A 288,358-nucleotide genomic window follows, 5' to 3' on the forward strand; every position below is an offset into this window, starting at 1 on the left:
GCTGGACAACCAGCCAGATGGGCGACTAATACATTTAATAAATAAATAAATAAATAAATAGATAGATGGGAGCACTCAAAGAGTAAAGATGCATGCCCCTGAAAGCTGCAATTCTAAACACACTTACTAAGCCCCATAGAACTCAACAGGACTTACTTCTGAATGGTTTGGATTGTGCTGTTGGTAACGCTTGATTAGGGATCCTCTGCAAAAATATCCATATCCAAGCAGGGGTGGCAACCCCCTGCCTGGAATGCCCTGCTCCTCCCTTTTAACACGGCTGCTCCAAACGTCTTTACAGAATTGACCCTTCACTTCAGAAAGAAGTTTCAGTAAGAAGAAGAAGATTCTCTACCCTTTCTGTCTATGCTGTGGGCTGCTATAAACTCACTTTGACAGCCAACCCAATTCCAGTGAGTAATAATTGACAGAGAGAAAACACACACCGTTTGGTCTGCCTTCACAGGCAGCAGATTGGGAACAACAACAATTGCAGCCACACTTCCCAGTACATGAATTCTCTTTTACCACTATTGGACAAGAAACAAACTGTCATGCAACCAACAAGGTGCATCATCAGTGGGTTTAAAGGGGTTGAGCTGAGGGCATGGAACCACTGTTGTTGCTTCTATGGATGTAAGGGAGTGAGGTAAAAGATAAATGAAATGCAAATAGAATAAAATACTGTACTCTTTTCAGCACTTGCTAAAAACATGATTGTTTAGGCAAGTCTACCCAGGAATGAGAAGCTATTGTGTTTATCTAGTTTTAAGTCATTGTTGGTTATACAATTTTGAATGTTTTTAAATACCTGTCTTTAACTGTTTTTGCCAATAGTTTCATTCTTTTAATTCCTTCTGTAAACAGCTTTGAGGTTTTTTACAATAGAGGTATATAAATGTTGTAAATAAAATACATAAATAAATTTTGGAGTCACTGTGGCGCTTGGGTCTCTTTCCACTTTTAGGAAATCAACATAGGCCATTTGGGACCATCTAGTTCAGTACTGATGACATGGACTAGCATTGGCTCTCAGGTTTCCAGGCAATATTTTCCAGAAATTGAATTTTGGACCTTTGCATGCAAAGCATATGCCCTACCACTGGCTACAGCCCTTCCCTGTTTTAAAAAACTATCTTTTGAAATCATTCTTTTCAATTAACTAATGAATGCATATCATACCTAGGGCAGATACATACCATTCATTTAAAGCACATTCAACACACATTTGAAGCACATGAATCCCACTACAGAATCATGGGAACTGTAATTTGTTAAGGATTGTGGGAGCTATAACTGTGAGGGGGAAACTACACTTCCCAGGATCTTTGGGGGAAGTCATGTGCTTTAAATGAAGACATATTTATATAAGCATAACTGTCAAATATGTTTATTATTTACACAACCTGTAAAGATATTTGTAGTGCAATCCTATGTTTGTTTAATCAGAAGCAAGTCCCAATGTATTCAATGGAGCTTACTCAAACAGGGAAGCATGCACAGAAGGGCTATCTGAAGTGATAAGAAACTTCACTCACCCATACCAAAATTCAGAATCATGCCACTTTAAGCTGTTTTGCAACGGTTTATACTTGTTTTTATGGTTATTGGATTTTAAAGGGATTTATTTCTTGTTGTGAGCTTCCTTGGTTTGCAATTGGCAACCCTACCTCACAGAGTTGTTGAAAAGACTCCATATACACATACACTGGAGATGTAAAAATACATACACCCCATATAATAGTTTATTATCAAAACCAGTTGGTCATTGCAGAACATTTTTTTAAAAAATAAATTCAATATTAGTTTCCTACGTAATAAAAGCAGTGATACCTTTGTAAGCCCTGCCTAATTGCGTTAAAACTAGGATTGCAGGGGGAGAGAAGGATTTAGAACACAAGCCCAATCCTTTGTTATGTTCATTCAAATGTCCCATTAATTTACAGCACAATCCTAACCATGTCTACTCAAAAATAAATCCTATAGAATTCAATGGGGTTTACTCCGAGTATGTGAGATTAGCATTGCAGCTTTACTCCCAGAAAGCTGTGTATTGGATTAAAGCTTCATGTTGGGAAGTTTTTCAAAACAGTACCCTCTTCAACAGCCCAGGAAAATTTAAACTTGTTTGACTTCTGCACGCAGGAGAGAAAAAGGCTGAAAACTATATACTTAGTTCATGAAACAATAGTTTTCAGGCCTTGCAATGTGGTCTTGCTACTGCCTGAAGATCAACACTTATTGGCTACAAACCTGAAAGGGTGGGGTTAGAGCAGCCAGCTACAAGTTCGTTTAACAGACGTTGCAGGGTGCAGCTGACATTTTGGTGTATATCTCGAGAACCAGACCATCTAGAAACTTTAAAAAAAAAAAAAAAAGCTGAGAGTGCAGAGATTAAGGTGACTTACCCGACCAAGAGAAGACCCCAAAAATCTGGAGTCTCCAGGCAAAAACCAGACACCTCGCAACCCTAATAGACAAAGCTTCACCTGTTGATTCGTGCCTGTCAAGCAACTAAGTGCAAAGGCCTCTGCTCATAAATAGAGAATGCAGCTGCTGCAGGCCTAACTAGAAACTACCTTCCAATTGGAAGGCATAGAGAGATATTATATTACCCACACCACCGCCACCAGGACTAGCCTCAAGGATCTTTTCAGCAAGAATGCAACAACCCCTATAGTGGTTTGTGAAGATTTTCTGGTTGGCTAGGGATCTGGTAATGCGGTTGTGAGCAGAGTCAATGGCTGGGCCTAATGCCAGAAATTATGGCTGGGCCTAATGCCAGGAAGAAGGCCTAGGTATAGACCTATATCATGTACAGTAGCTAGAGAGCCTCTAATTAGAAGAGAGAAAATTGCCTGTGGCTACTCACATATCTTTTATTATGCATCTGGGAGCTCCAAAGTCACAGTATCCAGTGTACCTAGGAGGGAAGGGGAGAAAAATCCATATAAAATCAATGTTTCCTAATCTTTTTAGCATAAATATTATGTTGCAGCATAAACGCCAGCTTTGTACATCATCCTTCCTGAAGTAAATTACTCTCTAACTGATACTCACAAGCCATTTGGCCTTTGAAAACGCAAAGACTTGTCTGGAGAGGGATCACTAATCCAACTAAGGCATTTTTAGAACTGATCCTTCAAGCACTGACTTTATCTTTCTAAAGAAGGACTTAACTGCAAATCCTGTACCAAAATACAGAGCCAAGCAGGCCTTGCTAAGCTTGTAGGCCTCGATAGCAGAAGGTAGAAGCCCTGTGGCCGACTCACCAGGAGCCATACAGAAATCCAACACCACCTAATAACAAGTCACAGAATGACTGCTGTCTGTATCTGCGTTATGAAAGCCCTTTAGCAGAATCCCAAGGCCTCAGAAATGCTCACCAAGCCATACCTTGTTCATCACCACCACCAGTCTATAACTTCCTTTATTTACACTGGTTTTCTTTCCAGAGGAGTACCCATGTCAGTCTCTTCCAGCAAAAACAGCAAAGAATTTTAAGACTAACACATTTTTATAGTGTAAATTTTTGTGGGCTACAGTCCACTGCTTCAGATGCATGAAGTGTTATCCTGAGTTGAAGATACATATACACACAAGGGGGAGAAATTTGATTCATTTGGCATGTAAAGCCAAATCTATTAAATTCGCACTTTCCAAAACAATATGACAACCAATATGACAACAATGACAAACAATATGACAACTATCCAAAATGCAAACTTACCTAAATTTTGTGATGCAGTTCTCCAACCAGACAATGTTAACAAAAATGCTTGCATTGAAGATCTTTCTGATAAACAGTGGAGGATGAAGTATATATTAGCATCAATATATTTTCGCAGAAGTAGGGATAGGGGTGAAATGGCATTCAGTTCGCAGTTACAGCCAAATCTACTAAACTTGCACTTTCCAAAACAATATGAGAACTGAAACACAGCCATCCTTCCAAATTCACATTTATCAGATTTTTGCAGAGCACTTCTGCAAGATCTTTACAAAAATACATATATGAGGGGAAACTATGCATAAAAATGAATATAGTAGTGAAAATAGCACACATAAATGCATTATATTGAGAATTTGCTTGCAAAAAATGTGTACTTTTGCCTACAAAACTGTGTTTATTAGGAGAAATTCACCCTAAAATGCAGGAGAATTTTCATGATTAAAAAACAACAACCAAGAATTGTTGCAGTAACATGGAGAACAGAATTTAAGATTGGAAAAATCTGAAACTGTGAGAACTGAAATTGACAGATCCTTCCATCCCTAATTGGGGGAGGGGGGAACTGTGAATAGTCGGATCAGAAGGAAATGAAATGCAGAGAAGTATGGCAGTAATAATTACCTTATTAACAGTGATTACTATGTGAAGAAGTGACTACTGTTTCTTGTGAACGGTCACTGTTAATATGTTAATTACCACATTTGTCCTGGTAGGGGCTTTGTGTATCCGGCATCTATGTGATGGGCAGAAATTCAGCAGTTGAAGGTTTTGCTTTTGAAGGGATTTTAATTGCTGTGGTTATATTATTTTTTATTGCATAGGACCACTTTGCACACTTACCGAATGTGCAGCCAATGGGAGTCGTGGCTGGCAGGCACATTGACAGTGGGGGAGAAGGGCTGGCCTTCAGGGACCTATAAGCCCCTCTCAAATACTTAAAATGCATAAGATGCTTCATCTGAACCCCTCCCCCCATTATTAATCAGTGTGTAAAATATGCTTCGTTGCTTCATTTACTGTATCCTTGCATCAGCCCCATGATGTAACGGAGCAGGGTTGAGGGACCTTGGGCCAAATGTGGCCCTCCAGGCCTCTCTATCTTGCCCACAGCTCTCTTCCTTAGCCACACCCAGTCACCTCAGGCCACACCCCTCACCAGCCCTACTTTATATCTTCCTTGAGTGTTTTTGCCTGGCTGGACTGTGTCCTTGCTCTCTGATAATGCTGTTGGTTGCCTAGATGGAGGGGTGTGTGCGTGTATGTAGAAAGTAGGTTACTGTACAAAAGTAACGTTTTACAGAGCTTGGGAAAGTTACTTTTTTTGAACTACAACTCCCATCAGCCCAATCCAGTGGCCATGATGGCTGGGGCTGATGGGAGTTGTAGTTCAAAAAAGTAACTTTTCCAAGCTCTGCATTTGCATTCCTTTGCCCACTTTTACCTCTGGCCCTGTCCACCATTGGCATTTGGCCTCTAGAAGGTTGCCTAGGTAGGAATGCTGCTCTTGGGCTGAAAAATGTTTTCCCCCCCCACAGTAGAGGCTGATATATATGTTGACTTATCAAAGGCCATCCACCATATGTTGTGGCTGACCTGGGATTTGAATGTGGGTGCTGGGTCTCAAATGCAGAGCTTGGAAAAGTTACTTTTTTAAAACTACAACTCCCATCAGCCCCAGCCAGTATGGCCACTGGATTGGGCTGATGGGAGTTGTAGTTCAAAAAAGTAACTTTTCCAAGCTTTGCTCAAATGCCATTTGACTGTGCAAGGGGTCAGACTAGATTTCTATAACCGTTTCTGGTTCGGAAATCTCTGATACTGACAGTCCCATTCAGTAAGTAAGCAAGTAAAATGAGCTCAAGAACCTTCTCACAAATTGTAGGTGGACTCTAATTGCTCTGTCTGTAAAGGGCATAGGAAGCATACATAAACTTTTGCTGTCTCTCTCGCAGAGACAGTATGTTGGTTGGTGAGATAATTTATACACAGTAAAAGCAAGCACCAGTTTTGTGCACAGTAAAGAGATACATTATTTTCTTTCTCTCTGGACCTCTTGATGGCGTCTGCAGAATGCTTTAACCAATGTCTGTAAAGATAACTCATGTTTAGTGACATCCTTTTTTTTCATGATAGATATCCAAATGTTCTTTTAAAATCTTGCACTAATATAATGGTGGGTTGCCACCAAGCATTCCTGGATGATGTACCAGAACACATTGGGTGGGATCAGAGGTCACACAAAACAGGGTGGGAAATAATTATGTTTTACTAGAGCTATCCTATTCTCTTCTTTGGCTGTATGATGTATTTATTTACTCTGTAAGAGAGTGTCCTGCGCTGGCTTCTAAAGCACCATTTCACAATAGGTGCCTTTAAAAAAAGAAGTAAGAATACTTAACAGAATGTTTAAACTCACAATAGAATTTGTTGCACTTATGGAACAGGCCCTGTGAATCAAACACATCCAGCAACTTATGAGGTGTGAATCCCCTCCAGCATACTCTAAAATCTTTTCTAGCATTGCTGTCGAACACTCCAAAAATCTTGAGGGAGTTTTTTTGAGCATTCAGTAGGAAGACTCCAAAAGCCCAACTAGCGGAACCGTGGCTTCTCTCACTTCCCTGCCCGTCGCCCTCACACTTTTCCTTTACAAACAAGCTTTACTGTGAGGATGGGAGAGGGTTCAAAAAACAAAAAGCAGTGAGGAGGCTCACTTCCGCACACCCTCTCCTCAAAAAGTTGCCAAAGACATAACCGTTGTAGTTTCTGACTACACACTCATGATCCCTGGCAGGAAATGATCATCTGCATGCCATTTCCTGCTCAGGGGAAGTCTTTGGGGAAGGGCTGTCGCTCAGTGATGGTGTATCTAAGTCCCAGGTTCGATACTCACCTGTTAGGGCTAGGAAAGACTCCCTGTCTGAAACCCAGGAAAGCCGTTGCCGGTCAGGGCAGACAATACTGAATTAGATAAACCAGTATAAGGAAGTTTCCTATTGGTCTGCTTCCATTGGTTTGACTAGGTATTACTCAGCTTCCTTGCATCTCCTGAGTGGAAATGAGGCCTGCACCTCATTTTGGCTTCTCCTCCTTCCTCAAAGTAAGGAGGAAGGAGAGGGGAACTGGAAGAGAGGGTTGGATAGTGGTGGACAGAGGTGGCGAACCCCATTTGGAGTCAGGCCCAGCTCAAAATGTGCTACACCTAACCAGATTCAGAAGTGCAGGTTCCCTTCATGATAGTCACGCCACACCTCCTCACAGCTACGCCCCCTTTTCTGCTTTCCCTCATATCCCTTGCTCTCTGTGTTCTCCAAGTCCACATTCCTCTACAACAGATGTCCTTAGGAACCAATTAGCATTAAAGGAAAGGCTGTGTGTTAGCTACTGAGAAGAGTCTTCTCAGTGGCTGACTCACCTCCTTTCACTCTGATTGGCTGCAATCAGCATGACAGAACAAGCACTCTTCTCAGTGGCTAACACGCTCCTCCATGCTGATTGCCTCATACATAAGGACCTGGCTGGGACCCTGCTCCCAAAAAAGAAGGTCTACAACCCCCCACGACCCCGGATGACTAGACCCCTGCACCTAACTCAAAATGAGAGCAAATTTGTTGAGCAGAGAGCTCAGATTTCAAACTTGGCCTCCCTTTGAAGTCTTGCACCCTCCCTTCTAGCAACAATTGCTATTTAGATAGACACTTATGCGACAAGAGACAGAAGGAATGCTAGCGTATTCTTTTAGTGCACATGTGTTCATTAAAAGGCATTCCTAAATGCTCCACCAAATTAGGAACAGTGAATTAGTAGCCATATAGTAAGAAAATAATAGGCACTGTGCCTGAGAGACAGGGACAGTGGATTGTGTGCACCAGTTTGTCGAGGGTGACCTCTTGTACATTGCCCCCAAAAATGGAATTGCATGACCCAAAAAGGGGACATTGCTTTGCATGAAATTTGCATTTATAGATGCAAACATAGAAATTCATAGCTATAATTTAAATTGAAATATAATACAGCTAGCCATGGTGAGGTAAAGTATGACCAGCAGACCTCAGTCTGCTGTTCAGGTGCTCAATCTTGATGGGCAACTTCAAGGCACCTCCTGCTCTTCCATCTTATAGTTCTTTAATGTTAAATCAGACTTAGACCACACATCCTTTTAAAGAGAGGACTCCTTCAAAAAGAGGATTGTCCTCATAAAGTAGAACACAAGGCCAGTCTAACTTTGTCCCTTTCTCTATCTGTGAACAATTGGAGGGGGTGTATTTATATTCCTTTGCCAGTTATCTTCCTGCTCCAAAGGCTGTCAATATTCTCTCTTTGTGGAAAATATATTATCAACAATATGACTACACTTTTCACTTTAGTCCTAGAAGGCTAGTATAGCTGCATAATATGCACAGATTTAACAAGTGAAAGATTTCCCCATCACTTTATGCTCTTTTTTTGGGGGGGGGGCAGTTCTACCTGTTGACATTCTGTTCAATATGCAGTTATTTAAAGGCATGGGAATTTGCAGGGAAAATATCAGCCTTACAGATTATAACCGGTCATATATATCCCTTTTGTTTTTAACTGTAATCTCTGCTGCTCTTCTCACTGATAAACAAACAGGGGGAAAGACGCAATGAGGGGTAAGAATAGATTTGCGCAGGGCAGACAACTGAACATTTAATTTATTTACCTCTCCTAACAGATACCTGGGGTGACATTTATTAATAAACGGCATTATCAGGTGTCTGATATGTAGCTCACAGAAATTAATTACCCAGCTTCTGGTTTTCAAAAAAAACTAAACTATAACAAGCCTGCAGTGCTGTAACGTTTGTGCTAATTGAAAATGAGATAAGTGCTGTGGGTGCAATTTGCATTCAATGCAGTGTATTAATTATCTACAGTTCCCTTCGTGATAAATATACCTGACTGAATCACTCCGCTAATTTGCCAGGTAATAGAGTTATAAGTGGATTCCCTTAGGTGGCCAAGTGAAGGCACCAGCATTATTGGAACATCAGTCTTTACCAAATTGTTTTGAGGTGTTCACAAACTCTATCATTTCCATCCACGCCGAGTTCACAGAACATGCTAACTAACACTATCATTGCCCTGTTGTGTAGACTTTTGAATTAAAATGTTTAAATCGAACCAGCAACAGAACAATATTTAACAATAACATTTAATGAATTGGGCCCTGGGCTTGTACCTCAGAGGTCTGTGTTTGTAGGACATTCCTGGAAACAACATACCCCCCTGCCTCATTTTTGTGCTTAGATTACGACAACAGAATCTCACCACATGAGAGACCCATGGTATATATAACATTTTAATGCCCCCTCCTGTGGTGAGATTTGGTATTTAGCACATGAGGGTATAGTCTTTATTGCAATGAGTTTCCCTGAATGCATTTGGCAGGAATTTGTATCACAGGCTTCATGGGACCAGTGAACCACAGGGGCTGATGTGGCACTTATATATTCCCCTCTGCCTGGGGAAGTCACTGAGGGTCTGCCTTAGGAGGTCTCTGAGGGTTTCTGAGGCCAAGGTTTATATAGTCCTTATTTTATTATTTATTTCAGCTTAATATAACTCTTCCTTCAAGGCACTGATGACAGCATCTCCCCCGCTCCTCCATTTCATCATCACTTCAGCCCTCTGAGGTAAGTTAGGCAAGGTCATCCAGTGAAGTACAGGGCTTATCTGAATCTGGCTGGCTGTAGTCAAGTTCAACACACTAGCCCAGCAAGCATGGCCAATGGCCAGAGATGGTGGGAGATGTAGTTCAGCAACATCTGGAGGGCCAAAGGTTATTCACACCTGCACTAGCCACTGTTGCACCACACTGGCTGTCTTGATATATTAGGCTTGAACCTCAAACTAGAAAGCTTTAAGGACATGTCTCACCCCTTTTTTATTCTCACAGCAACCCTGTGCAGTAAGTTATACTGAGAAACAGTGACTGGCCAATGAGTTATCCAATGAGCTTCATGGCTGAGTAGGAATTTAAGTTTCCCCCATATTTGCCTGATAACTCTAACCACTCCACCACACTGGTTTCATATGGTCATGAATGTATGGTGCTTATATCTGGCACAATAAGTGTATAGAGGATCACTATCCTGAGTTTAAAAAGCAAACTAACGAATTTATCCTCAAGGAAATGTAATGGTTCCATGTCAACAAGCCTTCATGCTTCCACCTGTGAAATGGAGAAAATAATGGCAAGCCAGTCCTCTGAAGGTGTCCTGTGTTTGAAGAACTTTCTGTACAAGTCTGATTTAAAGATAAAGAATAAGGAAAAGGGAGAGCAAGGTCTTTAAGTTGCCGTGGCCAGTTAGCTCCTGGACAGCAAGCCTATAGGCCAACTGTTCGTAGGCTGCTTTCACACATGGGGCTTATTGTGTCAGTTTTGTGGATCAAAATGGTAGCTCTTCTGTCCCAATGTGTAAAATTCCTTTCACATTGAAGTACCTGTCGTGTTAAGGAACTGTGGCTTTTTCGGCCGATATACCAGCATTTCACAAAAAGGTATTTCACATTGCTGCAACAAACGTCTTGTTTTCATCCCTCAACCATTATACACATGCACACTGTAGTTCCCCCATAATTCACTGTGCAAGTTAGTGTCTGTACATGGGGACAGGAGGAGAAATACTAGTACAATTTTCTTCAGGCAAAAAGAAAAATGATGTGTGCCTCAAGGGCAGGAATGCGGTGCATGCTGGGATGGCTCTCACATGAGCAGCTGCAGCTAGTGCAAAACTCCTGCAATTTTCCAGATTCCTAAGCTTGCAAACAGATTATTTCTGGAATAATTTATTATGGAAATGAGTGCTAAACTTCCACTATATTCCACTAGATTTCCAGAACTATCTTCTACATCACGTGAAAGATCAATAAAATGGGCAAATTACCAAGTAAGAAATCGGAATAATGGAATAAAGTCCAGTGTGAAAGCAGCCCTAGTCTTCCGCACTACAGTGAGATGCCCCCAACACCTCCCAAACACCCTGCTTTGCAGGACATCTACACCACTGGAGCTTTCTGTGGACATGTCAGGGGGGCTCTGGCAACGTAGGTGGAATCCCACCTGCAACTCCCTGTCTGTCACTGGACTGGCACTTACCCCCACCTCCTAAGGTCCCCTTCGCCAGCCTCCAGCTGGCTGTAGGATTGTAGTATGTTTTGGTAAGTAAGTTAGTTTGTTAAACGGACTTCATTCCATTCCACATTTTCCATAATAACTTTTCTTGAGCTGACATTTGACATTTCTTCCATTTGGAAGCAATCTCTATCCACGCTACTGTTAATATATTCACGGTTACATTTAGATTTGCATCTTGAACATTCAGGAAACCCAGGAGAACAATTTTAAAGTCCACTGGAAGTGCATATCCTATGATTTCCAATACCAATTTAAGTCCTTTCCCCCCAATTTTTTGTAAAAATTGTTAAATGTTTTTAAGTGGCTATTTTTGATGTTGCTAGGTTGTGTCTGCAAGCCACTTTGAGTGTGCTTGTATATAGAAAATTGGGGGGGGCAGTGATGCTGATGATGCCGTGAACTGGCACCTGCAGGCAGAAATGGGCTGTATGAGGACTGACAAACTGAAGTCTAATCCAAACAAGACAGAGATGTGGTGGGGAAGGGAAGGTTCTCCTGAAGTTGGGTTTCAGCCTGTACTTGAGGAGGGCAGGACTCTCCACCTCTGAAATAGAAGGTTCCTGATGATGAGAGGAAGACCCACCTTGCTATTGGATGTTCAGATGATAGCTGTGGCCAGGGGCAGGGCAAGGGACAATTAAGCTGGTACATCAGCTGTGCCTGTTTCTGGGAATGTTGGACCTAGTCAATGTGGGACTGCCTTCAAAGAGTCTTCAGAAGTTTCCATTGCCCCAGAATGCAGCAGCTAGGGTTCTCCCAGGAGCATGGGTGAGTGAACATATTACACCTATTTAGAACATCTGCATCAGTTGCCAATAGCTTTTAAGGAACAACTCAAAGCAATGATTTCCCTCTTTTTTTTTTTTTTTTTTAGTGATGCTTACCTGGCCACCCTACTTCAGAGACTGTATACTAGATGCAAGGGAGCCTATCTGCTTTGATTGCAGACACAGCTGGTATAGCACAGTAGGAAGAAGAGCCTGGCTGCGAGTCCAGAGTCTGTGAGTTCAATCCCCGCTCGTGTCTCCTGGGTGTCAAGGGCCAGCTAAAGATCACCCCCACAGTGAGTGGCTCAGGGGTTATGTGCCCTGGCACCTGTGCAGCCGTGGGCAAGCTGCATAGTCCCAAGGAGCCCAGTTGCCCCCCAGCTGGCAGTTGTGGACAAGGAAGGGGCTGGCTGGTGCAGCTGTGGCAAGCTGAGCAGGCCCTAGCCAGCTGGGGAGGACTAGCCTCAGAGGGAGGCAATGGTAAACCTCCTCTGAACACTGCTTACCATGAAAACCCTATTCATAGGGTAGCCATAAATCAGGATCAACTTGAAGGAAGTCCATTTCCATTTTGATTGCAGACTTCCCAGAGACTTCTGGCCATTGTTGAAAACAGAATGCTAGTCTATATGGACTTTTGTTCCAATCCTTTAGTGGTCATCTTACTATTTTTTTTTTATGATTTTGCCAACTGTGATAGTAATTTGCATTCCAAAAGCCACACTTCCAACAGTTGGTATGAGATGCCTGGTTTCTTATAGTGTGATTCATGATCCTGTACTTACTGGTTAAACAATGCAATTGAACACAGTTGGGACTAGAATTGCCTTGGTGATTACCTAACTTGGTTCTTCAGTTTCATCAATACAAACACATATTCGATTGGTGTTTTCAGGGGATAGCAAACTTCCCTCAGCACCACCTATCTGTGCAGATTCATATAAATATAAAACTACCCTTGGGATTGTCAGGAGGGTTGTCCAACAGGTAACAAAAAAAATGAAAGGGAAAAAAATCACTGATCACATCTTGTAAACTTTATTTTGAAATGAAAAACCAGCTGTTGTGAAACAACATGGTGAGACCACAAGGGGAGGGGAGAGAGGGAGCTATTAACAAAAATCTTAACTTTGACTCTGAAACACATTTGTTAAATAGCCATCCTGATGGCATTATTGCAGCTAAAAACAGAGAGACTTGAAAATGCTGTATACATTATTACTCTCATTATCCACCAACTGCAAGAATGCTGCGCTAAAACTAACTCAAAACACCTCGGGAAAGGTAATTGCTTCTAATGGATCTGAAGTGTGTAAAATTGGGCATTATTACTCAGTCATCATATCCTTGAATCGCCAAAAACGTCGGATATCGCCATTGCTGGGCTCGCTCATCTCTCAATCATGGGAGAAATTTGAGGAAAGTGGCAAGCCCTCCTTCATTTTGCATTAGAAGGAAAATTCAACAACAACAGCTAAAGATTACAGCAGCCTGTTTGCGGCCCAGAGGTTTGCATGGGGTCAGCATTTTGCTATTCAGAATTACCAATTCCCAAGCTTTGGGAAACACCTGCAAATGTTGCTCCAGAGTTACATTTCTCCAGTGAAGTACCTTGTTTAGGATGATGGACTACACACAATATTTTGCTCATTGGTATACACACCCACTCTCTCTCTCTCTCTCTCTCTCTCTCTCTCTCTCTCTGTGTGTGTGTGTGTGTGTGTGTGTGTGTCTGTCTGTCTGTCTGTCTGTCTGAGAGAGAGAGAGAGACTAGGGGCACAATGCACTGGAAAATCCTATTGAAGTGAATGTGAGGTGCACAACAGCATTACTGTGCAGCCCCCATTCATCCAATGGTATTTGTGCAGGAGAACTTCCCAATGGGTTATGTCTAGGATGCACAAAATGTGGAGGTGTTGTATCATACTCCCAAATAAGGCAACAATGAACCCATGAGTCTGAGAATTGCTTTATTCTGTATAGGACAGATAAGGTGATAATGTTGTTTGGAGCTAGCTGCTCTCTAAACTACTGGATGGGCTATTTAACCACATATTCCTAGATGGTCAAGCTGATAGTTTGGACCAGGGGGTGGGAATTGGATCCAGATGGAGTGCTGAATTTAGAACTGGTCCACTCTCCTGAGACTCCCCCACCTATCAATCACCTGACATGATATGATGTCGAGTGATTCAAAGTTCTAGCTTGGGAGCAGGAAGCGGCTTATCACCAATGTTAGCGCTGTAGTCCCACAGTCTCTCCTTCTGCCTTTTACTGTCAAAGAGCAAGCAGAGGCTTATCTCTCATCTTATGTTTGTTTATGTTTAATTAAATTTTTATATTAAATCTTAGTGCTGTGCAACCACAAAGTTAAGATAGGAATAAGGTAAATGATGCCTATCTTTGACAAATCAGCAGGCAGAGACTCATCTGCATCTTAGTGCTAAGTACCACTCTAATCTTTTTAGCTTTTTAATCTTGTATACTAAGTCTTTATTTTTATTTTCTGTTTAACTGTATTTGTTTTTATGTCATATATGTTTTTGTGATTTTATTATTGCCATATATGTATTTTACCCTATGCTGTTTACCGCCCTGAGAGCTATTTGCTAAGGGCGGTATATAAATGCAACCAAATAAATAAATAAATAAATAAGAGCTCCATATGTGATATCATACAATATCAGGTGACTGGCGGGTGGCTGTGGTTTGCTCAAAATGGCCTTGCAGGCCAAACTCAGAAGCCTTGTAGTCCTTATTAGGCCCATGAGGTTCCTCAGCAATGGTTTAGCAGACAGTGATTTGACTATTTCTGAGCCTCTAAAGCATGGATGGTGCCCTCCAGATGTTGTTGAACTCCCATCAGTCCTACCCAGATGGCCAATAGTTCATCAGGGATGATGGGGTTCATAGTCTAACAAACTCTGGAGGCTCAGCTTTAAATATTTCACTCCTGCCAAAGCTAGTTCCTAAGAGTCCTGGCCTTTGAAGTCCCTCACTCTGATCCAGTTCCACCTACTTTATATTTATTAGTTGTCTATTTATAGAATAGAATCATAGAATCATAGAGTTGGAAGGGGCCTTGTAGGCCATCGAGTCCAACCCCCTGCTCACAGCAGGAAATCCACAGCTAGAGCATCTCCCGAAGATAGCTGTCCAGCCTCTGCTTGAAGACATCCAGCGAAGGGGATCCCACCACCTCCCTAGGCAGTCGGTTCCATTGCCGAACTGCCCTTACTGTCAAGAAGTTCCTTCTAATGTCCAATCTGAATCTACGCTCCTGCAACTTAAAACCATTAGACCTAGTCCTACCCTCTGGGGCAGCAGTGAACAAATCTGTACCCTCCTCTATGTTACAGCCCTTCAGGTACTTAAAGAGTGCAATCATATCACCCCTCAGCCTTCTCTTCACCAGACTGAACATGCCAAGTTCCTTCAACCTTTCCTCATAAGACTTGTTCTCCATACCGGCTATCATCCTCGTTGCCCTCTTCTGAACCCGCTCTAACTTGTCTATATCTTTCTTAAAATGAGGCGCCCAGAACTGAACGCAGTATTCCAGATGAGGCCTGACTAATGCAGAATATAGTGGGACTATTACTTCCCTCGACCTGGAAACTATAGCTCTGTTTATGCAGCCCCAAACCGTTAAACGTTTAGAGCCTACCTTTCAATCTAATGGATTATAAGGCTGAGAATCTGAATGGTCATCCCACTGAAAATAATGCAATATGGATGGATGGCACTTGCATTCAAATATATACCCAGATGTGCATTGTAATGTGGATATTGTCCATCTACACTGCATTTGAAGCGCATCTGAATGGTCACCCACATGCATGTTCTGTCCCAAGCAGTCACATGTAACTAGACCTGGACTGAGGCAAAAATCTTGCTGTCCAGTGCTTGTGGGCAATAAAACCACCTGTGCATTAAGACAAGACAGGGTTTGCTGACATGATGGCCTGAGCAATAGGGACACATTCCCTTTCCCCAGGGTATGGTCTGAAGGTGCAGGAGGCCACCACCTTGTTGAAGCTAAGCAGGTCTGGGTCTGGTCCACATCTGGATGGGAGACCACCTGGGAAACACATGCATGCTGCCTTGGATTTCTTGTTGAAAGGAAGGTGAGATATAAATGTAAGACAATAAATAAATAAATTTGCCTTCCTACATTCAAAGGGAGAAGTATGAAAGGGCTTTGGTTTGCCCACAAGCATTGGGCAGCAAGACTTTGGTTGGAGACATTATCACAGTGCCAGATCTGCTTGACTACATGCCACTGAGGTCATCATGTTCAGTTCAAGATCCCTGATTGGTTGGGCTTGTGCAGTGAAGAATTCCTTACACACACACACACACACACACACACTTTCCAAAACAGCACAGGATCAGGGAAACAATGTCCATGAGCAGGTGTGGAAAAAATGTGTGAAAGAGTGGAAAGTAGAGGGTTTTGTGGTCTCTTTTGCTCCCTCTAGATGGTTTTTTTTTTCAGATAGAAAACCTCCCAAAGGTTCAGCACAGCACTAAACATAGCCAAGTTGTATAACTTAAAATGTTTATTTACTTAATTTTGTAACTGCAATGGAAAACTCCAGGTTTTTTTTAAAAAACAGCTCCCACTGGCACCAGACTGTTGGGCAGGTCATATACATATTATTACTTCATCATCTGTTCTCACATTACATTTTTATCTGTACCCCTAAGATGTTTGAAGGAGTAAGTCCCAGTTAACTCGGTGAGACTTATTTCTTAGTCAGCATGAATAAGCTGGTCTGCTGTTGAGCATACTCCTTAAAATGACACATTCACGTCTTATATTTTAAGGCAAGGGGGGGGACCTGTCAGCCTCCAGAAGTTGCTAGACTATAAGTCCCACCATCCTATCTTGGCGTTAATCCGTATATAAAAAAATAACTAAATCCCTGACCATTGCCCATTCTTGCTGGGGCTGATGGGATCTGGAGTCCAACGACATCTGAAAAGCCACAGGTTCTCTATCCCTGCCTTAAAATATAAAGTGTGCGTGTGGCAAACACTTGCATGCAAACATATGTACTACATGTCCTAGGGAGCCATAAGTGTCAAGAAATATACATTTGCACATTATCTTAGTAGTACTAGAACATATATCCAGAGAGCAGGGTGGTGAACCTTTGGCCCTCTGAATGTTGTTGGACTTCAATTCCCATCAGCCCCAGCCAGCAAGCCAACGGTGAGAGATGATGGGAGTTGTAGCCCAGAACATCTGGAGCACCATAGGTTCTCTACCCCTGCCATAAAGAATAGAATGCCTTGAGGGTAAATTTGAGGCCCATTTGCATCACAGACTGACTATCTCTACTCTAAAGGCGGCTTCCAGACGATTCTCAGTGTTACTGTTTTGCAAAACACTAATAGCGTGTAGATCTAATTCAAGGTCCACGGTCGACTGGAGTCCTTTGGAATTCAAACTGCATTGCACACAGCAGGTTTTTACAAGCGGATTCAGTCCTTGTTCTAAATAGTGTCAGTCTAGGATGATGACAAGATGCAGACTGGTGGAAGACAAACAGGGTAGCATCAAGCAGGTCAAGGTGACAGTAGACTTAACGTATTCCGTTATTAATGCAGACTTCACTTATATGTAATAGATGCTGACATGTTTTGGTGAACAAGACCAGTTGTGAATCAAGGTATGGATATTGATTTATACATAGTTCCTTTTCTTAGCCCAAGCACTTTGCAGAATTGCAATGAATACGCAGATTTATGTCCATCACAATGGCAAAAGCAAACTCCTCCATCCAGGCCTGGAGTGAGATAGAGTAATGATTCTAACATTGGTGGTAACATAACACTGCCTTCTGGAAAGCAATTGTTATGGGATATGAAAAACAAAGGGGCAGTGACCACAGCAGTCAAAGGGTCAACTGGGAAGCTGAGGAGCATAGAAAATATTTAACATAGGGAAACTTTTCCTGCTCCCAGCATGGCACTTTAGGGAGAAATCACCAGAAAAAGAAAGTCTTGTAAGTCACAGAAGCACCCGCATTGACAATCAGACCTTGGAACAGCTAGGTAATTTAGACTCTGGACTTAATGGTCTTATGGGGAAGGTACTTTAGATCAGGGCTGGGGAACCTCCAGCCTGTAGGCCAAATTTGGCTCACCAGGCTGTTTTGACCAAGCCACATCCACCTGCCCTACACTTAATGTCATATATGACATTGGGATGGGGCAAGTAAGGGCAGGGCTTGGCCAAAAGGAGCTTTGCAGGCACTACCAATCAGCAGTGCCTGCAAAGCCCCTCGTGCAACACTTCTTAAGTACCCAACAACCAGGGGCTTCATGTGCTTTGCAAGCCTTGTGGTTAGCACTGAGGAAGCATTACACAAAGGGCTTTGCAAGTCCTATGCTTGGCACTTGGGAAGTGCTGAGCACAGGGATTGCAAAGCACTTTGTGCAAGGCTTCCCAGATACCTGATAATCAGCTAGTTCTTGGGTGCTTGGGTAGTATTGTATAAAGTGCTTGGCAAGCCCTGTGCTCAGTGCTTTACAAGTGCCAAGCAGAGGGTTTGCAAAGCTGTTTGTGTAGTGCTTCCCAGGCACCTGACAACAAGCTGATTGTCGGGCATTTGGGAAGCGCTGCACAAAGGACATCACCTGATGTCATTATGATGATATCAGATAATTGACCAGTGGGTGGTCCCACCTACCTGTTAAAGTTACCTATGGGAGTAGAGGAGATAAGGAACTGGCCTGATGGATCAAAAAGGTTCCCTTTCTTTAGATAGCAACATGTATTTCTATTTCTTCACTTTTCCCCCCTCAAAATAGGCTAGCCATATGCAAAACAGGATGTGGTTCCTGTACCTTTAATTGTACACAACAGTTAAAGGTCCAAGAACCCAGTCCTCTTTTTCATCTGGCTGCTAGCCTGGCAATATTTGGAGGTCCTCTTTCCTGACTGGGACCCAGGACTTCTGCCCTGATGGCACCACTGGCTCCTCCTCTGCTACATTGGCAAAGGCTCAATGCAGGCTCACATCAGAAGCAATAACTTCTGCAGGCCTTGTCCTCTCTCCCTCCTTCTCAGCCTATTGAGCCCAGAAGGAAAAACAAGTGAATGAGCCATAGAAGGGAGGAGAGCGACCCGCTGAAGAAGGGGAGGCACGGGCAGTATCTTGTCCAATGGCCTCCACAAACCTGAAACCAGCATTATTGCCTCTCTTATGTCAGACTTCTAAGCGGTTGCAAAGAGAGACACACTAGAGACACACAGTGGAAGGGGTAAAGCAGGGATTTGATAATCTGTGGCCCTCCAGGTGTTGTTGGACTTTGACTCCCATCAGCCCCAGGCAGCATGGCCAATGGTCAAGGATGATGGGAGTAATGGTCCAAGGAAAGGAAAGAACTGTGCATCCCTTGGCAGCTGTTCAGATGTTTCACAGGTTCCTACCCAGAGAGCCATGCACAGCAGTGACTTTTTTGTTAGCCATCTACAGTTTTCTGGCTTTGCCGCTCAAGCATACAGATTTTGTGTTTTAAATTGGGAGGTCCCTCATTCGCTACTTGATGTGGCAGGTGTCACATATACACAGGCCGTCTCTGATCTATTAATGTCTCACTTAGCATTGATGTGATGCTCCATGTTAATCTTCCAAATGCCATCTGATCCTATCCAAGTCAGAGATGCGTTTTCTGCTTCTATAGCCTTTTCTTGAAGTGATAGCAATATGTGGAGGGGGGAGCCGTTTTCAATGTTTGTCATTATTATAGGTTATATATACAGAAAGAAAAGTTAATTAAGCTTTAAAAAAATCCATCACACATCAATGGCTGCATTTTAATGAGTACAAAAAGTTGAGGTGTTTACTGCCAATTAAAGTGGTTTTTAAATAAGCATTAATTAACACAGAAATTCAGAAGAAAGTTATGCCTTGTCAAAGAAAGGCCAGTGGCAGCGGTGCCCACTTCTGTACCCATTCATATTCAGATAGTAATTACCACCAACCCTATATTTTCCATAATAATGAGGACAGGCTGTCATGTCTGTCAAACAACAACAAAAAAAATGTGGCGGGTTCAAAAATACCTCAACCTGAAGCAAACTTTAAAAAAAAATCCTTTAGGCGAGTTCCTTTCTTAACCACAGAAATGGGCATTTAGGGGAACAGATGCTGCTTTACACTCTGGGGGCCATGCAAAGCCGGCCCTACCATTAGGCCATAGCTCAGTGGCAAAGCATCTGCTTAGCATGCAGAAGGCCCCAGGTTCAATCCCCGGCATCTCCAAGTAGAGCTGGGAGGGATTTCCTGTCTGAAACCCTGGAGAGCCGCTGCCTGTCAGTATAGACAATACTGAGCTAGATGGACCGTTGGTCTACGTTTCCTAGGTTCCGAGGAAGGGTGAGGGGACCATCTCAGGGAACAGATGCTCAGGGGTGGGGAGCAGGGAGATGTGTGTGCACCATGCAACCCGCTCTGCACCCCCTAAGCTAGCCAGATGCCTTCATGTGCAGTACGGGACGTTGTCCCATTACCAGTGTCAAAGTAAAATATATCCACCATTCTGGTTGGCTTCTGTACATGGAATGGGCAGGGAGGGGAGAAGGAGACAGCAAAATGGCTTGGCTGGACCAGCCCGGAGTCATTGCATTGGTTCACCTATTTGGTGCTGGACATATTTTAACTCCCAGAGGGTCTTAACAGGGTACAAGGAGTGGCTGTTTCCAGCCCTGCTACCTATGATCCTTTTTAGTGGAGATACCAAGGACTGAAAAGATCATTCTCATTTATTCATGTATTCATGTTTAAGGCATATATACCACCCTTTGTCGAAAAGGCCACAAAGGGTGATTTACAATATGGTAACATGATACACAACATAATGTAAGTATGTAACATGATAGCCATAAAATCCAAACATTAAAATAATTATATAAATTCATAAAAATAAGCAGTACATAAGAGAATGCATACTAAGTGACACGTAATAAGTATCATAATCAAATTATTCACAATTTCAACCCAGCAATAAACTGTACAACTCAACTCCTGTGAAATACAAGAGTCTAATGATGCAAATTATTATCTACTCATAAATAGCTTAGCTTTTATTTGTTTATCAAGTTATTTATTTTATAACAAGCACCTATGTCCTGAGCAGAAGGCTAGAGGTAAAAATAAATAACTATTTGCCCATTTCCCTGCTGTATGGATAGGTCGCTGTGGCATGCATTGAATCTGTGCACTTAATACTGGGGAATGCCTGGCAACAGCAGCAGTCATCCCAATCCAGCAGCAAGAGAGTTCCATAGCCTTCCATGTACTCTGCCCGTGCAGATGATAACACAAACCCATTTGTGATGTGATGTTTATCTGAGCTGGGGGCGGGGGCATTTTTAGGACTGAATGTCCTAAGAAATGTCCAGTAATTTCCTCTTGGAGATTTCAAAGTGGGATGGATGTGTACCCATGCAGATTCATTACCCACAATTCTTACACACCCACATGACTAAATCCATTGGATTTACTGTGGATAGTTGTGGGCAGGACTGGCCTGAGACATTTGGCTGAGGTGGGACAAAAATGCGCACGCGCGCGCACGCGCGCGCACACACACACAGAGCAAGATGCACAGGAGCCAAGCCTGACCAAGTTTTTTTGGAGAAAATCCCATGAGCAACACTCCTTGACAGTAAAAACATAACATTAATAAATCATGTAACTTAACAGTTTCGTGGCACCCTAAATCAACTGTCCTGCTCTGTCCAGTAGTAGGGGCTAGCTCAAAGCTATGCATTTCCCCTGAAAGGAATTGCCACATGGCTCTACATAAAAGGTACCCATTTTTGTAATTTTCACTTCTGCAACTGCACATTTAAAAGATGGTTTTTAGAAAGGATTAGACAAATTCATGGGGGATAAGACTATCAATAGCTAGCAGTCATGATGGTTATATATTACCCTTAGCAGAAGAGGCAGTGCTTCTCTCACTTTGTTGTTGTTATGTGCCTTCAAGTCGATTACAACTTAGGGCGACCCTATGAATCAGTGACCTCCAATAGCATCTCTTGTGAACCAAAATTGCTAAAGAACATAGGTCGGGAGAGTGCTATTACACTCAGGCCTGGCTTGCAGGGTTCCTAAAGACACCCGGTTGACCACTGTGAGAATAGGATGCTGGACCAAATGGGCATTTGACCCAATCCATCAGGGCTCTTGTTTTGTTCTTCTCATCCTGAGTGGCCTTCAGTGCTAGAGTAAGCCCACTGAAGCTAATAAACATGACTGTCTTAGGCTCATTAATTTCATTGGGTCTGCTCTGAGTAGGACTTCGTTAACTACCACCTTCTCTCTCAAACCAACCTGAATGGGATTACTCTAGACACCCTCAGCTGCTTGGAGGAAAAGCAAGATCCAAAACAACAAGAATGATATTGATGTAGTTTGTTTCAAGATTTTAAATCCTAAACTTATATTCACAAAAGGCCTCCAGCTACAAAGCATCTTTCTGCTCCAAGCTGTATTTTTCCTAATTGCCCTGGGTAAAGCTGAGTCTTTCCTCATAACCATCCTCTCCTCTTTGGAGTAACAAAGGTCAGCTCAGATTTTCCAAAACGGATACAAATCTTTAATTTTAGATACTACATTTCCAAGGTCTGTGCCAGCAATGTGACTGAGAAAGAGTGTGGTGTGTGTGCTGGCACTGCCGCTGATGCTGCTCTGAAACGGCAGGGGAGGTCACAAAGCCATCCCCGGAATGATGGCCACGAGACAGTCCAGAGATTCCATGCATCATGCCAAAAAAGCTAAACCAAAACACACAAAAAGGCTCACGTGAGCCCCTGTACTGTAATGGGTGGAACTCCTAAAGGGGTCATTCACTACTCCTGTTAGCTTATCTCCAACGGGCAGCATGGAGACAGACAAATATCAAAGCTGATCTGCATTTCAAACTCAAAAAATATAAAGTTTGCTAATGACTTGATTGACACAGGCGCACAAGTAAAAGAGATCAGAGTATCATAAGAACTTCACACAGATGATAGTTTAAATAGTAACTAAATGGTCAGGCAAATGCCTTCTTGTAACTTCAACCATTTTTATTTTATTTTTATTTAACAAATGTATATACCACTTGATCGCAACAGAACCTCTAAGCAGTAACAATTTTTTTAAAAAAAAATCCATAAAAACAGTTAAAACCAAGTAATTGAAAATATTTAAAATTAAAATCAGTGGTACCTAGAAGAAATTAAAACTCATCAACATCTACATATCTGGATAGTCTTGCCTGAACAAAAATGTTTTAAGCAGGCACTGAAAAGAATACAGTGAAGGCACCTATGTCAATAGCCAGGGAGTTCCAAAGGGTAGGTGCTGCCACACTAATAGAATGGTTTCTTACAAGTGCAGAATATTTATTATGTGACACCTGTAACCGTGCCAGTTCCACACTTGTAACCATGGATATAAGCAGCTGCATTACACTGGGTGAAATGATTGATCCATCTAGTCCAGTATCTATTCTTCAAGAAATTAATTGACCAGCTGCAATTAAGAAGTCTGGAGGCAGTAAATCACTTCATACCTTATAGATAGTTTCTTTCAGCTGTATTATTCTCACTGTTCTGCCAGTACCTGTGCATCTCCCAGCCACAGGACACTAGTCAAATCCTGCCCCGTTTTACTGTAAAACCTGGTGTGTTTTTTAAAAATTCAGCTTCAAAGAGATTTCACAACTGATTGGCAGATCAACCCGTTCCCCATCCAGATGTGACTAATGGAATCGTTTTGCTCTGGTGTGTTCACAGCCTAGGTCTTAGAGAGGCAATATATTTGTGCACCTTGAAATCATTGCTCTTTTCCTCTCCACAGCTCAAGCCCAGCTTCTCATCCACTCATCCCCAGCTTTGCAAACCATTTGACAGATGTACGACTCAGCAAAGCGAATGTGGACTCAGTACTCTGTAAAGGGAGAAGGAAGTAATGGTCATGAAAGGCTTAGAGTGCACACACTAGACAAGAACTTTATTGTCTCTTTTAAACAAGCACAGGATAGTACCTGAACTCACCCAGGCCCCATCTGCACTATGCATTTAAAGCAGCATCATGCCACTTTAAACAGCCATGGCTTCCCCCAAGAATCCTGGGAACTGTAGTTTGTTAAGGGTGCTGAGAGTTGTTAGGAGACCCCTATTCCCCTCACAGAGCTACGAGTCCCAGAGTTCCGTGGGGAGAGGGACGGACTGTTCAGTCAGACTTAGAAATGTATAGTACAGATGGGGCCCCACATGCAACCCAGCCCAGTGCCAACTAGAGACTATACTGCTAATGACACTATCTACACAGTTACCTAGTGACATCAGAGGCAGGCCAATCAATCAGGGATCTCCATGACTGGCTTCGCTTCTGAAGAAAAAGACAGTTGATCTTGAAGTTGATCCTGAATGGAAGGCTATGGGTAGCTACAAAATGCAATGAATGTGCATTCCCAGGAGGTTCACTGCTCATGTTCTGTACATTTAGAGTAGAGACACACTTACTGTTATGCCAGTTCCAGTGCGTCTCCACCTGTTTTCTGAAAATGGAAGCACACGACTCTAGTCAAACTCCACCCCTTTTTACTCTAAAACCTGGTCAGATCAGCTTGTGCATTTTTATTTTTATTTTTTAAAAAATCAGCTTCCGACAGATCTTGCAGCTGATTGGTAGAGCAACCTGTTACCCATCCAGGTATGGCAAGCGGAAACCTTTTGCTGTAGGCTCAGGCACAGACAGTGATTGGCCTAGCACTTTGCTGTGGGTGGTCCTGAAAGAACTGAAGTCAGCAGTGGGGAAAGGAGGTGTGTCCAGCCGAGGGCAGAGTTGCTTCCAAACACAGCCAGAAAAAACATTTTCGCTGCTTTTAAAGCAACTAGCCTTATACACAGCTTGAAGGTTCTGCAGAAAGAAGGAAAAACTTTTCCTGAAAGTATACCTCCATTGCTTTCATTTGGCTGTCCAGACAAGAGAAGCTGGTTTATGGGTTATGGCCCACCCAGGTTCTTCTTACACAGAAACTCCCCTGGTTAAAAAGGGAGAGAGGGAGGAAGATCCATTAGAAATCAATGGATGGTCATGCTGATGTATCTATTTAAAATGTTTTACCCTGCCTTTCCTGAAAATGTCCAAGGCAGCTAATCATGATGAAACCTGATTTTTTAAAATAAGGGATTTCAACAATAACCTCAAGGAACAGAACATAGATAAAATCAAAATGACCAGCAGTTTACAGATTAAAAATATAACAGAGAGTCAAAGAAACATTTAACAAGTAAACAGTGACCTATAGAACAGCTACACATTTATAATAGCAGATATCTGTGTGTGTGTGTGAACAGAATTTTGTATGCCATTTTGACGAATGTACATGTTTTTGCAAGCAATTTCTCCTAATATAATGTATTTTTGTATTTTTACTAATATATTCACTTATATGCAAGCTTTCCCCTAACAGGGCCGGCGCTAAAGGGTGCCGAGGTTGGGCCCTGGCTGAGGGCCCTGGGATCCAAAGGGGTCCCTGAAGGGCCCCTCTTTAGGGTGGGGGAGTAGCGCTCCCCTTCCACTATCCGCGGCAGAATAGCTGCCGCAGATAGCACCGCCCACCCGTTCCCTCGCTCCAACTACCTTTCCTGTGTTTTGCGGCTGCACTCGCAGCACTGCCCTTAACCAAGATGGCGGCTGAGGTTTCCACAAGGGGCTGAAGGGTCCACCGCCATCTTGGTTGATGGCAGCCCTGCGCACTATGCGTGCCATCAACTAAGATGGCGGTGGAGGCTTCAGCCCCTTAGGGAAACTTCGGCCGCCATCTTGGTTAAGGGCAGTGCTGCGTGTGCAGCCGCAAAATACAGGAAAGGTAGGCAGAGCAGGTGGTGCTATCTGCGGCAGTGTGTGCCAGGGCCCGGGGCAGGCTGGTGCCCAAGGTCCCAGCATGCCTGGAGCAGGCCCTGTCCCCTAATATATGCATTTTTGTAAACTATGGTTAGAAAACTTCATCACAAAATTCCAATAAGTGCAAATTCCAAAGGATGGCCATGTTTGGTTCTCATATTGTTTCGGAAATGGTAAATTTGATAGGTTCAGATTTAAATGCAAACTGAATCAAATTTCTCCCCCAGACCTAGTCATGCTTAGAGGTGATCCACTGATACCAGTGGGACTTAACTCTTAAATCTCAAACTCATTGCCTTTCCATTTTAGGTAGCAGCAATGAGCAGGTATTCTTGGTGGCTTCATCTGCCCCCAGTAATATAACTCCTTCCTTCTAGAGACTCACTCTTTCAGCGTGATCACTCCTTGAAAACATTGTATATATACAGTATATATGCATATAATCATCCTGGAGTAATAACAATTTGTGGCTATCTGGCAATTGTGGGTCTATAAAGCAACAAGTAGCTTCTAGGTTCTCTCTGCAGTGCCTCACTGGAGGTATTTAAGCAGACTCTGGACAGCCATCTATCAAGGATGATGTGGCTGCAAGATTTCTGCACTAAGCAGAGGGTTGGACTAGATGATCTTCAAGGTTGCCTCCAACTGTATGATCCTATGTGCCCTACCAATATCTGATATGCTTTGATGAGGACCAGGGATAGAGTATTTCTCTATGTGGCTGCAGAAACATTTTGGTACTGGTTAGCTCACAGCCCAGCTTTCTGATTGGCTGGGAGCATCAATGAATATGAGTTCAAGGCAGTTTGTCAGCAACCTACAGCTGGAAAGCCAGGCATTGTCCAGTTCCCATTATTTTCCAAGCCCACGACTTTATCCTCCCTTCTCTCCTGCCTGTGGGCTTCCCGTGAGCATCTGGTTGGCCACTGTGGATGGTCCTTTGGCCTGATATAAGAAGACTCACACTAAGAAGACTCTTGCTAGCAGTAATTCCCACAATACTTACCTTCCCACAATTACTCCAGCCTGGTTGTTTTCCTTTATTATGCCACTGGAACATAGGAGGCTGCCTTAAACTGAGTCAGACCTTTGGTCCATTTAGCTTACTACTGTTTACAACAACTGACAGCAGTTCCCCAGGGTTTCAGACAGGGGATCTTTCCCAGTCCTATCTGGAAATGCTGGGGATTGAACTAGAGATCTTCTTCATGGGAAGTGGTTGCTCTACCACCGAGCTATGGCGCTTCTGCCAGCTAACCGGGTTCCTGCCGTAAATATGATAGGAGTCCACCGAATGTGGACAATTGAGATGGCAGTCCACCAATAGGCAATTAAGAAAACATCTTTCTCTAATAACTAATGATCTCTGATTTGAATTTTTTTCATATTTTTATTGTATATATGTACGTTGTAAACCACTTTAATATTTTTTATGAAATAGTAGGATACAAATATTTTAAATAAAAAAATAAGTGTTATGCTTCTGACACCATGTTGGGGGAGGGCCTTGTGAACCTCAGTCAAGAAACATCTTACAAATGAGCATAGTGATCAAAGGTGCTTCCAGCCATGCTCTTAACTGGAAATGGGTCATTGAGATCACAAAGAAGTTGTTGGTGTGAAAAAAACAACAACCTTGCATGCATGTGGAGCACCAATCCCACAATAAACCCCCAACTGGAAGCAACCCCAAATTGAATGAACTCCTGGTTTATGAGGCTGCATTTGGTTTACAGGTTAAAAAGAGCGCAGATGAAGACCAACTATATTCCATATTGATACCTCTTTGCCGAATGTGATCTGTGAACAAAACATATCTCGCGCACAATTCTTGTGCAACTTTTGTACACTGCCCAAAAAAACACAAAACCCTATAAAAATCCCCCAACTTATTGTTCAGAGAAACTCTTTCGGCAGGCAAGACTTGAACAAAGCAAAATAGAGCCACCCCCTCAATAAGCACCCAATACAACCCCTAAAGCAATGGCATTTCTGGTTTGCACCATGAAAACAGATGATATTTCTCTACCCTTCTTCATATGTACCTTATTTGTGTCCAGCTGGGTCACAGAAATTTAAATGCCTGTAGATCAAGTAAAAAGTTTATTTCAATCAACAAAGAGGTTGTCTTCATTACAAAAGTGTCATCACTGTCTGAAGACATTGGCAAGTTGCATTTATAGCTGCATTCTTTTTCTTTCTCTTATTCTTATTATTAAGCTTTTCAGTAGAAATGTCACCTTTCTAACGCAAGCTCTTATTGTGTGCTTTCCAAGTCAAACACATGGCCTCTAAGGAGGGGACTTTTTATTTAATCTCTACATTTTGAGCTATCTGTGTTCCTCTTTCAGGGAGCTCCACGCCTTTAGGCACCTGAAAAAACAGTAACTGCACGAAAAGGTACGGTTATGCAAGATGCATCAGGTCAGGATGTTCAGTGGAGCAAGAACAGGTAAAGCATCAGACACTACCAGTCACCTTACCTTGTAACTTGCATCTTTCATTTCCCCTCCACCACCACCACCACTTTTTCTTCCTTCGTTCCTTTGTTCCCTCAGCTGGGACCACTTTCTCAAAGAACCAATGCGCCTGACAGCAAAATAAGCCACATGACAGGCTCAAGAGCAGCCAGCACAACTGTCTGCAATGCCTGCCAATGAACCAGATGCCACCACATATTGGCATCTGGGGTCTGGAACAGCAACCATCCTCTCTGTGGTTTGGCTGGGGATTCTGATCCCGACTGCCGAAAGAGACAAAAAGGAGAGTAGGCAAAAAGAGGGAAAGCACCTAAAAAATCGCTGCATTGGGGAGGACTTTTGAGTTCATAAGACCTGCTGTTCCCTCCTCATGCATCTACAGCATCGATGAATGCACCTAGGAAAACGCCAGGGCTTTTGTCAGAGATCAGAAGCACTCATTTGCCACATCAAATCTTCACAAGTTGCACATACCCTACGATGAGGCCCTGATTGTCTCTTGCTGGTCTCCACATGGCACAGAGAGAGATGGAACGTCCTTCCATTTTTGAGGGAACTCCCTTCCCGTTGAGATCAGACAGGTCCCCCGTCCTCCCTATTGAACTTTGGCACCTACTGAGGCCCTTTTTTATTATTTCAGGAGACGTTTTAATATTTTAACATCTGATTTTATCATTTTAATTTATTTTTATCTTTTTTGTATTGTTGAGTTACTTGTACAGCGCTTAGAGATTACTGTAATTACGGGCTATTATTAATTGTCTTTCAAAATCAATCAATCAATAACTGGCATGGGGCTCCCATGCAAAACTTCGTGTTTGCGTTCCAAAAATACACTTACTATGGAGTGAGCACCACTGAACTCAACGGGACTTAGTTCTCAGTAAACATGAGCAAGATGTTTGTTCATCCCTGCTCAACTGTGAAGCTCATTGTCAGCCAGCCATAACCTCTAAAACTAACCTACCTCTTCATAGCATTGTTTTGAGGACAAATTGTTCTCACCTGTTAAAATTGCCCTCCACTGATTAATCACCTGAACTAATTAATCAACTCTATAAAGTAGTGATGGGGAAACGCTTCCAGCTACATTCACTCATAGGAAACATTTTGGGGGGCCTGCATGCTAATGATGGGTGGAGCCAGAGGCAAAAGTGGATGGAACAATGGATATAACTCTCACACACAGGCACACGCACACATCCCTTCAACCGCCAGTATTGCCATTCAAGGACATTCTAGCCAGGCAAAACCATTTGAGGAGAGGGAGAAGCAGGGTCAGGGAAATGTGTGGCCTGGTGGGAGGGAATGAGGCTTTCAAATGGGTTGTGCCCTCCCTAGACTCAGTCCAGAAGGCAAGATAGAGAGGCCTGAAGGACCCCATTTGGCTCCAAGCCTGAGGTTCCCCACCCTTGCCCTAACGTGACCATAGTCTCTTCTGCGCCTCATTTTTCCAACATCAGAGAATGTGTGTGTTGGATAACTACCTGCCACAACCACAACATTCACGTAAATCACATTTAAACATATGGCTTCCTCCAAAGGAAGGTAGTTTGTTAAAGGTGCCGGGAGATATAACTCTGTGAGGGCTAAACTACAGTTCCTGGAATTCTTTGGGGGGAATCCTGTGCTTTAAATGCACTTTAAATGTATGGTGTGGATGTGACCCCTGTATGTCAAATCCCATCTCCTTTTTTGGTGGGGGTCAGCTGAGTAGCTTCTTTATCCAAATGGTGGGGGTGCATACAAAGGTATTGCACAGCACACGAAGGGCATAATAATCTCAAGATTGTCAAGACAGCAAACCCAGGAAAGATGGCAAAGTTCTTTGCAAACTAACAATGGCCAAAAAGTGCCTATATAAATTATAAACAAAAAGAGTGGCTGCTACCTGTCCTTGCTGTATGAAGCCTTGCTGGACAAAAACAGTTTCCTGCGTATTAGCACCCATAATTCAATTAATTTGTCTTTCCATCATATTTGGGAAAGAGAATTGCTCAGAAGTTCACATGGTGCCAAGGCAAGACTACCCAGAGATACGCCGCTTATTAACCCCCAGTCAAATTAGAAAGAGGTTTTGCATTGCCGGTTTTTTGAAAGCGCCTCTGACCATCACGACATCTGTTGTTTTCTTGGCTGGCCCTCCCCTAATTCAGTTTTAGGCTTCCCTAGCCAGAACATTTGCCAGCTGGCCAGTGTGGTTTACTTCCCCCAGAAGGGCTTTTCCCAGATCAGCCAGACTTAGGATCTTGGGTTTACAGCTGCAGAAGAATCGGGGTGATTGCCCCTCCTTTTCATGCCCAACACAAGACCAGATCAACCCTCCAACAGGAGAGCTTTAATCCTCATTGAGCACTTTTTTGGCCAAGAAGCGGGAGGAAGTGCTGCCTTTGGAGAATTATTGCCTGTCGTCCACAACAACTGGAGCACTGCCTTAGGCAGTCACCCATCCACAGAAGCTTGGGAGCATTATCTCTTGGATTTCCACATTAGTCCTTGTTGGCACAACAGCAAGGACACAAGGAATGTAATTCATCCTGCACAGCAACAGACTCATCACTGCTGCCAACGCCACTGCCGTTCTTCAGGAGGTATGATGGCTATGTGCTACCTCCACTGCCTCTGAATACCAGTTGCTGGGAATCACAAGTGGGGAGTGCTGTGGCCCCCACGTCCTGCTTGGCATCTGTTTGGTCACTATGAAAACAGGATGCTGGACTAGATGGACCTTTGGTCTAATCCAGCAGAGCTCTTCTTATATTCTCTAAATTTCTTGTTCTCTTTGGTTCTTGGCAAACCACAGGGGTTCCTCTCTTCTTTTGAAAGCTTTCAACTTATTTGCACCTCCTACAATGTGGTATGGAAGGCTTAGTCAGTTAACACCCAAATCAAATTGCTGACCTAGAGATTGTGGGTGCATTGCTTTCTTCAGTGTTGTTGCAGAACTGGTTTTGGATCACAGAGGTTAAAGTGAGGCATCAAAGACAAGTTTTCCACAGGGCGCTTTTCAGAACTAGTGTGCTCACATTCAACTTTTTGTCTGCAAAGCTGACAACACATGGCCTGAACTGAAGGTTGGCTGATGCATCTCCCCTGTAGTCAAGGATTACATTTGCTCTAGGGCAAGCCCCACCATCCACATGACTCTGTGGCTAGGGTGCTTTTTAAAAACAACTCCCGCATTTGTAGTTGAGTTCCAAGCACCAGTCAAGAAGACCCCTTGGGCAAGGGTGGGCAGAAGGTAGATTGGGATCTACATGTAGAGTGCTAGATCATTTGCAGTATACAGGAGTGTCATCGTCCAGGATCCCAGGGGCTCTTAGACCCCTTACCTTTTTAGGATCAGGGCCCCAACAGGGTCCCTATGTCTCCAGTGCCCTTTTCTGCTGATTGGAGCCAAGCAGAGTGAAAAAGAGGTGAGTCAGCCACTGAGAAGACTCTTCTCAGCAGCTAACACACTTCCCTTTCATGTTGATTGGCTCCTAGGGATGTCTGTTGTTATGGGAGAAGGCACGCAGGGGAAGGACTGAGGAGTGTGGAGATGAGGACTGAGAGTAAGCAAGCAAGCGGAAGTGGAAGTAGGGGAGGGGAGCAGAAGGGGTCTCTCTATCACTCAACTCTCTGCTGCGCAGCCTCCAGTTTCTTTGTCTGTTTGTTAACAAGGATCTAAATCTCAACCCAGCAGTAAAAAAAGGGGGGATTTTGTTCCAGCCCCAAGCCAGGAGTAGTAGGGAAGGAGGGGAAAGAGAAAAATGCTTTCAGGGGCAGGGAAGAGAGAGAAAGTGTGTATGCAGGATGGTGTTTCAGCTTTTAATGATGTGTGTGCTTGTGTTGTGCATGGTAAGGTGAAATGCAAATGAATATGCCTAAAAATGTGTGTGTGCGTGTATGCGTGTGTGTGGTGCAGCCAACACCAGAGATTAGGCTCAGCAATTTCCATGCTTAGGTTTCCTCCTAAAACTCACAACTCTCTGCCCAAATGCAGTTACTCTTAGTATGACAACCAAGAAAAGAAACTCAGCAAAGGAAGTTCCTTACTTTACATCATCTTCATTCATTTGCCCATGCACATGCACAGAAAATAGGAGATCTAGCTGAAAGGTAACACATGAAGATCTGCATTGATTATTGCAGTACATCAGTAAGGGAAAGTACTCCAAACAAAGTCAGAGACTCATGTTATTGTATAATCTGAGGTTATATAATCTTAGAAGTGGCATGGTGTGGCTGTGCAGGGCCATGGCTGTGAAGGGCGTGGTGTGACTGTCAGGAATGGATCCTGCACTTCTGAATTTGCCACTACGCTACCAGTAGATGAGGAAGGGTTTCTGTCTCCCTATTATTGATAAGAATAAAACCACACTTTTATTTTCATATTTATTCCCCTCACCCCAAAAAAGAAGCCATTAGAATCCCTGATCTGTAATAACTCAGATGAACATCATCCCATGGTATCATTCATGGAGTGCAGGAGGAAATTGGCTTTGCCCTCCGAGTTGCCATTTTCCATCTGGATCCACTCTTCCAAGCTACTATTTTGCAGTTGGCTCTGGGTGAAGAAAGCTGGCTTTCCAGGGAAAAACAAAGTAAAACCTGCAAGCCTGAAGTCTGCTCACTGCTGCCCTATGACATTTGAGGAGGCTGGAGAAGATAACAACTGTGGGAAGTAGAGGGCCCTTCTCTTTTCAGACCCACTGTGTGTAAAACGATGCAAAGTCTCAAGCAATTCAAACACATAAAAACTGCAAGAAGTGTATGGTAAGTTCAGTTTTATCTTGGCACTTGCTTGCTTCCTTCAATGTATGTGCTTGGGGATTGTGAGAAAACAAGCATTAAATGCTTCTCATTTAGATTACAGGCATCTCCTGATTAAATACCCCCCACCATCTCCTTTGAAACAGCAAGATATTGCAACTTCTTCTTTTTTATATAAAGTATCAGTGGCTACGAAAACAAATAAGCTCTTGTTTTATTACTTAAATCACTATAATAAATCTTGCCAAAGAGGAAGTCGCTGTTTCTTCAGCTTTCCATTTGGCATCCTTGAGAAAACAATTGGCACGACAGTCGTAAGAAACTTGCAATCACTTGACTTCCCTCACTCTTACATCTTGCTTAGTCTAGATCTCTATTAAGGGAAGAACCTGTAGGCCCAAGCCTGGAATCCCTCTGTAGGAACATTTTAAAGGGCTTTATCATTTACAAACCAGCTGAAGAGTGCTTTGCAGTTGTGCAATGGAGGACCCCTCCAGACAGCCTTCTTAATGTGCATTCATGATGGTTTGTCCTGACTATGGTAGCAGGATTGCTATACACGATCCCACTTTCAGTACTGTTTGTGCCTGCAAAAGGTTTGGGGCGGACATTCTAGGTTGTCTCCATTTGGTTCATGCCCTGTAGCTTCCCACTGAAATCCTGTACATTTTCATTTTCATAGCACAAATGTTCGGTGGATCTTTTTGGCCGTTCTTTTGTTGAGCTACAGTGCAAGAACACCCCTCCAGATGGCAATAATGTGGTTGCACTGGGGAAGCATCGCTGAACAACCAATAAAGCAGAATTATATGTGAATGATCCGGTACAAATCCACCACTAATGCACGATTATTGTATCAGTGACATATTGCCACTACACTACCGGCAGTAGATGAGGAATACATCGGCAAAAAACTACCAGCTAGGGAGGGCATGCAGACTCTGATTCTATAGAATCCGCACATGCCACTAACTGGATGGGGAATTCACATGCTCAGATGAACGCTAGGAGGACAATTCCCCAGCTCAATTCAACAGTTGGGGGTGCACACACAGAATCCTTTAAGCAGAGCTGCAACCCCCTTGATCAGCTGTTCAGGATGGAGAAGGGACGAAATTAATTCATAAGGCTGGCTCTATCCACGACTGGACCTTTGAATTTTCTCCATCTAAAAGCAGTCACAAAGAGCCTTTTCTGATTTTGATTGGGGCCATGGTTTGGGGGTAGAGGTTCTAACCCTTTCCCCTGTACTGTGGACCGATCCAAATTGTGTCCCCACCCAAGCTCCTTTTAGCTGTGGAGGGCCAAACATACATACAGCTTTTGTGCATGTATGTTATCCTCTCTGTGCAGTCGTGTAGTGGCAAATTCAGAACTGCAGGGTCTCTTCATGATAGTTACATCACTGCCCTTCGCAGCCACACCCCCAGGATCTGCTGTCTCTTCTGTAATTACAGAATTATAGAACCAGAGTAAAACTGCTGGGTGCATAGCCCACCCTCCAAATCTCTCTCTCTCTCTCTCTCTCTCTCTCTCTCTCGGGGCTAAATATTGCCAGAAACCTTTTGATTTTAAGAATTCTGAATTGAAGTCAAGTGTGAGACTAGAATTTGGGAGACCAAGGTAAACTTTGCCATGAAGTTCACTTCTCACCCTAGGAGCCAATCAGCATGAAAGAGGAGGCATGTGTTAGCTACTTAGAAGAGTCTTCTCAGTGACTGGCTCATGTCCTTTCACTCTGATTGGCTCCAATAAGCATGAAAGGACTAAGAAACATGTTGTTAGCCAACTGAGAAGACTGTTCTCTGTGGCGAACATGCTCTCCGTTCATGCTGATTAGCTTGTACATAGACACCCTGCTGGGACCCTGCTCCCAAAAAAGTAAGGGGTCTACAACCCCCTGAGACCCCAGATAACTACACCCCTGCCTCTTTCGCTAACCACTTTGATGTGTTTTGTGAGGAGGGGGTGGAATTTTGATCCAGTCTATGGTGTTGGGTGTTGGGGAAGGATTAGTGTCACCTCCCATGTAACCTCTTGCTGAGCTTTATTTTAGGAAAACAAGTGTTACGCGTGGGTTCAGAAACAACCTTTTGTGGTTACATATATCATTCTTCATCTGGAAAAAGAAAAACATGCACAAGTCTCTGAATGTTCAACCCAGTAGCTAAGGTCCGTATTGCTAACTTGGAGATCTATTTTCAGTGGCATTTTTGTTTGAACCTCTTAAAGAAAGCTGAACCTTCCCTCTGATCAGCTATTACCATCCCCCACTGATTTGTTGGGATAAGACCTATGGGCACAATGCACCAGGATCATTTCTTGTAGAAGCCCCATTGAAGCTGAAGTATTACAGATATCATACCCCATGATTTAAGATTTGTCGTGAGGCCCTGCTAAATATTATCATTGTATGTGGTGCAAGGCCTTTTCTGCTTCAGCCCCAGGACACTAGAATGCCCTCCCCCAGGAAGCTAGTATAGATCTCTCTTCATAAGAACATAACGGCCCTACTAGAGTAAGCCAATGGCCCATCTAATCCAGCATCCTGTTCTCACGGTGCCCAGCTTTCATTTGGAAGCCCCAAAACAGGACCTGAGCGCAAGAGCACTCTTCACACTTGTGATTCCCCGCAACTGATGCTCAGGGGTGTACTACCTCTTACAGTGAAGGTAGAACATAGCCATTATTACTAGCAGCCATTGATAGCCTATCCTCCATGAATTTGTCTAATCTTTTATAGCCATTCAAATTGATGGCCATCATCCCATATTGTAGGAGCCAATTCCATAGTTTTAATTATGCGCTGTGTGAACAAGTACTTTCTTTTGTCTGTTGGAATCTTCCAACATTCACTTTAATTGGATGTCCTCAAATTCTAGTGTTATGAGGGAGAAAAACTTTTCTGTATTCACTTTCTCCACACCAGACATAATTTCATCCACTTCTGTCATGCCTCTTCTTACTTGCCTTTTCCTCTAAATTGAAAATCTCCATCGTCCTTCCAGAAGCAGGTTCAGATGTTCCTTTCCCAGTACTCTCTTCTCCGGTGTTTTATTCATTTGTCCAGTTTTGACTGTATTTTGAGTTTTTAATCATTTGTAGGGCTGGGATAGCTGACTAAGTCATACCCAGAGTAGGCCCACTGAAATCATTGAGTCTGCTCTAAGTATGACTTAGTTGGACATCACCATTTATATATTATTTGCTTGTCATTTTATATTGTACACCACTTTGGAAATTGTTATTGTAAAGTGGGTATTAAAATCTCAAATGGAATAGCAATTATAAAAGGAAAATGATGCAAGGGCAAAACCATGTTTTGAAGAAGCGGATGCTTCTTATATCACAATGAGACAAAAGACCACTCATCCCAAGCTGTTAACATTAATGTCTATAAAATAACTCCCAGGATTGTCGCCTTCAAAATGAGATCCTCTTCCAAAGCTATAGGGAGGCCACTGCTGGAAGGAAACTCTGTATTTCGCTCAACTTCAGAGATTTCCTCACCTCTCAGCACAGGAAGTTGTTGCTGCAGCTTACCTGAGAGACTTCCTGTTATGTAGCCATGGAATGGTTTTGTTCAAATGAAATTTTGGAGAATGATGTAATCCTGGAGAGCCCCCCATAGTAGTAATTCTGATGGTGACCTGGTTGCAGCCTACAGTGTTATTACAGTCCCATGATTTGTGTTTTTTTATTACAAGGGAGAGAGGGAGTGAGGGGAAAACAGGAGCAGAATAATTTCAAAAAGGAAAAGAAAAGAGCTTCCAGATTTCCTTTGGTTAAATGAACTCTTTTCCTTTTCCATTTTATGTTAATATGCAGTCCTGGTGTCTAGCAGATGTAGTCTATTCAGATGCACTTGTGGGACGGCTCATAAAAATCTAAGGTTAACCTGTGAACTAGGATGAGCAGCGAGAGTTGTTGAAAAGCCTGAAAAGTCCTTTACCAAAGGAATTTGCCCTTTGTTCTCCGGATAAAGCTGGGAGAAAGAAAGAACAGGCAGGGGATATTAATGCATAATTGTGTACAAGCATCCCAGTGTGCACTATGAATGTTCGAATGGATTGGCAATGTTTGGTTCTGGCCCTGTACGTTTGCATTTACAAAATGAAGAAGATACTGGGATCCCCCAACCTTGCATATCAGCTAATTATTGGTGCTCCACTTCCCATTTGTGAGTTAACTGACAACTTCGCCCATCTTGCTGAAGATGCTTCATTGGCAAAGGGAACTGAAAAGTAGGACTTGGAGAGGTTTGATTCAGTTCGCATTTAAAGGCAAACCTATCAAACACACACTATGTGAAACAATACGCAAACCAAAACACAGCCATTCTTTGACATTTGCACTTCCCTGAACCTGGCGACATAGTTCTCTAGCCAAGTAACATGTACAAAAATGCATATACTAGGATAGTGTACATTAAAAAATGCATATATTAGTAAAAATAGCATGCAAAAATGCATTATATTAGGGGAAACTGCTTTGCAAAACTGTGTGTATTAGGCAAAATACTATTTGCACTAAAATGCTGATGAATTTTCATGTGGACAAATTGCAAACTAATATGGAAAAGTCAAGAACTGAATTTAGGACTTGAAAAATTAGAAATGGAGAGAAACTGAAATTGACAGATTCACCCATCCCTACTGAAAAGTACTCTTCTCTGCTATGACCCATCTTAGAGTTGTGGGATTCATCTTTCATTTTAAAAAGTAGGTTTCTATAACCTGTAACCAGTTGGAGAGAGGCACTTGAGGCTTTAATGACAGCAAATACAGCAAACGTCCTGGAAAGAAACCTACCCTGCAGATTACTGCAGAGTAAATGTGCATGGGATCAGCCTGCATGGCTGTTCAGATGCTGCAACCAAAAGGGGAACTCTAAAAAGGAACTGGAAGCAGAAGCAAAAATCACCAGGGTAGACAAAAAGGGGGGAGATTATGCTCTAAGAAGCAGAAAAGGTAGCACATCTGAATTTTGAGTCACTGTCCTCTGGATTTCCCTGAAGGAGAACTAGTAGGATCCAAACTGCGTTGGACCAATAAGCCTCATTTGGCTGTGTACACACCATACATTTAAAGCACATGGCTTCCCGCAAAGAATCCTTGGAACTGTAGTTTACCCTTCACAGAGCCACAATTGCTAGCACATTTAAGAAACTACAGTCCCCAGGATTCTTTGGGAAGCCACGTGCCTTAAACGTGCTTTAAATATATGGTGTGTATACAGCAAGTCTACCCTTAGTGGTGGTTGTTGTTTTTGTTTGTTTTTGCTTCTGCTTCCTGTTCAGAGGCTGTAGCCACTAGGGAAGGGCCATCGCTCAGTGACAGAGCAGAAGGACCCAGGTTCAATCCTGGGCATCTCCAAGTAGGGCTGGGAAAGACTCCCTCTCTGAAACCCTGGAGAACCGCTGCCAGTCAGTGTAGACAATACTGAGCTAGCTGGATCAGGGGGTCTGATAAGGCAGCTTCCTATGTTCCAGAAGGTGATGGTCCAGCTCCCACAGGACAGGAGACATCATTCAAGTCTTCCATATGCTGTCCTGGGATCCAACAGCTTTCTGAGTACATCAAGGTACTCCCAAAAAGCCTTCAGTGGAATGGCTTGGACTTGCACAAAAGCGAGAGTGCTTCCCAGTTTCTTACAGCAAACTGAAGAAGGTGCATGTACCAAACACCAATCAGGGGTGTAGTTGTCCAGGGTCTCGGGGAGGTGGGGGTCAGACCCCTCCCTTTTTTGGGAGCAGGGTCCCAGCAAGGTCCCTACATCTCCAGCGACTTACAAGCCAATCAGCATGAAAGGGGAGTGTGTTAGCCACTGAGAAGAATCTTCTAACGTGTTTCCTTGTCCTTTCCTGCTGATTGGAGCCAGTCAGAGTGAAAGGAGGCGAGTCAGCCACCGAGAAGACTCTTCTCAGTGTCTACCACACTCCCCTTTCACAGTGATTGGCCTCTAGGGACATCTGCACACACGGGAAGGACTGAGAAGTGTGGAGGTGACAACAGAGAGCAAGCGAGTGACGGGGTGGCTGTGATGGGGTGCGGCATGACAACATGAAGGGACCCTGCACTTTTGAATTTGCCGCTACGCTACTGATACTAATAGGCAGGGCACAGACTAACATATGAGTGGTGATACTAACCAGTGCCGGAACTACTTTCCTTCAAAGCCAAAGCATCTCTCAGAGGTATCTTCTGGGGCATGAACAGCGCAGTCTGGGAATAATAATAATACCTCAAAAGTTTTAAAAAAACACTCTCTCGGTGGATTATAAATTTAATAAACCAAAAACATTTTTTAAAAAAGAAAATATTTTTATTTGGATGGAAATATCAACTTTGGGTGCTTTATTCCCCACCACACCCCCAAACATTTGTAGCCTGCAGTGTCAAGTCTCTCCGTTTCTCCATCTGGCAAAGTTACCAACATGCTTAAGGATTAATGGCAAACTGCCCTGATTTTCAGTGGACTAGAAGGAGAGCAGAGGGTGAGCATAACCCATCTGATACACCTTCTTAGTCAGTCTGTTCAAAAAGAACAATGGTTTTCAAGAAAGGGGCGGCCACCTTCTGACAGGCATCCCATCCATTTAGTTAGGAACATGCCCACAACTAGTGCAATGGAATTCAGAATTGTAGAGCAACATTGCTTATGGGAGGTTTCCAATGTGCTTCTTGGTGGAGCAATTAAATATGACGCACACCCCCAGTCTAAGCACGCTTATTTGGAGGCTCTCTCCTCCTTAGGAGGAAGAAACAGGGTGGCAGTGGAATCTAGGCATGGACAACATGATATTTTTACGAACTAAGAGCCTATATACACATGCAAATAAATCATGTAGTACAGAGTGCTTGGGCCTACACTGTTTCATTCTGCAGGTGGGATCCTGCATAGCTGAACATTTCCCGTATAAACAAACAAATTAAGTAAGCCAAAACAATAACCACAGCTGTCTTCTCAGAGCTTGGAAAAGTTACTTTTTTGAACTACAACTCCCATCAGCCCAATCCAGTGGCCATAATAGCTGGGGCTGATGGGAGTTGTAGTTCAAAAAAGTAACTTTTCCAAGCTCTGCTTCTTCTATAGAAAGCCCACCCTTCTTCTATAGGGAGAAAGGTGGGCTAGAACTGCTGTTTAATAGGCTAGCTTTCCATGGTCGAGGAGTTCCCCATCTGCAATCTGAAATGGGACAGGCCATTAATTCTATAGCACTTGATTTTATTTGCCTGCGTAGAGCAGCCTTAAAGTAGCCTAGACAGAAATGTGGCAGCTTAGTTAAAATATATATATATATATATATATACATGTATATCCACACATTTAATTCAGCATCTTTTTGCATTGGTCCATGTTCAGTTACTAATGCAATCGTTATTCAGTTGAGAGCACAGAAGTCCTGTCTTGTAGTGGCTTAAACTTATAATTCACTTGAGGTTAAAGAGTTAGTGCATTAAAACAAGCATTGTCAGCCAACATGCACAAGACAACAGTAGCTAGATTCCCCTCTTCCATCTTTTGAAAGACAATATGCAACCATTCTGAAGTTACGTTACATGATACTATGACAGCTTTCATCGCACCCACCCCCCAAATACACAGAGATATACATATTGCATGTCAAGTTTTGCAGAAACACCATAGTATTTTATTAAGCATACATTATTCATAAGTTATTCTTTTCCCCATTCCCCAACCTCAGCTCTGTCTATCTTAGGGAAGAAGGACATTGACACTATAAAAAGAGGGGGAGGGCTATTTTCAGCTGGCATTTACAATAGGAGTGTCACCCTTCCACCATCACTTATCAAATAAACACGAAGAGTGGATTCTACTGTACCTAATTCCCCAGTGCCAGAACTAGATGTGATCACAAGCACAGGTCACCACCAAAAACTCCTTCTGTATTTAGCTCCCCCTTCACATGCACTCTCCATCCCAATCCCAAGTGGTTGCTGATACTGTGGAAAGGGGGTGAGGAATTGTGTGACATGATGTTTCCAAAACACTACAGAGAGAGTGTGGGGAGTTTCCATGGCAGCCCTGTGATCAGTGTTGCATGTTGTCCTGACCTAAAAGGGCTACTAAATTTAGTGGCCGCTCAGCGGCCACTAGTGTAGACCACACCTTAGTTTTGCGTACTCATCACTTCTGGTTGAAACTGTTCTCTTTTTGACAAGATTATTATTTGTCCTTGCCCGAAAGATCTGAGAGCCTTTTCAATGGCAGCAAGCCAAGAAAGGTATCTGTCAAACAATGTAAACATGGGCAGTGGGGTCGCAAGACCTTTCACTTTGTTAACTCCGCCCAGTCGATAGGGGCAAAGAAGGGGTGAGATTTGATGTCTTCAACTCCGGCAATTCCAGCACCAAGACGCTCCACAGCATTGAACTGCAACAGCTAAAGACAAAATATTGTTAGTAAGAAGAATAGTAGGTAGGGAATAAAGGAACATAGCAAATGTGCCAGAATGAACTTGACGCAGCCTCTGCAATTGTGTTCATGATTTTATCACTACTGCAAGCTATCCAGAGAACTTGGTTATTGGGCAGCATACAAATACTGTTGACAAATAATATATTTATTATATATTATATAATACCACTCCCCTCCCCAACGTATGCCAGCCTAGGAGGAGGAGTGGGTTACACAAACAAATGTAACAAATGCCTAATAACACAATAACCTATTAAAAATGTATCTTGTGTCACAATTCAATTCAACCTAATAGGGCAATTGTTTCATTTTGGATCATTTTAATGATCTGCATTTATTTATTTTATTTTATTTATATCCCACCCTTCTTCCTGAAGGAATGCAGGGCTCCAAACATGTCAATAATATGATATAATTAACATGGTTTAAGCATGGTTTAAAAGCAAACTTCTAAAAAACAGTTTAAGACTTCTAAAAAAACAGTGCAACACTTCTAAAAAGCAATCACCTACTCTAACAGCTAATAATTTCAGAATTGCCAGGAACGCATTTGTCAACCACCAAAGGCCTGGGTAAATAGGAATGTTTTTCGATTCTTCCTTAAAGCTAATAATGAGAGAGACAGGCACGCCTCATTAGGGAACGCATTCCACAAACAGGGAACCATCACCAAAAAGGGCCTTTTATGGGTCAACACCAAGTGGGCAACCCCCAGTGGTGGCCCCATTAACAGGCCTCCCCTGCCAATCATAGAGCCAAAGAAGGTTGATACTGGGGAAGGCGCTCTTTTAAGTACTTGGGTCCCAAGGCATTCACTGGCAACTTCCCTGAATTAATTTAGCTTTGGCCCTAGCCAACCATTTCTTATCTAATTAGTTGTATATTTCATTCTTCCTTCCAGTCTGTGACCATTATATCCTTGCCCTTCTCAAGCTTCACTCTGTTGGTATCTGCCGAACTCTCCGTATCAAACACTATGTGGCAGCAGACCCCAAGTGCATGTGCAGTAGGCAGCCACAGCCAATTCTCACTCCCTAATGATGAGACCAATTACATTTCCTGTATTGACCAACATGTTCTTGTTATATTCACATTTCACATTTTTAGGTGTATATTTCAAACAAGCATACACCTCAAAAACCAAACAAGTAAGGTGTGAAGAGACTCCAAGAATCTTTACAAACTAGCGAATCTCTAAAACAAAGCCTAAAGAGAACAGAGCAGCTGATTGCTAGAATTATGAAAAACTAAGCAGCTTGTTTATTTTGCTTTGAAAAACCTACAATATATTAAAAACAGGGGAGACCGTATATATGTAGAAAGTGATGCAGACTCCTCATATCTGCAAATTCTGATGTCGAATGATTGCTTAAAAGGAAGTAACCAGCAAAGAGGCATGGAAATATTTACCATGGATAAAGGAGCTGAAGTTTACATTTTGCCATCTTATGAAGACTGTTGCATTCTAAATAAACAGTTCAAAAGAATAATTCATTTCTAGGTTTCTTCTAAAGGACTGACTACTGTGTAACTCCCTGCATCCAATTGTCATTTAGGAGTACTCTGAGTGATGAGTCTTCAAATGCATACACCCAATAATCAAAGTGAGAAATTTCCCCATAAAATGTATTCATTTGCACATCTTAAGTTGGCTCTGCCACTTAAAATCTCTCTAACCTCTCACTTGGGAAAGATTGCAAAACAAGTCTCCTTTGTGAATATACATGAGCAGGCAGAGAAGCAGTTACAGGCACTGCCACTTTGCTGTCCTCTGAAAAATGTAACAAGTGACAGCAGGTGGGAAAGTTAAGTGCAAAGAAAATTATGCTCTGAAGCTTTTCCTCTTTGCAAGGAAAGAACTTTAATCTCAGAAAACAAATGCAGAATAAATTGCACTAGATCTACATGGCTGGAAAACATGCTAGTTTATTGTGCTTCACTGGGACAACTTTTGAGAAAGATCTTGTCGAAAGAATGCCAGTTAAGACAGCCTTAAGAACTTCATCTAAAATCTTTTAGACATCCAAACACAAATAACGCCTCTGAATTATGGAGTACCTAGTTGTCTAGACGGGGAAACCTTTTTTTAAAAAAAATGAGGTCATTGGTTTTGGAAGCTGTGTCATGGGACACATTTGGCATTGCATCTGCACACTGTTCCTCTCCTAGGCATTCTGTGATGGGGCTGACCCAAGCAACCGGGGGGGGGGTGGAAGAGGAAAATCACAATGACAAATGACCAGCCATGCCAAGAGCCCCTTTTTCCTTTTCCTGACAAAGCTTCCTCAAATATGAATGGTAGTTTCCTTGGATAGACACACAACAGAAGGTTGATTTGCTAGCCAATGGAGCAGACCCTTCAACCTAAAAGTCAGCCACGTGCAGCCCGGGGCTGGAACACTTCCTTTCGGACACGGGTGACTTTGAACTTGGAAATGAGGGAAATAGCAAATGGCCTGGCTTAAGAGGTCCCAAAGGAGCAGAGTGTGGCTATGTGTTGCTTTAATAAAGGTCTCCAAGATGCCAGTGGTAAAATTCCATTTATTTTCAATCGCTTGCGGGGAGGGGGCAGTCTGCCTTCTATAAGATGAAGTACTCGACAAATGTGATTATAAACTGTTGGGCCCCATCTGCACTATACATTTAAAGCTGTTATCATACTCATTTAACAGTCATGGCTTCTCCCAAAGAATCCTAGGAACTGTAATTGGTAAGGGTGCTGAGAGTTGTTAGGAGGCCCCTGTTCCCCTCACAGAGCTACAATTCCCAGAGCTCTCTGAGAAAAGGGATTGATTGTTAAACCACTCTGAGAATAGTAGCTCTGTGTGGGAAATAGGGTGTCTCCTAGCAACTCTCAGCACTGTTCACAAAATACAGTTCCCAGGATTCTTTGGGGAAAGCCATGACTGTATACAGCGGTGTAATGCTGCTTTAAATGTATTGTGCAGATGGGGCTCTACACTTGCTCTGGTACATAACAATGAATAACAACACAATTCTAAAAAAAGTAAATAGCAGCTGTTGAAGGGGCAATCAAGGATCATGACTGTGGTGTAGGAGGGAGGAAGCTTTAATATGTGGGTGGGGCACCTCAAGCCCAGGGACCAAATGTAGCCTCCCAGGCCTTTATCTCTGGCCATCCATACTTTCTCTAGGCCACACACCCCTTCCCTGACCCACATTTCTGACTGGCTCTGCTTGATACCGTCCTTGAGTCTTTCTGTGGGTTGCATTATGCCTCTTCCTTGCCTAGATAGAGGATACAGAGGGGTGTGTGTGTGTGTGTGTGTGTGTGTGTTTATAAACTAGCCAACTGTAAAGGCAGAATTTACATGTGCTGCTCCAGCCACTTTTGCCTCTGCCCTCTACACTGACATGTAGCCCCCAGAAGGGAATGTAGCCCTTGGGCTATGAAATGTTCCACACTCCTGCTCTAATACTTTGCCTCTGCTATGATTCTGATCTGGATCAGGCTATCTTCAGTGGCTGCTATTTGCATTGGGAGGGAAGCTCCCATTGGTTTTAGCCTTGGCTCAGTTGAAATTATGGGTCCCATTAAAAAAAAAAGATAGCTGGCCAAATCTCTACACCAGTCTTCCCCAACCTGGTACCCTTCAGATGTTTTGGACTACAGTTTCCATCACTTCTAGCCAGCACGGCTATGGTGACTGGCGTGATTGGAGTTGTTATTCAAAACATCTGGAGGGCAAGGTTGGTGTAGACCAGACTTTCCCAACCTTTGGGTCCCCAGATGTTGCTGGACTACAGTTCCCATCATTCCTTAGTATTGGCCATGCTGGCTGGGGCTGATAGGAGTTGTAACAGTCCAACAACATCTAGGGGCACAAAGGTTGGGAAAGGCAGGTGTAAACCCTTAAACCAGGATCTCAGACTGGCACATATATAGAAATCACATATACAGGAACATACCTGTTGAAGGAGTGATCTTGCCTCTTCTGAGATGTGATCTGGCACATTCAAACAGGTGTGGGTATTTATTCCTGCTGGGTGGCACTCTACCAGCGTCTATAGCAAACCAATAAGAAATGAGATATATTGTTAATCTGTATAAAGATGTAGAAAAATGGCAATGTATATCACTATATTCACAAGGCTACACAGTTTTTTTAAAGCTAATGATTAACATTAAAGAACTTCTCCACATGCGCCTACAAGGCAGCTGGTTTTGGGAATCTGAGCTGCTAAATGCTCAGTGCATGCTCAAAATCTCATACAGAGACAGAGAAGAACATGGTTTGGCTTAGCATGTCATCATGAACCTGAGCTCATGGTTTAGCTCTCTCCAGACTAACCACTAGCTGTAACCAAGATTTGTCCTTTGGTTTATGGTACATGGTTTGTCCGGGAGACCAAATTCATGAACCTGGGTTCAGACAACACGCTAAGCCAAATCATTACTTAGCTCAGTGCAGCATAGCTGCAGAACAATTTGGGAGCATAGCAGCCAAAATACCTCTCAGAACCAACACACACATGCTAAACAATGGTTTGACTTAGGGTAACGTGCAAACCAGGTCACTATCTTGCCTTCATTTGTTCTCTGCCTTCCTGGGCTTCTGTACATTCCATCCAAATACAAGAGTTAACATTAAAAAAAATGCAGGAGTTAACATAATATAGCCTGCTATATCAGACCAGGGGTCCATCAAGATCAGAAGACTGTATACAATGGTCAGCTGGGAACCCCACAAGTCAGTTTGCCCCGAATTTACCTCCAACAAAATGCATTTATTTTTAATCTTCCTTTTGTAAGTTACATTTTCAAAGGGATCCTAACTTTTCATTGTCCCTGGAAAGATGAGTTGTGCAATGAATCTGACCAGCACGGCCCATATTGAATCTAATTAATGGTGTCTGTATTAACCCAAGTAGCGCTCCCGTTGCTGCCCTGGGATTCTTCAGGAGCAAGGGCAAGGCATAAATTTATTATTATTATTATTATTATGCCCTAAGAACAGAGTACACCTAGCAAGATGATTTACCAACATCAATTGGTCTGAATGCCTTTACCGGTTAAAGAATTCTGTACAATACAGAAGTTTGCATCCCCCACTTCAGTTACTCTCAGTAAAGGCACTGCTGAGTTTCTCTAGGTTTCTAACACTTGCCACACCTCTTGTGCTAAATAATGGTCAGCACTGCCTACCTTTCCAGTAAGGAGTTCAAAGAGCAGGGCACCTAGACTCCACCAGTCACAGGCCTCCGTTTCTTCAAAGACAACACCAACTTCTGGATGAAAGACATTAGCAATTACAATCCAAGTGTCAGGTAAACCTTCAAACTTGTCTTTGCAAGGAGACTCTAATGCTGATGGAGCACATCTGAAGGTATTGAGCCCTTTAGCCACCCTACTGCACAGCCACACATCATTACAGACAAAATAATTTGCTCTTCAGTTTGGAATGTCAACAGGGACTGCTGCTCCTTCTTAAACACCCCCCCTTCAACTTTTGGTACAAACCTATGCCATCTTACTGGATCAGTTCTCTCCACCACAAAGCTATTTGAACAGTGATGCATTCTCCTGGCATGTTGAAGGCAAGAACATGCTTGCTACAGCATATTTCAGTGTATTGGATATATGTGTATCTTTAAGTGAGCATGGAGCTGGTGAAAAAGGTTTATGGAGATCATAAAGTAGCCAGCATATATGGGTGAAATAGTTTTCATAATCATGATGGGTTTTTATAATTTTAATGTGTTATTGCTCATTCTTTTAGGATGGGGCAGGCTACAAATCAGAGGAACAAAATTAAAGTAAATCTTGGGGGGGGGTTGGTTGGATTGCTGACAGATTCTGTTCACTGTGGAATCTGGGAGCAATTAGGACTAGAACCAGGGTGCATTTCCTGCAGAGAGACTCCCCAGAATCTGTGACATAATGCAGTGAGGGTGCTCTCCATGCACTGGACCTGTAGGTGCCAATGTGGGATGATGCTTAATTGCAGAGGCTGATCTGCCCGCTATGGAGCAGGCATTCCAGCATGGATGAGGTGGTGGATGTTCCTTTACACCATTAGTGTATGTAGAGCCATGCAGTTTTATGGGAACTGCAGGACTCACCATGTACACTTTTAAATGTTATTCCTGAAGGGCAAATATCTTTCTATTCCATTCTCTAAGACCCAAAGGGTACTGAAAATACCTAATACCTTTATCCAGTATTTCTTTCTGTTTCATCTCTGGAAGAATTTTTATAAATTTAAATCCTATTAGCAAGGCCTATCATGTTGTAATCTAATTAACTTAACTTGCTAACATATTTCATGATCCAAAGCTCCATAAGAGCTCTGAAGTCCACCCAGAACTCCTTTGTTCACTTCAACATCCTAGTGTAGATATAATGCTATAGCGTGCACTAACTATGGTTTGTTGCCTTATGCCTGGTTACAATTCCTCCCCACACACACACACAAATACAGTGGAACCATCGTATATTATCAATCTTTACACCAGGGATGGGGAACTAATGGCTCTCCAGATATTGTTAGAATCCAACTTTCAACAGCCCCAGTCAGCATGGCCAATAGTCAGGGATGGGAGTTGTGGTCCAACAACATCTGGAGGATCACAAAGCGAGCACCTTGGGCAGCTCCTCGAAGGTTCAGGCTAAAACCCAGCACGGATTCACTGCCATTGGAGCCAATAGTCTCCACTGCTGAGGGGCACAATTCCAGGCCCCACTCGGCAGAATGAGGCTGATTGCCAGATTTTGAAGTCAGCAAAGTAATCCACATTACCATATACAAGGGGAGGTCCCCTGTAAGACCTTAAAATCCTGAGCCTTAACTTAAAAAACTGCATCTGCTCAGTGGGACTTACTTCTGAGCAGACATGCATAGGATTGCACTGTAAGAATATAATTCAATGCTTGTTTACTTGACAGCCCCACTGAGTTCAATAAGGCTGTGCAGCCTTAGAGATTTCAGATGCTTTGGCCAAATTACTTTTATTTTACCCTTCCATCTCTCAACATCTTCATTCTTCCTGCTTTGTCCCTCAGAGCCAGCCGTTTCCGCATTCAGAATTAAAGTAAGGTATTTTCCATAATCAAAGAGAAAGCAGCAGATAAACATTTGCCATGTACTCTCTTTTCCTTTGAATGGGTCACCTAATTTCCCCTGCAACCTACTGATAGTAATAGGCTCAGTATATCGCATCAGTAATGCATCACAGGGGGGGAAATCTAGAAAACTATAGATTGTGAAGTGCTTTCAAGTAATACACAGTCCAAGCAGCTAATGCAATTTTACATGGTGAAAAGGCTCTCCCCACCCACCTCAAAAAGCTTTAAGTCTGCATTAAATCTAAACCCAATACCAGTTCTTAATAATGAAGCCATTTCATTCACATCAGCCAAGTCATTTACACAATAAACGACAGGACCTATAAGCCTAAGAGACTAGTTGCTTTGCTTTCCTACTGCTGTAATTCTTTCTAACAGGTCTCTGCATTAGTGGATGCAAGCACACGCAAGGGTCATTCAGGAAGAGCTTAGGGTTATCTGGATTTGGACCAATTAGGAGCACAGAAAGCTGCACCAAATCAGGCCATTGGTCCATCTAGCTCAGCCTTGTCCAACTTAGTGCCAACCAGGTACTTTAGGCTACAACTCCTATCAGCCCCAGCCAGCATGGTCAATGGTCAGGGACAATGGGAGCTACAGTGCAAAATATCTAGAGGCACACTGGGCAAGCTGAGCTCTACAGGCCAGTGGCCTGACTTGCCTGTAAGACAGCTTCCTATGTTCCTATGAAGGCTGATATAGCAGGATTTGACTTTCTATTCCAGCCTGAATGAAGATGCTGTGGATTAAACCTTAGACCTTCTACATGCAAAGCATGTGCTCTACCATACCATAGAGCCATGGCCCTTCCCCAATCAATTCTTTAACATCATCCCTGGTAAAGTCTCCTGTTTATACTGCATGTTGTATCATATGCTCTGTTGATGCTAGATATCTCCCAGGCATAACTAGTTGCTCATTCATCTTGTACCAGGATGCATCATCAAGAAAACAGCTATCTGTGTATTTATACATGCACACAAGTATGCACACACAAAGTGTGTACTGTGATGTTTCATTGTTACATGAGTTATATAAACAATAAGGTAATACTTTGTATGGGTTAGTTATTAGAGTAAGTATGATAAGGAAAGAGAGAGAGAGGAGGGGAGTGAGTGAGTTAGACTGTTGAGGAATGTTGTGTGCTGATTGGTTGAGTGAATGGGGAAGGGTATTTATATGTTGGTGTGAGAGTTGACAGTTGGTTAAGGCTGAGTGTTTGAGAAAGAGAGTGTTGGATTATTGAGGGTGGTGGGTTAGAAAGGTAGGGTAGGTAGGATTATAGGGTTATACTCTGAGGAGAATTTATAAAGTGTAACATATAAGATACTAGTGAACATTGCACTGTAACAATATGCTTTCAGAACCAACATATTAAGTAATCTTGTTTATATTTGTTCCATCTGTTTCATAAATAAATTCTATTTATTTTAACACACACATGATTCTTGGCCTACCTATCCGAGAGAACAAGTAGGCTGTCAAAGGTTGAATATAAGCGGATATAGTTATTTATGGTAGGAGCAAAATACCTGGTGGAGTGAAACAGTTGCTGGTTTCTGAGAAGCAACCCATAGCATGGATCTTTAGTTGGAATAAAGTATCCAGAGGGGTTGGGGCTTTTAACCATTAATGTGTGTGGTAAAAGTATCTCTACCTGCTTCAGGTTGTGTGTTGGCAGGGAAGATACAACATGTACCAATTCAGACTAATGCTCCACTGAGTCTGTTATTGTCTCCCCTAATTGATAGTAGCTTTCCAAAGTCTTGCGTTTGTATTCAACGTAGTGCTAAGGTGAACATTCCATCAGCGCAAGGATTTCTCTTTGTGCAATGGAACGTTCTCCCGCTCTCCTCCCCCCACATGCCCCTGAAATCTGTTCTGGAGGTTTCTCCAACCCTCTGGAGCATATTTGGGAATGGTACAGGGGAAGACAGAGGGAAATTCTGTTGTTCTAGCACAAGCATTTCATTGAATACTGTCCTAAGCCCTTCCCAGCCCTGTTCTCTGAACTAGCCAAGGATTTAATTAGGATTTAATATAATCTTCAGCATACAAAAGAAATGTTCTATCAGTGAACTGATCATTCATCTCCAAAAGGATAGCAGCTAGCAGAAAATGGTCCCTGTCTATCAACCTCAGCATTCTGCTTTCATTGAGAGGCCAAGATTATCTTCCTTCCCGGGTTTTTGGTGATGGTGGTGGGTGAGTGTGTGTACGTTGAAGAGGCCCTATTCAAGTAGTCTCTCATCTCATTCAGTTCTAATTCCTCCTATATTCAGATTGAAAACAACATTGGGAGGTACATCACTGCCGATGCTGTTGACAATCCATTGGTACAACAAAGCCATTTTAGCATAGACTGGGACATCAGAGACATTTTCTAGCTCTAAGAAGATCCACTCTCTTGCCTCCCTGTTTTTGCTCACAAGAACCAGGTTGTACATATTCTGCGCAACTTGCCTTTATAGGTCCTATCACTTGGACTTTTAGACTCATTCCTCTCTGCCTTCAATCCAGTCCTAATCTTGTTTTTCTTGTTCCCAAATCCCATGCTTGCTATCCTTGATCCATGAACAGCCAACTTGGAACTGTTCCTCAGCCTTGATTTTGGACTAAATAGTACCTCCCCCCGTCCTAATATCACAATATGCTGAAACTGTCATTAAGCCCTTGTGCCAGGAATTCTCCTGATTGCAAATCTTCTCTGGACTTTGTCCCTAACGAGCTTCTTCAAGCTCCTCCCAAATCTTGCACTGGACAAACACTTTTGCACCTTCCTTCTAATTCACAACACTAACTATCAAAAGGTTTACCACAAATCTTGTACACTGAAGTCTTTCTAATATCTATACCTACACACACACACATCTCTCAACCAGGAATTTCTGACAATATCAATGAAAGCTGAACTAAAGGAAGCATTTCATTTAAAAGCATACAAGCATCTTTGTTCTGCTCTGTAAAATAAAATTTAAAAATCCTCATGTCCTTTAAGACAATGACTAACAGCAATCAAAACAATCATTCTTTTTCTTCCTGTTAGCTGCCCTCAAGATGGATTTAAAACTTCCTCTAAAGCCATCTGGCAATATAAAGAGGACAAAGTTGTTTAGTGCTGCGTTATCAAAGATGATAAACATTCACTCCTAGCTTGCCCTTTAGCTACTTTCAATTATGTTGAAGAGCAACTAAATCTCCCCTTACACACACACACACACACACACATGCACGCGCCATGGAAATGCTACATTCAGGTCCTGTGACCTAATGTAAGTGATTCCTTTGAGAATTATGGCTTCATTTGTAAATGTAGACTTTGTTCCTGGTGCCCTGAGAAATACGAAGCAAGCCATTTGTTGTATGCAATATTTAAAAATATAGCACTTACAATTCATTTGCTTTTCCAATAAGAACAGTATGGACTAGGGAGATCAAAGATCAACCATTTGAAACCATAATTTGGAAGCTCCAATGCTCACATTAAGCTTTCCTGACTGTGGGCTTCCCCATTCATTTCAACAGATGGTCACTTCTGTATACACACAACTGGCTCCCTTCACTGAAGCTCTGCATGCACATGGGTCTCTGGATAGATGCTCCCCCCCCCTCGAAAAAAATGTATACAAACAATTCCATTTTTTCTACAACTTTTCTTTCTCTGAAATACCAAGACAACATAAAATTCTCAAGATAACGTAATATAAGGGCACAGTGAAGGTTTGTTCAGCACCAACAAGCCCTAAAATAATGTTTAGCAATTGTGTTCTTCAAGAGTTTTCAAAGACATTACTTGATAAGGGCCAAGGAGATCTCAGCTGATCTGATAGGTCAATTTCTGAACACATGAGGGGCCAATACTCATCCTTGCCCTGTAATACAAGCCCTCTGTCCTGGAAGCCTTATTTTATTATTTATTTATTTATTATTTGATTTATATCCTGCCCTTCCTCCCAGCAGCAGCCCAGGGCAGCAAAACCCTGGAGGTATAGAGACAGGCTGAGGATATACAGCAGTGAGAGAAAAGTTTGTTGCTTTCATTCAGAGGCAGTTTTTTTCCAGCTAGCTAACACATGATGGAGAGGAGTCTCAGCTAAAGCTGATGGTGTTAATGATATAGGAGACAAGGGGACGAATCATAGGTGAGTGGTAGAGCACGTGCTTTGCATGAAGAAGGCCCCAGGTTCCCTCACTTTATCTCCAATAAAAGATCAGGTAACACACACTGGAAAAGGACTTTGCCTGGGATCTTGGAGACATGCTGACAGTCAGAGTAGACAGCACTAGGCTAGATGGACCAATGAATCTATGACTCTGCATAATGCAGTGTTGTATGTTCACATGTGGAGTGTCCTGATATTGACAGCAAATCCTATGTTGGAACAAATTAAGTGCTGCTGACCAGTGCATATTCAGGATAGTCTTTATCCAGCTATCGTTCCTTGCAGACATAAAACTAAGAACCAGCTGACCTTCCCTACCATCAGCCCCCAAACGGCAGTTTGATAAACTTCCTATTTGTTTGTGAGCAAGCAGCAGCTTATGCCTTTGGCCTTATTTCACTGCCAATGACTCTTTAAAATCCAAGATCATAATGTTGGCATGGGAAGAAAAAAAAAGTATGTCTATAACAGAAGGTGATCATTTGCATTTCAAAAATTATCTTTCTTGCTCAATTAGATCAAAACATGTTGATTTAAAAGGTTTGTGTGTATGCGTGTGTTTCTTTTTTCAAACTTATTTATAGAGCAGAATAATGGCCCCCCTGCTAGTTAGGCATTTACTCAAAATTTTCTGTCCCTGTAAATCAAATGTTACTGGAATTTTTCCTTCTGCTCTCCCCTCCCCCCTCCCCCTCCTCCCCCTTTCAAAATACCAAGGCACATTAACCAAGAGATAAAAAGATTGGTTGCTGATATTACAAAGCACAGGGCAGGTGGTTAATGTTTTTTTAGCACAAATATGTGATAAGGATTCCCAGGAGACACTGGGAGCAAAGGGATGTTTAAACAGAAGTGAAACATTCACATCATGAGTCCAGGACAACTTTGCCCTTTTATCCAAACACCATCCGCATAGATATGCTTAAATCATTTATTTATTTATTTAAAAACGATGTTTTTAAACGAATGAACGTCAAGCCGTTCAGAGCTCTGGTTGGTTAGTATCTGCTATTAGAAAGCTGCCATATATCAATACAGACCATGGGACAGCTAGCCTGGTGTTGCCTACACTGACTGGCAGTAGCTCTCCATACCTGGAGATGCAGGTGCCTGAAACGCGACTGTTTGCATGGAACACATGTGTTCTAAAATACTACAATGTTATTGTTATTATTATTCACCAGTAACATACAATTTTAGATTCCAGTACATGCCCTTTGTCTAGTCAACGAAGATAGCTCTCTCTCTCTCCCTTCTTTACTTTCCCTTAGTTCCTCCTTTCTCTCTCTCTCTCGTGTATTTTATTAGTTATGGCAAAACTTGGTTTTAAGAAATATTGGCCTGTTGCTGAAAATGGCAACCATGTCAAGTTCCATCCTCGGTGCCTTCCGCTCCATATCATTGGCTGATTGCAAGGGATGGAAAAACAGTCTGAGTGATGCCATCAGGGTACAGAGTAAGTTGCACTATACATTTTGGAGGCGGTGGTAGGGAACAGCACAGGACTCCATGAGGTAGTATCCAGTGTCAGTCATACTCAGAATAGACTTTTTAGTTTAGAGAAAAGGTGGGTCAGAGGAGACATGATAGAAGTGTATAAAATTATGCATGGCATTGAGAAAGTGGATAGAGAAAAGTTTTTCTTCCTCTCTCATAGTACTAGAACTCGTGGACATTCAAAGAAGCTGAATGTTGGAAGATTCAGGACAGACAAAAGGAAGTACGTCTTTACTCAGCGCATAGTTAAACTATGGAAGTTGCTCCCATAAGATGCAGTAATGGCCACCAGCTTGGATGGCTTTAAAAGAAGATTAGACAAATTCATGGAGGACAGGGCTATCAATGGCTACTACCCATGATGGCTGTGCTCTGCTACCCTAGTCAGAGGCAGCATGCTTCTGAAAACCAGTTGCCGGAAGCCTCAGGAGGGGAGAGTGTTCTTGCACTCGGGTCCTGCTTGCGGGCTTCCCCCAGGCACCTGGTTGGCCACTGTGAGAACAGGATGCTGGACTAGATGGGCCACTGGCCTGATCCAGCAGGCTCTTCTTATGTTCTTATGTGACTGGCATGTCTGTTTCTATGAGTCTACTCTGAGTAGTATTACTTGGACACAACCCCATTTTTGACAGGAGCATCTCTTATAATAGGTAGTTCTGCAGGGGTTCCCAAACTGTGGCCCATGCATCACCAGTGGTCATTGAGTTTCATTCAGGTGGTCCACGGCATGCGTTTGGGTTTGTGGTTGCAGATGGGAGATGGTACATCCATTGCATTAAATATTCATATTCATTTTAAAGTGCATTTTATCACTTCTTTCATGTCTTATATTGTATTTTATTGTATTGCAATTTAAATTCTATGGAATTACAATTGCTACAACAGGCACAAAAATAAATGGCCCACTAAGACCCTCAGCAATTTTCAAGTGGTCCACGGGGAAAAAAAGTTTTGGAACTGCTATAGTGTCTGCTATTAGATCTGTAAGCCTATGGGCAAAGTTATTTTTGTTTTTATTTTCATTACAGGCGCCTTCCTTATTAGGGAGATAATAAATATTAGTAAATACTATTATTATTATTATTACTACTACTACTGCTACTAACAACAACAACTGGGAAGGATATTGGAATTAATAACTTATATTATAATATGGAATTAAAGTGTTATGGAATTTTAAAATCTGACTTTTGTTTTGGCCACAAGCATTTTATTTACACTTGGAGAGCTTCTGCAGATAGCAATTATAATTATTCATTTCAGCTTAAACTTCTTTATGTAACCTGTCCTTGGAACAACAGGAATTAAAAGAATGGCCTGCTGTGTGATAAATACTAGAATGCTTATAACAACTTACATTGGCGACAGAGCAGACGAGTGCAAACAGTTACAACAAAGCTCTTCTGTATCTAGAGCACTCATGTAATATTGGGGGGGGGGATGCTAGCCAGTCACTGACCACAGAAATCAGTTAATGGTAGATTGCCACCTTCTGGCCAAGTTTGAGAAACAATTCCCTTGACAAAGCTGTTTCAGGGCCAAAATAGATGTTACAAGTAGGGTTGCCAGGTTCAATCCCTGAGACTGATCCTGTATCTTTAGGAAAAGAGAAAGTCAGCCAAGTCCAGGTGTTCTGGCAACTCTGTAATGCAAAAAACCACCAGGTGGAATTCTCCTTTCCCCTTGCACAACTTTAAAGATACAAAAGACCGCTTGATTGCCAGGCCCAGCCTCCAAGAGGTCTTTTGTATCTTTAAAAGTTCTGCAGGGGGGAGGGAGAATTCCACCTGGTAGTTTTTCCCATTATAGCGTTGCAAGAACACCTGCACTTGGCTGACTTTCTTTTCTCCTAAAGATACAGGATCAGTCTCAGGGATTGAACCTGGCAACCCTAGTTACAAGCCAATGCATTGTCCCCCCCCCCCAGCAAGACAGGCTGCTTTGCTGTGGAAAAAGCAACTGGGGATTAACCCTTTCCCTGCTAGCTGGTTTCCCACTTCAGATCAGCCCCTTGCAGCATTCCAAATGTGCATCTTGAAAAGCAGCTGGAGGTGGCGGCTTTGGAATGGAGAAATGGCAGGCATGGAAAAGTTTACAACAGTGTGCATTTGAAGTTTAATGCACCTCAGTAAGATGTTGAGCTTCCACACAGGTTTTTCTTTTTCTTTTTGTATGTGAAATGTTGGCCCTTTAAATGTGGAGGTTTTTGGGGGGGCATTTTTGAAAGCAAGCTGGACCATTAGCGTAGACAATAAATGACAATGGCCCTCTGAGATATCAGACCAGGTTCTCTTCCAGCCCTAGCTGGAGAAGTGGGGACTGAACCTGGAACCTTCTGCATGCAAAGCAGATGCTCTGCCGCTGAGTTACAGCATGAGCAGCTGCCATGAAGGCATCATGCCCATAAAATGGAGATGTTTGTGACTGGAATGGCATACTGTGTATCAGTGTCACTATGGGACAACGTCCTCCCCAACACACCAACCACTGCCTTCAGTCTCTTTTTTTTTTACAATAATTTTTATTCAAATTTTCATAAAACAAACAAAACAAAATCATAAAACATTCAAAGACAAAAAACAAAACAAAACAAAAATGATTAAACAAAAAAATAAAATGTTGACTTCCCATTTCTCGCATATCAAATCAGTTATAGGTCTACAATATATAACAATCCTGTCTCTTAAATTATATTATAAAATCACTTTCCTCCAGTAGTTATCTTAATTAATCATCAAATCTCATAAACATTACTTTATTCTTTCCACAAAAAGTCAAAGAGAGGTTTCAATTCTTTAAGAAATATATCTATCAATTTTTCTCCAAATAAACATGTCGATTAATCCATCTCGTTAATAATAATAATAATCTTATTGTCATAACCATAGTCCAAATAAACATATCGATTAATCCATCTCATCAAAATCTATTAGGTCCAATAATTTCAATAGCCATTATTCCATTATCCATATTAATTCCATCTTCCATCTTCAATAGTCCTGTTAAGTCCAGTAATTTCAGTGTCCAATCTTCCATTATCAGTATTCCATAATAATCTTGCTGTCATAGCCATAGTCATATAATAAGAGTCTGATGGGAATTTCCTCTATCCCAAATATTTTCTTGCCATCGATTCTGAATAAGTTGCTGAAATATTGTTGTAAAGTCATATCTCTGTTCTTCTTTTTTACAAAATGCACTGGCTCATCTCTTGAGAGTTTTTCCATTGTCACATGGCTGCAGTTAATTCCCTAGATTTTCTCTATATCAAGCTCCATCACGTCATTCCAGTCCAGAAGATTATCCAAGCCATTGATAACTTTATCTCTAATATCTTCATTAATTTCTTCAGAGATAACGTTAAATTCCAAACAGTAGATTTTATTTCTAATATCCATAAACTCCAGATCTTTTTCCAATTCCACATTTGTTCCAATCTCCAGGGCTTGTATCTTCCCTTTATTTTTTCTTTTCTCATCTCTGATCTCATTCTCCTCTCTCACAGGATCCCCTATTTCTTTAAGCTCCTGCGTCATTTTGCTCAGTTCAATTTTCAGCTCCTTACTGCCCTGTCGCAGGGTTTGTTTCGTTATCTCAATCTCATCCATTATTTTCTGAAACATAATTACTTCCAGATTCTCAGCCACTTTCTTGATTGCCATTTTTAAAACCACGAAAACAAAACAAAACAAAAATAAAGAAGAACCACTTCTTATTTCAGCAACAATTGGGTTAATATTCCAGGCTTGATGACATCACAGTATAAACAGAGCAGCCTGCCTTATCTCTCTATGTTCAAGAATACAAAACAAATTTAGTTCCCAGCATCAAAACAGTTAGTGGCATCGTGAAGAAGCAGATTCGTCAAAATAAAATAGACCAAAAAGAGAATAGTCCCAGACAATATAATGTTCCAAAGTTCATATTTTATTTTTTTCTCCTCGGAATAAAAATCCCTCTTCTGTTTATATCTTTAGAATGCACTTCCAGGACAGCTTTTTGCAATAGAAACAGAGATAAGCTGTTAATTTCGTGAATAACAGAGAAGAGTTATAGCTCACCCAGAAGTTCTTTAAAGCTGATTCATTTGACAAATCTCTTTTTGCTGCAACAATTTAAACCAAGTAAAAACAAGAATAGAAAGAAGGGTGCTTGCCTGTTAGTCCGTTTTCTCTTTGAAGAAAAGATAAACGTGTCGCATTAATCAGATAGAGCTTGTTCGGAAGTCCGTCCGGCATTGCTGGCTGGACCTTTTCTCATAAATTAATGAAATCCAGTCCTCCCAACAAAAACAGGCTTTTGAGGTTGATCTCTACGTTTCTCCCTGCCCGGGAGAAATTTCATCAGTCAAAAAAAAAATGTTCTGACTGATTTATATCTGAATAAGCTTCTTCTGAGGCGGGAGCCCGTCTCAAAAGCAGGCACAAGCGAAGTCACCCTTCCTGGAAGTCCTAACCACTGCCTTCAGTCTCATATGCTCTTTATAACTTTGATTATGGCAATTGTTGTGGCACCTACCATGTGGAATGCTTTCTTGGTTGTCATCAGGCAGGCACTAGGGATGTGCTAGAATTCCACCCAATTCAGATTTGGTATTGAATAGTCCATTAATTTGTTTATTCGCTATAGTTGCGGATTGGATTTTTATGCAGTGATTTTCCGCAGCTATTTTCGGAAATGATTTTTTTTAAAAAAATCTAAATCTAAAATATTGATAATATAGATATTTTATCGCTATTTTCTTCAGTTTATCACTATTTCCTTTAGTTTAACATTAAAAATATTGATATTAATATCAATTGAGACTAGCGTTTGAATCCCCACACAGCCATGAAGCTCACTGGGTGACCTTGGGCCAGTCACTGCCTCTCAGAAGGCAATGGTAAAAACCCCTCTGAATACCGCTTACCATGAAAACCCTATTTCATAGGGTCACCATAAATCAGGATCGACTTGAAGGCAATCCATTTCCATTTTTCTGAGGGGTAAAAACAGATCAGTAAAAGCAGTGACTTGCGGACAAAGAACAAACTCGGATCGATAATAGCCTGTGAGGTTGATGGAATGCTTTCAAACTGGCACAGGCCAACAGATCCCATTCCTAGCAGGCACCAACTGTGGGGTGTTTCCACCGCCACCTGAAGTTGCATTTGTTTCCCAAGGCTTTCCCTGACTGCTAGGACCAGTTCCTGATGTCTTGGTTACGGCGGAGCCATTTGTAATGGATTTTTAATGAGATTATGATATTTATTATTATTTAATTTATTACCCACCCTTCACCAACAGGTCCCAGGGTGGGTTACAGCAATTTAAAATTCAGTGTTAAAAACAGTAGAAACAAATTACAGTCACAGGAATAGGGTGGGTCCTAAAACACACACATCCCAGATGTCAAAGGCCAGGGTAAAGAGGTGTTTTTATGGTATTTTTTTCTATAAGTGAAAAAGCGGCATAGAAATCCATTTAATATATAAAAATAAAAAAATTAAGAGAAGAAGTTAGATCTGATCCCTTTTTCCTGCCTCTGCAAGCACATTGATTGAAAGTCCCCAGTTCTAGTGGAGCATATTCCTTACTTATTGTAAAAAGACTTGACCAAGTCCTTCAACATGGGGAACATGGGGAAGGAGGGAGCATGGAAGGCATGGGATGGGACCCAACGTCAACCCTCTTCGCTGGCCTCATGCCAAGCAGAACAGGCAGCTCTTCTTGCTAGTTTCTCCGTCAGCTGGTGAAGCTCAAAGCATCTTTTCTTGATTTGGAAAGCTGCCCTAGGATGAAATTGGACAGCCCAGCCTGGGAAAGAACAGGAGGCTGCTGGCAAAAATGGCAGCCCCGTGTTGACTCCTCCCTCTCCCTTGAAACGTGGAAAAAATTACATTACCTTCATCATTTTTGTGTGTTTCCTTGACCTTCATATTGCATTGTTTCATTGATGCACCTAATGTGGAGAGAAGAGGGACCAACACACGGCTGCCATTTTCAGCAGCTGTCCATTTTTTTTGCCTCATCTAGTCAGGGCAGTCTCCAGAGCTGGGAGAGCTCTTAGGAAAGTGCCCTCTGGTGAGGTCCCCACCTACACCAGTGGGCCCCCTCTTGTGGTATGCAGTGGCAGGAAGAAGCACTCAGTTGTACTCAAGGTAGCACTAAGTAAGTAGTTCCATCAGTAAAAGAATTTCTGCTTGTGCAACAAAACTCCCTTCGCCGTGAACCCCCTAAATCTATTCTAGGGTATTCTAGACCTCCGGAGCAGATCTGGTGCATGTAGGAGAGAGAAGAAAAGTCCTGTTGAACTAGTGGTTACCCTTGCACTGAGAGGACGGATTAGTTGAATAACTCCTAGTGCTTTCTTCTGCACTGAGTGGCTTGGAGTCGTATTATAATTTCCCATAATACCCAAGGAGCAATGCTTCATTGAGGGCATGGTGAGAAATCAAAATGGTGGCTCCCAGACCCAGTCATCCAGTACTGCCTGCACAGCTGTTTTTTGTTGTTATTGTTTGTTTTTAAAGGGGGAAGCAGGGCAGGCATTGTTGATGGACCCTCCTAGAGTATTGGGCCATACATCTTTGGGCAGGGGTAGCCAAAATGGTGCCCTCCAGATATTGTTGGACTACAACTCCCAACAGCCCCAACCAGCACGGGAAATGGGCAGGGCTGATGGAAGTTGTAGTCCTACAACATCTAGAAGGCCTCACATTGGCTCCCCCTGCCTTAGGGTGATCAATGTAACACTCAGCCTTTTGTCTTATTGGCTCAAAGTCCACCAGATGAAAAACTAAAGACGACCAAAGCTATGCCTGATAAAACAATCACTAGAGAAAAACACTTTACTTAATAAATCCTGATTCCACATTGTTGTTTAGTTCTGTCCAAAAATGTGGGTTTTCCCTAACCTGATGCCTTCCAGGACTACAATGCCCATCATCCCAGACCATTGGTCATACTGCCCAGGGCTGATGCGAGTTGGACTCCAAAACATCTGGAGGGCACCAGGATTGGGGAACACTGCTTTAAATTAATTTCTGGAGCATAAATTGAAGTGCTGCTAAATTCCAAACCCAAAAATAGAATTCAAGATTAAGAAATCCAGGGAAAATTCAATTCCGTTCCTTTCCTTACTTCCTCTGCCTTCTTTTTTTCATATATCTATTTATCTGAATTGTAAGCCTGCAAACAGGGTTTTGTCACAGTCATTATATTGTACAGTGCCTTGTTTTTTTAAAGTGCTTAATAAATCATAAAATATTATATTATTTATTCTAGCAAGTTTTCTCATTTCTACTTCACACACACACACACACCGTAACTCCATCTTGATGAGCCAGTAACTTTGGAAAGCTTTTACAGTGTTGCAGATGATGCTACCTGAAGTATTGGGGAGCCAATAGAGAAATGTGGACAGGGAAAACTGTGTGTGCAAGTGAGTGTGTGTATAAATGCCAAAACAGGGCAGAGGGAACAACTGAAGTAAAACAGCTAGAGTTGTATGTGACTGTGCAGTTTGGGATTTTGCACATATCACTCAAATTCATTCACTCATGGAAACGTTACTCAAAGCAAGGCTTCGATATCCAACTTTTAAGCACTTAATGTTTGCACATGTAACCTGGGCTTTAAGAGCTAGAAGGATTCCTAGTTGCAGTGCCTCCTTAACTGCATTACATCTTACTGCAGAAAAGATTATTCTGTCAGGTTTGATGTGCACAGGCCAACCCCTTTGCAGTTCACAACAAGAGATTCTGAAGCTTGGTTCTAGAACCTCACTGGCCGTGGGTCTGTAGGTTAGATCACCACAATGTGGTTTATGTTAACCGCCCAGAGAGCTATTGCTAGTCGGGCGGTATATAAGTTTAATAAATAAATAAATAAATAAATAAATAAAACTACAACAGAATACAGCAACTGGATTATTGACAGATGTTCATAATCTAGATCAGCCTTTCCCAACCAGTGTGCCTCCAGATGTTGTTGGACCACAACTCCCATCAGCCTCAGCCAGCATTGCCAATGGTTGAAGCTGATGGGAGTTGTGGTCCAACAACATCTGGAGGCACACTGGTCGGGAAAGGCTGATCTAGATTGTAAATCATTGGCGATGAAACAACTGCAGTAGCCTCCAGTTTGTTTCTGGGCATAAGTAATAACTTTGACCTCTAAAGCCCTAAGAGTATGTGAAAGACAGCTTTCGTCTATGTCAGGTGTGGGGAACCTTTGTCCCTCACGATGTTGCAAAACTATAACTCCCATCCGCCCTAGCAAACATGGCCAATGGCCAGGGATGATGGGAGCTGTAGTTCAGCAGCATCTCAAGGGCCAAAGGTTTCCCACACACGGTCTATGTGAATCTGTCTTTCTGTTAAGGTTATATTCTGAAACTCTTCTCCAAATGCCTCCACCTTCAGTTCCGCTGTGGAGACCTGTTTATGGAAGACCCTCCCCATGGATGTTCATCGGGAACTTTCTTTGTTAATGTCCAAGGCTGCCTTCCCCAACCTAGTGTCCTACAGATGTTTTGGACCCCAAAACCCATCAGCCTCAGCTAGTATGGCAAGTAACCAGAAATGATGGGACCCATAGAAATATCCTATGTGTCAGAGCATTTGGTGGAGTTGGGTGACAGTAGTTATAGATAGTGCTTTGCATTTTCTCAACTGTAAACAGTTGCTTTTTGGTCTTTGTGACTGTGATTACTTGATACTTTATCAATACAGTATGGATTTTCTATTAATTTGTATTGACCTTGTATTGGTGTGGCTGTAAAAGAAAAAAGTAAGCCACCTTGCATATTTACGTAACTCGAAAGGTGGGGTTTAAATAAATAAATAAATGTTAATCACCTTTAATTTTCATGCCACTTTTCAACCAATGGTCAAATACAAAAAAATTGAAATAAATAATTAAAACAGCACAATAAAATTACAAACAAAAGCTGTCCCATCATTGAGAACTTGCACATTTTCCAACTAAGGAGATCTGTTTTGAATGAAACTTGGGCTTGAGGTGGTAGACTCGTGTCAGGGCTGTACCACATCAGACTGCAGGTGGGAGCTCGCATGACCAAATGCTAGCAGTTCCTGCACATTGAAAACTAGCGTGCCAGCTAGTTGTATGAAAGAGCATTCAATCACATGAAATCCCACCTGCAATCTGAAGTGATACAGGCCAGACCACAGGTTGGCCACCTTAATGAGGACAGGAAGCACAAGGCACTCACACATACTTTTCCACAATGTCAATCACAATGGCTCTAAGAAACACTACAATTCTTTAACCCTTCCTGCTCTCAAGCCCAACCGATCTCACATGTACATTTGTCTACACACAGTATATTCTCATATTATCTTTAGAACTTTAAGTAAGGCTCATAAAAATACGTTACTGCTGCTTATCGTGCATCCTAGTTATTTGTGTTGAAATGCACTGTTGATCCACAGCACATTCAGAATCACAGCCAGACACAATCTACTGCAGTGGCTCTTCACCTGGGGTGCATGCACCAAAGGGGGGGGAGACACTTTTTCTAGGGGTGTGAGGCTTTGTTCAAGAGATTTTAAAAATTCATTTAATATTAGCTAAGTTAGGCTAAAACACACATTAAAAGTAAATTAAAATAAAATAAAAAATGAACTGTATTTTTTCAGGGGGTGCGAGAACATATTTTGGAAATCCAAGGGGTGCTGGCAGTGGAAAAAGTTAAGAACCACTGATCTACTGGGAACGTCTCCTGTGCAAACTTGCATAGCAAGGAATACAAGACATTTTGGGCACGTCCCAGAAAGCATGATAGATTTTCATACCTCTTTGTTTCTACGGACTATGCCAAGGATGGGGGATTTGTGGCCCTTCAGATCTTGCTGGACTGCAACTCCCATCATGAACCTTGATCAATGACCCTTGATCATTGGCCATGCTGACTGGGGCTGATGGGAACTGGAGTTCGACAACACCTTGAGTGCCATAGTTTCCCTATCCCTGGAGTATGCATGGGTGATGTTTCCAGTGCTTTGCGGTCTTAAAAGAACACAGCTTTCTCTAACCTTAATGCATACGTCATTAAATCAATGATTCTCAATGACATTCTCCAGCTAAACAATGATCAGTTATTAGCATTTCAGATTCTAAAATAATGTATTAAAAATAAAACAAAAAAAAGTGCTAGCAGATATTGAACAGCTTGTATTCCCAAGGAACAGAGGGTGGGAAGGGATGAAAGCTCCGTGAGAAAATGAAAGCTGCTAATCTGTTTTCCAAGTGAAACATTTGAGGTGATTGCTCTAACCTGGGGCACAGTACATTCTCTCTATGGCATCGTTGTCACAGGAATCTTCAACCTCACACCACCTGCTAAAATACGTTAGCTGAATGTGTCCTAAAAACAAAACGACAGGAGAAATCAAAACATTTTTCCCTTCCATTTTCTGCAGAAGTGAACTGTAATTACTCCTTTTGTAGCTAAAAACAGTATCATTAAGAATAATGGCATCATTAAGTACTAGAAGCTATTACTGGGGGTGAATTTGCTGCATTGATAATGAAGCTCTAGACAGGAAATGAAGATACTAATTACAAGATAAAACGCCTACTCAGTTAATTGGAAGCAACAGTGAATAAAAAGAAATGCATTTGCAGAAGTTCCTGACCTCGATCATTCAATAAGATGTTGTTTGGGTTCAAATCACGGCACACAATTCCTTCTCGATGCAAGGCATCAAGGGCTACAACCATTTCAGCTGCCCATCTCTGAACGCAGCCCTCAGGGAGGTAAAACCTGGAGGTTAGCGCTAATTTCTCATCAAGGTCCTGAAAAATTTGATGTATTTCATTCTCTCCTCTGCCCTTCGCACCCAACTCTTTGCTTTCTGCTTTGTGCAACAAAGCAAGGGCTGTTCCCTCTTTACTTGAGTCTTCAGCGTGATCAGAAAACAGCAGCACAGCTTCACCGTCCAGATCTAAGCTGCATTCTTTAGCACACGCTTGCGTGTTAGTAGTTATCAACATTTCTTCTATGCTAAACGTGTTTAATGATGAACCTGCTGCTGCTCCAAGACCTTGAAAGAGAGTCCGATCCCCAGAACCAGCTGGGTCACTAGGAGCCATATGCAATGTCCTGATAGTTTCCTGAGTGTCATTGGATCCCACCGAATGATCTACGTTCGGCTCCAGCCCTCTGCATTGCTCTGCACTATTATTCAATTGCAAGACATCAGGGGTTTCCAAAAGTTTGCTTTCCAAAATGTCGCCATTCTGCTCCGTCAGCGTTGTTGGCCCATCTACTGGGGTTTCTTTCGTTTGCTCCATAATGCCTGGCAAGTTGACCAAAAGGTCAGGTCTTCCTTCATCAACACTATTTACATCATCAAAAGCGACATCCTTAAAAGAGATCACTGGCACAGAGTCGTTGGAACCCCTGCTGACAGTATCCTGAGATACGGGGCCCAGTTTGGTTTCTATGGCATCAAGGCTTTTATCCTGATCTGGCATGGACAAAAACTGTTTTAAAGACTCAGATTTTAAGCTATAAAGTTTGTCTCCAAAATCAAGTCCCAGAAGTTCACTGGCACTGTCTTTACTGTCAATTCGAAAGAATTCCATGGGGCTGTTCTTGGATTTACTTAGTGATTCCGATATTCTAGTAGGACTAGCTATTTCTTGATCAGCATCATCAGCAAAAACCTTTACTTCCTGAGATGTGAATGGGGATCCCAAGTTCCCACTGGTAGGCCCATCATGTGCCTGGACACCTTCTTGCTCTTTGGTAATAAGAACACCATTGTCTGCTTTCAGGATAGGCTCCTCATTTAATGATCCAGGGTCAACTTTTTCTTGACCATATTCATTGCATAGTGTTTGATAACTTGTAGTGCATTCTTCCTCCGAACTGGACCCAGAATCAATCCATTTGGGAGAACTTTCCTGGCCATCTTCCTGATTACTACTGCCATCTTGAGAACTCTGAGTGAGACTGGTCTTCAGCGGTAAAACCTTCAGCATGTTGTCACCATTGCTTCCTCTGGAGTCAATGCTACTGCCAATCTCTTGAGGACTAGGGGTTGCCTGATGCAAATGTAATTTTGTAGAACTAGATCTTCTGGATTTGGGGGCTTCAAAGCTTTCTTTGGGGCTCCTGTTCAAGAACTTACTGATGTAAGACCACAGTTTTCCTCCTGCAACATATAAAGGAAAGTAATTGGAATTAGTTGTGTTTTATTTGGCAACTTCATGCAAACATACAAGTCAGGAAATCATATACTTGCCTTGGTTTCTAAAAGTGAGGTTAAGAGGTTAACAACCCTAGGTTGTTGTAACCATGGTTAAGGATGGTCGGATGGAATGCTTAACTATAGTAAGAGAGAAAAGGTTGAATTTCCTTATGAAAGATGTTATGAAGATGGAAGATACTATCCACCAGTCTGCTTCTGATCCTCTAACCCTGCTAATGACAAATTAGCTATCTGCACTGAGCCTTTTTTCCAAGCACTTCCCATCTCTAGTCTTGCACATAAGCCACTGTTGATAGGTGACCATCATCTCAGTTAGGCCTACCTTATTTGCTTTAAATGGGCATCAATTGGCTTTAAGTTGAACCCAAAATGGAAGACTACACTCCAGGAAACATATTATTGCCAGTTGACCACAATTTTAAATTTTATTTATTTATTTATTATACACATTTGTATACCACTTAGATATAAAGTCTCATAAAACCATCTAAACTCTCTCTCTCTCACTCTCTCCCCCTCTCTGCAATACAATCAGGCAGTGATGCATAAATGCTTTCTAACTGGGTCACACTTCAGAGAAAGTTTTGTGAATAGGAATGTTTTAAGTCATCATATAAATTTCAGTATTTTTTAATAAATATTTTTATTAATTTTCAATTATTCAGCCAATACCATGCATTTACTTCTCAAAATATTGTTGCTGATCACTTATGATTTTAAGGAAGACATATAATTAAATATAAATACATCCAATTTCTATAAATCAGTAAAAAGCCATTATATCTTTTTCGATATATTAACATATTCATTTTCTTTTCCTTTTACAGGTTCTAATTATTACAAACTGAAGAATTAGAAGGAACCGCCCTTCCCGTCTGGATCTCCAACACAATCAATAAACATTTTTTCATATTTTGTAAAATCGGTCTCATTTCAGTTGTCCTCTAGTAAGTTTTTTTGTTAATTTTTCCATCACTGCTATATTCCATATTCTCTGCTACCATTCATTCATGTCTGCTCCTTTAAAATTCTTCCAATACTGCGCTATCACCCCTTGTGCAGAGCTCAACAAATGAGTAATCAAAATCTTAGACATTAAATCCTTCTGTGGGCCACAGAACGTATTTAATAAAGATAAGCCTAATTCTGGTTATCTTCTGTTTAGTCATCTTAGAAACCTCTTGAAAAATATTCTCCCAAAATCCGTGAATCTCTTTGCAGTCCCACCACATGTGTTGGTATGTTCTCACCATTTTACACCCCTTCCAACACATGGGGGAACTGCCATGTGCTATTTTTAATGGCATTTCTCTCACACTGGTGGAGGCTGTTCTATATGGTAGCTTCTCCCAAATATACCTCCATCCACATTGGGGGCCATCACTGCCTCTTGTAGGAGCAAATTCCATAGTTTAATGATGTGCTGCATGAAGACGGATTTTCTTTTGTCTGTCCTGAATCTTGCAGCATTTATAACTCCATGAAGGTTTTCAAGTTCTTAAATTCTTATGAACATTTTATGATGCTACCTTCTACCAACTCAAAACCAGGTCAGACTATTAATCCACCTTGTCCAGTACCATCTATTCTGGCTGGTCTCAGGTAGAGGCCTTTCCCATCACTTGCTCCCTAATCCTTCTAAATGGAGTTGCTGGGACTTCTGCATACAAAGCATGTGCTCCATCAGTGATCTATGCTCCATCCTTTAAGTATTCACACCCAACAGGAGCAACGCTTAAGTCTGTATGACTGCATTTGCTTTAACTGTTTTCTATGGTCTCTCTCTTCCCCCTTTGTTTTGTTACGTTGTTTATCCCTCCCCCTACCACCACCACCTAAATTTAGATTTTAAACTGTTGGGGGAAAAGGACCTGTATTTTGCTCTATAAAGTGCCACATTTACTGATGCTGCTTTATAAATAATCGGCATCCTCATAAATACAATTCTAAGCTCTTAATTTCAAATGCTTTCTGAAACCTGTTATTACTCTGATCAATGCACTCCCAATAGTTTGAGAAAAACACTATGCAACTGCTTTTAGAAGTTGATAGTGAAAATGAAGGAAAACCCCGTTTTATATGTTGATGCACACCTTGGTACAACCCATGACAAACAGGTAAATATGTCCTCATGTATGCATTAATATTTTAATAACATCAAAGTGGAAATATGTAAAGAATTTTGTTTTCAATAGCTGTGTTGGGAAAAACAGAATCAATGATTTTATTCCTCCCCCCCCCTTCAAAATCCCCAATCTAGGTCATAGAGGAGCAATATTTCCTTCTGGGTATATAATTATGTCTTCATGAATGACACACTAATAATCTTGTACTGCAATGGATAAGATCAATTAAACGCATTAGCCAAAGTCAATACACTATTGGCCATCCATTACATGTAATATTTTTGGGGAGGAGAGATCAGTCAATGCAAAGGAGTTTCCGTAAGTCTTGCCTCTTATTGGCTGAATGCTAAAGCAGTTAGGAAAGGGCCAAAGGCAGAGCACATACGCATGCACAAGTCTCTGGCATCTCCAATCTAGTAGCTGTTTTGCACGTCAACACTTGAATGACTATGTAGCCCCTCTCCAGTCATTCTCCCTTCATGCAATTATAACTGTATGAGGGAAAGAGTGAGGTCATGTTCATTGGCCCTGCCTGCCCATTGTGTCCCCGCTCTCCATTATCCATGCAATGAAGAGGGATAGCCTGAAGCAGAGCCCCTACTCTATATGTGTAGGCTCCCCATGTGATTCAGAATCCTGATGCCACAGACCATCCCACCCAGTGCATGGTTGTCAGAGGTCGGCAGGGGATATGATGGCCGGGTGGAGACAGCAAACATGGCTGCACTCTTGCCCTCATGCAATTGTAAGCACATGAGACAAGACTATAGGGGGACTGTGGCATCAACATATGTTGTGCACTTGTCAAAAAGATCTCTCTTGCTTTCAAACAGGGTATATACAAATATGGGTTATGCAAATATGGGTTGAGAAAGAAGGCAGGGGTGGGTTTCTGGTGACCAAGAAGGGGTATGCAGCATCAGAGGAGAGAAAAGTTATTATTGTTATTATTATATTATTATCTTTATTTTTACCCCGCTCTTTTTCCAAGGACTGGAACTCAAGGCAGCGTCCAAATACAAAAATACATATAACTTACAAGCATACAAAAAAAGTTGAGAAGATAGAGAGCAAAGCATTACACAAGTGACATAAGGACTCTAATAGAAAATATCAGAGGCACACATCAGGGAAGGACTGTAGCTCAGTGGTAGAGCATCTGACTTGTATGCAGAAGGTCCCAGGTTCAATCCCCGGCATCTCCAAGTAGGGCTGGGAGAGACTCCTGCTTGAAAGCCTGGAGAGCTACTGCTAGTTAGTGTAGACAATACTGAGGCCAGTGACCCATCTAGTCAAGCATCCTGCTCTCACAGTGGCCAATCAGATGCCCATGGAAAGCCCCACAAACAGGCCCTGAGTGCAAGAGCACTCTCCCCTCCTGCGGTTTCCAGCAACAGGTATTAAAACAAATGCTTGTCTGTTTTCTGTCCGTGGAGCAAAAAGTATGGTTGGCAGTCCATCTGACTCTCAAGGCAGTAGACTGGAAAGACATAAAGCTACTGTAGCACTGTCCTGTGACAGTAGTTGCATCTGCTAACAGGAAACATCTTCATTTTGAAGTTTCTTGAGCCCTTTCCAAATTGATATGAACTCCAGCTTGTTTATGCTTAAAAAGATTTGACATTTTCCAACAGCCACTTAAACTCCGATATCCATCAAAGCCCTCCCCACTCCTGCCCCCCCTCAGACAGTTTTTGAAGCATCTGTTTCAACCATTTCTGGCACTGATACTGCTAAGTAGTAGTGAGGCCTCAGATTGGCTTTCCATCACATTACATCTTGCCAAGTGCTTTGTGACAAAGCTAACAGATACTTTATGGATGTTCTCGCCTCTAACAAGATGTTTAATACATCGTGACCAAGAGGTGGGGGGGGGGAGAGAGAGAGAAGGTTCTACTAGATTGATCTATGATATTTGGATACAACTAAGAGAAAAAACATTCTCATTGTTGCTCTGTATAGCCTGGAGTCCGATTTCCAGAATCCAACATAAGATTTCTAAAACATAACTGAATGGATGCATTCTGCAATTAAGGCCCCATCTGCACTATACTTTCAAAGCAGTATCATGCCACTTTCATGGCTTTCCCCAAAGAATCCTGGGAACTGTCATTTGTTAAGGCTGCTGAGAGTTGTTGGGAGGTCCCTATTTCCCTCACAGAGCTGCATGTCCCAGAGTTCCCTGGGAAGACAGATTGATTGTTAAACCACTTTGGGAATTGTAGCTCTGTGAACCTCATCTATAACCAGTCATCTTGCGAGACCCAAGAACACAAAGCCCACACCATTTCTGTCTTCTCTGGATTCAGCTTCAATTTGTTGGCCCACATCCAACCCATTACTGCCTCCAGGCACCACCTCACCTGATAGTGATGGCACAGAGCACTGTTCTTCAACCTTGGGTCCCCAGATGTCATCGGACTACAACTCCCCATCAACCCCAGCCAGCTTAGCCAATGGCCAAGGATGATGTGAGCTGTAGTCCAACAACATCTGAGGACCCAAGTTTGAAGAACAGTGGTATAAATAGCCTACTGATGACATCTTGCTCCAAATCTTTTGATGACATCTGCCAGTGGCTTCATACAAGGAGCATTGGAGACAAGACTGAACTCTGCAAGCCCCCACAAGACTGTCTTAGAAGTAACCCTGGAGGGAAGAGCAAAACCACCATAACATAGTGCTTCCTGAACTGAACTCACATAGCCACTCCAGGAGGATACCATGATTGATGGTATCAAAAGCCACTGAGAGGTGAAGGAGGATCCCACCAAAGGTCATAAACCAGGGTGACCAAGGCAGTTTCAGTATCAAACCCAGGCATGAAGCAGACTGAAGGAGGTCTTGATAATCCATTTTTCAAAGCAGGCCACCACCTCTGGAACATGTTGCCCAAAAAGTGGATATTAGAGACTGGGTGACATGGGCCCATTGTTTCAGGTACACGGAGTGCCTATAATGCATGTGGTGCATGGGGATAAGTTCCCCATCCCTGGAATAAGGGCGATTCCTTCCATTGGTATGGGTAAAAACAGAAGACTCCTCTGCCCCCATCCCCAGCATCTTCCTATAAAGTGAGAGGCAATCATGAAATTATTTTCCTATTTTCTCCTAGCGTATGTGGTATCATGAACCACATCCATGTATTTTTAGGAGATCTCGGCATGTGTGAAGGAGACTAATATTGTGTGGATGTACTACAGCACAGACCCTATGTCTGCATATACCTGTGTCTTCAGCCCTTATTTTGCCCTACACCTATCTGCACTCTAGAGGGGGCCAAATAGTAGCTGAATGGGTGCTAAATTGTACCATGACCCAATGAGAAATGGTAGCACAGGCCACCAACTGAGATGTGCAGCAATTTCTAATACAGGTGCCGGACCAGACAGAAGGTATGATCCAAGTTCTTAATATTCTCAACTCCACAAATGCAGATAAATGTTTTCCGATCATTTGTTGTGTTTCATAGATGAGAGAGAGAGAGAGAGAGAGAGAGAGAGAGAGAGAGAGAGAGAGAGAGAGAGAGAGAGAGAGAGAGAGAGCAACACATCTTAGCAGCACTATAATTTATAGGCTGAAACAAAAGGGGTAATTAAATGTTAGAAATATTTAAATCCATGTGTTATTTGGGTAGGGGAAATCAATAAATAATTATTCTATGCCACCTGTTCCCTAAACATACTAGCAATTTCCTAAAGACACTAAAGGCAGACCTCTGCTGTGCTGCTTTCAACTCCTATGCAATGCTACTGGCTTGTTTATCACCCCCCCCACACACACACACACTTTTTCTTACAGCTAGATCAGTTACTGTGTAACTGTAGAAACTCAACGAAAGCTTGCTTTACAAAAATAAAATTAAAAGCAGCAGTGATTATTTTTCTATGGATACTATATATATTAACTATCAGTAGTGTAGTGGCAAATTCAGAAGTGCAGGGTCCCTTCACGATAGTCATAGTCATGCCCCCCCTTTTTTGCTGTGGGTTGAGAATTAGATCCTTATTAATGCCTTCTCCCACAACAGATGCCCCTAGGAGCCAATAAGCATGAAAGGGGAGAGTATTAGCTACTGAAGAGAGCTTTCTCAGTGGTTGACTCACCTCTTTTCACTCTGATTGGCTCCAAATTCTTCCAAGCTACACAGGAAGTGAATTGGACTGTGAAAGACCAATCCAAATTGTACTTGCATTTTGACAAATGTGTAGGGCAGTCCAATATCTCAGAGAGGAGGTCAGGTCTCCTGCTCCCCTGGTGCATTCACTATAGCTGCCCAATTTCCCTGCTTTTTAAAGTTTGGTAGAAATATCTGTGGGCTATAGGCATGTTCTTAAACAACAAGGTTTTTTGCCACTTAGTGAATTTCTCTGCTTTTTAATCTGGGAGGTAAGAAATGAGATCCTGTTCAAGTTTGCTGAGAATGGATTGATCATTTGAATGCTTATTAAGTTCAGTGAGATTTACTCCCGTGCAATCAGGATAAGTGAAACTAACTACAGGGGATGGAGGAGAGGAGGAGGAAGGGAGGGAGGAGAGGAAGGGCAGAGGGAAGATCGGAGCAGGCAGGAAGGGCAGAGGGGAGAGGAAGGACAAGTTTGATCATTTGCATATTTATTGAGTTCAGTGCGATTTACTCCCATGCAATCATGCTTAGGATAGGTAAGACTGACTGGGGGGGGAGGAGGGAGGGCTGGAGTGGGCAGGGAAGGAGGAAGAGGGGAGGGAAGGAGGAAGAGGGGAGGGAAGGAGGAAGAGGGGAGGGGAGGAGGAAGGGAGAGAAGAGGGGAAGGAGGGGAAAGGCAAGTCTGATCATTTACATGTTTATTGAGTTCAAAGGGATTTACTCCTATGCAATCATGGTTAGGATAGGTAAAACTGACCATGGGGGAGGAGGAGGGGGAAGAGTGGACTGGAGGGGGGCAAAGGAAGGGGGAGGGCAGGTTTGATCATTTGCATGCTTATAAAGTTCAATGGTATTTACTCCTGTGCAATCATGCTTAAAATAGGTAAAACTGCCCATGGGGAGGAGGAAGCAGAAGGGGGGATTGGAAGGGTATGGGGATGGGGAGGGAGGGGCAAGGGAAGGGTGAGGGAAGGGGCAAGAGGGAGGAGATAGGAGGGAGGAGAAGGGAGGATGGGTTTGATCATTTGCATACTTTTTGAGTTCAATGGGATTTATTTCTGTGCAATCATGTGTGAAAATGGAAATGGACTGCCTTCAACTCGATCCCAACTTATGGCGACCTTATGAATAGGGTTGGCACAGCAAACAGTATTCAGAGGAGGTTTTACCATTGCCTTCCTCTGAGGCTGAGAGGCAGTAACTGGCCCAAGGTCACCCAGTGAGCTTCATGGCTGTGTGGGGATTCAGGCCCTGGTCTCCCAGGTCGTAGTCCAATATTGACCCGGGGAAGGGGCAGGGAGGGCAGAAGGAGGGGGAGGGGATGAGATTGGGTGGGTGGGCACTGGGCAGAGGGAAAGACCCTTTCCTTTCAAAAAGGAAAACATTGTGAACAGTATCATTGCTTTTCAGCATGGCACATGTAGCCTCCCACCCAAATTTAAACCAAAGCTGGCCCTGGCCACATCCATACCAGGCCTTTATTTCTCTTTAGACAGTCATGGCTTCTCTCAAAGAACCCTGGGAAGTGTATTTAGTGAAGGGTGCTGAGAGTTGCTAGGAGACGCCCTATTCCCCTCACAGACCTTCAATCAGAGTGGCTGACTGTTAAACCAGTCTGGCCACTGGAGCTCTGTCAATGGAACAGGAGTCTCCTTTCAGCACCCTTCACAAACTACACTTCCCAGGATTCTCTGGGTGTCGGAAGGCAGAGCTGGGGTCCCAATCCCGGGGAGCTGGATCCCGGAGAGTTGGGAGAAGAGTATTCGGATGGATGGCAGAGGGAAGGGGGAGGAACTTCCCCCCTTTGGAGCAAAGACGAAACAGAGGAACTGCCAGTGATAAGGTCGCTTAGCAACGGGGAGCCTGAGCCCTCCCTGGACATTCTCACGCCTCCCCCTCTTTCAGGCTCAGAGCAAGAGGGGAAAGAGGGAGGGCTGCTCACAGCCGAAAAGCGGGGAGGCAGTTTACCATCAGCCCCTCCCCTATCCCCCATCCTGGAATCGGAAACTTCAGAAGAGGAGGGGGTGATGCTTCCCCCCTCACCGCGCACACGCAGACAGCTGAAAAGACAGGAGAGAAGGGGGGGAAGGCGGGCAGTACCTGAGGGGCAGTTAAGGAGGAGCGAAAGATTGCGCGCCCGTTTGGCCCCTTCTTAAAGAACAGGCGGGAAGAAGTCCCTTGCTCTATCAACTTTCTCCCAATGCCGCAGGACCTGTATCCCTGTATTGATTCATGAGAAAACGCAGCCTTTGTTTGGACATTACCCTAATAAAACACGAATTAACTACAATCGTTGGTCTGGTTCCTGAGTCACATCCTGGGCCTGACAGCTTGACAGAGCCACCTAAATCACCCTCAACGCTCTCTTCACTTGACTGGGACAAGATGTCAAAGGGAGCAGCGGGGGGGACGAACCCCACTTCTGAGACGGAAGAAGTGGAACTCCTGAGGACTAAGGTAGCTGATTTGCAGACGGATGTTCAAGCCCTGCTAGCAGCAGTCAAGGCGCTGAAGACGGATAATCAAACCTTGAAGGCCACGATAGACCAGATGCAAACAGCCCCTCCAGCTGCCGTAGTAAAGGTTCCCATTGGATTGCCCCCAAAATACGTGGGACAAAGTGATCAGTTGGCAACCTTCGTGGCTCAATGTGAGTTATATCTGGATGTCAGGCACACGGAATTTCCAGACGATGGGGCTAAAGTAGCTTTCGTGATTAGCCTCCTGGAGGGAGAAGCTGCAAAATGGGTGACTCCGTATCTCGTGAGAAAGGATACTGTCTTAGGAAGGTACAGAGGATTTATACAGGAGATGACCGAGATGTTTCAAGACCCACAAAGGGCTGAAACAGTAGCGCGGCAACTAGGCGCTCTGAAGCAAGCTAAAGGGACTGTTTCCGAGTACACTAACGCTTTTAAAATTCTGTCCCAGGAAACTGGTTACAATGACGCCGCCCTGATGTTTATGTACCGGAGTGGATTAAATGCTGAAATCCTGGATGAGTTGGCCAGGACCTCCCCCCCCGCTGACCTACCAGGGCTCATCCGGCTATGCCTACAGATAGATCACCGGATGGAAGGAAGGGGCCTGGAAAGGAAGCAGGAGGTCCCGAGATACTCAGCCTCGGCATCCCGCAACAAGACCCTTCCCACTACAGGGATGGCAGGTAATGCAACTGACGGACAGGGAGGGGCTAGGCCAAGACTGTCGGAAGAAGAAAAGGAAAGACGACGCCGGGAACGTTTATGCTTTTATTGTTCAAAGCCGGGCCATGTGGCCAGAGACTGTGGACTGAAAGGGGGGAAAGCCGAGCCGTCGGGAAACTAGAACACCCAGTCCACGTGCAGGCCGGTGGACTGGGGGCAGCGTTGTATAAAGGCCCCCCAACGATCCAACCTCCCTCAAAGAGGGTGTTGGTCTTGCCTATTCGGATTACAACTTCCAGAGGAGTGGTGTTTAATTCCACTGCCTTAATTGACAGTGGAGCCTCCACAAATTTTATTGATGCAAAGTTAGTCAATTGTCATGGAATTTCCCGGTGGAAACTGGACGCTCCCCTAGCTGTGGAGACTATCGATGGGAGACCCCTGAAGTCAGGAGGGGTGACACAAGCCACGGAGGAAGTGAAACTTCAAATCCCTGGGCACGAAGAGTTCATTTCGCTATACGTGTCAGATCTCTCGAACTTTGAGGTGATTCTGGGAATGCCCTGGCTAGCAAAGCATGAACCCAAAATAAGTTGGAAGGAGGCGGTGGTGTGGTTCACCTCACAGTATTGCCAGGAGAACTGTCAACCTGAAGGAATCAAGAACACCTTAGCGGGGGCAGTGCAAGAGATCGAGCAAGTGACCCTGCCGCCAAAGTATGAAGAATTCAAAGATGTGTTTGATGAAAAAGAGACAGAGACTTTACCCCCCCACCGCCCTTACGACTGTGCGATTGATCTAGTGCCAGGAGCCAGCATCCCATCAGGGAGAATCTACTCTCTCACAGAGAATGAGAGGGAGGCCCTGAAGGAATTCCTGGATAAAAACCTGAGGCGAGGATTCATACGCCCCTCACAATCCCCTGCTGGAGCGCCACTATTGTTTGTGAAAAAGAAGGGGGGGGGACTCAGACCCTGTAACGACTATCGCGCATTGAACCAGATCACCATCCCCAACAGCTACCCGCTGCCCCTGATCTCAGAGTTGCTGGACCGACTGTGCTCTGCAAAAATCTTCACGAAGTTGGATTTGAGAGGAGCGTACAATCTGATCAGAATGAAGGAGGGAGATGAATGGAAAACAGGATTCTTGACCGCTTACGGACAGTATGAATACCTGGTCATGCCGTTCGGGCTTTGTGGAAGTCCAGGAATTTTTCAAAAATTCATGAACGACGTGTTTAGAGACTTGTTGGACACGTATGTAATCTGTTACTTAGATGATATCCTGGTGTTCTCAAAGAACCAGGAAGACCACGACCAGCATGTGAAGACGGTGTTGAAGAGACTGAGAGAAAATCACCTGTATGCTAAATTAGAGAAATGTGGATTGGACCTCAAGTCTCTAGACTTCCTTGGATATCGAATCTCAGCGGAAGGCGTGGAGTTGGACCCAGGGAAAGTAAGCTGCATATTGGACTGGGGCCAACCTGTCACCAAAAAGGATGTACAACGGTTTTTGGGGTTTGCCAATTATTACAGAAAGTTCATTCCAGGGTTTTCCAAATTAACAGCTCCTCTGACTGACTGTTTAAGGGGGAAGAAGAAGTTTCAATGGACAGAGAACGCCACCGAGGCCTTTGAGGAGCTGAAGAGAAGGTTTGCTACTGAGCCCATTTTGCGCTTTGCTGATCCGAACCGCCCTTTCGTAGTGGAAGCAGATGCTTCAGATTTTGCCATCGGGGGGGGGTCCTGCTACAATTAGACCAAGAAGGGAAGGAGCTGCACCCCTGTGCGTACTTGTCTCAGAAGTTAAAGCCTGCAGAGAAGAACTACACAGTTTGGGAGAAGGAGCTGCTGGCCATCAAGGACTCTTTTGAAAACTGGAGACAATACCTAGAGGGGACCTCTCATCGAATTGAAGTGCGCTCCGACCACAAGAATCTTGAAAGCCTCCAAACAGCCAGAAAGCTGAACCAGAGACAGATAAGATGGTCCCAGTTCTTCACTAGGTTTAACTTCCAGATTACTTACCATGCCCAAGCCAAAAACCAGAGAGCGGATGCCTTATCCAGACAGCCACAATACAAAGAAAGTGAATCCGAGGACCAGCCTCAGTACGTAATCCCGCCAGAGAAATTAACGTTGGGAGTATGCCAGCCTTCATGGGAAGAGGAACTCAAAATGGCACAACAAGAAGATGCAGACATGCTAAAATATCAGCAGGAGACGGGACAAGGTCAAGACTCAGAAGTAACCTTTCACTGGAGAAATGGACTGTTATGGTTCAAAACCGCCAGATATGTGCCAGAAGGGGAATTAAGGCTCAGAATCCTACGCCAGTGTCATGATTCCATCACAGCGGGACACTTTGGGATTTACAAGACCATTCAGAACGTGGCCAAGGACTTCTGGTGGCCTAAAATGCGTCGGGATATTGAGAGTTATGTAAAGTCCTGCTCTGTCTGTCTGCGGACAAAAACACAAACAGGGATACCAGCAGGACTGTTACAACCGTTGCCTGTCCCACACGAACCCTGGAAGGACCTCTCCATGGATTTTATAACTGATCTACCCAAGTCCCAAGGAATGACAGCCATCTTAGTAGTGGTGGATCTACTTACCAAAATGGCACACTTTCTTCCTTGTGCAGGGGCCTTAGAGGCTAAAGAAACGGCCAAGTTATTCATCAAAGAAGTCTACCGGCTGCATGGATTGCCAAACAGCATAGTCTCAGACCGAGGAACTCAGTTCACAGCCAAATTTTGGAGAGCAATGTGGAAACAGTTGCAGACGGAATTAAAACTCTCCTCCGCCCATCACCCCCAGACAGATGGGCAGACGGAACGCCGTTTTGGAAAGATATTTACGAAGTTATGTGTCCTATCAACAGACTGACTGGGTATCATATTTGCATTTTGCAGAGTTCGCCTACAACAATTCTCTGCACTCCAGCACTCAACAAACCCCGTTCTTCACTAATTATGGATTCCATCCTAAAGTCTTTCCAAGCAGCTCAGAAGGAATGCTGGTACCGGCAGCTGAGAACTTCCTTAAGGAATTGCAAGCGGCGCAACAGACACTGAAACAGCAGTTAAACGAAGCCAAAACGGAGTACAAGCGAGTTGCTGACCTGCACAGGAAGGAGCCCCCCCCCTTCAACCGGGAGACCAGGTATGGCTGTCCACCCGCTTCCTCCAGATGCCGGGCAAATGTAGAAAATTACAAGACAAGAGAGTGGGTCCTTTCGAAATAGAAACTCAAATCAATCCCGTGGCGTACCGACTGAAGCTGCCTGACACGTTTAAAATACATCCTGTGTTCCATCGATCCCTCTTAACGAAAGCTGCCCCTCCCAGTGAGTTACGGCCGGAGGAACCTCCCGGAGCTCCACTCCTGGTAAATGAGCAGCTTGAGTTTGAAGTTGAGGAGATCTTAGATTCCAGGATCAGACGCCACAAGCTGCAGTACTTGATTCACTGGAAAGGCTATGGGGTGGCTGACAGATCATGGGAAGATGCAGCTGATGTGCATGCTCCAGAATTGGTAAAACTTTTCCATCAACGTTTTCCCCACCGTCCCGAGCCAGACAAGGGGAGGGGGGCACAGCCTGGGAGGGGGGATGGTGTCGGAAGGCAGAGCTGGGGTCCCAATCCCGGGGAGCTGGATCCCGGAGAGTTGGGAGAAGAGTATTCGGATGGATGGCAGAGGGAAGGGGGAGGAACTTCCCCCCTTTGGAGCAAAGATGAAACAGAGGAACTGCCAGTGATAAGGTCGCTTAGCAACGGGGAGCCTGAGCCCTCCCTGGACATTCTCACGCCTCCCCCTCTTTCAGGCTCAGAGCAAGAGGGGGAAGAGGGAGGGCTGCTCACAGCCGAAAAGCGGGGAGGCAGTTTACCATCAGCCCCTCCCCTATCCACCATCCTGGAATCGGAAACTTCAGAAGAGGAGGGGGTGATGCTTCCCCCCTCACCGCGCACACGCAGACAACTGAAAAGACAGGAGAGAAGGGGGGGAAGGCGGGCAGTACCTGAGGGGCAGTTAAGGAGGAGCGAAAGATTGCGCGCCCGTTTGGCCCCTTCTTAAAGAACAGGCGGGAAGAAGTCCCTTGCTCTGTCAACTTTCTCCCAATGCCGCAGGACCTGTATCCCTGTATTGATTCATGAGAAAACGCAGTCTTTGTTTGGACATTACCCTAATAAAACACGAATTAACTACAATCGTTGGTCTGGTTCCTGAGTCACATCCTGGGCCTGACACTGGGGGAAGCCATGACTGTCTCACGTGGAATCAAAGTCTGGTGTGGGTGTGGCGCTCTGATTAGCCAAGTCAAGCAGCTGTGAGTCTGGCTTTTAGAACACTGACAGTTGGTTCTTACTGAGCATGCCCGACACTTTCTGAGTTTAAGCCAAAATTTCTTAAATTAATTAAAAAACAGCCAGGCATTTTTTTAACTTTTAAACTGCAGAGGATGGAGGTCAGAGTATGGGGAAAGGTCAGTAATAGGATTACAGGTACTCTGTGAACATGGATGATTTTTAATGAATTTCAACGGATTATGAGAACTCCGACAGAAAAAAGTCCAAAAGGGCTCTGGGTTTTTTCTCTCTCTTTTTAGACTTTGAACTCCCGATTCTCTCTTACTGTTTTGTGTATCGTCATGAAAATTGACAGGGTTGTTAAGCAAGCGTTTCTGAGTTCAGGACTATAAGTTTTGTAAGGTTTTGTTTTGAAATGAGCTTATGTGAAGCATCAGAATGGCATGGGGGGATTGGTCTGTGACAACTACCGACCGGTTGCAAATACCCCCTTTTTAGGGAAGATGATTGAGAGGGTTGTGGCGCAGCAACTGCAAGTACTTTTGGATGAAACAGATTATCTTGACCATCCCAGTCTGGGTTCAGGCCTGGTTATGGGACTAAATCGGCCTTGGTCACCCTGATGGATGACCTTTATCGGGAGAAGAACAGGGGGTGCGCGGCCCTGTTACTCTTACTTGATCCCTCAACGGCTTTTGATACCATTAGCCATGGTATCCTTTTGGGCAGACTTGGTGAGATGGCTATTGGAGGCACTGTTTTACAGTGGTTCTGATCCTATCTCCAAGGTCACTCTCAGAGAATAGCATTGGGTGACTGTCTTTCGGCCCCCTGGCAGTTGCGCTGTGGGGTGCTGCAGGGTACCATCTTGTCCCCCATGCTGTTTAACATCTATATGAAGCCCTTGGGAGCAGTCATCAGGAGATTTGGGGCAAGGAGTCAGCAGTATGCTGACGATGCCCAGCTCTATTTCTTCATAACATCTGAATCGGGAGAGGCCGTGCAAGCCCTGGACCGCTGCTTGGACTCGGTGGTGGGCTGGATGAGGGCCAATAAACTGAGCCTGATTCTTAGCAACACGGAGGCGCTGTGGGTTGGTGGTTCCTGAGTTTGGATAATTGGTCAGATGCCTGCTTTGGATGGGGTCATACTCCCTCTGAAAGAGCAGGTCCATAGTCTGGGGGTACTCCTGGATCCATCTTTGTCGCTAGAGGCCCAGGTGACCTCCATGGCTAGGAATGCCTTTTACCAGCTTGCGCTGATAAGACAGTGCAGCCGTTTCTGGACCATGATAGCATGACCACTGTTGTCCACACACTGGTAACTTCCAGGGTAGATTACTGTAATGCGCTCTATGTGGGGCTGCCCTTGAGATTGGTCCAGAAGCTGCAGCTGGTGCAAAATGCAGCAGCGAGACTGCTCACTGGGGCAGCGTATTGTCAACATGTCACTCCGCTGCTGAAAGAATTGCACTGGCTGCCCATTTCCTACCGGGCCAAGTTCAGGGTTCTAGTTTTGGTGTACAAAGCCCTACATAGCTCGGGACCAGGATATCTGAAAGACCGTCTTACCCCTTATATAACCAGTTGATCACTGCGCTCTGCAGGTGAGGGCCTCTTGCAGATTCCATCTTATCAAGAGGTTCGTTCTGCACAATATAGGAAACGGACCTTTAGTGTGGTGACACCTACCCTGTGGAATTCCCTCCCCTTAAATATTAGGCAGGCGCCATCTGTTATCTTTTTGTCGCCTTTTGAAGACTTTCCTCTTTCAACAAGCCTTTTAAGTTGAGACCTATCCCAATCTGTGTCTGTGTTAGAATTGCTTTTAATATGTTTTCTTTAATAATACGTTTTTAACCGTTTTTTTTTAAAAAAAGTTTTTAAAGCTTGTTTTTTTTAAATGTTTTTAACGTTGTTTTGTTTTAATGTATTTTAAGGTCTTTTTATGATGTTTTAAAGTGTTTTTAGCGTTTCTGTTTGCTGCCCTTGGCTCCTGCTGGGAGGAAGGGCAGGGTATAAATCAAATAATAAATAAATAAATGGGGGGTATTTTCAATTTAACATTGCGGAATGTGAAAAATCCACTCTCGTGGCTGTATAATTTAAAGAGGTCCACATAAGAAGGCACCATCTTCTTGTGTACTTAGAGCTGGGCTTGTGGTTTTGAGCACCACTGCTTTGAGAGGCAGCTGCTGACATTGCAACACATTGCTGTATTAGTCCCAGGCTATGGTCCCAGGCTATATGGGACATATTAGTCCCAGGCTATGGTTCCAGGCTGTATGGGACATATTGGTCCCAGGCAGAGCTTGGAAAAGTTACTTTTTTGAACTACAACTCCCATCAGCCCCAGCCAGCACCGCTGGCTGGGGCTGATGGGAGTTGTAGTTCAAAAAAGTAACTTTTCCAAGCTCTGGTCCCAGGCTATGGTCTGAAGGCACATGAGGCTAGCACCCTGCTGAAGCTAAGCAAGGTCAGGTCTGGTCAGTGCCTGGATGGGAGACCGCCTGCGAACCATATGTAAGCCGCCTTGGGTTTCTATGATGAAAAGAAAGGTGGGGTATACATGTAATAAATAAATTAATAATAATAAATATTGGAAAGCAATCAGAAGTTATACAGTCGTTACGTTATTAAAAATAATAACCGAATCTTGATACAATTTTCTGAATCAGCTTTCATTACAGCAGAACAGGGACTTGCTCCATCTCAGGACGCATCAAAGCATGACAAGGGTGCAGCATTGTTTCATATTACAATTTTTTTACAATAATTTTTATTCAAATTATCATAAAACATACAAAACAAAATCATAAAACATTCAAAGACAAAAAACAAAAGAAAACAAAAATGATTAAACAAAAAAATAAAATGTTGACTTCCCATTTGTCGCAGATCAAATCAGTTATAGGTCTACAATATATAACAATCCTGTCTCTTAAATTATATTATAAAATCACTTTCCTCCAGTAGTTATCTTAATTAATCATCAAATCTCATAAACATTACTTTATTCTTTCCACAAAAAGTCAAAGAGAGGTTTCAATTCTTTAATATATCTATCCATTTTTCTCCAAATAAACATGTCGATTAATCCATCTCGTTAATAATAATAATCTTATTGTCATAACCATAATCCAAATAAACATATCGATTAATCCATCTCATCAAAATCTGTTAAGTCCAATAATTTCAATAGCCATTATTCCATTATCCATATTAATTCCATCTTCCATCTTCAATAGTCCTGTTAAGTCCAGTAATTTCAGTGTCCAATCTTCCATTATCAGTATTCCATAATAATCTTGCTGTCATAGCCATAGTCATATAATAAGAGTCTGATGGGAATTTCCTCTATCCCAAATATTTTCTTGCCATCGATTCTGAATAAGTTGCTGAAATATTGTTGTAAAGTCATATCTCTGTTCTTCTTTTTTACAAAATGCACTGGCTCATCTCTTGAGAGTTTTTCCATTGTCACATGGCTGCAGTTAATTCCCTAGATTTTCTCTATATCAAGCTCCATCACGTCATTCCAGTCCAGAAGATTATCCAAGCCATTGATAACTTTATCTCTAATATCTTCATTAATTTCTTCAGAGATAACGTTAAATTCCAAACAGTAGATTTTATTTCTAATATCCATAAACTCCAGATCTTTTTCCAATTCCACATTTGTTCCAATCTCCAGGGCTTGTATCTTCCCTTTATTTTTTCTTTTCTCATCTCTGATCTCATTCTCCTCTCTCACAGGATCCCCTATTTCTTTAAGCTCCTGCGTCATTTTGCTCAGTTCAATTTTCAGCTCCTTACTGCCCTGTCGCAGGGTTTGTTTCGTTATCTCAATCTCATCCATTATTTTCTGAAACATAATTACTTCCAGATTCTCAGCCACTTTCTTGATTGCCATTTTTAAAACCACGAAAACAAAACAAAACAAAAATAAAGAAGAACCACTTCTTATTTCAGCAACAATTGGGTTAATATTCCAGGCTTGATGACATCACAGTATAAACAGAGCAGCCTGCCTTATCTCTCTATGTTCAAGAATACAAAACAAATTTAGTTCCCAGCATCAAAACAGTTAGTGGCGTCGTGAAGAAGCAGATTCGTCAAAATAAAATAGACCAAAAAGAGAATAGTCCCAGACAATATAATGTTCCTCGGAATAGAAATCCCTCTTCTGTTTATATCTTTAGAATGCACTTCCAGGACAGCTTTTTGCAATAGAAACAGAGATAAGCTGTTAATTTCGTGAATAACAGAGAAGAGTTATAGCTCACCCAGAAGTTCTTTAAAGCTGATTCATTTGACAAATCTCTTTTTGCTGCAACAATTTAAACCAAGTAAAAACAAGAATAGAAAGAAGGGTGCTTGCCTGTTAGTCCGTTTTCTCTTTGAAGAAAAGATAAACGTGTCGCATTAATCAGATAGAGCTTGTTCGGAAGTCCGTCCGGCATTGCTGGCTGGACCTTTTCTCATAAATTAATGAAATCCAGTCCTCCCAACAAAAACAGGCTTTTGAGGTTGATCTCTACGTTTCTCCCTGCCCGGGAGAAATTTCATCAGTCAAAAAAAAAATGTTCTGACTGATTTATATCTGAATAAGCTTCTTCTGAGGCGGGAGCCCGTCTCAAAAGCAGGCACAAGCGAAGTCACCCTTCCCGGAAGTCCTAACCACTGCCTTCAGTCTCATATGCTCTTTATAACTTTGATTATGGCAATTGTTGTGGCACCTACCATGTGGAATGCTTTCTTGGTTGACATCAGGCAGGCACTAGGGATGTGCTAGAATTCCACCCAATTCAGATTTGGTATTGAATAGTCCATTAATTTGTTTATTCGCTATAGTTGCGGATTGGATTTTTATGCAGTGATTTTCCGCAGCTATTTTCGGAAATGATTTTTTTTAAAAAAATCTAAATCTAAAATATTGATAATATAGATATTTTATCGCTATTTTCTTCAGTTTATCACTATTTCCTTTAGTTTAACATTAAAAATATTGATATTAATATCAATTGAGACTAGGGTTTGAATCCCCACACAGCCATGAAGCTCACTGGGTGACCTTGGGCCAGTCACTGCCTCTCAGAAGGCAATGGTAAAAACCCCTCTGAATACCGCTTACCATGAAAACCCTATTTCATAGGGTCGCCATAAATCAGGATCGACTTGAAGGCAATCCATTTCCATTTTTCTGAGGGGTAAAAACAGATCAGTAAAACCAGTGACTTGCGGACAAAGAACAAACTCGGATCGATAATAGCCTGTGAGGTTGATGGAATGCTTTCTAACTGGCACAGGCCAACAGATCCCATTCCTAGCAGGCACCAACTGTGGGGTGTTTCCACCGCCACCTGAAGTTGCATTTGTTTCCCAAGGCTTTCCCTGACTGCTAGGACCAGTTCCTGATGTCTTGGTTACGGCGGAGCCATTTGTAATGGATTTTCAAATGATCTCTACGTTTCTCCCTGCCCGGGAGAAATTTCATCAGTCAAAAAAAAAAATGTTCCGACTGATTTATATCTGAATAAGCTTCTTTTGAGGCGGGAGCCCGTCTCAAAAGCAGGCACAAGCAAAGTCACCCTTCCCGGAAGTGTTTCATATTACAATTTTTAAAAAAACAATCAAAATCCCAGGCACATTGTGCTCATTTACTAGATTCAGATATTCTTTATAACAGGTCATGAGTTAGCAAGCCAGCAAAAATGTTCAGGTAAGGATGAAGGTGGGGTGGGGTTCAGTGCCAGCAGTGGCACAAGATGGTTTACACACACACACACACACACACACACACTTCACCTGGCACTGTGATCCTAGCTCTGTATCTGTGAGCTGTTGCCCTACTGTGTCTTGACATGCAGGAAGTGTTAGAAAAACTTAAAAGAAAAGCACAAAATGTAAAAAGTAGCAACTGCACATAACAAAAAAGGCAGTCAAGAAAGCAATTCAGAAAGAGGTGTGTGGCATTTATGTGCTGCAGCTGTGTGATAAACATATCTGAAACCTCTGGCTTGAAAGACAGCCCTCTGACACTTGGATGTTACAGACTGAAAAGCCCACCCTCCTCTCCTCCTCCTCCCCTCCTAAATCCCTCCTGTGACAGATCTGAAGCAGCAGACCCACCTTCTGCATGGTGCAGCACAAGGAAGATGGATTCCTCCGAGATGATGTACTTGTGCAGGGCCACCATGTTGGGCACACAGCGGGGGATGATGGTCCTTCTCTTCCTGCTGTACTCGCTACTTTTCCTTAGACCCTGACAGAGAACAAAAAGGTCAGTTGTACCCTCAGCTGCCTTTGCAGCATGCTATGCATGGTGCTTATCAACCAAACTAATCTATCCGAGTTACTCCAGGCTTCAGAGAAACCACTCATCTGCTGCTCTCTGCCCCTCGGTCCCCCGAGGCCCTGCTGATGGCATCTGGCGCCGATCCAGAGAACAGAAGATGGCACAAAGCTCCCATTAAAATCAATTGCACGGGTCAATGTTTTCATTAGAATTTCTCGCAAACCAAGTCATCAGGATGACACTCCCATTATTTCCCTGTGACCTTTTTAAAAATATATATATTTGGGGTGTGAGGGTGCCATGCTTTAAGATTTAAAGTGTGTCGCACATTGTTAAATCTATCCACAGTCCGTAGGCAAAACTACACACAAAGACTTCATTCCTCTGACCTACATTTTACAGGCTGCGGTAATCATACATTGGTGTCAAATGGAAAGGAAGATAGAGCAGGGGGACACGGTTTGTTTCCCGAAGAGGTTATTACATTTAAAGGTAGCACAAACAGAGAAAAGAGAGATGCAAAGAAAGTGTGTTTCAGTTCACTAAGGCAACCTTTGCCAAACTGGTGCCTTCCAGATGTTTTGGACTCTAACTGTGCTGGCTGGGCTGATGGGAGATGCGGTCCAAAGCATCTGGAGAGCACCATGTTGGTGAAGGCTAAACTAAGGTCGTAACCAGATGTCATGAAAGACAGAAGGCTGCTGCCAAAAACAACAGCCTTGAGTCTCCTTCTCTGCCTCCTCTTTTGACAGTGATGGTGTTCACATGATTATAACTCAGGTAAATAAACCAAGGTAGGAAGAGCTCCAACTCTTATGCAACTGCCTTGCTCCTTCCTTTGCACACATGGAGAAACAAGCTAGAAAGCTGCCCTTGACCATGGCTTCCTCCTACATGCAATCTGGGAAAAAGATGGTTAAAGGCTTCCAAACAAGCCAGAATGTTAAGCCAACTTTGACAGCCAGTGTGGTGCAGTGGTTAGTGTCAGACTAGGACCTGGGAGGCCATGGTACAAATCCCCACTCACCTATGAAGCTCACTAGGTGACCTTGGGCTAGTCATTACCTCTCTGTATAATCTACCTCAGAAGGTTGGCATTGAGGACAAAATATGGGGGAAAGGGGAGAGAACTGTGTATGCCACTTGAAGCTCTTTGGGGGACAGGTGGGATATAAATGTAATAAATAAACACACTTTATACATAGCTCACTGGGAAGCTATTAACGATAGTTTCCCAGTTCAAACATAACGGGAAGCCATGGTTATTTGTGGCTTCTTGGCCAGCTTCCTCATTCAGGAAAGAGAGGAACAAAGCAGCTGTATGTGGATGCACAAAGCTTGTTCTGACTTGGCTTCTTAAGATCATCTGAACATGGCCAGTGACTAATACAAGGGTAGCCAATGTGGTACCCTCTAGATGTTGTTGGACTTAAGCTCCAATCATCCCTGACCATTGGCCATGCTGATGAGAATTGGAGCATCAACACATAGAGGGCCCTACACTGGCTTCCTGTCTACCCCAGTCTAATACATCAAAAATGCTTAATGGGACACTGTCACACTACAAGTCTTCCTACCCATGCTCCACTTCATTCAGTGACTTCACACTGCATATTTTGTTTTACAATATGTGAATAGGTGTGAGAAAAGGAGGAGACACGGCATTGCCACTCATGGCAGCAGCCACAGACAGAGCTTGGAAAAGTTACTTTTTTGAACACTCCCATCAGCCCAATCTGGTGGCCTTGCTGGCTGGGGCTGATGGGAGTTGTAGTTCAAAAAAGTAACTTTTCCAAGCTCTGGCCACAGATCTCACATAATGCCTTGTTCTATCATAATCTTAGGTACAATAATAAAAGTCATGTCATCATGTGGTTCAAAGCAGGCTGATATTCTGGACTTGCACTATTTCAGACCTACCGCAGACCTCAGCAGCTCCTGACAATCAGTTAATGTTATGAATAGTTCATCTGTGCCCCAAAGGAATGACAGACAGTTGCTTTTCATTAGGGGCAGGAATTAAATGATGTGGCAAGTAGGCATGGAACTGGCTCAGGCTATGCAATTTCCTTACATAAACATTAACAGAATAGCATGGGATGGAGACTCAAGGAAAACAACAACTATGCCTTCTCCAGAAATGTAAGAATGATCCCAAGTCTCAATCCATCCCATCCCCCCCCCAAACACTGTAGCATGAGCAGTAGTATGGCAATCCATTTCTTTAGTGGACTATTTCTTCTGGGTAACCGTCTCATTTATAGGCACTTTACTGACAGAGATCTTGACTATGAACCACCCTTTTCATTTGACATACAGATGTTGGCCAATTGTCTAGGCTAATACTGAAGGTTAACAATGCTATCACTGAAACTTCTACAGACTTTGCTTGTCTTGATTTTGTAGACTGAACTTGTGGTTGGGTGAGATGGTACCATATTAGCACACCAAGTGATGTAAGAAAAAATAATGACTTACCTTCAGTATAAATGTCTGCTGTGTTCTAGTATCCATTACAAGCAAAACCTAAATGAAACAAGTAATTACAATACAAAAATGTATCCAATTTGTATGAACTGTCACTGATCAGCTATTATGAATTTCTCTCCTACAGACTGGAGAGTACGAGTGCCAGGGAACCAACTCCACAAAAACTCTCTAATATAGGCAACAATTTTGTGTGTGTGTGTGTGTGTGTTGTAAATTGCTTTGATTTTTTTATGAATAGCTATACATAAATATTTTTGTAAATATAAACAAATGTATTGCCTTCTTAGAAAAATATTATGGTTGCAAGGCCTTAACATGCCTTAGTAAGACAATGGATCATCTGGCACTACAATGTGATAGTGGGGTGTTATGTATCAGCTTATACTCACCAGTATACAACTCCCAAACTCCCACTTGTTATCAACTGTTTTAACAATGTATGTGTTTCTGCCTTGGTACCATAAAGAACAGTCTGGGTTTACTGGTTTGTATTAGAGTGGCATTACAAAGAACCAGTTGGCCACAACAGGGGAACAATGTCTCATCTACACAGAGGGAAGCAACCTTCATGGAGAACAAGATTTCACTAGCTTAAGAAGTCTGTATTTTTCTGCAGACACAACCAAAACAGGCACACAAAGTGGCCCAATTTGACTCTTGCCGGCTCCAATGTCCAGATTTATTTCATAGTGAGGTAATGATAAGTACTGGGGTGCAAAAGAATGAGAAAACCTAATCTTGGCTTGAATTTACTGAATATCCACAGCATAAACTTGGATCAGATAAACTCAAGGTTAGCTTTGAACATAAGTAGTCCTTATTCAGTGGCAATAATCCAGTTACTGCAAATACAGAAACTTGTAAATACAGAAACTTGCAAGTGGTCAGAACCACTTTTTTTCCCAAAGTTATTATGCTTTGGCTGCAAAATTCATTTAAAGCATTAATCCATATTGAAGATTTCTTAATAGTTTGTTTATTAAAAAGGTATTAATATTTAAAAAATCTCTGAGCAGTTTACATAAAAACAATAAACACACAACAACATTCAATAGATTTTCCTAAAAACGAAATAATAGTTCTAGTTTCATGGAGATCTGCAACCAAGTCTGGAGTGTTTTTGTCCTCATCCAGGATACTCTATTCCATTCCTTCCAGCCATTTCCAGCTCTACCCCCGCAAAACCCAAACAGTTAACATTCCTTGCCCACTGAACATGCTCAGCCATTCTTAGGCTGTTTTAGGGTCCCCTGTCCTGAGCCCCCCCAATAGTTAATTTGTACTTCTGAAAACCCCAGGGTTCTTCCAAGCCTAGTGATACCTTTCCTTGTGTGGGGGTAGTGTCATTTTGGCTACATAAGGAACAGCACTCAGATAACTGAATTCACTGTTAGTATACACATGTACAGATGCAATAGCTGCAGGAACAGGGAAATAAACCTGCAGTTTCCCAAGTGCTGATTTTATGTTGCTAGGTTGGTGAGTTTCCCATAAGATGTTATAAGATTGCAAATCAAGGCTATTTAAAAACAGACTAGGAACTGATGGGATAAATCATAGCAGGAAAATTGAGTTGTGGTCTCCCTGTTTAGGCACAAGGCAGGGGTGGGGGAAACATGCCAAATTAAAATAGATAAAAATGGTTAAAAAGTGATGCATCAATTTTTCCAGGGACTATGTCTTTTCATCCAAGTTTGTTTGCAGCTAGCTAACATTCACATTGAGGCAGTAAATACAAGAACATATGTGATTTTTTTAAAATGTGCCCTTTGACTGTCAATTTCTCCCAAACAGGTGTTGGTTAAATGATTATAAATTGGCCCCTGGATACACCTCTTCAACTGAGCCATACAGGACTGCAGATAATATAATTAGAGTAAAAACATCAGGCTGGTGAATGCTTTCCATCTGCTTGGCAATAATGTTTAGTTAACAGTAGTCTTTAAAAAGAAGCACCTTCAACTTCCCTTCTTAAAGTTATTTATAGGGCCATTCCTAACACCCCAGCACTCTTGCTAACAAGAGCTTTAGCCACTTGGAAATGATAAGCCATACGGCTAATTTCAAAAGAGAAACATCGGCAGGAAACATCTGCAGCTCTCCAAATTTACATGAAGCAACCTCATTTTAGAGTCATTTCTTAATGAATGGCCTTACAACTCTGTATTAATATTATCACTGCATACACAAATATCATAAGGAGCCAAGCATTTATACATTTTTTTAAAAAAAATACCAACACTAGGCTAATCGGTAGTGAAGCCGTCAGCATAAAGTACAGAATAATAGCTACTTTAACCCTCAAGAGGGCTGGATCATTTGTAGGCTAGAACACACCAATTTAATAACACTGCTCATGCCTTTGCTCACCTTTCTAAAGACAAAAATCTAATTTGGACTAATTTGGTATGATCATCTTCCCAATCAAGAGCGCCCAACACAGACTTTCATTTCGGGATAAAACGACTGCTGTAACCAAGCCGTCATGAAATAATTACCTTTGATAGCATATCATTATTGGGATGAATACAATTAAAAGAATGTTCCCTTCAATTCCTCATATACCTCTAACTAGCATGTGCAGTGGCTCTTATTGTCTAAGCAGGAGTAGGTCATATGTTGACCAGAAGCCATATGCAACCATTGGGTGCATTATCCAAAGCTTCCCCAGAAACACCATGAATGACCTTGAGCGCGGCTCACACGCAGTCCTATTCTTGTCAACGGCAGAAGGACCATTTTTAAAGCTTTGCCAACTCGTAGCTGGAAATTTCTCTGCAGTGGTCAGATGCCCTTGCTTTGTGAAAAATGAATGGCCTTTGCCACAGAAAGCCAATGGAAGAATGCCTGTGAGGAAGAATCAGAAGCATACTGGTGGGCTGAAAACACAGTGTGTCCTTGCCTTATTCCTCTAACTACAGTGAAACTACAATAAACAAATTGAAAAGTCTACACAATTTCCCACAGAAGTATGGAAGCATTAGGCATTGCATCTGCAGGCATAACTGCCTACTACAAAACGTGCAAGGAGCATTGAACTCTAGGAAGCTGCCTTATGCCAACTCTTATTTGTCCATCAAGTCCAGTAGTCAGTGGCAGCTGGTGGCTCCATGTCAGTGGGGCAGTGGAATCTGCTCCGGGCTTTAGTCCGAACTTTCAAGGGGCAGTCCTATGTGCTGAACCTATTATGGGGATAGGTTTCAGTACCTTGGACAGTTCATTGGAAGTTCGGACTAAAACCCAGAGTGGATATTACTGCCCCATTGACATGGAGCCACCAGCTGCCACTGCCAATAGTGTCTATTCAAGCTGGCAGCAGCTCTCCAGGGAGAGAGGTTTTTCACATCACTTGCTATCTGGAGATGCCCAGGATAGAACCTGGGGCCTTTTGCATCCAAAGCATGTGGTCTACCACTGTGAGTTATGGTCCATTCCCCAACCAGTGCTCACCAACCAATCCTTCTCTCCCATTGTCCACTTCAGTCCCTGTTAGAAGCAGACACCAATTTATTTGCAACTGTGAAAATTCCATGCTCAAAATTCACCAGCGAAGCTAAAAGAAAGCCAACCCTAACATCACGTCTCTATTTTGTTTAGTAGTGAACTATGCCTTTGAGTAACATTGACCCCATCTGCACTATACATTTAAAGTAGTATTGTATCACTTCCCTCAAAGAATCCTGGGAACTAGGAGGCCCCCTTTACAGAGCTGCAATTCTCAGGGTGATTTAACAGTCAATCCCTCTTCCCAGGGAACTCTGGGAAGTGTAATTCTATGAGAGGAATAGGGGTCTCCTAATAACTCTCAGCACCCATTGATGTTTAGTGGTATGATACTGCTTTAAATATATAGTGCAGATGGGGCATCATTTAGTACTTAGGGTAAAAGTCAACGCATTGGTAAAAGCACATGACTTTGGTTATTTTTATGAAGGATCTGATATATCATTAATAATATTTTTTTGTAAACTGCTATGTGGTTCTATTTACAATCAAGTGGTAAATAAATTTTGTTAAATAAAAATTTTAAAAATGTGTGGCAATCACAGCAAACCACCTCCTGGCTCATGCCAGGTTTCATAGGTTTCCATGGATGGCAAACTACCATCTTGTGACCATTCCTCCTGACATCAAATGGCCATATGCCCAAGAAGCTCCCATCATCCCAACTATTAGTCTAATAGTACAGTCATATATATGTTTACTCAGAAGCCAGTCAATTGTGTTCAGTGGGATTTACTCCATTTTAAATGTGTTTAGGATTGCAAGCTAAATTGAGTCTCCTTTTACTAGCAAAGTTAGATGTGCATTGACTAGGGATACTTGAGGAATTTGATTTCTGTGAAATCTGAGGCAAACTGACCTGATCTGCACCTGCTGGATAAATTTGGAACTTAATTATCCTTTGGATTTCACTTCTACAAATTTGATTATACGATTCTCAACTCAAAAAACATATCTAAATGCATTAAAATGACATATATCAGGATAAAATATGTATCTTAGATACATAACTTGAGATTAAATATTTTCATTTATTTTATTTCTTACATTTATATCCCATCTTTCTTTCATCATTGGACTCAAGGCAGCTTATATGTGGTTTCCAGGAGGTCTCCATTCAAGCTCTGACCATTCCCAGACCTGCTTAGTTTCAGCAAGGTGGTTAGGGTTAAGGTTATGGACCTTCAGGCCATAGCCTGTACTCCAATATTAATTTTCATGCAGATTTTTAATTTAAAAATTGCAGGTGAATGCAGAACAGGCAAACATGCATAGGCTGTTTTGAACCAAAAATAGACCAGCATTCCTTGTTGAATTTGATTTCATTCTTATTGACTTATTATTGACTTGCATATTTTCTAAATATTTTGGGGACTAAGAACACAGTCCTAAACACTCTTCCTTGAACTCAAAGAGACTTACTTCTGAGTAAACCAGAGATGGGATGGATCACTCCATCATCATTAGTCCAGACAAGAAAACTGCAAAAAAAATTGCATTTCTTCAGCAAGCCACTAAAGCTTGAATTACATGTTTTCCAGTTAATGACCTATTGAAATATAGGCACCAACCACTTCCCTGCAAAGTGATGTCCGGAGGATGCAATTTACAGTGCAGAACAAGTGGGCAGAGGGGCAAAACCTAATCCTTCTTCTACCAGCTACTTTCCCCTTGCAACTCCCCTTCCAACACATCCCCCCTGTGGGATTCTAGACTCATGTTTGCAACCTGTGTCTGGAGAAGGGACAGCCTTGGGATTCAGTACATAAAGTGGCCAGCTAATATGCAACTCTGGGCTGCCATTCATGGCAAAACACACAATAAACCATGGATATGGACATACAGCGGCCCTATTCAGTCATCCTTGTCCTCACGTGATGAGGAGGAGAACAGGACGGGATCTCTGGATCTACTCCATCTGCTGTATCCATATCACCTGGTCCAGCTGCCTTCAACAAATTAGAGGACAAGGTCCGCAGTGAGGAGTCTGCTGTACTCAAACAGGTTCCCATGCAATTTAGAACCCAGACCATGCGGACATTTGCCCTCCAATGCATGGAGGGTGGTGGGGCCATGACGGAGAGGGTGCACCCCACAAAGATGCCCCCACTCCCCACCTCAAGTGATTCTAACCACATGAAGCTCCTATACACTGAGGTAGGGTTTTTTTTAATGTAACCACATGATTATGAAGATATTTTAAGAGCCACCCTTGTCCCCAGTGATTCTAGTTATAGCAAGGTTCCTCATGAAGAGCAAACCAATTAAGAATATTTGTTCAAGGAAACCTGCCAAAAGAAAACCTCAAAAAAGAAAATTACTGCACTTGGTCATATATGGCCACATTAGTTGGATAATTAAAGTTATAGAACATCATCTACTGTTACTAAACTTCCTACTGTAACCTAATTTTTACATTAACAACTCTCATGAAATGAAGGGAATTGGCATCAGCCTGTTTACTGTGACGAGGTATTCATGTGTTGTGAGCTACTTATGTGGGGAAATGGCATACCAATTGAAAACAGTAATAATAATAATAATAATAACAACAACAACAACAACAACAATAATGCACCACACTTTTGTTGATTACAGGGATTGAAACAGTATGAGAAAACCAAGTCAATGCCTTCAAAGGTGTCTTTGTGCTTCGACAGGAGCTTCAGTCTCCAAGCCAGTAGTATAAAGCTCCAAAAAAGCATTAGGACAAATTATTGTATATGGAACAGCAAGGGAACATTAATGATATCTAAGATAGCAACATGGTAATTTTGGAGGACGGCAAGGCTGCAAAAAAATGAAATATATTCTTTTTTTTTAATCTCAAAAGTTGGGAACTGGCATGGACATTGCGATTGGAAGTTTATCATGCAAAGGCGAATTTGATATAAAGCAGAGACCTGCAGTCCATATGGATGCTTTTAGAGACATTCCCAATGAATTCAATGGGGCTTACTCCCAGGAACGTCTGCACAGGATTGCAGCCTTGGTCACCCACAAAGGGTTTAGGTGAGAGTTGGGCTGCATTCATACAGCAGTTTATTCTGTTTTCCTGATGTTTCCTTACCTGATAATTTCCGTATTTTATCTGAGCTTTCACATGCTGTAAAAGCCACTTCTGGAAATCTAGCAGACTATTGTGGAAGTTTAGCACTCATTTCCATGGTAATTGCTTTCAGAAAAAAATCTGTTTGCAAGCCCATTAACCCAGAAAGTCACTGGAGTAAAGTGACAAAATTTGGGGCATGCAGTTCTTTCCCACTGTTTTCATGGAGGAATCGGTAGAACAAAACTGTGCATGTGTGGAAAGGATGGTGGAATAGCAGCATGTCCAGTGAGGTTCATTGTTGTGTTGCACCACACCTGCTGGTGTGAATGCAATTTAGCGCAGCATGGCGTTACATTGTCAGAAAGCCACAGTTCAATAAGGCAATGGGTACTGCAGTGTGAAAGGAACATTAGAAATTGGGAAAGAAGCGTTACCATTATAGTAAGTAAAACTAAAGCAATAAACCCCATGTCTGAATGCAGCCTTGGTAGCTTCAGTCAAATTAATCCTTCCCCATCCTGCACTCACCAAAAAAAGAAGGAAAGAGAAAACTGGGACCCAGTAGTTCAGTTCAGAAGAGGAAAAAAAGATGAGGTTTGTAAATATAAATAAATGCATTTAAAAAAAAATACTGGAGAAAGTTTGTTTTTTTAAGTTGGCAAATAAGCACTATTTACCCTAAAGAAAAGAGTTGATTGTTTCGAAACCTTTAAACACACAGAAATTAGCAACTGTTTCAGTATGCTAATTTTTTTAATTAAAAGATACTTCTGCAGCTAGAGCTCTTTCATATGCACTGCTGACTCTTCATCAAAAGCAAAGTTTCCAACTTAACACCAGCGTAGCTGGTGGCAGCCTGAAGGTTTACCATCTGCTGCCACCCCAAGTCACGGTGGCCACTTTCAGAACATATGCATCAAAGCACCAAGATAAGAGACGGAAGGGATGCTGCAGAAGTCAGCAGAAGGGGGGGGGCTGAAAGCCCAGAGGCGGACAACAGGCAAGCCATCAGAAAAAGGGAAATATGGCGAGCCATTAGTCACCTAATTCTACTCCTTGCCAAGGTCACACAGGACACAACTGGCTGAACTACGAGCCATGAATAAATGCACATGTCTCCAATGGGTTTTTTCTTCAACAGAAACACAAAAACTTACATAGGCAGATGTTTGGGACACTTTACTACCCCATGTCAAACTCCAATGTATCTTGGGGTAGTAAAACACCTCACGTCAATCTCTCTCTCTCTCTCTCTCTCTCTCTCTCTCTGTGTGTGTGTGTGTGTGTGTGTGTGTGTGAGAGAGAGAGAGAGAGAGAGAGAAGAATGGAACTTAATTCTTCCCTGGATTAGTTTTTGTTTGAGGACCCCCACAGGACAATCCATTGGCTGAGGTAAAAAAGAACCCCAAATGCGGGAATAAGTAGGGAATTCTTTGTCCCAGGGTGTTTTTTTGGTCTTCAGAAAGAAAACTCTGTAAGGACACTTAAATCTCCTTCCCTGGATCACCGGTTCTCTCCACCCCCCACCCGCACACACACCAGCATGTTTCCCTGGACTGGGGTAAAAAACATACTGAACATACAAGAATTCAATTGGAATTGGGGGGGAGGAATTTGCCCCAATTCCCAAACACTTTTTGAAAGAAAACCGTACAGGAGGTAAAACTGTAAGCGGTTGAAATTTGGGGATATTGCTTACTACCAAGCAGCTGACAATATCCTAGGAGGACTATGCTACAGGTCTACTTTCTATGTAAGTTCTGCAATGAAAAGTGCACCAAGGGTGGGTTTTAACCTCCGTTTTGGGGAAGAAGGTTTAAAGTATTATTATTACTATTATCATCATCATCAAAATACCTCAAAGCATTTCCAGTACAGATGCAGGCAAAGTAAAGAGACTTGTCCTACCAACTTTGTTAATTTATGTATTATTGTTGGATGATCACTTTCAGTGTACACTATGGTTTTTAAAAATCGTTGTTTGATTTTTACTTGCATGAATTTTTATTCTGTAAGTTGCTTTGAGACTGTTGTGGTACACAAGTGACTCATACATTTGATGATGATGATGATGTAACTGCTTCAGCCCCCACCCCACTGCGCATTTTCAGGACACAAGTTTTAAATTGAGAGCCAGTGTGGTACAGTGGTTAAATTTTGGATTAGGATCAGAGAGACCTGAGTTCAAATCTCCACTCATTCATGAAGCTTACTGCTTGACCTTGGACCAGTCCTTGCCTCTCAGCCTAACCTACCTCACAGTGTTGTTTTGAGGTTATAACGAGGAAGGGAAGAACCGCGTACAGCACCTCAAACTCCTTGAAGGTGGGGTATAAATGTAATAAGTATGTTCTTTGCTCTTCTATCAAAATGAGGAACGTCTCTTTCTTTTAAACGGGAAAAAAAAATCCTGATTTGGCCAAGCAGCTGCAGACATGTCCTGCTCCTGCTGAAGCAAACAAAGCGTTGTGACTTTCCAGAAGGAGGGCTGAGGCTGATGAGGAATGGGTTGCTCTGGGGCAACAACTCCTGCTCCTTTCTATATATGCATCATACATTTAAAGCACATGACTTCCCCTAAAGAATCCTGGGAACTGTAGTTTGTTAAGGGTGTTAGGAACTGTAGCTCCATAAGGAGTAAACTACACTTGCCAGGATTCTTTAGGGGAAGCCATGGGCTTTAAATGTATGACGTGCAGTGCAGGGTGAGCAACAATGGGGCAGTCTCCCTGAGACCTCTTCTGGTGTGCTGCTGATGTTCTGAGTCATGGTGGAAAAGGGCTCTCTCTCCCTCCCTCCCTCCCTGCCCTAGAGAATTCCATTCATGCATTAAAAGGGTGAGAAGTGTGATTCCAGCCCAGAGTAACCGATATACATGTGTGAACCCAGCCCGCAACGCCAAATGGTAAAGTTACACTTCACTGAGGCTTCTTCTCCTGATTTCGGAAGCCTCCTTCCTGTAGCAGGAATTCATGGTGACATCCCCAGTTCATTGGCGGGATTCAAAAACTAGAGCATCTGTATTTTAAAAAGGCACATCTAGAATGGGATGGTAGACCAGCGATGCCAGATTATCCATTTGGAATCCTTATCCCAACCTTCGGGACCCCAGGTATTGTTGGACTACAAGTCCCATCAGCCCCAGATAGAAGGGGTAATGGTCAGGAATGATGGGAACTGTAGTCCAGCAACATCTGGGGACCCAAAGGTTGGGATAAGGATTCCAAATGGATAATCTGGCATCGCTGGTCTACCATCCCATTCTAGATGTGCCTTTTTAAAATACAGATGCTCCAGTTTTTGAGCCCCATCTCTCCGCAAATGTTATTGACATCCCACTGCACACTGCAGAAGGCCCAAGAAGCAGGGTATTTAAGATGCGGTTTTGAAAGGTTATATTGTGTACTTTTAGAAAGGCAGAGTAATAGCTGCATTTAACTGAATACACATGGGTGTTACTGTGTCACTATAATTAATGAGAAAAGAGTTTCAGCTACTTCCTGTTAAAAGTTCATGGGGAAAACCTCACTGATTTACAATGGAATTAAATGACACATACATTTTTTTAAAAGTAGATAGTATACTAGAATATACCAAATTACACACGATATGTGGGAAATCTGTGATTGGATTTCCCCATGACTTTTGCTTTATGTCAGAGCAGCTACAGGAAGCTACTACTTTAATCTGATGAGGGAAGCAGTGCTGGTGAGGAAAGTTTAATCCTTTCTCCCCATGCCATTCCCCTGATCTAATTGTCCCCACATACATTGAAGCTGCTGTTAGGCCCATGGGGTGGGGTGGGGTGGGGTGGGGGAATAGGGATACCCAAAAAGCAGTTGGCTTCGTAAGAAAACACTTCTCTGCATTAAAAATGGCCAACTTATCTTTCTCTGGGGGCTTTTTCCTGATGCTGGATGGAGATAGGCCAGGTTGGGGGGGGGGAGAAATGGACAGACCTGAAATGTATTTTCACCACACAAACCAGCCTCCTTATGGTCATTTTTGCCAAGATATTGCTTTGCAAATTCAAACAGAGATTTAATATTAAATGGGGACTGACACTCTCACAAATCTGGAAACTCCCTTCATTTCCTTGCAACTTATTTTCTTCTCTCTTTTTTAAACCATGCTTAGATTTAAATACAGTAGAGTCATAAGGAGCTAGATAAAATTGGTTCAGCCTGTGGGCCACCGGTTGGCTATACCTGCCCTAGACCACCTGCAAAAAAATCCTCTTCAGATGACAAAAATCCCATTCACTGGCTGCCCTTTCTTCCTCTCAATTTCTACTTGCCAGCAAGAGAGAGTAAAAGAGAGAGTGAACACACATCTGGCAAGCTCTGTATTTGCTGATCTTGGTTCTTTTTCATTTGTAAGGCTGGCCTAGAAGGCAGTGGCTATTGCCTTAGCAAACTGACTGCCAGCATCCCAAAGGTCTCCCCAGCTGAAGTGCTCGAGCAATGTCCTGGTACTACATAAATATTTCTGGTCTGTGCACCAGCTATGGATGAATCCCATACATGGATGCACCCAAGACTTAGAGCTATCTGCTCCTTCCTTCATGGTGAAGGATTAGGAGGTTAAGTCGTTCCTGGGCCATCCCATCATCTTGCAGATTTACACAGTATACACAGCTGAAAGCTATCATCAGCTGGTCAAAGCCACCTAGGCTCTAATAAATATGCAAAGAAAGGAACACCAGACCAGATCAGATCCTTCTAAGTAGATGAAAAAGGAAAAGACGTTGACTTACAAACCTGACCTAGTGCCACTAAAGGAAATGATACTAAATTGACTCAAATCTAAACGTTTTTGCAGAAGTCCACAATCTAGGCATTAAGACATTACTGAAATGTGACTTCCAGGAAGGGTTGCTTTGCCTGTGCTGCCTCTGAGACGAGCTCTTGTCTCAGAAGAAGCTTTTTCAGCTTTAAAATCAGTCACAATGCTCTTTTTGACTGATAAAGATTTTCTCCTGGTCAGGGAGAAACGTGAGATTAACCACAAAGCCTGTTTTTGTGGGGAGGACTGGATTTCATTTATTTATGAGAGAAGGTTCAAACTGCAATGCCGGACGGACTTTCATCAAGCTCTTGCTGATTACAGCAACACGTTTATCTTTTCTTTAAAGAAAAACAGACTTCAACAGGCAGATAAGCATCCTTCTTTCTATTTTCTTTTTTTACTTGGTTTAAATTGGTGTAGCAAAAAAGAGATTTGTCAATGAATCAGCTGTGAAGAATTCCTAGGTGAGTTTTTGGCTTTTCTCTTTCACTAACGAAATTAAGGAGGAAAGAAATCGAAAAAGCTTATCTTTGTTTTTATCGCAAAAAGCTGTCCTGGAGGTGCATTCTAAAGATACCAACGGAAGAGGGATTTCTATTTCGAGGAGGGGGGAACAAAAACTTTTTTTTTGGTCTATTTTATTTTGACGAATCTGCTTATTCACGACGCCACTAATTGATTTGATGTTGGGAACTAAGTTTGTTTTTGTATTCCTGAATACATAGAGATAAGGCAGGCTGTATTGTCTACACTGATATAAGCAAGCCTGGAACATTAACCCAATTGTGGCTGAAATAATTTTTGTTTCTGTGGTTTTAAGAAAGACAACCAGGAAAGTTATTGAGACCATGGAAGAAATTATGTTTCAGAAAATAATGGATGAGATTGAGATAACGAAACAAACCCTGAGACAGGGTAGACAGGAGATGAAAATTGAATTTAACAAAATGACGCAGGAGCTTAAAGAAACAATGGATTTTGTGAGAGAGGAGTTTGATGGGATAGGGAAGCTACAAGCCCTGGAGATTGGAACAAATGTGAAATTGGAAAAAGATTTGGAGTTTATGGATGTTAGAAATAAAGTTTACTGTTTGGAATTCAACGTTGTCTCTGAAGAAATTAATGAAGATTTTGGTTGTAAAGTTATCAATGTCTTGGATAATTTTCTGGACTGGAATGATGTGATGGAGTTTGACATAGAAAAAATCTATGGAGTTGGCTACAGATATGTGACAGTGGAGAAACTCTTAAGAAATGAGCCAGTGCATTTTGTAAAAAAGAAGAACAGAGATATGACTTTGCAGCAATATTTCAGCAACATATTCAGAATTCTTGACTGGAATGATGTGATGGGGCTTGACATAGAAAAAATCTATGGAATTAACTACAAATATGTGACAGAGCAGAGATGCACCCAGAGCAGAGATGTGACTTTACAACAGTATTTCAACAACATATTCAGAATTGATGGCAAGGACATATTTGTGATGGGGGAAATTCCCATCAGACTCTTGTTATATGACTATGGCTATGACAGCAAGATCATCATGGGATACTGATAATGGATGAATGGATACTGAAACCACTGGATTTAACAGGACTATTGAAGATGGAAGATGGAATTAATATTGATAATGGAAGAATGGTTATGGAAATTATTGGACTTAACAGATTTGACGAGATGGATTAATTGATATGTTTACTTGGACTATGGCTATGACAACAAGATTATTATGGGATACTGATAACGGAAGAATGGCTACTGAAATTACTGGACTTAACAGGATTATTGAAGATGGAAGATGGAATTAATATAGATAATGGAAGAATGGCTATTGAAATTATTGGGCCTAACAGATTTGAATTAGATGGATTAAGCGATATGTTTATTTGGAGAAAAATTGAAAGATATATCTCTCAAGGAATTGAAACCTCTCTTGGACTTTTTGTGGAAAGAATAAAATAATGTTTATGAGATTTGATGATTAATTAAGATAACTACTGGAGGAAAGTGATTTTATAATATAATTTTAGAGATAGGATTGTTATATATTGTAGACCTATAACTGATCTGCGACAAATCGGAAGTCAACATTTTATTTTATTGTTTGGTTGTTTTTGTTTTGTTTTGTTTCTTGTCTTTGAAAATTTGAATAAAAATTAATGATAAAAAAAAAGACATTACTGAAATGTCTCCTAGTATTGCAAGTTTAATGCATCATATGGAGGAGCCAGTGTGGTGTAGTGGTTAAGGTATTGGTAAATCCCCACATAGCCATGAAGCTCACTGGGTGATCTTGGGCCAGTCACTGCCTCTCAGCCTCATGAAAACCCTATTCATAGGGTTGCCATAAGTCAGAATCGACTTGAAGGCAGTACATTTTAAAAAAATATTTATTTATTTATTTCATTTGTATACCGCCATAGCTGAAGCTCTCTGGGTGGTTTACAATAATTAAAAACATTAAAAACAAATATACAAATTTAAAAAACATTTTTAAAAAGCAATTTAAAAACACATGCTAAAATGCCTGGGAGGAAAGTCTTGACCTGGCACCGAAAAGATAACAGTGTTGGCACCAGGCGCACCTCGTCACAGAAAACATTTCATAATTTGTGGGCCACCACTGAGAAGGCCCTCGCCCTTGTTGCCAGACTCCCAGCTTCCCTCCGAGTAGGCACCCAGAGGAGGGCCTTTGATCTTGAACATAGTGTACCAGTGTGTTCGTGTCGGGAGAGGCGTTCCATCAGGTATTGTGGTCCCAAGCCGTGTAAGGCTTTATAGGTTAAAACCAGCACCTTGAATCGAGCTCGGAAACATACACGCAGCCAATGCAAGCGGGCCAGAATCAGTTTTATATGTTCGAACCGTCTGGTCCCTGTTACCAATCTGGCCGCTGCATTTTGCACAAGCTGCAGTTTCCGAACCATCTTCAAAGGCAGCCCCACGTAGAGTGCACTGCAGTAATCTAATTTGGAGGTTACCAGAGCATGGACAACTGAAGCCAGGTTATCCCTGTCCAGATAGGGACGTAGTTGGGCCACCAACCGAAGTTGGTAGAAGGCACTCCGTGCCACCGAGGCTACCTGAGCTTCAAATGACAGAGATGGTTCTAGGAGAACCCCCAAGCTACAAACCTGCTCCTTCAGGGGGAGTGCAACCCCATCCAGAACAGGTTGGACATCCACCATCCGGTCAGAAGAACCACCCACTAGCAGGATCTCAGTCTTGTCTGGATTGAGCCTCAGTTTATTAGCCCTCATCCAGTCCATTGTCGCAGCCAGGCACTGGTTCAGCACATTGACAGCCTCACCTGAAGAAGATGAAAAGGAGAAATAGAGCTGCATGTCATCAGCATACTGATGACAATGCACTCCAAAGCTCCGAATGACTGAACCCAACAGTTTCATGTAGATGTTGAACAGCATGGGGGACAGAACTGACCCCTGTGGAACCCCATACTGGAGAATCCATGGGGCCAAGCAATGTTCCCCAAGCACCACCTTCTGCAGCCAACCTGCCAAGTAGGAGCGGAACCACCATCATGCAGTCCCTCCCACTCCCAATTCAGCCAGTCTTCCCAGAATGATACCATGGTTGATGGTATTGAAAGCCGCTGAGAGATCAAGGAGAATCAACAGAGTCATACACTCCCTGTCTCTCTCCCAACAGAGGTCATCATACAGAGTGACCAAGGCTGTTTCTGTGCCAAAACCAGGCCTGAAACCTGACTGAAATGAATCCAGATAATCGGTCTCATCCAAGAGTGTCTGGAGCTGGCCTGCTACCACTCTTTCAAGGACCTTGCCCAGAAATGGAACATTTGCTACTGGCCTATAGTTATTAAGATTTTCTGGGTCCAGGGAGGGTCTCTTCAGGAGTGGTCTCACTACTGCCTCTTTCAGGCAGCCAGGGACCACCCCCTCTCTCAGAGAGGCATTAATCACTTCCCTGGCCCAGCCGGCTGTTCCATCCCTGCTAGCTTTTATTAGCCAAGAAGGGCAAGGATCCAGCACAGAAGTGATTGCACGAACCTGTCCAAGCACCTTGTCAACGTCCTCAAGCTGTACCAACTGAAACTCATCCAAGAAATCAGGACAAGGCTGTGCTCTGGATACCCTGCTCAGAAAGACATGCTACTAATTATTCTCAAGGCCACACATTTATTGCGTGTTTATATTTATTTCTTTTAAAAACCTACAGCCAGCTTTTTCTCAAAAGAACTCAAGGCATAACCCAAGGCATAATTCCGGATGTGTGCAAGTGAGAAACAGTGAGCTGGCCATCCCTTCCCTCCGTAGGACAATCTTAGCACTTGCAAATTTCTGATCTGACTGTGGTCCGCAAGCATCCCAAGCTCCAAACATATGGTGGAGACCTTGGTTGGGATTGTTGAACACTAGCAGTCTCATACAAGCTTAAAATACTTCATATTCATTATCCCAATAATTGTTACAATCCTGTAGGGTAGGTCAGTATGGTTACCCTGAGAAAATTAATTTTGTTTAACATGAAGATAGAGAACCTTCCCCCACCCTGCATCTCCATGAAGAGCTGCATTTCCTCAGGAACCACATAGTTGAGGGCCACATAGTGAAACTGGGCAGAACCAAAGCTCACTGTGGGAGGGGCCAAAACATATATACAAGTCCCATTCCCTCTTTCTTTCTTCCCCCCCCCAAACCCACACATATACACATACCCCAGTCATTCAGCTCACTGGTTAGAGGCTCTCTGTTCAAGGTCTGACACTACTCTGTGAGAGTATGCGACAGAACTGGTATTTGAACCAGGAATTTCCAGTTCACAGCTCAGGTATTAAGCGTGTTCCTTTAAAAGTTAAATAACCATTGCTTCATTAGCATATCACCAAAGTTTGACTTGGATCACTAATTGGCTGTATTAAACCAGGACAGTCACTTGAATAGCAGCATTTCTTTTGGTCTCTCAGTTAGGTTTACAAGAGCCACCTCTTATTCATTATTGGTTACTCAAGACAAAAGGAAATTACCCTGAGAATTGGAGGCATTTTATCCCACACGTACAACAAAAGAGAGGCGGGGAACCACACCTTTCTTCCCTTAAGTTTTTAACTTGGGGGGGAGGGGGGATGGAGAAGAATAGCGAGGAAACACCTCTTTTTTTCAAATTTACTTTTTTTTCTCCTGTATTGCCTTTCCACCCACCCAAACTCCCACACAAACATTTGCAAGATCTTTCCCCACTTGCCTGCTTTGATCTGTGCAACTGGCACTCCAGGTGCCACATAGCACTTGCTCCACCACTGTTAAGAAATCAATCTTTCAGCATGGCAGCACCTATGCTTTGGAATGCTCTGCAGGTATCCTTTGTTATACTCTTTCCTGTGCCTGCTTAAAACATTTTCGTTTAAGCAAGCCTATCCAGACGTGTTCTGTGTGCTTTAACTGTTTTTAGTTTATTATTGATTTTACTTAGTTTTCGAATGTTTTTAAATTCCTGTTTTCAACTGTCTTTTATCAATAACGTTATATTTTATCATTTTTGTAAACCACTTTGAGATTTTATTACAATTTTGTTAAATAAATTAAATTAAAGAAACACTACAAAATGTATGCATTTGTTTACATGCTAGCTTTCCTTTCTTGGCTAAGGCTGAAAGGCCAACTATAAGCTTTCTTCAAGTCTACCAAGCCGCTCCATTGCACCTGTGAGAGGTAACTCCCCGCCCCTGGAAATTTGCCAGCATTTTTATTTTTCACTTCAGTAGGTAAAGTTAGACCCTACCTTTCTGTTTCTCAAGAAAAACTCAAAACATGAAATTTGGAAGGGGATAAAAACCACAGCCAACCTTTTAAAAAAAATTAGTTTGCCAAGGGCGCTGGGGGAATAGTAGCTCTGTGAAGGGGAAACTACAGTTCCCAGGATTCTTTAGGGAAATCATGTGATTTAAATGTGCACTGAACATGCTTCATATATTTATATATATATATATATATATATATATATATATATATATATATATGGTGTGGGGTGAAGTGGGGTGGAGGTGTGGGAGAGAGAACACAACCCAAAGGAGTTCCTGGGTTTTAAGTTAGTTCTAAGTCGCAGCCAAACCCAAAGTCCAAATAAAATGAAACATACATGCCTTACGAGCCTGTTTGTTAATATTTACACTGATTTTTTAGTAAAAGGGGGTGATGTCATCCAGGGCCGGCCCCAGGAATGCCGGGGCCCTTGGGCATCAGCTTGCCCTGGGCCCCGGTGTGTGCATGCACCTACCTGTCTGCTGTCTTTTACCATTGCCCTTAACGAAGATGGCAGCCGTGGTTTCCCTAAGGGGATGACGCACGCGCATCTCTGTCATCAACTAAGATGGTGGCAGGGGCTTCAGGGGGGGCACAGATCGCAGAAGGGGAGTGGAGGTGCAGCTGAGGGGCCCCCTGTAGCTCCAGGGGCCATCGGGCCAGTGCCCCACCTGGCCGCCCTTTAGAACCGGCCCTGATGTCATCTTTTCTGTGGGACAAGCTGCACAATTTTAAGTGTGGTATAATGGTTAGAGTACTGGACTAGGACCTGGGAGACCAGGGTTCAAAACCCCATTCAGCTATGAAGCTTGCTAAGTAACCTTGGGCCAGTCACAGTCTCTCAGCCTAGCCTACCTCACAGGATTGTTGTGAGGATAAAATGGAGAGGGAGGAGAACCCTGTCTGTATGCCACCTTGGGCTCCTTAAAGGAAAGGTGGGATAGAAATGTAATCATAAATAAAATAAATAAATACATTTTTCATCTTGCTTTCTTTCAAAGTTGTTAATGTGTGCAGCTTGGCAACTTACTGGCACATTTTAGCTACAGCAAAGTAACTGGAGCATACAATTTTTATTTTTATTTTAAAAAAGGCCCTTCTTGCAGAATGTGCCTTATTCTTTAGCTCAAATATATTTTGCATGACCTTACATGAGTTGCTTAGATAAAAGCCTCTTTTTTCCCCTTCTACTTTTGTTATTTTAAAGTGCAGATGCATCTGAGTCATTTTCCCTCTTTGTTTCATATCCTTAAGATCCGCAGCTTCAAAGACAGAATGTCAGCATGCAGTCGATTTATGACTGAACTCTTGAAGAGACACTGAAGAATTACCTTGTCAATCACCCCAAGGACTCTAAAGGCCTTCAGTTCCTCGGCAGGGCTCCTTAGGTTCCAAGAGGGCCTTGAACTTAGTGATCCTGGAGGCTAATGGAAGATATCAAAGATTACAACATCAATCAGGGTGGTACTTGAAGGAAGACTGCCTGCTGAAGCAAATGCCAGGCTGAAGGAAACTAAATTTATCATAAATCAGAGAGAGGGAAGATGAAAGAAGTTTGCTGTTTGTCCTTAATGCAAAAGGGGGGGGAGTTGATAGTAAATAAATCGTGGGGACACTGAAAGTGGAAATATAGCAAAAAGGAATATTAATATTTTTAAAATATTAACAATTTAGAGTTTCCCAGTTCTTTGTGCATGCAAGAAAACTTAGGAACATTGCTACAAAAGTCCATCCGTACCCGTTATTCAGAGTTTGAAGGAAGAGAAACAAAAACTGAGTGACAAAGTATTGTGTAATTAAAGGCAAGGTTCTGTGCAGTTCTTCAGACTTTATTTAAAGCAAAGCAAAACAAAAAACAGCAAATTGACTTCAAAAATAGGCTGACTTAAACTTACTACATATTGTAACCCTAAAATATAAGGACATTCTGGCCCCCTGATCCTAACCCTATTTACAAGGAAGTTCACATTCCATTGCTTTCAGTGGAACTTCCCCCCAAGGAGATGCACTTGTGGTCACAGCTCCAGTGAGGTAGAATCTGCCACACACATAAGGTGTAAACATCCCAAATCAGTCATATTTTGGCCGAGAGTTAGCGATCACAAAGGTCCGAATTTCCAATTAGATCTTTTTATTTGGTGTTCCAGTTAAAGATTGCATTGGGAGGGTTGGGGGAGGAAATAAACTGTTGTGCAGCGGCATGTATCTGAAAGATGACAAAAAAGCCAACTCTTACTAAAGCATTGGAAGCCCTAATAATAAATGAGTTCACAAAGTCACCAAGGGATGGATTCCATCAGTATGGCTTCCCTATTTTCAAAATGAAGATTGAAAACACACACCTCCAAAGCATGAATTATACAAAAACTGTATATATTTATGTTATTTTATTTATTACATTTCTACCCCACCTTTCTTTTCATGATAGAAACCCAAGGAGGCTTACATATGGTTCCCAGGCAGTCTCCCATCCAGGCACTGACCAGACCTGACCCTGCTTAGCTTCAGCAGGGAGCTGGCCTTAGGTGCCTTCAGACAATAGCCTGGGACCATATATATGTTTTAATATGTCATTGGATGATAATATGAGATTCAAAATATGCCATTACTTCATAAGGAACACTGATGAAACTGGTGCCAATTTGTAGAGATCATTCGTCTTTCTATATAGTTAAATATTCACTCTGTCTATGTAACTAAAGTTTAACCCCCAAATCAGACTAAACCATCTGCTGATCAATACCACAGAAGTTTACTATGGACATATATGGCAATTTCTGTTCACTCTATGGAACTATGCAGTGCACTGTTGGAATTTGCACACATAAAGCAATTTTTTTAAATTTGCACCTCTTTGTTTGGCTTGCCAAACAGTTGAAGGGGATTAGTGTTCCCTAGGGATGGAGGAGAAATTCAATTCAGTTTGCATTTAAAGCCAAACCTATCAAATTTGCACTGTCCAAAACAAAACACAGCCATCCTTTGAAATTCGTACTTACCAAATTTTGCTATACAGTTCTCCAACCAAACAAATGTTTACAAACATGAATATACTGGGAAAGTATGCATAAAAATGAATATATTAATAAAAATTAGATACAAAACGTGTTATATTAGGAGAAATTGCTTGCAAAAATGTGTACGTTAGTCAAAACCTCATACAAAAGTCTGTTTGTTACAAAAAATTCACACAAAAATGCTGAAGAATTTTCATGAGGATTTTTATTTTAAAAAATCACAAATTGCTGCAGGAATGTGGAGAACTGAGTTTAAGATTGGAAAAATGAGAAATTGAAAGAACCAAAATTGACAGATCTTTCCATCCCTAATGGCCACCTTCCTTTTTACCAAGCTAACTAATGCCTAGTCGTATGCAACAGCTTAAATGAAGTGATGAGGTTTTTTTTGATGAGGTGGTTAGAATTGGTTTTACCTATTCATACTGCAGGTGGGTGTTCACATACTTGAATACCTAGCTGCATTTTAAAAAAAAAGAACAAGAAAAATTTCTGCAAATAGAAAACGAGCCCAGCTGGCAAAGAGTGGGACAGAATCTATTCCCTGCTCAGTTTATTATTATTTTATTTATTTATTTATTACATTGATACCCTGCCTTTCTTTTTTCATTAAACCCAAGGTGGTTTACATATGGTTCCCAGGCAGTCTCCCATTCAGGCACTGACCAGACCTGACCCTGCTTAGCTTCAGCAGGGAGCTGGCCTTAGGTGCCTTCAGACTATATGGTGGAGGGGCGTTCCTGTGGTTTTTTACATAGAGAAGCATTCAGTACTAGAATCCCCTACCTGCAGTTTAAAGTGATTGATCTTATCAACCATCTCATAGAAACAGAGAATAGTAGAGCTGGAAGAGGCCTATAAGGTCATCAAATTCAACCCGCTGCTCAATGCAGGGATCTCAGCAGTCTACTGCCACATTTGACTGCTTGGGTAGACCAGGCATCAGATTTAGGTAGGGAGAGTGTTATGCCTACTCCTATACTTCTGGCCTCGGGGGCCAAATGGGTCTCCTTAAGGGCCATGATTGGTCTGGAGGTCAGAGGTTCTCCACCTCTATTTTATATGCTAGGCTACATTCTTCTACCATTCCATTCAGCTAAGCTGGTGGTGTCTCATTCAAACCACATCTACTTGTGACAAAACACACAAATTATTTAATTACACACATTTCTACATAGAAGTCCCTACTATATAGAAAATTTTATCTTTGGTTGAGCAGACCTACATTCTAAGTTTGGAAAGAACCCAAAGGGAATTTAAAGTCATCCCTCTACCTTAAGGTCTCAACACACACACAAACCTACAAGTTAAGCAGTCAAAAAAAAGGAAAAAATGTATATCAAGATTTCTCCCAAACTCATCTGAGGACTTCTATGAGAACAAAGTCCAAAACAAACTATAACAACAAAAGGAAATCCCCATTCCGTTAGGCAGATTAATATATCCCCTATTCACAGCAAGTAGCTGCCTTCAACTATTCTTAGGGTTGTTCAGATAAAAGACTCATTTGCACTTTTTTGTCCTTCTGTGATCCAAATGTAGACAGACAGGAAGTTCAGAAATTTTAACGTTTGCTACATAAGAGCGGTCATCGACAACAATCACACACGGTTTTGTGTGACTGCAGCAAAAGATGTTTAAGCTAAAAACAGAAAAGTTATTGGGGGATTTTTTTGCTTTATTTTGTTTTCTGGCTGTTGCTAAAGAAAGACAATGTCAAGCTTTGTTAAATGATGTCTCGTCTCTCATTTCCAAGTCCAAGTGCAACCATTACAGTTCTGGCAACATTTTGAAAAAGCTGCATGTTAAGATCACATCAAAGATAGCATTAGAAGCGCCTTAACGCTCACAAATTATCACATCACGGTGTCAATTATACCTTTGGACAACAGCTTCTCCTACACATTCCTCCCTGCCCACTTCTCCTCCAGAATCAGGAGGAAAGACCTTCTTACGTCTTTCCTCTCAGAAATAAGATTTGGTTGGGATGTGGGATAGTGCTTTATTTGTTGTAGCATTTACCGTTCAGACATTCACATCTGGGGACATTCACTTACCAACATCCTTGTTCTCACTCAGCCACAATGTGAAGACCTTTTTAAAAACAGAAATGCTCTCCTCAGCTACTGCTGCTGCTCTGTTTGTTCCCCCACTTTAATACTGATATTAGATGGTGAAGTTTTGTTTTTAAAAAAACTTTATGACTGTTTGTAGTGATTTTTTTAGTACAGCATTCTTCTTCCTTAGGCTGAAAATCAGTGAATAAATTAAATAATTCCTGATGAGCCAGACAGGACAGGAAGACTATTTGCTGCCTGAAGACAAGATGGCACCCAACCCTCCCACACAACTCACAAAAGATGTCTGGGCTGGCAGTAGAATGTTACTTCAACACTGGTGACAGAACAGTGTCCTCCACTACACCAGAGGGCAGTAGACTGGCTTCGGAGGCACAACGCAGGTTATGTGGTGCACACAGCTATGTTTTCCAACAACTCACTGCCGTTCACTGTTCTCCTTGCCCCAGAATCTGCTGCCTAAAACAGTTGTTTCATTCTGCCTAATGGTTGGGCTGGCCCTTATTATGGGCTGTCCCCTCTGCAGTGCTTTGTTCTATAGCTCTATATATTTGCTTGTCTGGCAGAATCCAGTCTGCTTCCGTAAATTATAAGGAGGTGCAAGCTATGAATGGCAGGTATGCACATACACACACACACACCAAAAAAGTTTAAATTATTTTGGATTATTTGTTTAAAAAACTTACTCCAGAAATTGAACCATCTTCTGATGAGGGTTTACAATAGAGGCTTGAAATCTTTTCTGCTCTCATCAGATATTCTGAAGTCTTCCTCTTGACTGCTTCGCGACGTGTCGGACTTGACTCCCCTGTGTGACAAAAAAGAACATTGTTACAAGTCTGCCAACTTTGCAATTTTATCTTCTGGTAGCTTCAGCTGAAGTCAGTGGGTCTTACCCAGTGCTCCTTTCCACTAGCACAGTAGTCTTCTACTTCGGCAATGTCACTTTCCCCTGCTCTCTTCTGCAGACCCTGCACAGAGGTTGGGGGACCCTCTGGAGCAGATTTTGAAGGGCATGCGGGAGAGGAGAGGAAGTCCCATTGGCCAAGTGGAACTTCACACACACAGTGTTGGATACAATTCAGGGGTTTTCCAACTGTGTTCCAAGACACATTGAGATTTGCTGGAAGCTTATCTGTGGCTCTTCAATGAGAGGATGGCTAATGACAAGAGAAACTTTCCTGAGGTTGCGCATCAGTGTGCAGTTACTAGAGAGGAACTAGAGAGGAACTAGAGAGTATGTTTTAAGAGACAATGACTCATGCACAACTAACACTAAGCCAAACCATAGCTTAGCATAAATGTGGGTTCCCAGAGAAAAAATTGCAGCCATAGTGCTCTTCTCCTGGTTCTGCTGCTGCGCTACCCAGAGCTAAGCCATGGCTGGGCTTAGCATTGCATCTGAACCCGGATTCATAGTTTGTCTTACTCCAGCCAAACCACAAGCCCGGGTTCAGACGTAATGCTAATCTTAACCATGGCTAGGCCTTGGGTAGTGCAACAACAGCAGAACTGGGGAGGAACTTTAAGAACCCACAAGTTTGCTCATTTGTGCTATGCCATGGTTAAAAAATGTAAATGTACTGCCTTCAAGTCGATTCTGACTTATGGCAACCCTATGAATAGGGTTTTCATGAGGCTGAGAGGCAGTGACTGGCCCAAGGGCACCCAATGAGCTTTATGGCTATGTGGGGATTCGAACCCTGGTCTCCCAGGTCGTAGTCCAACACCTTAACCATTACACCACACTGGCTCTCCTATGCCATGGTTGGGCTTAGCATTATATGGGAACTGGGAAACTCTCATGTCACATGGGGCAATAATGCTAAGGTCTGGCCAGTGCCTCAAATTAACTGAATGTCATCCCTAGAAAGGAGATGAGGAATCTGTAACACTCCAGATACGATTGGCCTACAATTCCCTCCTGAAGCATGCAAAGGTCAGATGACAGGCAATTAGATGTACATCACCAGATAAGACAGTGTGGAAATTGCTCCATGCCGGTTTGAAAACCATCAACTTAGGACAAGGATACCCATCTACAATAAAACCATGGCAATTCACCCTTTTCTCAGTGCTCATGCCATTTTATTCCAATGTTAAGCATTTCCCAGTGAAAATTTCTGTCTCTTTGGGATCTTACCAGCACATGTGCCAAAAGGTCACAACTTAAAAATACACCTGCTTAGGATTATGTCCTGTTGAAATCAAGGTCAGCATACTAGTACATTTACCTAGTACCCAAGACAAAATATTATTTGGCTTTGTAAGATTTCAAAATTTCTTTTTTCAAAAACATATTCAAGATGAGATGACAATGCAATTACTTAATAAAAACATAAATAAACTATTATATTAGACATACTGGTTACAGTGAACATCTGAAATATGGCAAATGCTGATATTTGCATGCAATGGCCATTCCAGGTTAATTTTGTGAGCGTCTGTTCTCCACTTCTCAGGCACACGTATCAATTCCCAAAATTCGCAGTTGAGGAACATCTTTATACGAATCAACTAAAACACTGTATCAGAAAATAAAGAGCACGCTTTCATGTTCTCCAGAACTCTTTGTCAAGCTGGATGTTATGCAGAGCAGTGAGGAGTGGAAAACAGGGAAGCAAACAACAACAAAAGGTGGCTTGATTTAGTATTCACAACCTCTACATTTAGACTCAATCTCAAGCTGGGGACTCCAACACGAATTATAATAGGTGCTGCAGGTCTCAGGTTAAACCTAGGTTTCTGGGACAAAGAAGTAATGGTTGACCCCCATTTCTGAAAACATAAAGTCCGGCTGATACCCAGAGCTGCTTCCAGCCTTAGACAAAACTCTCAGATTCTTGGGGTGGTATCCAAATAACACATCCTGTCAGCACAAGGATTTACATTTGCACAATAGAACTTCCCTCCCTCTCGCCCTGTTTTAGGGGTTCCTCCAAGTTTCCAGAGCAGTTTTGGGGAGGGTGCAAAGCATATGTGGGAGGAGGGGGAAGTCCCACTGATGTAAGTGTAAATCCATGCACTTTGTTTAGCAGAGAGACATAGAAGTCTTTATATTAGCAAAGTTGGAGATTAATTACAAGTGGTGATTTGGTTACAAAAAAGAGTATATTAAAGCCAAATTGGGTAATATTACCAAGTAGTTTGGAGGCTAGGTAACCCTCAATAAACAAAGTCCCTTATCAGGTGGTAGAAAATCACCTTCCTTTGGTTGTAGATTGTGGTGGCAGGGGCATACTTGTGGCCATCCAGATGATGTTGGACAACAACTCCCATCATCCCTAACCATTGACTGTATTGGCTGGGACTGACAGGAGTTCAGAGTCCAACATCATCTGGAGAGCCACAGGTTCCCCAGCCCAGTTGCGATCCTGTTCCTCAACAGCTAAATTTATTATTCTCCACAGCACATAAAACAAGAAGGAAGCCATGATGTTTGCTCTGTAAGAAAAATTCTAGGACCTACCGTTGGGCAACATCTTTATTTGGGGCAACCAAAATGGTACAAAATGGCAAGCAAGCTTTGAGTTCTCCAGAACTGTTTGTCATGCTGGACTAGATGCAAAGGGGGAGGGGGTCAGGGCAGGGCAGGGCCAAGAAACAAACAAAGAAAGAACAGAAAAAATGGCTCAGTGCTTTAGCCATCTGCAACCAGAGGATGATGATTTAAATCTATCTACAGTATAACTATTTAGCCTCCAACTATTAAGTAATATTACCAAGTAACATTTACATAGCCTCTAACTAATAGATTGGCTTCAACTGTCCATCACAGATTTTCATAAAATTCACCTAGGATTGTCTGCCTTTGCATGATTTGCTGAAGTTTGGGCACTGACGTCTATTACACATGCATGCATACACAACATTTAATACCTCACTTAAAGTTGACATTTTCCAGCTTAATGTTTTGAGATGTTAATTATAAAGCCAAAGAATATTTTTCTTGCCCCTCTTTAAATGAAAAAGACTGCTGTTTATAAACAATATATAGTTTTGAGTCTGTAATGGTTAAAAATTAATATGTTACACATGCCAGAAAAATGTCTCTTCATACTATTCACTGTATAAACATCAAACACCAGACATTGTTAACGATTCTCAGATTGTAAAATGCATATTTCCAACACATATATTGAGATGTTCAATATACTGAAGCAGCCCTGGCATTTCCTTTTAATTCACCTAAAAAAAAATGTTACTACTTTGAGGTTTCTTTTCTATATATATGTATATAAAAACAGGAATACAAGCGCAAACTGCCTTAAAGCTTTTAATTATTTCTTACAGCAAGATCACGCAAGGTCATCCCACTTCAAAGAAAGTATTCATTTTCTATTTAGGTGTTTTCCTAGATGCTAGCAGATATTTGTGTTTCATTTTATAAAGATCAAACCTTCTCACCTAAATCAGTCAGATTTTAAAAAGGGGGGGGGGTGAAATCAGCAATGTTGTTTTAAATGTTTGAAAAACTACCCTCCTCTGAAGAAAGATATAAAAAGTGTGGTAATGCTGATGACAGAGACCTTCAAACAAAAAGAAAACCCTTCGAGATTCCTCTTCTCTCCCCCCCACCCCCCTCTCTCTCCCCATTCGCTACACAGCAGCTGTGCTGCACACAAATTCACATGAATGAAAATATTTGGGCGAGAAACCACCCCCTTAGCTTGTTTTCCATATGACTTTCCTGTAATTATTTTGTAAACTGTTCGCACAACAATATATAAAAACATCTGCAAAAACAGGTAATTAATGTGTCAAGCTAAACTAATGCATTTTTATGGCGGCCATGCTTCGTCAACTGTAATTATAACTCTTTTTAAGCAAATGATGATGTGTTTGTTGCAATGTGAAAGTGGTTATTTTAGATGCTCTGTTCACCGTTACTGCAAACAGAATGTTAAAAAAAAGGGGGGGAGAATCTACACAGCTTACTACGCAATGTACGCAGGCTTCCTACTTTGCAGACAACATTATATGTTAAAAGAATGGCTCTTTCTTTTATTTGGATCGGTGTCTGAGCTGCTCAGGTCAAACCGAATTCTCCTTGGCCACGCAAGAGTACACAGGAACATAGGAAACCACCTTATACAGAGTCAGAAGCTTGGTGCATTACGCTCAATATTGTCTGCACTGACTGGCAATGGCTCTCCAGGCTTTCAGTCAGGGTGCACTCATAGCCGTACCTGGCGATTGAGCCTGGGACCTCCATGCCAAAGAGATGCTCTATCACTGAGCTTCCCCCAACTCAACCTGGGATCTTCTGCCTACAAAGCAGAGAAGCAGAAAAGCAAAGGTCTCATTCCCACCCATCGTCTCCTGCCCCAGATCTCCAAGGGCATCTGATGCCAACAGAATCTTAAAACTGAAGATTCCAACCGAATCTTAAGTTCAGTCCTCCACATTTCTACTGCAATTTGCAATTTTTTAAAATTTAAAAATATCCTCTTGAAAATTCTTCAGCATTTGCGTGTGAATTTCTCCTAACAAACTTATTTTTATATGCAGTTTTGACTACTGTACACATCTTTGCAAACAATCTCTCCTAATATTGTATGTTATATTCACGAATACATTCATTTTTATGCACACTTTCCTCTAATATATGCATTTCAGAAATCACTGTTTGGTTGCAGAACTGCATCGCAAAATTTAGATAACTGCAAATTTCAAAGGATGGCTTTCAATTCCCACATTGTTTCAGCAAGTGCAGATTTACTAGATTCGGCTTGACGTGCAAACTGAATGGAATTTCTCTTCCATTCCTACTCACAACCTCAGGCAGCAACAGTGTTTGCTGCAACTACACTAGTCTGACACTGGTTCCTTGTACAGCCACTACATAAACTGTGAAGGGCACACGCTCCCAAAATTGCAACTGTGCAGGGTCCAAATTTGAAGGGGCCCAAATAAGGTGGCAACGGCAGCAGCAATGCTTCACGCAGCTGGGTCTACCCATCATTTTTATTTCCCACAATAAGTCAGAGCGATGCTATGTCTGGGGCATTGTTGAAAATCACAAGGGCAGCTGGAACCAGCCACCCAGTGCTACACAGAGTGCCAGCTGTAAAATAAAAATGTTTAAAGAGGGTCTAGAGCAGGTGGCCCCTCCCAGAGCACTGGCACCCTGTACCTTCCAGAGGAGCCAGATGCCAACATCTGTACTGTCCTGTCCTGTGATAGCAGTCATGCACAAAGGAGATGTGGCCGGTCGGGGTTACACAGCACATGTTCCCAATATTTAGAGACCTGCAAGAATTATTAATGCATTGTTTGTTATTTAATTCATTTACATCCTGCCTTTCTTTGTGGATGGATCAGGCAAGAGACCAATCTAATCTAGCATCCTATTCTCACAGTGGCCAACCAGATGTCTATGGGAAGTCCACAAGCAGGACCCGAGCACATCAGCACTCTACCCATGTGAGTTTCCCCCAAAAAAATAATTATTGTATTTATATCCCACTTTTCCTCCAAGGAGCTCAAGATGGCGTACCTGTCTCTCCCCCTTTCCATTTTACCCTCATAACAACTCTGTGAGGTGGGTTAGCCTAAGAGGCAGTGATTGGCCCAAGGTCACCCAGTGAGCTTCACGGCCGAATAGGGATTTGAACCCTGGTCTTCAGAGGCATACTGCCTCTGACAATGGAGGCAGAACATCATCGTTGTGGCTAGTAGCCATTGATGGCTTTATCCTCCGTGTATGGTACATACACGACAACACACAATGACCAGATTCCAGCCTGCTTTGCTTCAGCAAGTCTGCTGCATGATGTACCTTTAGGTCATGCCCTGGTACAGCTCAAGCAAACATGGCTGTTACATACATTGTGAAGTGGTTCTAACTGAGAAATGTGTAACACCCTCACATTTACTCTAATAATCTCAATGACCTGATAAAAGACTACAAAAAGGAACAATTGTGTTCTCTCCTGATGAGGGGAAGGAGCAATGCATATATCCCTTTCTGTCAATTTTCTGCTTGGAAACAGGAAGAGGAATATATGAGGCCACTACTGCTCTGAATGACTGAAACAGAGAAATGCAATCATACATGAAGGGTGCAATCTTGTACACACTTACCTATCATCATCACTACTATTACATTTATATCTCACTTTTCCTCCAAGATGCTCAATGTGGTGTATTTTATATATATATATATATATATATATACACACACACACACACACACACACACACACACACACGCACGCACGCACGCACGCACACACACACAGAGAGAGAGGCCCAAGGTCACCCAGTAAGCTTCACGGCTAAGCGAGGACTTGAACCCTGGTCACCCAGGTCCTAGCTGAACATTCTAACCACTACATTACACTGGTCCCAATGAACACAATGAGATTTACTTCTGAGTAGACATACACAGGATTATGCTCTTAGTTACTCAAATGTATCTGTTCATCACTAACAGGGGTTATAGGCAAGATATTTAATCTGCCCAACGTGTAACCTTAACATTTCATTCAAACCCTGGTCTGAAGTTGCAATCTGACCTAAGACGGGTCTCAACTACAGCACTACCACCACACAAAATTAGCTTTGCATCTCCATCCTATTTGTCGAAGTAAGGGATATTAATTTGTAAAAACTACTGTAAAATCTAACCAAACAAGCAATAAAGCACAATATCTGAAACCAAAATGAGAGCTGTATTTATTTATTTATGGTGTGAGTTGATTGCATTCCTAACATAGGCTTCAAAAGCAACTGAGATAATCGATTTGTTTTTTGTCAATACAGAACTCAATTAATTTCACAGTAGAGGCTTCGGGGCTCAACAATGGCAAATGTGGTGATGTGGTGTCCTCAGTGTGGAAGTCATTTATTCAGGAGAGGCCATTTGAGGGACCTAGTACTTGATCATCGATAAATGCCAATCACATTTTTTTTAAAGAAAAGATGAGAAGCCTCTAGAAGAGTGTTCACCAATCGGATGCCCTCCAGTTGTTGCTGGACTACAATTCCTGTTGTCCCTGATTATTGACAGTCCTATTGCAGGCTGGGGCTAATGGGAGTTGTAGCCCCAAACATCTGAAGAGCACCACAGTAATGTTGCTCTAGTACATACAGCCTGCCAGATTTTTACAAAATGTTCTGGTCATGTGAGATAAATGGTAGCTCAGAAAAGTCTTCCCACTGAAGCCCCATTCTTCACCTTTCTTTGTTTCTCACAGTAAGAGTATTTCAACTGCAGCACAGTAAAGAAAACTTTAATTTTACAATAGTAGGGTACATCATAGGACACACAATTTTTCCTCTCACCGAAAATGGTAGCAAAACAAGAAATAATTGCACCATATCACAGAGTAATGGGCAATGTTCAATGCTGTGCAAGCAGGATTCAGTTTACACTGCGGGACTTCCCCTTCTTTGCCCCCCATGCCCCCCAAAACCTGCTCAGATAATGCCCCAGCCCCCCAAGAAAATTTGGGGGGTGAATAGAAGGACTGTATGGAGGGGAGGAGGAAGACGTGAAGGGGATATCCTGATGCAAGAGTGGAAGTTGGTTCCACTGGTGGGCTGACACCATTATCTGCCACCCATTATCTGCAATTTTACGGATCGCAAAAAAAAATCACTTAGACAAATTCCAATTCCAGATTATAAATAAATAAATAAATAAATAAAATAAAAAGTTGAAGCCAGTGTTGCTTGACAGCTCCACCCAACAGTCCTATGATGCCTTCTAAGGAAAAACAACTCCTGGAGATAATGAAAATAAATGCCCCATGGAGATAACCCCATAATTGTAACTCATGACTTCAAGTTCCAATTAATAGTAGCATGTTATCAAGGGACTGTCCTTGCTATTCCATCCCCACAGCCAGACTCCAAAACAAAGTTCTCACTACTAGCAAACAACAGCAGTAGAACTAAGAAATGCTCAGCTCTCTTTGGGGGAAATTTTTACTATAATTTTACTATAGGAGAAGCAAAGTTGGTATCCAGGGAAAGGATATGTTGTGAGATTTAGAGGAGGGGAAATGAGTTATCCTTACAATAATAATACAGTCATAGAATAGTAGAGATGGAAAGGGGCATCAAGTCCAACTCTCTGCTCAATGCAGGAAGCCAACTTAAACCATACTCGGCAGGTGGCTGTCTAGTTGCCACTTGAATGCCTCCAGTGTTTGAGAGCCCACTACCTCTCTAGGTAATTGGTTCCACTGTTGTACTGCTCCATCAGGAAGTTTTTCCTGATGTTCAGTCAAAATCTGGCTTCCTGCAGCTTGAGCTCATTATTCTGTGTCCTTCACTCTGGGATGATTGAGAAGAGATCCTGGCCCTCCTCTATGTGACCTTTCATGTACTTCAACAGTGTTATCATACTTCCTTCTCTTCTCAAAGCTAAACATGCCCAGTTCTTTCAGTCTCTCCTCATAAGGCTTTTTTTCTAGTCCCCTGATCATCCTTGTTGCCCTCCTCTGAACCTGTTCCAATTTCTCTGCATTTTTCTTAAAAAGTGTGGTGTCCAGAACTGGACACAGTACTCAAGATGAGACCTAACTAGTGCCAAAGAGAGGGGAACTAGTACTTCATGTGATTTGGAAACTATCCTTCTTTTAATGCAGCCTAAAATAGCATTTGCCTTTTTTGCAGCCACATCACACTGTTGGCTCATATTCAGCTTGTGATCAATAACACTTCCAAGATCCTCCTCACGTGAAGTATTGCTGCGCCAAGTATCCTTTATCTTATAACTGTGCATTTGGTTTCTTTTTCCTCAGTGTAGAACTTTGCACTTATCCCTGTTGAATTTCATTCTGTTGTTTTCAGCTCAAGATCACTTTGAATTTTGTTTCTGTCTTCCAAGGTATTAGCTATTCCTCCCTATTTGATAGGCATTCCCTACACCTCCTCTTCCAAGTCATTAATAAAAATGTTGAAGAGCACTGGGCCCAGGACTAGGCCCTGCAGTACCCTGCTTGTTACCTCCCCCAAGTTTGAGAAGGAACGATTGATATAGTACTCTGAGTACAATTCTGTAGCCAACTGTGGATCCACCTGACAGTTGTTCCATTCAGCCCACATTTAGGTAGGTTACTAATCAGAGTATAATTGGGCACTTTGTCAAAAGCTTTGCTCAAGTCGAGATATATTATGTCCACAGCATCGCCACAGTCTACCAGGGAGGTTACCCGATAAAAAATGAGATTAGATTAGTCTGGCAGGATTTGTTGAAGACTAAACATTCCCAGTTCTTTCAGGGCCTTGCTTCCAACCCCCAATCCATGTTGTCTTCTAGTAATCACTGCATTGTTTTCAAGGTGCTTACAGACTGACTGCTTTGTAATCTGCTACACAATTTCCCCAGGAATTGATGTCAGACTGACTGGTCTGTAGTTCCCAGGTTCCTCCTTTTTGCCCCTTTTAAAGATAGAGACAACCTTAGTCTTCCCCCAATCATCTGGCATTTCACCCATCCTCCACAATTTTGCAAAGATAATAGACAGTGGTTCCAAGAGTTCTTATTTATTTATTTAAAATATTTCTATCCCACCCTTCCACCCTACAATAGGACACTCAGGGTGGCTACAATAAAATTGCACACATATATAATAAAATACACAATAAAAACACAAAACATTACAGTAAATTAAGCCAGTTCCTTCATTACTCTAGGATGCAGTTCATCGGGCCCTGCAGATTTACACTCATTCAAAATAATTAGGTATTCCTTGACCAATCTCAAGCTGCAATCCTTCCCCTGCAACTTGTACTTCATGTTTGCCGGGAGGGTCATAGACCTTCTTTTGGGAGAAGACTTTTCTTTGTTGTCTGTTATCAGTTTGCCATCTTCACTGAATGGCTGAACCACCATTTATTTTCTTTATCTTTTACTATGGATGTACTTGAGGAAACCTTTTTATTGCTCAGTTTATGGTTCCTGGGAAAGTGTATCACCCACAAAAGATGCATTGCAAAGGGCATGAAAGGAACCTGAAAAAAGACAGTCGGGGGCATGCGCTAGACATAAAGCATTCCTACATTTAAAAATTTGTGGCAATGGATTTTGAAAATAAGTCTGGAGGCAAGAGATGGAATGTCAGCTGTCTACATGACGGCACAGCACAACACAGCTCCACTTTGAAAACCAGGAAATGCTCCACTTTACTTTTAAAATCTTATTCCTAACAGCTCTTTATCTCTTTATTTGATGTATTTTTACCCCACTCTTTAGCAAAAAGAAAAAGGGAAGTAAAAAGGTTCCCAGACTGGCTTACAAGGACAGTAATAAGACAGTCCCTGCCCTCGGGTTTACAATCTAAAAAGACGGCACACAAGGAAAAATGGAGGAGGAGAAGGAAGTGGAAAACAAGCAAGCTCAGGCACCAGTTCTTAAAGTTACAGTTCTTATAACGATCAGCTGTGATGAAGAAAGATCAGGTCGCCCAACAGCTGCTCTTTCAGCAGAGGCAATGGATTAGTCCACCTTCACTTCTCTTGCTTGGCTGTGCAGCTTGATGTAATGGCTGCCGCTAAGTGACTGTTGGATGCTTGAGATATCCAGGCAGAAGCAGCATAGAGGTGATAGATGCCTGGATTGCTTCTCCCATTGCGGACAACACTCAGTCAGAGAGAACTGAGAAAAGTTTTGAGATGAGCTCCAGTTAGCAGTCATCAACTGGACAGCAACTTTCCCAGGACATCCCTAAACCACTGGGTGTTATTCAGTGGAGACTGGTGGCTCCGATGTCAGTGAGGCAGTGAATCCGCTCCAGGTTTTAGTCCAAACTTTCAAGATGCTGTCCAATCCCCTGAAAGCACCTGGGACAGCGCCTTCAAAGTTCGGACTAAAACCTGGAGTAAATTCACTGCCCCACTGACATTGCAGCCACCAGTCTCCGCTGGTGCTATTGTGTGCAGAACACAGGAGGCAGATGAGTTTTGCACACTTCATCCCCAATGGCAGAGATGAGGCTGGAGCACTGAGATGGGTTGAGAGCAGACCTGGGGACGGTTTAGAACTGAATATGGTTTTAAAGCTGGAGAGCTGTCTTTCCATTGTTGCTTTTAGTATGCATTTTACATACTAAAGTAGTAAAGTAGTTTCAAGTAGACTGGTGTCTCCTCCCGGAATCCATCTTATGACTGAGACTAGTTGCCGGTTTCATGATTTCAAAACCAAGCCAGTCGTCGTGTCCACCCTGCTCGCTTCGTTTAGCATCCAGACTGATGAACCATTCTACAGACCCAGAAAGCCTGCTTACTCTTTTGTGACATCTTGGTTTGTTCTAAAGGTAGTGCCTGACCACGGACATTGGATTTTTTCTCTCTCATGGACCAATAGAGCTTCCTTTGTTTTTTGTGTTTTCAATTGTTTCATCTTAACCTTGTACTAGGATCTCCTCTGAGAACTCTGCTGGGAAAAGACTCATCAGTGTGTGTGGTGGGGAAGAGCTAGCCTGTGGAAGGATTAGAGGCCTACAGACATTGAGTTTATGCCTTTGTTCCATCCGCTCATTCCCCCATCTCTGTGGTGTGTTAACCTCCAGAGATGAGGCAACAGCCTAACAGGGTCCTTCCAATTTGGACATCATGGCCAGCCACTGTTAGAGGGATCCCTGGTTTGTAAGCCTGCTTCAAACCAGGGCTGTGGAGTCGGAGTCGTGGAGTCAAAGTCGTGGAGTCGGAGTCGGGAGCAATTTTGGGTGGAGTCGGAGTTGGGAGCAATTTTGGGTGGAGTCGAAGTCGGTAGAAATGTACTGACTCTGACTTCCAAATAAATTTTGATTGACAAGAAGCAATTTTGGGTGGAGTCAGAGTCGGACAGCAGAAAAATAGAGGAGTTGGAGTTGGAGTCGGACAGTGGAAAAATAGAGGAGTCGGAGTCGGAGTCGAAGGTTTGGCGTACCGACTCCACAGCCCTGCTTCAAACTATCACTCCTAATTCTGGATTGAGGAGCAACCATGAACTACTACCTATCTCTGTTAGCGGACAGGGAGAAGTTTTTTTTCTCTCTCTCATAATCCTAGATAGAACTCAGGGGCATCCAGTGACACAGAATGTTAGAAGATCCAGGACAAAAGAAAGTACTTCTTCACACAGCACATGGTTGGAGCTTTGAACTGGCTCCCACAAGGTGCAGTGATGTGGACACCAACTTGGATGGCTTTCAAGGGGAATTAGACAAATTCATTGAGGATAAGGCTATAAATGGCTACCAGCCATGATGGCTGTGAACTACATCTGGTATTGAAGGCCGTATGTCTTTGCATGGCAGTTGCTGGGGAGCACAAGTGGGGAGAGTGCTGTTGCCCCTATGTCTTGCTTGCAGGCTTCCCATGGGCATCCGGTCGGCCACTGTGAGAACAGGATGCTGGAGTCGGATCCTGGATGCCTTTGGTGTGACCCAGCAGGGCTCTTCTCATGTTATTCTCATGTCAATTTGGATGTCAGGCCAAACTGTGCCCCAGCTTCACAAACCAGTTTGGCATGACATCTGAATCAGCATAGCCTCAGTTCCTTTGAACTGCTCTGAACTATTGAATCAAAGCCCATTTATGGATGGAGCCAATGAGGTAGGTCTTTCCCAAGTAAACACCCACATGGCTGAATTCACACCCACCACAGGTAAGAAGTTCCCTCACTATTGGGACAGGATGTAAATAGGGTTGTGGTCTTCCAGGGAGAAAGAACCTTTCCTTTGGATAGCTCTCAAAATCCAAGCTGGATCACTTTCCAGAATCGCTAAGGCCTCCTGCTTTGGACTGACATTTAAATGATCCAGTTAAGCTGCTATGAGGTAATTTTGTTTTCTTTTGTCAGCTAGCTCTGTGATAACGGGTGCTTTATTGTGCTTGTCGAATTTTAAAATCTGGGCTTTGGATCAACATGAAAAACAGAGGGAGAAGCAACAACGGCTTCCTAGTTCCGGCAAGAAAACAAAATGGTGCCAGAAGCGCTCCATGTTCCAGCATAAAGACTACAGAAACAGGAGGAGGCTGTTTTCATAGTCACACTCTGAGGTTGTTCAGACACAAACTCAGAACAGTGGGAAGGAAGGCGCGAGAAGGGATTTTCCAGTCCCCTTTGCATTCTGTTTTGGAAGAGCTTTCGATGCAGCAAAGAGAGAGATGGCCAAGAATCAGAGTAGCACGAAAGAAACTTGTTAGACAACAAAGAGGAACCTAGCAGACGCCTGATCCTGGGAAACCAGCTACAGCAGCTTGAATCGCAAACACAACTTTAATACAGGGGCTGAGGGGGAAATATTTGTATTGCACGCTTCCTGGAAGATACTGAAGTGTCTGAACTTTTCTCTCTCTTTTTTTAAAAAACATTTTTGCAAATTGCTTTTAATGACAAAAAATAAAATAAAAGCCCAACCCAGTAAGCTAAGAATTAAGAGCACTTAGCATAGGGGTAGAGAACCTGTGTCCCTCCAGACATTTTGGACTACAACTCCCATCTTCCCTCACCATCGGCCATGCTGGCTGGGGCTGATGGGAACTAAAGGCCAACAATGGCTGCAGGACCACAGGTTAGCCAGCCGTGGCATTGCGTGTGCTTTTCTGCCTCTGTACTAGGTTCACACCTCGCCAAACTTCTACAGAGAAGCCTCTTCCAAGTAGGAAATAACTGCCCAATAGGCCCAAACAGGGTTCAGTGAGAACTGGATCTGCTAAAAAATCTCAAAATGCTCTGCAACAAGCAGGGATTCCTTGGCAGAAATGTACTGGTTTAAAATATTTCTATTCCCACCTCTCCTCTAAAATGCTCAAGGCAGCTTACAAAATAATAAAACAACATCGTGTCAACACAGGAAGAATGCCCTGAAGGGAGAAAAGCATGAAAGCCGCTGCTGTACTTTAGAAAGGATTCAGATTTCTTGCTTGCTTTGTTTTTTTAGTATCAACATAAAATACTGGGAGGACAGCATATTTATGTGGCACGCAGGTCATTCCAGGACTACCGTAAGGGGTCAATTAAGAAGGAGACTGCTCACTAAATCAGAGGGCGATCAATAGGCTGACCTCAGAATGCTCTGCAAGCTGATCAAAGACGGGAGCGGCAACATCCGTTTTACAAAAGATCCAGATCATGTACCTTCTCTAGAGCTGGAGTTGTAAAATACGGACAGAGTCAGTGTGGTTCTAGGGAAAGGCTGGGGAGCCTGTGCCCTCTAGGTGTTGCTGGACTACAACTCCCATCATCCCTATCCACTGGCCGGGGCTGATGGGAGTTGGAGTCTGATAAGATCTGGAGGGCCACAGGTTCCCTATCCTTGTTTTGTGGTGTCTGGTGGACAGAGGCAGGCAGTAAGATAAAAGTCTTCTCTACAAATGTAGGGGAGGTACTCAGTTCACCTTTGCCTATGACTGGGAGCACTTTGCATGAAGTCCCCTTGAAGCACTACAGTCTCAACCAGCCATCCAGAGCCATTCAAATCAGAATGCAAGCTGCTAGTTTTTATCCTGCAGAGGGTAAAAAGAGGGCCAAAGTGGGGCAGTAGCTGGTGTTGTGTCTTTGCCTAAGCCACCATCTCTTAACCCAGTGGTAGCTGGTGGCTCCATTCCACTGCTCCACTGACATGGAGCCACCCGCTGCCACTGACTCAACCTAAACCAGTGGTAGCTACCATGGTGCCCAGGTGATATTGGACTCCAGCTTCCATCAACCCCAGCCAAAATAGCTAATGGTCAGGGGTGATGGGGGTTGCAGTCCAACTGTGGAATCATGCTGGCTAACTCATCTCCCAGGGTTGCATGTTCTAGGCCTCAGCCTTGCAACATCGTCATGCAGTTACGTACCTCCCTAGTCTACTCCCATCACCATGACATGAAGAGGTTTCCTTTCGGCTATCATGCTTCAGTTTTGTTTGGGGTTTTTTTTTCTTCCACCTTCAGTCTCACCAGTACAAATGATGAAGGTCATTACCCACCCGGTGCTTTAGGGCTAGATCAGATTTGAAATACAAAAACACACACATACTCTGACCATTTCTCCAAGCCAAAGCAGAAGGAAGAATTTCATCCGTCGGGTCCTGCTGATGTTTTCCTTGGGCCATCCCCAAGGAACAGAATTTGGGCCAAGATGTTTTGCTCCTTGTTCTGGTGCCCTGGGCAGTTGTCAGGCACCAGCTTTCCGGCCTCCGAACAGAGACTGGCACATGGTCACTTCTGCCCTGAAGTGACAGGCAGATCAGTTTTCTTGGAGAGACTTGTAAGGGGAAAACAAGCTACAGAAGAGTGGCAAGGGACAGTAAAAACAACCACACTAACTACCAAGGGTTCCCAAATTCACTGATAAGCAAGGGTCATCCCTTGGCCACCAGAGACGGTTCTGTGCCTCAGAAGATCTGACAGTCTTCAGCAACCTGGCTCCATGACCAATATTTCTTGGGAGAACTAAGCCCAGGATGAAAGGGTAAAGCCAAAGAGATAGGCATGTCTCCCTGAGTTTTCATTTCTCTCCATTGGATAGTAGAGAAAAAATTTAAAACCATGGAGAAGGGCCGTAACGTGTTGGGGTAAAGCATCTGCTTTGCATACAGAAGGTCCCAACTTCAATCCTCAGCAGTTCCAAGTAGAGCAAAGAACATCCCCTCTCTGAAACCTTGGAGAGCTGCTCCAAATTGGTGTAGACAATCCTGGGGTAGATGGACCAAAGATCTGCCTCAGTGTAAGCAGCTTCCGAAGTAAGCAGAAGTGTTAATTTCAGAAGGAGGATAGTAATAGTAATGCATTCTTTCACTGTTGAGCAGTGTTATGCACTGGCTTCATTCTGTATGGTGTTTGTGCAGGTATCTTTTAAGAAGCCCCCTACCCTACCCTCCTCTCGCTAATGTCTAGGAGGGTCTCCATTTTAGATTAATCACAGTTTAGTGTCATGCCTAACCCCTTAACATTGGTTAATCTTAACTATGATTTCTTGAAATAAGCCACCTTCATAAAGTACGGTTTGAAGTTGGATTGTTTCAAATAAACCATAGTTAAGATTAACCAAACTTAGTCAGGTTTGGACAACACGACAAGCAGTAGTTAATTAAAAATGGAAGCATGAGCTTTTGAACTCCTCGCAGCAATGCCGGGAGTGGGCGGGAGAAGAGACCATGCAAAGCTGAGGCTCCACTAGGCTCATTCTCATTAAACAATGGCTTCGTGTGACATGCAAATACAGCCATAATCTCTACCCACCATCACGTACCCTAGCAATAACCCAATAAAATAGCCAGGACAGTGCATCCATAAACTTATTAGTGTGGTGCAGCTGATGGTTGTGTGATCATCCCAGAGATCTCATGGGAGCAGTTTGCAACTCAGAGCAAAACAAACACTGGCCCCTGTTCAGCCACATCCTATTATTTCCCCACACATGGCATTTCTGTTTTGCCTTTTTTTTTTTTAAGGTAACGTATGGGGAGGTTGCAGCAACCCCTGCACCCCTGCCTAGGCTTGCCAAAGCAATCCCAACATTCAAGGTAAGCTTCTTCAGTCTAGTGTCAATTTCCCTTTAGAATGGTAAGAAGTGGTTCCCAGGTTCTGGAAGGAAAACTGACATGAGTTCATCCATTCTATACTACGCACCACCGTACACAGCAGCCTCCAGCTCTGGAATATCCATCTCTTGAAATAGGCAGAGGGGAATGGGGAACAATAAACACATGTACCTATCACACTTCTAAACATTAATCTATAATGAAGCCATGTTTAGGAGAGGGATCATAGCTCAGTGGTAGAGCACACACTGGGAAAGCAGAAAGCCCCAGGCTTAATCCCTGCTCTCTCCTGTTAAAAGTATCGTGTAGCAGGCAATGTCTTGGAGGTCACTGATTCATAGGGTCGCCATAAGTCGTAATCGACTTGAAGGCACATAACAACAGCAGGCAATGAGCAAAGCCTCCGCCTGATACCCTGGAAAGCTGCTTCCTGTCAGAACACACAATATTGGCCTAGATAGACAAACAGATTTTTTGTTTGTTCTATTTAACAGCATCTGTATACCGCTTAATTGTAAACAAAACCACAAAAGCCAGGGCTTCCCAAACTGTGGCTCGTGGATCACCAGTGGTCCACGAGCTCCACTAGGGTGGCCCACAACACGTCCGCATCCAATGTTCATATTGATTTTTAATTGCATTTTGACTGCTTCGTTCATTCCTTATATGGCATTTTATTGTATTACAGTTTGAATTCAAATTACAATACATCAAAATGCAGAACAAGAAATAAAAGTCAAAATGCAATTAAAACGCAGGCACCATCTAGCGCAGCGCTTTACATTTGCTACAACAACAGGCAGAAAAAAACATTCAGCCGTCCACCAAGACCCTCAGCAATTTTCAAGTGGTCCACCGGGGAAGAAAGTTTGGGAGCCACTGCTTCAAGCAGGTTAGAAGACCTGGCACAAGAGCAGCTTCCCATGTTCCCGGACATGTGAATGCCTTCAAACAGTTTTCAAATCCAGCAGCCTGCTGAAAAAAACACCAACATGATTTTTAAAAAGCAGAATAGAGCCCTGAAAAGTCTGTTTCTCTTTTTGTATTTCTGCCATTTGGAAAATAAAGCAGGTGACTGTGCATGCCCCATAATTGATGGAAGGGAAGCAGATTCCCAGTGTGCTTAAAAAAAAAGAGAGAGGAAAAACTCATCCTTTTAGCAACTACAGATACTGTTAGAATAAGTGCTGACTGAGCTACTGAGGAAGGACCAGAGACTGGTCTACGTAATTTTCAAACTAAAATTGCAGGCTGGCAGAATGGTAACAGTTTAATACCAAGCTACTAATGGATCACATACAAACCCCACAGAAGTAGAGACAGGCCTTCTTAGGAGTTCCAGTGGTAAGCCCTCATGAAAACATATCCCTTCTAACACATGTGGTGTATTCAGAAGATCGTACTTAATAAGCTGGGGTATAACAGATTTTTTTGCCAATGCATGCAGCCAACTAGGAGGTCTTCAATTAACCATAGTTTCCCATGAAGTCCAAACCATGGTACTTCCATTACCAGCTTCAGAACAGGAAGGATACTGAACCACGGTTTGAAGTTGGTTTCATATTCTTGCTTGTTCCAAAACTGGAAATAACAGTTTCCCAGTCTGGACAAACCTGGAAGCTACGGCTATTTGGAGGCGTCCTGGTTTAACAGCAGTTTGCTCAGAGGGCTTCCATGGATAAGCCAAAGGCTTGTTCAAATCTCAACATACTTAGACACAATGATCTGAATTGGCCCTTGAACTCATTGCACACACATAACATCATCAGGACATTCTACAACAGCAATATGGCACTGATAAGAGTAAAGGGAAAGGAGCGAGCAAGGCAAACTGGGAAGTACATCAACAGATATCGCAAAGCATTAAGACCAAAGATAAAAATCAAGAGACATTGCTTTTACTTTTTGTTCTCTACCTTGCGGCTGAAGTTCAGCAGCCCCAAATTCTACTTAAAGCCTCAAATCCTACTTACTTGGTGCCACCATGTGGCAATAACCTGCATTGCCACTTTTTCCATCAGTGGTGAATGGAAACTCAATTTACAAATAAAAACACAACACTGGTATAATGCCTTCTATTTCAGAGGTCAAACCAGTGAAGTAGCAGCATGGGGGAGGGGTGGAGTAGCCTCTCATACATTTTTGGAGATGGGGGCAGGGAAGAGAGAAGGAAGGAAGGAAGGAAGAATATAGAGGTGAAGAAGATAGTTTTCTCTTTGCCCACTAGAAAGTGTACATTTCTTTGGAATATTCATAAGAGGCTTCCTAATTATTAATGCGGAATTGTTAGTTGTAATTAAATTATTACAAGCTGTATGGTAACATTTCTCCAGCATCAACATTACATTCAATATACATACGCACATAAGAAGAGTCTTGCTAGATTTGACTAGTGGCCCATCTAGTCCAGCATCCTGTTCTCACAGGGGCCAACCAGATGCCCATGGAAAGCCTGCAAACCTGAATGCAGGAGCGCTCTCCCCTCCTGCGGTTTCCAGCAACTGGTATCGAGAAGAATATTGCCTCCATCCTTGGAGGCAGAGCATACCGATCGTGGCTAGTAGCCACTGATAGCCTTCTCCTTCATGAATTTGTCTGATCTTCTTTTAAAGCCATCCACATTGGTGGCCCATCATTACATCTCATACTTTTGGCCTCCTCTTGGGATATAAATTTAATAAATAATCATGATAATACCTCACTGTACAGTTGCAGAATGCTTACGCATAACGGCTGAAAACCCAGAGTCTATAGTACATGTAGGCCCCCCTTTAATCTATCTATAAGACAAGAAACAAAAGAGGAGAGCAGTTTAAGCAGAGCCCAGCCAATACCCATTGAGAGAGTTCAAGGCAGCATAGAAACATTTTGAATAAATAGACTGAACAAATAAAACAAAGGATGGGGCAGCCATGAATGTTAAGTCTCAGGTTTCAACTAAATGTTCAAAGGAAGGGATTCGCCTAGCTCTGGAGCAAATCAGGAGAATGCGCTCATGTGGACTTGAGACTATCAAGAAGGTACTCATCACAGACACCCCGGGAAAGATGCTCTCTCTTGGCCTACAGCCAAAGGCCCCTTCAGGGACACCCAGAGATACATAACTTTAGCCAGTGTGTGCCTACTACTGAAGCGCATTGACTGTGCTTGGGTCAGATGTACAGTCTTCTCCTCTAGATCAAGCTCAGAAGAAGACCGCACTACAAATCAATTTGCAGCAGAATCCAGATTTCCTTGGGGCCTACTAACTGTTAGGAGTTGCTGCCATCTGCGGACGGATGCCCCATGTTGAGCTGCTGAAATGCAGACAACAGCTTCTGATGCAATACCTTCAGACCTTGGAGCAACTCCACCCAGCCAGTGTGGCTGCTGAAGCCTCCTGGGCAGGAAGGTGTACAAAGAAGCTTCCTGTTCCAGTCAAGGCCTGCATGTGTAACCAGGTCTTCCTGAGCACTGGCATATTCCTAGATCCTCTGGTTGTCCTTCAGTCCTGACTTCAGGCTCGTTTCTTACTCCTGCCTCCTACTTTGGTTTGACTTTGGGCTTGCTCCTGTCCTTTCTTCTGCTTGGTCCTTCGGTCCCAACTACTGGCTGGTCCTATGGCTTCCCAACTCCTGCCTCATCTCCTACTGCCACCTGCAGTCCAGCCCTGACAGTAACACACCGCAAAACAAACTAAGGAACCAGCCTTTGATTTGCTGGTTGGAACATCTGTCAGCTGGGTTTTGCAGATGAAGGAAGGCAGGACTGAACTGAAGGAGGGCGGAGGAAAGCAGCTCGTCATTCATATGTACGTTTATAGGTAGCCTTAGGGATGAAGTTGTCACAGTAACTTTGCAGCAGTTGCAAAGAAGAGGTGTATTATCAACAGCCATGATAGCTAAATGGAACCTCTTATGCACAGAGGCAGTAATCTCTCTGAATACCAGGTGGCAGAGATAAACCATGGGGAATGGCTAACCTTCATGCCGTACCAGTGGGTATCCAGCAGCATGTGCCTGGCTACTGATAGAAACAGAATGCTGGATTAGATGGATCCTTAGTCTGATCTAGCAGGGCTCCTCTCATGTTCTTAAATGGTAGTTTCCTCCTTAATGCCAGGGATGGGGAACCTGCCCGAATGTTGTGGGACTCCCGAATCCCACCAGCCCCAGCCAGCATGGCCAACGGTCAGGGATGATTGGAGCTGTAGCCCAGCAACAAGTGGAGGAACACAGGTTTCCCACTCCAGCCTTACACCAAACGCAAAGCAAAGCTCTTCAACCCTTACTGATTTCCTATTTCAGCAAAGATTAATTGGAATAGTAAGAGAAAGCATATAAGCCTCATTGCAAACTGGCCTAGGACAGGATTATGCAAAAGGTAGATTCGGATCTACTGGTAGATCTCTGGCTGGTTTGCAGCAGATCTGCAAGGGTTTCTGACTCTCAGCTGTTTTAACTGTTCAATACACTTTTGTGTGAGCCTAGTCCAGTATTGGTACTGATTCCTAGGCTTCTAATGCAATCTGCAGCACCCCGTTTTTCTTTAATTCTAACAATGTAATTCTTTAGCACTTGGATCTGGTTGGCAGATCTTTGTGGTTCTAGGTAAAAAACAAAGTAGATTTGACAAGCCTGAACTCTGCCCACCTATGGCCTAGGACTTTCTTTAAAGGACTGCTGTAAGGCTTATTGCAGGGCTAGAGAACTTTTTTCAGGCCGAGGGCCACATTGACTCATGGGCAACCTTCCAAGGGCCACATGTCATTGGCGAGCAGGACCAGAGGCAAAGGTGGGCGGAGCAACAGATGCAGCTCTTATCTTTGAACAGTAGACGACACTCCACCCACACAAAAGGCAGAAGTTTCTACATGCACCTCTCTCCATCCAGGCAAACAAATGGCATCATCGCAGTTCAAGGTCACATTCTGGCCATGCAAGTGCATTCTTTTAGGGCACAAAGCAGGGGCGGTGAGAGGTGAGGCCTGGCAAGAGTCCTGAGGGCCAGCAAGAAAGACCTGGAGGGCCACCTTTGGCTCCTGGGCCTAAAGATCCCACCTCTGGCTTATTGAGTTAATTGACATGGTAAATTTATTAAAACAGCTATGTAATTCAGCGTTTAATATCAGTGTTCTATTGATGGGGATACTGAGTTTGCTCCCACCAGCAGGAACATCCTCTGAGCCAAGTTCTGCTCATGTGATGCTCCTACCAGCAAAAGGGGGAAGACAACTCTGGCCTGGGGCTGATGGGAGCTGGGGGTTGTAGTCCAAAACATCTGGAGGACCCCAGGTGGGCAAAGGTTGAACTAAGTTAACAAACAAGTAGTACTGGATGCCGCAAAAAATAGATCCGCAAAATCATACCTTGCACCCCTTCCAGGAGCAGATCAACTCCTTTCCTATAAAAGCCAAATGCAGCCTCATAGTCCTCCTCTTCTTCCTTCTTCAAGGCCAGCTTTATCAGCTCTCCTGCCTTGTCCAGGTAGTCTCGCCGGCCAAGCTTGGCCTTTAAGCTCCCAGTAAACAGGCCACGGCTCTCCCTCTCGCCATCAGGCTTGCTCCATTCATGGTCCGAAATGGCAGAGGCCTGCGCCAACGGTTCAGCAGGAAAGCTGAGGCCGAAGGATCTACTGGGAGAATTCTGGTTAGATGCCATTCCATCATCTAACTCGGCAAGAGAGTCCACATCAATGGTCAAAGAAATCAGGTCGCTGTCGCTGGAGAAACCTGAAGGGCAAGAGAAGTATGGAGTTGGAAGGAATCTAGTCGATCATCTAGTCCACGGGCAGCCCACGTGATGCTTTCCACATGTTGTTGGACTACAACTCCCATTATCCCTGGCCATTGGTCAAGATGGCTGGGGCTGATGGGAGCTGTAATCCAACAACATCTGTAGAGGACCAGGTTGGCAAAGACTGATCTATAACATGGAAACAATAATGGCCTTTCCCTAAAGGACTGTAACAAAGATTATTAGAGGACTTATGTGTCATGCTTTGAGCATTCAGTAAAAGAATTTATAGATAGAGTTATATATTATTATGAAATATGAAAGCATCCAAGGAAGATCCTACAAATTCCGTAAGCAGCTTCCCCCACTACTAATCTGTTCCAATAAGAAATTATTAAGAACATAAGAATAGTCTTGTTAGATCAGGCTAGTGGCCCATCTAGTCCAGCATCCTATTCTGACAGTGGCTAACCGGATGCCTCCATAGGAAACCCACTAGTAGGACCTGAGCACCAAAGCACTCTTCCCTTCTGAGGTTTCCAACAACTAGTATTCGGAAGCATACCACCTCCAAAACCCAATATTCTGAATTATTACTCAACAGGTTGGAAGGATACACATTAAAACCACTGTGATTCTTCTCCTATCCTTAATGGATGAGATATGCATTGACCATCTATGTCAGTATTTGAAAGAGGCAATGCAATCTGCATCCTTCATCTTTTCAGCAAACGCCTTTCCTGCCATAGTCTTTTCGCAAGGGATTTGCCTCCTGGGATTTTTAGCACATTTGGAGCTCTCTTTGTCATCCTTTGCGGCTTAAGAACATAAGAAAACCCTGCTGGATCAGGCCAATGGCCCATCTACTGTACCATCCTGTTCTCACAGTGGCCAACTAGTTGCCTGTGAAAAGCCCGCAAGCAGGACCTGAGTACAAATAGCACCCTCCCCTCCTGCAGTTTCCAGCAGAGAAACATTTGGAAGCATATTGCCTGCAACTAGTGTTTAACATCTGTCCTACATCTGTGGTGCCCAGAACTCAGCAGGTCCCCCAAAGGTAGCCACTCTATTGAGGAGCAGCTGACACGGAAATCAAATGATGCAACATCTTTTTCCCAAAGGCATGGTGTCTTTAAGCAGCCCACCTCCAAGAGTTAAAAATTTTCTAGTGAAGTTTAAAAGACAAGCTAGATAACCTTATTCAGGAGAAGTCCTCGTGACGTGGGGATTTCTCTCATGCACGCCTTGTCTGTTTAGAACCCACATGCAGACAAAACAACCAAGAACAAAGAAAGAGTAGATAGGGACATGCCTTATACTGATCCATCTAGCTCAGCATTGCCACTGGTCCATCTAGCTCAGCACTGTCTGCACCGACTGGCAGCAGCTCTTCAGGGTTTCAAACAGGGGATGTTTCCAGCCCTACTTGGAGATGCCAGGGATTGAACCTGGGACCTGCATGAAAAGCAGATGCTCTGCCACTGAGTTACTGCTCTTGCCCATGTTGACTGAGGAATGGAACTACAGGTTGACACCTGCCCATGCAACAGAACTTCCCCTTCCTCTCCTCGTTCCGTGCCTCTCCCCAAATATGCTCCAGAGGATTCTCCCAAACCTCCAGAGCTAACGTGGAGGTTGCATGAGAGGGCTGCAGAGGTGAGGAGAGGGAAGTTCCATTCTGCAATCGTAAGTCTCTCGCACTAGCGGAAGTCTCTTGTGCTAGCGGAACAGGACTTTGAATACGACCCATAATAGTTCAGGATGGCTTCATTGGACAACTGGCTGTGGCATCATTTCTGTCCCAACTGTGAGTCTCTTAAGAACTAGGCAACCTCTGATTAAGACAACTGGCATGTAACAACCTGGCTGTCAGACTGAGCAATCAAACCAGGAAGTTCCCTGTTCAAAACTTGCTTCTGCCATGAATAAACCAGGTGCTTCTAAGCCAGAAGGAAGGGGTCTTAGCTCAGTGGCAGAGAATTTGCTTTGCATGCACAAGATCCCTAGTTCAGTCTGCGGCATCTCCTGCTGAAAGGATCAGATAGCAGGCAATAGGAAGAACTTCTGCCTGAGACTTCAGCCAATCAGAGTAGACAATGCTGATCTCACCTGGTATCTGCAATATAAGGGTAATCACACTGACCTACTGACAGCATTGTTTTAAGGCAGGGTCCCCAATCATTTATGAGCACATAGGAACATTTGGAAATCTAAGAAACTGTCATGGGGACCACAAAATATCCATTTCACAAAACTGGTGACGGTCAAGAAAACCAAACACCCCCCCCCAAAAAAAGAAACCAGGCAAAACACCTACAAAACACATACCCGGAAAAAAAGGGGGGGCAACCAGGAAATTCCCTCCCAACCAAACAATAGCAAAAGCAGAAAGGCATCATTTAAAAATATGGGAGAGCAGGCCCCTGGGCAAGGGCCAAAGAAAGTTGTCTGAGGGTACCATGGTGTCCACAAGCACCACGCTGGGGACCCCCGCTATAAGGATTACTGAGGTGCCTCAAAGCCTCTAAAATGCTACACACATTAAGACATTCAGGTTCTAAAAATAGAAGAGAAAAACCCACTGTCCAAAGCTCTCAGAACTAGGGATATATCAACAAGCAACAGACCTAGGAACCCCACTTTTAAGTACCCACGACCAAAAAAGACATCTTACCTCCAAAGAAGGACCCCTTGCCTTATTTTCATTTTATTTAATTACCTGCCATGCTTTCCCTCATCATTACATTTGAGTAGACCTACCTCCTCACCAAGGTTCTGTAAAGTCCCTCTTCCACAACTGACCGCCCTCCCCCCCATTGGTGGACTACTATCCCATGAGTTAAGATTTCAGGGACTAAAGTACGCTGGAAACTAAGATTGTTTGCATTTGAGTTTCTGTCACTTGCAAAACTGGGTCTGGTTAAGGGCTTATAGTCATAAGAAACTCTGCGGTGTGCAGCGCCATTCAAGATTTTAACTCATCTCAAAAGCATCAATAAGCACAACACTGCTATGTTGGCAACTGAAACCCTAATCGGCAACTTCCCAATCCATCCCATTCATTCTTACCTCCATACTCTGATTGGCTAAGCGTCACATCATCAAAGACACTGACATCCTTCCGAGCTTCAGAACAAAAGTAAGGGGAGGAAAAAATATGTAGAAGGAAAGTGGGTGAGTTTTTATAGCCCAGAACAAGTAACACTTACTGAGATGATACCAATTACAGGTAGGCACACGAAACAGCTAGGACAGGGGACCCTTTCTGGCCCTAAAATTCTTATAGAAATTAAACGCTTGAGAGGCAATTTGCTGGATAAATACATACTACAAAAGAGATACAGGTTTTCCGTTTTGGAAATCCCTATCTTTCTGCTGAAATCCAAGTGATAACCCTGGCACCTCCATCCCAGTTTTATTTTATCATGTAAGAAATAATAAGGCAATACATTTGCAAGTGGCCATACTACCCTGAACACGCCCGATCTCGGAAGCTAAGCAGGGTCAGGCCTGGTTAGTACTTGGATGGGAGACCACCGGAGAATACCGGGTGCTGTAGGCTTAGAGGAAGGCAATGGTAAACCACCTCTGAATACCTCTTACCATGAAAACCCTATGAATATATAAAAAAGATTCATAGGATTGCTATAAGTTGCAATCGACTTGAAGGCATATAACAACAACAACATTAGCAAGCAACAAAGTTAAACTAATAAAAGTTTGCAGAGAGAACCACAAACGCAAAAAAAGAGTGAATATATTTTGCAGAAAGCTTTTTGTTGTGCCTTTCTATCGATTTGACCCTGTGGTAAGCTTCCAGGCCCTTGGGACCTCATACACGCTCTTGACAAGCACATGGAATTCCTGCACTAGGGGCCTTTCTCAATTCGCCAGAGCAGCCTTTGCCAACCTGGTATCCTCCAGATGTTTCGGAGGACAGCTCCCATCAGCCCCAGCCAGCAGCCTTCTCCATTAGAGTAACTAAGGAAGCTGTTGCTAGCAGGGAGCTCCACACGTGCAATGGAACACCAAGAATTACTGGATCACAGCTCCAATGGAACCTCCCATTCCACGACATCTAGTTGACCCACTTTGGCCTTCGTTATCTACATAGGCAGCTGCCTTATACCAAGTCAGACCATTGGAACACAGGGACATGCCTTATACTGAGTCAGACCACCGGTCTGTCTAGCTCAATACTGTCTATACTGACTGGCAGCAGCTTTCCAAGGTTTCAGACAGGAGCTATTCCCAGCCCTGGAGACACCAGGGATCGAACCCAGGATCTTCTGCATGCATGACAGATGCTCTGCCACTGGGCTACAGCCTTTCTTTGGGGGAAGCCCAAGCAGGTTTTCCTCCTTATTTATTTATTTATTTATTTATTTATATCCCGCCTTTCCTCCCAGCAGGAGCCCAGGGCGGCTCCTTGAGGCTTGCCGTTACAAATATTTGAGGAGTCTACCGAGGAGAATGAAGCGAAGCTGACCTTATAAGCAAAAATTTCTAGGAAGTTAACATCTTACTAAATAAAACAATATGGAGAAATCTCACTTTTATTAAAGATGTTTATAACAGTGCAGATATGCCAAACCACAGATTTACAGCTCAATCCTATGCACGTTTACTCAAAAGTAAGTCCCACTGTGTTTATTGGGGCTTACATCCTAGTAATTGTGCTTAGGATTGCATTGTAAAAAGCACTGTATAACAACTGTAGAAAAATAACCTGAGCAGGCACGGGTGTTAAAGGGTTTTATCCCATATTGGCAAAGAACAGCATGATTTGGGACTACTTGCAGGTTAACACCAACTCAATTTACATGCTTGCATGGCCAAAAAAAATTATAGCTGAAATGCTAATGCTGCCATCTAGGGGAGATGAGGATGAAAAGGGATATTTTTAAATTTCTTGAATAGCCCATACATCTCCCTACTCAATAATATGGGCTGGAGACAAAGTTACAAAAGGGTAACAAAGAGGGAGCCAACCTTCAGAACTGCAGACAGACAAGCTGTCAGTCAGGGAATCCAACAGAGGTTCTGCGGGGCCAATCAGTTCAGAGCCTTCATGCACTTCTCCATCCTTAAAAGAGAGAGAAAAATTAGCACATATTTAACAGTTATTTATTGGGAATGAGTGCAACTTCCACTCTGATTGGTAGACAAAAAGCCACACAAAAAGTGGCCAAGTCACAGAGGCTCACGCTACGTGATCGAAGGCTTTATACTTGACCACTTCAAAGCCAAGCTTGTCCAACAAAATGTGATGCTGCTTTTCTATTAGATGCAGTGGTGAAGTTGGGAAGACTGTCATCAGCAGCCAGAGTCACTGCACTCACTCAGTGGAATGGATATAAGAACTTAAGAGGAGCCCTCCTGGATCAGGCCAATGGTCCATGTAGCCCAGCATCCTGTTCTCACAGTGGCCAACCAGATGCCTCAGGGAAGCCTGCTATTAGTGCTCTGGCCAAGGCAAGATGTCCCAAATAGAGGAGCAGCACAGAGATAAAGCCCCAGAGCAGAGGTGGGGAATCACAGGCCTGGAGGCCTAATGTGGCCCTCCAGGGCCCTCTATTTGGCCCTCAGGACTCTCTCCAGGCTATGACCCTCCCCAGCCCACTTTGACTGATTTTGCTTGGCTGGAATGCGTTCTGGAACCGTCTGTTGAGCTTTATGCTCATTATGTTTTGATGTACTATATATAGATATATTTTCTTAATTTAGTGATTATACTCTTTATTATGTGTTGTGTTATTGCATTGGATTATTTGTGTGAACCGCTTTAAGCACATGTATATTTGTGGTAAATGAGGTATAATAATAATAATGCTCTGCTTGCTTGGATGGAGATGTATGTGAGTGTTTAGAAACTCCTGACCTTTGCATGGCTGGAAGGTAGCCTACTGTGCAAAGGTAAGAATCAAATCAGATGCTCTGCCCATTTTTGCCTCCTGTGCCAGCCACAACTCACATGTGGCCCCCAAAATATGGCCCATTAGCAAGCATAGCCTTTGGGCTGAAAAACGTTACCCACACCTGCCCTAGGTGTACGAAAGAAGCTCTGACCTTTCAAGAGCTAAAGTGCAGCTTCAGTGCAGCTTTGTACAAAGAAGCTTCGAGATGCTGGCTTACAAATTTGGCCCGTGGACCAGAGATTCCTCATCCCTTCACTGCACAACAGAGATGCATTTCCCTGGATGGATAGTCACATCCAGAAAGTAGAAACACCTCATAACAGATACAGCCTTAGTGTGTGATGTGATGCGCACAATAATGAGCAACCTTGGGAGGCTAACCATTAGCCACATTTTGCAGATGGAAAACTGAGGCTAAGGGATGGATTGCCTTGGGCAAGTCCTAATAATTGATAGTTAACGCAGAGGTGATAAGGATGGGATGTTCTGAAAAATTTGATGTCAAGCTTATCTGCACAGATTTTTTTCCAATTCTCATCTGCTCCTTCATCTTGACAAGAAGCAAGGGTCCCCTCCCCCTCCCCCTGATTCTGGTAAAAATACAAACAATTCTCGCATGCCATACATGCTGTATTATATGCATATATGCTCCAAGTTTCAGCACATAAACAGATACATGCATTTTATAGAGTTATCTGCGTTTTTGTATGTGTGTGTTAATAAACTCATAAAATTATGCTGCAGAAACACAGTATAGCATGGAGCTTGACTCTTTTATACATATCTAAACATATAAGGTTGTATTCAATGAAGCACTAAGGAGATTTTTCCATCAGTGCAAGCATTTCTGCTCACTTGATACAACTATCTCCCCTCTCCTCCCCTTGTGTGCTGTTCTGGGGTTTTTTCTGATCCTCTGGAAGAGATTTGGGGAGGGCGAGGGGGGTACATGAGGAAAGAAGAGTGAGGGAAGTCCCATTGTGCGAGCAGGAATCCTTGCACTGGCTCTCTCTAGCACAACGTATTAGCTGAATACAGCCCATAATAGATCTATTTTTGTAAAAAAAAACCTGACAATACATGAATGGCCTGGACACAAGTGGGTGCTCGATGCAAGAGGTGATCCAACATAAGCAGAGTTCCAGTGGATCAGAACCATCAAACAGATTCCTCCTCTAAGAGGTGATCCCATGTTCCCGAGGTTTATGTATATTTGTATTCATTCTGCCAAGTGGGATAGCTGCAGAGACGTGGAGTGGCTCAAAGTTATTAACCTTAAAGAAATCTTCAAGCTGTTTGCTGTTATAGAGTGCTGGAATGTTGGCAGAAAACTGAAGCAAGTCTTCTGCACACTGTCTTCTCTCTTCAATCACGCCTTCTTCAAATCGCCCTGAAACATAACGAGATCAACATTCTGAGAAATAATTACGCCTTTTTGTTTTTTAAAAAAATCCTACAAGAAGGAAGGCTTGTGTCTATGAAGACGCACGATTGCTTCAGGAGACAGTTGCAAACTTCACACTTCTCATTTTCAAATGTCCCCAGAATCTTGCCTTCAGCAGTCTACTCAAATGATACAATCTGGCAGCCACTAATGAAATCCAGGGTTCTGCCCTCTTAAAAGGATATGCAATGCAACTCTCTTGATTAGCAAAGAGACACTAATGTCTGTTCATCAGTTTCCAGAAGTCAATGATATAAGCCTTCTTGTCATATTATGGATGGCTATGCTCTAACTAACCACAGCCCTAATCCCATGCAGACCTGGGCACTCGCTACTTAGGGCCTAACTACACATGAAGATAATGTTGTGTTTGCTAAAATTAAATACCTGGTGCCAATAGGATCTTTTTTTCCTAATACTAATTGCTGTACTGGGGTGGGGGAGCATTTTACAGAGATTGCAGCTGGAGAGGGAAGGATTAAATTTCACCTCTGTGGATGCTGCGATTTTGATAACCATCTGGGGGAAATCCACACCTGGTATTTAATTTTAAAAGACACACAGTGCGATCACTAATCACATCATTAACATCACATGTAGTTAGGCCCTTAGATAACATAAAGGCAGAGGGTTGGATCCTGAGTTTCTGGGAATGGAACAGGATGTTCCCATTGGCAGAAGGAATGGGTAATTTTCACCAGTTTTCTCTCACACCTGCAGTCTCCTGTGGCCCCTGAAAATCTGCTCCAGAGGGCTGGGAGGACTGCCCAGAACAGTCGGAGGCACAAGGGTTTCAGGGGGAAATGGAAATCATCAAAAATTGGCACCTCCTCTTTCCATCAAAGGGAACCTCCACTAGATTGAAAGCTCTTTGGTTAACAGAAGGCGCCCTCTCCACAGCAACGCTCCAGGCATCATTTTTTGGTTTCCAAAAACTGTGGTTCATTTCAATAAATGTATTCTGGAACTCTTAAAACAGTATCTTACTTTGCACTGGGTATGGAAACTGATCATCTCGGCCGTTATTTGAAAAAGAACATGTTTCTAGGCCTTATGCTTGCAGAAACACGCTTGACAGAAACACACTTTGGGCAATGCCTGACGGAAATCTTACAAGAGTGGCCGAGTTCTAGTGATCACGGTAGTGGTTCCAGGACCTTGCATTGCTCCTTACACTTCCACCTGACTAGCAGAAGCAGCCTTCCTCAACCTGGCGTCCTCCAGATGTAGCTCGCCTACAGCTCCCGGCATTCCATTTCTGCAGAATTTATAAGGACACCTCTGAATAAATCTTTGAACAAGGACAGCATCATGTCACCGACAGGCCAAGCCCCAGTCCTCCAGTTCTAAGTAGGACTGCAAATCTGTCTTAATGGGCATAATACATACAAGTCACAAAATCCAGGTTTCCAAGCACAGATTTGGGGTTTGCAGGCTTGCACACCCTTTTGGAAGCCACAAGTTAGTAGCAAGAAATCGGAAAATGTTTGATCTGGTCGAGAGAGAGAAAGACAGAGAGACCATACTTGGAGCTGGTCTGCACTATCAAGCCCTTTTTTAATAACCCAAGGTACACCCAAGCTTCATGCACCCACACGCAGCCCCTTTGCTCCTACTTAACCATATTGCCCGAGGCTGGCTGCAGCTGGGACTTGTCAGAGGCTTGATGCAACTGAACCATGCCTCCAGGGAGCCTCACAGCTGTATGGGATGCGCTTCCTCTCGTCATCATACTATAAAGAGGGAGAGAAGTTGGGAGGAGAGGGCAGCCACAGGAGCAGCCTCAACTGGGAAGGAAGAGATACTTGGAAAGCAAAGCATTGCCACAGCATGGAAGGTGCAGCAGGAACCGACAGGGAACTCTTTCTGGGTTACAACCCAGTGGTGAGCGAGGAAAGTGAACTTCTGATAGGAACAAGTATTGAGGAAGAGGGGAAGTGAATAGAACATTTGCCCAGAAACCCCAGGAAGAGCTTAATGATGCGAAGAGTGTCAACCTCCTATTCGAGGAGGCAGGGGCTCACCAAGACCTCTCTGAAGCAAGACAAGGTTTAGGGGCTCTGAGAGCACTCATAAGTTGGCTGCTCTTATCTGGGGAAGATTTCAGAACAAGGGGAACGCCACACATATTGTCCCTGCTTGGCACATAATGGGAAGCTCTACTTAATAACCTCTCCCTGCCTTGTTTCCCCAGCTGTGCAAAATGAAGGGCAATGCAGGAACCAAAAGGGCTTATTCTGACTTATTGAGCCACTATTTGATTACCCACATGCAACCGTTCTCACAAATTAACACGTGGTAACAGCAAAAATCCTAGCAGTCATCCATAGGAAACTCAAACTACACCATCTTAGCCCAGCTTTGTACTAGTCTAATTGTTCATCCAAGACAAGCAATGACTCTGTCCTTTCTAAATGAACTGGCTCAAGACAAGAGGTATCAGAATGGGTCTCTCTCGAGGTTATGTTTGTGGAGTTCACAATGCAAAGCAATTTCTGCAAGCACGTAGAGACAGAAATGTCATAAGGAACTAATTAACTACATTATCAGATCTATTAAGTTTTCATGCACAATTCAATGTGCTCAGGTTAATTTTAAAGCCCTGAGTGATCTGGGCCCTGTTTGTCTAAGAGACACCTTTCTCCCATACTGTATATCCTTCTCTGTGCCCTTGGATCTTCATTAGAGACCCACTCAAGGATGCTGCCACCATCTTAGATTCAGCAGATCCCAACCATTAGTTCAAGGAAAGAGCACAGTCTTTACTTGCCAAAGGTCCAGGATTCATTCTCTTGCATCTTTGGTTAAAAATGGATCTGGTAACAGATGCCAGGAAAGACCTCTGCCCAAGACCCTGTGAAGGTCATAGTAGGAGGTAATGTCCTCCAGATGTTGCTAGACTACAATTTCCATCATCCCTGACCACTGGCTATGCTGGCTCAGGCTAATGGGCATCCCAAAAACATCTGGAAGGTCACAAGTTCCCCATCCTTGCAGGAGACAACATTGGAGTGGTTGTCGGCTTGTTTTTCAATTGTATTTCCCCCACAATGGTGTAAAACACTGTAACCTTTGGGGAAAACTGTATACAAAAATATTTCCAAATAAACAAACAAACAAATAAATAAAATATACTGGGCAGGACTGGTCAATGTTCTCACTCTATAAAAGGCAACTCCATGTTTGAATGAAATTTCAAGGACTTCCACTGTAGCAGCAGCACTCACCTGGTACTCTGTTAGACAAATAGGGTGCCTGATGAGACAAATTCATGGAGAATAAGGTTATCAGTGGCTACTAGCCATGATAGTGATCCTTTGCCTCCACAATTGGAGGCAGTATGCTTCTGAATACCAGGTGCTGGAATCTGCAGGCAAGGGGGAGAGAGTGCTCTTGTTTTCAAGTCCTGCTTGCGGGCTTTGTGATGTTCCTGTAAGTTAGCATCTGTAAATATGGTAAGTGCAGGTCTATTGGGTGATGTATGGTAATTGACTGAGAGATAAAGGGGGAGTACATGGGTGAGAAGCTGAAGTGTGCTGGGTGATGATTGGCTGAGTGGCTGGCTAGCTGAAGGTATAAATGGAGGTTTGTGAGTGATGAAGGGGGGTCGGTTGGAAGGTGGGAGAGAGAGTCAGTTAGAGAGAGATTGTTGAGTTGGTTGGCAGAGTTCTGAGGGAAGTTTGGATTTGGCTGATATTTAAAGAGGATATATATATGAAACCATACGCTTGTGAAACATTCTAAAAGCAATCTTGTTATTTCCTGTTATTAGTAAATAAATACTTCTTTGGTTTACCAAAGGCCTGATCCTTGGCTGGGGAATATACAGACCAGAAGGGAGGGCAAGGTAATTACCAAGGCTGAACAGAAGCAGTATCTAATGGTGGCAGCGGTGAAGGGAGGAATTGTAACAAGTCAAGTATCCAGAGCAACCCAGAGTTGTATGCTTTTTATATAAAGATACAAGGGGGTTGGGAACAGCATAAGCACTCAGTTGCAAAAGTAACCAGCTAGAGAGAGACTCAGGCAAAGTCTCTGGGAGTATTGGTTATAGGACGTGACTGGTGGTGTTGCCTAGCAGTGGGATCTAGTGAGATCTGTGCTAGAGCGGAGTGAGAAACCATATAAAGGACGGTACGGACTGGTGGTGTCCCTGGTGGTGCCTAGTGAAAGGCAGTAGCCACAAGCAGGTGGGAACCTGACAGGGAGAGCCAGGGAAGGGTGTCACATGTGGTGGCTGTAGCGGTGGGATACGAACAAAAAGAGAGGTGGGATACGAACAAAAGAGGATACGAACAACAGAGAGTCCCTAAACAGTGGTGTGACTGTAAAGGAATAACAAATAAAGATTACTTGTGAGTGAGTGGCAAAGAGTGAGCGAGTTCCGAGAAACATGGCTGAGTTCATGAAGATGCAGAGAGAGGAGCTGGTGGAAAAATGTATAATGTTCCAGTTACCTCATGAGGGTAAAGGGGTGGATGAATTGAGAGTGGCATTAATAACATATACGACAATCCAAACCAAAGAACCTGCAAGAGAGGAAACCCCAGAAGGGTGCTCAAGTAATCCTGCCTATATAGAGTATTTAAGAGAGAAGTTAAGATGGGAACGTGAGGAAAAAGATAAGGATAGAGAAACTACAATGGTAAAAATGAGAATGGAGGCTGACGAAAAGGAAAAGCAGCGAATGTTAGAAACTGAAAGGTTGAGAATGGATGCTGAGATACAAGTGGAAAGATTAAAATTGGATAGAGAGAAATTTCACTCTGAGGAGACAAGGAAAGAGAGAGATGGAGCAAAAATAAAAATTACTCCAAAGGACTTTGCTGTCTATGAGCCTGGTCAAGATCCTCAAATTTATCTCACAACGTTTGAAAAGGCAGCTCAGATGTGGGGGCTACCTGAAGATAAATACATGCAGTATTTATCAAATCTGATTAAAGGGGAATTGGCTGAAGTGTATCAGTACTTCCCCTCAGACAGGCCAGTAACATATGCTGAATTCAAAGAAGCAGTGTTTAAAAGATTCAGACTGGGGCCTGATTATTTTAGAAAGCTTTTCAGAAACTGCCAGATACAGAGAGGGAGGTCTTTCGTGGAGCTGGGGGCAAAACTGATGGACATATTTGGGAAATGGCTGACAAGTGCAAAAGCTCAGTCTGTGGAGGAGGTGAAAAACCTCATGATATTGGATCAGTTGTACCATCAATTGCCACCCGAAATTAGGTTGCTGGTGAAAGATCGTTCCCCTAAAACTATAACAGAAGCAGCGGAGCTGGCCGATCATTTTGCCTCAAACAGATCTGGGTGGATGGCAAAACCACAAAGAGATTTTAAAGCTAGACCAAATAACAATGGCACAAAAGATGTGGTGCCACAGAGAGTAAACCCTCAAATAAAATCAGAAGGGCACAAGACACCTCAGTTTGGGTCTGTGTTCCCTAAAACAGAGGAGAAAATCTGTTACCGATGTGGGAAGCCAGGCCATCTGCGTTTTCAATGTGAGAGTGTAAACCCCCTCAGTAATCCTGTTCAAGGAAGGACAGTAAAGAGTGAACTGAAAGAGGGAGAACCGAAAAAGATACAGTTTTGTCAAATAAACTGGTCAAAGGTCCAAGATTTGGACTCAAGCTTGAGAGAAGAAGTGTGTGTGCAAGGGGCAAATTATTGGGCTTTGCTAGATACTGGGGCTGCTCAGACCTTACTGAGGCCAGATTTAATAAAATCTGAAGACATTTTACCTCAGGAAAAGCTGGTAATCCAAGGGGTAACAGGCGAGCCAGAAAGCATTCCCATGGCCCTAATAAAACTAAAATGGAGGGGAAAGGAGGAGATGTACAAAGTGGGTATCAATGCTCAGCAAGAAGAACCTGTGATTCTGGGCAGAGATATTATGGGGGCAGGAGGAAAGATTTATGTGGTGACTAGACAACAACTTGGCAAAGCAGCAGGAGCCATTTTGACAGAGGCTAAAGAAAATAGGGTGGAACCTATGATTGGGCCTGAGGTTGCCATAACAACTGCTAGTATGCCTAGAGCAAAAGAAACTTTGTTACAAATGGGGTCTGACACAGAGACACAGCAGTTCAGAGAGGAGCTGAAAAATGATAGCAGTTTGAATGTAATGAAGGAAAAAGCCCTCCAAAACAGAATTCCCTTTACAGAAACTCAGAGGGATCAAACTGTGTGGGAGAACGGTGTGCTGTACAGGCTGAGGTTGCCTAATGAATGGGAGAACCACTGTGAAAATGTGTGGGAAAGTGGGGGGAAATCAAAAGCTCTACTAAGATTTCCTATTCCATTGGTGTGCTATGTTGTGAAAGAAACCTCACCCATTTGGTACTTTTATGGGGGGAAGGACTTTGGAAGTGCACAACCTACATCTTTGGTTAAAAACTACATTAGTCTTCAGAGTTTTCCTTCTCATATATCCACGAGGCAGGGGTGTAATACATCCTGTGGGGAAAGAGGAAGGAACCCAGATTTCTTGATGGAAATACAATTAAGCAGGGTGAGATTCAAGCCTGAAGTATATCCATCTGGCGAATCAGAATGTGAGGTCAACTTGTTAAAGCAACCAGTTTCTTGTCAAGTGGTTGTGGTTCAAGATCTTGAGAACAGAGATAGTTTGGATACATCTCAGATAAATAAATTTCTATACCTTTACTGTAGTAAAGAAATGTTTATAAAGGCACATTCCAATATGTTGACAGACAAAGCATTGCAGGTGTGTCCTGAGTCGGGCAGATCACAAGAGTGTTGTTTACGAGTGTCATTAGTGCCACTTCGTTTCAATATTGATCTGGATACCCTGGGGTTCTTGAAGGATTTCTTCACTAGTCTGTCTACAGAAGTAAAAATCCTAATGACTCTAGATCATGGGGTTAAAAAGCTTCATGGTGCAGACATAACATGTACCTTACCCAAGCATCCCAGTAGTTTAAAGGAGTCAAGCCAAATTATTTCTTTCTCATTACACAAACGAGTGAGTCAGAATGAAAGAGTGCTTGAGGAAATCAGGAAACAAGGGAGAGCATTTTTAGGTATGGGTGGTTTTTACAGAAAGTTTAAAAAGGGGTTTGGTGAGATAGCAACCCCACTGCATGAGTTAACGCAGAAAAAGTGTGCTGAGTGTGTGAGATGGGATGAACGGTGCCAAAAGGCTTTCGACCAACTGAAGCAAGCGCTGTGTCAGGGTCCGATATTGATAGCTCTGGACTTTGAACAACCGTTTATAGTGGCAACAGATGCATCTGATTTGGCTCTTGGAGTTGTGCTGATGCAAGAGCGAGAGGGCATCAAGCACCCCATTGCCTACTTAAGTCACAAACTGTCGTCAAGGGAAAGAAACTACTCTTCGGTCCAGGAGGAGTGCCTGGGAAAGCTGAGACCCTACGTCTGGGGAAGGAAGTGCACGGTCATCACGGATCATCGCGCATTGCTGTGGCTGGACACTATGAAAAATAGCAACACCATGCTGCAATGGTGGTCTTGGGCACTGCAGGAGTACCAGATAGACTTTGTTTACATCAAGGGAAAGGACAACGTGTTGGCAGATGGACTTTCGAGGCAGATGGCGGATACTACAATCAAGTGAGCAAGATGTAATTTGAAAAGGACACTTTACCCCAAAGTGATGGACACTTGTATATAAACGCGACGTATTAATCCTGGGTGCAGGAGAAATACTCTGCTGTTATTTAAGGGGGGGGAAATGTGATGTTCCTGTAAGTTAGCATCTGTAAATATGGTAAGTGCAGGTCTATTGGGTGATGTATGGTAATTGACTGAGAGATAAAGGGGGAGTACATGGGTGAGAAGCTGAAGTGTGCTGGGTGATGATTGGCTGGCTAGCTGAAGGTATAAATGGAGGTTTGTGACTGATGAAGAGGAGTCGGTTGGAAGGTGGGACAGACAGTCGGTTACACAGAGATTGTTGAGTTGGTTGGCAGAGTTCTGAGGGAAGTTTGGATTGGATTTGGCTGATATTTAAAGAGGATATATATATGAAACCATACGCTTGTGAAACATTCTAAAAGTAATCTTGTTATTTCCTGTTATTAGTAAATAAATACTTCTTTGGTTTACCAAAGGCCTGATCCTTGGCTGGGGAATATACAGACCAGAAGGGAGGGCAAGGTAATTACCAAGGCTGAACAGAAGCAGTATCTAATGGTGGCAGCGGTGAAGGGAGGAATTGTAACAAGTCAAGTATCCAGAGCAACCCAGAGTTGTATGCTTTTTATATAAAGATACAAGGGGGTTGGGAACAGCATAAGCACTCAGTCGCAAAAGTAACCAGCTAGAGAGAGACTCAGGCAAAGTCTCTGGGAGTATTGGTTACAGGACGTGACTGGTGGTGTTGCCTAGCAGTGGGATCTAGTGAGATCTGTGCTAGAGCGGAGTGAGAAACCATATAAAGGACGGTACGGACTGGTGGTGTCCCTGGTGGTGCCTAGTGAAAGGCAGTAGCCACAAGCAGGTGGGAACCTGACAGGGAGAGCCAGGGAAGGGCGTCACAGGCTCCTCGTGTGAAATTGGTTGGCCCCTGTGAGAACAGGATGCTGGACTAGATGGGCCACTGGCCTTATCCAACAGGGCTCTTCGTATGTTTTTATGTTCTATACGTATGGGAAAGTAATATGGTCAGCTCACTTCAGCCATTTAGAAAAGTGGCACAGTCTAAAGTTTACGAGGGCTTTTACTTCTGAGTTAAAAAGTTGGATTGTTCTAGGTCACATTGACTAGGCTCCTTGCTGTCTATTTTGTACTGAGTTTCTCATAAATAAATAAAGCAAACTGGTAGCCCACGTGTTGTCCTAAAGATGCCACAACCTACTGTCCCTGACCACTGGCCATGCTGGCTGGGGCTGATGAGAGCTGGAGGCCACCGCATCGGATACCTCTGGCCTAATCCAACATACAGTGCACTTTTATCTGGGAGTAAGGCAACAGGACTTACTTCTGAGTAGATGTGTGTGGGATTGCAAATAACGTTTCTGGAGCCAGATCTGTGAGCAGGACCCAGATCAAAGAAACCTGAACAGCTGACTCTGTTGTCATAACTTTCAGTTCCCATGCTCTGTGCCAATATTGTCTTTCCAGTTGAGAAGATGGAAAAGTCCAAGCTAACTTCAGGAAAGCAGCATGAACTTTTTTCCATCATCAAAGGGTTTCACTCTAATAGTGCACTGGTCTCTACTGTAGAAGCACTGAAAGAAAAATACAATGGCCTTTTCATCTTTGAAACACTGTGGGAACAAGAGAATGCATAGCTTTCCTTCCATTTTGCAAGGGGAGGGTGGAGGGAAAGAAGCATGTAACAGCTCTTCCAGACTACAGCAGTAGTTATAAAATGTATTTATTCAAGCTGTGTCTGCGGAGGTGAGGAGGGAAGGATGGGCATTCTGGACTCCATCATCACCCAGAGAACCAAGAGCTGCTGGAAGTTGAGACCCTTTGCCTCCTAGTGAGATTTTTCCCAACAAGGAAAGACCAGCTTGGCCTCAAGTGGATTTAAAGGCTTCTTAACAACTCACATCACACACTGGCTTTCCTGCTGGCCTTGTGTGTCTAGTCTTTTGATCAGCAGTAGGGAACCTCCAACCCCCAGGCCTCATTAGACTCACCAAGGCCCCACCTTCATTTGGCCCACAAGGCTATTCTGGCCATGTCATGATCACCTACCCAAAGGTAAAGGTGTGCTTGGGCTGAAAGGGGGTTTGCAAACACTGCCAATCAGCTGATCAGTGGCACCTGCAAATCCACATGCACAGTGCTTTGCAAGCATCAACAATCAGCTGATAGCCAGGGCTTTGGTGCAGAGTGCTATGAAAGAAAAGGTCACGTGACATCATTGTAACATCAGGTGGTTCCTGTCAAACTTGGCCTGCAGAGGAGGGGGGGGCAGTGGCCGAGATGCAGTCCCTAACCCCTGCTTTAGATTGCTTTTTCAGCTAAGAGCAGTGGATAAACAAATGGTGCAGATAAATAAATACAGTAAATGATTTTAATTTATTGCTGATGATCACTACGAGCTCAATCAAGAAAAGGTGGAATGTAAAATTTTAAATAAATCAATAGGCCAGAGGGTTTGGGGCTGTATTTATATATTCTGTACAGTGTCTGCTTATTGGTTCAATTCAGGCATCATGGCAAATCATGGTTTGTGTGAACCATAGTTAAGAACCTAGACTATGGTTTGAGCTTCCAGACTAAAAGCAGGCAAACCATGACTTAAGAATGCTTGTCAGCTTTCATTTTCCATCTGCTTAGCACTCAGCCTCTCTTGAGGTGGAGAAATGGCTCTAACTTCGTTCATACATAATAGCAAACCACAGCTAGCACATCCTGTAGCTGCAAAGCAGCATCAAACCATGGTTCAGTCACCTCTTTAAGCAGCTCCTCACAAACCAAGAATTTGCAATCAGAGAATGAGTTCAGGGTCACGAATGTAGTCAATAGAAGTCTGGTGGATGCTGGTCCAAGGGTAACAAGCAATGCTTTCCATAATACAGCCTTGCCTTTTGACACAGGGTATTTGGTTAACTAGTATGTAGATTCTGTAGATGCACTAAGACTGGGTTAGCCAACAAGGTATCCTTCAAATGCTGGCGGCTTTCAACTCCCATCATGCCTGACCATCGGCCATGCTAGCTGGGGTTGATGGGAGCTGTAGTCCACAGCATCCAGAGGGCATACACTGGTTACCTTTCATCTGAAGATCTTTTGTGCTTTTAATCATTTATGGGTATATTGAATTGTTTGTCACAATTTAAAATATTGAAGGCTACAATCCAATATATACACTTACCTGGGAGTAACCCAATACTTCTGAGTAGACAGGTATGGGACTGTAAGTAACCTCCAGACCTTCTTGGAAAGCAGCTCTCATCACCCCCTGACAATTGGTCATGCTGGCTGAGGCTGATGGGAGTTGGAGTCCAACAACATCCGGAGGGTACCACTTTGGCCACTCCTGCACTAAGGTGTTAAGATACCATTTGAAATAGGGTTGCCAGGTTCAATCCCTGAGACTGATCCTGTATCTTTAGGAGAAGAGAAAGTTAGCCAAGTGCAGGTGTTCTTGTAACCCTGTAATGGGAAAAACCACAAGGTGGAATTCTCCCTCAACCCTGCACAACTTTTAAAGATACGAAAGACCTCTTGGAGGCTGGGCCTGGCAACCAAGAGATCTTTTGTATCTTTAAAAGTTGTGCAGGGGGGAGGGAGAATTCCACCTTGTGGTTTTTCCTATTACAGGGTTGCAAGAACACCTGCACTTGGCTGACTTTCTCTTCTCCTAAAGATACAGGATCAGTCTCGGGGATTGAACCTGGCAACCCTAGTTTGAAATGATCTACGACTCATCAGAAACTAGCAGTTAAAAGCCAGAGCTTAGAGAGGTATTTTAAGTAACTAAGTATATAAAGAAGAGCAAGCTACCTCCTAACATCCAGCTATAGTAGATTATTTGAACTGGTCTTCCAAAGAGATACTAGGCTCTAATCCTAGACATACTTACTTGGGAGAAAACCTTATTTAACTCGCTGGGACTTGCTTTTGAGCAAGCATGCCTACGATTGCACTGTGAAACGCTAATGATTTACAGAAGCCTAATGACATACAGGCATTTGAATAACATGGGCTGAAAGTGGCATGCCTGTTATCAGGCTCCCAATCATAGGGAAACTTCTGGAATCTCCCTGCATACCTTCGCACTCACCACATGAAAAGTGGAACTAGAGCTGACGTGGACAGTGAGACTGAGGGAGGGGCTTGCCAGTGAAACCCCTCCCATTTAAACCCACCCCTTTAAGCCCATATGTGTTCCCCCGGACGCCCACACAAGGCTAGAAAGGTCTACAGAACACAGCAGCATTTACCAATAGATTTTTCTTTTCACTATTCTGTGTTAGAAAATAATATCTTGAAAGCAAGGAAATTAGCTTTTGGTTTGTTTTTATAAATGAGAGTACTAACGAGCAATAACCGTCAGCCATGTTGCCTTAGCTTTACTATTCCAAATGCACAAAAGATTCCAGTCGTACTATCTTTCCTTCCAAATATTCATCCACCCTTTTATTGTGCAATTGCTTTTGCCAACTATTGCTCCCAATGCAAGCTGTTGCTTAAAAAAAAAGTCACTATGCTGAATATTTTACAGCCTCTGCTCAAGCAGAAAAATTAACTAATGCCACTTTCAGAGCACATTTTACCCAGAATTCTAGTCTTGCACACACAGCTCAATAAAACGATATGGGGGGAATGATGGAGGTCTGAAGAAGGGGAGGAAAGCTGCTCTATTTATCATTGCTTCCCTTAGGGAACTACTCAGAATTGCACTATCGCAAGACTGCTAAAAATTCTATTAGACAAGTAAGACCTGCAACAAAACAAAAGAGTGCTCCTATTCAGAGTACCAGCCAGCTAGCCATGCTCTCTTCCAGGTTACACCATTCCATCCTTCCCATTTCCTTCACCACCAACAGTCACTCAACATTCCATGCTCACTAAGCATGCTCAGTTCTCATTGGGCTAATCTGTACTTCTTCTAACCTTGAAGTCCCCCCAAGCCTGCCAGTACCTCCTTCTTGAGTATGGATAGTACCATTTGGGTTATATAAGGATCAGCATTTGGAGAACGAGTTCACCGGTAAGATACATGATAGCCTTCAACCACTTCCCACAACACTGGCCTCCAAAGTTTATTTGGGGAACAGGGAGCTCTGAGACTTAAAATGGTTCCGATTTGGAAGGCAAATGTATCCTAGCATTCCAATGCGCTGCAGTACCCAAGTGATGTGATCCAATCCAATCCTGCCACATTGGTCAATGCAGCCCAAGTATGTATTAGCAAAAAAGTCAACAGAGCTTGCCTTGGAACTCATTAAGAACATGTATAATGCCCATTTTCTCACTGTAGGTATGAGCTGAAGAGGTGTGCTGAACTTAGTCTTAGTCCCATGGAGCTTTGGACAGAACTAAACATTGTAAAATGCCCTCGAGAAAAGCAACCACTACCCCATGTCCTGCCAATTGGCTCTTCCCCTCTCAGCCATCGTAGCTGGCTGCAGCAGAGGAAGAGATGAAATAGCAATGCCTCCATTGGTCTGGCTGGAGCCAATTAACATTTGGCTCCTCCTCTCCTAGAACTGCCTCCATTCACAGCTATTCCACAGACAGCCATGCGGTAGGGGAAGAGATGAGTCAGTGAGGCCTCCTCCATCAGCTGGCTAGGAATGACTGCCGTTTGTCTGGCTCCTCCTCTCTCAGAATGGCCGTGGCCATTCCTCTGGGACATTATACAACTTTATTCTGTGACAGTTTGAAAGAAGTGGCACATAGATTTGTTTCTTTTCCTCTTCCCTACCCATTTTGCCTTTTGTAGCACACCTAATAGATTGTAGGACATTATTTTACACTGCAAGCCTCTTTGGCTGAAAAGATGTATATCAGCGTAGGTAGCAAGTATATAAAATGTTTTGAGTTTTTCTGCCCCTGCTGGTAGCATCAATTGTATGGAGCAGAAGTGATGAAACACACAATACGATCATGTCAGAACACAAAGGATGCACTACCACAGAGTGGGGAGAACTCAACACAGCAATGTCACTTTCAGCAGCATCCCCATGTCTTTGTTAACATCCACTTCTGTCCTTACTAGTCATCTGCCCAACAGAATGGAATAATGCTTGCCAACTTCTGTATTTTAACACTGCTCTCCTCCATGTGCACCACATGGCTCTCACTGTGGCTGACATTATCATATAATAACCACAAAACAGTTTAACATAACAAATCAAAAGCCACAATCTCACCATCCAATACGGAAATCTGAACCCTTTCCTAAAAAGGAAGGTCATTGCCACCCTCTCAAAACTCAATTATAACAGAGTCAATTGGATTTGCTTCTCAGAACAGGGACTGCGTACCCATCATACATTTAAAGCACATCTGAAGCCCATTCCTTCCCCCAAGGAATCCTGGAACTGTAGCTTACCCCACACAGAGCTATAGTTCCCAACACCCTTAAAAAACTCCAGTTGCTACGATTCTTTGGGGGAAGTCACGTGATTTAAATGTATGGTATATACACAACCAGGGATTGCAAAGAGAGAGTGGTCATTGTGGAGAAGGCTCAAGATCTGGGCACTCTCATTTACACATCTATAGTCAAGAAGACTTTGATCTGGGTCTCCTTAGCTGATTGTAATACGCACAGGGGAACAGAAGGGAGGAGATGCTCTAGGTGTCATTGTGCAGCTGACCATCTGAAAATATTAGTATTTTCATAGACAGTATACAAATGTACCACATCTGTATTGTACTTTCTAAGTTAAGCCCTGCGTAGTTTCCAACACATGACTGAGGACCAGCTTAGATAGCCAAATATATATATATTGTCCTCCTTGCTACCTTTACACCTGCACTGGGTGTGGTGCCGAGATCATTCACATCACTGCTACCTGATCCTTTTAACAGAAGATGACAGAGAATGTACCAGGGACAAAGCAGGTTTTCTGCTACTGAGGTAGGGTCCCTTTCACAAAGATGACCTTTGTGAGCAGTAGGAAAAGATGCAACTGCAAGAAGAAACCAGGGAAGCCCATTGTGCATACATTTGAGATGTCTCAGATGCCTTTCATTTCAGTAGTGCAATAATTTGTATTACTTGCTTTCTGACTTCTTGGTTGGCAGCTCTGCATGCCAGCCAAGAAGACTTTTATGTTGCAAAAATTGGTTGGGGCTCTTTCTCCCCACCAGCCACCATCTCTCTCCTTGCCTAGCCTTGTGGACACATCGGCATGATGTCATTGAGCTCTTCCTTGCAACAGTGAGATTTTAAAATGTTTAGATTTTTAAAACATTAACATACTGTGGCAATTTAGTGGCCGTACGTGGGCCAATCTTGTTCTAATCGCTGCATGAACCCCTGTAGAAACACCATTCAAACTGGGCCGATAGGTTCTTCTGCAATGGGGGAGCCAGAAGAAACTGCACTGCTCATAGGAAAGAAAGCATTTCCACACCCTAATGAAAAAGGTCACTCTTGGCTGTAGCAGAGGTTGTGGAACTAAGACAGCACTCCCACTTATTGTTGTTTTCGTTATCAAACATAACAATTATTGTCATGTTAATTTAGAACAGGGATAGCCAACATGATCCCTTCCCGGTGATGCTGGACTCCAGCTCCCATCAGCCCCAGCCAGCATGATCAATGGTCAGCGATAATGAGTGCTGGAGTTCAACCACTTGTGAAGGGTGCGATGTTTGCTGCCCCTAATTCAGAAGCTGGTTGCCTGGTGGAGCACAGCAACAACCCTAGCTCCCCAACAGCAACGTCACTGTCACTTACAATGGGGGGGGAGGAGATGGTGACCTGTCACCTCTCTCCTTCCAGCAAGTGACAGCAACGCTGCTGCTGTGAAGCTCTGCCTCACCAGGTAAGCTGCTTCTGCCCTAATTTGGAAGGAATAATAAGATTTCTTATTTTTAAGAAAACAACACATGTGTGGTGTACAGATTCTTTCAATGCATTTCCAGAGGAGGGGGTTAAAATAGAAAACTATTTTTCTCTTTAGCCTACAATGCAGGCATTTTGTTGTTGTTGTGTGCCTTCAAGTCGATTACGACTTACGGCGACCCTGTTAGTACAGACATAATGGTGTCCTACCTCCTACCTATGATGAGAAGACCAGCATCAGCCCACAGACTTGTTCCTAACTGGCTCATAAGCACATCTCCCTCTCCAGTCATCTTCAGAGCTCACCAGAGTGAGCATAACTATCCATGGTTATCTCAACTCACAGATTTGCAAACCTATTGATAGCTAATCACATCATTACAAAAAAACGGCTGTGCAGAAATTAGCGCTAACGGCTAATCCATGGTGCACTCCAAAAATGTAAGGGGGGGGGCAGAATCGGCATAGATGAGGAAAAGAACAAGAAAGCCTATGGTGCTCTTGATGTCCTAACCATGACAGAAAAGGTTAGGTGGCATTTCTTCTACACAATCCATAGAAGTCTTTGTGCAGATTTACAAGCTTTGCAGAGTTGTCTAAGTTTCTACAGTAACCACTAAACCTTAGAACAATGGTTCCCAAACATTCTTTTCCATGGACCACTTGAAAATTGCTGAGGGTCTTGGCAGACCACATCATAGTTTTTCTGCCTGCTGTAGCCATTGTCACGCACTGTCCTAGGTGCAGTATAGTTTTTAATGGTATTCTTGTTGCTGCTCCTTGCATTATATTTTATTATATTACAATTTGCGTTTCATAGAATTCAAACTGAAATACAGTAAAAATAAATAAATAAATAAAAGAAGCAATAAAATACCATTAAAATCAGTAAGACTATTTAATGTGGACATGCTGGGGATGGCCTGAAAGAAGCTTGCGGACCGCTAGTGGTCCACAGACCACAGTTTGGGAACCCTGCCTTAGCACATGTTTTAGACCTAGGTAGGGGAGAGAAATACCTTAATTTTTATTTTTCAATTTTATTTATTTATTTATTTATTTTTGCAATACTGGTTATTCAGGGTTAAAACTGAATGCACACACAACACGCATCAGTTACTAAGAAGCTTTTGGCAAAAGCGAAGTTGCGTTAGCACAACACAGAACTCTGAAAATCCACAGATTTACTCATCAATCATCAGTTACTCCCAAATGATTTTAGCAAATTAAAAAAAATATATGCTTACCAAATACTATTGCTTTAGCAAAAGGAGGAAACAATTCTGTATGCCTGAATAAGTGTTTATGAATCTGCCAGAGTTCTTTGTGCAATTTCTTAAAGTCACTGTATCTCTTCCAAACGACTATCTGAAGCGAAAACAGAAAACAAACACACCCATGAGGCAATTATTCCTGCTAATTGAGCATTTACTAAGTATGGCAGAAAACAACACAGTAGCTTATTATATGAGTCCTGCGAGACGTTTTTAAAAGTCACTAAAATCTTTAGCTGTAGCTATTATTCCAATCTAGCCTTTGCGATTAACAGTCATCTTCTCTCCCCAATCATCCCCGCGAAGAATGTTAATCACTATATTAAGCAAGTTATTTTCCAGTGCAGTCCACAAGCTACTTAAACTACCATAAACTGATGGTGCGCTTGAACTTAAGCAGTCTCCAGCCCAACCAGCTAAAAGGCCATTTGTACGTCCCAACAGACAGAAAGTTGCTTATACCACGTCAAACCACAGGTCCACTGATCTTGGGCCCCATCTGCACTGCACATTTAAAGCAGTATCATGCCACTTTCAACAGTCATGGTTTCCCTCAAAAAATCCTGGGAGCTGTTGTTTGTGAGGGGTGCTGAGAGTTGCTAGGACACCCCTATTCCCATCACAGACCAACAATTCCCACAGTGGTTTAACCAGTAGTGTTAGAGGCAAATTCAGAAGTGCATTGTCCCTTCAAGATACTCACACTACACCCCCTCAAAGCCACTCTTCCTTCTATGATTATACAACCTTATAAGATTATACAATAACATGAGCTTTCAGTCTCTTTTTATTTGAAGTACTATCCCTTAGTGATGCATTGCAACAATCAATGCAGATCTCCATGGATTGTCTTTCAGCTAGATCTACTATTTTCTGTGTGCGTACATGGCCAAATGTACTAAGATGCTGTAAGGTAAGGAACTTCCTTAACTGAGTTTCCCTTTTTGCTTACCATACTAAGAGTAAAGGGGAGGGTGTTAGATATTGAGAAGAGTAATCTCAGTGGCTGACTTGCCTCCTTTCACTCTGATTGGTTCCAATCAGCAGGAAAGGACACTGAAAACATAGGGACCCTGATCCCCAAAATGTAAGGGGTCTAAGATCCTCTGGGACCCTGGACAACTACACCCCTTGGTTTAGCAATTAATCCCTCTTCCCAGGGAAGTCTCTGCATTGTAGCTCTGTGAAGGGAAAGGGGGTCTCCTAACAACTCTGCTCAACACCATGCTGAGCTTCCTGCTGCCTTGCCCCTCCCCCTCTCTGTAACCCACAGCGACGTGCAGTATTGGGAAGTCAGAAGAGCAATGCACTGCCGCTAGTATAAGTAGCCCACTTCATTATCTGAGGAATAATTTCTTCAAGGCAACTAGGCAGAGAAGCTTGTGGACTTGTGGACTTATTTGCAAGGCTACATAAATGAGGAATAGGCTTTTTGGTTGAAAAAAATGGTACTAATTCAGAAAATATGGTGTGGACTGTGCTTTTTTTCTTGAGCGATAATCAGGAGCAGACAGAGCAGGATACAGCAAGTACCTGGACACCCCTTCAAAAGTTAGGGAGAAAGGATGCATAGGTGAGGGCCTTGAGGGCCTGTACACTATGTTGCAGCTCTCCAAGTGATATTGGAGATTTGAAGCCCCCTTGCCCCCAGGAGAAGGAATATTGGAGTTAAAAATGTTTTCCCCCTCCAAACAGTTGGGGAAAAAGAAAGGGAAATACTAGGTTTTTTTACCACTAAGAGTAAAATTTGGATAATCTTGGAACTTGTTTCACTTTTTAAAAAATCTATTACCTACAGTTCTAGCCTTAAGCAAACCTAAGTGATAATCAACCAAAATAACTTAAACACAACTCTTTTCCAGCCAATTTCTCTCATCTCCAAGTTTTAAATATCGGACATTCCATATAGACAAATGGTAGATTCTTTTCTGGCAACCCACAACATATTTCATGCTGCACCCTGCATTTGGGCCAAAGTTTATGTACAAACTCTGGTTTATCAAAATCTGATCAATATGTTTGATGCCAAATATCCCACTTGAACAACTGTTTGGAAGCAAAAGACACCAATAACACAAAAGTCATAAATGATGGGATCTGTTGCTGTTTGTTTGTAAAGAGTATAGATAATCTCATTTTCTGTTTCCAGTAGATCAATAGGAAAGGGAAATTCCATCAGAATCACATCTCTGCTTGAAACAGATCAGGCCTGGAAATGCCTCACTAAGGCACATGATGCAGCATATGCTGTGATATTTTCTTTTTGGTCTGAAGCTGCTGTCCATAACAACTTTGTATTGTCAAAATTCTTGAAATTTGCACCTTTAAATTATATCCTTGTTGTATGGGGATTAACAGCAGGGCAACAAGAATAGACTTTACATCCCCTAATGGTCACTAAGAGAGTTATACTTCAAGCCTGGAAGGACAAATATCCAGCATTACACAATGGTTTGATGACCTAAGTGCCCTTGCTACATTCTAGCATAATTTCTATAAACACCAACTTCATTTATTTGGGCATTTTGATGGCTTATATGGATCTATATGTGTAAGCATATAAGCACAGAAGGGAGCAGAAAAAGAGGAAGGCCAAACAAGAGATGGATTGATTCCATAAAGGAAGCCACACACCTGAATTTACAAGATCTGAACAGGGTGGTTTATAACAAATGCTACTGGAGGTCGCTGATTCATAGGATCACCATAAGTCGTAATTGACTTGAAGGCATATAACACACACATATGTGTAAGCTAAAATGGAGGTAATGATGTTTAAACGTACTGATAATGTGAGCTGATTAAGGCCTGTCTTTTTGTTTATTTGTTATTTCGATTTCTTTCTTTTTTCTTTAACGAAATTGCATTTAAGAATCAGTAAAAATAAAAACAAATAAAACAGATCAGGCCTCGACAATGAGCTGGTTCACACAACACACTAAGCCAAACCTCGGCTTAATGACACTGTGCAAACGTGCGGGCTCCCGGTATTGCTCACAGTGTCTTTGTTTCTTCCCAGTTCTTTGTGCTGCTAAGCCAAGATTTGGTACAGCATGTCAAGATTCCTTTGGAATTCCGTCCCCTTAAATATTAGATAGGCATCATCTCTGTTATCTTTTTGGTGCCTACTGAAAACCTTCCTCTTTCAACAAGCCTTTTAAGTAGAGACCTTATCCCAGTTTGTGTCTGTACTGGAATTGCTTTCTAAAAGTTTTTAAAGCTTTTAAAAAAAAAAAATGTTTTCAAGATGTTTTAATATGTTTTTTAAATGTTTTATTTTAATATGTTTTTAAAGATGTTTTGTTTTTGTTAATATGTTTTAGAGTATTTTTAGTGTTTTTGTTTGCCACCCTTGGCTCATTCTGGGAGGAAGGGCGGGATATAGATAGATAGATAATAAATAAATAAATAAATAAATAAATAAAGATTTGTCATAAAGCTCTCTCCTCACTAAACACGAGTTGTAAACCAAGGACAAACCAAACAAAAAAAAAAATGTTTATTGATGCCGCGACCATTACACCAAAAACAGTGAGCTCCTGGGCCCAATTCAGGTTGTTAGTACTAGCATATAAAGCCCTAAAATGGCTTGGGACCCAAGTACCTAAAATAATGCCTTCCCAATATCAACCACCTCAGACCCTATGATCAGCAGGTGAGGACTTGGTGGTGGTATGGAGTGCCCTCCCCCCAGTGAGGTGCATCTTTCTCCATCTAACTTTCAGGAGAAATTTGAAAACATTCCTGTTTACCCTGGCATTTGATGGCTGAAGAGGACTGTTCCTGGCAACCTAAAGATTACAGATGAAATAAGGTTTTTAAGCTGTTTTTTAGAATGTTTTCACTGGGTTATACTACATTTTAACTGTGTTTTAAACTGTTTTTAATGGTGATTGTGTTTTTGGAATGTTTTTAGTATATTTTTTCTTAGAGGTTAAGGTGATGGACTATGACCTGGGAGACCAGGGTTCGAATCCCCACACAGCCATGAAGCTCACTGGGTGACCTTGGGCCAGTCACTGCCTCTGGTAAACCCCTTCTGAATGCCACTTACCATGAAAACCCTATTCATAGGGTCGCCCATAAGTCGGAATCGACTTGAAGGCAGTAAAAAAAAAATGTTTGCCACCCTGGGCTCCTTCGGGAGACAGGGCGGGATGTAAATTCAATAAATAATAACAACCATCACCACCAACCTTAGCTACAGCAGCAAAAAAGACCAGGGAGGAACAAAGTGTCTGTGAGCTCTGTGATGTTCCTGTTTATAGTGTAAATATGGTAAGTGCTGTTTATATAGAAGACATATGGTAAGTGGAGTGAAAGAGGAGGGGGGAGTACATGAGCAGTAGAATGCTGGATGATTGGCTGAGCGTTTGAATGACTGGGAGTATAAATGGAAGAATGACAGTTGAATCTGGGTGGATGTTGGGAGTGTGGAGAAAGAGGTGTTTGAGGGTGGAGGTCAGGAGTGTGGAGAAAGAGGGAGTTGGAGTTCTGATTAATAATAAGTCAAGTACAAAACAGGAATAGATGAAACCATACGCTTGTGAAACATTCTAAAACTAATCTTGTTATTTCTGATATTTAATAAATACTTATTTGGTTTACCAAAGGCCTGATCCTTGGCTGGGGGATATACAGACCAGAAGGGAGGGCAAGGTAATTACCAAGGCTGAACAGAAGCAGTATCTAATGGTGGCAGCAGTGAACGGAGGAATAATAACAATTCAAGTATCCAGAGCAACCCAGAGTTGTATGCGTTATCTATAAAGATACAAGGGGGTTGGGAACAGCATAAGCACGCAGTCACAAAAGTAACCAGCTAGAGAGAGACTCAGGCAAAGTCTCTGGGAGTATTGGTTATAGGACGTGACTGGTGGTGCTGCCTAGCAGGGGGGTCTAGTGAGATCTGTGCTAGAGCGGAGTGAGAAACCATATAAAGGACGGTCCGCACTCGTGGTATCCCTGGTGGTGCCTAGTGAAAGGCAGTACCCACAAGCAGGTGGGAACCTGACAGGGAGACCAGGGAAGGACGTCACATGTGGTGGCTGTAGCGGTGGGATTCGAACCCTAGACAGTCCCTAAAAGTGGTGTGGCTAAAAGAAATAACAAATAAAGATTACTTGTGAGAGTGACTGGCAAAGAGTGTGTGGCAAAGTGCGAGTGAACTCCTAAAAACATGGCTGAATATATAAAGATGAAAAGAGAGGAGCTGGTGGAGAAGTGCATAACATTCAATTTACCTCATGAGGGTAAAGGGGTAGATGAATTGCGAGTAGCATTGATAGCATTCGTATCTGTTCAACAAAAACAACCTGTCGGAGAAGAGAACCCAGAAGGGTACTCAAGCAATCCCGCTTATATATAGTATTTGAGAGAGAAGTTAAAGTTGGAAACTGAGAGATTGAGGATGGAAGGTGCAGAGAAGGAAAAACAGCGGGAGTTGGAAATTGAGAGAATGAGAATGGATGCTGAAAGGATGAGAATGGGGTTTGAGGAGAGGGAGAAGCAACGAGCATTGGATGCTCAGATACAGGTGGAAAAGTTAAAATTTGAAAGAGAGAAGTTTCATTCTGATGAAACAAGAAAGGACAGAAATGAAACCAAAATAAAGGTTACACCAAAAGATTTTGCGGTGTTTGAACCTGGACAAGACCCACAGATTTACCTCAACACCTTCGAAAAGGCAGCTCAGATGTGGGGGCTACCGGAAGATAAATATAAGCAATATTTATCAAATTTGATCAAAGGGGAATTGGCAGAGGTATACCAATATTTCCCCTCAGACAGGCCCATCACATATGCCGAGTTTAAAGAGGCAGTGTACAAAAGATTCAGACTGGGACCTGACTATTTCAGAAAGTTATTTCGAAATTGCCAGATCCAGGCAGGGAGGTCTTTTGTTGAATTGGGAGCAAAATTGGTGGACATATTTGGAAAGTGGATGGGAAGTGCCAAAGCTCAGTCAGTGGAAGAGGTGAAAAGCCTCATGATACTGGATCAATTATACCATCAGTTACCACCAGAAATAAGGCTCCTTGTCAAAGACCGTTCCCCTACATCTGTTCAAGAGGCAACAGAGTTGGCAGATCACTTTGCCTCCAATAGAACTGGCTGGGTGGGGAAAACATTAAGAGAGTTTAAACCCAGACCATATAATGGTGGCAGAAAGGATGTGGTACCACAGCGAGTGAGTCCTCCAATAAAGTCTGAAGGGCACAGGACACCCCAGAGTGGATCTGTGTACCCTAAAATGGAGGAGAAATTATGTTATAAATGTGGTAGACCAGGGGAACCTACGTTTTCAATGTGAGGTTGCCAACCCCATTGGTAATCCTGCTCAGGGAAGGGCAGTGAAAACAGAACCAAGGGAGTTAGAAACGAAGAAGGTTCAGTTCTGCCAGATAAACTGGACAAATATAAAAGACTTTGATTCGAGTCTGAGGAAAGAAGTGAGTGTGCAAGGGGCAAATTATTGGGCATTGCTTGATACTGGTGCCGCTCAGACGTTACTGAGGCCAGATTTGATAAAATCTGAGGAAATATTACCTCAGGAAACGGTGACAATCCAAGGAGTGAGGGGTGAACCAGAAAGCATACCCATGGCCCTGATAAAATTAAAGTGGAGAGGAAAGGAGGAAATATGTAAAGTAGGTATTAATGCCCAACAACAAGAACCAGTGATACTGGGAAGAGATGTTATGGGGGCACAAGGAAAAATATATGTGGTGACCAGACAACAACTTGGCAAAGCAACAGAAACCATGTTAACAGAGGCCGAAGAAAACAGGGTGGAACCTGTTATCGAGCCTAAGGTCGCCATAGCAACCCCTGGCAGGCCTGCTAAAAGACACAAACTGTATCGAATGGTCTCTAGTGAAGAGGCAGAGCAGATCAGGGAAGAGCTGGATAAGGATGCAAGTTTGAAGCAAATGAAGGACCAAGCCCTTACACAAAAGATTCCCTTTACTGACAATCTGAGGAATCAAATTGTGTGTGAGAATGGGATTTTATATAGACTGTGGATGCCTGCTGAGAGAATGAATGTGAACCAGTGAAACAATTGATGGTACCTAGCAAATACAGAGCCAGATTGCTAGAGGTAGCCCATGATGTCCCATGTGCAGGGCATCTTGGAATAAAGAAGACCAAGAAAAGATTGGCTGCACACTATTATTGGCCAAATATTTATAAAGACGTAAAACAATATTGTTTATCTTGTGACATATGCCAAAAGGTGGGGGAAAGTGGAGTAAAGACAAAAGCACAATTGAAGCCCCTTCCTATAATAGGACAACCCTTTTATAGAGTGGGAATAGATTTGGTGGGCCCTTTTTCCAAACCCACAAGGCATGGCAAGAAATATCTATTGGTGGTAGTGGATTTTGCCACCAGATACCCAGACGCTGAAGCACTAAGATCCGTGGAAGCCCCTGTAGTGGCGGAGGCTTTATTAAAAATCTTTATGAGACTGGGTTTCCCTCATGAAGTGTTGACGGATCAAGGCAGTGTATTCATGGGAGAAGTGATGCAATGTATGTGGAAGTGTTGTGGTCTAAAACATTTAAAGACAACTACTTACCATCCAGCAACCATTATCTCTACCATAGATCTGTGTAAAGGATTTTGGCAGATGGAATTAGACGAGCAATCCAGAGCCAAAACTGCCTTCAGTACACCAGATGGGTTATATGAGTTTGTGACTTTACGCATGGGACTAAGGAACTCACCAAGTTCTTTTCAGAGACTAATTAATACTGTGTTGCGAGGCATGTCAGATTTCGCAGTGGCCTATATAGATGATGTGGCCATTTTCAGCAAGTCAGTGCCTGAGCATGTCCAACACCTGACAGCAGTATTAGAGGCATTTAAGAAAGCAGGGCTAACAATAAAAGCCAAGAAATGCCAGTTTGGATTAAATGAAGTGATCTATTTAGGATAAGGTGGGGAGTGGGAAAATAACCCCCTTATGGAGCAAAGTTGAGGCAATACAATCGTGGCCCATCCCCTTAACTAAGAAACAAGTTAGGGCATTTTTAGGTGTGGCTGGTTTTTACCATAAATTTGTAAAAGATTTTGGGGAAATCGCAACCCCCTTGCATGAGCTAACAAGGAAAAAGTGTGCTGAGCGTGTGGTGTGGACGGATGAATGTCAAAAGGCTTTTGATCTGCTGAAGCAAGCCTTGTGCCAAGGGCCTGTATTAATAGCACCAGATTACGAGCAACCATTCATCGTGGCTACAGATGCGTCGGACCTAGCGCTGGGAGTCGTCTTGCTACAAGAGAGAGGAGGCACCAGACATCCAGTGGCGTATCTTAGTCGCAAGCTGACATCGAGGGAGAAGAATTATTCGTCGGTCCAAAAGGGGTGCCTAGCGGTCGTGTGGGGACTGAGCAAGTTACGCCCATACGTGCGGGGATGAAGATTTACAGTGACGACGGATCATCGAGCATTGTTATGGTTACAGACTATGAAAAATCATAACACTATGCTGCAGAGGTGGTCCTGGGCTCTACAAGATTACCAGGTGGACTTCAAGTTCATAAAAGGCAAGGACAATGTATTGGTCGATAGACTTTCAAGGCAGGTGGCCAGGACTGCAGTGACGTGACCCAGACGTGGGTGCAAAAAAAAAAGACATTTTCCCCAAAGAGAGTTGTTTTTTATTGTTAACGTGTCGTATGAATCCTAGAGCAGAAATAATACTTTGCTGTTATTTTAAGGGGGGGAGAATGTGATGTTCCTGCTTATAGTGTAAATATGGTAAAGACATATGGTAAGTGGAGTAAAAGAGGAGGGGGAGTACATGAGCAGTAGAATGCTGGATGATTGGCTGAGCGTTTGAATGACTGGGAGTATAAATGGAAGAATGACAGTTGAATCTGGGTGGATGTTGGGAGTGTGGAGAAAGAGGTGTTTGAGGGTGGAGGTCAGGAGTGTGGAGAAAGAGGGAGTTGGAGTTCTGATTAATAATAAGTCAAGTACAAAACAGGAATAGATGAAACCATACGCTTGTGAAACATTCTAAAACTAATCTTGTTATTTCTGATATTTAATAAATACTTATTTGGTTTACCAAAGGCCTGATCCTTGGCTGGGGATATACATACCAGAAGGGAGGGCAAGGTAATTACCAAGGCTGAACAGAAACAGTATCTAATGGTGGCAGCAGTGAACGGAGGAATAATAACAATTCAAGTATCCAGAGCAACCCAGAGTTGTATGCGTTATCTATAAAGATACAAGGGGGTTGGGAACAGCATAAGCATGCAGTCACAAAAGTAACCAGCTAGAGAGAGACTCAGGCAAAGTCTCTGGGAGTATTGGTTATAGGACCTGACTGGTGGTGCTGCCTAGCAGGGGGATCTAGTGAGATCTGTGCTAGAGCGGAGTGAGAAACCATATAAAGGACGGTCCGGACTGGTGGTATCCCTGGTGGTGCCTAGTGAAAGGCAGTAGCCACAAGCAGGTGGGAACCTGACAGGGAGAACCAGGGAAGGACGTCACAAGCTCGTCTCCAGGAGCTCATAGGTTCAGCTTAGAGTGCCGTGCAAACTAGGCCAATATATGATCCATCAAGCCCAATGGAGTCTAACTATGAGTGGCAGCCTCTTCTGCTTCAGGTGGCATACGGGCAGAGCAGCTACGAGTGAGCAGGGGTAGTCCCAGGATCACAGTCTAACAGCAGTCCAAAGAGAGGAGCAGCACAAGAAACAAGATTAAGAAGCAGTCGAAAGTCTAATCACAGGGGCAGGGTGAGAAGTAAGGTCCAGAAACAGCCCAAGGTCCAAACACCAGATGGTCCAGGGAACAGCTAGGTAGCAGAGAAGCACAAGCCAGGAAGCTGGTGCAAAGATGATGCTCCAGCACTCTGTGCTGGGAAGGAAAGGCTTTTAACCCTGAGCTCCAGTGGCTTGCCCACGAATATTCCTTTAATGCCTGACGAGGCCTTGTTCCTCCAAGCGCTTCAGCATCTGGCCGCTGACTGAGCTGTAGGTACCTGTGCTCTCTAAGGCTCGGTGGCATCTCAAGTGCTTGCTTCTAAATTCGAGAAGGGGCTGGCTGTATCATGAGAAGGAGATTGGACAGCCGTCTCCCGTGAGGGCTCCGGACCCGCCGGCCTGCCTCATGGCTGCTCCCCTTCTGGGATACGTCCTCTCTGGGAGCTCCAGGTCATCCTCTGCAGAGGATTCCTCTAGTGGGGTGATGATGCAGCCTATCGAGTGTGCAGCAAGCATCCTGGTGTCGCTGCTTCACCGGGGTTGCAAAAACAGAGGGGGAAAGAGTCAAGCATTTGCAGGGCACAACCCAGGACCGATGGGCTTGCAAGGCTGGGTTAAGTCACAAGTTGTGCAGAGCAAGGGTAGGGGAAAAAAGAGGGGAAAGAATAGGGAAGAGCCATAGCTCAGTGGTAGAGCATATGCTTTGGATGCAGAAGGCTCCAGGTTCAAGCTCTAGCATTTCCAGGCAAGGCTGAGAAGGCCCACTGCCTAAAACCCTGGAAGCTGCTGCCAGTCAGAGTAGGCAATACTGCACCTGACAGATCAATGGTTTGACTCAACGTAAGGCAGCTTCCTGTGTTCCTATGTGCTCTCTTCTAACATCTGTGGCAAGCACAGTTGCAACTAACTGTTCAGTGGAATGAAAACAGGATGCAAAAGGACAGTGATGAAAGGACACATGGGAAAGGCCTATCTAGACCTGTGGTTCCCAACCTTTTTTGGACTTTTCAGTCCATCTGCAACATCAAGATACACATCTACACAGAGAGGAGGTGATCTTAAGCATGCTTAACTTGGAAAAAAAAGACCCACTGCAATCAATAGGCCTGGCTGTCAAGTAGGAGCGTTCAGAAGATGCAGAAGCTAGGGCAATGGTCAGGAACCTGTGGCTCTCCAGATGTTGTTGGACTCCATCTCCCATCAGCCTCAGCCAGCATAATCCAATGCTCAGGGATGATGGGAGGTGCAGTTCAACAACATCTGGAGGGCCACAAGTTCCCCACTCCTGAACTAAAGACAAGGAACACATATAGTCTGTCAACTAAATAAGCTACTGAGCAATTTTCTAGGTTACTTATAGTCTAATCCACCCTTTCCCAATCTTTGAGTCCCCAGATGTTGGTGGACTACAGTTCCTGTAATTCCTGACCTTGCCCATGCTGGCTGGGTCTGATGGGAGCTGCAGTCCAGCAACATCTGAGGCTGGTCTAATCCATAGAGCGTTACAGCAACCATCCTCAGCCACGCAACTGTAAACTGCTTCCTGCTGCGATCACAAGAGACACCTCTGCCACCAAGGAGGAAATCCTGTCCTCCTCATTTTCTAGCAGCAACTGTGGAGCAACCTTCTGGCTACTACACCTACGCCAAAGGTCACGTAGCTGAAATCACTGCATGTTCTTTCCTTCTTTACGCCTGACTCCATTTCCAGTCCTCTTATTATTTATTTTGTTTGTTTGTTAACTTTATATCCCACCCTTCCTCCCAGAAGGAGCCCAGGGCAGCAAACAAAATACTAAAAACACTCTAAAACATCTTAAAAACAGACTTTAAAATATATTAAAACAAAATATCTTTAAAAACATCCTTTTAAAAAAAAAGCTTTAAAAACATCTTTAAAAGCATTTCCAACACAGATACAGACTGGGCTAAAGCCTCTACTTAAAAGGCTTGTTGAAAGAAGGTCTTCAGTAGCTACCAAAAAGACAACAGATGGTGCCTGTCTAATATTAAAGGGGAGGGAATTCCAAAGGGTAGGTGCCACTACACTAAAAGTCTGCTTCCTATGCTGTGTGGAATGGACTTTCTGATAATATAGCCGCCCTGGGCTCCTACTGGGAGGAAGGGCAGGATATAATTCTAATAAATAAATAAAAATAATAAATAAATGTTATCTGCAGGAGGCCCTCACTTGCAGAGCACAGTGATCGGGTAAGACGATCTTTCAGATATCCTGGTCCCAAGCTGTATAGAGCTTTGTACACAAAAACCAGAACCTTGAACTTGGCCTGGTAGTTAGCAGGCAGTCAGTGCAATTCTTTCAGCAACGGACTGACATGTTGGCGATACCCCACCCCAGTGAGCAGTCATGCCACCACATTTTGCACCAGCTGCAGATTCCGGACCAACCTCCGGACCAACCCCCAAAGAGTGGATTATAGTAATCCAGCCTGGAGGTTACCAGTGCATGGACAACAGTGGTCAGGCTATCCCAGTCCAGAAACGGCTGCAGCTGTCTTACCTGCCGAAGCTGGTAAAAGGCATTCCTAGCCACTGAGGTCACCTGGGCCTCTAGTGACAAACATGGATCCAGGAGCACCCCCAGACTATGGACCTGCTCTTTCAGAGGAAGTACAACCCCATCCAAAGCAAGCAACTGACCAATTATCCGAACTCAGGAACCACCAACCCACAGCACCTCTGTCTTGTTAGGATTCATATTCAGTTTATTGGCCCTCATCCAGCCCACCACCAAGTCCAGGCACTGGTCCAGGGCTTGCACGGCCTCTCTCAATTCAGATGTTACAGAGAAATAGAGCCAGGTATCACCAGCATACTGCTGACACCTTTGCCCCAAATCTCTTGATGACCACTCCCAAGGGCTTCATATAGATGTTAAATAGCATCGGGGACAAGATGGTACCCTGTGGCATCCCACAGCACAACTGCCAGGAGGCCAAAAGACAATCATCCAATGCTATTCTCTGAAAATGACCCTGGAGATAGGATCGGAACCACTGTAAAATAGCGCCTCTGAAACCCATCTCACCAACTTGGCTCAGAAAGATTCCACGGTCAATGGTATCAAAAGCTGTTGAGAGATCAAATAAGAATAACAGGGTCGCACTCCCCCTGCCCTTCTCCCCATAAAGGTCATCAATCAGAGCGACTAAGGCCAATTCAGTCCCATAACCAGACCTGAACCCAGATTGGAATGATCAAGACAATCTGTTTCATCCAAGAGTACTTGCAATTGCTGCGCCACAACCCTCTCAATCACCTTCCCTAAAAAGGGGGTATTTGTAACTGGGCAGTAGTTGTCATAAACCAATGGGTCCAGGGTGGGCTTTTTCAAGAGCAGTCGGATCACCACTTTCTTCAGGGCGGCTGAGACCACTCCATCCTACGTTGACCACACCCTGGATCCACTCAGCCATACCTCCTCGGCAAGCTTCAATAAGCCAAAAAGGACATTCCTCTTGTGGCTATTTCTGGATGATAAGTCTCTTGGGACATGACCCAATCCTCTCATTTGTTGTAAAGCTCCATGTATATGAATGGTGCTATAACAAGGGCAATAACGCTTAGCAGGAAGAGAACAGGAGAGTGCAAGCATGAGATCCACCTGGTTACATGCTTGTAAGCAAGTGAGCTCATTTTGCTCCTTTAATGGGAAAATCATTTCCTCCTTTCCAGTGTCTACCGTTCAATATAAGAGCAGGTTGCAAAAAGGTGCATGTAGCACTGCTCTGCCACTGGAAATCCCACATTATTTGAACTTTATTTGAAACTGTAAGATAGGACCCATTAGCAAATAAACATGGGATCCCTCTGATTTTCCAGCTGTCTTCTTGTTGCAGTGCAGGAAACTGTGGCTGACAAACACAGGAAGCTGCTTTATCCATGTCGGACCACTGGTCCATCTATGATCTACTCTGACAGACGTTGGCTCTCCAGTGTCCTAAACTCTGCAGTCTTTCCTTTCTCCTCCTACCTGATCCTTAAACTGAAGATGGCAGGATTGAACCTGGGACTTTCTGCATGCAAAGCAGGGTTCCCTAAGGCGGTCAAGACTTTGTGTCCTCACCAGTTAGAATTCCAAGGAGCATCTCAACAGGCTCAAAGCATTAGCAAAAGTACTTACATATTACACTTTCACACTCTAGCTCAGTGGTAGAGCATATGTTTGCAGAGCTGCTGCCAGTCACAGTAGATCAGCTTTCACCAAACTGTCACCCTCCAAGTGTTTTGGAATACACCCCACATCAACCCGAGCAAGTACGGCTGTGCTGACTTAGGCTGATGAGAGCTACAGTCCAAAACATCTGCAGGGCGCCACAGTGGTGAAAGTGCAGTAGCCAACACTGAACCAGATGGATCAATGGTCTGACTTGGTGTCAGGCAGCTTCCTATGCGCACACAAGAGGTTGCTAACAGCAACATCCACTAAAGAACGAAAGCACACTGAAGTTACTGCTGAAGGATCAACTTAAGGGGTGGTGGGGAGAGTCTCACCAACAGTCAAAACAGAGGGGCCATACCATCTCAGATTCAGGGATCCCTCTGCCTCAAACTGAGCCCTGTTTGAAAAGTTATTTTCTTTTATACAGAGAAAGGTTTAGACATCAGTCTGAATTAGTGAACCTCTTACAATCACTGCTGCAACCTTTCACGTCAGCTGTATTTGCTGCTGCATGCAAAAGCTTCTGACATGCCAACATTATGTATCTTATCAATTTTTTATGTTTCCACACCATCTTTATGAATTATAATATGTCCCAGGGTGCTAAAAATGTTTTTAAAAATCCTTCTCAAATTACTTTTGGTGTTCTTACCACTGAACCATGCAACCTAAACAGATACACTGGCTGAAAAACATACAAGGACCTGGTTCACACATTACGTTAAACCATTAATAAACCATTAAAATAAACTATGGTTTAATGTGAACAAGCAGCATGTTAGAGAATGCCACTAAAATTGTGGGAACTTTGCTCTTAACCTTCACTCATAAGAACATAAGAAAAGCCCTGCTTGATCAGGCCAAAGGACCATCTTGTCCAGCACTCTATTGTCACAGTGGCTAACCAGGTGCCTATGGGAAGCCCGCAAGCAGGACTTCACATGCTACTAGGAAATAAGCCATAGTCTGGTTTATTGCGTCGTCCAAACCCAGGCTTGCAGTTTGTCTTCCCCAAATAAACTACAAACAGTAAACCAAGAACAAACTTTGTATTCTGCTCATGGTTTGTTTAAAGAGACACAAACTAAGAGCCTAGGTTCAGATGACATGAAAAGCCAGGTCATGGTTTGTTTATTTCAACTATGGTTTAATGTGGAGTGTGAACCAGGTCAAGCTCTGCCTCATGAATGAAGCATTTATGGCTAGCCTTACAAATGAAGACAAGAATGACATCCTGTTTTCATAGATAGCTTCAGTTTAAGATCTTCCTTGGAAAAGGTGAACATAAAGTTATAAACTAAATGTAAATGTACTGCCTTCAAGTCGATTCCGACTTATGGCGACCCTATGAATAGGGTTTTCATGGTAAGCGGTATTCAGAGGTGGTTTACCATTGCCTTCCTCTGAGGCTGAGAGGCAGTGACTGGCCCAAGGTCACCCAGTGAGCTTCATGGCTGTGTGGGGATTTGAACCCTGGTGTCCTTGATCGTAGTCCAACACTCTAACCACTACGCCACACTGGCTCTCTAAAGTTATAAACTAGAACATAACAAATCTAGAACAGAGCCCCAAGTTAATTTGTTCATCTACCTTTATCACAGTCTGAAAGAGATGTTCAAAGATGAAACATAAGGGGAAGTTTGAGAAACATTGTAATACAGGGATGGGGAACCTGTATCCAACCTCCAGATGTTGTTGGACTCCAACTTCCATCGGCTCCAGCAAGCATGGCCAATTGGTCAAAGATGATGGGAGTTGGAGTCAAACAACATCCAGAGGGCCACAGGTTACCTATCCCTGCAGTAATGAATGAACAGGGGAAAGGTTTGATACCCTAGTTATGCCCCTGAATGCAGAAAGCAAAAAGTAATCCATTGGACAATATCAGGATAACGTTTTTGTCATTCATCAATTTTAATTTTTGTTCTTACTAAATGATATGTATCCAACGGCTATCAAAAATGATCAGGTTGCTTCAGGTTTAAATTTTCCTGTGGTGGTTTTTTTTTTAAGCTTATTAAATTTGCCATAGATGTATGAGCCAACTAAAAGGATGAATTATTTCTAGATTGCAGGTGAAGTAGGAGTACATAACGCATCTTTCATTACAGTAAAGATCATGTTTTGAAATATTTATGTAATAGGCTACAGGAGGAGACACAGAGTAAAGGGCTCTGTGATATACAGACCCTGACCATCTTCCCACACCACTTATGCGACCTTAAATGTTAAATATCATTTTATTTCCTGTTATAGCAATGTTTAACTTTTACAAGTAAAGCTCTACTTATTTTAAGACTAGTTATATATTTTATTGATTGATTGTATTAATTTTAATTGTATTTATTGACACTATATGAAAGTCATTTAATGTCTTGATGTTTTGTATATAGTTCTGTTCCGCAATGATCTTTGGACTAAGCAACAAACATACTGAATTGAAATATACATCCTCTTCCCACTCCTCAGCTTTTCCCTCTACCCTCTTCAGTCAGTCTGAAATGCCTCTGCTCAAATCCCATCACACTGTAATTCCATCCACCTTATTCTCTCTAAGCCTCCAATGACTGCAGACTGTCAAGCCCTTATGCTAAAGGTTGCCACCTCTCCTTCCCCTTACTCACCTTCTCACTCGCTGTTTCAGTCCCTCTTGTCTGATTCTCCCAACACCTGCCTACATGCCACTTTCTTGCACCACAACCAGAAGCCTGCTTGGTGTACAGAAACAGCTGTCGATCTAATCTGTTTTTCTCACGCAAAACATCTCGTGCAAGATCTTTGCATGAGAAATATGCCAAGATACATTCAGAAATCAGTTCCGCTGTTTCATGCAGCTGACCGAGCACATCTGTCATGTGATGAGCTGAGCATCCCCCACCCAGAACTGCACAAGCAGCATTATTTGTCCTGCTCACAGCTCTAGGAATCCTGACCTATACCTGACCTAGGCATCATGACCTACTAGCCCTGATAGCTATGTTCTACTTCCACTGTTGGAGGCCTTATGCCTCTGAATACCAGTTTCAAGGAATCACAAGTGGGGTGAGCACTGTTGCACCCAGGGCCTACTTGTGGGCTTCCCACTGTGAGAACAGGTTGCTGGACTAGATGGCTCTTTGGGCCTGATCTAGCAGGACTGGTATATGTTCTTATGAACAGCCCTCCTCTCTCTCCTTCTCCACCAGTACCTGACAAGCCAACCCCCTCATCAAAGCTTTCATGTGAAGCTTTCCTCAGCTGTCACAGCTTCAAGTGTTTTGGATCATTTGTTCCCAATTTTCCCTCCCCTTTGACAGAGCACATGAAATGCATGGAGAAGGTCCTAGATTCAATCCCTGGCATATTCAGCTGAAAAGATATGATAAGAAGCGATATGAAAGACCTCTGGCTGAAGCTACATACACACCATACATTTAAAGCACATTTCCCCCCCAAAGAATCCTGGGAACTATAGCTTGCCCCTCACACAGCTACAATTCCCAGCACCCTTTACAAACTACTGTTCCCAGGAATGTTGGCTGGAGGATGAAATGTGTTTTGTGCTTTAACTGTACAGTGTGTATGCAACCTAAGACTCTGGAACACCACAGCCACACAAAGTAAACAATTCTGGATTAGATAGACAACCTGATCTAGTATATGGCATCTTCCTAACTTCCTGCCCTTGGTTCTCCTTTTAACAACTCTATTTTGCATCCTTTTCCTCTACAATGTTCATCTTACAGAACCTTTGGTTGTTAAACTACAATTCCCATCATCCCTGGCAATTGGCCATGCCTGCAGTGGCTGATGGGACTTGCAGTTCAGCAACATCTGGAGAGCCAAAATTTATCTCTGCCTGTCTCTCAGAACAGTTCCAAAGTCTAACTATTTCCAGACACTCTTCTAAGGTCCAGATTTTCCATCCACCAGTCTTCCATCCAACATTCAGGTACTCGGTGTGGCCAGGCTATTGTATAATTTCCCTTAAGATCTTTTCAAAAAGTGCTGATGTATTTTTGCTTTGGGTTTGTTTGTTTTTGTTTTATCTGGCATGGTAGCTTTTTAGTTTCATTGTTTGCTTATATGTGTTATTTTGTAAAACAACTTGGAGTTTTACAAAAGTCATATACATGAAATAAAATAAACCACTGTTCCTAAGCAAACAGGCAGGTAGATGGTTGTCATTCTGACCACACTGTCTTTCCACTGCTACTCAGTCCCAGTTCTGGCTGCCACGTTTTACTATGATCCCACACATGCACATACATGGGAGTGCAGGGTGGGGAGATGGCCCCCTCATATTAAAAAAAAACATTGAGGTCATCAGGAGTAACAGTCGTGTTGGATAGGTAACACCCCCAAGGGTAGGACTGAGGAATTTACTAATTTAATTCAAACAGCACTAAGCAGTTTTTACACAACAGTACTACATTTTTTCTGCTTAAGCATACTAAGTTACTAATTTGTAAGAGAACAATCCAACCCTGTCCAATTTGCCCATTTCCTTAAGCATCTTCCACTAGGACTCTTTTTCACACATCAGATATGGGATGAGGAATAGATACGCAAGAGGGTCTCTGGACTTGGCTTGTGAACAAATGACCAGCTGAGCCAGCAGGGACAAGATTAGCCATCAATTGTCAACCTATTCCCTAAAACAAGAGCAGCAAATCTATCAAGAAGATACCATTTTAGCACCTTAGAACTGTTATTGAAGTCACGGTTCCTAATTATCTCCATTTATTATCACGGGCTTCTACTTACTCTATTTTCTTATATGAATAGACAAAACAGACATATACAGAGGTTTGTGCCATACCTATATTGAGAATTACTAAAACAGAATAAAGATGATTTTTTGGGGGGGGAGAATATCAACAACAGTGTCTTTATAAACACAAACACATTACCTCTTGGACATCCTCTGGATTTCTTCGAGAAACAATCTGAAAAATAAAACCAGATTCCCTGTCAGTGCTTGAATTTGTTAAAAGAGAGACAGACAGACAGACAGAGGGAGGGAGGGAGGGAGGGAGAGGGAGAGAGAGAGAATCCAATGATTTATTGTTGATAAAAGCGCATACAAGCTTTGTGGCTCTGCTTGATTAAAATTACACTCATCTGCCCAGACTTGATGTCTGCACTTTGGAGCATCATATTTGCAGAGGGGTCTATACATGTAGAACACAATTCACATAGGCCCCACAAATTGAACCCTACACAAATTGAATTCAATGCACTTCAGTCCTTATGCAAACAGGATGATCTAATGCAACACAGATCAAATGCACCTAATCATGTTTCTGTCACCTCTGAAACAGCATATCATTTACAATTCCTCATTCAGGATATTTTTGTACTGCTAGCAAAAATGTAGAAGTGCTACAATAATGAAAGGCAAGTTACTTAACAATGTAACTAAATTACTCTTTAAGAAAAACAAAACACCTTCTTTCTCTCTCCATTATTCTATCACTATCCCACTTCTTTCCCTCTTCATCACATGGTTTCAAACTCACATTTTCCCCACCTTGAATAGTCTGCCAAGAAGCCCCTGTATGTCTGTCATGGAAACTCACTGTACTGTAAAATGTTCTGGAGCACGTTCTAAGGTGCACCATTAGTTCACAAAGCATGCAGACCAAGGCCTCAGCATTGCCCCTAAGAATTGGAAGTACAACCTAGGAATAATGCTCAAAAATGAGTTAAGGTGCACATATAAAACACAAATTATAAAAACCTTTTAATGCACACTGTACATTAAATGTTTATTATACTTTATTTTGTGTTTTATAAGTGCACCCTAACTCCTTTTTGAGGATTGTGTTTTTTTATTAAGGTAGATTTTAACTTTCCAGTCCTTGTCACCCTAGGAATGACCCAAGAGTCTCCTGTGTTTGCCATCTTGCAAAGGAAGATGAAGGTTGGCCAGCTGCCATTCTGTAAAGTTTCTCCACCATTACTGATCTTCTAATTGAAGAACATAATACTTCTATCCAGACCATCTATGTTAAAAGTCAGGCGTGTTGATGCAAGCCACACAGCGTTCAGACTTAGGAATGATTCCTTTTAGCCAACAGACCACATAGTGAACTGCTTTAGGACACTTGGAGCATTCAGCCATGATATTCTGGCTTCTGTGGTGTTGATCAAGTAAACATCACTACATTGCTTAGCCTTAGCTGGAGGCAGATTGGCCCTTGGTAAAAGCTGGAGGTGAGAGAGGGAAGAATCTCTGGATTGATTTTGTGTCATGTTCTGATCCGATTGCTACATTTGGAGCCAAGAAGCAGCTTTCTCAGTCGCCTTTTAACTTGCTCACTTCATTCATTCTTTCCCCTTTTGCTCCTGGCCACACTGTCTCCAATTCTGCTGCATCAGGTTTCTGAAAATGTTTCAGCTACATGCTATGAATGTCCTGGGTGGCAGGAGAGTGGGAAAACTGTCTTTTAATCCAGCACAAGTAGAATTTCTTGTTGTGGGCCTCCAAATGTGAATGTAGGAGTGTCTGATTATCATAAACTGACTCACAAATGAGTCAGGAAACCTGGGTTCAAATTTCCACTCAGCCATGAAGCTCGCAGTCTCTTAGCCTAACCTACCTTGCACAGTTTCTGTGAGGATGAAATGGGTTGGGGAGAACCACATACTGAATTTGTTAAGAGGAAAAGTAGAAAAAACAACATAATAAATAAAAATAAAGTGGGCATTCCACATACTTTATAGTGTAAATTCTATAGTAGCTAATCATCCACAAATTGGATCAGTTTTTGGAAATATTAAAATAAAAACTTAAATTGTTTCCATGCAAAGTTCAAAATATTGAGACTTCAGCAAATTTTCCAAGAGTGATACAAAGGGCATACAGGTGATGCAGAAATAGCCATTTATCTGTCAAAATATCTCCAGGAGGAGATACCATGCATTATAAACATTCAGGTGGGATGTTGCATTGCCAGTTATCTCGAGAGACAAGTGAACTGTATTTCATTTAACTCTCAGAATGCAGTCTGAGGGCACATCATGCTGTTACACTACTGAAGCTGGAGAGGTCTCTGTGTGGACTTTTCCATGAGATGGGAAGTCAACAGACACAGAGCTTGCAAATAAAGAAGAGTGGGATGCAGATAAAGCAAACAAACAAGCCCGCATATCTGCAAACAAACAAGCCCACATGTATGCATTGGAAGCTACTGATTCTTTTGCACTCTGCCTGCAGGACTAGCATAAGCACCTGGAATCTTAGGCATCCACTAGGGCCCTTGTACTCCCAGCTGATACCATATCTGAGACCCCCATGAAGGCAGCTTGATCTTAGAGCCATCAGCTGTTTAGTTAGATGCCCCAATCCTTAGACTCAGGAGAGCAACAAGAGGCTGCAAACACACCACTATGCTCAGGGATACAGGGCCTTGCACAATATTTTGCATACTGCCTGCTATATGCCTACAGCGCAAGGCAGCCTGGTGCTCTCCAGATGTTTTGACATTGTAGTCCAAAACTTCCCCAGTTTGGGAAAGGCCACTGTAAAAAGTGCATTACCACATTGCTGGATGTGAGCGGTTGTCTCCCAACCAAGCAAGCCATTCATTTTTACATTTTGGCATTTATATCCCACCTTTTTATTATTATTATTTATTAAATTTCTATCCCGCCCTTTCTCCCAGAAGGAGCCCAGGGCAGCAAACAAAACACTAAAAACCCTCTAAAACATCTTAAAAACAGACTTTAAAATGTATTAAAACAAAACCGCTTTAAAAACATATCAAAACAAAACATCTTTTTAAAAAGAGCTTTGAAAACATCTTTAAAAGCAGTTCCACGCAGACTTGGATAACGTCAAATCAAGGTGGCATGCAGAATCGTGAAAAATATAATGGCAAAGAGATGGCTGCTAAAATACAACGTCATGCACCATAAAATACCGCAACACCACACACCAGGAACAGTGGATAAAAATGCATAAAATAATACCACAGACTCTAATTAAAAAATTCCTGCCAAAAGAAAGTAGCCTTAAGAGCTCATTTAAAAGCAGGCAAAAAAAGGAACCACAGGTAAACCTTCCTTGCAATGTTATGTATGTCCAGTACAAATCTATATAAGTCGTCTTCAGTTGTTACTAACAATAGTTATGGCATCACACAAGGGGGGCAAAAGTGCTATCTCTGTTCCTCTCCCCAGTCTCATCACCCTCCACTTGCAGAAAGCATCCCTGTGAAGCGGGGAGCCTTTTACACTCATGACATGATTCTCCAGAGTTTTAAAGCACAACAACCTCTACAAGCACAGTTGGCTCCTCACGTCCAACTCATGTTGCTAGAGCGCTCATCCCCACTGCCTCCCCAGCTGATAATTTAAGCTCCTTGAAGAGGGCTATAAAGAAACCCATTTCTGCATGTAGTTGGCATTTGATGGATTGGGGCAGGAACCTACAAATTACCTCTTAATGAAAGTGTCCAAAGGTATTTGTGGCAAGTGAGATGAAACACACCGAGCAGAAAGTGTCAGCCTTTGTTAAAAGCAGTAGCGTAGTGGCAAATTCAGAAGTGCAGGGACCCTTCATGATAGTCAAAGCACGCCCCCTTTTTTGCTGCTGGGTTCAGAATGAGATCCTTGTTAATGCCTTCTCCCACAACAACAGGAGCCAATAAGCATGAAAGAGAGTGTTAGCTACTGAAAAGAGTCTTCTCAGCGGCTGACTCACTTCCTTCCACACTGATTGGTTCCAGTCAGCAGGAAAGGACAAGGAAGCATGTTAGAAGCAGGGCTGTGGAGTCGGTATGCCAGACCTTCAACTCCGACTCCGACTCCTCTATTTTTCTACTGTCCGATTCCGACTCCATTGGGATTGGGCTCGTGGGAGTTGTAGTTCAAAAAAGTAACTTTTCCAAGCTCTGGATTCACGTGGTGGTGATGAAATGCCTTGTGCTGCCATTTTACTACAGTAAATTTGTTATTACTAGTTAATATACATTTGCCATTTATGAAGGAGTCGGATTTGGAGTCAGAGTCGGTACATTTCTACCGACTCCAACTCCACGCAAAATTGCTCCCGACTCTGACTCCATGATTCCGACTCCACAGCCCTGGTTAGAAGACTATTCTGAGAGGCTAACATGTTCCCCTTTCATGCTGATTGACTCATATGATGCGTAGGGACCCTGTTGGGACCTTGCTCCCAAAAAAGTAAGGGGTCTAAGACCCCCTGAGACCCTAGACGACTATACCCCTGATTAAAAGGCTCCAATACTACTCACAGGAACTTGGGTAGTTGACTTATACTGAGTCAGATCATTGGTCCATCTAGTTCAGTAATGACTACACTGATTAGTAGTGGCTCTCCAGGTATTCTCTCCAAGCTCTACCTGGAGATGCTAGGGACCGAACCTGAGATTTTTTTGTATGCAAAGCATGTAGGTCTACCACTGCATCAGAGTCCTTCTCCATATTTAGCAGCACGCTTTAAAGTTTAATTTAAGAAAGGTTCCTATAGACTTTAGAACGCAAATCGCTACGGTCTCTCATTCCCCTTTCACACTTGGCAGCCTGCCGAAAGATTGTGTGACATTATAGCAGTTCAACCAATGGCAGCCAAAATTCCCATTATTACACAAATCCACCATCATATGAAAGCTGATTCAGCAATTACTCATACAACCTGTGTAGGCTGTGAACGTTCTAGGGAAACTTATCTTCCTTCTTGATAAAAGTTTTAAATCCTGTTCCAAAGGATTGACATGTAAATTTAATTTATGCCAGCAGCTTTAGGAGGCACCATCACTAAATTCCCTACTGCTGGTTGGCTCTATTCTGTGAGAAAAGGAGGGGACCTTACAAGGACGCTTGTTGTTCACGTTATGAAAGCCTTACTTTAACATGCGCTTTCCCCCTGGTATTTCAAGCTTAAGATACATTCACTCTGATTACTCAGGAGCCAAATAAAACCAAGGGAGCATGATGCAATGTGCCTTGGGCTGTGCAGGTGAGGAAAAGAATCTCAGTCTCTTTTAGAGACTGTTATCGCAGGCAGGAGGGAGGGGTTGCTGTTTTTTTTAACCTTCCTAGGGCGAGTGTATCACATAAAATACAATCATTTTAAGCAGGAACTGTCTACAGGGCTTTATACGTTGATTTAAGAGCATTTATCTCTAATTGTATCACAGTTCTGGCTTTCATTATTTACAGCTCACAAGCCTTGCACAATACATATGCAGCTTTCGGCCAAGTCTGCCTTCTCCCCTCACCCCCTTTGCCCCCACCCGCTACCTCAGGCTTCCAATTGAGTAACTGGACTGTCTCAGCAATGCACAAGTATAGCTTTCTTATCTATCATCCTCCTGGATAAGCCTGTTTTATTCTCTCTGGTGAGAAAGGCACTGTGGAACATTCTCTCCACACTGAAAACAGCACAACTTTGATGATTGCAGACCAACAAGTTTGCACAATTTCCCAAACGGTGAGAAGGAAAATAATCCCACAAATGGAGGGTCATCTGGATGCGGATCTCCCTTTTCTGCCATCAAGGAATTCATAGCAAAACATCTTGTGGCACCTTGAAGACTAATTAATGAATGATGACAAAAACTATTGTGGACTCAGGCTCATTTCCTCAGACGCATGAAGTGAAATCTTAGTTACCAGTAGTAGTTTTATTGTGTCTTTAAACCATAAGTCTTATGCACAAAAACAGATACAGGTAGAAATACATACACGCTTTCCATTAAAAATTTATTACATTTTGTAAAATAATAAGTGGCTATATTGAGCTTGGAGAATTTATGACAAAAGATTCTCTTAGTTTTTTTTTTTTTTCAATTAATTTTTATTCCAATTTTCAAAACCAAAACAATACAAAAAGAAAACAACACAAATCAATAACTAGTACAATACAAAAAGAAATATATATATATATATATAAAAAAGAAAAAATATTGACTTCCGATTTGTCATAGTTCAGCTATAAATCTATAATATATAACAAACCTATCTCTTAATAGATTATAAAATCACCTTCCTCCAACGGTTATCTTAGTTGGTTTCAAATCTCATTAACATCATATCATTTTAATCTTCCACAAAAAGTCAAAGAGAAGTTTCCAATCCTTGAGATATATGTCAATCAATTTTTTTTTCTAAATAAACATGCCAATTAATCCAACTCATCAAATCTACTAAGTCCAGTAATTTTAAATCGCTCTTCTGTCATTATCCATATTGGGTCCATCTTCCATCTTCCATCTTTACGCACCCAAAAATCTTGCTGTCATAGTCATATAATAAAAGTCTGATAGGAATTTCCTCCATCACAGATATTTTCTTGCCATCAAATCCAAACGTATCACTGAAGTATTGTTGCAAAGCCGCATCTCTGTTCCTCTTTTCCACATAATACACTAGTACATCTCTTGAAGGTTTTTCCATTGACACAAAACAGGGATTAATTCTGTTAACTTTCTCCATTTCAAGTTCCATCAAATCCTTCCAGTCCAAGAATTTTTTTGAACCGATAATATCTTTATCTCCAATCTCTTCAATTCCTTCAGGGACAGCGCTGAATTCCAAACTGTAATATTTGTCTCCAGGATCCATCACAGCCAGGAAATCCAAATCTTTTTTCATGTCCATAATTAAGCCAATCTCCATAGTTTGAACCTTGCCTTTAATTTCTCTTTCATCCTTTTTTTGTTTTCCAGATCTATCTTTATTCTCCTTTCTCATAGAATCCTGAGTTTCTTTCAGCTCCTGTCTCATTTCGTGAAATTCAATTCTCCACTCTTGTCTATTATTTCTCAGTTCTTGTTTTATTGAGTTAATCCCATTCATTATTTTCTGAAACATGTCTAGAGATAAAGTCCCTTCTTGTACATCCATGATCTTCTTAATTGTCATTCTTAAAGCCAAAGGAACAAAACTCCTTCAATTTTCAATGTCCCAAACAAAGAGCAGCTTATTTCTTTAACCAGTTACAAAGGAGTTAATCTTTCCAACAAACTAACGTCACACGCTAGACAGCCCTTATCTCTTATCTGCCCGGAAGTGTAAGAACGGCTTTAGTTCACAGAGTCGAAATAGCTAGTAGCAGAGAGAATGAGCAGATTCGTCAAAAAAAAAGTAGATCAGGAAAAATAGTCCCAGCCATACATCAAAAAGATTTCTTATCTCTTCCAATCAGAAATCTCTCGTCCGTTGTAATCTTTAAAATGCTATTTTCCATGTCAGCTTTTTGCAATAAAAAAAAAAGATAAGCTATTTATATTTTCTTCCCCCTTAGTTCCGTGAATAAAAAAAGGAAAGTCTTACCTCACCTAGGTTATCTCAATTGCTGTTACTTTGACAAATCTCTTTAGCTGTATAGATAAGAAAATGATGAATGTAGACAGGAGGATGTTTGCCTGTTAATCCGTATAAAAAAAAAACGGGTCACTTATCCAGCTGAGCTAGCATAAAAATCCTCGCTCTGTCTGAGCTGCTGGAAGACAGACAATTCTGACGAATTCCAGACTCCAACAATCAAAACAAAGCTATGTGGGAAATCTCACGTTTCTTCTTTAACCGGAAGAAATTATTCCCAGTCTGAAAAGAGCCTTCTGACTGAATTTAAACTGGATAAGTTTCATCCAAGACGGAGCTCGTCTCAGAGGCTGCACAGGCGTAGGGATCCTCCTGGGAAGTCCGAAAGATTCTCTTAGTTTTTGAGCGGCCAGAGCAAAATTGGCTACTGCAATAGTCACTGGGTTAAAATTATCGCATAAAAGCATACTGACCAATTCCTTATCTGGACAGGGTACTAAAACCTCTAAAAAAGGCAATAAGAACTTCCATCTGGGATTTTCATAAAGTGGGCAGTAAAGCAAATAGTGAGCTAAATCCTCTATGACCTTGCAGCCGTATATACAAAGGCGTTGAGCCACAGGTATGCCATTATAACGGCCTTCTAAGTAAGCTGTTGGCATGGCCTGAAAACGGAGGGCAGTAAAAGTCCTTCTAATATTGGCTCTATCGAGCGTGCTCACGTAGTTTGTCAGAGAGTGGTCGAGTTTGAAATGGGGATACCAGGGCGAAAAGGGAGCTGCCATTATGGATACCCGGTCCTGGTGAGCATCACAGTCAAAAAACCATTTGCGGAGGGCAACTTTATTTAGTTCCAGCAGTTTGTCTTGGGAAAGTTCATATTTAAGGAGTATTGTGCTGCAATCTGATGCCCAACCACCAGATCGCAATTGTTCGTACCAGCACTGTTTGACCAAGGCAGAGTCATCCATTTTGAGGATTCTAAGCCAGTAGCGAATGTGGGCTAAATCGATACGTGCTGCGATTGAGGGGAGGCCTAGCTCCGCTCTAAGGTGGGGAGTCGGAGTCCCAGATGGAAGGCCTAACACCTGTTTCATGAATTAATTTTGAATTGGCTCTAAGGTGGTTCCAGCAGATGTTCCCCACAGCTCTGATCCATATAGGATCTTCGGGAGTATTTTAGTTTTGAGAATTTTGAGCATGGGGAGAATAAGTTGGCCACCATGGGTGAAAAAAAAAATCTTAGTTGGCAAGTATATAAAGGAGAACATTGCAAGGTGGGAGTTGAATGGCAGCGAGATGCAAAAATTACACCCCTGGTAATTAAGGTAATTAATGTTTGTTAAATAGGCACACCTTTTATAGTAGCAGCTTTGCTGAAATGATTGTGTCAACACCTGTAATTGGAACAGGGAACCATTCACAAGAAACGTCAGAGACAGCGCAAATATCCTAGCATTGGTCCGCTAATGAAAATATAAATTTATAAAAGCAGAAGAGGCGAGGGAGGGAAGGAAGGAACAAAGGATGGATGGTCCATCCATCCGTCTGTCTTCACAGCCCGCACATTATAAATGTAATGGCCAAGATGAGAATGAAATTTGTATGACCAATCTCACAACAAAAGCCAGTATATCAGTAGAATACATATAAAGAATTGTTGACAGTCTTCCTCCAAATTTCACCACTCCAAATTTCACACTCCACATGCAAATTTGAATTTTGAGTTTGAAAGTCCACATTCCAAATGTATCTTGAAATGAGACTGGATATCAGAACCACTACCATCTCTTGATCATATTGGCAGGCCTCAAATACCAAGACTCAGGAAGATCAGCCTCCAACCTTAAAAGATATTATTATATATCAACCATCAAATAATGAATGCCATTACAGTTGGACTAACAAATACTAAAAAAGTGCTATAATAAAATGTCAAATATTGAAAAACATCAAAAGATGCTGAATACACAAACAAATTATTTAATTGGTAAATACCCAACAACAAAGATTTGTGTGTTCAGAAAATGGCTGGAGAACATTAACCATTGTGAACACTGTGGATCAGGAACTCCTCAATTCCTCCTTCAAAAAGTTCCTTGGTGGCCTTAAGCCAATGGTTTCTTGTGCTGTAGGGCTGTCTCCTTGGGGGGGGGAAAGGGGGAGAATGCTTTTTCTGGCTTTGGACTGAAGCAACTCTGCCCTTGGCTGGACACACCTGCCTTCCCCACTGCTGACTTCAGACCTTTCAGGACCACCCACAGCAAAGCGTTAGGCCAATCACTGTCTCTGCTTGAGCCTACAGCAAAGCGTTTCCGTTAGCCACACCTAAAGTGGCAACGGGTTGATCTACCAATCATTTGTGAAATCTTTCTGAAGCTGAATTAAAAAACAACACTCAAACTGATCTGACCAGGTTTTAGAGTAAAAAGGGGCGAGGTTTCATTAACATGTGTCCCAGATTTCAGAAAACAGGTGGAGATGCACTGGAACCGGCACAACAGTAAGTTGTACCCCTGTACTGGAGACAGAGCAGAGCTTGGGGGATTCAAAACAGGCTCTCCTCTGATAGGTATCAATGTATTTCAAAACAACACATATACACAACATGCATTCTTTACATACAGATTCATGGAGGATAAGGCTATTGATTGCTACTAGTCATGAAGGCTGCATTGCCTCCACTGTCAGAGGCACTAGGCCTCCAAATACCAGTTGCTGGGGATCCCAAGCAGGAAAATGCTATGTGTGTTGAAGCCCAGCTTGTGGGCTCCCCATAATGGGCATCTGGGAAACCACAATGAGGAGATTAGAATGCTGGACCAGATGGACCTTTAGTCTGATCCACTGGAGCACTTCTTATGTCCTTGAAATGACTGTATGATGATGATGGGCCGGGGGAGAGGTCGGGACATATATTACTAATTTTTCAGCCTTCATTTCAGATAGGTTTTAGTTTGTGCAAAAAGCAGCTCTTTCCTCCTTTCTAATACAAGGATGAGAAGACATGGTATCCTCGCATTGCACTCAAGGGTCAGGTCTAGAAAAAACACGGGCTGTGCAATCGCATCCTGCTTTTACCTTTGGAACTACAAGCCCAGCTCAGACCATAAATTCCTGCTGCCCTTTGCCAGCTAGGCCCAGCTATCAACCATAAATGTTCCCCTTCTCTACACCTATGGTGAAGGCTGTCCCTTCAGACCTAGCCTTAAGTAATGCAGATCTGAGGCAGGCTCCCCACCCCACCCCCAGCACATCTCTACTGGGAGAAGCTTTGTAACTTACAGCCCTGATCCAAAGTGCGAGAAGTAAGTCCCACTGTGTTCAGTGGTGCATATCCCAGGTTAAGCATGCAGAGGACTGTGGTGTTCCTTCCTCTCTTCTGAAGATAAGCTATAAGATGCTGGTCTCCCCTCTAGATAAACCCCCATATGGGGGAAATGTGGGATGAGGAAGAATACTCCTTCCCTCTTCCTAGGGGAAGATCTGAGATGGAGGGGAGATACCACACTCCCTTCTACCCCAAGGGGGTAGTTCCTCAATAGGGTCAGAGTGGAAATATGACTCCCTCTACCCTACATAGTGAAGCAAATCTGTTAAAACAGAGATGTTAGAAGAGAGAATCAATGCAATGTGCCCGCCTACCCACTGTGAACAGACTGGGGGGGGGGAGATGTACATCTGCTTGGGGAGAGGACAGGGAGCCAATCTGAAGGCTGTTAGGAGGCCACAGCTCTATGGTAAAGTACATGCTCTGCATGCAAAGAGCCCCAAATCCAGTCCTTGCCATCTCCGGGTTTAAAAGCTCTCAGGGCCGGGTAAGAAATCGGAAATCCACTGCCTGCTAGCTGAATTAATGGTCTGACTGCTTGTTTGAAGGCAGGTTCCTAGAGAAAAGGAGAGTCCCAGAAGAGGGAAATATTACTACCTTCCTCAGGGAGGAGAGGGGGAGCGAGGTAGTTGCTGGAAACATCCTTCCCGTAGTGAGAGGAGTGGGAAGGATCCAAGTGGCCCTCTGATTTTGGCTAAGATTGACTGAAAGTCGATACTCCCATCTCCCCCCCCCTCCCACGCTCCCTCCCAAGAAGCGCTTACCCGTGCGGTGACCTTATAGAGGGTGTATCCCCGAGGATGGCGCTTTGGCTCGGTGACCGTGTAGAATCGGGCCACCTCCCCGCCTCGTTCCCGCGGGGAGATCATCCTTGCGGCGGTAGCGACCGCTTCCCCGGCTGACCCGCCGGAGCTGCTGAGGCCAAGCTGCTTCCCCGGCGCCGGTACAGCGCCGCCTCCCAACGCCGTCAGTCTGCAGATCCACTCCCGGGTCAGGCTCAAATCAGGGGCGGAAGCGACGGAGAGAGAGTAGCAACAGAGCTTCTCTTCGCTGGCTTTCGGCGCTCGATGAAGTCGATGGTAATCCACACACACACAACCAGCCCACCTCCCTCTCGCCTTGCCGGATCCCTGCTAACGGGGGCTGTGAGATGCTGGCCTGTGGGGAAGAGAGATCAGCAGAGTCTGACGGAGAGAAAAAGGGCCGGCTGGGGTTTCCACAAAAGTTTCAAGAGAAAAGATCCATAAAATAACTATAGCAAAAGCGCCTGTCTGAGAGAGACCGTTTTTTAGGACCGAGATCAATATGCTCCTCTGTGCAGAGTTTCATTTCTAGAAAAAGAGGTGCGAAGACTCAGTTCTTGCTTGGAACCATCCCTTCTGCTCGGGAGGCAACCCTAAGCATGTTTATTCGGAAGTAAGTCCTACGGGATTCAGTAGTTCTTACTCCCAAGTAAGTGTGCATTAAAATTGCAGTCTTAATCCTAAACTACGATATCTAATAGTAAAAATAATAAATGTTATGTAACACTTTCTAACGTTCCAAGAATTTCACATACACTATCTCCTTGTAGCCTATACAACAACCCTGTAAGGAAGTATTATCTCCACAATTCGGGGAGGTGGGGGGAGGGAGAGAGAGAGGGAAAGTCAGGCTTGCTTAAGGCCACCTAGTGAACAGAAGCCAATTTGAACCAGAGTCTTAACGACAACTCTATTTATTCAGCAGCGTGTGAAATAAGCCCTGCATTTGCTCTAGCACTTTAGATGTTTTCCTTCCTATATGCCAGGCTTTAATCTTGCAATTGAAAACTGATGCCAAGATTGAGTCTAAGGAGGCCCAGACTGAATTAAACCCTGTCTATATGGCTTTTTACATTTAAGCTTAGCAACATTGATTAAGGACTATTTACTATTTATTTAATTGGATGGCTTTAAAAGAGGATTAGACAAATTTACAAAGAATAAGGCTATCAGTGGCTACTAGCCATGATGGCAATATCCTACCCACACTCTCAGAGGCAGTATGCCTCTGTATACTAGTTGCTAACATTCACAAGTGGGGAGAGCACTGTGGCACTCAGGTCCTGCTTGCAGGCTTCCCCGAGGCATCTGGTTGGCCACTATGATAACAGGATGCTGGACTAGATGAGCCCTTGGCGTGGTCCAGCAGGGCTCTTGCTCTTATGAAGTGCACGTGTATGTATGTGTTTCTAAAGACTCCCCTAAAGCTACAGACTACAGTTTATTTTCCTGAAGAACAGCTGTGTGGCCTGTGCTGTGTTACGGTTATATTCTAAGCATCTCAGTATCTTGGCATCACTCTCCACTGCGAGTTTTCAATGGTCAAATAGCTACTACCTCCACACAAGATTATGAATGGGGGCAAGTCTCAAGTTTGGGAGTGGGGAAATGCTGAGGCATAACAACTCTGCTTGAAGGTCACACACTCAGTACTGGGATCCCTGCCCTCCCGCGCATGCCCCGATTGTGGAAGTGAACTATATTTGCTTAGTGATAAGAGAAAGGAACTCTGTCCGTGGCCAAAAGTTCTGTAGTATTATCTCACATTAAGCAGGCAAGAGTGAATACATGCATGAAAAATAGGCTGAGCCCTCACTTAAAATGACGCCATGCCATAAAATAGCAAAATTTCAGAATCACGGAATAGTAGAGTTGGAAGGGGCCTATAAGGCCATCCAGTCCAACTTCCTGCTCAGTGCAGGAATCCAAATTAAAGCATACCTGACAGGTGACTGTCCAGCTGCTACTTGAATGCCTCCAGTTTTGGAGAGCCCACCACCTCCCTAGATAATTAGTTCCATTGTCATACCACTCTAACAGTTAGGAAGTTTTTTCTGACGTTCAGCCGAAATCTGGCTTCCTCCAACTTGAGCTCATTACTCCATGTCCTGCGCTCTGGGATGATTGATAGATTACAGATAAATGGATCTGCATCTCTTTTATAGAGATATACAATATTGTTTTAACGTAGCCTGAGTCAAGATATCCCCCTACAGTTAGGATAAAATGCCAGGTTCTTGCACTGTACCCTATACTATACTTTATAAATAGTCACTTAACAATTTTACATAAGCTTTAACTTAATAGGCACAGTTACATATATTGTAACATAATTGCATTGCATTTCCATCTGCCCTCACTGCTTACAATTCCCCGTTCCAACAACCATGTGTATAAACCTGCCACATTAGGATAACCCTCATGCCTCTGATAAAGTGGACTCTAGTCTTAATCTTAAGCCATATTAAATCTGTTATGGCAAGATCCAATGTCACATCAACAGATACTTTGGGATTCTCAATCCCCCCTCCCACCTGCTGCACCCCACCACTATCATCCACCATCTGCTTGAGGATCCTCCAGCCCTCTAGAGGGGGCTACAAAGGAAGAGGAGGAAGAGGGCCTCCTGTTTGTGCAAGCGGGGAGCCAGAATTCAGTATCAGTCTTTAAGGTGCAACAAGGCACTTTATACCAATAGTTGTTTATACCGTTAGCGCTGTGGAAATAAATCAGCAGAAAGATAGCATGGACTTCAAATGGAAGTTCCAAGTAAACATGCTTTGGATCATAGCTATTTAGCTTTGGGAGGGAGAATTGCATGTACATTTTAAATATGGCAGTTCACATCTGTACAGTTTGCACTGCCATTTCAGGAGGCGATATGCTTTTGGATACCAATTTCTGGAAATCGCAGGAGAGGCAGAATGCTGTTGCCTCAGGTTCTGCTTCCCATAGGCATCTTGTTGGCTACAGTGAGAGCAAGATGCTGGACTAGATGGGCCATTGGCTTGATCCAGCAGACTCTTCTTATGAGGTATTAAAACAACTGATGTTTCTCCTCCTCATGGCTCAGTGTGCCTCTCTGAGATTGTACCTCATTATTTTTGCCCAGGAGCACAACAGTAATAGTTCACTCTCTAATCAAGAACTGGTTAGTGAATTATTTCTGTACGGATGCTTTACCTTGAACACTACATGTCAAGTATGAATCCCACAGCCATATAATTAAATCCAGCAGTGGTTTAGGAATATTCTATTTATATATTTATTGCACTTATATCTTCATTTTCCTCTAGTGAGCTCAAGGCACTCTATATGGTTCTCCCCCTTTTAACCTCACAATACTGTGTGGTAGACTGAGAGATAATTACTGGCCCAAGGTTATCCAGTGAGTGGGAATTTGAACCTCGGACTCTCCAGTGCAACACTTTAACCCCTATGCCATACCTATGCTGCAAATGCAAATAGTTAGTTATGGTAACCACAAGGTATGCATTTTTAGATTGCTACATGACAGTATATGCAGATCCATGGTTTATCAAATCATTTATTTGCCATTAAGCTGTGTATTCCCTTTTAAAGCAATATAAGTATTTTGCTTCTAACTCTGAGTTTATGATGTTGTTTTTTGTGGGGTTATTTGTTTTAATATTTTATTGATATTTAATTTTTATGTACACCAACCTGAATCCATGTTTTCTATAAAGGCACAATTTAGAAATTTTAAAAATAAATAAAAATAAACAACGATAATTACAGGCAAAGTTGAGATCTTCCTCTCAAAAATTAACTGTGAACATACTAAGACTACTCCCGCTTGCTTATCCATTGCAGTCATTAATGCCAGTCAAAGCCACCACTTCATGCACCTGCACTGAACAATCAGTACTTTATTCTTAGTATTTGTTTGTAAATATTATACCATCTAAATATTTTGCCATAGTTTGATTAGTTGCATAAGTTAGCATAGTGTCTATATTCATCATTCCCCTGGACTACTTATGCAGAACTTGTAAGGATAATTTATCCCACCTTTCCTCCAAAGATCTCAAGGTGGCATACATGGTTCACCCTCACCCCATTTCATCTTCACAACAACCCTGTAAGATAGGTTAGGCTAAGAGATGATGACTGGCTTAAACATATCCACTGAGCTTCATGCTAAGTGGGGGCTTCAACTCTGGTCTCCCAAGTCCTAGTCCAACTCATTAACAATACACCCCAGTTGCTCTCACAGTGGTTCAAATATTGCACAAATGCATATGTACATTGTGGGTTGTGATGTCATGTGGGACAGAACATTTTTCAGTGCTTTATTTTTCAACAACAAAAAAAGTTTCTCTAACTTATTAGTAACAATAACAATGAATTTCCAATCACAAATACATTAAGCAAGCTTGGCAGTCTCCAAGTTACTAGTTTTGTTTAGGAAATACAAGTAAAACAAATAGGCTAAATTAGATCACTTGAAACCTATGGAATTCACTCTCACAGGCTGCAATGATGGCCACTAACTTGGATGGCTTTAAAAGATGATTAGACAAGTTCATGAAGGACAAGGACAATTGGAGGTAGTATGCTCCTGAATATCAGTTTCTGGAAAACACAGAAAGGGAGAGTGTTCTTGCACAGGTCCTGCTTATGGGCTTCCCATGGGCAACTGGCTGGCCACTGTGAGAACAGGATGCTGGATTAGAAGGCTCATTTGTCTGATCCAGCAGGCTCTTCTTATATTCACTTTCATCAAAAAAATTTTAATGCAAACTGAGAAATTCCTGATGCAAATTACCCTTATTTGCATGATCATTTTTTCCAGAACACCCACATCACTGGTTATGATTTACTGTTTTGTGCAATCACCACAATGGAACAACAATGGTTCCAAAGTTCTAGGCCTAGCAGCCAGTGCTGTCATGACAACTTCACTACAGGTTTCCATGGCAATTCTGATTTGGTTTCAGGAAGACAGATTTTGCCTTCGTTGTTCAATAACAATTGTTTCACTGAAAGTTAGAACTAGATGCAGAGTGGCATGATGGCTATAAGGTTTGTTTATAAATTTCTTATTTAGAACTCATTTAACTGTTGTGTAGTCAGGTTCTATGCATGTTTATTTAGAAGTTTTAAGTCTCCCTATGTGTCACTGGTTTTTGCCTAGATGTCTGTTTTGGCATTAAGCAATATATAAACTAATAAGGAAGTAATACACTGAACAGGACTCACTCCTATGTGAATGTACATAAAGATTGCAGCCAGATTGAAGCCCTAGTTCAATGGGGCAAACTCCTAAGTGTGCACAGATAGCTGCCTCCATCTTTATCCCACTTACATTGTCATGGTGTACAGTTTCTATCTATATACATAAAAATGTACGCCCCTAAGACGTCAAGCTGCAGTTTGCTTGGCCAGGCAGGTGGCATGTCAAACTGCAGCCTGACTGAACAGTGCTGGGCTCAAGGCCGGGGGGGGGAGTGGAAGGAAGGAGGGAAGAAAGAAAAGTTGACCAAGCCCTACTGGGCTTAAGGCCGGGGAGGGGGGGAAAGAAGGTGGCAGCAGTCTTAGTGCCTGGGCAGGTAGGAGGCCACTAAGCTGCCTAGGCACGTTGCACAGCAACACCATTTCTCGAGGGGCACACTGGTGTGCGCCTGCAGCAGCTTAGGCATGCTGCACAGCTGCAGTGTTTCTTCAGGGGATGGCATGGGGCAGCAGCAGGGCCTGCACCAGCACATGAACAAGTGAGGCAAGTGGGCCTGGAGCATGAGCAGGCACACGCTGGCCAACGAGGAGTGTTGGCAGGGGTGCCATGGGGATGGCGCACGAAGAACGCAGGGGTAAAACCCCTAGTCTACAATATCAATCCAAATTTACATTTAATGTTATTTCCTGACTAGTATGTACAAATTTATCATTTAGATTGTATTTTAATTGGTTAATCCATAAAGTAATATTGGCCCACTGAGAAAATCACAGTACATTCCCTTTTGCACTACAGGCACTGATGCATCTCTTTGGTATAATAAACTGTGTCTGATATAAGTGATACCTTAAGAGCACTTCATTCCCATTCATTTCAAAGCAACTCAGAGGAGAACGTCCCTTGTTACTTAGTGAAAGGTTTTTATTATTACTAGATTTATATCCAACCCCTCAAATACATTATCAGGGCAGCTTGCAACAATAAAATACAAAACATCATAAAAGGAATTTTAAGTTAAGATACAAACAGCAAGTCTATAAAAGCAGTATAAGTATGATCTCCCACAGGTACCAAATGTCTTCTCGAGGGAGACACTGGCAGGGGCCTGTAGCAGCTTAGGCATGCTGCACAGTGACAGTGTTTCCCAAGGGGATGGCACAGGGCAGCAGCAGGGCCTGCACCAGCACATGAACAAGTGAGACAAGCGGTCCTGGAGCACAAGCAGGCACATGCTGGCCAATGAGGGGGTCCGTCCTTTCTGTGTTACTATTGGAAAAGAATCAGGCAATAGTAGTTGTCCAATCACAAACAGCAAAAGTTGTACACCAAAAACTTATAGTCCTGTGATACACAGTCCATGTTAAAGGGCTGCCGTGGGTTTGTGTCAGTGATGAAGAAACTCACACGATTACTTTTATCAAAAGCACAACAGAATCTGGCCTGACTACATAAAAGAATGAGCAGATCCCATGCCCATGGGATGTCTGAAACAGCCCCAAGTTGTCACTGACTGTGGGTTAATGTACTTAACACAGGATAAGCAGATGCAAATGAAGACAGGGTTCCTGAACTGTAAATTGTTGTGCAAGAGTAAGGCTAATGGCACTTTTCAACCATCCATTTCACCCAGAGTCATCTATTAATAAGCGTGCATATTTGACATGGGCCTGTGCCCCAAATCCTTTAAGTGCTTAGCAACACCCCGGGTCAGCTACAATTCCTGTCATCCCTGACCACAGGCTGGGGCTATGTGAGTTAGCCTCTAACAACAACTTCCACACCACTGGGTTCAAGTGTTGGACTTGCTCAGTCAGCCACACTGGGTAACTTAAGACCAGTTACTATTTCTCAGCCTAACCCACCTTGCAGGGTTGTACACAGGCCATGGGCGCTCCCCTGAACTCCTTGTAAGGAGGGGGCAGAATAAAAGTACAATCATGAACATGGCACCTTAAAATACAAATAGATGTATGCTATGCAGGGGCGTGAGGTTATCGTAATTTGGATACATAATGAGAAGACATGATTCACTAGAAAAGACAACAATGCTGGGAAAACCAGAAGGGAGTAGAAAAAGAGGAAGGCCAAACAAGGGATGGATTGATTCCATAAAGGAAGCCACAGACCTGAACTTACAAGATCTGAACAGGGTGGTTTATAACAGTTGCTATTGGAGGTCGCGGATTCATAGGGTCGTAATCGACTTGAAGGCACATAACAAATGCAGAGGAAAAAGATTTTTAATTTAAAAATATTTCTATACCATCCTTTTGCTAGAACTGTTTCCAAAGCCATTCACACCATTCAAATGGTATGCAGTAACTGGATTCCTAGGTTTAGATAGAAAAGACCTTGTGTCAAACTTCCAGTAGCAGACACCTCCCCTGGAGGGCCCTTTCAGGCCTGTGGGCTATGTGGCTCACTCCTTTCATGTGCGTAACAGGCAACTGCCCAAAACATTAAGTGTGCCAAGTCCCTGGGCCTTCACTTTGAGATCGGTGACTTCCATCCCCTCACTGGAGGTTGCGGCTCAGGTACTGCAAGAACATACTGCCCAGCTGAGGCAGATTCTCCTCTCCTTCTCCCGGGTGCATCTTGGCATAGCTGAGGAACTGCCTCCGAAGCCGGCTCAGTTCAGCCAGGCTGATGGGCCTGCTCAGTTGCAGCCCCTGAGGCTCTCCTCCTTGGCCCAGCAGGCCGTCCACCGCCACCGGGATGAACTGCCCTGGTTGGGCCCCGTTCCTCTGAGCAGCCATGAGGGCGGCCAGCACGTCCTGGGTAAGGCGGTCGAGTTGGTGGAGGAAGCCGGCGGCCTGGAGGGGCTGGGAACGTGTGGACTGGTTGGGCGGAGGCGGGCGGCGTTCGAAGAGGGAGGCGCGGATCTCCAGCAAGGGCAGCGGCTGGGCGAGGTCCTCGGGTGCCGTGAAGAGAGGACAGTCCCAGCGGTTGCGCGAGTCCGGCGGCTCCAAAGGAGGGCGGTCCGGGCGGGCGGCGCCTCCGAGGCAAAGGACCAAGCAGTGCGGCGTCCCCGCGTGCTTGCTGAGGCAGTAGAGCTCGTAGCGGAAGCTCTTCAGCTCGCTGCCCGCGTCCACAATCACCACGTCCCGCCGGCTCAGCAGCCGCTCAGCCTCCGTCCTCAAGGCAGCCCTCTTGCCGCCGTCTCCTCCTCCTCCACCACCGGCCACGTTCGCCTCGGCCACTACGAAAACTCGCCGCTCTCCTCCTTCCTCAGCGCTCAGCGCCGTCCTCAGTTCTTCAGCGCGCCGAGTCTTGCCGCTCCCCGGCAGCCCGCACAGCACAACCAGCGGCATCGCGTCTTTTACCTCAGTCACTCCGGGACCAAGTCCTTGTCAACATTTTTCAAATCTTATCCATAGGACCTTTCCACCCTACACCAAAATGGTGGAGGCCGCGTTTCGCGTATAGTTCCCTGAACAAATATGCCTTCTGAGAGCGCTTTTTCCCCTCCTCCCCTCTTCCTTCAAGCGTTCTATCTACTACTACGACGACGACTTCTATATTCATAGACCATAGAGGTAGGAAAAAATGAAGACAGAGTCTTATTTAGAGAAACTTCTAAGCTCGCTTTTGCAGCAGAATTAATTAATTAATACTCGTACCCCGCTCAGTCCAGCGGATTACCACCGAAATGGCAGTTGAAAGAATAATAACAAAATAAGTTTTTTGGCCAGAGAAGAAATCAGTCTTTCCCGTTTGACTGTAATTTCCCGGAAGGGGAAAAATAAGATCTAAAGGAATCCGACTTTTTATAGTTTAGTAAATCAGTATAAGTCTATGGGTCTAGTCTGCGAGGGTAATGGCCGCGGGGAAGGCGAAACTACAAGTCCCATGGGCCTACGCGGTAGTCGAAGCGAAGAGCCTGAGTGCGAGAAACCAACGGTTGGTTTCGGTGGGAGGAGCTGCCGCCTGGTTGGGATTATTTGTGTAGGTTCTGTCCGTGGAAGAAAACGCCGGATTTTGAGTGCGTGTGGTGAAGGAGACACTGGCGACGACCCCTTTGAGATGACCCCTCTGGGGGGTTGGTGTGGGAAGCAAAGAGCCTGCCAAGGGCGCTTGGCGAGGCAGAAGGGAAGTGCACCGCCTGGAGGTAAAATAGGGGCTCAGTCGGGGATCGGTGGCCTTAAAGGGTGGGGGTGAGAAGAGCGAGTCTTCCCGCATTTACCTGTAATGTGAAAGAAAGAGGGGCATTTTATTGGTTTCAACAGTGCATATACGGCGTAACACGATCGTTTCATTTATATTTGCATTCTTCCTTTCTTCCCTTCTGAAACCCAAGGTGGCATACATGTGGTTCTCAGGTGGTCACTTCTCCGGACCTAGTTCTGCTTAGCTTCTGCAAGGTGATGGTTTGGTGTGCCTTCAGCCATACCTTGGAACTCACTGGTCTGTGGAGCATGGATCTGTAGCAGCCGCTAGTGATGATAGTGAAATGGAACCTCCATATACTGAGATAGAGTACCTCTTGAGTATTAAAATGCTGTGGACGAACAACAGGGAACGACTGTTGCCATCATGCTCTGCTTGTGCATTTTCCAGATGCAACAGGTGGAGGGGAGTGAATGATCGACTTGATAAATCTTTGGCCTGCCCAACTAGATTTTTATTATATTCTTAAATGAATAAAATGCATCGGGCAGAAATCCTAAGTAACATACATAACTACCTGCTCCATTGAATTCAGTAGGTAGGACTTGCTTCTGAGCAGAGCTGTGGAGTCGGATTCGAAGCAATTTTGGGTGGAGTCGGAGTCGATAGAAATGTACCGACTCCGGCTTCAAAATAAATTTTGATTGACACATTTTTTAAAATATAAATTCAAAATGTCAAAGAAGCTTCCCATGAAGTCAACTGTAGTTGAGCTTTTCACCATAACTCAAGATGGAAAACATTTTGTGTGTCAGTGTATGACACAGGACCCAGATGAACACAAATGCTGTGATGCCAAGATCAGCGCATATTCAGGCAGCGATAAAAATGCTCCTATGAGAGCTTCCAATTTAAAAAGACATTTACAGCCCTTTCCAGGGCTGTGGAGTTCGAAGCAATTTTGGGTGGAGTCGGAGTCAGACAGTAGAAAAATAGAGGAGTCAGAGTCGGACAGTAGAAAAATAGAGGAGTCGGAGTCGAAGGTTTGGCGTACCGACTCCACAGTCCTGCTTCTGAGTACACACACAGTACACACACATTTTCACTCAGACAGAAGCTCTCTTGAACTCTAGGGTTTACTAATGGGGGGGGGGAAATCCCAATGAGTTCAGGATTTCACTGTTACACATTTTATTTCACTGGCTTGATCTTAATTCATTTAGATGGAAATAAGTCCACTATTGAGAAGTCCAGAGATGTCCACTGATGCTTTTTTCCATGTGCGTATAAGATTTAAGTGGATAAAACATTGGGAGGTAGCTGTGCAATCCATTTGAAAATATATCCAAAAGTAAAAGTAGGGTGATAATAAAGGTTATTAGGACCAGATAAGAAGCCATAGGAGCATAGAAAGTTTTAAGGCAAGGTTATTATCAAATTGACATGGCATCTGACTGAACTTGAACACTTAGTAAATAATGTTAGTATATGGTAGTCTGCTTTCTGTTTTGCTTTCTCTGCTCCTCCTACATTGCAAGTGTGTCAGTACCAACCCACCGAAAAACACAATGATGTGTGTTTTTGGTTAGAGACATATAAGAGCCCAGAACTTTCCCGAACGAAGGCCTGGCTTGTAGTTAGGGGGCAGAGTTTCTTTTAATCTGATGAGGAAAAAAAGGAACTTCCTTGTTTAGAGTAAATACTTACAATTTGAGGACAGAGTCAATTGCAGACTTCAGGTAATGTATACTGCAATGGTATGCTCTTCCAAGATCACCCCGAAGGACACAATTTCCAGATGGGTAGCTGTGTTAGTCTGTTGGAGCAAACACAACAATGACAAATGCATTATGGCAAAATTATTATTAATTAAATTTATATCCCACCATTCCTCCCAGTAGGAGCCCAGTGTGGCAACCAAAATCACTAAAAACACTCTAAAACATCTTAAAAACAGATGTTCGTTGTTGTTATGTGCATTTAAGTTATTACGACTTATGGCGACCCTATGAATCAGCAACTTCCAATAGCATCTGTTATAAATCACTCTGTTCAGATCTTGTAAATTCAGGTCTGTGGCTTCTTTTATGGAATCAATCCATCTCTTGTTTGGCCTTCCTCTTTTGCTACTCCCTTCTGTTTTTCCCAGCATTATTATCTTTTTTAGTGAATCACGTCTTCTCATTATGTGACCAAAGTATGATAACCTCAGTTTCATCATATTAGCTTCTTGTGATAGTTCTAGTTTAATTTGTTCTAACACCCAATTATTTGTCTTTGTTTGCAGTCCATGGTATCCGCAAAGCTGTCCCCCAACACCACATTTTAAATGAATTGATTTTTCTCTTCTCCGCTTTTTTCACTGTCCAACTTTCACATCTGTACATAGAGATCGGGAATACCATGGTCTGAATGATCCTGACTTTAATGTTCAGTGATACATCTTTGCATTTGAGGACCTTTTCTACTTCTCTCATAGCTGCCCTCCCCAGTCCTAGCCTTCTTCTGATTTCTTGACTATTGTCTCCATTTTGGTTAATGACTATGCCGAGGTATTGATAATCCTTGACAAATTCAATGTCCTCGTTGTTGACTTTAAAGTTACATAAATCTTCTGTTGTCATTACAGTAGGGTCCCACTTATATGGCAGGTTCCGTTCCAGACCCCTGCTGTAAAGCGGAAATCGCCGTAAAGCGGAACCCCATTGACTTTAATGGGGCGCGTTGTGCAAAAATGCCGCAAAAGCGGCTTTAAAAGAGGGGAGGAAAGCTGCCGTATTAGCGGAACGCCGGGAAGCGGAGCGCCGGGAAGCGGGGCCCTACTGTACTTTAGTCTTCTTGACATTCAGATGTAGTCCTGCTTTTGTGCTTTCTTCTTTAACTTTTATCAGCATTCGTTTCAAATCTTTACTGTTTTCTGCTAGTAGTATGGTATCGTCTCCATATCTTAAATTATTGATATTTCTCCCTCCAATTTTCTCACCTCCATCTTGGTCCAATCCTGCTTTCTGTATGATATGTTCTGCGTATAGATTAAACAAATAGGGTGATAAAATTCACCCCTGTCTCACACCCTTTTCGACTGGGAACCAATCGGTTTCTCCATATTCTGTCCTCACAATAGCCTGTTGTCTAGAGTATAGGTTGCGCATCAGAACAATCAGATGCTGTGGCACCCCCACTTCTTTTAAAGCATTCCATAGTTTTTCATGATCTACACAATCAAAGGCTTTGCTGTAATCTATAAAGCACAGGGTGATTTTCTTCTGAAATTCCTTGCTCCATTCTATTAGTCCAACGTATGTTTGCAATATGATCTCTGGTGCCTCTTCCCTCTCTAAATTCAGCTTGGACATCTGGCATTTCTCGCTCCATATATGGTAAGAGCCTTTGTTGTAGAATCTTGAGCATTGCATTACTTGCATGGGATATTAAGGCAATAGTTTGATAATTACTGCATTCCCTGGGATCCCCTTTATTTGGAATTTCGAATGCTTCCAGTCTGTGGGCCATTGTTTAGTTTTCCATATTTCTTGACAGATTTTTGTCAAAATTTGGACAGTCTCAGTAGCTTGTAGGAACTCTATTGATATGCCATCTGTTCCTGGTGATTTGTTTCTTCCAAGTATTTTAAGAGCAGCTTTCATCTCACATTCTAAAATGTCTGTTTCTTCATCATACGATTCCTCAGTAAATGAATCTGTCATCCTGGCATCTCTTTTATAGAGTTCTTCAGTGTGTTGCTTCCATCTTCCTTTTATTCCATCACCGTCAATCAGTGTGTTCCCCTATTGATTATTGAACATCCCTACTCTTGGTTTAAATTTCATTTCATTTCTCTAATCTTTTGGAATAGGGCTTTTGTTCTACCCTTTTTGTTGTCCACTTCTATTTCTATACAATAACCATTGTAATAGTTCTCTTTGTCCCTACGTACTAGTCGCTGTATTGTTGCATTTAGGGTTCTGACTGTGTTTCTATCTCCTTTTGCTTTCTTCTCTCTTTAGCCATTTTAAGAGTTTCGTTAGTCATTCATTGAGGTCTTTCCCTCTTTTTAACTAGAGGTATTGTCTTTTTGCATTCTTCCCTGATAATGTCTCTGATTTCACTCCGTAGTTCTTCTGGTTCTCTGTCAACTAAGTTTAAAGCCTCAAATCTGTTCCTTATTTGATCTTTATGTTATTTGGGGATGTTATTTAAGTTGTGTTTTGGCATTATGATTGCTGTGTTGTTGTTCTTTAGCTTTACTCTGATTTTTGATATTACCAGTTTATGATCTGTACCACAGTCTGCTCCTTGTCTTGTTTTTGCAGAAAGTATGGAGCTCCTCCATCTTCTGCTACCAATTATATAATCAATTTGATTCCTACATTGACCATTTGGTGATGTCCACGTGTACAGTCGTCTTTTTGGTTGCTCAAAAAATGTGTTTGCGAGAAACAAATTACTGGTTTAACATAATTCAATACATCTATCTCCTAAGCCCCATTTCCCTACAATTCCTCGTTCTTCTCTGTTCCTTACTTTTGCATTCCAGTCCCCCATGATTATCAGCACATCTTGTTTTGGTGTGTGATCAATTTCTTCCTGTACTTCTGCGTAAAATCTGTCCAATTCCTCTTCTTCTGCATTTGACGTCAGAGCGTAGACTTGGATGATGGTTATGTTAATAGGTTTCCTGTTAAATCTCAGTGATATAACTCGCTCAGACCGTGCTATAGCTGTTAATTGTTTTGCTACATCACTTCTCACTATTAAAACAACCCCATTTCTTCTTAATTTCTCATTTGCTGCATAAAATATTTTGTATTTGCCTGATTGAAAATGTCCTATTCCCATCCATTTTAATTCACTCATGCCAAGTATTGTAATGTTGATATGTTCCATTTCTTGCTTGACAATTTCTAACTTTCCCTGGTTCATGCTTCTCACATTCCATGTTCCTATTGTGTGCGTCGTACAACTCCGGACTCTCCTTTCGCATCTGTGTGCATCAGTCTCTGGGCTTGTTTTCGGCTTTGACCCAGCTGTGTCATTAGTCACAGTGCTACTTGTACTTGTCCTTTATTCTTCCACAGTAGCTCGTTGAGTGCCTTCTGACCTGGGGGTCTCATCTTCCAGCACTATCTCCATAGTGACTGGTTAGCCAGCCAGATGGGCGACTAAGAAATCCAATAAATAAATATTTTGTGTTGCATTTTGGATACTCTGTTCATACAATTTTTGTGGTAAGAGATATTCAGAGGTGGTTTACCATTGCCTTCCTCTGAGTTTGAATGCATCCTTACGAGGAAAGGTTGCAGCATTTGGGGCTTTTTAATTTAGAGAAAAGGCGGGTCAGAGGAGACATGATAGAAGTGTATAAAATTATGCATGGCATTGAGAAAGTGGATAGAGAAAAGTTCTTCTCCCTCTCTCATAATACTAGAACTCATGGACATTCAAAGAAGCTGAAAGTTGGAAGATCCAGGACAGACAAAAGGAAGTACTTCTTTACTCAGCGCATAGTTAAACTATGGAATTTGCTCCCACAAGATGCAGTAATGGCCACCAGCTTGGATGGCTTTAAAAGAAGATTAGACAGATTCATGGAGGACAGGGCTATCAATGGCTACTAGCCATGATGGCTGTGCTCTGCCACCCTAGTCAGAGGCAGCATGCTTCTGAAAACCAGTTGCCGGAAGCATCAGGGGGGGAGAGTGTCCTTGCACTCGGGTCCTGCTTGCGGGCTTCCCCCAGGCACCTGGTTGGCCACTGTGAGAACAGGATGCTGGACTAGTTGGGCCACTGGCCTGATCCAGCAGGCTCTTCTTATGTTCTTATGTTATCTTAGTCTGGTGTCTCAGCTTTGACCATTCCTCCTTGGGTGCCCCTGCTAGGAGTCTAGCCTCTTGGTCTAAACTCCTGACAGCATTGCTCTCAACTTCTTCAGCACTTTCAAACCCCTTCACCGTGTTAAGATGTGTATCCTAGAGAGGGAAAACAGACGTTAAAATATATTAAAACAAAAGATCTTTAAAAGAAAAAGCTTTAAAAACATCTTTAAAAGCAATTCCAACACAGATGCAGACTGGGATAAGGTCTCCATTTAAAAGGCTTGATGAAAGAGGAAGGTCTTCACAGGGGATGCTGTAGATCAGCCTTTTTCAACTTGGTGCCCTTCATAATTTTGGACCACAATTCCTATCAGTCCCAGCCAGTACAGTCTGGGGCCAATGGGAGTTGTGATCTGAAACATGGAGGGCACCAGGTTGGCAAAGGCTGTTGTAAATAATCTTCCTGGTGATATACAGGATGGTATCTCCTGGCTCCCAGTGCCTATGGTGACTTGTCAGTCCCTGTATCAAGCCAGCAATAACATTGTTAAATATGATCAATTGTACCATATTTTGAATGCTTGACCTTAGAATTGTATTTTTCCCACAGTTCTTTGTTTACAATGAAAACACCTGATGGAGAACTACTGGTTTTGGTGCATTTATTTATTTTTATTGATGTGGGGGTATAATATCTTGTAATTAGATTTAATTTTAACCAAGCTATTTAAAAAGAGAGAGAGAGAAATGTACCATATTTTACACAAAGATGTGAATATATTAGGGCCCCACTTACCGGCGTTCCGTTTTCCGGCGTTCCACTGATGCGGCTGCTTCCAATGAGAGGAAATTCCCCGTTTTAAGGCCGTTTTTGCGCTTTTGCATCATTTTCGCATGATGTGCCCCATTATTTTCAATTGGGTTCACTTTACGGCGATTTCCGCTTTACGGCGGCAGTCCAGAACAGAACCTGCCGTATAAGCGGGGCCCACCTGTAGTTTGTTAAAAATCATTAATTATTTTTATTCACCCTGAGGATACAACCCCACTATATGTGGGAGGTATATGGTTATAGTTCACATATTGTTAATCTGCATTATTGCTTTTTGTTCTACAAGACACCTCTGCACATTTTCAAAACATCTTCGCTGATCGATGGAGATGGGAAGAGGGTCAGGCTTGCTGGGCCTGTTCCTCAACACAAGGTGTGAATGCAGCCAGTATATGTGAAAATGATCCCAATTTAGGCTGCAATCCTAACTCCGGGCTGGGAGCATTGTCCTGGTTGTACAGAGCAACAGAGCCTCCACCGCACTTGGCCAGGGTGGAAGAGAAAAGAGGAGTAAAAATGCTGATTTTTGCTGTACCACCTCAAGGTTAACATCGTAAACAGGCCCAGATCAGGCCCATCACTGGTAGCTGGACTGACTTAGGATCCAACAGACCCTTGGCCAGCCTAGTTCCTCCCTGCCCACACCCCACAAAGTGTCCTATTACCCAACGTGCTTCTTAAAGTTAATTAGTGGAAACCTCTGGCCCCTCTGTGCAGAGCCCCCCACACACACACCAATAGGCCAGAGGGAAACTGCTGCTGCATCTTAACCCCCACAGCTTAGCCATTCAGGGGTTTAGGACTGCTCTGCCTGTTAGGTACACTTTCCAAATATTTGACAAAGAGCTGTGAAAACTAACCTTGGAGTGGCTTCAGCAATCACAAACAAGCACCACCAGCTTGTCTGCATGCAAGATCCCTTTTGCAATGTGAGGGCCAAACTAAAGGTGATGTTAATGCCATCGATGTGGATGTTTTTAATATAGCAGCCTGGAGGCAGCAGGGAGAGAGCCCCTCTGCTGTGGTCCTGAATTAAATTGCCTGCCTGAAATAGTTCATAAAATCATAGAGTTGAAAGGGGCCTATAAGGCCATCAAGTCCAACTCCCTGTTCAATGCAGGAATCAAATCAAAGCATACCCAACAGGTGGCTGTCCAGTTGCCTCTTGAATGCCTCCAGTGTTGGAGAGCCCACTACCTCTCTAGGTAATTGGTTCCATTGTCATACCACTGTAACAGCCAGGAAATTTTTCCTGATGTTCAGTCGAAATCTGGCTTCCTGCAACTTAAGCCCATTATTCTGTGTCCTGCACTCGGGATGATCAAGAAGAGATCCTGGTCCCCCTCTGTGTGGCAATGTTTCAAGTACTTGAAGAGTGCTATCATATCTGCCCTCACTCTTCTCTTCTCCAGGCTAAACATGCCCAGTTCTTTCAGTCTTTCTTTGTTTCTGGTCTCTTGATCATCCTCATTGCCCTCCTCTGAACCTGTTCCAGTTTGTCTGCACCCTTCTTAAAGTGCTGTGTCCAGAATTGGACACAGTACCCAAGATGAGGCCTAACAAGTGCCGAATAGAGGAGAACCAATACTTTATGTGATTTGGAAACTATACTTCTGTTAATGCAGCCTAAAATAGCACTTGCTTTATTTGCAGCGACATCACACTGTTGGCTCATATTCAGCTTGTGATCAACAGCAACCCCTAGGATCCTTCTCACATGCAGTTGGGTGAGCCAAGTATCCCCCATCTTATAACTGTGTATTTGGTTTCTTTTTCCTAGGTGTAGAACTTTGCACTTATCCCTGTTAAATTTCATCCTGTTATTTTAAGCCCAATGCTCCAGCCTATCAAGATCCCTTTGAATTCAGTTTCTGTCCTCCAAAGCATTAGCTATCCCTCCCAATTTCATATCATCTGCAAATTTGATAAGCATTCCCTGTACCTCCTCATGCAAGTCATTAATAAAAATGTTGAAGAGCCCTGAGCCCTGTGGTACTCATTACCTCCCCCCAGTTTGAGAAGGAACCATTGACAAGCACTCTTTGAGTATGATTCTGTAGCCAACTGTGGATCTACCTGATAGTTGTTCCATCCTGCCCATATTTAGCTAGCTTGCTAGTTAGAATATTTGCACTGAGTTTACATAACAAAAAGTGTGCATGTTAATTGTATGCATGCAGCTAGGATCTTGTCTAGCTTGACCCCAAAAGGGAGCTTGCATAGGAAATACATGCAGACAGGAGAGAAAAATATAGCCTGTGCAACCTTCTGACAGAAACCCCCTTTCTCACATTGAAACAGGGACCAGGTCCAGATGGTGGTGCCATAATTCTTTGGGCAAAACTACATTCAAGGTTCTGCCAGTGCCACCAGGCTAAATCTTTAGGCGTATTTGTATCTCTTGCCACACAGGATCTTTACTCATCTTGTTTTCTTTCTAGATATCCCATGCTGTCGCATCATGTACAGAGGCTGGGAAGGGATTGGGTTTCCCACTGGTGTCTCACTCAAAGACTTTTCCGGGATGGTCAAGCTTTTCAGCATATGAAGCAGATTGAGTCTTGTTGCCCACATTTGAACCTTCAGGATCGCCCAGTGAGGTGGAGGCTTCCTCTGCTCTGGAACTGGCATCTTCCCAACCTCACACAAAACTCTTCCATTCATCTCTGTCCTGCTATGATGAAAGCAGAGGGAGACGAGCCACATTTAAAGCGACGACGAAGAAGTAGCAGAGATCAGGACATTAGTCACAGTCCTAATGAAAAATTGAGTACCTTATCTTCAAATGAAGCATCCTCGTCTCCTCCTCAACATGAAGAGGGAAGTGCTCAAAAACCAAGAGGTACAGTGGCATTTTACTCCCTTGATTGTTTTTTCTTAATCTCTACAGGGTGCATGTTATCCCCTCTAGGAAGTAAGGGAGCCGCTGTGGTCAATAGCGTGTTGGGGAGGCCTTTGTTCAAATCCTCACACCATCCTGAAGTTTACTGGGTGGGCTAGTCAGTGTCTCTCACCTAAATTGCAGGATTCTTGTGAACGTAAAAGTCAGGACGCCATGTACCTTGAATTCCTTGAAAGAAGGATGGGATAAAAATATGATACGATATGCAGTGAATTCAACTTGCTCAGAAACCACACGTATTCAGCTTATGGTCACATGAACAAACTATTCACACCTTTCTTTTGCACAAGATAAGCTCACAAATATTACTAGCCCACACATTCTTTTTTTTAGTTGCCTGCACTTCCAGGCCTGCTACAGAGGAGGTGAAGCCCTCTCCTCCATATCCAGCATGGATATATAGGCTACTAGAAATAGAAGAAGCTGCCTTCTGCTGAGTTGGACCATTAGTCCATCTAGCTCAGTATTATCCACACTGACTGGCAGCTGCGCTCCAGGGTTTCAGGCAGGAGTCCTTCCCAGCCCTACCTGGAGAGGCGGAAGATTGAGCCTGGGATTTTCTGCATGCAAGGCAGATGCTCTGTTACTGAGCTACTAGCCTCTTAAGTGAGTTAATAATAATAAAAGATTTCTACCAAACATACTGGTGAATGATGAACAAATCATTCCATCCCCTTTCACCCGCCTACTGCATTTACATGCTGGTCATGGAGGAAGATATTTTCTTCACAGATAGGTAGTACAGAGACCAAGCAGGCTGGCGGAGGATGGAGGATGCAATGTGTATTATTATTGTTGTTGTTGTTGTTGTTGTTATTATTGTTATTATTATTATTATTATTATTATTATTTCCATACATAAAGAAGTACCAAAGCAACTCAATGGTGACAGTAAAGTACCAAAAATAGAACACACAGAAAAGATACTAGTCAAAAATATACTGAAAAATTCACCCACAAAAATTAATCACCAAGCAGAAGAATCCATCCTCCAGCAACCTGCTCATTCAGATGCCTCCAGGCAAGTTGTTTAATGCAAGACTGGCTTACTACATTCTGCTGCCCAGCAGAACCATCTGTATGGTTATCCCAGGGTTCTGTTATCCCCACCCCTGCTTTCTAGACATGAAGTAGTCCTCCTTTCTGTGATGAACCAAAGGTACTCTGGGGAGAGATGGGTCTCTTTTGGTACTTTTATGAATAAACAGTTTAAGAATAGGTGTATTTTCTCTTTAAAGAGCAGCAGATATTATTGCCAGATTATTGGAAGTCCTGGTGAACAAGACACTTAAAAAGATTATTATTTAATTTAAGCATTTCCCCCCTAACTTTCCAAAGGTTTTCCCTGGGCTTGCCAAAGAGATAAAAATACAATACTTCAACAAAATAATTGAAATGAATAAATAATAATAAATTGACACCTGGGTTTGTCTGAGGAGAGGAACCCATAGAAAAAGTGCTACCACTAAGAAAGCTGGGATCTGTACCCACCTAATTTTGGAAGGAAGGGGAGGCGGGAAACAGTCCCTAATGCAGATCTGGCCAGTTCATATTAATTTAGTAGGTACTCAAAAAGAGGAATTAATTCTTTTATACAGAACTTAAAACACTCAAGTCAAAAGTATTAATGCAAGCATTTCCACCTACCCTGGTTGTTGTGTTTCAGCAGGTGTGGTCAAAAGACTCTGGGAATACTATTGTGAGAAAAGTAAAAAGATGAAGGTCCTTGAAGAGGATCAGCCAATCAGCCAGGATCATCAAGACACACCAGTAAAGTTTGATTTTACTGTGCTGTCGTACAACATCCTTTCCCAGGATTTGTTGGAAGACAACTCCCACCTGTACAAACACTGCAGACAGCAAATATTAGCCTGGGATCATCGGTTTCCCAACATTCTTGCAGAGATCAGACAGATGGATGCTGATGTAAGTGAAAAACTAACCCCACAGCTGTCAGTAAAAAAAAAAAAATCCTATGAGAAGGATAGCCCTTTTACATACTGTAAGTGAACATGTGGGCATTTCATACATTACATGTTTACATATAATGAACATGTACCTGGTGCTACGTCCCTCCTCAAAAAACTGTCCCTTGTTTGCTTGGCCTTTGACTTATTTTCTTACAGCCTGATCCTATGCATGGTTCCTTGTTCCTTAGAAGCAAGTCCTATTGAGTTCAATGGCATTTACTCTCAAGTATGTTCACTGCCCAGAGAGCTATTGCTAGTCGGGCGGTATATAAATTTAATAAATAATAATAATAATAAGTAAATATAGATCTGCAGTGTAGGCTACATTGAACACAATGAGATTTACTTCCAAGAAGACATGCATCGGATTACGCTGTTTCAGTTGATTTCACCAGGAGAGCCAAGCACACTCTCTGGAAATTAGTGTGGCTTGGAAATGTTTGAATTTGCCTGGTCTTATTAATATATAATGTTTACTTTTAAATAACATGCAATTATTTTCTGTTACGGTATTATTATTTTTTCTTCATAGAAATGTCATTGAAAGGCATAGGTCTGTTTCTAAAGTTGTCAGCCTGGTTATTCTGGGAAGCATGCTATGGTTGCTAATCAGCTATATTTCCTCCAACAGGTACTTTGTTTACAAGAGGTACAGGAAGACCACTATGGAACAGAGATTAAGCCAAGTTTGGAAGTCTTAGGTACAACCCATTTAGTATACTGGTCATTGTTTGTCTTGCTTCTGATGGATACATTTTAGTCCTGACAGAAGTCAAACCAAATATGCGTGTGTAATGAAATGTGCTGGCTTCTTTGGCTATACAGTGGGGGAAAGAGGCTGGAGTGGGAGAGTGTGTGGGAGAGGGGAGCAAGACCCTTTCCCCAACATTCTTCCCCACGTTCCACTGATTTCCGCCACTTAACCCTAGTCCATTTCCCATACCAAAAGCAAACCACTGAGATGGCTTTGAACCATCTCTATCTAGTGAATGCACTGGATTGAGGGTTCTTGCATACCCCCCCTTAGTCTGTATCTACACAGACAACTTATATGACAAACATTGTGGTCACCTGAGCTTCCATGGTTTTTGCCAACTGTTAGGTCTGTCTAGGTGAACTAATGGTCGGAGGTCCCACCAAAGAACATTCTTAGGTCTAGGGATATCTCAGGGAAAATGAGAGTTCCACAGTGGAAATTCTTATAAGGTTCTATTTATTGTGAACACATCTGCATATCATGCTACAAGCAGAGCCGTCCCAAAGCACCGGGAAGCAGGGCAGTTGCCCCGGGACCCGTGCTTGGCAATCTGCTTACCAGCCAGCTCCTCCCTGCTTGCCTTCGCCAGGCAGGGCGCAGCGCTCACTCGCTCTCATTCTCCGCCCGGGCAGGAGCTCGCTGGGCCGGCAGTTCCGGGACTGGTGCCTGCGCACCTACGGCAACTTGGCCAAGACCAAGACGGTGACCCAGAGCAAATGTGGGGGGGGGCGCAACTATGCGTTTGCCCCGGACCCCGCACATGCTAAGGGAGGGCCTGGCTACAAGTGGCTATTGCTAGAAATCAGAACATTAGGTCATACACAACTCAAAAGGGGGATGTACACCAACATGTTACATTTCAGAACAAGACAGGTTATATGCCACATTACTTTCTCTGTTAGTACAACGTGTAATGGAGTCAGCTCAACCTTGTTGTGTGTGGACCTTCAACACCCGGAGTTGGACGTCTTCTGTTCTTCTGACCAGGCATAAAGCATGGATCCCAACCTCTTGGGCTGTCTGTCTTATATAGCTCTTATTTGCCTTCTATATACCTATATACCTGTTCCCTTCTATATACCTATTATATTTCTGTATTCCAAACCTATCTGCTAGCTTGCTTGGTTTTAAATCTTAAATCATAACTCTGTACTTTGTAGCTTGTCTTGTCTTCCTGTTTCTTCTTGTTTACATTTCCCAGGGATGCACTGGCTAACTGCCCAGAAATGGGGGAATTAGGGTGGTTGGACAGCAAAACTTACTTTTAAAACATCAAACGCAGCTTATGTTTTAACTATGCCCCTATGTGAGGTTCCCTCCCACTGTGACCACCTGTGGCAATCCCACCTGCCTGTGGCTACCACCTATCTCTAGGCACCACCTCAGGTCACCACCAGTCAGGATCCCGGTTTTTATTTTTTCCCTCACTGGCTGTAGCACAGATCTCGCAAGATCCCACTGCTAGGCAGCACCACCAGCCACTCCCTGTAAACAATACTGCTTGAGACTTCACCTTGGTCTCCTTCTGGCTTATTGTTACTTTGTGTCTGGGTGCCCTTGCCATCCACAACCCCCCTGTATCTTTGTCTATAAAGCATACAGGCCTGGGTTACTCTGGATACTTGACAATGTTACAATATCTCTCTTCACCACTGCCACCATTTGATACTGTTTCTCCACCTTGGTAATTACCCTGCCCTCCCTTCTGGTCTGTGTAAACCCCAGCCAAGGATCAGGTTTTTGGTAAACTAATAAAATATTCATTTATAAACACCAGGAAATAACAAGATTACTTTAGGTATATTTAACAAGCGTATGGTTTCATATAGTGTCACTCTTTATGTTTCCAGTCATATATCATCTGCCTTAATACCAGCCTAATACAATCCAACCCACAACCAACTCCAACCCACAACAACTCCCAAACTCCACCTCAACCAACCAACCTTCTCTCAACTGTCATCCTCTCATTTATACCTTCAGCCACTCAAATGCTCAGCCAATCATCATACAGCATTCTCCAGCATTCTAGCCCATGTTCTCCCCCGTTCTCACTCAATCCACTTACCATATATACTTTAATAAACCTGCACTTACCATATTTACAGTTATCAAAATACAGGGGCATCACATTTCCCCCCCCCTTTAAATAAAAGCAAAGTATTACTCCTGTGCCCCCCCATTATAAAAGGTAGACCCATCCCACTGCTGCTATGTAGCCCAAGGCAGGGGAAACTGTGGCCCTCCAGATGCTTCACTCCAACTCTCATCATCCCTGACCAGTGGCCATGGTGGCTGGGGCTGATAGGAGTTTTAGTCTGCAGGGCCACAGGTTCCCCACCCTTGGTATATAGCCAAATGAGCCAATGCATCTTAAACACATGTAGTTTGGCTCAAAGTTTAAAAGAAGCAACAGATTCTGAAGCATATTTTTCTCCTTTTTTTTCTTTCCCTCAGGCTATCATTGTGAGTACAAGATGAGAACAGGAAGGAAGCCGGATGGCTGTGCTATTTGCTTCAAGACCTCCAAGTTCCGTCTCCTCTCCTCAAACCCAGTGGAATTCTTCCGCTGCAACATCCCGCTCTTGGACAGAGATAACGTGGGCCTGGTCTTGCTCTTGCAGCCTCAGTTTTCCTGCAAGGCCCCCACAGCAGCCATCTGCGTGGCCAATACCCATCTGCTGTATAACCCAAGGCGGGGGGACATTAAGCTAACCCAGCTAGCTATGCTGCTGGCAGAAATTACCAACGTAGCCAAGCAGGAAGATGGGCGGTTCTGCCCCCTTGTCGTCTGCGGTGACTTCAATTCCGTCCCTCACTCTCCACTGTACAATTTCTTAAAGGACGGCAAGCTGAACTATGAAGGACTGGCAATAGGGAAAGTAGGTATCCATTTGTGAGCTAGTGCATTAAAAAAATGGGTGGACCACACTCAATAGCTGAAGTTCCCATAGCGTTGGGGAGCTTCCTCAATGTTCATTCTCTGTGCTATTCATTCTAAAATATGTTGCTTAGTCCAGAACTAGTGGGGTATACGATGGTGGCTTTCATACAGCGTTCTTGGGAAATTCTAGAGTTCCTTGAAAGCATAGCTACGGTTCCTTTAATGAGAAGATCAGCCGTTGCTGACAAGCAGTTGATCTTCTCCTGGAACTTGCAGCCTGCGGGAGTGTTGAATGCATTCTAAAGCCCACCTGCAGTTACCGTGGACTGTGGTGAAGCCGACACGGCCTTAAAACATTCCTTCACTCCTCCATCTGTGATGTGCAGGGGTTCTGGATCAAAGGACGAGGAGGTCCACAGTAGACAAGGTGATGGGGAAATTGTTCACTTGAACGTAGATACTTTGAAAAATTGTTGCTTTAGTGCAGGGGTGGGAAACTGGATCTGGCTGATGAACCAAATTGTGATCTCCCCCCCTCCCGCCTCTTGTGGGCCAAGGGTGACAAGTGGATGGGGGCCACCCTCCTTTCTGTTGCCTGACATCTCAGTGACAGAGGTGACCCTCTTTTTTGTTTTTTGCCCACAGAGGTCTTGGAGAGCGCTTGGCAATCAGCTGATTGCTGGGTCTTGCTGAGCCCCTTGCAAAGCACTCCCTAAGACCCAACCGTGTAGTGGAACTCTGCACAGAGTTTTGAAAATGCCACCAATCAAGTGACTGGCAGTGCCTGCAACCCCCCTTTTGGCTTTACCTGCCCCACACCTGACAGGTTGTAGGGCAGGTGGGTGGTGCTTGGCCGATATACCTTTTGAGGCCCAACGGAGAGGCCTGGCAAAAGGGTCCTCACTCTTGCTCATAGTGGATAGAATGTTAGACCAGGCCAATCTAAGTTCACATCTAACCCTCTATATGCCATCCTGAAGAGTAAGGGCACAATAGGCTAAAAAAGAATGAGATGCAGGAAGTAGGCACATGCCAGAAGATTAGCTATACTAGTCTGCAGCAGCAAAAAGAACCAATGCTGTGGCACATAAGCTACCTGATACTGTGGTATGGGCTTTCAATGCCAGGGCCTGTTATATTAGGATCTGAGAAGCTGGTTAGCGAAAAACACAAGGGTTGAGGTACACTGAGGAGACACGGTGTGGGCTAAGGGTGCATCTACGGTACAGTCTTAAGCAACTTTAACAGTCATCCCCTCTTCCCTAAGAGCCCTAGTGAGGGATCTAATGGAATTTGCAGCACCCTCATTAAACTACAAGCCCCCATTCTTTGTGGGAAGCCATGATTGTTAAACTGATAAACATGTGCAGAAGAGATAAGCTGTAATGATAACAGAAACGAAGCATATCCTGATAGTTGGGCATGCTAAACATGAACAGAATAAATAATTAACCATTTCCAGGAGTATCAAAGTAAGCACTCTTAGTCATTGCTTTTGCACAGAATGGGAGGCAATACATGTAGATGTGGATTCACACACACACGCTCATGTATAATAAAATAAAATTAATTCACCAAATAATTTTTTGCCAGATCTCTCACCCACCAAAGATTCCAAAACTAAGTAATCATGACATAAGAGCTTTTTTTTGTGGCTCAAAAACTGGCTAAACAGGAAACCAGAGGATAAAGCTTTCAAGGAACTCCAAAATGTCCCAAGAACACCATATGAAAATCACCAGTTTTCACAATAGTAGAGGTGAACTGTTGGGTCCTTTAAAGGATTTGTGTTAGGGCAGGTGCTTATTAATATTCATAAATAATCCAAGGTCTAGAGTTAAAAGTGAACAGGGTAACAAAGTGTGTATATGACACCATTTTGTCCAGAAAGCTAAAATCTCAAGCTAACTGAAAAACTCCAGAAGGAATGGTCCAACCTGGATAGAACTTAAGACATGGGTAGGAAATCTAATCTGGCCAATGGTCCATCTCATCTTCCCTACTGCTCACAGACCAACTTTGACAGGTGGTCAGAGCCACCCACCTGTCAGTCACCTGATGTTACAGTGACATCAGGTGATGATCATCAGAATTTCAGAGCACCAAACAGTTTGCAAAGAGTCCTACACAGTACTTAGAAGTGCCACTGATCAACAGGCTTGAAATCACCACCTATCAGCTCATGGGCAGTGACTTCAATCCTGTTTTCTGCAGGGAAAGGCTTGCAGTCAAGTTCCTCAGCGACATCTCTGCTATTGTGACATCACATATCCAATGTGAAATCAGGTGTGGGGCAGGTGGGCGTGGTTTGGGGAAAACAGTCTCATGGACCAAATCAGGACCTCTGCTGGGCCAAATCTGACCACTGAGCTGGAAGTTCCCACCCCTGACCTAAGACCACAATCCTGCACACACTTATCTGGAAGTAAGTCCATGTGAAGTCAAGGGGCTTACCTCTGAGTAGACATATATAGGATTGTACTGTCAATTACTTCAAAGTCAGTGGGCTGTGGTTTGCAGTAGAAAGCAGTGTTGAACCCTTTCTAGAAATGCACATATTTCTTTTGGTTTGGTTGGTTTTTGCTTTTTAAGGTGTCTGGCCAGGAACAGTCCCCAAGGGGCAATAGGATACTTACTATCCCCATTTGGCCTCAGAGCCTCGGCATTTCTCAGGACTGCATGTATGAGGAACAAGAGAAGCAGCTAGAAAAAGAGAGAGGTAAGTTTTTATTAGATCAACTAAGTGGTTTTGTGAAAATGTTACTTCCATCAAAAGATGTTTACAACAATTTATGAAGAGAGTCTGGCCAGCTTAGCCTGGTGGTTCCTCCTTCACATGTCAGTTCAGCAATTCAGCCGTACCAGCGGGAAGTTTGACTTCTCCAGGCACTGGCTGGCCTTCCAGCTAAGGGAGGCCCAGAACTAAAAAAGATACATTCATTGGGAACTCATCAGTGGTGAAGAGTTCTTTGTAGATGTTTACAAGAGCCTGAAAAGTGACTTCAGTAGAGCTGACGAAACTCTGGTTACATTCTTTCATTTCTGAGTGCCCAGCTGCAGATCAATTCATGGACAAGTTGTGGACTGAATCAGGAAGCTGCAGCCATAGTGCCACATGTGTTCTCTTGTCTAGTGGAGCAACCGTAGCTCAATAGTAGATCACCAGCTTTGCATGCAGAAGGTCCCAGGTTTGATCCCTGCCATCTCCATATATAGAAGGATCAGAGAGCAGGTGATGGGAAACGCATGTTGCCTGTAACCCTGCTGTCAGACAGACAAGACTATACTGAGCTAAATGGATAAATACCCTGATAAGGTAACTTCCCCCATTTCTATGATTGTCATTTTTTTTCTCAGAGACACAAGAGACTAAAGAAGCAAGCTTGGAAAATTCAGAAGGGATCATAATAGTAGCAAAACGGTAAATTTCAACAACACTGTGGTCAGCTCCTTTCCAGGCATCAGCCCATACAACTCTTAGGTTATGCAGGACTTGGATAATAGGGAGCTAAAACTCTTACTTACTAAAACGTTATATATCAGAGCCTCATACTTGACCAAACGAGCACCCATTGGAAACTTATGTCTGCTTCACATATGCTAACCCAGTTCAGTGTTATGTGTAGGAGGCTTGAGCTTGGGCACTCTCTCCTCTTCTCCTTTGGCGCAGCCATGAGGAGAAGATCAGAAATTTTCAACTGACAATAGTTTGTTATCAATATCCAACCAGTTGTGGTTAGTGTTAACTATGGTTTATCCACACCAATCAGGCTCACTCATCACGGTTCAAAGTTGGCTTGTCCAGACAGATCATAGTTGAACCTAACCACAGTTTGTCTGGGTTTGGACACAACAGCAAATGCTTCTGATCTCCTTATGGCCATGCTGAAGAGGTAGGGGGAGAGGGCACAAGTCCAGGGCATGGATCCATATCACTAAAAGATGGCTTTGCATTAGGTCCAAGCACAGCTCTAGGGCAACCTGGATTTCATTTTGGACAGTATAATTGCACTTTGTATTTACGTCATGAAGAGTAGAGTAAAGCTATAGGCCTTGTCCACGCTGCACGGTTGTCGCATTTTAACTTAGAGGGGCAATAGTGGGACAAATGATTTCTCTTTAAGCAATTGTAGCTCACAGCTGTCCGGTTCCTGCCCTGTCTTCTTGTTGTACCATTCTCAGTCCTGAATGCAGTGTCCAAGCTCATGGCTTAACAGCAGAAAACAGCACAATGCTGGGCAAGATTGACAGTTCTGGGTGCACGTCTGGCCCACCAAACCCCCTGATGTCAACGTGTCTTCATCTAATTCTGTGCTGTAGCAGACGCTGATGGCTTCCCAAACTCTTCTCCCTTTTTAGACTACCCACAGATTTGCAGCACTGTTTTCGATTGTCTTCAGTCTACTCTCATTATCTGTCAGACAGTGGAGCCCCAGAAATAACCACTTGCCACTCCAGAAGTGCAGTCACCGTGGATTACATCTTCTATTCTGCAGCAAAGGACAACAGTAGAGCTGCAGAGCCAGGCAAGGAAATCTAGAGCATGTTCACCCAATCTGCCCCGATGGGTACCAATTTCCAGCACAATAGAGCCTCTGTAAAGCACCCACACATAATGCATGTGTCTGCCTGTAGCTTCCAGATGGTTTTTATTCCACACTCACAGGACACAGTAGGAAAACAAGGGAGTTGATTTGGTCAGCAGCCCCATCTTGATTTTCAATACTGATGGAGCAAGCCGCTAAATCTCAGCTCAATATGTTAGCTACTTTACCAGCTCAAACAAGGCTGCACCCCCTAATGCCTAGCCAACAGAGTATCACCACTTAACTACATAGGCTTGCAGCTTGTACTCAGAGATGTCCTTTGCATCATTGTCTTTGTTATGCTTCGCTCCCTGCAAAGTTCAGTTTTAGGGCTGCAAACGGATCAAAAACAAACCAGCCTGGCCTGTTTATGTGCATTTAACATAACCTGGATCTGTAGAGATGAGAAAGTGAAGGTTATCACTGCTTGGAGATACAGGCCCCGTCTGCACTATGCACTTAAAGCAGTCTCATACCACTTTGGGGGAAGCCATGACTGTTTAAAGTGGCATGATACTGCTTTAAATGCATAGCGCAGATGGGGCCACAGTATTGCCATTTAATCTCTAAAAATCAAGCTGCTGTTACAGGCACAGGAGCGGAGGGGAAAACTTAACATTTAGAGCTCTCTTTTGTTTTGACTCTTTGTTGCCTGAAAAGCCTGTTGTGAAGCCTGAGTGCTCACTTTATTGCATATAATTTAATGGATAACATTGTTCCAAATAAAAGAGTACTACGCTGAACTTTTAAAAAATAATCCAGCAATAGTAGTTACAGCAAAAGGTCACCAGGTGGTGCCAAAATGTTAAATGTGCCTTCAAGCTGCAGTGCTGAAGGTCATCTTACCTGCACATATTCCACGCTGTATATCTTCAGCATCATGAGACCCATGGATAGGAAGTTAAGTCAGTGACTGTTTAAAACTGGGGTGATCAGGGGAGCTAGTCGGTGTTCTGGTAAAAAGACTGTGATGTGAAGAAAAGTCCTTGCTTCAGATTTCATCTCAGTGCTGAAACTGACTTTGGCCTTAAGCAAGCCATGTTCTCTCAGTTTTGGGGAAAGATCTCACACGCATGCATGCACGCACCCCTCAGAGTTGTATCAAGAGACCTGTTGTAGCATAGTGCCTAAGACCTAATTGCAAAACAGCTAGATTGTGTGCCCTTTCCCAGATGTTCTTCAATTACAACTCCCTTAAGCCCTAGACTGCCTCACTTAAAAGTAAGGAATAATGGAAGCTGTAGTCCAAAACATTTGCAGGGGAGCAGGTTGGGGAAGTGCATGTGAAGTGCTTTGAATACCTGAAAGCTCTATACAAATGTATTACTAATATTGATTTGACAGTTCTTCCCTGGAATGCAATGCCTGAACAGACCAATAAAAAGGAACTATTATAGACAGCTAACTCATTTCAGAATAGCACAATGATACATCCAGGTTCTGGTGCCAGCTCAGTTGTGATGTAATTGTAGTATAACTCTGTTCACATTATCTTGTGGATTGTCCACAGACATCTGAAAGCCTTTGATTTTTGTCATTGCAGTTTCTAAAGATGTCTTTGACGGAGGCCTGAATCTTCTTGGTCGATTATCCCTGGTAACAGAACAAGATCTGTGGGCTGTCAATGGGCTTCCCAACGAAGCCAACTCTTCTGATCATCTCCCTCTCCTAGCTAAATTCAGGCTGGAAGAATAACACCAAAATAATTATGGCTGGTCTGTCTTTTTCCCTCTCTTTCCTTTTGCTTAATTCTACAACAGCAAAAAAAGACTGGAGACTGCATGCCTCCTGGGTGGATTTTTAATACAGATACATGTATATTATAGATTATCAGAGGCACTTGGATTAAAAAAAAAGGCAAGCGGGAGTTTTACATTGGGATTCCTTTTCTAATAGTGGAAGGTATTTGTGCAGTATTTTTTTTACAAAAATGTATTTCCTTTTCAGAGATGGTATAAAGTGCTTTCTAAAATAAAGACGGTGATCAGGTTTCTATTTATTTATTTATTTATTTATTTATTTCAATGTATATCCCGCCCAGGGTGGTAAACAACAAGACAGCAAAACTATAAGTAAAAACAGGTGCACAGAAAGTTGCCTTATACAGAGTCAGACTAATTAGTTCATCTAGCTCAGTATTCTCTACACTGACTGGCAGCACCTTTCCAGAGTTTCAGGCAGGAGACAACCCGACCTAACTGGAGATGCCGGAGATTGAACTAGGGACCTTCTGTATCCAAAGTATGTGGTCTACAATTTTCAGTCAGGTAAATGACACAAGGCAAAGGGTCAAGTCCTAGGAAATCCTGTGTCACAGCTCTTCTGCATAACATATAGTCTGGCCTTCAGGGAAGTTGTGTGCCTTACAGGCAAAAATGGAAAGTGTGTAGTTGTTCCTGGCATAGACCTGCAGCAATCAGCAAAGCCACACCTTGCAAATATATCTGGGGCAACAGTCTTGCCCAGTGAATATTTGCCTTGGAAATAAATTGGGGGCAACAGTCTCACTTACCAACTTATCACTTGGTTTCTATTTCTATCTATGACTCTGATTGCCTAGAAAGGGGGTAAAAAACCCTGAACTGAATACCCATTTACAATACTTTGTCTGCCTGGCCTCGTTGCCTGGAAGAGATTTATTGATTAGGTGAGTGGCTGTTTACAAGTCTATCCTGCTATGCAGTTGTTCAAAACACACAGCCTCCTTGGGGAGAGTGCAGAGGGAGACAGCAGGGTTGCATTGGCAGCTTTGCTAGTTCAAGGGCAGCATGGTCAAGCCCTTTACTTGAAAGGCTTCAGTTCTGCAGTATTCTCCAATTACTTTGGCTCACGGAAGCCATTGTTCAGCACTGATGTTCTACAAGATCACTGCAGGCTGTGCTGACGTTCAAATAGTTTATTTTAAAAAGGGAAAGAGCTCCAAGTAGCTAATTAACTGCACACACAGCATTGAGGAGGCGTTCACCTGAAATAGCCTTTGTATTTGGGGGTTGCTACTTTTAAACAAACATCCAGACTGAATTTCCCCATAGGTTTGACCAAATAGATGGAAAACCTGTTCATCAGTTTAATCACCCAAATATAGTTATAGCTCAGCACTCTGCAGTGCAAATAAATAAACAAATCCTCAAGTTAGCGACTTAATATGACCCATGTAATTTATGCAAGACGTAGATAGCTGCCTTATACTGAGTCAGACCATTGGACCATCTAGGTCAGTATTGCCTGCTCAAGTGGTTCCCAGACTTTTTTCCCCATGGACCTCTTGAAAATTGCCACGGGTCTTGGCAGATCATTTTATTATTATTTTTCCTGCCTGTTGTAGCAACTGTAATGCGCTATGCTAGATGCTATATGATTTTTAACTATTTTTGGATACTCTGTTCATAGGGTTTTCGTGGTAAGAGATATTCAGAGGTGGTTTACCATTGCCTTCCTCTGAATCTGGGTGCATCTTAGTCTGGTGTCTCAGCGTTGACCATTCTGCCTTGGGTGCCCCTGCTAGGAGTCTCGCCTCTTGGTCTAGACTCCTGACAGCATTGCTCTCAGCTTCTTCAACACTCTCAAACCCCCTCACCACATTAAGGTGTGCATCCTAGAGGGGGAACTATTTTTACTGCTGGTTTACTTCTTACATTGAATTGTATTACAATTTGAGTTCCACCGAATTCTGCAGCATTCAGATTGTAAGCGTTCTTCATGGACATGGCACAGACAGCCTGAATGAAGCTCACGGACCACAGTTTGGGAACCCCAGCCTACCTTAATTGGTAGATGCTCTCCAGGGTTTCAGACGGGATCTTCCCAGCCCTATCTTGACATGCCAATGATTAAACCTGGGGCCTTTTGCACGCAAAGCATGTGCTTTATTTATATATAACTATATTTCTATACCACCAACTCTTGTCACCCTGGGCTTCTGGGGGGAAGGATGGGATATAAATGTAAGAAAATTATGATGATAATAATAGTTATTATTACTGTTATTAGCAGTGTACAATGTATGCAGCTTTACCACCAAGCTGTGGCACTTCCACATGGACAGGTTCGTAGAGTCACTGCAGAAATCAAACCTGCAAGTGCAAAAAACCTAAACTGGAAGCAAGCCTTTTAAAAGGCTACATGAGGGGATAGTGTGAGGCACAATCCCCACTGAAATGAATGGAAGTGCTATGAGAGCTTCTTTGCTGATTTCAAATAGGCTTTGCACTGGAAACCTCCCTGCCCTCTGTTGGTAAGAAGTTACTCCTTAATGTGGGGAAGAGCCGTAGCTCAGTGGTAGAGCATCTACTTTGCGTGCTGACGTTCCAAATTCAGTCTTGGGAGTCTCCAGGTAGGGCTAGGAGAGACTCCTGTCTCGAACACGAGAGCCCCTGCCAGAAGTGAGGAATCGCTTTCAGGTGGAGGGCCACATCCCAAAGTGGCCAGCCCTTCGTGGGGCACATTGACAGGTGGGCGGGATCACCTGTCAATCACCTGACCTCATAGGATGCCAGAGGTGGCTCTGAAGTCTGTGGCTTGCATTTTGCACCGAATCTAAACGGTGCCAAATGCAAGCCATTGCTGAGAATGAATGATCAGGAGCACACTGTTAAGGCCCTTGAGTTTTCCAGGTGAGTGACAGGTAGGTCTGGCTAAAATGGCTTTGCTGGGCAAATTTGGAGCCTCCCGCCATTTGTATTTTTCATCCTATGCTGAAGATGCAGCTCTGGCCTTTGACAGCTGGAAAGTATTTCTTGTTACCTATCTGAAAACCAAATTACCTAATGATTGCTGTGTCTGGTTGGTTGGTTTTGTTTTAAATTACACTGTTTTTGTTGTAACCTGCCCTGGGTCCTTATGGTGAAGGGCAGGTGGGGGTAGTAGTAATAGAAGTAGAACTAATAAATAATTATTATTAATAAGACCCACAGGCCAGAGGTTTCCCACCATTGTCGTAGAGACAACACTGAGCTGGGTGGACCAATGGTCTGAATCAACAAAAGGCAGCTTTCTCTGTTCCAAAAAGGGTTATCTTTTCTGTAAGTGTTGGGAGTCTAAGTAGGCAATGGGGTGCTTTTCAGACGTTGCACTCCCATCAGCCACACCTAACATGGCCAATGGTCAGGGATGATGGGAGTTGTAATCCAACATTTGGGCTCCTGCTGGGAGGAAGGGCGGGATAGAAATTAAATAAATAATAACATCTGGAGGGCACCACGCTGGCTATCCTGGTCTGGGGTCTGTGCTCCTAAATCTGGCTAGAAACAAACTATACCAATCCAAGAGGACAATATTCAAAAGGAATACAGGGCACAAAGGTAGGGCAGCAGCGGGCCTATTTTGAAGCTTTGTGGTTCTTTTCCAAGAGTATTTTCCTTTTGCAGCTCTTTAAAGACAGAACTCTTTTTATGTTCAAGTAAGTGAACTCTGGGGACGGTTGCAAAAGGAAAATACTCTTGGGAAAAAGAATGGCAAAGCTGAAAACTCTTTAGCTTGTCCCCCCCCCTTCAAAAAAAATAAAATGAAACCAGTCATCCATAGCATCTTTTCGCTATTTCATCTTGTTTTTTGTACACAATATCTACCAGAAGGGCTGTCCTACGGTAGTGTCATCATTTGAAAAAGTGAAGCTATGAATGCAAAACATGGTGTCAGAAAAGTCCCTGTGTTTTAATAAGCGTCCTGGCAAATCATTCTTGTGCCTAATAATATTTAGTTGAATGGAGGGGGATAGCTACCCCCCTCCATTCAACTGTTTCATTGAATGACATCCACTCTCTACCTACCCCTAATAATATTTAACATTTATATCATGCTTCACATGCCTTATCTAGATGAAATCCTGACAATGATCCCATAAGACAGGTGTGGGGAACCTTTGGCCCTCCAGATGTTGCTGAACTACAAGTCCCATCAGGCCCAGCAAGCATGGCTAATAGCCAGGGATGATGAGAACTGTAGTTCAGCAACATCTGGAGGGCCAAAGGTTCTCCACCCCTGCAGTAAGGTAAGTCACTATGATTAGCCCTCCTTTTGCAGATGGAGGAATGAAGCTGCTGATCCTTCTACACAGACTTCCCTTCTTCATTCCAAGTGCATGATGTATTAAAAATAAGGTTCATATTAGGGCAATACCTTTATTGGGCCAACCAAAATGTCTCAAAATTGTGTGGAAGCTTTCCAGTTCCTCAGAACACTTCATCAGGCTAGATGTTAAAACACAGGAGGTGGGGGAAAGAGTTCTGATGAAGGACCAACTGAGTAACTGCTGGTTGTTGTATATGGAGATGGGGGACTGCCATCTGGTCGCTTTGTCCCAGAAGGCCATGGTGCAACACAAAACCTGCAAGAATCTGAAAGCGCCTCATTTGAATGTCTGCTGGGAGTCTTCCCACACTCCAACTTACGAGAAGCAGACATGGCTAGCTTGCTGATTTGCTACCAGGCCAGGTTCAAGATTCTTGCGTTAACTAAGAAAGTCCTAAACAGCTTGGGCCTTTAAGGACTACCAGATTCCTTATGCTCCGCCGTGATAACTGAGATCTTCTGATGGGGCACTTTTGATGGTCCCTCATGCCCGAGGTTAAGTCAACCTTTACCAGGGACCAACCTTTAGTGTGGTAGGCCCTGCCCTTGGAACTCCTTGCCAGTAGAAGTTTGACAGGAGTCAACTCTACTTTCTTTCAGACATTTTTTAAAAACTAGTGTTTGGACAGGGGTTTAGAATGTGATTTTTTTACCAAAGTTTTTATTAATGTTTTTATTGATGTTACCATAGTATTGATTTTATGTTTGTACACTGCCTTATTATATTTTTTATGAAAGTGTAGTTTATAAATATTAAAATTTTAAAAAACATTGACAGCCTTCTTTGTCTGCTCTATCCTCCCCACCGCATGTTTAACATCTAGCCAAAGGAAGTGGTTGGGAAAGGTCAATGCTCCAATGCTGTTTTGTGACATTTAGGTTGGCCTAATAAAGGCATTGCCCTATTATGGACTTTGGCATTTTTCTTACAGGCCAAGGCAGGTACCTTTAATTCCTTGTGGGACTTGTGGGGGGGGGAATTCAAAAGAACATTGGCTCCGTCCATGTCACAATTCCCCACCAGCCTAGAAAAGCAATGAATATGAATATTAGGGTTCAGAGAATCTCAGCTTTGGGGGTCTGTTTCTTATTTTTTAAAGGAAGTTATTGGTTGTGATTGTGAAGAGATGTTTGAGGGTCAATGAACAATAACAGCTGCAATCACATCAGTAAAAAAGATTCTGGATAAGCTTCCGTGTGGCCCACATACTATTTTGCTTCTCATGACTAACCTATGCCAATAGTACAAAACAGCAGTAGTAAGAACAGGCAGAGAAATTAAGTAACAGAAGCTGAAGGTGGGGGTGAGAAGATTGGAACAGAATGTGGGTCAACTTCTTGTAGAATTTTGATTTTGCTTAAGCCTAGAGCTTGTACACACATACAAAAGCATTCTGGCATTTTTGAGAAATGGTTTTATGTCTGTCCCAAACCTATAACTTGAGTAGGTTGGAAATTTGGTTAGTGTCATTTGACTGCAAAAGGGAAAATGAAACAGGATAGCACTGTTGTTGACCTGAGTCCTTTGCAAATCAAATCCTTTAGGGAATGCTAATGCCTTTTAGAATCGCTTTCTCCAATTCATGCCTGTTTGAGTACTGCCAGAAATGAAATGACTGGAATAATGGTGTCACCATCTTAGTTATTCCAGTCCCCAGTGGAGACTGGGGAGTGAGCTGGCGGCAGCGCTAGACCCAAATGCTGTATTCACCAGCACCACCGGCTTAATTAGACCACCCCTACCCCCACTGCATGCACATCAGAAGATTTTAGTGCCAGCAAGTATAAGCACACCAGGCAAGCCCAGAACTCCACATGTTGCCACCATCACAGGCGGGCAGCCTGCCTGCCAACTAGGAAGTGGTGTTACCAAAGGAGGAGGAGGACATACAGGGCAGCCGTTTTCAGCTGAAGCCTTGTTGCACCTTGTTTCAGCATTTATCATCCCAGTAACCAAGCTGTTTCCAAAATAGGTTGATAGTCAGAAGTTTAAGTAAAAGGGAATGTGTTACACAGCATTTTGGGGGATACAGTATATTCAAGGGTATGGGGGGGGAAGCTTTTTGGATAACCAAGATATGGACAATGGGGTCAGTCCTGCTAGGGATCCTACATGCAGAGGTGGCAGCTTCTGGAAACCCAGGTCTTGCTGCTGAGATGGGGAAACTGCAGCCCTCCAGATGTTGCTGAGCCATCATCGCTTGCCATTGATTGTGCTGCCTGAAGGTGAGGGAAGCTAGAGACCCAGAACATCTGGAGGGCCATAGGTTCTCCAACCCAACCTTACAGAATGAGGAGCCATATATGGAAACAAGTGCTATGCATGTGTTTTCAATCCATCTGTTGAGTCTCTGGAAAGCAAAGATGGAGAAGCTGTGGCCTTCCCAACGTTGTTGAACTACAACTCCCATCATCTCTGACCATTGGCCGTGCTGGCTGGGGTTGATGGGAGTTGTAGTCCAACAACAGCTGGAGAGTCACAGGTTCCCGGTTCCTGCTGTAAAGAGTCTTCTTTAAAAAGCAGTAATGACACTGAACACCTGGTTGAAGAGCTGGATTTAGTTCTTCATATTGCTTTTTTTTTTTTTAAGTGTTTGCTGCAGGGGTGTAGTCATCCAGAGTCACGGGGGGTCGTAGACCCAGTACGTTTTTGGGAGCATGGTCCCAGCTGGGTGCCTATGTATGAGCCAATCAGTATGAAAATAGCGCATGTTAGCCACTGAGAAGAGTCCTTGTCCTTTCGTGCTGATTGGAGCAAATCAGAGTGAAAAGAAGTGAGTCAGTCACTGAGAGGACTCTTCTCAGTAGCTAACACAGTCTCCCTTTTCATGCTGATTGGCTTCTAGGGACATCTATTGTAGTGGAATATGGACTAGTGAGATGACGGAGAGCAAGGGGGATGAGAGAAATCAGAAAAGGGGCAGGGCTGTGAGGGAGTGTGGCATTACTGTCATTAAGGGACCCTGCCTTCTGAATTTGCTACTACACTACTGCTTTGCTTACCTGGGCTCCTTTGGGAGAATGGGCAGGATATAATTTTAATAAATAAATAACCTGCTCAGCGCAATTGCTGCTTTTTAAAAACTGCAGCTCCAGCTCCAGTTGGTCTGCACACAATCAGCTGGATCAGGACCACTTAGCCTTCTATAGCAAACAATCATCACAATTCTGTCATTGTGGGGCTTGAGGTTTTTTTTTAATCAATCACAAGAAGCTATTAATAAAAAGACTTCCAATACATTTTATTAAAGTTCCATGCTGCACTAAACATACAAATGATTAGAAAATAAAAGAAAAACCATGCACATTTCTTACCCAGAACAGAATACCATTTGACAAAATTATGGCAACTGAAGCCTAATAATGAAAATCACAGTTATTTACTTCTTAAAATTGCAGGTATGTGTTTTGATAGAATAGGATTCACCTGTATAAAAGGAAAACAATGCCCGGATACAAAATGACCCACCCACTTTAGAAAAGTTTAATTAGGCTATGTAAGAGATTTGGGCAAGGAGGGGGCAAAATCCAGGATTTCCTGAATAACTCCTATTAATCTCAAGAACGAATGCAAGAGACATTCATGATGAATTGTGCCCCAAACGCTTCACATTTATTAGAGACATGTCTCATAGTACTTTAGAAAAAGAGGAAATTCAAACTCAAGAATTGATCTGGTTCACACGACACAGTAAGCCCAGCTGTGGCTTACCAAGACCACACAAGACCACTGTTTTGCTCCTCCCCAGGCCTTTTCACTTATGTGTTGAGCTAAGCCAAGGTTTGGTTTGCAGCAAGGGTGAGGAACCTGTAGCCCTCCAGATGTTGTCGGACTCTAACTCTCATCGTTCCTGACCATTGGCTATGGCGACTGAGGCTGAGGAGAACTGGAGTCCAACAAAATCTGGAGGGCCACAGTTTCTCCATCTCTGGCACAGAGCATCCAAACCAAAACTCCTGGTTAAGCTCTGTCACTAACCACAAGCTGGAACCAAGATTTGTTCTCAGCATGGTGTGGTAGTAAAAAGGACGGGTGAGGAACAGAAGGCCTGCAAGCTCCTCTCCAGAAGCCCGCACATTTGCGCAGTCTCACCAAGCCGTAGTTTGCCTTATTTTGTTGTGTAAACTACGTTATGTGGATTGCATCACCCGATGACTAAAAATCAGTGCGATAAGAAAAACATCACATTAACCACTCTCGGTGGTGCCTATCACCCATTTAAAAATCGGCCCTTTTTTAGAGGATCAAAATTAAAAATTAGAAGGGGGCAAGGGCACACATGCAAGCCATGCCCCAGCCTCCCAAAGGACCGGGCCCATTTCAGAACTTTCCATGCTGACAGCAAAGGCCTGAAGGGAGCTGGCACAGATAGGGATGCTAGAGGCTGCCGCCCGCTCCCCACGTTTTAGCCTACATGCATTCATGTGAATGCCTCAACAAGGCTAAGGCAATCTTTACCAACTGATGATCTCCTGATGTTGTTGGACTACACTTCCCATCATCCCTGACCACTGACCATGCTGGTGGGACTGATGGGAGTTGTAGTCCAAAACATATGAAGGGCACCAGGTTGGGGAAAGCTAGGCTTGTCAGGAACATAACCACAAAGCCTAAGCAAGGGCATGTCCCAGCCCCTCCTTTCCCCTCCCCAGGAGGTCAACTGAGCCTGCCCCTTCCACCCACTGGCCCTTGCTGAGCAGGGTGCACATTGTGGTGAGCACATTGCCACACATCTGGCTGTTGCCTTGAACACAAGATCCTTCTATAATACATAGATCTGGCACAGAGATCAGGTGGAGGCTGCAGACTTGCATGCTTCCTTCCACTTCTTCCCCTCAATTGCTCCTTCTCCCTTTTTCACAGTGCTTCCCCTGGTTCCACATTACAAATGCCCTTACGCAAACCATGGTTCACTTGTAAACTAGGAACCACAACTGTGGTTTGAAGTTAGTTAGCAGAAAAGAACCCTGGTATTCGTATTCAGGCATTAAAGGGCTTACATGATGAGGGGAGTTGCTCCTCCCTCCCCATCCCCACATGCTGAAGGTCAGGATTCTTCAACAAAGAACCTGCTGTGTAGCCTTTCCAAACAATTTAGAGCCCTGGTTGGGTAAAGGCTCTAAATTGTGCAGGGAAGCTACGCAGGCTTGCTGCAAACCTTTGACCTCCAATGCAGGGAGGGTGATGGGGACATGCAGAGGGGTGAGGCCAGAGAGTACATCCCCATTCTGTCCTCATCATGTCAGCCCTTTCACACCTGAATAGGGCTTAGGTTGCATCAGGAGGCCACATGCAACTCGAAACAGTGCCTTATGCTGGGAAGGGAAGGCAGAAATTAAATCTGAAGGAAAGAAGAGAAGGGAAAGGAGTATGACAGAGTATGGCCTGCTCTTAGGCTGCAATGCTACACACATGAATTTGGGATTTACTTCCAAGTAAACATGCATAGGGTTTGATGATAATGCACTCTGCTCCAAAGCAAGACCCATTGGGTTGTATTCCACTAAGTCTTACTCAGAGGAGACATACTGAAATTAATGAACCTAAGTTAGCCATCTCTATTAACTTCAGTGGGTCTCCTTTGAGTAGGACCAGCATTGAATACCACCCACTGAGTTCAATGGGGCTTACTCCCAGGGAAGCATGTACAGGATTGGCACCTCAGATCCCTTAATCATGTTTAAAAATCAAGTGGGTTATTCTGCATCAGACTAGAGTCACCCAGCATCCGGCTCCTCCCCAAATCCCAACGAGCAAGCTAGCTGTCTTGTTTTGTTTTTGTTTTTGAAAAATGCATTTCCTTTCTCTAAAATGCAAAATGTTTTGCTACTTTCTACAACACATTTCCTTGGCCAGGGGTTTATTCCCTCGTTCATTTTCATCTGACTGCAGTCCATGCAGATGGCTGTTTTCCCCCAAATACTTTGGCCATAACTGCATACAGGTCGTCTGATCTTAATATAAAATGCCAAGACATCATCAGCTTGGAAGTGGCAATCCTTTTGAAGACAATTATTAATAAGAATAATACAAACACAGGGAGAAGAGTACATTCTTAAGGGAAGCCCATAGATTATGACATTGTTTTTAAGGATTTCAGCACACGCACATGCACAGTTTGACTGATACTACAATGCTCGTCCATACAAAATGACCATCTATGGTTTTTCAGGATGATCCAAAACTCCCCAGGACTGCATGGCACAAGTGGTGTGTCCTGGTTTCTTTTCTCCCCTGGGAAATGCTCCCCAAGCATAATGGGGAATTCTCATTGCATGCACAAAGGATTCACCAATGCACAGAAGACAATGGGGCAGTGCCTGTATGTGCAGAGGTCCATGTGAACCTGAGAGCTCACAGATACGCACAAGAACAGCTGAATCGTTCCACTTGTGCTTAAAGATTATAGCCCAAGGGTACCCAATGTGGTACCCTCCAGATGACGCTGGGCTACTACAACTCCCATCATGCCTGACCATGGCCCATGCTGGCTGGGGCTGATGAGAACTGTAGTCCAGGAACATCTGGAGGGCACCACATTAGCTAAGCCTGCTGTAGCCTGTGACAAAATACTTTAAAAACTTTTTTTAAAAAAAATCATTATCAGCCATTCGTTAGGCCAGGTTTAACCAACATGGTGCCCTCCAGAAGATGCTGGACTACAGCTCCCACCAGCCCCAGCCAGTGTGGTCAATGGTGAGGGATGATGGGACCTGCAGTCCAAACAACATCTGGGAGGTACCACATTGGCTATTCTTGTGGGAGGCAGACAATGAGCAGCTAACAGAATAATAAGACTTCAGTGCTTTTAAGACGACACTTGCATATCATGATATATTCCTTTGTCACACGCATGCACCTATAGGGAATAAGGCGGAAGAGGTGGGGTCAGGAAGGATACAGTGAATCCGCTGCTACCAGAAAAGCTGGGAACACAGTACAAATCCGTTACAAAATCAAAATACTGTCAGTTTTGCATATCTGTTGTAAAGATTCTTGAGGTAATATTGATATTCTGAAGGGGAAAAAACCCCACTCGCATAACTTCTGGACTGTTGTTTATTATTATTATTATTATTGCTGAATGTCACGTTAAACACCAGACCGGAGAGACAGGGTCTGCCGGCAACTCCTCTTACGTTGAGCTCCACTGAAATGGGAAGGGTTTGCTCAAATCCCGTTCATTTCAATGGGAGTTGTGCAAGGGAAGTTCCTGCTGAACTATGCTGTTCTTTGACTTGCGCAACTGACCGCACCCCAGCACTTTTGAACACCATGGAGGAATACACTTTCATCGTTGCCAGTTCCCTAAATCCTACAGACATCACACAACGCTCCAAGCCAATGCAAAATAGCCACTATGGAAACAATTATTTCAATCCAAACAAAAACCTAAGCCACACACCACATCATCTCCCCTTTTCAACTTGATGGAGAGTCACAACATTATCATTGACAAAACAGTTTTTCTGTTTCCCTTTTCCTTGATTCCACTTCATGAATTGAAAAATAAAAAAATTAAATAAAAAAAAAACACCCACCACTGTCACTTCTAGAATTTCTAGTTTCTAGATGAACTCTTAAATAAAATCCTCACTTTTGAAATAAATAGTCAAAGCCCCCTTTGCCACCCTTTTGTCCACAGATCACAGGGTGAAGTGCGGTAAGAAGCACCCTGGAAGCCATCTTGTTTGGCTTCTGGCTTTGTCAGATGCGCAGCTGGTAGCCTACTTCGTTCAGTGTCGAGAGGTCACTCACTTTCTTATCCAGCACAGCCGGTCTAGAATCAAAAAGGATAGAGGAAAGCAAAGATTAATGTTCAAAGTCAAATTGGCAGTTTCCACAGGATGAGGCCATTATCAATAGAGTTCTAAAGTGGTGTCTGACTTCTCTGGTGGGTGAACAATGCATCGCCATTCCTAATGCACCAACACTGCCAAGGGTTAGCCAAGATGTGTGATGTAAACCAGTGCAGTCACTTGATAATGCAACAAGTGCTCCTGATGCCTCCCTGTCCATAGCAGCAGTGGTAGGCTACCTCTTGTGCTATATCATCCCATCTAAATCCAAAGTAGTACCCTCCAGATGTTGCTGAACTACAACTCCCATCACCCCTGACCATTTGCCACACTGGCTGGGGATGATGATGACGACCTTTTCTTCACAAAAGTGACACAAAGCAACTTACGTTAAAACCTTGTGATGGGAACTGAGTCCAACAACATCTGAAAGCATCAGGTTGGCTACCCCTGCTCTAAATGATGAAGGAAGGAAGTGTGAACAGGTCAAATGAAAGCAGCTGAAGAAATACTCTGAAATTAAGAAGCAAGCTAGAAGTTACTATTATTGCATGGCTAGTAAGCACACATGGGTTTGGGGGAAAATAGTACTGGGTGTGTTGGGGTGCAATTTTCATCAGGATTGCAGTGTGTTTAACCCTTTTCTCCTCAGCCACGGTCCAATTAAAATCACTCCCTCCCTAGCAATAAACACTACCCAAAACAAAAAAAAAGCTCCCACTGATACAAATGGGAGCTTTTTTCTGGAAGCCTAGACATGACAACTTCCCCTATGCAGATGTTCATACTCAATCCATGGACAGGAGGACTGAGCAGGAAGCCCTCTCAACCTTTTGGCCCTAGTATATGATATACATCTGTGACATTTCCATCAAGCACCGGCTGCCCATCTACTAAAGGGAGGTTCAAGGTAGTTTTATTAATTTACAAGGCCCTGGACAACTTAGGTCCAAGGTACCTTAGGGACTGCCTGAACCCATATATTGTTGACCATTGAACCGCACTGTCACTGAGTTTGTTTTCCATCAAGTCTGAAAAACTGTAACTAGGGGGAGTTATGTCTTCGCCCAGTCTGGGAACGGACTGCCAAGGCCGTTGCTATGGTAGCCATCTCGATAAACTGGGAAAAGTTCTAGCAGCTATCTGTGTTAAGCTGAGTCTTCTGTGTATTGCCTCTGAACTGAGAGGTTCTCTTCTGTGTTTACCTTTGGAGAGAAGGGGGGTGACTGAAGAAACTCTACATGTCTTTACTCTTAAGCCTTTGGCCATAATATCTTAATAAAGACTCTTAACATGCTCTAATGCTCTGAAGAAGTTTCTTGCTCAACTTAACTCCAACGTAATGTATGCTGTTTCACGCAACAACGCACACACGTCAACATATATTCCAGCTGAGATCAACCACAGAAATGTTGTTAGTGATCCCCCAAATTGACGAGGCTCTTTTAACATCGACACAAACTCGAGCCGTCAGTGTCACCAGCTCGGTTCTCTGGAATGCTCTGCTAACAGAGATTCAGCAGGCGCCTTCTGTTTCAACTTTTACAAGCCGGCTGAAAACCTTTCTGTTCCGCCAGGCTTATGCAGGCAATGAAGAAGAAATCTTTTTGCAATGGTTGAGCTTTGTTTATCCTGTATTTTAAATGGTTTTTATTATACAGTTTTTATTTATTGTAAACTGCTTTGATGGGTGCAAAACTGGGCATATGTCCTTCCTTTAAAATACTTTGAATCAGTGTTTAGACACAGCTATTGGTGCTTTGACATACTATAAAGGACACATAGCTCTGAGATGTTGATCCATGGGAGAGCACATGGGTAGCCCATCCCGAACAACTCAAGTTAAAGGATCTTGAGGTGCTCTCACAGGTGGCTTTAAAAGGGGATTAGAGATAGACAAATTCAGGGAGGAAATGACTATTAATGGCTACTAGTTATGATGACTCTATGCTATGTCCTCAGAGGGCGCATGCCTTTGAATACTAGTTGCTGGAGAACAACAGTGGGAGAGTGCTATTGCCCTCACGTTCTGCTTGTGGCCTTCCCAGAGGTATCTGGTTAGCCAGTGGTGTCACTAGGGGGGTGTGGGGGGTGCAGACCACACCAGGTGACACCATCAGAGGGGGGTGATTCTCAGCTTTAATTTAAAAAAAATTAAGTTTCTAGGTGGTCCGGTTCTCGAGATATACATAAAAACGTCAGCCGCCCCGTTAAATCTTTTTTTAAACTACTGTATAGCACTTTGTAGCTTTATCCCCGCCCGTTCAGGATTGCAGCCAATCAGTGAAGTGTTTGTTTGACCTGTGGCAGTGTCTAGTAAACCTCATTGCAAGGCCAGAAAATGGTGGTTCCCCCCCCCGTTTATCTGAAAATCTCATAAATTGGGTAAGTATATACATTTCAGTTTTTTCCCCTCTTGTGTGTAGGAGTCAGATCCTGGGCAGTGTTTTCAAAACCTTCCCAATACTTGCTTTTGTGAGTAAATCCCATTGAATTCAATAGGATTTACTTTTGAGTAGACATGGTTATGAATGTGCTGAAAATCAATGGGACTTTGGAGTGAATGTAAAAAAGAATTGTGTTTGTGTTGTCTTTCTGTCCCTCCCTCCTCCAGTCCTATTTTAAAGCAAGTAGGCAGGGCTTACTTAGGTATTACAGTTTTTATTCTGTAGGAAACGAATACTGATTTTTTAAAAACTAATACTGATTTTTCTGCAATGACCAACTGGTTTGACAATAAACTATTATATGGGCTGTATGTATTTATACATCTGCAGTGTGTGTGTGTAGTCTTTCCAACAACCCTGTGAGGTAGGGTTGGAAACCAAGGCAGCTCACAACAAGAAATAAAGCCATTTAAAATCCAATAACCATAAAGCAAAAATAAACAGTTGGAAAACAGCCTAAAGAGGCATGATGCTGAATTTTGGGTTGGGTGAATGAAGTTTATTTATTTATTATTTGATTTATATCCCGCCCTTCCTCCCAGTAGGAGCCCAGGGCGGCAAAGGAAAGCACTAAAAGCACTTTAAAACATCATAAAAACAGACTTTAAAATATATTAAAACATCTTTGAAAATATTTTTTAAAAGCTTTAAAAAAACATTTTTTTTAAAAAAGAAAAGGCTTAAAAACATATTAAAAAGCAATTCCAACACAGACTCAGACTTGGATAAGGTCTCAACTTAAAAGAACAAGTTGAAAGAACAAGTTCCTTATCACTTGAGGCTGTAGTTCTCTGCACACTTCCCAGTTTGAGTAAGCCCCATTGAATACATTGGGACTTGCTTCTGAGTAAACAAACATCGGATTGCACTATAAATATATTTACAGATTGTGTAATTCATAAACATATTTGAGAGTCATGTTTATATAAATATTTCTTCATACTGTGTCCCAATAAGTATTTGATTTCACACTATGGTTGTAGATGATTTTTTCCTCTACATTTTAAGTGTGCCCTTCTTCCTTGGGGTGGTCATGGTTCTCCATTGTTTTCATCCTGAGGGGAGGATAGGCTGAGAGATGGTGAGTAGCACATTTAAGGTCTCTTCACCTCCCCCCCCTTTTTATTTGTATTTATTTTATATTTCTCCAATATATTGGCTCCTAGAGATGTTTGTTGTTGTGAGAGAATGCATTAACAAAGATCTCATTCTTAATCCAGGAGCAAAAAAGGGTGTACGTGGCTGTAACTATCATGAAGGGACCCTGCAGCTCTGAATTTTCTACTAAACAACTGATAAATACCTATGTAACTTTGTGTCTGGAGACTTATTATTAAGAATCACTTTCCATAATTGTAAGGAGGTGTGTCCACACGCATGCATCCCTGGCACCTAAATGAGGGGAGAGAGCAGCATAGGGACATAAGCAGATTTCTTATACCAGGGGTTCCCAAACCTTTCTTCTACATAGACCACTTGAAAATTGCTGAGGGTCTGAAAGTATCTGAAAATTTACTATGGGCATATGTAAGATAATTAACTCCCATTAGTAATAAGAGCAAGAATTTGAGCTGTGCGTATGATATTGTAATTTAAAGGTGTAATTTTAATTTTGCTAGTTGTTTATGTCACTACTATTGCCATTACATTCAGTGATATACAGGAATTACGATTTACGAGTAACATTAGTACAAAAAACATTACTAAGGATTCTGTATGGTCTGATACGGGAGGAGGTCCATGGGGGTGACACCATGAGTTACAGCACCAGGTGACACCAACCCTAGTGATGCCACTGTGGTTAGCCACTGTGGGAAACAGGATGCCAGACCAAACAGACTTTTAGTTTGATCTATCAGGGCTGTTTTTATGTAACAAGGCTAGGAAAAACATCTTCCTGAAGCCTCACAGGCCGCTGCCAGTCAGAGGAGACAATACTGGGAAAGATGGACCAGTGGCCTAACCTGATACACGGCAGCTGCACAGGTCATGTTTACTGTGCAGTCATGATAATTTGTGCTCATGATGGTGTTGAGGCAGTTGTATGTGATCCCATTTCCAATATTGTTTGTACCTGGCAAAAGTTTCAGGGTGCAGATACTGTTTCATTTCCAAGCAGTGCATGCCCCATAACTATCGGCTGAAATCCCAGTCCCAGGCTATGGTCTAAAGGTACATGAGGCCAGTACTCTCCTGAAGCTAAGCAGGGTCAGGACTGGTCAGTGCCTGGATGGGAGACCGCGTGGAAACCATATATAAGCCGCCTTGGGTTTCTATCATGAAAAGAAAGGTGGGGTATAACCATTATAAATAAATCCTACAACTTTTTTATACCACAAATATTCGGAGGGGGGGGATTGCCCTGCCTTTGTTGTGATATGGCACAAGAATGGTCATTCGGATGGCAATAACGTGGTAACATTGGGGAAGCATCACAGAACAACTGATAAAGCAGAATGGTGTTGTGGACAGTCCAGTATAAATCCACCACTACAGCACTATTATTGTGTCAATGACATGTTGCAGAATACAAAAAAAAAAATTCTGGAAGGGTTCTCACGCAAACGCACAAAAATATTTGTTAACACGCTTGTGTGTTTTCTACTTGGGTAAAAGAAAATGGTAGAGTGAGAAAGAGTTTTGCATAATGTAATTGTTGACAAAAGTCATTGACTAATCACAGCTTGCCAGCATCCCCCATGCGGAATGCCAAGTTTTATATTCAGCCCTCACCAAATAAAATGCTGAGTGAAGGCGTTTGCTACCCTGTCACTTGATCAACTATAATTAGCTTGTCCAAATAAAAAAATTATAAACAATGAGGCAAAGCACGCTTTGTAGATATTAATTATTTTAGCTGGAGGGGGTCAGGGAGAAACAGAAGTTGAAACAGCAGTCTTTAATTTTGCTAGAGTAATCCCACTGAATTTAAAGGATTTACTCTGGGTTCAGAGGCTTGAAGGTAGCAGCTTAAAAATGATCACTACTTTATAAGGAATTTGAAGCCATTCTAATATACACAGTAAATATAAATTAAAAACTAGCCTCATCATGAGATTGGGCTGATGATAGGTCCCTGTACCAAGGAGCCTACATATTTCAAAAGTGAACAGGATAAGGGAGGAGGAACATGAGGCAAATGTAACATGAGATGGAAGTGAGCAAAAACAAAGGGAGTTGCGTATACTCTCACTTTATTTTGGTTGGGAGGATGTAGTCTCAGACTTGAAGGCTCTGTACAGAAGTATATAGCTTCAGTCATGAATCCCCTGTAGAAGTGTGTTCACTCATGTACAGCTTTCTTGCCTAAATCAGGCTAGGGGGAAACCATTTTTTCTAGTTTTCATAGAAACCAGATTTCTACAGTGCCAATTGGCTGAACTTTGCGTCCATCACAACACTATCTCCTCCCTTTTCAGTACCAGGCTGTGTTCAGTGTTTACTAGCCAGCCCTGCTATCAATCACAATTAGTTTCAGGACTCCATTGAAAGTGCTGGTTTTGACCTCTAAAGCCTTATGTGGCTCAAGACCCCAGTACCTTAAGGACACTTCTCCCCATGTGAACCTACCTAGACCCTGAGCTTGCCATCTTAGACCCTTCTTCATGTGCCTCTCCAAAGGGTGTGTGGAGGGTGGCAACAAGGGAAAGGGACTTTTCAGTGGTGACTCCTTGACTGTGGAATATTCTCAGAGAGGTGTGCCTGGTGCCATCATTATCAGCTTTTAGGGGCCAGGTGAAGATGTTCCTGTCTAACCAGGAATTCGTTTTTTAATTGGAATCATACGATATGATGCTACCCAAGCTTGTATCGGTGTTCATCTTTTAGTGGGGTGGGGTAGGATTTGCCCTTTTTATAATATTGCAGAATGCACAGTTTTAGTAAATAATGTTGCTTTATTCTTTTGGTGTTTTGTATGTTTTTTACAGCTCTGAGTCACTTTGAGACTTTTAAAATAGTGACAAATAAATATCACCAACACCACCACAAGACCAACTTCTTCTCCCTCTTACCAAACAGTTTTTAAAGTATTTAAGAAATACTTTAAATGTGCCAGGCACTTGAAGGGGTTGTGGGGAGAGACGGAACACACTTGAAGCAGGTGAGGACAGATGAACAGAAGGGGATATTCAGGATTTGATCCACAGATACTACATGTGCCTTTAAAGAAGTGAAAGTTGAAGAGCAAAGCCACAACGCCCACTCTGCATATCTCTACATGTCCTGAATAGAAAAAGGTTGGTTTTAAGGACAGAAATCAGTGAACTTGCACCACAGTTTGACTCTTTGGCACACTAACCCGTTTGTAGTAACATAAAAATGTAGTTTTTTTTCAATCCAGAATCATTCATGTTCATCTTCAGCCTGCTGCTTTCAATCTACATCGATTCGACATCCTGCTGTCTGCAAGGGGAGGTGTTGTTACTTGATATGTGTTGGAAAACCCTCCCCTTGCTTAGGTTATCCAAGCCTTTTCATCCCTGCACATGACTAGGGTTGTCATATTCCAGTTCTACAAATCCAGGCAGGCTAATTTACATATTGTGCATATTATGCAAATTGTTTGCATATTATTTGCATATCATGCAAATTATTTGCATGTTAATATTTGGATTGTCCAGTTGTTTTGTTTTTGTGCCTAGGAATTACCACCAAAAACTGGGGAAAGATGTGAGAAATCTTTTTTTAAAAAGCAACATTTTCAGCCTTAAATGCCTAGACTCTAGTTTCCAACACTATGGAATATTTATTGATTGATTAAGAGGATTTATATCCTGCCCTTCTGCTGTTAAAAACAGAGCTCAGCATAGCTTACAAATATAATAATAACAATAAAAATACACAATCAATATAAAAACATAATAAAAACACAACATAGCAACAAACATAAAGTAAGTCAGGGCAGCAGTACGATTAACCATTACATATACAATATATTTCAGAGATGTGGTGGGTGGAGAAAAACAAGAAGCCAAAATGTTAGGAAAAGGAGTCTTTCACACCACATGCTCAGTTCTAAATACTGTTGCAGCAAGTTTTACAAGTCCCTCCAGTATTCCACTGGTGCAGGCACTCAGACATTCAAAGTATCTGTATGTTTCTTAGGTTTTATAAAAGCAGAGCTTTGCTTAACTCAAAATTTCTTCTCCCTTTGATCAACCACATCTACACAGGTTCCACCTTCATACTCAAAATGAAACTGGGCCTGGAAGTGTGCAACAACCCCACACATACCTTGCTAATTAGATTACCAATGCCAGGATGTCTGTCTTATCGACTACTCTCCTGCTCCTCCCCCCCCCCACCGGGCATCATGAAAGACCCAGTCCTGGGCTCAGAAAGAAAATAAATATCTGGTCCTCTTCAAAGTACTGATAAGCCTCTTGTTTTAATTAAAATAATAATTATAAATTCTTGTTCTTATCACTAATGGGAGTTAATTATCTTGCATATGCTGCTGTTGCTTCTATGGCTGTAACGGAGTGAGGTTAAAGATAAGTGAAATGCAAATAGGAAAAAAACAACACAAAACGCAGTAACACTTTTCTAAATGTAATACCATACCAACCACAACAAGATCCTATGAGTAAGGCAGAAAACTCAGCATCCCACAACCAGTCAGGATTCATAACCAAAAACCAAAACTAAAAAAATCCTAGCAGCCAGTCAGCCAGCCAAGGTCACAGAAATCCCCATGCAGCGCAACCTGACCTGGGGACTGCAGTTAATGCAGAATACTGCAGCACAATTGCTGACATGAGTGAGATCCTATCAGCACATAATACCTCTGGTCTGAAATCTGCATTGGTTGCTGATTTGCTACCAGGCCAAGTTCAAGCTGTGCTTTCCATGTTATGGGTGCCGCATAGTACTTGTTCTGCTCTTGTAAGAAATCAGTCCTGTTAAGTTGCAGCACCTACACTTTGGAACTCCTTGCTTATTGACATTAGGCAGATGCCTCTTTTCAGCACCTGCTAAAATCAGTTTTCTTGAGGCAAGCCTCTCCAGGCATGTGGAAGCTATTGTGTTTTTAAATCTGTTTTCAACTCATTGTAGGTTATATTATTTTGAATGTTTTTAAGTATCTGTCCTTAACGCTTTTGCCAATAATTTTATTGTTTTACTTCTTTCTGTAAACCGCTTAGAGATTTTTAAAAATAAAGCGGTATATAAATGTTGTAAATAAAAATACATAAATAAATGTTGGAGTCCCTGTGGCCCTTGAGTCTCTTCCTACTTTTAGGAACCAAGGAATCTGCCTTATACTGATTCAGGCCATTTCGTACCATGATTTCCCAAATGCAATACCATACCAACCACAACAAGATCCCTATGACTAAGGCAGAACACTAAGCATCTCACAACCAGTCAGGATTCCTAACCAAAAACCAAAAATATGATAAATGAAGAAATATTTATATAAGCATGACTATCAAATATATTTATTATTTACACAAACTGTAAAGATATTTATAGTGCAATCCCAGGTTTATTTATTCAGAAGCAAGTCCCAGTGTATTCAGTGGGGCTTACTCAAACAGGGACAGAAATGCAACCTCAAGTGATAAGCAACTTCCGAATCATGCCACTTTACGCTGTTTTGCAACTGTTTATACTTGTTTTTATGGTTATTGGATTTTAAATGGCTTTATTTCTTGTTGTGAGCTGCCTTGGTTTCCAACCCTACCTACAGGGTTGTTGGAAAGACTCCATACACGCACGCACACACACTGCAGATGAATAAATACATACAGCCCATATAATAGTTTATTGTCAAACCAGTTGGTCATTGCAGAAGGATCAGTATTAGTTTCCTACAGAATAAAAACTGTAATACCTAAGTAAGCCCTGCCCACTTGCTTTAAAATAGGACCGGGGAGGAGACAGAAAGAGTTAGAACACAAACACAATTCTTTTTTACATTCACTCCAAAGTCCCATTGATTTTCAGCACATTCATAACCATGTCTACTCAAAAGTAAGTCCTATTGAATTCAATGGGATTTACTCTGGGCATATGGGATTCGCATTGCTTTTACAAAAGCAAGTATTGGGAAGGTTTTCAAAACACTGCCCAGGATCTGACTCCTGCACACAAGAGGGGAAAACACTGAAATGTATATACTTACCTAATTTATGAGATTTTCAGATAAATGGGGGAAAGCACCATTTTCTGGCATTGCAATGAGGTTTTCTAGACACTGCCTCAGGTCAATCAAACTGAAACACAACCCTGGCTTCACTGATTGGCTGCAATCCTGAACGGGCGGGGATAAAGCTACGAAGTGCTATACAGTACTGTTTAAAGAAAGATTTAACAGTCGGGGGCAGCTGACGTTTTTATGTATATCTTGAGAACCGGACCACCTAGAAACTTAATTTCTTTTTTAAATTAAAGCTGAGAATCCGGGCCACCTAAGGGGCTAAACGGGCGCCAGGTGGCATACAAAGTATCTGGGTAAAACCCAGCTAACCAGGCAATATGGCAACCCTACACATGACCCAGGTGAATGAAGAAGTGATTGCGATCTTGGTATACACCCACTCATAATGTCATTGGGCAGGTGTGGACTCACCCCCCATTCCCAGGACCACCTAGAGTTTTCATCTGTTTTCAAATGGACACACTATGGGGTAATTCAGAATCAATCTGCAATGAGGTTTTATTTTCAGAATTAAACCAGTTTCTCAAGAAGGCCTTTTCAGGGCAAAAAACATGCAATAGATCTAGATTGTGTGTGGACTACCTAGAAAAAACAAGTACTCAGTCTGCATTGATTCTAAAATAAAATGTCATGTGTAGTGTACAAGCAGCCTTTATGGGACCAATTACCCAGCGAGGTAGTGGGCTCTCCCACACTGAAGGCATTCAAGAGGCAGCTGGACACCCATCTGTTGGGAATGCTATGATCTGAATTCCTGCATTGAGCAGGGGGTTGGACTTGATGGCCTTATAGGCCCCTTCCAACTCTACTATTCTATGATCTAAGTTTACAGATTTCAGAAGACTAACTAGTACTCAACTAATATCTGGATTCTGGTGGTTTCCATGAAGCTGAAGAATGGTGGAAGCTGGCCCTCAGATATAAGGGAAGGGGCTTCATGTGTAAAATAGAAACCTGCAGTAAATTCAGCAGCTGCTAGGAACACGTAAGTATATTTCTTATCTTTCTACATAAACTGGCAGTGGAGACTGTGGTGGCTCCAATGTCAGTGGGGCAGTGAATTCAGCTAAATAGAAGCAATATATATCTGGGAAGATAATGAACTGCTGCCTTCACATTGTGCTTATGTCCCAAAGGCACCGAGCTGACCACTCTAAAAAAATTTTTTTAAATGGTGGGTTAGATGGGTCTTTTGTCCATTCCAGCAAAGATAACCTTATGATCAGGGATGGGAAACCCATGCCCCTCCAGATGTTGTTGGACTATAATTCCCATCATCCCTGACAGGGACAAATTGCCTGGGGTGACTGATGGGAGTTGAAGTCCCAACAACATCTAGAAGGCCACAAGTTCCCCATCCCTGCTTATGATCCTACCCAAAAACTGTGTTAAATCTTTAAAGATGCCAAAGGATCCTGTCATATTTGCTACAAAGAAGTAAAACAACCCTTCGCAAACCTGGTACCCTCCAGATCTTTTGGACAACAATTACCATCAGCCCCGACCTGTGTGGCTAATTGTCAGCGACAATGGGAATTGTAGCCCAAGAACAGGGAGGGATGGCATTAGGAGTTGTAGTCCACAACATCTGGAGGGCACCAGGTTGGCAAACACTGGACTAAAACATACCCTTCTGTAGTACTGACTAGGGATGGAATCCTCTCTTTTTTTATGTTTCTTTTTTAAGTGTGGCCCCTGGTGGTCATTAACAATCCAACTCCTTTTTCCTCTGATATCTTTCATTTTTCCAGTCTCTTCCAATAGATAGATAGATAGCTTTTCAGAGAATTATCAATATTATAATAGCTATTTATTCATGAGTATCCACCGGTATCAATCCTTATTCTGAACTCTGTAATTATTACCTTTTTACATTCCTTTTCAAGTGCACTGCAGAGCAGATTAAGGCAAATAATCAAGTCAGTGCCTCCTTCCCTGCTACTTACAATCATTCCCCCCTGCTGCTGTCAGTTACAATCAACACTTCATTGACATCAGTGAAAGGGAATACACATCTGAAGAGCACAGAAAGTAGATCAATAAAAGTATCACTATTGATTTCAAAGCGAATTTAAAAAAAAAACAAATTGGAACCAAAGAAGAATGAATCCGAAACCAGGCACGGAGAGTTGCTACTTAAAACTTCTCTCCACAAAGATAGAGAATATCAGAAATAATAATTAATCCGATGGCAAATTAGATTACTACAGAAATGGAGCCAATCACTACTACTGACCAATCTATTGACTTCAACAAGAGCTAAGTGGCCCTGCAATCTACCTGTGGGTAGGACTGCAACCCACAAGAATGCCATGGGATGAATTTCAGTTTGCTTGTCCCTGTCTTAGGAGAAAAGGGGAGGGCCGCTGTGCAGCTGGCATTTACTCAGCAGTTGGCTCTCCAGAGGGGCCTGCTCAGCTGACACGTCTTAGAAAAAACACACCTCCCCCTTGCACACTTGTGCCACCCTAGCAACTGTGGAAACAGCCACAGAAACATTAAAATACCCCCCTAAAAGTAGGTGTGATGAGGCAGAGAGGAGCTTGTACAGAGATTTGCAACTCTGAAAACTATAATTATCCAGACACTAAATGAGGAGAGGAACTCCTACCAAGAGGCCCCCAAGAATGTCGGTGGTGCAGCTACAGTATGAATTCATGGATAAAACAGAAGCCTGCAGTTAATTTCAGCAGCTGCTAGGAACACTGAAGCATATTTAGAAAGACAGCCTGGTTACATGTTTTGCTGTTAAGAAGCTGCTAAGAGCCTCCCCCCTCCCCGGGGTCCCCTCTGAAGAGACCCTCTGGGGATTACTTAAAATGCAACTATCATACAAATTATGGATGTAGTGGCCACACTCAGGTGTCATGCTAAACAATTGTTTAGCAAGGCATAAAAGGGCAAGAGAAAACCTCAGTGAGCCTCAGGTTTGTGTGCTTCTCCCTCCCCGTTCCTCTCCTCCTCTAGCATGGCTGTGAGAAGGGGTTTGGCGCTTTCACTTCCATTTTTGCTTGCCCACACCTTGTTGAGTCGTCTGAACTGATGAGCTGTGGTTAATGTTAACTATGGTTTTTTACTGCACATTTTAAAGAGGTGTAATTGTTGTTTTTAAATTATTGACTTTGGATGTATAGGTTTCATATGGTGCACTGGGAAGACATTTGTCCTAAAAGACAGAGATCAATCAATCAATCAATCAATCAATACCTTTAAAACACTAGCTTCGTCCATGTGAACCTACCCAACCCTTCCTCACCTGAGGCCCTTCTCTGGGTCCTCATCATCATCTGAAGGCAGATACTGACCAAAGAGCACCTTGGATGTGAAATGACTTCCTTGGAAAAACACAACCTGGGCACCAAAGACCTGGGGCCCAGATATCTGAAGGAATGCCCCTCCCTGTATCAGCTGCCTGGACTGTTATATCTTGAAGAGAGGCCTTTCTTGTTGTTCCACCACTGGGAACACAAGATAAGGCCTTCTCAGTGGTGGTGCCCTGATTATGGAATGCCCTCCCCCTGGAAATATAACTGGCCCCTGACACTGTTGACACTTTGGTGCTAGGTAGAAACCTGTCTGTTTGTCCAAGTGTTTAGGGGATGTTAGTTGGCTGCTGCAATTGGTGTGCTGGAATTTTTAATCTGTAGTTAATTTACATAATAACCTGCACTTTGTCTAGATTGTTTTACTTGTTTTACTTGTCCAAGGATCAACTGATGAAGGGCTGAATAAAAATGTCCTCAATACATAATAAATACTGTACATAAATTTTGATTTTGCAAAGCTGCTCCTTCTTCCCCTACACCCTGGTGTTTTCATTACATTATAAACTTTGAGACATAATTTGGCTTTTAGTAGATGCTTGTCCAAGCATTTATTCTTATTATTATTTTATGTCTGGATTGCCAAGGCGCCACAGAGTGCTTCAGCTTCTCATGCAGATCCTATTTTGCCTCAGGGAAGACCAGAAGACAGCCTTTAAATGTGTACAGAATGTCTTTCTCTCGCTTCTGCTTAGGCCCAACCAACCCCTCCCCAAGGATCTGGGCAGGGTTTGAAAGGGACCTTGGCAAAGTATCCTTTGAAGAGACTCCCTCCTCTATCAGAAGAGAGCCTGGTGGGCTTACCTGCTGCAGTGGCAGCGTTCCAACCAGTGTAGCCAGCTGGGCCTAGTCACCTTTTGAATTTCCCAGAACAAAATTAGACCAGAGGCATTATGGAAAATTAAAACAGAGCTAAGTCCAGCAGCATGGTGCTGCTTGGGGTGCCAGGCCTGAAAAATAATGAAAGGGGACCCAGGATAGGCATCAGCAATAGGCTCTGGCAGCAGCCAAAGGATGCCAAGTGCTGACTCCAGTTCTGCATGAGAGACTGTAGCAACAAGAGTTTCAAGTCAAAGAGTACAACTTCCAGACAAGCTGCCTCGTGTTTCTCATTTTAGAAACTGGTAAAGGCTATTTCTAAATATACTCTTTTTCCAAACCTCTAAACATTCTCACTATGAAAGCCTGTGATGTCACTTGATACCTGAAGACTCCTGTCAGTCGAATAGGATTCAGTTTCTGCCTAAAAAGATCAAGAAAACAGAGTCTGCTGTGGAATGTATTATTTTGCTTTAAATTGGCTACATATGCTACATTTACAGTGCAGTCCTAGACATGTCTACTTGGCCTTGCTCCCAAGTAAGTATGACAAGACTGCAGTCTTAAACCAGTTTTTCTTTTTCTCTCCCCTCTCCCCCCCATGCTCCATGCCAATTCAATTATTTTAGATCAGAAGTATAAATAAACTCAGGGGATTTTAACTTCAGGTGAATTTTCAGAAAAAATAAAGGCACAACCAAGTCTGGTTTTCTGAAGATTTTCCTTATTGGCTTATCTGCTGAGGAACACCTACATAAGGTGGCTGTGTGTCCTATTCTGCAGAGGACAGGCTTCTAATTTGAAGGGCTATCAGAGGGCAATTCTCTGTTTGAAGGTGATGTCCTCTGCTTGAAGACTTGTCCAGTACATTTTAAAGATAAAGGAACATAAGAAGGGAGGGAGGAGCCTTGAAGTTGTCCATCAACAGCACTGAACAGCAGACTAAGATGGCAAATACACCACCTGGTCTCAGTGATTTCCATCATGGTGATATTTAGTTTTTCTACTTAAATGATAGAAACTGTTTCCAAATTCACATCTATACATATACATTAGCATATGCACATTTTATGCAAATATGCTCTAATTTGCCCTCTTCTTTGGCAACTCATTTCCTCTTTTTATTTTTAAAGTGACATGTGAGTGGCCACCCTACCCTCTAAGCCACCCATCATGGAGCCTCTATCCACTGCTGGATATTCTGGAGAAGGTTCTACGTCTAAGGGCACTCAGTTTACACTGGGCCCTGGCTCAGCTTGTTGGGCCTTACCTCATCGGCATCAATGAAGCATACACCCTTGAACAGGAGTGGGCATACTTCAAGTTTGTAGGATCTGCTTTGTTGGATTCTGGTTGTTGTTTTTTACTAGACCTCTAAGATCCACCGGCCAGCGCCAGGTGAAAAATGTGGGCTTGTGGCAGGTGGAGTGGAGGACAAGAATAAAATAAAAGAATAATGTGTCTCTTAAGTCCATGCTTAGCCCAGGAATTTGTTTTCAGTACCAGAACTGATTTGCAGTCCTTACACACAAATATCCATTCCTGGTGTCCTCCCAGGCTTTCCTTGTTGCAGCAGCCTATTATGGAAACATTTTTGTTGCTGTTATTAAACAAGTGGGACCAGCAACGAAACGTTGTTGTATGGAATGTTCCTGTTCAGTGTTTCAGCTGGCCAGCCAAGCTTTCTTTCAGGATACTCCATTCCATTTCCCCTCCCACCCAACCCAATTTTCCATCCTCCAACCGCAACCAATACTAAGCATTCTGTGGCTACTGAGCATGCTGAGTACTCGCAGATGTTGTCGGGACTCCAACTCCCATCAGCCCTTCCCCAAACCTCTTCCCAAAGAGGCAGTCTCCCCTGCAGCTCTGCATTGCAGAGATTTGGTCTCAAAGTATATGATAGAGCAAAGTTGCTGAAATGAACCTAGGTGAATGAGAGGCCACATGGGAACTTGCTGTACTCCAACAGGAACCCTGGGGTCCCCCAGGCAAGGGATACAGTCTGAAAAGCATGGAGGTTGCCTCCACCACCAATATCTGGACCCAGTTTGCAATGCACAACTCAACGTGACAATACTCACGATTTGTCTCTCCGGCAGGCCCGCCTCTGAGGACTGGCTTGTCTTCGCCGAGGTGAGAGGGACTTTCCCCGGGATCTCTGCTTGACTGGAGAATGGGCACTTGCGGGCTTCAAAATCTGAAAGAGGGACATGAATTAGTAAAGCAAAGTTTCCCTTACAGTAGTTGAGTTTTAGATAAGAGAGAAAGTACACCTTTCACTGTACTTGAAATAAGTGAGGAAACTCCAATGGAATTTAACACGTGTGAGGGTTTTCTTCTCTGTTTCATTTTAGATTTCTCTGACTGAGGCCATATCTGCACCTTACACGTAATTTACTTATTCATTTATTAAATTTATATCCCTCCCTTCCTCCCAAAGGAGCCCAGGGTGACATGAACTTAAAGTGCAGAGTTCCCTGGGATGTAAGATTGATTGTTAAACCATTCAGAAAATTGTAGCTCTGTGAGGGGAAGGGAGTCTCCTAATAACCCTCAGCACCCTTAACAAACTACAGTCCCCAAGATTCTTTTTGGGAAGCCATGACTGTTTAAAGAGGTATAATGATTCTTTAAATGTAAGGCACAAATCTTCCCAAGCAATGCAGCACCCCATGGCCACACATCCAGGTTCAAGCACAGATGCATGAGCTAGGTTTCTCGCCTACTCCCTTGCACTCACACATGCACCACACAAAATTGGCATATACCTTCATTCTCATATCCCTGGCATATTTCTCCAACTCCTTCCTTATCTCCGTCCGCATCATCTTTGACACATTGAGCACCAACTGCTTCCATTCGATGGGCTGAAAGCTGTGAGGTTCATGGGGAACATACAGTCCAATCTTCACTTTTTTTACAGAGTGTAAGTACTTTTTATAGGACTCTTCAAACTCAAAGATGAGGTCACTCAGAGTTCGATAGATCAAAGGTTTGTCCATCAGCTCCGATCTTCTGCTCATGCCCAGAGATCCATATCGGCCATTGAAATAAATTCCAAGCACCACATGATGAAAATTGTTCCCTGAGAAGTGGGATTTAAAACTGATTGGGAATCGTTCCACCGAAGGCTGCCCGTTGGTTAAGTATCTGGCAAGGCTAGCGTCAAGGCAACAAAAAACAAACTCTCTCTATTGAGAGAAATGTTTTTCCATGTTGCATACGATTCACATATGACATTGCTTTATACTGGCTGCATTCAGATATCATGATAAACTATGGTTTATTGTGACAGGAACAAATCTAGGTGAGCCTCAGGCTCAAACACTCTCCCTCCTACTGTGACCACGAGATCAGAAGCCAATTTAAATCAACTACAGTTTAGCATTACATCCAAACCTTAAACTGTGGTTAATCTTAACTATTTGTCGAAACAAGCAAGCTTCATAACCCAGGGTTTGAAATTGGCTTGTTTCAGATGACATGACAAGCTGCAGTTAATCAAAAACAGAAGTGAAAGTTTCAAAACTCCTCCATGTCACTGCAGCAGAGGAGGAGAGGGGAGGGGCAGTGCATAAAGCCAGAGGCAAATAGTGTCAATGAGAGATGAAGTTCTAGGCTTAACAGACAAAATAAAAACTGACTAATTGCCAGGTTGAGACAACATCCACCCGAGAATTCTCAAAGAACTCAAATGTGAAATTGCTGATCTACTAACAAAAAAATGTAACTTGTCCCTCAGATCCACCTCCATACCTGAGAACTAGAAAGTTGCCAATGTAATGCCAATCTTTAAAAAGGGATCCAGAAGCATCCCAGAAATTACAGGCTGGTTAGCTTAATGTCTGTCCCAAGAAAACTGGTAGAAGTATGATTAAAGACAAGTTAATGAAGCATATAAAGCCTTGCTGAAGCCGAACCAGCATGGCTTCTGCAAGGGAAAGCCCTGTTTCACTAACCTATTAGAATTCTTTGAGAGTGTCAACAAGCATATAGATAGAGGTGATCCAGTGCACATAACATACTTAGACCTTCAAAAAGATTTTGACAAGGTACCTCATCAAAGACTCCTGAGTAAGTTTAGCAGTCATGGAATAAGAGGAGAGGTCCTCTTGTGGATCAGGAATTGGTTCAGTAGCAGGAAGCTGAGTGTAGGAATAAATTGACAGTTGTCCCAATGGAGGGCTGTAGAAAGTGCAGCCTCCCAAGGATCAGTATTGGGACCAGTGCTTTTTAACTTGTTCATAAAGGATCTAGAGTTAGGCGTGCTCAGTGAGATGGCCAAGTTTGCCGATGATACTAAAGGATTGCAAAGAGCTCTGAAATGACCTCTCCATACTGAGCAAATGGTGGGAAAACGGCAAATGCAATTCAATGTAAACTAGTGTAAAGTTAAGCATATTGGAGCAAAAAAACTTAATTTCACATATATGCTCATGGGGTCTGAACTGGTGACGACTGACCAGCAATAAGACATTGCTGTCATAGTGGATAACTCAATGAAGATGATCCAGTGTGCGACAGCTGTGAAAAAGGTAAATTCCATTCTAGGGATCATTAGGAAAGGTATTGAAAATAAAACTGCTGATATAATGTATTGTATAAATCTATGATAAGATCCCCAGGGGAGTTACAACAATTTAAACTACAGTCTAAGACCACAGTCAGAGTCACAATCAGACGCGTCTGGGTATATAATGAGAAACAATGTCCTTCTCAAACCACTTTCCACTCTCTCATAAATTATTTTCTGTTTCTTCTAACCTCAGAGGGATTTGCAAAGGGGATGTTCTCTTTCCAATGTGCCTTACATGTCTGTCAAATTCTGATCTGATTTTTTTTAAGAATACCAAAGTCATCAAGATGACTGGTTTCATGCTTAAAGAGACTTACTAAAGAACAAGTACCTCTGAGCACAGAGGGTGTTATTCAATGCTACCCCTACTCAGAGTAGACCCATTGAAGTTAATAGGCATGACTAACTTAGGTTCATCAATTTCAATGGGTCTGCTCTGAGTTGGACTTAGTTAAATACAACCCAGAGAATTTAATTTCATTACACATTTGCTTATGAAGGCTTGCCCTGTTAAAACACTCTGCAAAACCTCTTCTTACCCACACACTTCTTTGCCAAGCAATTTTCCCAGCGGAGGATCTGGATAATTATGAAATGCAAGGTACGATCTAAGTAGATAAAGAAATGATGCCAGGAATCGAAACATTTTCACCACTCCCACCTCAAACGCCTTTGCAAAAGGAAAAACAGTAGACCTTGCATAATTGAATGGTATGGAACCCAGCTGAGAGAAATCTGCCCTCCATTCCATTCTCATGCAAATGTGAGGAGCTCTTTCTAATGCATTCCTCAAGTCCCAGGAAGCTGCTTAAAAATAGAAGAACTTTGCAGCAGACTTTTACCCAAAACAATATTTGCCCAAACAATATTTGCCATGTGTGCTGCACACTAATTGTTATGGACAACAGCCAGCATGGTACCAGAAGATTAGTTAGTACTGACTTACAGGCATCCATAATGTTTGCTGTCATCATTTCTGATGTAGCTCCTGCTGATCCTTAAGCAGACTAAAAGGCCACATGTAATGTGGGCTCAAGCAGGATAAGCCATGGATCTTCATACCTACTGTCCCTCCTTCTGTCACTTAAAGATCATTCCTAAACTTACAAGGCCAGATCTGACATCAAATCAGAAAAAAAAGTATGGCTGCTTCCAGGTGGAATTGATGCTGCAGACTCTTGGACATTCTTCACATTGTCCACACATCATTCCAAATCATGTCAAGTACTACTTCCCCTCTATTTGGCACTGGTTAGGCCTCATCTTGAATACTGTGTCCAGTTCTGGACACTGCACTTTGAGAAGGATGTAGACAAACAGGAACAGCTTCAGAGGAGGGCAACAAGGATGAGCAGGGGACTGGAAACAAAGCCCTATGAGGAGAGACTGAAAGAACTGGGCATGTTTAGCCTTGAGAAGAGAAGACTGAGGGGAGATATGACAGCACTCTTCAAGTACTTGAAAGATTGTCACACAGAGAAGGGCCGGGATCTCTTCTCGATCATCCCAGAGTGCAGGACACGGAATAATGGGCTCAAGTTGCAGGAAGCCAGATTTTGACTGAATATCAGGAAAAACGTCCTAACTGTTAGAGCCATACGACAATGGAATGAATTGGTAGTGGGCTCTCCGACACTGGAGGCATTCAAGAGGCAGCTGGACAGCCATCTGTCGGGAATGCTTTGATTTGGATTCCTGCATTGATCAGGGGGTTGGACTTGATGGCCTCATAGGCCCCTTCCAACTTTACTATTCTATGATTCTGTGAAAATCATGAAGTCCATATATACATTAAAAATACAAGCAAGCCATTTTGCAATTACGTTACAATCATCAAGTTCTTAAACTATAATTCATTAGTTTTTATCGATCATCCCAGAGTCCAGGACATGGAATAATGGGCTTAAATTACAGGAAGCCAGATTTCGGCTGAACATCAGGAAAAACTTATTATTATTATTATTATTATTATTATCTTTATTTATACCCCGCCATTTTTCCAAAACTGGAACTCATGGCGGCTTCCAGATAAAAAATACATATAATTAAAAACATACAAAGTCTACATTAAAATAAGATTAAACTATTTCCAATATTAAAACCATACACACATATAGCTAAAAGAGTTCAGACTAGTTTAAAAATGATATAATAGACATTAGCAATGCAGCACCCTTCACGCCCTGTCCTTAGCCTTCAATTCCAAAGGCTTGTTGGAATAGGAAGGTCTTTGCTTGTCGGCGGAAGGACTGCAAAGAGGGGGTCATTCTTACCTCTCTAGGAAGGGAATTCCAAAGCCTAGGGGCAGCCACCGAGAAGGCCCTCTCACACGTCCCCACTAGTCGTACTTGAGAAGATGTGGGTATTGAGAGAAGGGCCTCTCCTGAGGATCTCAGGGCCCGGGCAGGCTCATACAGGGAGATACAGTCTGATAAATAGCCTGGATCTAAGCCATATAGGGCTTTATAGGTCATCACCAGCACTTTGAATTGTGTCCAGAAACAGACTGGCAACCAGTGGAGTTTTTTTAACAGGGGGGTAGTACGGTCCCTGTAACCAGCCCCAGTTAACATTCTGGCTGCAGCACGTTGTACCAACTGAAGTTTCCGAACAGTCTTCAGAGGCAGCCCCACATAGAGCGCGTTACAGTAATCTAAACGGGATGTAACTAAGGCATGTGTCACCGTGGCCAGATCAGACAGCTCAAGGAACGGGCGCAGTTGGCGCACTAATCTTAATTGTGCAAAAGCACTCCTGGCCACTGCAGAAACCTGGGACTCCAAATTTAACGCTGAGTCCAGGAGCACACCCAAACTGCGAACCTGTGTCTTCAGGGGGAGTGTAACCCCATCTAGCACAGGCTGTATCCCTATTCCGATTCGCCTTACGACTGACCAGGAGCACCTCTGTCTCGTCTGGATTAAGCTTCAATTTGTTCACCCTCATCCAGTCCACCACTGATGCCAGACACTGGTTTAAAACCGAGACAGCTTCCTTGGAATTAGGTGGAAAGGAGACATAGAGTTGGGTGTCATCAGCATACTGATGGCACCGAACCCCAAACTCCCAGACAACCTCTCCCAGCGGTTTCATGTAGAAGTTAAATAGCATAGGGGATAAAACTGAGCCCTGAGGGACCCCACAGGCCAATGGCCAAGGGGTCGAACAGGAATCCCCCAGCACCACTTTCTGGGTTCGTCCCTCCAGGAAGGAATGGAGCCACTGCAAAACAGTGCCCCCAAGTCCCATCCCAGCAAGGCGGCCCAGAAGAATACCATGGTCGATGGTATCAAAACCCACTGAAAGGTCCAGCAGAACCAACCGGGACACACTCCCCCTGTCCAGTTCTCTGCGTAGGTCATCCACCAAGGCGACCAAAGCCGTCTCCGTCCCATAACCAGGCCTGAAACCAGATTGAAATGGATCCAGATAATCTGTTTCATCCAAGAATCCCTGGAGCTGGGAGGTCACCACACGCTTCCTGTTAAAGTGGTATGACAATGGACCCAATTACCTAGAGAGGTGGTGGGCTCTCCAACACTGGAGGCATTCAAGACGCAGCTGGACAGTCACCTGTCAGGTATGCTTTAAGTTGGATTCCTGCATCAAGCAGAGGGTTGGATTCAATGACCTTATAGGCCCCTTCCAACTCTACTATTCTATGATTCTATGACATTGCTGTCATCAAAATGGTGGCCCATACCCTTCCTTCATTTAATCAGGAGTTACCCATTCCACAGAAAATCCGGTAAGTAAAAATAGCCTGTTACATAACCACAGACACCACTAATGTGGACGCTGTTACCACGTTTTGGCTGAGCATTACATGCGTGGTGTAGTTTTGGTGAGTGACCTCTATCCTTCCCTTGGCTCTTGCCTGAGCACAACCTGGCCATTTTGCTTCTGGTACCCCAAATGATACAAGTATGCCTAATTCTACCAACTGCAACATTCTCAAGCCATGCCCAAATTTCAACATGTCCATTTAGAGGAACTGTTCTCTCAGGTTCTCCACATGGTACATGTGGGGGATTACCTCAGAGACTGTAATCACAGTACATACATCACATATGGACATATGGAGGTCTTGCACAAAACCTCTTTATCAGAATTCCAGGACTTCATTGCAACTGTGTTTTGTTGGGTGGCAGTGAAAGCATTGTTAATGGTTGTGGAGGCCTACAGGGTAGTCTTAATTTTGGGGGTACTGCCACTGTGTTTTTTGGGGTGGCAGTGAAAGCATGGTTGTGCTGTTAATGGTTATGGAGACCTACAGGGTATTCTTAATTTGGGGGGAGGGTATTGCCACTTCACCACCACCAAATCAAATAGCAGATTAAAATAGCTAAATATCACTCCTGTGCAAGACCTCAGTATTATTTTTTTTAAAAGGGAAATGGATATCAGTTCCCCCTCTCCTCTTCCCTTCCAAAAGCTCAAGCCTCCATTTTGTCTACTGTGAAACATGGTAACTAAGGCCTGGTAACATTTACACATGTGCTTGTGCACACTTCCAATGAAAATAAAAATAAAAACTGTGTGCACAAGGATATAGAAAAAGCTGTGTGTATGTCCAGAATGGAAAATAGTAGTGGAGAGGCAAGGGAGGAGTTATGATGGGAAGGCACAAACCAACTCAGCATGGTTACATTTCATCAAGCTTCACCCCCTGGTGAAAACAGCAAATGGCCAAATAGCAACAAATATCCAAACAGAGGCTGTGTACATACCATACCTCTGAAGCACATTCTCCCCCCAAAAAAAGAATCCCGGGAACTATAGTTCACGCCTCACAGAGCCACAGTTCCCAGAACCATTAAACTACAGATCCTAAGACTCTTTGGGAGGAAATGTGTTTTGAATGTGCTTTAAAGATATGGTGTTTACATGGCCAGAATGTGTGGAAGCTATTGTGCCAATCTCTCTCTCTCTCTCACACACACACCAAATCTTAACTACCCATTTGTGATACAAGCCCCCACCTAGAAGTACCCTATCGTATTATTTGGGTTCAAATTCTTAAGATATAATTACTGATTACTGCTACTACTAAGCACTTCTAAATAGCGAATCACTCATCAGAGGAATATTGACTGAGGTAGATAATCTACATTTTTTCTATACTACCCTTCAATTCAGAATTTCAAAGACAGTATCACCCCGTGGCAGCTGATGGCGCCATGTCAGTGAGGCAGTGGAATCTGCTTCAGGTTTTAGTCTGAACTTTCAGAGCCATCCAAGGTGCTGAGTGCCAGTGCAGATTCCACTGCCCCATGACATAGAGCCACCAGCCACTACTGTTGTCACCCAAGTATGACTACCAGGAGAAAAGGCAAAAGAATCATATCCTGGGGAGAGGGGGTAGATTCCATGGCAGAGTCACCACTGCATCCACTACAGGCTCCCCAAAGTCAGGGCAGAAGATGGAGTGCAATATGTTTCACTCCAATGGAAAAGGGCTGGTGTTGTTTCTGGGCAATCTTAATGGTATCTCAGGGGAATGAGGGGGGCTTTAGGTCCTATAGATCCACTCTCAGCCCAACATCCTCAGCATGCATGCACACACACATGTACGTCCTGTTGGTGGAGCACCATGGATGGAACATTATTTTATTCAAAGTATTTATAAGCTGCTCCTTTCAGGGTCATTCCTTCACAAAGCAACATATGCCAAAGATTTTATATTACACAGACACATACAACACATCAGAATGATACATTGTACTATGAGGAAGCAGCCTGAATCATATAAATTATTTGCACTAAACAAGCCTGATCTCATCTGATCTCAGAAGCTAAGCAGGGCCAGACCTGGTTAGTACTTGGATGGGAGACCACCTGGGAATACCGGGTGCCGTAGGCTTAGAGGAAGGCAATGGTAAACCACCTCTGAATACCTCTTACCATGAAAACTCAATAAATATATCCAAACAAGATTCATAGGGTCGCCATAAGTCGTAATCGACTTAAAGGCATATAACAACAAGGGAAAGGGGAATAGATAGTTTTTCAATACCCCAGGCCTGTACTAATGAGGGCAAAAATAATTCAGTCAGAAGGGAGTTTCATAAATTTGGGGTAGGGATGGAAGGATCTGTCAAATTCTGTTCTCTCAGTTTCTCATTTCCCCAATCTTAAATTCAGTTCTCCATATTTCTGAAGCGATGTATGACTTTTTTTTAGAAAATAACTCTCATGAAGATTCTTTAGCATTTTAGTGCAAATTTCTCCTAATAAACAGTGTTGTATCCAGATTTGACTCATGTACTCATTTTTGCAAGCAATTTCTCCTAATATGTATTTTTGTATGTTATTTTCACCAATATATTCATGTTTTCCCCTAATATTTGCATTTTTATAAACATTGTTTGGTCGAAGACTTGCATCACAACATTTGGATAACTGCAAATTTTGAAGGGTGGCTGTGTTTCGGTTCACGTGTTATTTTGGAAAGTGCAGATTTTATAGATTCAGCTTTAAATGTGAACTGAATCGAATTTCTCCCCCATCCCTAGTGTGGAGGAAGCATCAGGACCCTGCATCTCATGCTTACCAACCTAAGTGATCTTTCCGGCAGGTTCATAAGCAGGACAACCAAAAGCTGATTTTAAGGAAAGATCATAGCTCAGTGGTAGAGCATCTGCTTTGCATGCAGAAGGTCTCAGGTCCAAACCCCAGGTAGGACTAGGCGAGAACTCTGTCTGAAATCCTGGAGAGCCACTGCCAGTCAGTGTAGAATTGCGCTAGATGGACCAGCGGTCTGACTCAATGTAAGGCATTTTCCTGTGTTCCTAATATACAGGCAGGATCACACAAGGCAGTTTTTTCAAGAAATTCATCTACTTAACTTAATTTCATAGAAAACTGGCATTAAAACCCTAGCACACTGCATTGTATTTGGATATATTTGCACAGCTTTCTGCGGGTGTACGGTGTGTGTGTGTGTTCAAGCAATGCTGGTCCCATCCCACTCATGGATCTCCTTTTCTGCCTGCGAAGCAAGTACTTGCACTGCCTCCTAGGGCCTCTCAGAGAGCCCTTGACTGGCTTTAGGGTCTTAAAACAAAAATGTCTTCTTGCAAATTAGCACTTTTAAGTGGATGCCTCAGTTCTTTGTGGCTACATGAAGATAAGTAAACGTAGAACTAAAATGCCAGATACATTTTAAAGCCTGTTGCATTTCTTGTTCTATGTAATAATCTATCAAGTTTTTCAGACATTGAACTGATCTGTTGCAATTTTTTTTTGCATTACAAAAGAGTTTAATTCCGCTTGGCTCCAAGCAGCTCTTTGTTAAGTCCTAACAGCTGTCCCCTGTAGGCACCTGCCCATGTCACATTCATGGAGCTATCAAGTCTCCAAGACTTTGCAATTGAATCCCATTAGATTATAACTAGGAGGAGAGCCACCTTTGCCTTTACTTACTAGCATGTACCAAAGAAACAATTCCGGCATATGACGCTGTGCTATCAAGTGCAAGTTAATGACAAGGGTCGCCCCCCCTTTTTTTGTGATTAAGTGACTGGGTTTACAGCTAGTGTACAAATGGCAAAAAACATGCAGTGAATACGACCAAACACAGGCTAGAAGTCATTCCTGAGCATCCTCTGTGGCAGCAATGGCAGTAAAGAAAGCTTACTTTCCACCAGCATTGTGCACTTTTAAAGCATATCCAATGCACATTTAAAGCACATATCTTCCCCTGAAGAATCTTTGGACTTTCCCTTCACAGAGCTTGGGATTGTTGTTCATCACAAGCTGAATATGAGCCAATGGTGTGATGTGGCTGCAAAAAAGGCAAATACTATTTTTGGCTGCATTAAAGGAAGCATAGTTTCCAAATCATGTGAAGTATTGGCTCCCCTCTATTTGGCACTGACTAGGCCTCATCTTGAGTACTACGTCCAGGTGTGGGCACAGTACTTTAAGAAGGATGCAGACTAACTGGAACAGCTTCAGAGGAAGGCAACAAGGATTATCAGGAGACTAGAAACAAAGCCCTATGAGGAGAGAAAGAACTAGGCATGTTAAGCCTTGAGAAGAGAAGACTGAGGGGAGATATGATCGTACTCTTCAAGTATTTGAAAGGCTACCACACAGAGGAGGGCCAGGATCTCTTCTTGATCGTCCCAGAGTGCAGAACACAGAATAATGGGCTCAAGATGCAGGAAGCCAGATTTTGACTGAACATCAGGAAACACTTCCTAAGCGTTAGAGTGGTACGACAATGGAACTAATTACCTAGGGAGGTGGTAGACTCTCCAACACTGGAGTCATTCAAGAGGCAGCTGGACAGCCACCTGTCGGGTATGCTTTAATCTGGATTCCTGCATTGAACAGGGAGTTAGACTTGATGGCCTTATAGGCCCCTTCCAACTCTACTATTCTATGATTCTATAGTGTGGATCTGCCCCAACTGACTCGAAAAAGTGTATGGAATTTTCAGCTGGTAGGAAATGCAATAACCTGTTTTTAAACTGGTGACGGGCAGAGAGAGCATGCAACACCGATCCTCATCCACTCTCAGTGGCTGCCAACTTGCTTTTGATTCAAGGCTCTCAGGGATGGTGTCAGCATGGTGAGGCATCTGCCAAGGACCCACAGTAGGGGGCCCACTGACAAGATCCCCCTGGACTTGCAACAGTGAGGAGGAGAGCCCATGGTCAGTGTCTACTCAGGGAACAGATTTATCTATATAAGTATTCATGCACATTGAGTTTGTGACACGGTCGTTGTTCCATGTTCCATCTTCACTCAAGAAGCAAGATTTGCATCCCTGGGCTACTACTAGGAGGAAGAGCGGCATATAAATCAAATGATAAATAAATAAAATAATAAGATCAGTAAGAGATTGTAAAATACTGGCTGCAAGTGCTGTACAAATATGGAATTCCCTGCCAAAGGCACCATCTCCCTATATTTTTCAGAAAGTGGGGAAGACTCACTTGTATTCTCATCCTTTTCGTTCTCTTAATTTTGGCTCAGCGAGTATATTTCAATGAAATGACTTAGTTGCTGCTGGTTGGCCTTCTGATTTCTTTCTTAATTTTTTTTTGTTTTTAATGATATCCTGTGTTGCAGAATGAAAGTTGTCTTGCCTCTTTGTTTAAAAAGGCAGGAGGCAAAAGTTGCTCTCTCTCTCTTCCACTGGAACAAAAGCCGTCTGCAGAAGCCTGCAGCTGGATTCAACTCAATATAAAGAAACCGGTGGGGAGAGGTGTCAGATATTGCACACCCATTGCTAGATCGGGGCTAAAGTGTACATAATGGGGAAGACAGTCAAGATGGGTACATCCTACCTCCTCTGTTGGAAGCTGTATGCCTCTGCAGGGCCGGCACTAGGCTTGCCAGAACCCTTGGGCACCAGCCTGCCCTGGGCCCTGGCACATGCATGTACACTCCACCTACCTACCTTTCCCTTGGTGGATGCTGCCCATGCTGTGCGCGCATGCCTGCCATCAACCAAGATGGCAGCCGGGGCTTCTCTAAGGGGCTGAAGCCTCTGCTGCCATCTTGGTTGATGGCACGCATGCGTGCTATATGCATGCATCCCTGCCATAAACCAAGATGGCGGCAGGGGCATCCGCCCCTTAGGAAAACCTTGGCCACCATCGTGGTTGATGGTAGACTTGCACGCACAGCACAACATCAAGGGAGAGGTAGATGGGGCATGCAGGCGGGTGTCACGGGCCTGCGCAGCAGTAGAGGGGGTGCCTGGGAGCTCCCACTTGTGATCCACACCAGGGTAGGAAACCTGTGCTGCCATGGATCATAGAAGGGTGCATTACCCACCCACCCTAAGGAGGTGCCCTTCAGGGGCCCTCAGCCAGGGCCTGACCTAGCCACTCTCTGGCGCCGGCCCTGTGCCTGTGAATACCAGTTGCTGGGAATCACAAATAGAGACAGAGCTGTTGCACTCAGGTCCTGCTTGCAGGCTCCCCTTAGGCATCTGGCGCTGGCCACCGTGCGAACCGGATGCTGGACTAGATGAACCAAATGGGCTTTTATTTCTTATCTCAAGAAGTCCGTAATTATGGGAGGATTTTTGTGGGCAAAAGAAGCAGATAGGATGGGCAACCATACGGATTCCTTTGGAAATCTCCAACCAGGCAACCCATATAATATTTCCCGCTCTGCTTACTGAGAGTCTAATATCCAGACAGCCGGGGAAAAGCTTCTGATAAGTACTCATCAGTTGCACCGTCAGCGTACACAGTCCCGATCTTGAACACTTCAAGAGGCATCTAAGCAGGAAGGGGACGATGTAAAACCTAATTCGACACACAAAGAGAGATTACGGAAGTGTTTTTAAAACAAAAAACAAAAAAACCTTGCAAAAGCTGACAGTGCAAGCTGTCAAGAGACCTGATTAAAATGACATCTCAGTAATCTGCCTGGCACTAGGAAGCTCCCATATTTTTACGGTCTGCTGCTTTGGCTTGAGCCTGTCCAAATGCAAGCAACGGTGAGGCTTGTCAGTTTACATAAGTTGAATGGCTTGTATCTTATTCCCACAGAAGGAGGACTCGGGAAGCTCAATCATGATCTTGACATTCTGAAAGGAGGAGAGTGCAGGTATCTTGCTGACTAAAGGCCTCCTCCAGATTCATGTTTGGTGGGTGTATTCTGCAACATATCATTGATGCAATGAATAGTACATTAGTGGTGGATTTATACCGAACTGTCTGCACATCATTCCACTGTATTAATTTTCTGCAATGCTTCCCCAAGGTTACTCCATTGTTGCCAACTGGAGGGGCACTCTTGCACTATAGCGCAACAGAAGTGGGACAAAAAAAAAGAACCCAGAACATTTGTGATATTAAAAGTTACAGGATTTCAGCAAGACATTATGGGTCATGCACGGATTGGAAACAAAGTAGAATGTCCACCCCAAACCTTCTCCAGGTGCACACAATATGAAAACAAGATCGACTATAACTGGCTCAACACATCATGAATGTACAATAAAAAGGATGTCTGGAGGGATCAACAGCCCAATCCTATTGAGGGGGGGAATCTATGTCAGAAGAACCTCCATTCTCAAATTAAACCCACCGAAATCATTGGACTTAAGTCCATTAATTCCAATGGGTCTTTTCTGAATATGACTAACATTGGATATCACCTAGTATCAGTAGTGTAGCAGCAAATTCAGAAGTGCAGGGTCCCTTCACGATAGTCACAGCTACACCCCCTCATGGCCACACCCCTTCTAAAACTATACAGCCTAATATTATAGAATAACCTGGCGAAGTTTGAATATTGCTTTCTGCTTCTGTCCTTGTTAATGCGTTCTCACACAACAACAGACATCCCTAGCAGCCAATCAGCAGGAAAGGGAAATGTGTTAGCAACTGAGAAGAGTCTTCTCAGTGGCTGACTCATTACCTTTCACTCTGATTGACTCCAATCAGCACAAAGAGAAAAGGAAGTATGTTAGAAGACACTTCTCAGTGGCTAACACATTCCTCTTTCATGCTGATTGGCTCGTAGACATAGGGACCCTGCTGGAACCCTACTCACAAAAAAGTAAAGGGTCTAAGACCCCCCAAGACCCTGGACAACTACATCCCTGCCCAGTATTCCAAGTGTATTGGTGTACAATTACATAAAAACACTGTGGTATTTGAAGTTTTATTTTAAATTCTTTCCCTAATTATCCCTTTCTCACAGCTGTCACACCTTGGATCAGTGTTTTAATTGAGTTGTCCCTAAGATCTCTTTCATGGTCAGTTAATGCTGTTTCTGATCCCAATAGCATATGTGGGAAGTTAGGCTTTCTATTCTACTTTATTGCTTCATCATATTGCTTATTCGTTGCATCAAAGTACCACTGCCATTTTATTGCCCCTTCACCTAGTTGGAGATATCCTTTTGAACCTCTCCACAGTCTCTTTTATTTTTTACCACCCTAAATAATTTGGTGTGATTTGGAATAATACTTGTGACAAAGTCATTGATATGAAAAGCCTGAGTTTTCCTTCACATTCCCTGCTTGATTTAAAGAGAACCCTTTGCTCCTATGAAATCTAAGGAATCTATGTCAATGGAGTTATGTTTCAAAGTGTATGGAAAAGGAATCAAGGTTCCAACAATCCTCTGTTTTAACTCACCTTTGGCTGTTGTTATTACACAGCTTCCAGGAAATGCAGGTAAAACAATTACCATTTGCAATACAACAATTTTTAAAAATCCAACCAAAGAAACTGTAAATTAAAGGATACATTCCCAGGATAACTGCTTCAAGGCATTTGATAGGTAAAGACTCCCTGGTCATTTCTCTTGCTGATTCCATTAACCTAAAAAGTAGGGGAAGAAAAACAAGAGAAATTATTTATTCGAAATTTGGGGCAAGAACTTTTGGGCCATATTCAGCTTAACTCATTATATGAGCAAAAGTGGTTGCCCTAACTGAGGTACTCTGGAAAGGCACACAGCAAGCCTTATTCTAGCAAAGTCACATCAGTAAACCATTCAGTGCCAAAACAAGATATTTTGGAGAAGCTCCCTGCAAAAGGAGATGGGCGGCGGTGATGGGAATGGGAAATAAGTATTATTTTTGGTGTCCCACTAGCCCATTCCAGACAACAACCCACAGTTTGCTCAGAGCAGCTTCAGATGTGACAATGATGCATGGAGAGCAGGAAGCGCAAATACTTCACGTATCCTGTCCATGCTTCTCTGTCTCAGCCCAAAAGGTATGCTTGCATGATCCTTGCAGGGAACCAGAGAAGCAATAGCTGTGTTGGTCTATTACAGGCACCCACCAATGAGCACTAGTACATAGCATAATGCCCAGTTTGTTAGGATTAGCATCCCTGCAATCCTATGCATACATTCCATGCAATAAGCTCCACTGAACTCAGGGCTCATCCAGACGACTGCAAAATGTGTGACACACCCACTTTGTGTGTTCATTATTTTTCGGTCGTCCAAATGCGCTGTTACACATTTTCGCGGGTTAAATCCGCTCCTTGCAATACCAGCAAAAATGAGATTTGCTGTTTAAAATTGGGAATCATCCGCTGTGCCTTCAGGAGTTGGGATGCAATACCGCGGACTTTACAGCTGATGGGAGGTTCTTGGGCGTTTCTCCTTGCCCCTTCTCCTCATTCCAGCCAATCACGTATCTGCACTTTTGCGCATGTGCGAGAATAAGCCCAGGAAAATTGAACCAATCATCGCAATGGTGGGGTGTTGGGGGGGTCGTCTGCAACTACTGCACAGATGCATTTTATTTTTTGCCAGCCTGCAAACTGGGCAGCCGCTCTGGGTGAGATCTGCAATGCACAGCAAGCGAGAAAGGGGTGGTGGTCGCAGATCTGCAATGCACAGCAAGCGAGAAAGGGGGGCGTGGTCGGTTTCAGCCTGCCTCCGGAAAGCTTTGTCAATTTCATTCTACTTGCTGGGGGTTTTGCTTCAAATCAGAAAAGCATACATTTGTTTAAGTGTAATATCCCAAATACAAACAAGAAAAGGGCTTCTGGTCGGTTTCAACCCTGCTTCGGAAAGCTTTGTCAATTTCATTCTCCATGGGAAGGAAAGGGAGAAGGGGTGTGTGTGACACATTTCTTGCTTTTTTGGAGAAATAAGTGCAATTGCCAGCATGTGTATCTCCTTAAATATCAATAAAGGCAGAAAAGCATACATTCATTTAAGCATAATATCGCAAATACAAACAAGGCAGGCATGAAACCGACCAGCAGCCTTTCCTTCCGAGGCGAGAACTCCTTTACAGCCATATTGTGCTTCGTTGCAAAGGGGGAGAGGAGCATAGGTAATTTTTTTGCTGACCCATTGGTGGATAGGGGGAGGTTTTAGAGGCGGAGCTTGGAAAAAGAAAAGAATGTAGGGGTCTTACTGCTGCATGTGTGGGTGCAAAAAAGCATCTCGCAAAGAAGTGTTACCATTTAAACTGCTAGCGTGAAGAAGAAAGAGGAGCCCCATCAAGGAACAGAAAGAAGAATCAAAACAGTGGTGGCTGGTGGCTCCATGTCAGTGGGCAGTGGAATCTATAGGTTTTAGTCCCAACAGCTCCTTGAAAGTTCAGACTAAAATCCAGAGTAGATTCCACTGCCCCAGTGACATGGAGCCACCAGCTGCCACTGAATCCAACCTCTGCTTGGTTATTTTTCTCATTCTCTGGCCTCCTCTGTACTAATCAGTCACAAACAAACTTGAAAGCATCATTCATTTGCCACAGAAATTACCCTAGTGCTCAGATGAATGACATCACTGCTCCTACCCTGGAAAAAAGATGCAACTGTAATCTCTCTTGCTGGGTCATTGATTCCAGAATGGGACAGAATAGTCTTTCTTCTGCAAAGAGTGGGAAGCATTTGTGCTGCTGACTTCAGTAACATTGAGCCAGACACAAAGTTTACGGAGTATTGTGTGACCCAATACACAGCATGTGTCTGCTTTTGTTAAAATAGCAAAATGCCCCATCTATTGGATTTAAATGTGCCTTTACGGCCCTTCAGTATGTTGGAGAGGGGAGGATCAAGACAAGCGAGTTCATGCACTGGAAATGGAGCATACACTAAACCCGACAGTATTTCAACAATACAAACAGGTACCCTGCCAGAGAAGGACAAGCTGGTGTTCACATTTGCTCTGCTCAGCTTGTGAAGACTGTCAGGCACTGAAACCATTAATATTCTAACCACCCTGATGACATCGGAAAGCTGGGATAATGATTATTATCATGTAAAACTCTGTACTGAAAAGTTGCCAAGACACGCTCCTTTTCCCCAGCTAGCGAGGAGACTGCTGTATATGGCTTTGCATGCTCATTACCTGCTGCGTTGTGAGCATGATGTCAGAAGTTCTCAAGGAAGGGAGCTCTGGGGCTCCCTGTGGACAGTCAAAAAGTCAACCATTATTTATCCTTCTCAGTGTATGTCTTTACCATGTTTGGCAAGCAGCCTCTGCTTTCTCCAACTGGTGTAAGAGATGTTATCTTCCACCTCTCATACGTTTGTTTACTAAGAACATAAGACCCCTGTGCTATATTAGGTGAAAGGACCATATATTAGGTGAAAGAACCCTTATATCCACACTTGATCACCAAGATCATCTGTAAGAGGAGCACTGGTTATCCCAAGTTCCTGAGGCTCATTTGACATTGACATAAAACGGAGCCTGTAGTGTCACCAGCCCAGTCCTGTGGTGCGCTCCTCCAGCAGAAATTCTCCAGGTATATTAACTTTTAAACCTTTGCTGAGAATGTTTCTATTCTGCCAGGCTTATGCAGATAATTAAGGAAAACATTTGCTATAATAGTTCACTGGTGATCTGTGTATTTAATTTTTTATGTGGTTTTTATTGTGCATATGTAATTTCTGGAAACCGCTTTGACTTTTTTTAAAGAAGAAACTGCAGTATGCAAGTATTTTTATAAATAAATAGTCCAGCAGCATCCTGTTCTCATAGTGCCCAACCAGATGCCTATGGGAAGCCCACAAGCAGGACATGAACACAACAGCTCTCTCCCCACTTGTGCTCCCCAGCAACTGATATTCAGAGGTCACTAATCCTAGAGGCACTATGGAGCCCTCATGACTGGTAACCTTTTTTAGACAAATTAATGGAGGATAAAGCTAATTCCCTTTTAAATCAGTGGCTATCAACACATCTTATGGTAGCAAATTCTACACTGTGTGAACACAAAGATCTGACAAGGATGCTTTCTTCACATTCTTGAGGGAGGGCAGATAGATAGATGACCCACTGATGGTATGATTCTCTGCAAGGCCCCTTCAAAACATCTTGGATGCACATCTTCTTCCCATCCCTCTCCCTTTTCCTTTCATATGTTTTTCTCTGGGGTCAAAGACAAGAGTGAGCTCTTCTAGAGACCATCTCTTTTGGGATATTTTCACAAAGACAGTTTTCTCCACACACAAAAACAGCCACAGCCTGTCTTGGCCTCATGTGTGCCCAAGATCATGCAGGGATCCATCAGTGTGTGAACCAACATATACCTAGCAGTAGTTGTATCATGGCAGTAAGTGGAAAATAACTAGTGCTCTGATATGATGATGATTTATTAGTCACTTGTTACCTGAAGGTCTCTCAACAACTTACAACAATGTTAAACAAATATACTGTACTATAAAAACAAAACAACAACACACTCATGCAGCCACAGAAAGCTTTGGCAGCATACTAACAACAAACAAGAAAAAAATATAAGTCTTCACCTGACGCCAAAAAGACATAAATGAAGATGCCGGGTGGACCTCACTGGGGAGCGTATTCCACAGATGGGGAATTTCTGATAGCAGAAATTACTACCAACTGAATCTCCATACAGGCTGGTTTGTAGTAATATTTTCCCCATGTGACTGCAAGCACATGGTGCATGTAGGGGTAACTTTGTGAATTGACCCTTTGGCTCTGATCTGAAGTAGGGAACCTTTGGCTCTCTAGATGTTGTTGAATTCCAACTCCCATCAGCACCAGCCAGTGTGGCCAGTGATCAGGAATGCTGAGAAATGGAGTCCATGTTGTTCGGAGAGCCACAGATTCCTCACCCCTGTCTTAAATATGAGCTACCTTGATTACCAGCTACCTTGCATACAATTTTTTATTATGAAGGGAGCACAGATATTTTAAAATTACCTCTGTAGTGGTGGCAGTGTGTTTTTTCCTTTTTTTATTGGATTTTGATTTTAATATTTCTACCCCACCTTCCGGCCAAAAGGCCCTCAAGGCAGCTTACAAAAGAGCACCCGTATAAAAATACACCAATAAAACAATAATATATCAATAAAACATCAATAATACATAAATTAAACAATAAACAATAAAAACAATACAATTGATAATACATTTCAAAGTTAACACAAATTACCTCCCCCCTCACTTTGGCTAAATAGGTATTATAGGTATTGGGCTACTTTGCAAGGCTAGCCACACTCTCTCAGTCATAGTCCTATCCCCATAGTTCTGGGAGTGGTGTGGCCCTCTCAGCCCGCAGAAGCCGGGGCTTCCACTTATGATGGCGGCAGGATGGCGCTTCTGGCCCTGGAGCGGCCGGTTCACCTTGCGAGGGTCCCAAAGGTGGAGTCTGATGGAGGGAGGGAGGAAGAGCGAGAAGCCGCCGGAGTCCCTTCCTCGCCACGGCCTTCCTGCGTCCATTTCTCCTTCTTTTTTTTTGCAAACCTTTGTCTTCCCATTGTTCCAAGTGGCAGCAATGCTTCTATGTGTTTTCTTCCCACCCACCCACCCAACTCTTCCTGGGACGATACTACATCATGAAGTAGCATCATTCTAACAGAACATTATGCAGGCTGGGGAGATGGTGCATAGGAGTGCTATCACTGCCTCTTGCAATGCTGTAAGACAATGGTTTTTTAAATGATCACTTGCCCTGACACCAAAGGTTAATAAAAATTTGGTCTGTTGTGCTCCCTCTCCACCCAGATAGATCAACCAAATGGCCAGAAAAGGTCCCCAACTCTTGTACTAAAGATAAGGGCAACTCTTTATGGAATCAAACTGGATAGAATCAAATTGATTTACCACTTACAATAAAGCTGGCCTCCTTGCTGCCTCATCTCCAACATATGTCACAATAATCCCTAACAAGGTCTCAGTCAGGCATCAATTAGTTTTGCACTTATAATTTGTGTGACAAGGCAACTGAGATAAACGATGAAACAATCCAGTGGCAGCTGGTGGCTCTATGTCAGTGGGGCAGTGGAATCCACCCCAGGTTTTAGTCTGAACTTTCAAGAAGCTGTTCAAGGTGCTTCAGCACTGGTTCAGTCCTCAGCATATGCAAGTAGGACTGGGATGTCCCCTGCCTGAACTTCTGGACAGCCACTGCTGACAGTCAATGTAGACAATAGTGAGCTAGATTAATCAAAAGCCTGGCTCCCTATGTTCCTATGCCATGGTCCGAAACAGTGATGAGACATCCAAGGAGATCCTCAGAAAGAGTTGTCAAGCAGCTTCAAGTTAATTTATCCATGCAGCCAATTTATCTAATCCTATGAACCCTCATTTTAAAACACACATCATCAGGGATCCTCAGTGAGTCCATGCAACCTAAAGAAAGATGATGTTACTTACCCACTTAGAGGTCTTGATTTCCTAATTTCAAAAAATTGGGTCCCTGTGTGATTGTATCTGGGTTTTGTTAGTTAAGACCAAGTGACTGCAAAATGGGGAACAAGATGGTTCAAACAAGCAATACAACCATAATCTCTTGTAGAAATGCACATCGATAGGAACCGGCCCGTACACTACGTTCTACTACGAAGGCCCTCCTCCGGGTTCCAACTCATAGGGAGGCCCGGAGGGTGGTGACAAGATCTAGGGCCTTCTCAGTGGTGGCCCCCAAACTATGGAATAGTCTCCCCGAGGAAGTGCGCCTGGTGCCGACTCTGCTTTCTTTTCGGCGCCAGGTTAAAACCTTCTTATTCTCTGAAGCATTTTAATTTAAATTGATTTAATTTTAAAAAATGTTATTGTATTGATTTTAGATTGCATTATTTTTGTACTATATTGTGTCATTTATTGTATTTCTTATGTTATTGTATTGCCATGTTCACCGCCCAGAGAGCTATTGCTAGTCGGGTGGTATATAAATTTAATAAATAAATAAAATAAATAAATAAATCACATACTAAAATATATTTGCTTCTAGTAACAGAGATGACATGTGACATTAGATCCTTGTTAATTCTTTTCCCACAACAACATACATTCCTAGGAGCCAATCAGCACGAAATGGAAGAGTGTTAGCTACTAAGAAGAGTCTTCTCAGTGGCTGACTCACTTCCTTTCACTCTGATTGGCTCCAATCAGCAGGAAAGGACAAGGACGCATGTTAGAAGATACCTCTCAGCGGCTAACACACTCCCATGCCATGATGGATTGGCTCATAGGATGCTGGAGACATAGGGACCCTGCTGGGACTCTGCTCCCGAAGATGTAAGGGGTCTAAGACCCCCCGAGTCCATGGACATCTATACACCCTAACCATTACACCACACTGGCTCTTTGAGGGTCAGTTATGTCCTCCATGGTATAGGATAGTTAAACCGGCATTTTGTGGAGAAACCTAGGAACGCCAGGGTGGGATTATACCATTAAAATAAATTCACTGGGAGAGATATGGGCATTCTAGGCTATTCATAGTGGTTGAAATATTAATGCGTGTAGAACAATTATTAAATCACTGGCCACTGGAGTTCCCTCATCCACTCTCATGTTCTGCCAAGGTGGGGGATGGGCTTATGAATCTATCCAAAACCATTTACATAATTCATTGCTCCTGACAACATACGCATCATGCAGCAGGGATGATGTTATCCATGCTGGACACTTCCATTTAACCTCCTGGCCAGCAATAGTTTATATCTGGTAACGTTTTAAATCACTTTGTCAAGTAGGACAGCCGCTTAATAGCTAGACTGGTGATGAGAGTATTTGTTCCCAGTGTGGAGAGGTGAAGTCTAATGGAGTAACACATTAAAAGAAGGCAAAGCATGAAGTTACTTTGCCACTGCAGAAGTGGGGGAAATGGGGGAAATGACTTTGGGGAGCACCTGGTACACAGAACTTCCAATGCCTCCTTTAGAATGATTTTTTTTTATAGTGAAAATCCTCAGACAGTTTAAAACAGCCACATTTTAAAAAGCTGGTTAGGTTCATTGCGATGTCAGAGGGCAGCAGGCAAAGTTCACCCAGAATTCAAGCTATTCCAAATCATCCTTGATGCGAACTTCTCCCATGCAAACCACACCACTCTGAACTGCTAGTCTGAATTACACTTACGCATGTTCCACATGCTAGCGTGGCTCTTAAATCGTCTGACATGTGGGGAAATGGCCTGTCTCGCAATGAAGGAATAGACAGCGGCCTTGATCCAGCTATATTTAGTTCTGGAAGCCCCACGGAAACCACAGGAACAATTTATTACACCTGGATTTTTTATGAGGGCTTAATCACAATTAAAGTTGCTTGAATTGAGGCAAATGTTTTCCGAGTTGCAAGATTTCAAAGAGTCCATACCAGAGAGTAAGAGAAGCACGTTTTTTCCTTAGATTAAAATTCAGCTGCCTTCTTGCAGCACCCATTTGCTATAGCATATCATTCCCTCTCTTTCCAGGCTGCAAGCCATTGCTTATGTAGCCAACATGCCACCATACGTGTACAAAAGGAAGGCATCAGAAAGCTTGGGAGAACCCCAAAATTTGCAAACAACAGAAATATATAAGAGAGCCCCCCCCCCAAAAAAAAACAGCCCACTGAGCACTGACTGTTTTGAGGAGAGGGAGAAAATAGCTGGAATGCCAAAGAAAAGTGCTTCACACTGCAACATTTTGCTGCAGGTCCCACTTGTTTAGTCTAATGATCTACCCTGCCAAGCTACTTGTGTGCATGACATTGGGCTTCACAGGTCCATCCCGTTTATTACAGGGCAGTTCTGGCTTTTCAAAAATACCAAGGAAACACCATTGCATCACCTTATCTTCTGCAGCTACAATTTATTGCCACAGAGCCCTGAAAATTCTCATCCCAATGACCTTGGAAGGGAGTTCACACAAAAAAAAATTCAATTGATTGGATGCTAAATCTCTCTTCAGTTACATCCTCATCAGTGTCAGCTGTAGTTAATCATGGCCCTCAAGACCAAGTGAAACACACCAATGCTACAGTAGCCTCACAAATCTACACAAGGCAGTAAACAGCACTTTTATCCTCATTCATTTCCCACTCTCCTATCATTTATTTTTTAGTAACTTAACCCTTTCCCTCACTCCCACTCCATTCATTCATTCAACAGTGCAATGGATAAGCTTAACACAGCAACATTTGGTCATTAGGACAGCATTATTATTATTTTTTTAAAAAGGATACTGCAGCATCTTCATGTAATTCTGTATTGCCTGAAGCCACTCTGGAATCATCATGGAAGCCTTGTAATTTGGCACAGATGGCACTGAAGGCTGCACACAAGGAGAGAGAAATGTTGGGATTCAAGCAGAGGGGGGAAAGCACTAAAATCATTTAACCAATGCCAGCACACCTGTATTCTGCTTACACCAGAGGCGCTGCTTTGGATTGACCCAGGGGACCCAAGTCCGGGGCTTCTGAGTTGGGCCCCAGAGCTCCTGGCCCCTTCCCACCCCCTCTTCTGAATACTTTTTTTAAAAAAATTGCTTTGCTTACAGCAGCTGGATGTGCTGCAAAGCACAGCACCAGGGAGACCCCAGCCAACCACCATCTTACATTTCCACCAAGGCACACTATACCAGTGGTTCCCAACCTGGAGGCCGTGATCCACAGGGGGGCCACGAAGTAATCCAGAGGGGGTCGTGAACAGTAAAGAAATGATTTTTTATTACTTCTTTTAAAAAATAAGTCTTCACTCCCTGGACACTGTCTGCTCCCCATTGCCACTGCAGGCAACACCTTCCCCTTGCTCCAAATGAGAGGGGAGGACTTCGTTGAAGCGCCAGAGCATCTTTCAGGCACACTGGGGGCAGGCATGTGCCTATAAAACACATGGCAGAAGCCAAAGGAGGCTGAGGATGGAGCTACCAGGAAGAAGAGGGGATTACTATCACCAACTCTGGTCTCCTCGCACTGCCACTGCTGACGACACCCTAACTCAGAACGAGTACTGCAGCTGAAATGTATTTATTTATTTAAATATTATTGCATTTATATCTCACCTTTCCTCCAAGTTGCTCAAGCTGGTGCACATAGTTTTCCCCCCTTTCCATTTTATCCTTACACCAACCCTGTGAGATAAGTCAGGCTGAGAGACAGTGTCTGGTCCAAGGTCACCCAGTGGGCTTCATGGCTGGGTGGGGATTTTAACTTAGTCCAACACTGTAACCCACGGGTGTTGGGAGACAGGACTGTACATCTTCAGACTGGGGAGGAGAGAGGGGGATACCAATTTGATGAACCTTTGCATTAAGAAAAGAAAGCAACATCTCCCTGTCTGCAGGGAGCTCTTTATGGAAAGGGATATTTGGAGATACGATTTTGCCACACACCATTTTTTCAGTTAACAAAGGCTAAAATTACAATTTGCATGGAGGGGGTCACGAAAGTTTTTGAGCTTATAAAGGGGCTATCGTACTCATAAAGGTTGGGAACCACTGCACTATACATTTATGAAAATACTAGAGGCTGTGCCCCTGCTCGCTTCGCTTACCAACCCCACCTACATCCTACCAATGCCCTCCCTTTCCAGGTCACAAAAGCCAGCCACCCCTTCCTAGGTCACCAAAACCAGCCACCTCCTCCCTTCGCATATGCCTACCTGCCTGCCTCCATCTCTGTCTCCCTCCTCCACTGCCCCAGCAGCTCACAGAAGTCTGTCATTACGCTGTAGTTTGCAGCGCCACCTGTTGGCAGCCAAGCAAACTGCTGAGTGATGACATTCTCAGGCAAATAGGAAACAGATGATGTCATGGGTCCTGTGCCTCAAGCAGCTAGCAATACTCCTGATTCACACAAAGGAAATCTGTAGAACACAATCCTGTGGCTATGCTGTGCCGCCATGATTGGAGGCAGCACACTTCTGAATTCCAGTTGCTGGAGACTGCAGGAGGGAGAGGGCTGTTGGGCTCAGCCCCTGCTTGCAGGCTTCCTCTAGGCATCTGGTTGGCCACTGTGAGAACGGATGCTGGACTACATGGGCCATTGGCTGGATCCAGCAGGGGTCTTCTTATGTTCTTAATCAGGGGCCTTGTAGATGCTTGCAGGTCTCCAACTGCCACCATCCACAGCCAACACAACTTAAAGGTCAGGGACGATGGGAGCTGGTGTCCAACAATGCCTGGAGGGCTACAGATACCCCATCCCTGACACAGCAAGCCCAAGCGAACTTGCACAGGACTGTGCAGCCTTAGCAATATACACATTCAGCGCTTGAAAGAACCAACTTCTTCAAGGCCAGCTTTGTCTTTATCCCATCTTCAGGCTTCAGGACTACCAAATCAAGCAACAGCTCCATAGTTTGGTCTTGCAACGCACAGAAGACAGTTGTCCATCTCTCAGCACCGCTCCCAGCTCGATACTTCTCCAGAAATATTCACCACAGCTGTTTGTGGCACAGTAGAAGGGAGCTCATTATGCTATCGCATGTTACTATTCTGCACCAGCAATTGACAAATGGACATGGACACATGCATTTAACAGCCGGCGTCTTGGCATGTGTGACAAGAGCCCATGGCCAGATGCTGAAGGTCTCAAATAAAAGCAAGCTTCCCAGAGGCCTTTGACATGAAAATCTCAGGGAAGAAAGAAGACTGCCGTGTCTACAAATAACATTTTAAAAGAAATTTATTGTCAGTGCTGGGGAAATAAAATACTAAGCACCTGGTTTTGCAGGCTCTTAACAATTTGACATTGGGGCGCTCAGGAATTTAACACTGCCACGGCTCTGGACAGGACCCATTCCTAAAAATGCAACACTGGCTTCTAAAAATGTTAAATATTTTCCCATCCCTTTGATGCACTTTCATTTATTTTTTTAGTTTATTCATTTATTATTTGATTTACATCCCATCCTTCCCCCCAGCAGGAGCCCAAGGCAGCTTTAAAAAACAAAACTGTCATTCTATTCTCCTAATATGCAAGGTTCTGTTAGGGAGACATTAGGGAAGGGAAGGTCACTTACCAGTCAAAGGAAACCAGGGATGATGTATCTGTGGCCCTCCAGATTTTGCTGGACTTCAACTCCCATCAGCCCCAACCATCAAGGCTTATGGTCAGTGATGACAGGACAGGAGTTGTAGTCCAATAACATTAAGAGGGTCACAAGTTCCCCACTGAATAGACTATGGGTAGAGTACTGGTCTGGCCAGTAGGGCATAATTTTCATCACCAGCCCTCTCATGGGCCAAATATGTCAGGTGGGTGCCCCCAGCCACCTGTCAATCGCCTGACGTCACAGTTTATTTTACTTTATTTCATTTACTATATTTATATCCCGCCCTTTCTACCAGAAGGAGCCCAAGGCAGCAAACAAGCAACTAAACACTAAAAACATCACAAACCTCTGCACTTTGGTTTGAGCAAGTATTGCCCCTGAAACTAATTTCTGCCCCAGGAGAAAAGCCATCATTTGGACCAATAGCCCCTTCCCTCCTAGGACAAATAGCAGCTTCAGTGATGGGGGACAGATTTCATTTGATCTGCAGCGCAGGGAGAAAAGTTGTCCTTCCCTCCACCCACGCTATGGGTGGCAGTCATCGCTACTCCTATTCAGAGTAGACCCATTGAAATTAATACACATTAACTTAGGTTCATTAATTTTAATGGATCTACTCTGAGTAGGACTTAGTTGAATAAAACTCATACATCCCAAGCTGGATTAGACCTTCTCTCACAGATGCCATTTTTAAAAATACACAAACATATATGCATACACAGATTTATTATTTATTTTTAAATTTTCTATCCTGCCAGAAAGAGCCCAAAGCAACAAATGACAAAACAGTAAAGACATATATAAAACATCTTTAAAAACAAAACATATTTTAAAAACTCTTAAAAAAAAATCTTTACAAACAATTGCAACACATATGCGGACTAGGATAAGGTCTCTATTGAAAAGGCTTGTTGGAAGAGGAAGGTCTTCAGTAGGCACCAAAAAGACAACAGAGACTATGCCTATCCTACATTTAAGGGGAAAAAATTCCAAAGGGGAGGTGCACCCACTTCCTGTGTTGTGTGGAACGGACCTCCCGATGAGACGGTATCTGCAAGAGGTCCTCACCTGCAGAGTGTAGTGATCAGTTGGGTATATATGGGGTAAGACGATCTTTCAATGATATCAGGTGGCCTTTTTTGCCCACAGGGCACTTCAGAACTCCATTTCAAAGTGCTATTTTTCGTCAGTGCCTGCAAATCTCCTTTAAGCTGAGCCACCTTTACCTGCCCCACACCTGATTTCATAAAGGACATCAGGTTTAGGGCAGCAGACGTGGCTTGGTCAAAATGGCATCCAGGGCCAAATGGGAAGGCCTGGCAGGTCTAATTAGGCCCATGAGCCAATGGTCCCCCACCCCAGAGCAAAAAATAATGCACTAATACTCTGAGCTGGGATACAGCAGCTTTCAGTGCATGATTAGGGAAGGGATTAAATGGCTTGTGCTGGAGTTGCTGGCCTCTTAGCCTTGCCCAGTTCTGCTCAATTAAAAATTAGTTGCCACCCAGGAATCTACTGTTGGATCAGGCTGCCCAACTGGTATCAGAAATGCCCTGTAAGGATACAAGGTTTCAGAATTATTCTTTTGAAACAGGTCAGAGCAACTCTGCAGCAGTTGACATAAAACCTCAGCCTGCCCAGACAGATAACATGCTTGCTTACAAGTGCTAAAATACAAGACTGTTTAATTAAGAAAGCCTCCGCGATGCTCCCCAGTATTTGGACTTGCAGACATAACAGGTGGCTGGCAGGGCTGCTATCTCTGGAGTGTTTCCATTGCAAGTGTCGCTATTGCCAGCTGTTTCATTAATCACCAGTCCAGCCACAAGTCACATGGTGCAGAATTAGAATTCAGAATGGAAAAGCAGCGGGAAGAAAGCATCTGCTTTGACTGCTTGCAATAGCAACTGGGGTGTTAGGATGCTCATGGAAGCCCAAATCCTTATTCCTTTCTGGCCAAGAGGAATTCTATGTATGCCTTGCCTCCAACACTCTAATAAGACAATCATCACTAATTACAGATTTTATTCAGATATCATATGCCAGATTCGCATACATTGCAATTTAGCACTTACTTTAAACGAGGCCATTTACAAGGATGAAATGTGATCCAGCAGCTGATAAATTAAAATGGATGATTGAAAATAGGATTGCCAACTCTCTTTTTTTAAAAAAACAAACACATCTCCTTTCCCCCCCCCAATCAAATGCTGCTCCTGTGCCTTTAAAAGCACCTTGATCTTCTTCATACATTAAGAGCTGGCAATGCTTATCTATGTCAGGAGTGGGGAACATTTGGCCCTCCAGATGATGCTGACTACAACTCCCATCATTCCTAGCCATTGGCCACGCTTGTTAGGGTTGATGGGAATTATTGTTCAACAACATCGGAGCGCCAAAGGTTCCCCACTCCTGATCTAAATGATGCTTCATGCAGTGCCAATCTAGCTGCTGTTACAGGCACAGGAGAAAGCCAGACCATTTTTGCTTGTCAAGTTGGCAACCCTAAATACCATCTTCACTTTTTGAAGCAGAAGTAAAAGGGAATGCTGAAATACATAACAGATTCTGGGTAGTGTAGGAAACTGGCCTCTATTTTCTCTGTTTTCCCACTTCACTACATATGAAAGCGGGAAACCCTTCCCCGTCTGCTCTCACTGTCCTAGGAGTCAATCCCCAGCCTTGGGCAATTGATCTCAGCAAATCCTGATTTGCTAAGGTTGTGCACACTAACACCAACCCTGCAAGGTAGTACTGCCACCACCCTTCAACTGGTTAGCTACTCTGGGGAGAAGGGAACCCCAGAGCCCACTTAAACACCTGAGCCTCTCAGGACCAGAGTCTGGATACACTCCTGGCCCCTTCTGAAGTCTTAGGTAAAAACGTTTCTCTGTTACACGGTAGTTGTGGTCAAATGGCAAGGACTGAATTTAGGAACTGACCCCTTTCTCTGGAATAAACACACGGTTTAAAGTAATTAATTAAAATTCATAACAAAACTACTTAAAATGCCTGCTAAAATAGGAAAATCTTAATCAGCAAAGCTGGTGGCTCCATGTCAGTGGGCCAGTGGAATCTGTTTCACCGTCTTTTCGGCGACAAGTAAAGACTGTTTTATTTCAGCGGGCATTTGGGACAGAGAACGACCAGGATTAATGTCTTATAGGCTTGGTGATCATATTATATGGTTTTATTATTTTAAATTGTTCGTTGTTTTAACCTATATCTTGTAGTTTTTAACTTCCCTTATAGTTTAATTCTTTTTTAATAATATATTCTGTATGTTTTAACGATGTTGTTTTTAGTTGTAAGCCGCTCTGAGTCCTATTGGAAAAGGGCGGGGTAAAAATAAAGTTTTATTATTATTATTATTATTTTAGTCTGCACTTTCATGGTGTGTCCAAAGTGCTGAAACCTATTCCCCACAATAGGTTCAGCACCTTGGACTGCTCCTTGAAAGCTCAAAATAAAACCCAGAGTAGATTCCACTGGCCCACTGACATGTAGTCACCAGCCACCACTTTGAAAGTTCAGCAGGGAGGGGATCTGCCCAATCTCAGTTGGGAGGGAGTTCTACAGAACTGAGCCCATTGTAGTGAATGCACAGCTTCTGGTAGTTACAAGCTGTGACTCTCAGCTATGGGAGACCATTAACAGAAACTTCCCCAAAGGTCTCAGTGATTGAGCAGGGATATAAAGGATCAGGTGGTCCTTAAAATAGGTTGGATCCAGGCTGTCCCAGGCCTTCCATGAACAGAAGGGATGGAGATCTAGCAGAGATTCCTACTGGAAGAAGGAGGGAACTTAATTTTTCTCAATACCCCTGTTCCCCCTGCAGCCACCCATTCCACTGCCCACCCTGTTCCAAGCCCTAACCATCTGGACTAGCTTTTCAGTGGGCCAAAGGAGCTGCAGGCAGAACAAGAAGTCAGCCAACATACCTTCTCCTTCCCTCCCCCCCCCCCTACTTTCTTTAGTAGGAATGTCCTGAGAGTTGAGCTCCACTCCCTGGAACTCTAGAGACTCAACCCTGTGAGTTTTAATACAAACAAAAACCTTAGCAAACCAACAAAGAACAGAACAACAGAACACTCTCCTATAACACAGCATACTGGATCCTTTCTCCAATAGCTTTCCAGACTCAAATCAAATAATCAATCATTTTGTTCTATCAGTGATCCAGGCAAAGATATACAATTGTGGTTAACTGGGTTAAAAAAAAAAAGACAATTGCTTTCCTCCAGTAAGCAGGAGACATTTATAGAAGTTATCAATACAGATTCAGATGCGTATCTGGATCCAGTCTTAGTGCATATTGCAATACCTATGTTGCATGTTAAAAGGGCTGGGTGCATTTCTTCCTGCTTTTGTATCCAGAGCCATCAAGTTGTTACATGTAACTTGTTTTCTGTGACTACAGCTGGATAGGGGCTACTGAAATTGCCATGCGGCATAGAGGGAGCCTAGGTTTATTCTCATCATGATCAATCACGGTTTGTCATTATAGCCAAACGCCTGACAATATTTCGATTCCTTATTCAGCTTCTAAGTGTTTCTCAACAGAGTGTCCTGTGTCAATCCATTATGCCACTCGTCTACCTTCTCTCCCTTTAATGAAGAAATAACATACTAAACATTTGGTTCCTCCCTCATTTTGGATTAAAAGCTCTTTGGGGAAGGGACAGGGACCTGTATATTTTTGCATATTTTATTCTACCAGTAACCATGTACACAACTGATGTGGTATAAATATTAACAAAAACAAGGATTTTCAGTCAGAGAAAAAATGAAATATAAAATGCCAGGCAATTAGTTTTATTTCATGGCATCTGACATGTGGACCATTATTTTTTCTTTCTGAGCTGATAAAGATATCTATTTTATTGTTAGAGTAATAGTATAATTACATTATATATTATGGGATGCATCCAATGTCAGCCATACTCAGAGTGTACCCAATGAAATTAATGGACATGACTCAGGGTAGAGACACATTTAATATTGTGCCAGTTCGAGTGCATCTTAACCTCTCATATCTGAAAATGGGGGCACACAATGCCCATCTAACTCTGCTTTTTTTTCTTTTTTTACTATAAAACCTGGTCAGATCTGCTTGAGTGCATTTTTTTAAATACAACTTCAGACAGATTTTGCAACTGATTGGCAGATCAACCTGTTGCCTCTCCAGGTGTGGCCAGTGGAAACACTTTGTTTTAGGCTCAGGCAGAGACAGTGATTGGCCCAATGCTTTGCTGTGGGCAGTCTTGAAAGGAAAGGAGATATGTCCAACTGAGGCCAGAGAAGCTTCAAAATGCAAGTGGAAAAACCATTGTCGCTGCTATTGGAGTGACTAGTGCATCCACTGGGGATCCCAGGGAATGCAGCAATTAATGAACTATTGCCTTAATATCCCATGCAAGTAAAGTAATGCTCAAGATTCTACAACAAAGGCTCTCACCATATATAGAGCGAGAAATGCCAGACGTCCAAGCTGGATTTAGAAAGGGAAGAGGCACCAGAGATCATATCGCAAACATAGGTTGGATAATGGAATGGAGCAAGGAATTTCAGAAGAAAATCACCGTGTGCTTTATAGATTATAGCAAACCCTTTGACTGTGTAGATCATAAAAAACTATGGAATACTTTAAAAGAAATGGGGGTGCCACAACATCTGACTGTCCTGATGCGCAACCTATACTCTGGACAAGAGGCTATTGCGAGGACAGAATATGGAGAAACCGATTGGTTCCCAATCGGAAAAGGTGTGAGACAGGGGTGTATTTTATCACTCTATTTGTTTAATCTATACGCAGAACATATCATATGGAAAGTGGGATTGGACCAAGATGAAGGAGGTGTGAAAATTGGAGGCAGAAATATCAATAATTTAAGATACGCAGACAATACCATACTACTAGCAGAAACCAGTAATGATTTGAAATGAATACTGATGAAAGTTGAAGAGGAAAGCACAAAAGCAAGACTACAGCTGAATGTCAAGAAGACTAAAGTAATGACAACAGAAGATTTATGTAACTTTAAAGTTGACAATGAGGACATTGAACTTGTCAAGGATTATCAATACCTTGGCACAGTCATTAACCAAAATGGAGACAATAGTCAAGAAATCAGAAGAAGGCTAGGACTGGGGAGGGCAGCTATGAGAGAACTAGAAAAGGTCCTCAAATGTAAAGATGTATCACTGAACACCAAAGTCAGGATCATTCAGACCATGGTATTCCTGATCTCTATGTATGGATGTGAAAGTTGGACAGTGAAAAAAGCGGATAAGAGAAAGATCAACTCATTTGAAATGTGGTGTTGGAGAAGAGGTTTGCGCATACCATGGACCGCGAAAAAGACAAATAATTGGGTGTTAGAACAAATTAAACCAGAACTGTCACTAGAAGCTAAAATGATGAAACTGAGGTTATCATACTTTGGACACATCATGAGAAGACATGATTTACTAGAAAAGACAATAATGCTGGGAAAAACAGAAGGGAGTAGAAAAAGAGGAAGGTCAAACAAGAGATGGATTGATTCCATAAAGGAAGCCACAGACCCAAACTTACAAGATCTGAACAGGATGGTTCATGACAGATGCTCTTGGGGGTCCCTGATTCATAGGGTCGCCATAAGTCGTAATCGACTTGAAGGCACATAGCAACAACAGTGCATCCACAACCTAACTTAGGCCCATTAATTTTAATGGGTCTACTCTGAGTATAACTCGGTGAGATATAATATTTTTTACACATACAGTTATAAAAGGGCCTGTTTTATGACTCATGTGACCACTCAAGCTTAGCGCCACTGGGACTTGGAGAGCTGACAGCAGAATCCTGTACACATTTGTTTTTAATGGGGCTTACTCCTAAGTAAGCATGCATAGGACATTTGATGTACTGCCTTCAAATCGATACTGACTTATGGAGACCCTATTGATAGGGTTTTCATGGTAAGTGGTATTCATAGGGGGTTTACCATTGCCTTCCTCTGAGGCTGAGAGACAGTGACTGGCCCAAGGTCACCCAGTCAGCTTCATGGCTGTGTGGAGATCTGAACCCTGGTCTCCCAGGTTGCAGTCCAGCACCTTAACCACTACACCACAGGACAGCAACCTTAGTATCTGATCTGAAGTGGTGACGAATATAGCTACCACTTCCCATACATTGCAGAGAGCTATTAACTAATTCTGAACTAACTCTCGGAAGACATTTGAATACATTTTTCCAAACAACTTATATCACTAGGTATGTGTATAGGATCTTTCACACCCTTTGGGCTCAAGCTTCCAAGAAGCATTTATCCACTTTTAAGTGCAACCTGCCATTGTCAGTGTTGCCTTGAATGGATGCAATGGACAGTGTAGTTGCCTATGACCCTGTTCCTCAAGAAGCCAGCCACATCAGGCCTGCCAAATCCACTATGCCTCTTCTTCTCTGCTCATCACCACCAACTACACAACTTTCTCTGTTGCCACTCTTTTATATTGGTGTGTGGGTAGCCTCTAGGAGCACCAAAAGGAGAGGACTGTAGTCATAGATCGCATCGAGCTTGGAAAAGTTATTTTTTTGAACTACAACTCCCATCAGCCCAATCCAGTGGCCATGATGGCTGGGGCTGATGGGAGTTGTAGTTCAAAAAAGTAACTTTTCCAAGCTCTGAATTGGAGACAGTGGACCATAACACGGTGGCAGAGTGTATACTTTGCATGCAGAAGGTCCCAGATTCAGTCTGTAGACTTTCTAATTAAAAGGATTCCAGATGATAGGAAAGACTCTAATTGAGACCCTGGAGAGCTACTGCTGGTCAGAGTAGACAATATAGGCTGGATTATCAAATCTTCTGACTTGGCATAGACAGCTTTATATAGCAAGCACACAGAACAAGCTTGGGGCAGCTGGTTAGAACTGAAGAATTCAAACTGTCTGGTTTATAGGTTTGTACAGACGTCTCATTCCATCACATCAAACCCAAAATTGAATGCAATTCTCAGCCAAGTGCTGTTTTTCCTGCCAAACTGCAGCTGTTGTGCCGCCTGTGATTTCATTTCAGCACAAGAGCTGTTAACAGAGAACTGCAAACTTTCACAACCATTTCTGGAGGCAAACAACAAGGCTCAACGTTTGCAAATGCACAGTAAGTGATTAGTTGCTCAAAATAAGTGCTTACCATGGAAATGCCCAGATGATTGTGTAGCTGTTAACCAGCTTTGGCCTCAACTGTAATGTGCCATTTCCTCCAGGGAGCAAGATGAGCAGCTTTTGGGCCACATTAATAGATGTCTCAAGGGCCTGCTAAAGTAAGGATAACGAGGGCTGGGAGTATTCTATACCTCAGCACTCCACGCATGCATAAAATTTGGTATCAGCTTTTCTTCTTCTTTTTTTTTTTTAAAAGGCAACTTACTAATCCTCATGGCCGTACCAAAAAAAAAAAAGCCTGGAAACATATGGGCAGCTAGGCAAAGTCTCAAAAACCAAAGGAGGCCAAGTGGGTCTCACTGGGCATTGTGGTGTTTATCTTATCCCCATTTCTATGACTGCTTTACCCAGTGCCTGCCTTTCCTTACAGGTATTTCCTTTGCTTGCAAAAGAGAGTACCAACAACAACAGCTCTCAGTTCTTTAAAACCCTTCATCAGGAAAGCAGAAATGATCACACATATAAGCAAATACATGCCAGTAGGCTTGACGCGCACAACCTGGCCAGAGCAAGGGTAGTTACCTTTGACTCACCGTATGTTATTGGACTCCAGCTCCTATCTTCCCCAACCGCTGGCCATGCTGGCTGGGGTTGATGGGAGTTGGGAATCCAGCAACAGCCAGAGACACACACACTAGTCACCCCTGCGTAAGAGACTCTGGGGACCTTTGCCACAAAACAAGGACTTTGAGAAGGGAGGTAGTGCATATAACTTACTTTTGCAAGGTAGTCAGCATTCCTTATGGTCTCTACCATCTCCCTGCCTGAAGGGTGTACTTTCACCACGTGCCCCCACATCCTCTCCCAGGTTTGCCCATCAATAGGAAAGCCACTTTTGTTGACAAGGAAAACCATCCCTCCATCTTTGTCCTCCTCTTCCGAGCCCCCGTTGTTGGCGATAGCAACCGTCCGAGCATGGGAACTCCTCGAACGGCCCCCTTTGTCTCCTTTCGGGTGGGAACTGTGGGAAGCATTGGAGTTGGATCCCGTCATCGCGAGCTTGAAAAAGAACGTGCCGTCTGGAGCAAGGTGGGAAGAGGCAGACAATTCAATGCCCCAGCAAGGCAGCTCGCTCCATCCCCTCCTCTGCCAAAGGAATCAGGCCGGCATGAAGTTGCTTGCTAATGGCAGCCAAACGGATCACCGTTGGGTCTCTCCTCTTGCAGGCAGAATCTATTTAAATTTTAAAAAATGAGACAGCAGAGAATGGAAGATGACACAGATTAGCATCATGGAGAGGCTAGACAAAACAGTCTGATTCCCACCATTTCTCTGGAGACCTCAGAGAACAACTGGAGCTGACGCAACACAAGCAAGATACACCAAACAGCCTCCCCACGCAGTTGCTTGTGTTGTCAGCCAGAACTAGAAGACAATAGAGCAGCAATAATCAAAGCAGGCGCTTCCCCAATCCACCTGTCAAACAAAAGAGGAGGACCATCATATCCCTCTGCTTCGGCATCCCTCGGGCTGTCTCTCACCAGAGGGCGATCACAGGCTCTCTTTTTTCATACATTCACAGATTATCCACGTACACCTCTGGGAACTGTCACACAAAAGGGAATGAGAGCCTGCTGCAGGGCTGGATCCCTCTTTCCCCATGATATTGTCCTGGGCGATTATAAATCACACAGAGGCTGGAATCCGCTAGATCTCGCTCTGTGCCTGGGACCCGGCTCAGCACCTGGAGAGCGGAGTCGGATAGGGACAAACGCAGGCTCGCACACAAACATACCGCTAAGGTAATCGGAAAGAGGATCCTGCTAAGTGCTTCCATGAGCACCCGCAGGTTCATAGCCTTGGGGGGGGGGGGTTGTCTTCGTTCTGCCGAACCCGGCAGCTCGACGCAGCCCGACGAGGGCTGGCATGCGGCAAACAGCCTCGGAGTGATGCAAGTCGGAATGAAGGATGAAAATCCCGGGGTGGCAAATAGAGCAGGGCCACTTGGATGATGGAGGAGGAGGAGGAGGAGGAGGAGGGAAGGGGAAAGAGGTCTGCCTGTTCCCGCTACCATAAGCCCTTCTTCAAAGGAGACGATTCTCCCCACCACCACCAACGACACCACCCATCCGCCGGCTCTTGCTCCACCCCCGCCAGTCTCACCTGTTCTCGGCGGGCTTCATTGCACCGGAGACTCTCCAGGTGGCTGCGCCTGATGCTGATGCTGCAGCTGATTCGGCCGCCTTTGCCTCAGTCCATGTTCCATGATCAAGTGTTACTCTCTGACATGTAACCATGTTACCCGGCAGCCGCCAGCGTTCGGCGCGCCCCCATTGGGCGCCGCAACAAAGAAGGGCGGTCCTAAGGGGGCTGGGAAGGTTCTCATAGAGGCGTTGTTGAACTCTGATTGGCTGCTGTATCGCCCGTCGAGCAAGGGCAGCCCGGGAAATCTGATCACTCAGGTTCGGAAACCCCCCGTCTAGGAGTCAATCATTTTCGCGAGAGATTGGGCAGAGGGGGTGCTCCATGCCCGTTCAAAGAGTAGGGGATCAGCATCTATAAAAGATATCGCGGCGCGTCTTGGTGCGCTGTATATTAATAGCGATTAAGTGATCTGAAGCCACAGCTATTTCTCCAGTATATTTTAAAAGAAGTAGTAACGCTGAAGTTATTTCTTACTTGCTCAAGTGACTTGTCTGTCTGCGACCTCAATGCCTGATGCTCCATCCAGTGGCAGATTCATGTACACATTGTGTAGGAATATCATTGATAAACATAAACAAGAGGTACTAATATTCACCTTAATGGTACGTTTTGGGTAATAGATGCTACCTGCTGGTAAGCAAAAAAATTAAATTTATAAGAACTATAAGAATTAATATTTTTGACCCTCACTGAGTATACAAAGTGCTTTATGCCCACAACAATTTTGTGAGATAAATTCATTAAAGTGTTATATTTGAAGATTAATTATGAATCAGAATTATTATCATTAGTCACTTATTACCCGAAGGTCTTCAAGTGATTTACAGCAATGTTAAAAACAAAACCAAATGTCATACTATAAAAACAAAAGAAGAAAACAACAGCACCCCCATGCAGACATAGGAAGCTCTGGCAGCATACTAATAACAAAAAACATCATTCATTAGTTCATTCATTCATTCATATACTGCCTCATAGCCGAAGCTCTCTGGGCTATCAGAGCATCTCAGTCTATCAGATGCCTGGGGAAAGGGGTACAACCTTACCTGGTGCCGAAAAGATGTCAATGAAGGCACCAGGAGGACCTCACTGGGGAGTGTATTCCACAAATGGAAAGCCACAACTGAAAAGGCCCTCTCCCTTGCCACCACCCTCTGAGCCTCCCTCAGAGGGGGGACCTGGAGAAGGGCCTCAGAAGATTTAAGGATCTGGGTAGGTTCATATCAGGAGAGGCATTCCAGAAGTTATTGGGATCCTGAGCCATAAAGAGCTTTATAGGTCAAAACCAGTACCCTGAATTGATTTAGAAGCTTACAGGCAGCCAATGTAACTGGACCAGGTTTGGTCTTACATGCTCCGTATATACTCCAGTTCACTTTGGCTGATTCCCAGGATCCCTTTTCAGTAAATTATGGCCCAGCCCTGAAATATTTATAGTAGCATGAGGTGATAGCATATAAGAATAACTCTTGAGTAGTAACAACAGCCCACCCCACACACATCTGAGATAGAGAACTGAACTGCCAGGCAACTTTAAGTCCCCATGTGATAATCACATCCATTTTTCTACATGTACACACAGACTACAAATAACAATTAAGGCTGCAATCCTATATACACTTACCCGCGAGTAATCAAGCTCAATGTCGACATATATAGGATTGTGCAGTAAGCATACCTTCCCAGTGTACATATCTACAGCAAAATTCATTCAGATGTGATAATCTACATATGTGTGTTTCACACTGCTTCCTTCCTACACACAAATGTATACCAGGAGCTACACATCAGGGAGGCAGTGCGAAGCATCCAGAGGAGTTTTTAGAGACAATATCAACAGATCCAACGGATGTTTGGATTCCAGCTGTTTCGGATAGTTATCTATCGGTATCCATTATTTCACTTTTGGGTAAGGTGCATGAGCGTACAATGGCAATCCAACTCCACAAATTCTTGAAAGAAACTGAAATTCTTGAAAGAAACTGAAACTGATCTGGACTCCTTTCACTCTGTTCATTTGGTACAGAAATGGCTAGATGATCTTCACCTGGAGCTAGACAGAGACATTATATCTCTGTTGGTTCTGCTGGATCCCTCAGTGGTTTTTTATACCATCAATTTACTATCCTTCTGGGCCACCTTGCTGGGCTGGGGCAGGGATATATGAAGGCCCATGGTTTTTTTCCTCTGTTTCCCTCCCCCCCTAATTATTTCTGGGCCTCCCTATCTCTATTGATGGCTCCAGTCCTTCCTTGTAGGTAAGTCTCCAAAGGTGGTACTGGGAGACTCATGCACACTGCTTGGCCTTTGGCCTATGGGACTCCACAGGATTTGTTTTTGCCCTCTATGCTTTTCAACATCTACATGGAACTACTGGGAGAGATCATCAGGGGGATAAAGAGTGGAGTTTCATCAGTATGCTGATTATACTCAACTCTATATCTTCTTGCCATCATTTTGAGAGGAAGCTGTGGAGGTTCTAAATCAATGTTTGGAATGAGGATGAGAGTAAACAAACTGAAAGGGAATCCAGACAAAACAGAAGTGCTTACCAGTCCAAGGATAAGATGTCAGTCTGTTATGGAGAGGATTGCACTTCCATGGCCTTTTTGTTAGATGCTCAGGTGTCAGCTGTAGCCAGGAATGTTTTTGCCCAGTTCCAGCTGGTGTGCCAGGTGCACTTGTTCCTGATAAGGTCAGACCTGGCCATGGTCTTACATGCATTAGTTACATCTTGATTGGACTACTGTAACACGTGCTATGTGGAGCTGCCCTTGAAAACTATTCAGAAACTTCAATTAGTGCAGAATGTTGTTGCTACAATCCTGACTGGGACAAAGTGCCAGGATCATATGACCCGACTGTATCAGCTTCACTGGCTACCAGACCATTTCTGAGTGCAATTAAGGTATCAGCTATTGCCTATAAATTCATATACAGCATAAGACAAAGCTGTTTGAAGCATCATCTCTTCTTATTGTGGGGAAGGGATGTAGCTCTGTGGTAGAGCATCTGTTATGCATGCAGAAAATCCCTAGTTCAACTTCTAGCATCCAGGTAGGACTTCCCTGAAACCCCAGAGAACTGCTACAATCACTGTAGATGATACTGAGCTAGATGGGCCAATGGTCTGATTCAGCAAATGGCAGCTTCCTATGTGAATCTTCCCATCCCTCAGTGGTTGCCCCCTTTTGAATGTGCCATTGCCTTCTGATATGAAACTGGTGGCAATGCGTGAGAGGGCTTTTCTGTAATGGCCCCCTGTATGTGGAACTGCCTGCCCCAAAAGATTAAGTTACCTTTGGACTCGTCCAAACTGTATAATGTGCGACATGATCTTTTTGTGTATCCATTTATTTTCAGTGGTCCATATGACGCCGTCTGCTTTTGCGCATTTTCGCGCAGTTAAAACCGGATTTGCAGTATCGCAAAAAATGTGATATGCTTTTTAAATTCGGGAATCATCCGTTGAACCTGAAGGGGCTTGGATGCAATACTGTGGACTTTACAGCTGGAGGTGTTCTGTGGGCGTTTCCCCATACCCCTTTCCTCATTCCCAGCCAATCATGTATTTCCAGTTTTGCGCATGTGTGCGAATGACCGGGGAAAGCCCGGGAAAACTGAACCAATCAGAGCAATGGGGTGGTGTTTCAGGACCACCAATACAGATCAACTTGTTCTTTGGAACACGGGAAAACAGAGGCACTTGCGCGCTCACCCGCCAAGCACCCTTAAAATAAAGTGGAGGTGGCAATTATGACCACGATGGGAGGGGGTGGCATTCTGGGGCACCCCCCTTTCTCCCTCCTCCAACTGTAATTTCGCAGCTGCACAAGGAGCTGTGCAGTTCTGGGACGATATGACAGAATGGCTGAAAGGAGCCGCATCCGATCTCCTCAGAAAGTGCTGTCAAGGAGGCGGGGAGGGGAACTGACATGTGGTGGAAGACGAGGAGAGCTGCCAAGCACTGCTGTGCCGGAGCAGAGTCCAACTTGGAGATCTAGAGCAGGCACCAGATTGTGCTTGCTTGCTGCTGCTGCTTCTGTGAAATTGCCCCCAGAAAGTTTAATATGCAAAAAGGCTAAACCACGTACATTTGGTTTAGCGATATATCGCAAATGCAAGCAAACAAGAGGCAGGGGTGTTATGTATAACATTATCTCCTTTGCTGTATATATGTCTCACACACACACCCGCACACACCCCACACATTAAGGTAACTGCAGGGTAATATTCCCCTCTCTCGCTGGTGCTGCCGGTGCTGCTGCTCAAGCGGCTGTCTGCTGAGCTTGCTTTCCGCTGTCAAAGCCACCCTCTGGGCACAATTCTCACGCTCTGCGCAGGCACATTCTATCCTTCCTCACTCCTCCCATGCTCAGCAGGCGTGGCATGGTTCGGTAACTGGTGCTGTACAAGAGCAAAAAAACCCGGTGAACTCCATTAATGGAGATCTGTAATCTCCATTACAGATTCAAACTTTCGCGCCCCTACA

The 288,358-nt window shown here is 43.1% G+C and overlaps 5 protein-coding genes, 1 non-coding gene and 1 pseudogene across 16 annotated transcripts; 3 read left to right on the forward strand and 4 right to left on the reverse strand.

The window, feature by feature from the left end:
- Positions 1–39,157: 39,157 nt before the first annotated feature.
- On the reverse strand, positions 39,158–188,962 carry RPS6KC1 (ribosomal protein S6 kinase C1). Of its 4 annotated transcripts, XM_061625229.1 has the most exons (16): positions 188,526–188,961; positions 177,047–177,082; positions 158,222–158,342; positions 141,339–141,454; positions 139,139–139,232; positions 137,216–137,272; positions 133,780–134,142; positions 111,648–111,769; positions 107,198–107,290; positions 88,724–88,771; positions 86,080–86,212; positions 64,652–66,175; positions 64,291–64,380; positions 46,429–46,511; positions 45,192–45,287; positions 39,158–41,225 (listed from the first exon to the last, which is right to left on the reverse strand). In XM_061625229.1, exons 1-16 carry the CDS (start codon positions 188,628–188,630, stop codon positions 41,115–41,117), a joined length of 3,192 nt encoding a protein of 1,063 aa, XP_061481213.1. In that variant the 5' UTR covers positions 188,631–188,961; the 3' UTR covers positions 39,158–41,114. The 4 variants fall into 4 exon arrangements, with proteins under 4 accessions (XP_061481213.1, XP_061481214.1, XP_061481215.1 ...); XM_061625230.1 differs by lacking the exon at positions 137,216–137,272 and having other exon boundaries at positions 188,526–188,962; XM_061625231.1 differs by lacking the exons at positions 133,780–134,142; positions 137,216–137,272 and having other exon boundaries at positions 188,526–188,962.
- On the forward strand, positions 69,489–69,563 carry TRNAT-UGU (transfer RNA threonine (anticodon UGU)). The gene has a single exon. It is a non-coding gene; the product is annotated as a tRNA-Thr (tRNA).
- Positions 137,600–137,708, forward strand: LOC133384643 (5S ribosomal RNA; annotated as a pseudogene).
- On the reverse strand, positions 183,311–184,716 carry LOC133384500 (uncharacterized). Its single transcript, XM_061626444.1, has 2 exons — positions 184,440–184,716; positions 183,311–184,211 (listed from the first exon to the last, which is right to left on the reverse strand). Exon 2 carries the CDS (start codon positions 184,026–184,028, stop codon positions 183,345–183,347), a length of 684 nt encoding a protein of 227 aa, XP_061482428.1. The 5' UTR covers positions 184,029–184,211; positions 184,440–184,716; the 3' UTR covers positions 183,311–183,344.
- A 5,577-nt stretch (positions 188,963–194,539) lies between the features above and the next one.
- On the reverse strand, positions 194,540–197,358 carry KTI12 (KTI12 chromatin associated homolog). Its single transcript, XM_061625238.1, has one exon. The coding sequence runs from the start codon at positions 197,070–197,072 to the stop codon at positions 196,275–196,277; it is 798 nt and encodes a 265-aa protein (XP_061481222.1). The 5' UTR covers positions 197,073–197,358; the 3' UTR covers positions 194,540–196,274.
- On the forward strand, positions 196,615–219,614 carry ANGEL2 (angel homolog 2). 4 transcript variants are annotated; one of them, XM_061625236.1, is made up of 10 exons: positions 197,329–197,869; positions 206,170–206,243; positions 206,958–207,358; positions 209,088–209,344; positions 210,020–210,089; positions 212,603–213,027; positions 215,622–215,748; positions 216,387–216,450; positions 217,389–217,555; positions 219,159–219,614. In XM_061625236.1, exons 3-10 carry the CDS (start codon positions 206,965–206,967, stop codon positions 219,308–219,310), a joined length of 1,656 nt encoding a protein of 551 aa, XP_061481220.1. In that variant the 5' UTR covers positions 197,329–197,869; positions 206,170–206,243; positions 206,958–206,964; the 3' UTR covers positions 219,311–219,614. The 4 variants fall into 4 exon arrangements, with proteins under 4 accessions (XP_061481218.1, XP_061481220.1, XP_061481217.1 ...); XM_061625234.1 differs by lacking the exons at positions 197,329–197,869; positions 206,170–206,243 and adding an exon at positions 196,615–197,297; XM_061625233.1 differs by lacking the exon at positions 206,170–206,243.
- Positions 219,615–226,987: 7,373 nt separating this feature from the next.
- On the reverse strand, positions 226,988–283,988 carry VASH2 (vasohibin 2). 5 transcript variants are annotated; one of them, XM_061625239.1, is made up of 9 exons: positions 283,825–283,988; positions 282,439–282,894; positions 270,698–270,786; positions 267,902–267,958; positions 262,045–262,119; positions 248,010–248,391; positions 247,323–247,438; positions 245,624–245,662; positions 226,988–231,465 (listed from the first exon to the last, which is right to left on the reverse strand). In XM_061625239.1, the coding sequence occupies exons 2-9, from the start codon at positions 282,712–282,714 to the stop codon at positions 231,393–231,395; spliced, it is 1,107 nt and encodes a 368-aa protein (XP_061481223.1). In that variant the 5' UTR covers positions 282,715–282,894; positions 283,825–283,988; the 3' UTR covers positions 226,988–231,392. The 5 variants fall into 5 exon arrangements, with proteins under 5 accessions (XP_061481223.1, XP_061481224.1, XP_061481226.1 ...); XM_061625240.1 differs by lacking the exon at positions 245,624–245,662; XM_061625242.1 differs by lacking the exons at positions 282,439–282,894; positions 283,825–283,988 and adding an exon at positions 272,115–272,172.
- Positions 283,989–288,358: the final 4,370 nt, after the last annotated feature.

This window comes from Rhineura floridana, chromosome 4 (genome assembly GCF_030035675.1).
Source record: "Rhineura floridana isolate rRhiFlo1 chromosome 4, rRhiFlo1.hap2, whole genome shotgun sequence".
NCBI classification, from domain to species: Eukaryota; Metazoa; Chordata; class Lepidosauria; order Squamata; family Rhineuridae; genus Rhineura; species Rhineura floridana.

Excerpts from the sequence above, each read along its gene's own strand:
- LOC133384500 (XM_061626444.1), bottom strand. The coding sequence starts at position 184,028 with ATGACAATTAAGAAGATCATGGATGTACAAGAAGGGACTTTATCTCTA.
- RPS6KC1 (XM_061625229.1), bottom strand. The coding sequence starts at position 188,630 with ATGATCTCCCCGCGGGAACGAGGCGGGGAGGTGGCCCGATTCTACACG. Across the intron at positions 177,083-188,525 it reads TCTATAAGGTCACCGCACGG|ATTGTTTCTCGAAGAAATCC; the intron begins GTAAGCGCTTCT and ends TTTATTTTTCAG. Across the intron at positions 88,772-107,197 it reads TCCTTGGGGTGATTGACAAG|GTTTTGCTTGTAATGGATAC; the intron begins GTAATTCTTCAG and ends TGTTTCATTTAG.
- KTI12 (XM_061625238.1), bottom strand. The coding sequence starts at position 197,072 with ATGCCGCTGGTTGTGCTGTGCGGGCTGCCGGGGAGCGGCAAGACTCGG.
- ANGEL2 (XM_061625234.1), top strand. The coding sequence starts at position 206,965 with ATGCTGTCGCATCATGTACAGAGGCTGGGAAGGGATTGGGTTTCCCAC. Across the intron at positions 207,359-209,087 it reads AAGTGCTCAAAAACCAAGAG|GTGTGGTCAAAAGACTCTGG; the intron begins GTACAGTGGCAT and ends GTGTTTCAGCAG. Across the intron at positions 216,451-217,388 it reads ATCATAATAGTAGCAAAACG|ACTACCCACAGATTTGCAGC; the intron begins GTAAATTTCAAC and ends CTCCCTTTTTAG.
- VASH2 (XM_061625239.1), bottom strand. The coding sequence starts at position 282,714 with ATGACGGGATCCAACTCCAATGCTTCCCACAGTTCCCACCCGAAAGGA. Across the intron at positions 248,392-262,044 it reads GAAGCAGTTATCCTGGGAAT|ATACTTAACCAACGGGCAGC; the intron begins GTATCCTTTAAT and ends TAGCCTTGCCAG. Across the intron at positions 231,466-245,623 it reads CGACTGACAGGAGTCTTCAG|ACCGGCTGTGCTGGATAAGA; the intron begins GTATCAAGTGAC and ends TTTTGATTCTAG.